This window comes from Tetrao urogallus (assembly GCF_951394365.1).
Source record: "Tetrao urogallus genome assembly, chromosome: 16".
Taxonomy (NCBI): Eukaryota; Metazoa; Chordata; class Aves; order Galliformes; family Phasianidae; genus Tetrao; species Tetrao urogallus.
Window position 1 is genome coordinate 10,149,474 of NC_136829.1, and position 265,128 is coordinate 10,414,601.

A 265,128-nucleotide genomic window follows, 5' to 3' on the forward strand; every position below is an offset into this window, starting at 1 on the left:
CCTTTCCCCCCCCCTTTTCCCTCACTCCCTCATCCGACTTCACCCCCCTCACCCCCCCTCCCCCTTCCCCTTCCCTCCCGCCGGGGGGAGGCTGAGGCGCGGAGTGACCGAGGGAGCGCGGCCGCTCCTTCCTCCTCCTCCTCCTCCTCCTCCTCCTCCTCTCCATGGGGCCCAGGTAAGCGCGCGCCCCGCCCTGAGGCGATGGGGGCCGTCATGGCCGCCCCCCCTCAGCGGGCGCCCCGCTTTCCCCAACCCCCTCCTTTCCTCCCTATTACCACCGTTATCCCCCTATCGCAGCGCTCCATCGCGATCGATCCCCGCGGGAGGGGGGGGGGGGGGGGGGGGGGTGGAGGCTCACCTCAGGGGGTGACTGCGGGATGGGGGGGTTCCACATACAGCGTGTGTATGGGGGGGGGGGGGGGGGGCAGGGTTTAACCCCCCGGCCCTCCCCCTCTCCCTCCTCCCTCCCTCCTCCTCCCGCCCCCCCCTTCCCACAACCCCCCCCCCCCCCCCCTTCCCCGTAACCTCCAAAAGGGGAATTTTCCAGCTGGTAATTTCTGCTGCGTCAACACCCGCCCGGCTCGAGGCAGCGCGGTGCGGGGGGGGGGGGGGGGAGGGGGGGCAACTCGGCACGGCCGCCCCGGAGCCCCGCGCGGGGCCCCGCCGCCCCCGGAGCCGCACAAGTTGGAGCGAGAGTTTGTCGGGAGCCCCGAACTGCCGCTCGGAGGGATGAGGTAACGGTGCTGCGGGGCTCCCCGCGTCCCTCCGCCTCTCTTTTTTCCCCCCTCTGTTTCCCCCTTTTTTTCCCCTCTTTTTTTTTTTTTTTTTCCCCTTCTCTTCCCCCCCCCCCCCCTTTTTTTTCCTCCTCTTCCCTCCCTTTTTTTTTCTTTCTTTTTCCCCCCTTTTTTCATCTCTCCTCCCCCATTCCCCCCTCCCTATTTTTATTTTATTTATTTATTATTGTTTTTCCTTCATCCAGCCCCGTTTTGGGTTATTGTCTCCCCCTAAAGCCCGGCTCGCAGCGCCTCCATTTTAATTGCGGGCTGACATGGGGGAAGTGACCCTCTTTTAGAGATAATGACAACACGCAATAATAACAACACCCTTAGGGGAAAAAGCAAACAAACCCCAAAGCCGATCCCCGCTCCCGTGAGGGCTGTGGGTGCCCCCGTGGGGCTGTAACAAGTGCGGTGCCCTCTGCTCTGCCCCCACCCCACACAAAGTGCCCCCCGGCCGCCGCGGCCCCTTTGTGTCAGTGCCCCCACTGACAGCTATAGGGCCGGGAGGAGCCTTCTGCCCCAACGCTGTATCTCTGGGTTCTCACCTGACCACGGGAGGACGAACAAAGGGGCACTTGAACAGTTCGGGATGGATTCCCGACGCTGTTTGGTTGTGCGGTGGCTGCGATGCACTTGGCACGCCGGGCGACGGGCGGCATTGTTTGCGGCGGTGCCGGCTGGGAGCTGCGTGCTTTGCGGGCAGCACCTGCACTCGAGTTGTGCGTCTGCATTTCGGTGGCAGTTCGATCCGGTCCGGGTCCCGGCTCTGAACTCCATAAAGTATTCATTATGAGTGCGGTGCTGCGCTCGGAGCTGCTCTGCTGTTCTTGCATGGCGTGCATCTCGCGAAAAGGTGAGGGAGGAAGAGGTGAGGGAGTGCTTTTCCTTTTATTTCCCCACGAAGAGCTGATGTTGCCCAGGAAGAGCGATGGATGAACTCACACAGCTCTCCCACTTGCACCCACACCTCTTGTCTCTTACAGCAGCTTTTAATGGCAAACAGATAGCGACTTTCCCGTGGCAATCCTGCCCGGGTTCCCTCGCTGTTTGTCAAGTTTTGTGTTGGGAAATCCTTCGTGCTGGGGTGGGGGAAAAAAAGCACAAACTGACCAAGGGTGGGGTGTATCGTTAGTCACAGTGCTTTCACTGTGGGATCGTGGCTTTCTGGTGCTGTTCTGGGGGCTGGCGGAGCTCACGCGATCGCTCTCATGGAATCGGTCGTAGCGCAGCACCAAAAAGAACCCAACGAGGATGTTCTGATCCTTCTGATGCTGAGCGGTTATTTGTATATTTTAAATGCTGCTGCCTTCGAAAGCACGCAGGATTCAGGCTTTGAAAACATGACCTGTACGTGGGGTTCTTGGAGGAGGAAAATGGGCCACTTTTTCCCCCTGGTCTTTGTTTTCTGGGACAGCCGTACGACAGAGGAGATGTTCTTTGAGGGAGGGTTTTTTCTTTTTTTAATGTTGGTTTTTATTTTTTCTAACTCGGAGCGCTCAGAGGAAACCCAGTTTAGCACCCCCAGCTCTGCACAGAAATGAAAGCTCTGTTACCTGCTGGCAGTCCGGCTGCTTTGCCTCCGATACTCCTCAACCAAATCTGGCTGCCTGCTCTCTCCTCTCGCACTGATCATTTCTTTGCAGATCTGTTTCTGCGGTTCCTGAGCGAAGTTTCCTGTCCTGCAGCACGGCTGCAGGCTGACACCCACCCAGCGGGACCGCAGCACATCAGCCCAGCTTTTCCCAGCACTTTTTCCCTTTTTGTGCTGCTCTTGGTGCCTGCCAGAGCACTCTGTCATGCTCTCTGGACTCCTCTTAAATTACTAAAAACCATTCATGGTTGTTTGGTTGTTTGTTAATTATTTTTTTGCTGCTGTTCACAGGGGGGTTTCTAACTTAATGCCAAACAAAGGGGTGAAAAGAGGGCTTGGTTTGTCACTGCAGAGCGACCTGCAGCTGTTGTGCTCATCCCATGCACACGTTGTGATTCCCAGCAGCCAGCAGGTTGTGTCCATTGCGCAGAGCATCGGACACTTTGCAGGAGGGGTTAATTCTGTGCTTGTTCTCTTTTTGCACTTGTTGTATTGTTACTCCTGCCTGAGTCAGCACACGGCTCACCTGTGCTGTGTGTGTGGGATATTTGGGGCTTACAGTGCCCAGAAGGTGAAGGGTGCTGGGGGATGGAGGTGGAGGGAGGTGAGGACAATGGCACAGTGAGAACCCTGGGGTTAGAGTTCCACTTTATTCCTTCAGAACATCTCTTTATTCCTCCCTCTTGTTTTCTCCAAGTGGCACCTTTGCATTTGCAGCCCCTTACCCTGAACTGCTGTTGGGTTTTCCTCTTTTTTGCCCCAAGAGCTGTCTTCCTCTTGGGACCCATCCCATCCCATAGCTGTTTGTGGAGTGCTGGGCTCCATCAGCTGCTTCTGTGGAGCAGGGATGCCTTCTTCACTCTCCTCTCCTAAAACACTGTGGAGTATGTTGATGAGAAATCACAGATATGCTAAAGATGCTCTTTGTTAATGCAGTGCAGCCTGAGGTCCTCACTGCACCTCCTCACAAACGAGCAGCCATTCCCTGAGCAGTTCCTTCAGCTTTCTTTTCTTCAAGTATGTTCAAGAAACATCAGGTTGTGTTTTGGCTGCTCGTGAAACGTTGGTGCTGAGTGCCTCCTGTGCGCTGCAGGCAGGTCACGGTCCTGGACAGCAATTCTAATGAGATGGAAAGGCCTTCCACTTGGAGGTGTTGGGTTGCATAGAGGTGAGGACACACGCAGGCATTGGAGCAGTGTAGCTTTGCAGGTAGCTGGCAGCTGAGAGCCAGTCCTGCTGCCGTGCTCTGCAGCCTGACTGCCTCCGTCACGTTGGTCATCCTGCACACATTGCATGTTGCCTGACTTTTGCTGTGTGGCAGAGCTGAGGTGGGGTCTTCTGTAAAGCAGGGAGGACACAGGACCTCAGAAATATTCCACAAACACAGCCACTGGCTTATGTGTGGATTAAATAAACTTAGTAACAAGAATGTTGGAGCTCATGCCAAGAACTTAGCTGCTTAAGAACCCTACTTAGAAAAGTGAGCGGGGTTTTACATATTAAGGAATATGTTTGTACCTGTGTTCACTGAAATCCATAGCTGCCTTCCATCATTTTTGTCGTCTTCTTGTATTCAGAGTCCCTGTTCCACCCGAGCTACTTCTTATATTTCTCAACTTGTGGTTAGTATTTCAGGATGAAGACACTGACAGAACTCACACCTTTTGTACTAATATACCTCTGGAGGAAATGCCTTTCTCACCAGTGCTCTGAAACAGAAGAATCAATGGTCTGTGTTGGTCATTAGCACTTAAAATACCCAAACCTGACACCAACTAATTAAATCCTGATAAAAGAGGTAATCGGGATGCAGTGCTCCTAAAGTGCTGCTCATAGTGCAGGAGGATGAGGTGCACAAGAGCAGCTCACTGCTGTTCCTTCCCACAGCCATGTGTCTGTCCTGCCTTCGTTCCTCTTCTGGGTTTGATCAACTGTTACGGGGTGGGGAGGAAAAAAGATCAGGTTGACACTGAAAATGTGGAAGGGACGCCTGCCCAAGGCACTGAGTGCTGTACCAGGAACCACAGGCACAAAAGCTGCAGAGCACCGCGTGTGTTATCTGCCGGTGTGGTCCCGAATCCTGTGTCTCTATTCTCTCTTTTAGGTGCCCTTTCCCCCAGCTCCCCCCCACACTTCCCTTTTAAAATCACCCCGCGATTCTTCCTCCTTTCCCTCCACCCTTTATACGTTCTGGGTTTGGGAGTTTTAGCAAAGATCCCCTCACGAAAAAGCCAGAAACCCAACAAGAGCATTTTGGGGGAAGCTCCCAGCAGGGTAATTCCCAACATGACGTGCCTTAACCCTCTTTTTCTCCGGTGCTTTTTATGTTGGGTTTTGGGTAACAGAGACACAAACGTGACGTCTTTTGCTTCGGTTATTTTCGTGACTGCACTGTGAGCAGGAGCTCAGCTCTTGCAGGAGTCAGTGGCACTGGGACAGGTAAGCTCTGCTGGTCCAGCCGTTGGGCTGTCGGAGGAGCAGACAGACAGACAGCTGAATTCTTACCTCTCTGGTGTCACCGGACCTCTTGAACCTCAGTGCTTGCTTTGCCATTGGCTGTTCTGTGCTGTGCCCCACACAGCCGGGGATGGAGGGGCAGAGCTGGAAGCTGAGGTGAGATGGATGAGGGAAGCACGTGGATATTTCCACGCCGTGTTTCCTCCGTGTGTGCAGAGAGGTGTGCGCACGGTGCCCTTTCAGAAAGCTGCATTAGCTAACAATTGGAATGTGTTCTTTCTGCCTGCATTGCTTTTCTGGTGGGCACTTGTGTCTTTTTCTACAGCTCTGTGGGTTTTCTTCAGAACGTTTGGCTGTATGTAAAGAGGAAGAGGCAGCTGTGTGCTCTGTGGCCGTGTGTGCTGCCCTGTGGCTCAGGCACGGCGCTGCCTTTCGGAGGCTGTGATTCAGCAGAGATGAGCAGGAATAGAATTCAGATGTCTCCGTTCTGTGCAGTGCAGGGTTTCTCTGTAACCTCAGGCAAATAGTTTGGTTTTGGGGTGGCGGTGGGAATGGCTGTAACAGTGAGGTCGGGTTAACATTAACCCCCTGCGAAGGGTGTGTGTCGCAGTTGTTGTATCAACGCTAATTAAATCTTTATGCTGCTAATTAGAACACACAACATCGATGGGACATCTTCAAGCAGCTTGAGGAAGTGGTGTTTTCTGCACAGTTCCTCAGAGCGCGTCGCTCTGGAAGCGTGGCCAGAAGTTGTCAGTTAAAATCTGATGTTGAACTCCAACTTAATGCAGGAGCTAACTCGCTTTCCGTGCTCGTAGTTGTGTAAATATTTCAGAATGTTTCACATTTGAGCTGGGAAAATGTCTTTTAAGCATTGCTTTACCTATTGCTTGTAATTAAGTGACAATTCTATTTTGCTTTACGTTAGTGTAGATTTTCACTTTTCCTTCCCGTTCTTTCCATTCCCAAACACAGGACATCTGAAGAACCTCGTGGAGCTCCTTACCATCTTCCTTCCCCCACCAAACCATGCACCATGCAGCTGTGAAACATCGCGGCGCTTTGCTTCACTAACAGAAAGGACCCAAATAGTGGTAAGTTCAGAGCATCCAAAGATATTGCTGTCATGTGGTAATGGGAAGAGAGTATCCAGAGGGTGCCTTGTTAGTAAGGCTTCCAGGTTGTAAATAAAATTTGGCTTGAAATTGATAACAAAAGCTGGTTTAGAAGTGGAGCCCAGTGTATAGGTTAGAGAAATACCTATGGCTGCTGTTCTGCTCCTACCTAATGGTGGGGCTGCCTCCATTAATCACCATCACTAGGTTTTGTCCCTTCCATGAGACGTGGAAAACAGGTGCAGAATGCGGGGCAAAGGGAAGGGAGGAGCAGTACAAAATAGGAGAGGTCTCAGCTTTGCTGTGTTTACCAGACTATTCTGGCTTACGTGGGACAGGCAGTAAATGGGGACTGTAGCGATCCCAAGTCTGAGTGAAAGTGCAGATTAATTTCATAATGCACTAACGGGGTCGTTTCCCACACGTCAGTGTTGGTTGTGCCCTCCTTGCTCTTCTTGCTTTTTTCCCCTCTGTAACTGCCTAAATAAAAGCACTGTCAAGAGCCAGCCAACACAACTGCAATGGAGAAGCAATCAGAATTAGGCAGAGGCAAGACTTGGCAGTCAGAAATAGAGATTGAGAACAAAGTCAGTGGTATTTGCTCGAATTGGGTTATATTTGTGTATTTGTCTCAAGATTTTCACAGTTCTGCTCGTTGCCATAAAAATGCTTGGCTCTTCCTTTTTGCTTCATTTGCTTATTAGATTCATTATTTGGCCATTCATAATGACATTAGCTCGTAGTGGAAAAGCTTTCTTCATTTCTATTTTCTGGTGTTTTCTTTGCGACAGATTTTCAAAATCTGGGGATTGTTTTGCCTCATAACCTGGAATGGCATCAGCCACAGGAGCTGTTCCTCCCGTGTTCCAAGAGGAACATCCTGAGCATTCCTTTGCAAACACGGGTTTTGTCAGGAGCTCCATTGGCAGCTTTCAGCCCCAGTATTTGACAGGTCACATAAGGTGAATCAGTGCCCCTTGGGCCACGGATGTCTCTTTGAAAAGTCATTAAAGTGAGAATGTTTTCAAAAGCTACCAAACAGGAAACACTGTTGTTTCGTAGATCTGTTTGAAGTCTTAGTATCCAAAATTAGATTATTTTTTCCCATACTTGTAAGAAGTAACTTGCTGACACTACTGCAAGAAGGTAACCTGGCTTTAATTACCTTTAATGTGTAGATATGATTTGAGTCATCATCTTTCTGTTCATTAAATCATACATAGACCTTTTACACATGAGTCTGGGGGGGAAGGACTTCAACCTGTACTGCTGCTGGTCAGTGATCTTGTTGTTCAGTGCTAATAATGTCTGGGTTTGTCTTTTATTATAGCTCTGTCATTCTACAAGAGTTCACCCCAGTGCTGTTGGAAGGCCAAGAGCAGGGCACTGCTGTGCTGCCCTCAGACTGTTGATGTCCTCAGCTGCTGCAGGAGAGGCACCAGAGCTGGAACCCAGTTTGTTACTGGTAAGCAGTAATTGTTTTTTTCTGTTTGGTTTTGCTTTTTTTTTTTTTTAATTTAAGTTTCTCTTAAAAGACCGCTAAAAATCTTTTCACTAATTGTTGATTTAAGAACACGACAGAGAAACCAACATCTCTGGTGGGTTTTCTTTTTTGAATTCTGCTTTCTAATTGCTCTCCTTCCACACTGAGGAGGCCAACACTTTTTCCCCAGCTTTCATTTTCTCGTGAAGTTCTTCATGCACTGTGGAGTTGATGAAGGTTAATAAATGAATTTCTCTAAGCTACCCTCAGCAGTCCTGTTGTCCTGCTATGTTTCTGTGCCTACAGGTTCTGCAGGCTGGAGCTGGCCCAGCAGATCAGTGGTCTGACAGGTCCGAAAGCTGTGGAGTGGGATGTGAGATATTTAATGATAGCTGTGTTGTTCTGGGTTCTGCTTACCAGGGTTAGGATTAGGTTTTGCTTCTGGTTCTTGTTCAGGTTGCAGAAGCCAAGCTGTAGCAGCAGAATGAAGAGCTGGGAGCTTTCTGAACGTCCTTATTCCTCTTGCTGAAACTGGCCTTCCTCTAGTTCCTAATTGCATTTAGATCTGTGTATTTTCACAGCAGAAGCAATTGCAGCCTGAAAGCGTGGTCTTAAACATATTGTATGTCCTAACAAACTCTATACCCACACAGATGGGGGTGAAATCCCTTTACCTGCACCAACACTTAACAGGGAGTGAGCTCTTGGCTGTGTGCTGCAGGTGCTGGAGTGCAGTGCTGCAGCTCGTGGGCTCTGGGGCATTACCTGCTGCACAGATGGCCAAGAGGAGCTGCTGCCATGGGTGGCATTGGCTTCAATCATAGAATCATAGAATGGTTTGGGTTGGAAGGGACCTTTAAGACAATCTGGTTCCAATGCCCTGCAGTGGTCAGGGACACCTCCCTCTAGGCCAGGTTGCTCAAAGTCCCATCCAGCTTAGCCTTGAATACAGATGTTTTCACGAATCCCCATCAGGCAGATGTTAACAGCAGTCACTGAGAATTGAAGGGGCTCAAATCTGATGGTAAAAATGCACCTAGGCAATGCAGCTGTGGGGTTGGTGGTGGCAGTGAGGTGTCCTGTGGTTTTTTTTTTGTTTGTTTAAGTTCACTGAAAAACATAGGACCAACTTAACATCGTGCTGATTTCTCGAATCAAAGTAGAAGAATTTCTCTTGTGGCAGCTGTTCATTTTCATAAGCTGCTACTTCTACCTACTTTGAATAAAACCGAAACAAATACAGTTTTGGAGGACGCAGTATAAGGAAATGAAAGCCATCCTAGTAGCTCTGTGCCCTTCTTCAAAGGCCCTTGTGAGGTAACCCTTCAGCTGGGAGCTGCACCTCTGAAGAACTCAGGTGCTGTCTTTGCGGGGAGTTACGACCCACTGATGTCCCAGTTCTTCCATTTTCTCTCTCATTTGGAAGGATATTCCAAGTACAGGGCACTGTCCTTTTCAGCCATTAAGGTTACATTGTGATTTTGTTCTCTTTTTTCCCTCCAGCGCAGGGTGCGTAGATGGGAGGAATCCTCTGTATTTCTGTTGTCTTTAATTGGGTAAAAGTGAAACTCGTGCACAGAACCTTGTGCGAGGGGGAGGTCAGTCCAATCTCACCTTGCAGAGCTCTTTTGGAGAGGAATTCAAAAAATGTTGGAATGTCTTGGGAGTGGAGATACGGAGGACGTGGGGAAGCAGCCGTGGGGTGTGTTTGTTTTTGGTTTTTGGCGGTGGGCTTTCCTTTGTATCGCAAACCTTCCCAGTGAATTTCAGTTCCTCCTTAATCTGTTTTTCTTTTTCTCTGGAGAGAAATGGGGGAGGAAACAGCGCATTTTTGGTGAGATTCCAGTTGGCCTGTTTTCCCCAGGGAGCACGGAGCCGCTGGAGGAGCGTGCTGCTTGGTGCTCCCCAACCAGAGCCCTCTGTGCTAAGGGTGGAAGCTTACATTAAGAAAATGGCACCAGGCTAAATGCCATGGGGTTCAAAATCTTGTTTTTGTGAGACAGCAAAAAATATTTTCCTCTCATACAGGGCTCTCAATTGCTGAGGAAGAACTGTAGTCCGTTTTTCCTGCTGCTTTCTGTCGGAGAGAAGGGAATGAAGCGCTTTGGAGTTTATTTTTGTCCCCGCTGTTTCCCAAGGGATGGGATGGCGAAGGCTTTCATCTGTGTGCTGCGTTTCTTCTCCGTGGCTCTTGGTCAAAATTGAAATAATTTGCTGAGTTTAAGGCACTACTCGTTTGAACCCCTTAATTGAGAGATTTTGGTCGGGGGACTTATTCCAGGTATGTATGCGGAGAGCTTGGCTGTGTAAGCGTCAGTGGCTCTTCTTTTTGCCAGAGGTGAAATTCACTTTAAGTGAATATTCTGTTTGCTCAGACTGTTATTATGCCATCAGGTGATATTTTCGTGTACAAACAACTGTACTGCTAATGCAAAATAAACACTTTCCATAAACGGTGCGTTTGTACAGCTAGGTTCGTTCCAGCTGGGGTTAAAAGGTGTATAAATTCTTAATGCTTGCTTTAAGACCAGAGCTTTGACAACATGAGAAACAAAAAGCTGCCCTGTATCTTGGCAGAAGTTGGCAGGAAAGGGATGATTAAATCTGCTCGCTGGTTCTTTTTGCTCTGACATGCAAGTGCTGTTTGTTTAGGGATGATTTTTCTAGTTATTTCTAGGAAAGCAATAGAATTATGGTACTCTCTGTAAATTGACTTATGGAGAAAGCCTGCTCTCCTACCATTTATTTAGTGGAAAACCTACAGATGAGCTCTTACGGTTCATTGGCTTCTTGGAAAGCTGTGTTGGGCCGTGTGCTGTCACCAGAGGCCCAAGCCAGAATAATTCCAGTAGGTGTTCAGCTTTGAGATCCTTCGCTGCCTTAAAGAGACCTGAGATGAAGCAAAAAATGTAGCGTTGAACGTTGGGGTCCATCTCCAGCAATCTGAGCAGTGTCTGTGCTACACTGCCAGCAGGACTTGGGGGGCACTGCCTTTCTGAAGAAACCCTTCCACTGCGTCTTGTAAGTGGAGATAAACATTTTTACCAAAAAAAGAAAAAGAGGAAAAAAAAGCCTGACACCAGCCAAGGGGCCACAAAACAGCGTGTGAAATTGGAACAGAAGAGCGTGGGGTTTTGAAGCTTCCTGAATTTTTAACTACTAGCAAATTGCCTTAAATTTAACTTGGATTAATTCCCTGGTGCTCCTTGACATTAAACGGGTGTTCTCGTTTGACATGGGTAGACAGAAAACTAATTAATTCCTCTGAATTTGAGGCGTATTTAATTTTCTCCCCCAAAGACCTCTCATTTAAAAGGTACAAGGCTGTGACAAATGTTGGGTGGGGGGCGACGTGTGCAGGGGGCAGACCTTTAGCCAGGGAGGACCAAGACATCCCCAGCAGCAATTGCTGCCACGGTGGATGTAGGCATTTGTGTCCACAGGTAATCAATAAAACTCCACGTCTTTCCTTGCACACTCAGAACTGCTGACACAGAACCTCCTCCCAGTGGAGGGCTGCTGCTCTTTGCAGTGGGTGTCTTCCCCATTCACCTCTCTTAATACCTAGGATTTAAGTACTTTGGAACAAAGATGAGTTGTCATCATCTGCACAGGGCATCTTCGCATTGTTTTAACATGCATTATTATCTTCTTTTTATTATTTTAGAACGTCAGATGGCTTTGCTTTCCTGTCCAGAAGGCACCTCCAGCTCTTGTCCCCAGCCCTTGGGGATGTGGGCATGCACAGGGCTGCGTGGCTGCAGGGTGTCTGCTGTCAGCAGGCGGGAGGGAAGCCAGGGAGGAATCTTTTATTATTTTTTGTTCTGTGGTTAGTAAAAAATCTCTTGATAGGAAATTAAGTCAGAGGGAAGCTATTTCATAAACAAGCTAGCAAGCGCTTCATCCATCAGAAGCGGTGGATTAGTCAGTCTGCTGCTCAAACTGCTCTGCTCTAAAGCGAAGGTAGAAGGAGACAAATGCCTAATCCAGGTTGCTGGCATAGGCAGCTTTAACAGGGAATGAGGTGTATCTGAAACAGGCTGCTGTCAACAGCAAGGGGAACCCAGCCATGCACTGAGCTAAGCTCCATGAACATCTAAAGTAGTAAAGAAAGAAAATCTCAAGCAATCAGGGTGATTTCTAGCTGCAGGACATTAAAGAAGAAATGCAGGAAAAGCTGTTGTTGCATTAAAGCACAATGAAGATATTGACAGATATTCCAGATGCTAATCTGTATTAAATTGAGGAAGAGAAAGTTACCTTGTAGGAGACAATTCTTTTTCCAAGCAGATCCAGGGAGATTCTATCTTGGAGCCTGGATTTTGTTACCTGTGAAAGAAGAGCAAAAGGAAGTGCCAGATACGGAGCCTTGGGATCATTGCATGGCTGTGTTATGAGATGTCTTGCATCTCCCTCAGCACCACGTGGCTGCGGCAGCTGGTGGAGGCAGGATTGATGATGGACAACTCACTTGATCCTGCGTGGCAATTCATATTTCCTGAGGGAGCAAAGCAGACTCTTCAGCTCCTAAAAGTAGATGCAGCAGTGGTTTCTGGAATAAAGACAAAACTGAACTGTCACTCTGCCTTCGTAGGTGGTTCTCCCAAAGCTGAAGGTGGCTGTGAAGCAGTGGCAGCCACCTTCAGTGCATGGGTTAGAGAGCATCTATGCTGCGTGGGTCTGACAGGGCCTTTCCAGGCCTTCAAAGGCCATTTTACAGATCAGTTCTTCATGTTCTTGCTCCTCAATTCTGACTCTTGGTTGTGTATCTAGATGGAGGTGGCCAGAGCTGACGTCCCCGGGTAGGTCTCTATGTTACATGTGTAGTAGCATTTGGATAGTGTAGAGCCACACTGTATTGACCACCTTCACGTGAAGATCAGCTTCTTCATGTCTTTTGTGCTTAATTCTACAGAAGAGCTGCACAGAGTTGAAGCACATAAATCCCAGTTCTGCCTGTTGGTGTTGCAGGAAGGAGCATGGGCCTTCCTTTTTGATGGAAGCCAATGGCTTTCAGTGATGAGAGACCAGCTGCTCTCACAAATTAGCACTCCTGACCCTGCTGAGGAGGCAGCCCCATTCCTACAGAACGGAGGAGGTCTGTGCAGGCAACAGCTGCATAACTCAACCTTGTGAATCGTCAGGTGGAGCTCTAGCAGGGAGATGCTGGATGTGTGTTCTGTGGGCTCGTTCCCCAGCCAACAGCGTTGGCTCAGCTGTTGGCTTCTGGAGGTTGTATTAATAGCACAGACAGGGGCACGGATCTTGGATATCTGTGTTCCCCAGTGCTGGAAACCCTCCTGCATGCATCAGTGAGCTTTCCCTATCGTGGCTGCCCTAGGCCTGCCCACTGCTGCTGTTTGGTTTGAACAGATGGGACTGAATGTGGATGTGAACTGTGTGTGTGTTGAAAAGTTGCTGCAAACTCGCTCAGCCTTGTTGGCAGCACTTATATTTGATCACATACCCTTTGGGACTGGGAGAGCTCAGGGTTGTGTTCTCACAGGGATTTTGTTTTATCAGCAGTCAGCAGTGTCCTAAATCCAGGATGTGCCTGCCCGTGGTGACACTCCAAGCACACACACGTTTTACAGTTGTGTGTTGAGATGTGGGCCTCAATATCAGCTTCATTGCTGGAGCTTCTTATGCTGGGACAAATTCAACTTTTTGGAGGAAAGGAATAGTTATCCCTCACCACTGTAGGGTTGGAGCTCCTCTCTTATGAAGAAAAGCTGTGATTTATTGCATTTTTTCACCCAGCATCTTAGGCTGGTGGGGAAAACTTGGGGATGCAAAGCCAGGGAAACAGGAGGTTTTACTGCGAAGTTGTAAAGGGTTGTGCTTGTAAGTAGTTGAGCTTCAAGTGAAATTAATATCATAGCTCTGATCCATTGCTGGTTTGGTTTGGGTGGGGACTTGAAATGTTGTGATCCGTGGTCTCAGATTTTGCCTATTGCTTTTCTGACTTGAGAGCAGTTCACAGCCCCTCAGCAAGGGCAGTAGCTGCTTTCAGTCAGCTTGTGCTCTTGGGGGATTTCAGCTATTCCTGCTCTCATAATGCTTTTTTCCATGAGGAAATACTGTTTCAGTGATTTCGGCATGGTTTCATGTGCCCAAACCCAATCTCACTGAACCCAAACAGTGACAATCAGCGGCTGTTCTACCCCAGTAACTCCAGACAGGTTTTCTTTCAGGTCTGTAACAACGTAAGGAAATGTTTCTCTGGGATATTTTGAGGTGGTGTAGGACTGAGCTTCACATTTAGTCCCTTTTAACAACAATTATTTGAAGTATGCTCCACATCATGAAGGTGGACCCTTTCTGGGCAACTCTTGTATTCTGCAGGGCATGTTCAAGGTGCACCTGCTATTGAATGTGGTGCAGTTTGGGATTGATCTGAACTTGTTTGGATGTTTCCTTCTCCTTGCAGGACTTGTGGAAGAGGAAACACAAAGACTTCCAAATGAATAACCGAAAGGAAGATATGGAGATTGCCTCCCACTACCGGCACCTGCTTCGGGAGCTCAACGAGCAGCGGCAGCACGGCATCCTTTGCGACGTCTGCATCATCGTGGAGGGGAAGATCTTCAAGGCTCACAAAAACGTTCTGCTCGGGAGCAGTCGCTACTTCAAAACGCTGTACTGCCAGGTACAGAAAACCTCCGACCAGGCCACGGTCACCCACTTAGACATTGTCACTGCACAAGGCTTTAAGGCAATCATTGACTTCATGTATTCTGCACACCTAGCGCTGACCAGCAGGAACGTCATCGAGGTGATGTCTGCTGCCAGCTACCTGCAGATGACGGATATCGTGCAGGCCTGCCACAACTTCATCAAGGCAGCTCTGGACATAAGCATCAAGTCAGATGCCTCGGATGACCTTGTGGACTACGAGCTGGGAGCCCCCTCCAGCAGCAGCACGGACGCTCTGATCTCAGCAGTGGTGGCTGGCAGGAGCATATCGCCGTGGCTGGCTCGGAGGACGAGTCCAGCAAACTCTTCGGGAGATTCTGCTATCGCCAGCTGCCACGAAGGAGGGAGCAGTTATGGGAAGGAGGATCCGGAACCAAAAACTGACAGCCACGAAGACGTTTCGTCCCAGTCGCTTTGGTCTAGTGACATGGGCTATGGGTCTTTACGTATCAAAGAGGAACAGGTTTCTCCCTCTCATTATGGAGGGAATGAACTGCATTCTGCCAAGGATAGTGCAATACAGAACGCTTTCTCAGAGCAAGGAGTGGGGGATGGCTGGCAGCCCACGGGGCGCAGGAAGAACAGGAAAAACAAAGAAACTGTGCGTCACATTACACAGCAAGTAGAGGATGACAGCAGAGCAAGTTCTCCAATGCCATCTTTTTTACCTGCCTCAGGATGGCCGTACAGCAGTCGAGATCCAAGTAAGTCATTCTGCTTGCGTGGCTGACATGAGAAAAGTTGAGTCAGTTGCATCTTTTCATGGTACAATCTTTTCTCTTTAGAGTTACGATGGCTGTTCTGCTTGCTTCGCTGACCACAGGCAATTAATAGATCCAGGGCTGCTGGTGGTGTTGGGTTTGGTGTTTTTTTCCATAAGGACTTTAGAGAGAGTGTGGCATTGAGCTCCCTTAGGTTGACTTGAGGAATTCAGGTTGTGATAGGGGTTAGCCTATGCTTCATTGCATACCAGAATCCAAGAGAGGTGGGTGAGATTATATATACGGCTCTGTTGTCAAATTCGGGTGAAAAAAGCAATATAAACATGGTGAAAGTCTGAATAGTCTTTATGGGCTGAAAAAGGATGTGTAAGTTGCTTGCATACCGAAGTTTGAATGTGGCTTTCATTGGCATTTAAATGAATGGGTAACTCTGCAAGTATCTTCAGAAGTATTACATTTTACAGTTATCTACTGCAGTAGGCTTGCATGTAATTATTCTAATTGGCTGATGATAAAATCTAAACAACTTCAGTTAGAAGAAAAATGTGAGATAACTTAAGATAACAGTGATTTATGATGAATCCTGGCTTTGCAGTACACGTGTTCTAGGGTTGTTTGGAGCAGAGACTCAGTGTGGAGTGCCTGGAATGCGATTGGCACTCAAATGTTTTTCGTTTTCACTGCATCCCTTAAAACCAACTCAAACACTTGTATTTCTGTGAGGTGCGGGGGCTTGGGACAGGTATTTGAGGCAAGCCATGCAGAAACAGAAGTGCAGCACTGATCTCAGCAAGCTGCTTATAAATGGAATGTTCTTCAAGTTGTGCTTTTGAAAAGAGTGCCAAGAGTAGGAGATTGTGTTACTGGAAGCTGAATGATGTCTGCATCATTAAAGTCCTAATTGTCAGGGAATTGAGCAGAAGTGCCCTTTTCTTTACAGCTGTTTGCAGATGAGAGGAACGCAGCTCCTGGTGTTGACTCAGAGCGGTGCTGAGCCAGCATGGTAACAGGCACAGCCCAAGAGGTTGTTGCAAATCTTGTCCTAAGCGCAGTTTCCAATGAGAGAGGTGTTTGTGAAGATGGAAAAGGGCAAGCTGAGTGCTGGTGGCTGGGGGGAATTGCTTCAATATTCCACTCGTCCTGATTGAGCAAAGGGAAAAAGTGAATGTGAGGTGAGTGGAGTGCCAGGACTGAGCGGCACGGGGCTGCGTGTGTTGGCAGCACCTGGGCACTGCTCTGGGAGCAGCGTGGGGCTCTGTGAAATGGCCCTGCCGAACCTCAGCTCCTGGTTTTCCCTGTATTCACCAGCCTGGGAAGTAAGCAGAGATGAAATTCTTCCTTGTGTGCTGCTGAAAAGTGAGAACAAGTGTGCAGATAACCAGAGAACATCCCTGCTGCCCCAAACACCGCTGTCCCACTGCCTCTCTCCGGGCAGGAGGGTCTCTAGGTCTGCTGAACACTGCACAAGTATTCCCCATCTCCAGCAGGTGGAAGCAGCCCTCCTGCAGTCTGCTCTCTGCTGTTGCAGAGCTGCTGGGTTCCACCCAGGTTGCTTGTTGTTCTTATCTCTCCAAAGCAGCCAAGGGGTGATCCACACTTAGCTCCGAGACGTGAAGAAAAATGGCACTTTTTTGGTGTAAAAACAGGTAATAACAATAGTCTGTGCTGTGTCACCAGTACTGGGATGTGTGCTTCACTCTTTAAATTTCATCTTAAGGCAGTGTTTGAATTTGGTAGTGTTGGGCTTTACTCTGTAAAGCAGCCTGCAGTTAGAAGCGTTCACAGCCATGCTGCAGAGAGCAGAAACAAAAGGGTGCCCTGTGCTGAGGAAGTGGGTGCAGAATGCTCTTTCGTGAGTATGCTCAGAGGAAGAGTTACCTCAAACTGTGTTCTTTGAAGCTCCTTTATCTTTCTGGATCTGTTTGGTTATTTTAAGATGCTGCTTGTGAGATCTGCTAGCTCTGCATACGGGATAGCCTGGGTACCCTTTGAAAATGCTGTTGTGCTAGAGGACTAGCACAGGCATTCCAGCAGCACAAAGCTAATTCAGGAGAGTTAATCTTAAAGCTACAGTGTTAGCATCTTCCTCCTGACATTGTGCCAGATAACCTCTTAGTCTTCCTTGCAATCAGCACCGCGTCTCAGCAGGACGCGAGCAGCGTTATGGAAGGTGGATCTTGCAGATGACAGTGGCATCACATGTTTAGTTCAGTGAGGGGCAGCAGCTGTAAGGGAGCACTTTGTGACACCGTAGAAGGAAACTCACTGCAGTCACTGAAAGTTTGCTTTGGAGACAGCTGCCAGCTCACTGCCGTTCAGTGCTGAGGCTTCTTGTGCTGGTGGCACATCTAGAGGGGCTGCCTGCGGTGCTGGTGGTGTTTTCAAAGCTCTCACTAGCAGAGCTGCTTTTGCCTTTCCATACGATGGAAAGCACTGCCACTTGGGGGGTGTCTCTGGAAGAGATGGTTTTATTAATGTGTTACTTCAAGCACAGTCACTGAATCAGGAATTTATTCCTAAGGAAATGCTCCCACGCGTCTTCTGAGTGTTTGCACCCTAAAGATGTAAGCGATCCTTTTTTTTTTTGTGCCAATTGACTGTGAAATGACACTAATTATTCTCTAAACAGAACAGTCATTTTTAAAGACACTTGCAGCTTGGGAACTTCTCCCTTTAGTTTGTTTAAATGCAGTGGAAATGCTCTGTTCTGTAAGAAGAGCTTTACGTTACCCAGAGTGGTGACCTTATGGGAGGGGTGCACAGGGCTTCACCTTCTGACCGTATGGGTCTGATGTTTCCCATCCAAGTCTTTGACTCTGCCCAGGTGCCCTCTGTCGTGGAGGAGAAGCATGGGCACGTTTTTGGGTGATGCACTGATCATCAGAGCAGGGATCTTCTGTTGCTGTGGGACACTGGGGATGCTCCAATGGGACAGCAGTCTGCTCACCTGCCCAGAATGTGATAATGTGTTCATCTGGAGTGATGGGAGGCTGCAGAATGGGAAAGCTTTTCTCCTCTGGCTGTATTCATTTTATACTTGGGGTCCTGGCTGTGTGCATGTGCGCTGTGAACATCTGTGCACTGAGCACCTTTGGGCAGTGCCAGTGGTGGTGCTTCTGCTGTGCTGCTTGGCAAGTGTTCTGGTCGTGTGAAGGAGTAAGGGCCTGAAATACTGTGAGCAGGGGAGGAACTCGACATGGTGTTGGTACCTGAGGTTCAGCAGTTGAAACTCACAAGATCTTTGGTTTTGCAAAAATGCAGAACTTGTGGCTTTACTTACTGCTTATGAACAGTTCACTGTCCTCAGGAGCTGGTCGTAGAAAGGAAAGCAGAGGTGCCCACAGGCTGCTGCTCTCATGCCCCAGGCTGCCTGGTGGTGCTGCCTGGCTCTCTGTGCGGCAGCTGTGCCAGCAGCTACAAAAACATTTTGCATAGAGGCTGTGGGGAGAGCCAGCCCCAAGCTAATGAGTTATTGGGGTGCAGCTTTCATGGGAATAACAGTCCTGAGCTCTGTTATTAAAGGGTTAGTTCAGGTTGTTTTCAAATCTGGAGACCAAAGTCAGTGCTTTGCAGCCCGGCCGCTTGCCCGTGGCTACACCCTGGCTGCAAAATGGTTCCACCCTGCACAGCTTTAGCTCTGAGCTGTGTCCATTTCCTCTCCCCACCCCACGCTCCACGTTCCCTGGGCTCCAGAGCTCTCCTCCTCCTCTTCCTCCTCCCCGAGTCTCAGCCCTGATTCCGTTAATCTGCTTTAACTCCTGAGATCAGAGGCTTCCCCTCCGCTGAGTGCCCTTCTCGCTGGGTTCTGTTCCCTGTGCCAGGATTGAACCCATTGCCTCCTCACAGCTGTTCTGCTTTACCCTTCTGTACTGCAATTCCCAGCAGTGAGAAATGAAGGCTTTAGATTTTGGATCCCACTTTGAGATCATCTGTCTGCGCAGGACTTTCACTTTCGCCTTCGCAGCGATGCCTTTGTGTTCACACGGAGGAGGAATTTGTTCTTTAGAGGCAGTGAACCAGAAATGAAAACTAATTGTGCCGTGTTGGTCTCAGATTTAATTCTGGTTCAGGGTGTTTTTTGGGAGAAGATTTCTTACAGGCACTTGTTTCATAAGATAAGTACTTGTTCTGAAGGATTTGGAAGGTACAGTTACTTGGCATGCTGTCACATGCAAGGACCACTTCAGTATTCCAATTGCAGTAGTTTCAGATAGAATTAACTCGCCCCTTTTAGCCATTTCCATCATTTCAGACGTGATATTTTTTAAGATCCTCAGAGGAATGAAGAGGGTTTCCCAGCTGGTTTTTGCCTGCAGCCCATTGCTTTGAAGGAAACAATGCTGCAGATACAGCGGTGCTTGTAGAACGTGTCAGTGCAAAGTTGGGTCGTGCTTGTGCAGAAGGGGAAAGCATTGCATGTTAGAACCTGTATCTCTGCAGCTCCTGAACTGTGAATTTGGGGCTTCTTTGGAACATGATGAGCATTATATCCGTGTGTGCATTACTGTGTTAGTGAAAGTGCTGCTGATCAGAACAGCTGTGGGTCGTGGCATCGTTTCTCTCTGTAAACACTGCCTGAGAACACTGGGCTTTGTCTGACAGGCAGTCCGTTGTGACAGCGTGGTGAAGGATGGGCGCGGGGCTGTCAGAAATAGAAACTGGAGGGATATTTCTAGCAGCTGTAAAAAGATTGTCATTTTTCTGATGGCCTGGCTGCTCCTGTTGTCTTTGCTCAGGAGGAAAAGGCCAGTATACAAAGGCTTGTGTCGCTTGCACGTGAGGAGATCAAGCTGCATCTTCCTTAATCTGGGCAAGAAATGTCATTCCTGAAGTTTGAGGTATCAGAGGCATGTCCAGATGCTCCGTACAGATCCATGGGGCAGCTCAGAACACCATCATTGATTTCACCCAGCTTTTCTCTCAGGTCAGCACTCGGCAGCAGGAGGAGTTAATGGCCAGTGCAGGAAAGCTGAGTTTCAGTGGCCCTGCTTTCCCCTCGAGCTCCATTTCCACCCCCACGCTCTCCTGCAGTTGTTCTGGTGGAAATGTCTGTGCAACCATGGAGTGAACCAGATTGTGGAACTGATCTGGGATTAAAAATAAACGTTTTGTAATAAACTAGACTATTTTTAACGTCCATCAGTTCCTGTCTCAATTTCACTTTGCAACTATGCAAATGGTTGAGTACAACTGAAGGAGCAGCAGGGGATGCAGGAATGAGCGTTTGGGGATAAGAAAGCTGGTGTTGGCATCTCTTCCCTCACATCCCTCTGCCCTTTCTGCTTGTCACATTGTGAAGGAAACGGTGACGTTTGCCACCCACCCCCCAGCTGCCATCCAGCTGTGTCAGAGCCACCAGGGACGGCACGGTGTGGCTCCAGGGCTGTGTCCTGTGGTCATCAAGGACTTGGTGGCACGGAGCAAACCCTCAGCACGCTGCAGGATGGCACCAGACGGCGAGGAATGATTTGCTGGAATGCAACGGTGCCAGAAACAGCACGGATTCAACAAGGACAAATGCAGAGTCCTGTGCATGGCACGGAATAACCCTGTGCATCAGCACGGCTTGGCAGACAACGAGCGAGAGAGCAGCTTTGCAGAAAATGTGTTCTGGTGGTGCAAGCTGAGCAGGAGACTCGGGCCTGGCAGCCTGGGAGTGCATGTGTCTGGGCTGTGCTGTGAGGAGCAGGGAAGGGAGAGCACACCTAAGGTGCAGGGCCCTGCCTGGCCGTCTCCAACTGCAGGACTGCGGACGCCGTGGAGATGGGCTGGAGGATGTTGTGTGTGAGGAGAGGCTGTGGAAAGGAGAGCACTGCTGGTTGTCTGTCTGCAGAAAGAGCCTTCATAGGAGACCTTAAACACTGAAAAAGCAGTAGCTGAATAGTAGCTGAAGCTCCATAAACCAACAGAGAGGTCATCTGTTCTACTTCATCAGGATCAACAGCACGCCAGGAATAACCTGTCTGTCAGTGTGTTGGTTAGTGCCGTCTGTGGGAGCAAAAGGAGGAAGGAATCGGTCTTTTTCCTCTTTCTCTTAAAATAGCAAGCTTAATTATCTTTGGAAGTTACTTGCAGCATTCATGCTTGAGCTGTATGAATAACTGGGTAACTTACATTGTTGTAACTGAAATACTCGGCATGAAATATTCTTGTATTTCATACACAAAGAGGGTGAAATCTTCTGTACCCTCACCAACCTCACCCTCACCAACCTTCATTTCACTTCAAAAGAAAATGGCCTGGGATGTTGAATCGTAGAATAGAATCATTGGGGTTGGAAAAGAGCTCCAAGATCCCCAAGTTCAACCCCAAACCATCCCACCATGCCCACCGAGTGCCACATCTCCACAGTGCCTGGATGCCTCCAGGGGTGGTGATGGGCTGATGGTTGGACTTGATCTGGAAGCTCTTCTCCACGATTCTATGGGATGGAAGTGTTTTTCTGTGCATGATTGTAAAATGGTGGAGTGGAATATGGCCTCTTGCCTTGTGAGGCTGGAGGGAAAGAAGGCCGTTCAGGACTTGCAGCCTGGCAGAGCATTCCCTAGCTTAAGTCCTGGGGATCAGCAGCCTTCAGCAGAACTGCTGTTGGTGCACTGCATCACCTTGGTTTCCACACAGCCCTTCCCCAGGAGCTGCATGCAGAGCTGCTTCGCTTGTGGGCACCACAGCTTTGTTTCAAAGCTGAAAACTACCCGAGGCTGAATTCCTTACAGTGACAACCTTGATGCTGATGCACTGTAGTTGGTAGGCTGCTGGCTTGCCTTTGCTTTTCTGATGCCTGGATTTGTGACAAGATCTGAGCTTATTTATCTTTCAAGTAACATCTCTTCTTTTTGAATGGCAGTAGTGGTGCCACGTGTGGGTTTCTGTACTCAGGCTTCCAATGATCCTTTTTATCTTGGGTTTTTGTGTGTAAATATGAACTTTCCAAGCTAATATCAAAGTTTCAGGGATGCCTCTTTGGCTTTTTTAAAATCAAAATCAGTGAATTATTAATCCAAGTCAACAGACTCATAAAGCTTTTCTAAAGCTTCAACGCTCCGGAAAGCAGGCTGGTGTAAGAGAATAACTACCAAATAATTAATTGCTAAGGAGACTAATAAGCTCAGCACTAATCCCAGGGCAGCTCTGGGGCTGGGAGTGGATCAGGGCATGGCCAAGGGCTGGGAGCTGCAGTGCTGCAGCACTTTGGGAACATGCTGCCCAGGTCTTGGTTTGTGTGCTTCTGCAGAGCTGCAGGACGTGGTTGGATTGCTGGGCAGGGACGGATGCTTTTGATTCGTGTAATTCTTTGGCTCAATCCCATTAAAAGGAGCTGCATCCCAGAGAAAAGTGGTTTTGGAATCTCGGGGAGAGGAACTCGATGACTTTTTGGGTTCAGGTGTACAGAGAGTGTTTTGATGCTTATGTCACTAGGTGGATAGTTGATTAGGTTACTGCAACTATAAATACTGGGAGCTGCAGAGCCTCTATTTCACCACCTGCCTCTAATCTTGGCTTTTGAGGAACATTTAATGCATTGTTGGGGTTGCAATTAATCTGTGTGTGTTTTAGCAATTAGTGTCTGTGTGCAGCCAGCGGCACGTCGTGAAATGTCCATGGGCAGCTCTGAGATGGCACAGGAGGAGGGGAGGGATCTGCTGCCCTGGGGTTGGCAAACACCTGGATGAGGCTCCTGCAGCTGTCCCTGCTTTGACTGGGATGTGTTCCTGTTTCAATGCACTTTGATTTGCTTTCTTCACCCTCTATTGGGGCAGCTGTTGTGCTTTAAAATGTTTGTAAAACGAACTTCATTATCTTGTAGGAGAAATGCATGTGCCTGTTAACGTCGCGCTCACTTGCAGAGGTAGCATGGAATATGTACCCAGCAATAAAAATCAAAGCAAGGATTCTTTGGTTTGCTGATAGCGTGCAATTGGAGAAATCAAAGGCAGATGGAGGAAGGTGCTCTGCTTCTGCAGGTGCCAGGCAGAGGAATTGCAGTGTTTGGAGCATTCCTGAGAGGCACGGCAACTTTTCTTTGTGGGTAGCTTTTTGATCCGTGAAGACTACAGATACGGCGGAGAGCTACTTCACATCAACAAGCACACTCAATCTGTTACAGGCTGTTTGCTCTTGGTGTTCAATACTTGCAGAGGGGGAAGCACTGGAAGGTCACCTTGTGCTCGGCGTCACAGATGGACATCAGGTGACATCAGGTGTACCCAGTGCGTCCTGCTGATGGCATTTCTCCCTGCACAGGTGCTGACGTGACGGCAGCAGAGCCCAGCAGCTCGGACAGCCGGGGGGAGCGGCCGGACCCGTTTGTGCACAGCGAGGAGCAGCTGCTGGGTGCTGGGGAGGGCAGCTACCTGCCGCAGCCCCCCCTGGACAGGGAGGATGCACTGCAAGCTGCCACCGTCGCCAACCTGCGAGCAGCACTCATGAGCAAGAACAGCTTGCTGTCGCTGAAGGCCGACGTGCTGGGCGACGACAGCTCCCTGCTCTTCGAGTACTTACCCAAAGGCACGCACTCTCTCTCTCGTAAGTTTGTGGGTTTGTGTTGTTTGTCTATTGGTGCTTGAAGTGGAAGCGTTGGCGAGAAGAAAAAACAACACGGGTCGCTGTCCTGTTTGTTACTGCTGTTGTGTTTGCATCCGGTACTGAGCTCTGCTTAATCGCACTTGCCGTGAGATTTGGAAGCCTGTGTCTGGTATTGATCCAACTCTAATGCTGACTGCTGACTCTGTGAGAGGAAGGAGTGTGGGGCGTGCGTGGAGCTCCTGTTGTCAAACGTCTGTTGTTCTTGTTTGCAAAACCCTGGCTACCAGCAAAGCACAAAGTGCTGGGGTCCTTCTGTAGCTGGAAATGGTTTGAATCCCAAACTGGCTCATGCTGAGAGCGGAATGTTGCTCCTGTTCTCATAAAAGCAGCTCTGGTTTTGTAGATCACTCAGTCCTTACTTTCTGCTGTTTATGGCCGGACCTGTAAGCGATTAGCAGCCACTAATTGTTCTGTGACACTTGTGCAATGAGTGGCTCTCTGTGGGTGACTTGTTGGGGACAGCCAACTTGTACCAGTCTGTGCTCAGCACTTCTCTTGGTCTACTTCTGTATTTTCTTCGTTGCTATTGTAAAGTAGGTGGATTCTCTACTGTGCAAAGAAAGAGAAGGTATCAATGCTCTGTTTTAATGCCTTCAGAAGATAGGATGTGACAAAACAGAGCGAGCTGTGAGTGCCTGAGTACTACTTGTTAGCTTCCAGCAGAAAGAGTGTTTTAATCTATACAGAGAAAATGGACCAATTAAATGGCGTGAAAATTCACTTCAGATATCTGTTGTATTTTGACTTTCCTCAATGACAAAGAAAAGGATAACTTCCGATGATTGCTTGGGTGTGTGATAAAGGGAAATAACTGGACTATCTGATGCCTTGGAACCTCTTTTCCTTTCCCACGTCTGAATTTAGAAAGAAAATAAAGGTTTTGTACCTTACTGTGCCGTTTAAATGTCTGGGGGAAATTGCTAATGCAATGTTGCTGTTACTCCTGCAGTAGTTCAGTGACTGTCTCCAATTAAGCCAGACGTAGAAGGTTGAAGGTGGGCTGCTGCTGGGCGTCCTATGGGCTGGTGGTGGGGTTGTGCAGAGTGTGGCTGCTGCAGGGCTGCCGTGATCGATGCACGGTGCTGGGGGCTGTGATTGATGGCAGCTGGAATCGGTGGCTTCGTCTTCTGTCATGATGAAGTGCAGTGATAATGGGACTGCTCTCCATCTGTCATCTCGCTTTTGGTTGGAGCGTTTTGGGTTTTCCTTAGAAGCTGAAGGACTGCTCTGCTGAAAGATAAATGAGTACCAACCAGTCATGCAAACCACTCATAACTTTGGATGAGAAGTTAAAGATTCCTCAGCAGCTGAGGAGTGGGGATCTGGTGCAGGCGTGGGGTTGGCAGGAAACCGGCTGGGTCTGCAACAAAGCTGGATGGATTTAGAAGTGGGAGGAATCCCAGTGGACTCAGGAGGGTCCCCTCCACTCTGGGGTTTCCGGTCCCTTTATTGGTACTTGGATTCCATTCACCTCAGCTTTAATTATCACATCTTTCTGTAAGTGAATTGCTTAAAACAAAGAGCTGAACTGCTGGCTGTGTCTGCAGCTCTGTGGCAGCAGTCGATGGCTGTGGATGCTCTGTGGCTGGTTAGGGGCTTTTTTTTTTTATTTCTTACATTCTTCAATCACAGGCATCTACTTCTTTCAGGCACTTGAAGTTGTTCTGATGCTACTTCTTGCTGTCTTGTTTTTTAAGTGGTCCTTCTCAAATACAATATGACAGCAAAGCAAATGATAAGAGTATAGGGATCCTAAAACCCAGTCTGGTTTGGTGCTTGCTTTGTGGGTGTTTCTGATGCTTTTTGTCAAACACAGTTTGAGGATATTGAGTCGTATGGGTTATACCCTCCCGAAAAAGGGAGGGGAGCACAACGAATGAGGTTCTTTTTCAAATACCCACACCAGCACTGTATGTGGCCATCTTCATTTGTCCGACTGGAAAAGCAAGCACACCCATCTCCAGAACTTTTAAGCCATTAATCTCTCCTGAGTTTAAAAAACCTATTTCTGATCTTAACTGCTCTCACTGCGTTGTCTTTGTGTTTTCCTACGCGCTGACGCAGCGAGGAGCTGACTCACACAGCAGCTTGAACACTGGCTTCTCATTTCTGGAGGAACAGCCCCAGTTGTGGTGCGGAGCAGAGGGGCACACGATGCTGATGGGCCGTTCCTAAGGGGACGTAAATCTCTAAAGTTACTCCGTACATTTCAAGTTTGAATTTACTTCCACGTAGTTCACACTGCTGTAAAAGTTAATAGAGGATATCCCAAGGTTTTCATTTTACTCGTGTTCTTTTTTTTCCTAATTCACTGTACATTGTTCCGATATATGAGGTGTGAAATTACTTAACGTTCAGTAAATGGAAAATGAGGCACAGGATGTGAGGAGCGATTCTGTCTGCATCAAAACGAGCGTCACTGTACTGCTGTGGTACGGGCAGGCCAAAGTGCAGCGTTTCTGAAATCAACCAACTCAAACTCACTTAAAAGCAGGAGGGAAAGTTCCTGTATCTTGTTGTCTGGGTGGCGTGAGTGGGTGGTTGGGTGGATGGATGGATGGGTAGATGGGTGGATGGATGGATGGGTAGATGGGTGGATGGATGGGTGGATGGATGGATGGGTAGATGGGTGGATGGATGGGTGGGTGGATGGATGGGTGGATGGATGGATGGGTAGATGGGTGGATGGATGGATGGGTGGATGGATGGATGGATGGGTAGATGGATGGATGGGTGGATGGATGGATGGGTGGATGGATGGGTGGATGGATGGATGGATGGGTAGATGGAGGGGTGGATGGATGGATGGATGGATGGATGGATGGATGGATGGGTGGATGGATGGATGGGTGGATGGATGGATGGGTAGATGGATGGATGGGTGGATGGATGGATGGGTGGATGGATGGGTGGATGGATGGATGGATGGGTAGATGGAGGGGTGGATGGATGGATGGATGGATGGATGGATGGATGGATGGATGGATGGATGGATGGGTGGGTGGATGGATGGATGGGTGGATGGATGGATGGATGGATGGGTAGATGGATGGATGGGTAGATGGATGGATGGGTGGATGGATGGATGGGTGGATGGATGGGTGGATGGATGGATGGATGGGTAGATGGAGGGGTGGATGGATGGATGGATGGGTAGATGGAGGGGTGGATGAGTGGATGGATGGATGGATGGATGGATGGATGGATGGATGGATGGATGGATGGATGGATGGATGGATGGATGGGTAGATGGATGGATGGCTGGATGGATGGATGGATGGATGGGTAGATGGAGGGGTGGATGGATGGGTGGACGGATGGATGGACGGATGGATGGGTAGATGGATGGGTAGATGGATGGGTGGATGGCTGGATGGATGGGTGAATGGCTGTGTGGTTGGGTGGCTGGATGAATAGCAGTGTTGTTGGTTGGTTGGGTGGGTGGATGGTTGGGTGGCTGATAGGATGACTGTCTGGATGGCTGTGTGAATGGCTGGGTGGTTGTTTGGCTGGATGGGTGGGTGGATGGATGGATGGTTGGGTGCATGGCTGGGTGGGTGGCTGAGTGGCTCTCAGGGTTTGTGATGTTCATGGCACGTGCTTGAAATTGACTGCTACTGTGCAGTCAGAAACCTGAATGTAGAGGTTTTGGAGAAAGAAAAATGTGACTTATTTATGGGCAGCTTGGATATTACTGGTTACTGAACCTGCGTGGCTTGGTTCGGGGCTGTTCTTCTGATAAGATGCTGTAAGAGTTTCAGCTTTCCCTTTCTTTCCATGGTTTTGGGGCTGCTCTTCGCCACTTTCCAGCTTCAGCAGCGCTGGAGCTCCTTGGTGGGACAGTGCTGAACTTTGGTAGCATTGCTACGTGTAGTTACACCACAGCTACAAAATCTCAAAGGCTTCGGTTGGATGCTTTTAGATGTTTTTGCCAAGTATTATCCAGAGAATGAGAATTTTAATACACTTTAGGGAATAAGTTGGTTAATTTACATCTTTGTTTTCTCCTTATTCTTAGTTTTGTTTTTTCTTCTGCAAGGAAGCGTTTCAGATTGGGGGTGGTTGGGTTGGGCTGCCCCGAGGAGCAGCTCTCCTCCTCCAGAGCACTCCATTGCACGCTGCTTTGTGGCTCTAAGTTTGGCTTTTCCTGTTTACCCTCTTGCAACTGAAACTGTTTATAGAAGCAATTCCTATGGAGCTTGTTGTCCGAAAGATTGCATGGCACACAGAGCTCTTTTCTTTTGGGCAAACCAGCTAATGCTTTATTTTTAGTTAGCAGTTCATTGGGACCAATAATTTATACTTGCACGACGTGTTAAAGAAATACATTTTGCACAGCAGTCGGTTTCCCAAATGGGAATTAAAGGTATTCAGTTTGGTGTGGAATTTTAAAACGGGGGGAAAACAAGATTCAGGGGAGAATGAGTGTAATTGTAGATGAGATGTGATAACCTTTCCTCTCTGTTTCCCACAGCAGCATGCTGTCCAGCTGCCAGGGAACGCTGTGCTCACATAGCACTGCTAACCCAGTGCATCCCTGTGCAGAGCTGGCAAAAGGGAAGCAATTCATTCCCCATTTAAAAGTGAAAATACTTTTCATTAAAATTCAACAGATGGAAATTTGTAAGGGAAAATGGTTTCTCACCATACTGGTCAGAATGGGACAAAACAAATTCATTTCTCACGTACGAAGGGTGAGTCATTCGTATGGGTTTCTCCTCCTGCCTTATTTACACTAGTTAAACCCAAATAAACATCAGTGATTGTTTAAAAAAATCACTCTGGTGCCGTTGTGTTGTGTTGTTTGGGAGCTGATTTATTTAATAATAATAAAAGTTTGGGATTGTTCGGATTTCAAAACCTTTGTGCAGTTTTACATGAATGCCACGTTGTGACCCAGATGAGGGCATTGTGCTCCAGCACAGCATCAGCTTTGCTGTTTGCTGCTGCATTAAGGAGGGCAGCTCTCGTGTGCACAAAAGTTCTGTGCGTACACTTCTGTATTAAAAATGAAAATCCTTTAGGGCATAATGCTTTAAATATGAATTTACTTCCGTGCAGTGTTTGCTTCTGACTTCACCTACTTGCTCATCCAAAAAAATAATAATAAAGAGAAGACCAGCCCAGTGCATCATTAGCATGGTGCAGTCAGGTGCTGGCTGCTGGTCAGCCAGTTGTCACGTGCTGGTCTTCGTCGTACAGATCTCTTTTCTGTAGGGTTTTTCTTCATTGGTGTAGCGTTGGGGATGTTGTGTACTGCTGGCTGCTGAGGGGCAGTGGGTGGCTGTGCTCTGCTTCCATCACACCAGCAATGGTTTCCTGCTCACCTACAGCAAGGTTTTGGAATGGAACAACTGTCAGGTGTGATTGAATCGCTTTGTACAACTGTTGGAACTTCCTGCTTGCTAGGAATAGCGTCAAAGCCAAATATATCTGTATTTTTCCATCTTTTATAAAGCACTTTGAGATCAAGGCTGCGTTAAATAACTCCAGTTTTGAGGTCCAAAGCTCCAGCGTCCATTTCCAAGGAACCTCAGTTACAGGCACACCTGTGTGCGTTCTGTGAAGCTCCCGGTGCTGCGTTGGCAGCGGTGCTCCCTGAGAGCTGCGCCCATCTGCCAGCAGAGCCCCCAGTGCCAGGAGGTCTCTGCCCGTCCCTGCTCTGAGCTGGTGCTGGTGCACGCGGGTGAGATTCGTTTCCTGTGTTCTCCAGGGCCTGGCACCAACTGGAGTCGTTCCAGGGGCGAAAGTGATGGCAAAGTGGAAGCTGCGTCCCCCCCGCTGCCTGCAGCACACCTTGCCACTCAGAGCCCCCCCGCCAGCTGCTCCTCTGGTGACATGTCACCAGAAGCCACCGCGAAAGGAGAGCTGCCCTCCTCCACCCAGGTAAGATCATGGGGAGAAAGGCAAAGGTGTCAATAGAATCCAGTTATCTCCAGTCAGGAGAGCTTTGAAAGACCATGGCGTAGAATCACGGAATCATAAAGGTTGGAAAAGAGCTCCAAGTTCCCCAAGTTCAACCCCAAACCATCCCACCATACCCACTGACCGTGTCCCTCAGTGCTACATCTCCATGTGCTTGAATGCCTGCAGGGACGGTGGTTCTGGCCCCTTAGATTATTGCAAGAAGCCAATATACCACCAATATCTTAGCTGTTCTAAATAAAAAGAGGTCATTTTAAAACTAGAGGTCTGTTAGGGTCAGAGCTGTTGCTGCCCTTATATCTTCTTCCTAACCTCAGTGTGCATTCTAAAAGCTATTCATACTTTTCCATTAATAATGGCGTAAAGGTAGCTGAGCTCCCAGCTCTCTGCTGCCCATTTCTGGTGGTTTGAACATGGGCTTCTTTCAGTGATCTAAGTAGAGTTAGAATTAAATTGCCATAGGATATAATAGTTGAGTTGGAATGATTCTTACAGATTGCAGAACCACATTATGGTTGGGTTGGAAGGGACCGTACAGCCCTCTCACCCCTACATGGGCTGGTCCTGCACCAGCTCAGCCTGCCCAGGGCCCTGTGCGACCCATCCTCGGGCACCTCCAGGGATGGGGCACCCTTCCCTTCTGAGGCATTTCTCAGTTTCTGTAGTTTGGCACTACCCATGTGGTGGCAGCCCAGCTTTCCCCATGCAGAGCGGAGCACAGGAGCTGGGGCTTCAGCCTGCAGCCCTGCCGCATGGCCCCGTGCTGGGCCACCATCTGCCACGCTGCACACAGGGAAAAAAATCAGCTTTTATTTATAAGGTGGATTAGCAATGCCAGGGAGCATTGCGTAAAGGGAAGCGAGTTTCGCATGGGCTTTGCTACGTGGAAAGAAAGGCAGCTGCGTGGGGCAAAGGGAAAATTTTCCACTTCTTTTGTATTCGGTGGCAATGTGCCCTGGGTCTGCTACTGGTCTGAGTGCGAGCTACAGGTGCTGAGGGACACCAAGAACTCGGTTACCGCTTGAAATAGGCGCATTGGTGGCTGCCCTAAGCAGCAGCCCCACAGAGCACTGCCTGGTGACCTCACTGTGACAAAGGGAGCTTTGTACGGGTGGTGATGTGGGCAGGACAAGTGGTGAGCTGTGAGCATGGGGCCCGATCACATCACGGAATGACAGAACAGCCTTACAGACCAACTGGTTCCACCCAGCTGGGGCTGAGCACTGAGGATGGGTGCTTTATGGGCATGCCGTAACCTGAGCGTGCTTTCCGTTCGCAGGCTGCTTACGATGGGTTTCTGGCACTTTGGCCATTTGATAACTCTGACTCAGGTAAGCAGAGAGTAAGAATGCTTTAGAAACAACCATTATTTTAACCCAGCAGCAGTGATTTGTACACACGTGTGTCTGTTTCCGTTTCAGATACGTGTTTGAGGTCAGAAGGCACGGACGTAACCCACGACAGCCCATTCCCAGACCCAGCCCTGCCCAAGGGACTGACCTGCGGCTTCTGCAGGAGGGTCTTTGAGCGTGCAGAGGAGCTGCAGGAGCACATCCGTGGGCACATCTACCAGCACGAGGCTGCCCTCTCCCTGCTGCTCCCTCTGGATGCCCGTACACGGCCCGGCCTGCTGGGCACCGTGCCTCCCGGCCGCTTCCAGTGCGCCCTGTGCCCCGCCAGTTTCACACTCAAGTCCAACATGGACCGCCACGAGAAGACCATCCACTTCAACTGTAAGAAGATGCAGTGTCCTGGCTGCACCGAGCCATTTCGTGACAAGACAGACTAAACCCAGCACCTTGTGTCTGTGCACTCGATCGAGCGCGCTTTTGTGTGTCTCCTCTGTGGCAAGGGCTTGGGCACACAGAAGAACCTCGCTCACCATGCCAAGGTGTGCTGCCCGGCCGCTGTGTGTGCTGGGCCTTGCTGCTGAGCTAGGAAAACAAACGGTCTCCTTACAAGAGGCGTAAGGTTGTAGAGCAACTCCTCAAAACTGACCAGGTTGGGTGCTGGTGCCAGACACCGTGTAGCTGCACCATGGTGTGATTCTGGTGTGGACATGTCCTTGGTCAGTCTGCATCATGGCACTTTGGATGCCTTAGTGGTATGATATCCTGCGCACTTATCTTTATGCATCAGTGGATCTCAAAGTGCTTTATAAAAGAAACGGTGATGTTTTCCTGAGAAAATAACATCCCTAAGCCTGTGAGCATGTTAGTGGAATTAATGGCAGAGTTCGGTATTCCGTGTTCTGGTCCCATGCTCTGTTCGTGGTACAATTTGAGCATTTCAGGGTTTTTCAGCTTGAAATGAGGAGCTGTGGGGGTGTGGGGCTGCTTTGCACTGTGAGGTGTTGTCAGGTCTGGGCTTCTGTGTCATCTGAAGAGGCAAAACACTGTTTGGGGTTTGACAGTTGCCACAGCGTTGGTGTATTTTAATACTTGATATCATTTTTGAGTTTTTAGAAGTTCTTAGAAAATATACCTGGGTATGGCTGGGGCTTTCTGCGGTTGGGCAAATTTCCCAGCTAATTTGTTTAATATAATTTATGTTAGCCAAGATGAATGTATGCTTTGGAACTTGAGAAGGACTTGTGAAGAAGGTCTCAGCAGTGGTGTGCATAGAAAACCAGGAGTGGTTCTTAGTGAAAGGTGGAAATCCTCCTGTAACTCATGTTTTGTGACATGAAATTATTTATTTTAAAAAAACACTGAATGTCTTTTGCAATACATTTACCTGTCAAACCAGGCTGTAGCAGCTGTTAAATGAAAGCAGCATAGTTAAGTGCAGTTGTTCTCATCAGCATCTCTGCTGTTGTGTCTAGTTCACAGTGCATTGGCTTTTCTAGTTCCTTGTCAGCTCGTTAGTTGCCTCATGGTTTACTTTACTCTTCAGTAAGCAGAAAGGTGAGGTAGTGGAAAGCTGAGCAAGAGGAGAAAGTTGTGGCCAAAATGGGTTTCACCTGGAAATGTGGGAGCAGCACAGCAGGACTGTGCACCTGCAGAGGATTGCAGTGAGTTCTGGTCAGTGGCATTTCCTGCTGGTTCTTTGCGTGTCCGTGTGCAAATGTTGTCCCACTGTAATATCAGTCACAAGTCTGGTGTGTCCAAAGGACAAAGGTGGTGTTGAAAACCCCGCCACCGTCCCCGTGGATGTGATGTGACACGTGTGTCACACAGACATGTTTGATCCTGATAGACAATGTCTGATCGTCCAATGGAGAGTTTCCTAATTAAAAATGTTGGCAGAGTCAATTACTTGTAGGTTGTAACTGCATATGAAAACGCTCACAGATTGTTTGAGAGCTTCATTCAGCACAGAGCTATTTCCTTGCAGTCCTCCAGCTCTTTGGCTCCAGCAGCAGTTTCACTGGTATTTCACTTTGCCTTCCTGCCTTCTGCCTGCAGGTCTTCCATAGGGTATCACCCATTGGGTTTGCATAGAAAACTCTTCTGATATGGTTATTTTTCCAACAGTGCTGTTATTTTTCAGGTGTGTAAAAAAGATCCAAAGCTAAATATGATGGCTCTCTGGTGACCATTAATTCAATAAAACCAAGGCTGCCAAAGAGCAGTGATGCAGTGACACAGCTGCCCAGGGGTGATGGGTCACTGCCTCTGGAGGTGTTCCAGAGCTGTGGAGATGTGGCACTGAGGAACGTGGTCAGTGGGCACGGTGAGGGGGGTTTGCTTGAACTTGGGCATCTCAGAGCTCTTCTCCAACTTCGATGATGCTGTGATTCCGTGGCACTGCTGTGGTTGCACAACCAAGCTGTGTGTGTCCAGGACTGCTGTGAGAGCAGCGTGCTGCCGATGCGGGGCTGGCACCTGAGCCTTGCAGCTGCCTCGTAAGCTTTTGTGGTAGCTCAGCCATAAAATGGATGATTGATATTCGTGGTAAACCCCCGAGAGCATCTGGTCATTGAGGTACAATCTGGTGGTGGAGGATGTGGAGGTTTTTTGCAGCATTTCCTTCTCCAAAGCGCTTGGCTGTGTAATCCTGGCCCTGGTTGCAGGTACCTCTGGGTTGGTTCTTTCTGAAGTGGGGTAAAGCAAGCTGCTCGGGTGTACCAGTGGGGTGTGCTGCAGAGTGGAGTGAGAATTGGGCATTGCATCCTCTGCTCTATCAGCTTACAGCCCACCTCCCCTGTCTGGACTGCCAGGCAGTGGGTTTATAGCAATCCTAGGGAGGACACTTGTTTTTGTGGCTGTTGTAATGCAAACGGTTACAAGATCAGACTGGAAACATAGCTGTCACAAATAGCCTTGTGCCATCGCTGTGAACCTTCTGCAAGACTTCTCCTGCAGGAGAAAGTGGGCTCCTTGCCTCTGGTAATTACACGGTGTGTCAGATCTGCTGTGGGACAGAGCACCTCAGCGGGCACCCAGAAACGCTGCTCCGTGTGTCACATGCCTACAGGCAGGTCTGCCGTGTGCCTTATTCCCTCTGCTTTCCTGTCATTGTCATTTATAAAAATCCATTAGCACACATGATACAGCGTACTTATGATGATTAACTACAATTTGCTTCCTTTTTTTCTTCCTTCCTTGTTATGTAAACGATAGATTGCTTTGAGAAGTGGTGATAATTAGGACAAAAATGGGTGAAAATTAACATATGAATAGGAAGCCGTAGCATTGTAAGAATTGTAGAGATTTAAAGGCATATCTGTGTGGATGGTCTATCCCAAATTTATAGTGGGTGGATGTCCTCGGGGAACAGCAAACACTCTGTTTCCACCTGCTGCATTTTGCATATTGCACTTCATTGTGTTTGGAGGAGGAAATACCAACACAGCTGCTGTGTGCATTCTGCTGGCAAATTGGACCCCTGGGCTGTCAGTGCTGGATGCGTCCCCCGAGCCTGCTGTCTGTGCAATCCTAAGGAGATGACAAGAAGAAAAGAATCAACAATGTCAGAACGACTTCAAATAAAATTTCATCATTTTCCAGTTCGGTATAATGTGATTTGGGGGGGGGAAGAACCATCAAAGCCTTAGACTTGTAGAGCTGGCTTGTAAGGAGGCTCACCAGGGCCATGCTGTAGTTTGGCACGATGCATTCCTCTGTATTTCTGTATCTGTGCTGCGGTAGCACTAGTTGGAAGCTGGATAATGGAGCATGGACAGTCCTGACCTCTTGTTTCTGCTGGATAAGCTGTAGTCATTGCACTTCCACTGAAGCAGCAGTGGAGCACACACAGGGGACTTGCTTGCAGCCCCAAATACCAGCACAGTGTGGTGCTGCTGCTGGGTTCTGCTGACTGGTGCTCTGCAAACAAGCGTTGGGGTTTTACATACTGGTATTGAGGGTGATTCCCTACAGTAAATCAGAATTGTCAACAGGTTGCCAGCCTGCTGTGTTTGCTCCTTAACCAGCATTAGGCAGTGTGTGTTGGGCTGCTCGTGTTTGCGTTCTGCCTCGTTCCAAAGCTGCTCTGACGAAGGCAAAGCTCTCAGCTACAGTGGATATTAAAGATATGGTATAAGGACATGGATTTAGAAAATTGCAGGTGGTGAAGGGGTGAGAGTGTGATTTCGCAGTGATCTGATCTAACAGGAAACGCTGAACCAGAGCATCGACCACGAGGGGACATTGTGAAAGTAATCTGCTCGTTTCGCTTGCTCTCTTACAGTCAACGAGTTCACAGTGATCAGGAAGAAATTCAAGTGCCCATACTGCAGCTTCTCTGCCATGCATCAGTGCATTCTGAAGAGACACATGCGGTCCCACACGGGAGAGCGGCCTTACCCCTGTGAGATCTGCGGGAAGAAGTTCACGCGCCGGGAGCACATGAAGAGGCACACGCTGGTAAGGGCTGGGGGCTGTGTTCAGTGTAGAGATGACATTCACAGAACTGGAGGGGTTGGAAGGGACCTCTGGGCATCGTGTCAAGCAGGCTCCCCGGAGCAGGTGGCACAGAACGCCCTGCTGGCCATGCTTTTTAACACGTGCCAGGGTGCCATTGGCCTTGCTGGCCACCAGGGCACACTGCTGACTCATGGTCAACCATTGGTCACCCATTGGCCACCAGGACACCTGGGTCCTTCTCTGCAGTGCTGCTTCCCAGCAACCCAGCCCACAGGCTGTACTGATAATATACTTCAGGAGTGGGATTGAGGGGATCTGCAAATTCAATTAGGTCTCCGTTTCTTCTGCTGGAATCATTCTAGGTCACTGACTTGGTGCTTGGAGCTTGCAGGTCAGGTTCACTTTATTATTATACATGTGGGGAGATGAAAACAGAATCAGAATGTGAATCCATACAGAAGAGGAGTTTCTATCCAGATCTCTCCCTCAGACCATCTTCATGTAGGGAATGAAGGTAGATAGAAAACACCAGCTGGGTACAAATTTTTAGTACCAGAAAAAGTTCCTGAACAACAACGAAAAAAGGTGCAGTGCTGACAGTAGCACTTTGGTTTCATTCCAGTCATCCATAAGTGACTCCAAGGTGTTCACTGGAGGGAAAAAAAAAAGACATTTGTTGGGTTTTTTCTGTTTGTTTCCTTGCTTGCTTGTTCTGGAGAGCACACAACAGAGTTTAGTTCTGCTCGAGTTTGGATGGGAAGCATCTCCCCAAGGGGTGTTGCAGTGAGACTCCAGGCAGCCCTGCTGTCCAAAGCACTCCTTCTGAAAGGGAGCTGTGAAAAGGGGCATTTTCTTATTCTGTGATTATGGTTATATCCAAATGGCACCAAGAGCTTCATCTACCAAAGGCGTAATGCTCGTGGCAAACTGAATGTCTGGGATCGTGTGCTTTGCTGGTCTGCTAATCTTATTTCCTTTTTGTACAGTGTTTTGGGCTTAATTGTCAGCTCTCTGGTAAATCTGCAGAGATGAGTGCTGATAGGCATCAAGGGAAAATACTGTATAAAAATAACATAGAAAAAGGAAACAGGTTCAGCACACACAAAAACTTTCTTTTCTTTCAGTTCCTCAGTTGAGAACTAAAGACAAAAGGGGCTATTTTAGTTTCGTGTTTAGCTCAGATCAAAAAGGATTTTTTTATAGCCTTCATATAAGATGTAAATTCAATAGAAATGTCTGTTTTCTTTGAGACAGACGGTCGAAATAAACACAGGGTTTTCTTCCTGAAGTCTTCGCATCTCGGATGGTGCCTCTGTGTGGTCACAGGGTGTAAGCGGTGCTTCCCGGCTGCAGGAGCAGGCAGGAAGTGCAGCCCGGGGCTTGTCCAGCTCTGTGTCCAGCTCTGGTTGGAGGCATGGCTCTGTGTGTGCAGAGCTTCCTTCCTGCTCTGCTTGCAGCATCCCGAGTGGCGGCAAGCTGGAAGTTCCTCTCAAATATTCCCAGCTTGATCATAGGCATTTTCAAGAGCATTTTGAGAACGAGGCGGCGTGACAGTGGTAGGACAAAGGAGAATGATTTTAGACTAAGAGAGGGGAGATTCAGCTCAGATGTTAGGTGGAAATTCTTCACTCCAAGGGCAGTGAGGCTCTGGCACAGAACGTTGGGTGCCCCATCCTTGCAGGGGCCCGTGGCCCTGTGCAGCCTGCTGTGTGGGAGCCATCTCTGTCCACGGTAGCAGTTGGAGCCTTAAGGTCCCTTCCAAGCCAACCATGCTGTGCTGACATGATTTCCCACTGTACTGCAGCGTTACAGAGCAGAATTACTGTGAGGGGCTGACGTTGCACAACGAAAGCCTTGGTTAACAGAAAGGCAGCTGAGCAGCCCTCACGCAGCCCTCAGTCCAGCTCCGTCACCGTTAACCCTTCTGCTCCTCCCCTTCCCCAGGTGCACAGCAAGGACAAGAAATACGTCTGCAAGGTGTGCAACCGGGTGTTCATGTCTGCAGCCAGCGTGGGCATCAAGCACGGCTCCCGGCGGCACGGCGTCTGCGCCGACTGCTCGGGGCGCAGCGTGGCCGGGCACCTGGAGCCCAGCGGGGCCGAGGGGTCCCCCGAGGAGCTGTACCCTGGGGAGGGGGCGTACATGGAAGACCCGGATGACATCAAGGTGGAGGGAGACGAGGAGACGGGAGACGACGACGACATCAAGTGGAAGGATGACGTGGGCATGGCGCACGACGACGTGATTTTGGATGACGACAAAGACGTCGACTCCTCGCAGGAGAACTCTGGGGAGAACGACAAGGATTTTACCTGGATTTCTTAGGGATCCTTTTGTCACGTTCTGTTGTTTGTAGGGGGAGGGAGGGCAGGGGAGGAAGGAGTATGTTGCGAAAACTACATAGCCTTGTTGTCGTCCACGTGTGCGAAACTATTTGTGTTTTCTAAACGAGTCCTGCTCTGTTCCACTTGGATGTGTGTTAGCAACACGGCCCCGCCGCCTGCTGTTCCTCCTCGATCCTGCATGGGGATCCTAGGGGCACGTGCCCCCGTCCCACCCTGCATTGAGCTCCAGGAGATGTTGTGTCCGACGTTGGTTTTGGGTGGTGCTTAACACCTCTTCTATGGATTAACATCCCAGCAGCAGTGGAATTGCAAACTAGAGGTGGTGGGAACGAATGGGCGCACGTTTCCGAGGGCTTCCCCTAACGATGCAGGCCTTTTGCAAGTTATTTAAAGAGGGTTTTTATTGTTTGTTTTTTTTTTTTTTACCGAGCCAAATAGATCAAAAGGCAAGTGGCATTGCAGCCTTACGATTCTTGTCATAAAAGTAGATTTTTAGCTTCCAGAAGGATCACCATCAAAAAAGATGATGGCATTTCTAGGACCCAGCGGCGTCGTACCCGTGTCCTGTCTTCCAGCCTTGCGTCTCCGTGCCCATCGATGGGCGCTGGCATTTTCATGGACTCTTTGCTATAAGGACACAGGGAATTGTCCACCTGTCGGCGTTTTCCACTGATATTTTCACTTTCCTCCCTTTGCTCAGCTGCCTTTCTCACAAATATATGCAAACGGTAGAAAAAGCGAGACCTTTAGGACGAACTGTGAAACACGGGACGCCGAGGTGAGGAGACCCAAAATCCTGCTGGGATCTCACCTGGGTGGGCTTCAGTCCATCGATGGTAGGTGTGAAAGCTATTAAGGAAACCCTTCGATCTCAGCTGCACTGGTTTCATGTAAATTTGCAAATAAAATGTTTTTATGAGAACCAGGTTTCTCTCCTGGCTTGTCTCGGAAAGGTTTGGGTGGCTCCGAGTGGTTGGATGCTCCGTGTCCAGATGGAGCGTGGCTGCCTGCTTCCAGCCCTGAGGAAATGACTCGCAGCGCGCTGCAGGGGTCCTGATGGGCGAGAAGAAATCCGTGTTACCTTTCACCTCTTTGCTTCTGGTGCTTTTTTATAAAAACAAGGCAAAAAAAAAACAACCTGAAAAAGCTGAAGACCTCGCTCCTTCCTCGCTACGGAGCAATTTTCTACGCTGCCTGCGCCGACGCTCCTTGAAAGCTGCCGCCAAGGACAACCTGGTGCCGCTAGCCAAATGACTCCAAGGTGCTATTCATTATCCTCCAGCAGTGGGAAAGGATCTCGGTGGGGAGGGAGCTCCTTACAGGTGTTGGTTTCGATGGAAGCGTGGTTCTGCTCGGCAAGAAAACAGGGTTTGTGGTGCCGTCACCCCCACCGCTCCCTCGGGGTCGGAGCTGCTGGCTGCCAGCCCTGCTCTGCAGTTCCATGCAGAGGTCTGTGCGCGTCTCTGTTGGCGTTGTTGCACGTTGGGGATGGGGTCCAACGTGTCCAACTGCTGCCAGCTGTGCTCGTCCCTGTGTGCTGCAGCGGGGGGTGGTGCAGAAACACTGAGCTGCGCAGACCTTCGTTTCGCATCACGTCGAGCCCCACGGCCGTGTTTGGGCAGACAAAAGCAATCCCCGTGTTCTACCATCAGCCTTCACTGCCGTCCTCGAGGCCCCAAAGCTGCCCCAGCCCCGTGCCAGGCAGCTCTCCACTCCCACAGATGTGTATTTATTGTCGGCCCTGTCAATAGGAGGGGCCCTCAGTGCCCCCACTTCTGTGTAGACAAATGCACACAGTGCTTACAGATGGCTGCAGCTTTGCTTTGATATGTAAATCTATTTAAAAACAGAACCTGTACACCCAGCCCCTGCCCCCTTATTTTCTGTGACATTCCATCCCACACCACGAGAGCTGGGAGCCCCCATCCCCCCTCAAAGCCCGGGGTGACCTCAGCTTTGCTTCGTATTTGGAAACGTTTCCCATTTTTCCTTTCCTTTTCGGACATGGAGCCCAGCAGCACCACTTGGGTGCACTCAGCACTGAGGATGCGAAAGAAAGAGGTTAAAAATGACTTTAAAAAGGAAGCTCCACAGAAAAGCTAACAGCGTGCCAGCATTATCATCCAGCACCACTCCTCTCTGGGGGCTGCACTCTGTGTACCAAACAGAGCCCTCTGACCCGTGCTAAGAGCCACAGCTTCGCTGCCCCCTTAGGAAAGGAACTCCATGCAAATGCAACAACTGGAATCCTTGCAGTCTTACCGAGGAGCTGAGCTTCTTTCAGCTCATTCTGCGACTCCTACGAAAGCCATACGGAATGGTTCTCTGTACGTTTCGGTTGCCCTGCGCTGTGTTTTGGGTTCCTGCCTTCGTTTTTAGTTCTGCGTAGTACGAGTGCTGTGTGTGTGCTCCCACCTCTATTTATTTTCTCAACGTGCTTTAAACCTGTCTGCAGAAATAAAGCTGAACAGAAAGAGGGCGGCGTTTCGAAGATGATGATGGTGAATTATTTCCTTTGGCCGGAAATATTCTATATTATAACTGACTTCGTAATGATTATTATAAAACCTGTGTTTGTATCGAAGATGTGTTTAATATTTCGGGGGAGGAGATTTGGGTCTCCGAGGTCAGCAGAGGACGTGGCGGTGTTGTACTGACTCCCTGTCGATGTAGTTCAGCTGACAGGGCCTTCCTTTGGTCTCTGTCTGCCTGGCACCCAGAGCTGTGCCCTTTGAGTGTGCATACATTGTGATGGGACTTAGCGTAGACATACGTGCAGAAATCAATCCCTTTCAATAAACTGGGGAAATTGCTGCTAACGTTGCCTCTGGTTTTTCTGTGCTCCCCTCCAGCTGTGCCCGCTCCCTGCCTGCAGCTCCCAGCCCTCCATCAGCCCTTCCCCTGCCTTTATCCCGCAGGGGATCCCTCTGTTGGGGTGATTCCATCCCAGGGGGCTGCAGCAGGACCGAAGGACCGACCCCCCCCCCCCCTCCATCCCCCACATCACGCAGCTCAGCGTCATCCTTTAAAAAACAAAAAGAATCCAAATCTTTTATTTTTTCTCATGGATCCGACCCATCCCAGCACCTCCCCCACCCCATTCCGGGGGCACCCAATGCAGGGACCCCCAAACCCCAGGCAGAGGGGAGAGGGACTGCACCTGGGGAGGGGACACAGGGACTGGGAGGGGACAGGAAAGGGGCAAAGGCCAAAAAGCCCCTGAAGTTCCCTGGGCTGGAGGCATTGCAGCCCGGAGAGGGTTTGGGTGAGGAGGGGGCGGGGGGGGGAAGGGAGGAAGTATTTAAAAAATAGGAATTTTCATATATTTCATTTAAAAAATAAAAACACACAAAAGAGAGGGGAAAAAAAAAAAAGGGGGGGGGGGGGGGAAACCAACACAAAAAAAAAAAAAAAAAAAAACAAAACAGAAAAGGTCTTTGTGCAGTTTGGCTTAGTGCAAATGGGCGCGTTCTGCAGGCACTTCCCGGAGCGCGGCCCCCGGCAGGAGCTGCTGCTCCCCAGGTACAAAACATAGAGAGAAAAACACGCTACAAAGAGTAAAAACCCCCGCGGGGTGCAGGGGGGGCACCCAGTTGTGCCCATCAGCCCCCGGTTAAGGCGAGGACAGGGAGCAGAACCCACCCTTCTCCCTCCCCTCCACCCCCCCAAGCCTCAAGGCACAGCTTATCCCAGCAGCACACGGCCCCCCCCCCCCCCCCAGCAGGGATATGGGCTGCAGGCAAGGGGTGGGGGGCACGGGGAGGGTTAGCTTATTTTCCGAGGATAAAGAAAGGGGGGGAAGCTCTGTGTTGGCGTGGGGGGGCTGTGTGCATAAAGCTCGGGGTGGGGGGGAAGGCAGGGCCAGGCCCAACTGTGCGTGGCCCCCCCAAGCCCTACAGTCCTCCCCCCAACAGAGTGGGGGCTGTTCCCTGAGTCCAGCCCCGGGGGGAGCGTGCGTGTGTGTGTGTGTGTGTGTGTGTGTGTGGGGAGGGCTGGGGGGCGCGAAGGCACCTCAAGTGCAAAATGTGCAAGAAGGAGAGCTGGGGGGGCACGGCGGCGGCGGCGGGGCTCAGTCGAGGAAGCGCTGACAGGCCTTCTTCCAGCGGCACGCCGTGCACCACAGCTCCCGGTTCTCCATGCCGTACACCTTGCGGCACTTCTTGGCCTCCCCCCGCGGCTTCCTGCGGGGCACCGCCATGTCACTGCGGCGTCGGGGATGGGAAGGGCAGAGGGGACGGCGACACAGTGACACCAACTCACCTGGGGACGGCGGGTGGCTTCGGCAGCGTCGGGGTGGGCAGCGCCGGCGTCCTCAACCCGGGTAAAGGTAGCCCTGGGGGCCGCCTCTCCCCAGCTGTGGGCCCTGAGGGGCAGCCCTGGGGACGCGGCAGCACGTCAGCACCCATGGGCGCACACAGCACCCTCGTGCACCGCGCTGCACCCCGGCCTCACCTGGTACGCGTGGTCAGTGTGGATGTGGCAGAGGCCCGGGGGCGGCGGGGGGCTGCGGGGGGAGCCCAGAGGAGGCTCAGGGCTGGGGAAGGGCGGCAGCTCGGGGCCAGGGAAGGCGGGCGGCACGGAGGAGGTGGGCGAGACGGGCGTCAGGCTGGAGAGTCCATCCGTCAGCGAGTCCACGTCCACGTCCAGCTCCGTGTAGTAGAAGTCCTCCTCGCCGTCGCTCTGCTCCAGGTCGGCTTGGCGGCTGTGGGGAAGCGGGGTTGGGCTGGGGGTGGACCCCACGGTGGGGGCTGTAGGGTTGGGGGCTCTGGGTGCTGCCCCAGCGCTTACCCCAGGTGCGCGGTTCGGATGTGCTTCTGCATCCCTGAGGAGCTGCTGAGGACCTTGCCGCAGCTCTTCCACAAGCACTTGAACATCACCTTGGTGGAGTTCTGTGGGCAAGTGGGGTCAGGACAACAACTCCAGCCCTGTCCTCATCCCCATCACCATTCCCATCCCCAGTGCTGTCATCCCCACCACCTTCTTCATCCTCAAACCCCGCCATCAGCCCCATCCCCAACTCTAACATCAAGCCCACCCCCAATCCCGCTCCCAACCTCATCCTCCCCCCCCCCCAAGCACTTCAGCTCCAAGTCATCAACCCTTACAATCATCTCCATTCCCAGCCTCACCACCTCCAGCCTCAACCCCATCATCAGACTCATCCCCAAATGCACCGTCGTTTCCAGCCCCAACTTCACTGTCAGCCCCATCATCACTGTCATCCCCAACCTCATCCCCGTCCCCATTCCTGTCCCCATCCCACCTTCCTCTTCCGCGGGATGGGCTCTCCAAACATGAAGTGGGTGCTGTCAGGTTCCTCGGGGCCATCGTCTGGTGGCAAGAAGGCACTGGGGTCATGGCTGGAGAGTGGGGGTGAGGGGGTGGAGGGGGTAGAGCGGTCGCTGGGGGGGTCCCAGCTCCATTCCCCGCTGGTGTTGCTGCTGCTGCTGCAGCTGAAGGACATGGCTGGTGTCTCCTTCCAGATCTCACTGCCAAGCTCTGCTGCAGAGAAGGAAGGTCAGCTCTGTAGCACACACGCAGGGACAGGGGCGCGGTGTCCCGCAGTGTGCTCTTACCTGGGCCAGGAGGTGCTGGGGGGTGGCCGAGCCCCAATGGGCTGCTGGAAAGGCTGGTGAGCACTGCGGCTGCCATCACCTCATCGATGCCTGCCTTGCCTGGGAGCTTCCTGCCAGCGTGAGCACAGGGGCTGTGATGATCACAGCCAGGATCCCCCACCGCTGCTCCTCTGTGCCCCCCCACCTCCCACCAGGGTTCCCACAAGCCTCGGAGGGGAGACGGACCGGCACCGGGAACCCCGTGGGCACTGACACCTGTGTTGTGCCACGTGCAGCTGAGAAACCAGGCTAAGCTCAGCTGGGGCCAAACAACTTCCTGAAGTGGAAAAAAAAATTAAGAAAAACTAAAAAAAAAAAATTAGACAGAAAGGGCAAAAAAAAAAAAAAAAAAAAAGTAGTGAGCAAGAGGTCAGGAGCAACAGAAGCCATTTTGCAAGTGCGTCCCCAAAGCTCCAGTGGGACAAAGCGGGGCAGCCCCGGGGAAGGGCTGTGGGGGGGCTCTGCCTTCGCTCTGCCGCCCCTGAGGTTGGGAAAAGCACTGAGAAATCCAAGTGGGGATTTTTTATTCCACCGCCCCAAGTTGCGGAGCCGTTTGAATTCGCGCCTCCACGCAGAGCCGGGCGGATCCGGTGCCGGTGCCAAGCAGCTGCCGCCCGCCCCGACGGCTCCGGTTACGGCACCGGGCGCTGTGCCACGGCCGCAGGCTCTGCTGGGAGCCCCCAGGGAGCAGCGATGGCCTCTGAGTCCACACAGAGGAAGGGGTGGGGAGACCCACACGCCTTTATCCATGCGGGTGAGAGGAGCGCACCGGCCCATCCGCACCCTGACCCACCTCCATCCTCGTCTTCGTCCTCATCCCCGTTCCCAACCTTATCGCTGTCCTCCCCAACCCACCTCCGTTCCCGTTCCTGTACCCATCCCCATTCCCGCCCCGTCCCGCCATACCTGTGCCCTGGCAGGGGGATGCAGGCTGCGTGCAGCGCCAGGCACCGCTCCAAGCCCGCGTCCAACACCCTCAGCACCGCCTCCTGCTCGGGGGGCTGCAGTCCCAGCGGTTCCCCCAGGCGTCGCAGCCAGCCCCGCGCCCCGGGCAATGCCTGCAGGGAGAGGGCGGCCGTCGGGGGGCTGATCCCACTGCTGGCGGATCCCAGCCCCATGAGATTGCCCAGTCTCTAAGGTAGGGAAGGAGTTGGCAGCGTTGAGACAGATTGCGGTGGGATCCTGCGTGTCCCAAGTGGATCCCGGGCAGATCTGCCAGCTGGGAAGCGATTGGGATCCAGCAGGATCTCCGCAGGCACTCGCTGTGGGATGTCAGCACCCAATGGATCCCTCTGTGGGCAGATCCCAAGGAGATCCAGGGGAGGCTGTGCTGGGCAGGGCTGGCATCCTCCAAAGCAAAGCAGCGGATCCCTTTGGAGCAGAGCACCGGGATCCTACAGGAATCCCCACAGTGCCGTGCAGTGGCTCCCTTGGGAGATGGCAAAAGGATTTAGCTGGGATCCGGTTGGGATCCCTCCCATCCTTCCCACCTGGGCCAGCCCTAAGGGCTGCGATCCAGTCGGGATCCATTTGGGCACGGGCTGGTATCTCCAGCTGAGCCAACTGGGCACACATCGGGCTGCAGCCGGGATCCACCTCAGATCCAGCCGGGCTGCGGTCGGACCCACAGGCCGGTTCGCGGGGTCACCGAACCCTCCCCAGCCGCTCCCGCCAGAGGCTCCGGGGGGGGGCGTGTCCGCCGGGCGGCCGCCAGCGGGCAGCAGCGGATCCCTGCCGGGGGCGGCACCGCAGAACGGGACAGCACCGGGGAAAGGGGGGGGGGGGGGGGGGGAAGAGCCGAGGGGAGCCGGGGGGTTCCCCTCCCCTTCCCCGCCGCGCCCCTAACCCCTATTTAACCGCTGGGGAAAGTTTTCTCGCTGTCATCCGCCGCCGCCCCCCGGTACCTGCGGGGCCCCGTCGTTCTCGGGCGGGAGGCGGCGGCGGGCGCGGCGACGGCGGGCGGCGGGCGGCGGCAGCAGCAGTGCGCAGGCGGCGGGCGGCGGCGCGGGCTCCATGCGGGGCGGCGGCGGCCGCGGGGCCGGGCCCGGCGCGGGGCGGGGGGGGAGCGCTCCGGCGCGCGGCCCGGTGTCGGCGGTGGCCACGCCCCCTCCCTGCCCCGCCGCTTTTTCCTATTGGTTCCGCCGTGGCGGGATGGAACGCGGCCGCCTCGAGGGCGGCTCCTGATTGGCTTAACGGCGCTGCCACTTGGCGCGCCGCGCCCCGCCCCGCCCCGCCGCGCACCGGCCCCGCCGCCGCCACCACCGCCCCCGCCGCGGCCATCTTCGAGCCGCCCCGCCCCGCCCCGCCGGCACCGGCACCGGGGGGAGGGGGCCGAAAAGCGCCGTGGTCCCTTCGCGGCCCTGCGGGTTGAGGGCGGCCCCGGGTGCCCCAAGTCAGGGGGGACCCCCAAAGCGGTGCCCCCGCCCCGCGATAACGCGCTGCGAAGTTGCAGCGACGCTTCAAAGCCGGAGGGCTGAGAGCTGCAGGGCCCGACCGAGAGCCGCACCTCCGAAACAGTCGCACGTACCTCGAAAAAAAGAGTTGCTGCCCTCAAAAAAGCTGTGCTCTCCAAAACTGCACCCCCAAAATCAGAGCGCTCCCCCTCGTCTATAACGATCCCCAATAAGTTTTGCTGCCCCCTCCCCCAGATTCTGCAAAAGTTGGGAGTCCCCTCCCAGAAAACCCCCAGGGAACCCTGGAAGTTGCAGAGCTCCTCCATCAGCCCTAGGGCTCCCTGGCAATTGTAGGGCTGCCCCCAAAGTCACGCCCCCTCCCCTATTAGAGGACTCCCCCTAAGCCACAGCACTGCTGCAAAAGTATGGGGCCACCCCAACCGTGTCACCCCACCCGTAATGACAGGGTGTCCCCTAAAAAAGCTTTGTTACCAGCCAGGATGAGTTTTGGGGTCTCCCAAAGGCTGCAGGTGTGCATAGGGCTCTGGGTGAAACCTGTGTTCATGGGATGCCCAGAGCTGCACAGGGTGCACAGGGGGGCCAGATTGCCTGGGGTGCATGTGGTTTGTAGGGTGGTTGCATTTCTGGGGGGACACGAGCGCTCAGGCTGGCACGACCCACATTCTACTTGTGGGGTTGCGAGTGCTGGGTGCCGCCCTGGCTCTGCGATGTTTGATTTGGGGTCTGAAGGTCAGGACAGAGTCCGTGCAGATGTCCCCCCTTATGCACCCCCCAGCAGCCCTACGTGTGGTGTCCCTGAGTGTCCCCTCGTCCCTCTGTGTGCAATGAAGAGGGCGGCCCTGGGGCAGTTAATTAGCAATGATGGGGTGCAGCCACCAGGGGTTGGGGCAGCAGGGCAGGGGCTCCCCCAGCCACCCCCCCCCCCCACCTTAGGTTAATGGTTAACAGCAGAGCGATCGAGCCCACATTGTGCAACTGAGCCAGCACCTTGGGTGCATTGCACAAGGTGGGGTGTGGGACTATAGGGGCTGTATAGTGACATACAGGCCCTATGAGCTGTGCTGGGGTACAGAGCCCCCGAGGTGGTGCTGGGGGCTGCGTGGGCAGGAGAAGGGTATGGGGTGCAGCACCGGATGGGGTGCAGTAGAGCATACAGCACCAGGTAGCATGCAGCACTGCATGGCATACAGCACTGCATGGAATACAGCACTGCACCCTACAACATGCAGCACGTGGTGGGATGGGGAGTGGGGTGGAGAAAACAGGGGTGGAGAAAGGAGGGGGGGATGGAGAAAAGGGGATGGGGAAGGATAGGGATGGGGAATATGGGGAAGGAGAAGGAGGGGGACGGAGAAAAGGAGACGCGGGGAAAATAGAGATGCGGAAAAAGGGATGGGGAAAAGAGGATGGAGAAGGTGGTGAAAATAGGGATGGGGAAAATGGGGATGGGGAAAATGGGGCAGGGACACGCAGCAGCTCAGCAGCGAGCCCACGTGCGCAGCATCCCCGCGCCCCGCCCCGTGCCCTTTCCTATCGGGCCCCCATCTCGCAGGGGGATGGGCCCGGCTGTGCTCGGTGCACGCTGCGGTTTGGCACCCGGTTCATCTCAGCGCCAGCACCCCGTTCCTCCCCGTGCACAGGGCGTAACGTCCCCGGCATTCTGCTGAGCGCCGTGTTTTCGGTTTTCAGCTCTTCGCCTGCTTCGATCGAGGGCAAAATCTGGAGGAGGCGGGCGCACGGTTTCTTTCCTTCTTTCCCTCCTGAGGCTGCAGCATCAGGGTGGGCAGAGCTCCGGCTTTGGCACCGCTGTGACACGACCCTGCCTGGTCCCACTGCGGCAGCGCCTGGTGGCTGCAGCCATGCAGGTGTTTTGGAGCATCGGTGCAGGTCCAGCACGTGACTGTGAGCCCGCCACGGTGCCACCACGGGTGAGGGTTTGGGATGGAGTTTAAAGGTGTTTTCTTACCAGCAGGACAAATGATAAAGCAATGGGTTTGTAGGACGCTGCTCATGGAGGTGTCACATATGCCCAAAAATGATGGAGGTGGAAAGTGCCAGGGGACAGTGGGGACGTGCAGCCATCCCACAGTAACCTCGGGGTCACTGGGAGATGGAGTGGAGCTGCTCACGGCTCCCACTGCTGGAAGGGCCCTATTCTGCTCCAGCATCTCTGCTGATGGGTGACCCCGTCCTACAGTCCATGCCTGGGGCTGCCTCATGGCAAAGGCCCCAACCCCCAACCGGAGTTCCCATGGAACACCAGAGGTAGCACCAGGCATCCCACCATGCCCACCCGGCTGGGGCACCTCGGTGCCAACCTGCTGGCACTAGGTGGGACAGGACAAGGATGCTTAAAGAAAAGGAACTCAAAATATATACAGAGCTCACATACGGCACAGCTGTGTGCCCGTCCCCACCTTGCGGGGCAGAGCCTCAGTGCCCAACCTCCATCCATCCGTCCATCTGTCCATCCATCCATCTGTCCGTCCACCTGCCCGCCTTAGGATCGCTATAGGTTGGTGATGTACACCTGCAGCCCATTGGCAGCGGTCCAGCCAGAAGCTCCCCGAGATTCCCCTCCCCACATATCACCAACGCTCTCATAGAGGTTGTCCTGCTGGGAAGGCTTCCCCGGCCGCTCCCGTTTTGCTGCCTTCTTCCAGCGAACGTCCACAGCCTCATAGTCCGGCTCAGGGCCACGTGCAGCCCAGGCTCTGTCATTGATGGCCTCATAGCAGGGCTCGGGGGGGGCCGTGGGCCAGCAGGCAGCTGGGGGAGGCTCCTCGTGGGGTGGGGGTGGCCGCCCGGATCCCCCGTCCCTGGGGGATGCTGCAGGGCCATGGTTCCTCTTCTTGGTGGCTTTGCACACCGTTGAGTACATATCTTCCAGCTGTGGAGGGAAGGGAATGGTCTGGAGATGGCTGGAATCCCCCCAGGTCATCCCTAAGCCCCTGGTAGGATGACGGCATTGCCATACCCGTGGGTACCACTCTTTGCATCACCCAGGATAGCGCTCGGTTCATCTCCTACCTGCACCCGGGCTCCATCCCAAACCCCCAAAACACAGTTGGAATAGTAGAATATCCCATTGCGTGCCTTTCTCTGCACACGTGCATTATTGGAGTAGTGTTATGGGCCCCCCCCAGTGCCATACCTTCAGACGGGGCGCATCGCTTGCACCTTCCCAGCACTGTGGGGCTGCAGAGGGCCCCGCCACAGCCCCCTCCTGCTCCTCTGGCACCGTCTTCTTCACCTTCCGGATGCAGGCATAGTCAGCAGCCCCTTGCCTGACCCGAGGGGGGGACGCTGGGGTCCCAGTGGCAGTAGGTGCATCATCCCCCCCCATTGCCAGGCACTCGTAGAGCGTGTCCGGGGGCGCACGATGCGCTGGGGCGAAGAGCAGGTTGGAGTAGGTCTGGTCGGGAGCTGCAGTCTCAGAGCTGGGGATCAGGGGCAGCTGGCGGTGCAGGAGGACGGAGCTGTGCGGGGAGTCAGGAGGCAGTGAGGAGAGGGGGAAATCCAGGCTGGCCGGGCGCTGGTCTGCAGGAAGGAGATGGGACATGGAGTCACTGCACTGCAGCACAAGGTGTGTGGGGTGGGATGCTCGGGGGTCGCACACACTCACTGTTGTCCTTGGCCTTCAGGTGGTACAGCTCATGGAGCCTCGTGTCCGACTTGCTGAGCGAGCGCAGCTGTGTCTGTCTGAGCAGGGACTGCAATGGGGAAATGCACGCTGTCAGGGCAGGGCACCCAGAGCTCCCCCCGGCCCTGCCCGTACCCTTACCTCATCCACCAGCTTCACGCCGTCTGGAGGGACCTTCTTTCTCCTGCCATGGCTGTGGGAGAAGTGGTGGTAAGCGAGCGGTTGCCTGGGAGCTCGACCCAGCTCCAATGGGAATCGCTGTGCAGCCCTCACCCCAAACCCACCCCCTGCCCCTCCACCAGACTGCAGTGGAGGCAGTGCTGCTGGGGGCTCGTGCACATCCTGCACCCAGCTGGGTACACAGCTCCAGTGCCCAGGAACCCTCAAAACCCCATCAGCGTCCTGTAAGCAACCCCCCAGCACTGGCCCCAACGTTCACCCACCCGATGTTCATCCACTCAACATCCACCTCCAGCTTCACCACCACAGCCTCACCCCCAGCTGGGACCAGCTTTTTTGGGTGCAGGCCTTCCCCCTCGGTGCACACCAAGGCTTCAGCAGGGATCTGGGTATGAGGAGCAGCCCTAAAGCACACAGCATCGCCAGGCACGTACCGTCGGCAGGCAGCACACAGGGTGCTCAGGTAAACCAGGCCTCCGAGCAGGGCCAGTACAGCGAGAGCCACCAGGGGTGGGGGTCCCAGCAGCCCCTCACTGTGGGTCACAGCCATGGGGCACCGCTTCTGTGAGTGCTGCAGGGCTGAGCTCTGGGGAGAGAAAACATAAGTGGGGCCGTGCATGGGGACAAGGCTCTCTGCATTTGATGCCCGGCGCCCTGTTCCCTGCCAGGACCCCACAGTGCGGCTGTTGGGCAGGGGGGCTGCCCAGATGCTGCAGGGACAGCCACCAAGGATTGTTTTCTGTCCTGCTGCTGCCTTGCTGGAGGCTCTGCTGCTCCGGATGTTGGTTCCTTTCAAAAAAGGAGCAGCGCAGAATTCATCTCCCACGTTGCTTTTGAGATCTTACAAAGGAGAAGCCCCAGAGGCACCCCAAATTGTCAGCACGCTTTGGGGATAGCAGGGCTGGGCAGTGAACATGGCATAGGGTCAGAAGAGCTGGAAACCATTTGGTGGGGTCACGTAGGATGCTGGCAACAGCCCTGCTGACAGCACCATCACCGCGCTGGGGGCCATGGTGTGACTCAGGGACGCACAGAGAGGATTCTGCTTCTCAGAATGGAGGAAAGCGGAGCAGTTCGTGGCAGTCACCATTCACCCAACACCAGTAAAATCCCAAGGCATCGTTCCTTTCCCTGCTCGGCCACTGCTGTGCTGCCAAACTGCCACCACATCCCCAGCATCGATGTCACAGCGGCCGCTCTTTGCTCTGCACACCCCAAAAAGGCCCTCGGGTGTCAACGTGAGAACTTCCCACACCTTCGGAAACGTCGCCGATTCAAAGCCTTCACCCCCGGAGAGCAATTATTTCCATGTGGAAATGGAGACGGGAGGTCGGAGGCACCAACCAGGCTGGGCAGACCGGCTCACATCAGAGCTGGGAAGGAGCTCCTCTGCCTCCATGGTGTTTTAATTAGGCAGCACCGCTCGCTGTCTGAGCACGCACGGTTCGTTACCTGCAGCGCTCCAGACAGTGCCGGCTGAACTCGTTTGGCTCATTACAGAGGATCAGAGGCTGCAGGGGTGGCTGCACCCGGGGCAGCAGCAAGGAGAGGCGCTGGCACTAAGCAGAGCGATACGCAGCAATGGTGGCTGGAGGTGAATGGGGCTTGAAGGGAAATCTTCTCTTGCTGTGACAAGCACATGTGGGGACGGCTCATCCCACGGCCATCCCTGAGCTGTTCGGGTTTGAGAATGAGGTTCTCCAGCTGAAGTTAACTCAGAGCTCTTCTCCTGACCTACTTTGGCCGCCCTCTCCACTGTGCAGGAGGTCTGTGGTTGCTCCTGTGTTTTTGACCTAAAAAATGGTCCACTTTTTACGCTCTTTGGCACGTTTGGGTTCTGCACTCATTGGGAACAGCCCCCTAGGGACAGGGCGCTGGTTCTACAATTACCAAGAGTGACCAGTTGGAGACCCAGCACTGCCCAATGCTCAGACCGAGCAGGCGTGCAAGACAGAGATTCCAACCGACTGCAACGTGCAGCTCAGCTTCCCGCTAATAAAGCCATGGATCTCCAGGTTCTGGGGCTGCTCTCAGGGCAGGAGCTGCAGCAGACAGCATTCCCACCAGCCCCACTGCTTTGCAGGTGGCCGCAGCTCCGTGGGCATGACATGCATTGGGGAATCGCCCCATGTCACGATGCCTCAGCACCAGCACTGAACCCGGTTTCTTACTCCAGGATATGAGGGTTTTTCAGCTCCAAAAGCCACGTTACAAAAAGCTCGAGTTCCTCAGCTGGGCCTCATGACAACGAAATTTGATTTCCTGTCAATTTAAGTTCTGCTGCTGACGATTTTGCCCAGCGTGATTCATTGGGGCAGATAACGCTGCACCAACATAACATAGGAACAAGAGGAGAGTCTGCAGAGCTGCCATGGAAAACACCATGGTGCTTCTCATCCATGATGGCCAACGGGGCCACAGCCAACGCAGCGCGGTGCCCTGGGGATTTGTACCAAAAAAAGCCCCACCAAGCAGAATTAGGGGGCTTTCAGTCCCAAGTTGTGAAAAGCGAAAGCCTCGTAACCGTTAATCAACAGCACTCAGCCTGCCCAAGACAACGAGATGCCATTAATAAAGCTGAAGAATATTTCCAAGGAGGAGCAGGCACGAGTGCTCAGCCCCTGCACTGCGCTCCTGCAGCTCTGAGAGGGGCTCTGAGCTCCCATTGAGACAACTTAGAAAAGGGCCAAAAATATCTCTAACGCCAGACCCGAGCCTTACAAAGCTTGGATGAGCACTAAGACCCAGGACTAGCAACGCAGACCAAAGCATGCTCCACGAGGGGATGCAGGAGGTGTGTTTGCCCAGATCTCCTGGCTGCCTCTGTGCCCCACGTTCAGCACGGTTCTACATCGTTTCGGATTGATGAGAGGCTGTTTCAGTGACACAAGTCTTCATAGCACCCTTCTCACAGGAGTCCAGCGTTTCCCCCCAGATGCAGTCAACAGTCCAAGCCCAAGCTGCTGCGTTTGAGACCTTTGCCTCCTTTCCCATCCCCAGCACCGCCAGCACCACGCAAACCCCGCACGGCTCCCCGCAGCTTCACCCAGCAATGCTTCAACTCCGCAGCACTGAAAATAGGAATCCTGCCTGTCCAGTCTGGCTGGCTGCAGCAGCATCTCTGACAGCACTGCAGTTCCCACATGGATTAAATATTTTCCAGCCCCGGTTTAGTCGCAGATACGTTTACCAGGCAAGAAAGGGACCATCACTTACTTTGCAGAACCTCAGAAACTGGTGAGCGTGAAGAACAGGAATCCAGCCATGCCTGCCTCCTTGCCAGTCAACTGAGAACTTTGTCTCCTTTAAACCACAAGCCTGCTCCTCATCAGGGGCTCCCAAACACTCCGAGCATCTCGATCCAAGTTCTCCCACTCTTCAGCTCATTCTCGGCAGGCAGCTCTGTGCAGATACCATGCAGACCACAGCTTCCTGACCTGCAGAGCTTGTTGTTTCACCCAGCAGCAGGCTGGGCTTCTCCCCGCCTTGTCTGCGAGCAGGCTCTGCAGGCACCCAGCTCACAAGAGCACCCTCTGCTGCTCTCTGCTCCTGTAGAGCTGGTTTTGGAGCCAGCTGTGTCTGCAGGTGAACATAAGGAAAGAAGGGGTTGCCACATCGAGTCATTACCTTGCAAACAAGCAGTGCCTTAAAAGGGCAGAGAAAAAAAACAAGTAAATATTCAGCAGGGATGTGCACTGGGTGGGAGGCAGCAGCCGCGTAAATGGAAGTCTGAAAAGTGGAGCTGTGGGAAACCACAAGGGGTAAAAAATACAGCTCAACAGAGACACGGGGCTAATACACCCAATTGTGAGATGGAAAACACCCAACAGCATCGGGGCACAAAACAAACCGAGGAGTTCCTCTGCCCAGCTCATCAGTCGTGGGCCACTCCAACAAGCAGCCATGCTAAGCCGGCGCACTGACTCTTGTCACCACTCAACACTCGTGTGTGGGAGTTGCAGACATCAGAGAGGGCACTGAGGAGCCATTGTTAAAAGCCTGAGTTCAACCCAGAGCGTGGAGGACACGAATTGAGAACAATGAAGAGACTGCAGCCAAACTGGTGACAAACAGACGGACGCGATGTGCTCCAGGCAGCCCACCACCTTTCACAGTGCCCATCACTGCTTTCCAGGAGGAAAGAGGCACGCTGAGAGGCTTCCTGAAGATACTCATCTTGTTTATTTTGGCTGTTGCTCTTTGTTTTCCGAGGTGTGCCTGCAGTAACGCTAAATCACATCTCCACTCTGATGGTATCTCCTTCAGCCTTAGGTTTTCTGGTTAGCTTGGCAGTGAATCAGACAGGCCTGGCCCCACGAGGTGATGCAGCTCTGCCCAAGCTGACAGCTTCATAATTTTCTCAGGAACAGATAAAAAGGTGGCATTAAGGAAGCAAAGCTTTCCATTAGACAAAAAAATAACTCGGAATAAAAGGAAATTGATTTTTTTTTTTTTTTAATTAAGAAAAAAATGTGTTCTTAAGATACTGGCATGAAATCACTATTTTTTTTTTTTTTTTAAAAACAACACAATTACAATGCACAAATCCCACCAGAAAGAGAGTCTGATGAAATCACCATCTCTCCTCTGGGGCAAGGGCCAGCTGCAGCCAACAGAGAATACAACCTTGGGGAGAGGACATCCCTCCTGGGAGAGGACTGACCACGCAGCAGGGAAGGGCACCTCACCTGGCTGCTCCCAGGCAGGGCTGTGTGCTCAGCACACACACACCTCCTGCTCCTTGTGCTCGTTCAGGGCACAGTCTGACCTGAGACTGGGTCCTGAGGTTTCTTAATAAAGGATCTGCATTCAGAGAGCCACCTAAGACTGAAAAACCTCAAGTAACAACAGAAGCTCAAGGTTCCCTGTAGCGTTGATCCTGGCTAGGAGGTTTGAGAATCTGTTACTCTGCTGTCATACTCCCCCAGCTCTGGCACTCATGGAACCACGCAGCTCCCCATGCCAAGTCAATCAGTTAGGTTACAGCATGCCTTAGGGATACTCTTACAGTCAAACTGAAGAAATACGACGCTTGAGGCCGCTAGTACCCACCCCTAAGCTGCCAGTTTTCTGTCTATGCATTACACTAGGTTGATGAGAAACTGCTCTTTATTTAAGAGTTCTCAGATAAACCCCATAGCAAAGAACAGAAGGTAGAGAGCAGCTGAAGCAATTTGCCTTTGTTGTTTTCAACTAGCATATGCCTTTTCTGCTCTGCCAGAATGTGCCTGGGACCCTGCCTCCACTTGTGTTCATCAGTTGGCTGCAAACACAAGCCACAACCGATGGCAGGATGTGGGGCTTTCAAAGGCCCTCCTCATCTGGTTCGTAGCCAGCAGTGTTATCATCTGAGCAGCTACACACTCCAGCTACTGCAGTGATGAGAGGAAAGAAGTGTGCAAGATAGCAGAGAATTGTGTTTCTTGTTGCTAGTCCTTATACAAACTTCAAGGCTGGATGGACGTGGGCTCATCCTCTTCCCGGCAGAGCTCAGCAGCATCCAGTTTCAGGAACTGGTGCTTTTCAGCCCAGTTTTTGGACTTGGAATGCAGCCCGAGACCCAGAGAAGCAGGATAGCTCACCGGGGCTTTGAGGCCATGAGCACAAGGGTCGGCTAGAAGGATAACCACTTCAGTCAAACACCTTCCTCAGAGACTAGAATTCAGTCATCTTCTTATGTGTATCTGCTTTCTTCTGCTCCCGCTGCAGACTGGCTTCCTGGGCCTGCAGCTGCCCCAGCTGCTTGTGTGCATTAGCCAGCTTCTCCTCCAACTGAGCAGTAGCAACGCTGTGCCTGAAAGCAAGAAGCATCATAGCAGTGTGTCATCCTGCACGGTAAGATCAGAGGTCTGTCACCATCCCAGGAGGGTCTTCCCTTTCTTATGGGATCAGCCCAAGGCACCTGCTGAAGGCAGGAAGTACCTGATGCTCAGCACAGTCTGGGCTAGAAAATGTCCTCCAGCGCTGCTCAGCAGCAGCACTTCAGAGATGGGCATGGGAAGGGAAGGACTCTGGGACTTCTCCTGAGAGAGCTCTTCTCTTTAACATACCCGAAGGACCCCAGACACACCTGCCAGTGTCCAAGCTGGGCTGAAGCACACGTTCAAGGCTCTCTCTCTCTCTACTTCCCCCCAGGTCTCGCACAGAAGTTTCCTTCCTTCCTCCCACACCTCATTCCAAGCCCACCCCTTCCCAAACTCACCAAGAATCCTCAGCTTATCCCATCGCCCAAAAGAGAAGTTTTTCGTACCGCCCAATATTGCGTGCCAGGGCCTGCTGGATTCCTTTGATATCCTTCTGTGTTTGTTCAATCTTCTCCATCGTCTGGAAGAGGCGGACGCTCAGGGCCTTCTTGGTGCTCTTGCTAGCATGGTAGATCTCTTTGCTTTTCCTCTCTGGCAGTGTCACATCTCCAGCCCTCTCCCCAGCGCTCTTCCCTCGCAGTTTCTCATTCAGAAAGTCAAACACGTTGTGGGGTGGCTTGCGGCTGCCTGCAGGGGATCTCCTGCTGTTATTTCCCTTTGCTCGGGATTTCTTCGAACTGCCAGGGTCCAGCCTCCCCTGTTTCTTCCTCTGAAGCACCTCAGCACACTGGTCAAGGGACTTCCCTCGAGGAAGTACCACCGCCTGCACCGGCTCCACTCGGCCCTCAGAATTCTTCCCCAGCCCTGAGAGGGAAAAGCCATGAGAGTCACCAAGCCATTACCACAGGGAAGGACATCCCCACTCCAAGTCAGCTCCCACCACAAACCCACACTCACACTGACAAGCTTAGAACAAGCATGCAGGCTTTGGAGGTGCAAAATGTCTTAAGTACCATCCAAGTTGAGGGAAACAGCCACAAGCCACAGCTCAGTTATGTAACTCAACAGCAGGAGCCTCCTACAGCAGAAGATATGCAGTAAGAAGCCCAAGGCCAACAGCCAGGTCACCTTCTGTGAGACAAGGTTCAGTCTCACATCCTTGGCTTCTCAAGGCAGGTTCTTAAAACTGGTTTGGTTCCTCTGGGAGAACCCGAGACAAATCGAGTAGCAGACTGGCCTCCTAAGGCCTCCAAGGCTCCATACAATTTGTGTAGTAAGAAGCTAGTTTAGCAGGCTTTGAAGTCCACGTCTAGAGCCAGGAGATGCTTTAACACAGACATCACAAGCTTCATAAATCAGCTCCCTTCTACCTTCCTAAAGCCTTTGAACAGCTCATTCAACAGTTCTCACGGCTTTAATCGTTACCTTGACCTTGGTTTTAAATGCCTCCAACTTTTGCTATTACCATACAGGGGCTGTATGTGCACACATGTGCCTCTACCTCGATTAAATAGTTTTCTTCTTGCCTACTAACACTTCCACCCAGGGGTGATTCATCACATACCTCAAGCCTTATCTAACAGGCCCTTCAGCAAAGTTTTTGCCTCATCCAAAATCTTCTCACTTAGCCTTAGGATCCATCACAGGACTGAGACTGTGACAAACAGGACAACCTTCTCTTCTTACCTTTCCCAAACTCGTATCCCATCTGAACAAGCAGTTTGGATCCAATGCCACGAGTGTGGGCTTCCCAGCCACCGAAAGAGGAACTGCATGCAGGAGCCCATTCTCCATTCTCTGGAACCCCAGAATCAATCACTGCAGCACAGAAAAGACAAACTAGTGACACACAGACACTAAACTGATTTGCAAAACCTTCAAGAGCACGACAACCCTTCTTGATGGAATACAATGTACCTCTCCCACCACAGAATCATTCAGCAGCTCCTCCAGCTTTACTTGGTCCTACTGTGCTGTCACCTTTTACAAACACCACTTAGAGGGTTACCTGAGAGCTCTCACTTGATTTAATGCACACACCATCTCACAGTTCCAGGCAGAATCACCTACAAGTCCCTACATTTCTTTTCTTTCTTCTGGGATGGTCAGATTGATATAAGCCATCCCAGCAAAGTTTGGCACTGTGGCACATAATATGCTTAATCAGTGCTTCCAGAGCATGTCATAAGCACGAGGACTCTCTAGGCTAGTATGCTAAGACATGTTATTAGTATTCAGTAATCTCTATTAGGCTAAATTTACAGGGCTCTAGGACACAGCTTTGTCCCTGTGACATAACAGGGGCACCAGCACAGAGAGAGTGCTACTTGTATATGCTCAAAGAGGTTACCTGGGCTCTGTGTCAGCTTGCTGTAGTAAAAACCAGGCACAGCTGTTACTCATTAAGGCACTGGGAGATCCAAATACTTGTGCCTGGGATCTCACTCATGTGCCATACAGCTCCATATTGGTTCCAAGGAGATTAGAAGTCTCCTGTTTCACGTGCTTGCTCAGCTCACATGCCCACCTGAGAACTGGAGCTCCGCTGTAAAACACGGCGCCCTCTACCTGCTCCCACAGAAACATCCCAGCTTCATCACTGGTGCTCTGCACTAAAGTCACATTTCATTCTGCAATTGTAACATAACAGATTCTTCCCCTTCTCAAACCTTCAGCAACGCAAAAAGAGATTACCCACCCTCTCATGAGAGGTGAGACACTTGCAATGAAAGCTCCAGGTCCCAGACAGAAGGCAGGCACAGATCACAAGGCACTTTTCTCACACCCTCACCACCCTCTCACCTTTAGCATAACCAGAATCATCAACACTGTCTTCATCAGATTCAGCAGATGAGGCAGCATCTTCACTTCGTAGTGGGGGAATTACACTGTCTCCTTCCACAACAGCTTCCTTTAGCAGCAGGGAATCAAACTTCACAGTGTAGTAGCCACTGTCAATATCTACAGAAGAAAAAGCAAGAAACAAGTAAACGCTCAATACAAACATTGCAGAGGGCTTTCTCAAAGTCAGCTTCGGGGAACGATGTGTGGGAGAGGAGAAAGGCCCAAGGAACACCTGTTAAAACAGTTAAATGCTTAAAAGATTTACTTCTAAAAATGGAGAAAGATGGGCTATCAACAAGTGGAACTACAAAGAAGTGACTTACTCCCTCTGACCCAGCAATTGCCAAAGAATAAACCCTCACCCTTCCCTTCTCAGAACAGAGGCAAGCCTCTATCAACAGCTCCCAGATTACTGCAGTTCTACTCAAATATGCCAGCAAGAGCCTGCCTCACCAGCCTCTTCCCTTTCGGTGCTTTTCATGACTATGCCATCATTTCCCTTCTACATTACTGCTCTAATGTCACCTTTTTGTTTCCTAACCTCAGAACAACTCAGACCACGTTCTCAACCACCTCCAGATTTTCAGTTCAAGGCCACAACTACATCTTCAAGTTTTTGCTATCGTTAACCAAAACAGCCATGCTTTGTAATTCCCTGAGCATGGGTGCTCAATCCCTACACAGCTCTGGCAGAACCCCCACAAACACCACTCACCAGTTATTTTTGCAGTGTACCATATCCCATCGCTGTGTTTCGCCAGGCAGGCAGAGCCCACCTCCAGGGTGCTCAGATTGGGCTCCTGAAATGGCTGAAGCTCCTCCACAGAGACCACCTGGCCATGTGAAAACCTGCCAGGGAAGGCAGAAAAGGAGTTAGATCTACCTCACTGGAAAAGGCTTTAAATATAAACCCCTTCCTTCCTGACAGGAAACGCAAACAAGTTGTCAGCAGAGATGAATCTGCACCAGTAGCTGCACAGCAGATTTATCTTGCATTGGTTCAATTACAGAAGTCATTTATTTTTCATTGTATTCGTATCATTTCTGTTGTGTAACAAAAGAATGCATCCCACCCCCAAGAACGAGGCTTTCTTTGCAAGGCAGATCTGAGAAATCACAGATCTTTTGAGATACTGAGGACTGCACACAGACACACAGGTCTCCAGCTCAGCCTCCTGCTCAAAGCACAGCCAACCTCAAAGCCTGATCGAGTTGCTCAAGGCCTTATCCAGGTTAGTTCTGAAGCTCTCCAAAGATGGAGACCCTGTAACTTCTGCATGCAGCTGGAACAAAGGCACAATCAACAGACCGCCTTCGGTATTTTTGTTCTGAGTCATTAATCTGTGATTAATGCAGCTATTTGAAGCATAAGGGAAAATTTCTGCTACTTGACCACAGGGATTTCTGCTTCATCTCCGCATTACCTGAAGAAAACTGCCCAACTCTTTGATGCCACCAGTTACCATACACAACAGGTTTTAAAAACACAGCAAAATCCCATTGGTTACAAAAGCCATCATGGAACACTCAGATGTTCCTGCTTGTGAGTAACACGGCCCTTAGCAACAGCAAGGATACGAGCCCCCTCCCCCTCCATATTCTTCTTTACCGACAGTTCTCTTTAAATCTGCATTTGTCATCCAAGAAGAACGGGCACGGCTTCAGGGACTTGTGAGTTGGATAGAGATACAGCACTCTGACACCCGCACTGCCATCTTCCAAGTATTCTGTCCCCACAATCATGGCATTATGGTACTCCAGCGTCCCCCAAGAACTGTAGTACGGGGCTTTAACCTTCATCCCACTCAATTCCTCCTCCTCCTCCCTGTCAGACTCTTCCTCCTCTTCACTGCACTTCAATCCACTTTTCTCCTTGCTTTCTTCATTTCCCTTTGAAGATCTCTCGCTGTTATCAGCTGAAAGCTCATCATCAGTTCCAAGCTCAGCAATGGCTTCCTTGAAGGCAGCATACTCCTCGTCCTGGGCAGAACTGTCGGGGTTCACACGCTGCTCCAGGGCACTTACTTGGGGGGATGAGGAGGAGGCATTTGTATCTAAGGCAGCCAGCAGCTTGCTCTTTTTGACAGCCACCAGGCTGGACTCGGTCAGTTCTATCAGCTGCTTTAAGTCTTCTTGCAACTGAATCAGGTCCGACTGCTGCGAGGGGTCCTGGCCCGCCCCCAGCGCCAGTTCTACCTGCTGCAGCTGGGCGTTGTAGGCCTGGATCGCTGCTTCCAGGCTCTCTTCATCCATTCCGACTAAAAGAAAGGAGTGTTTAACCGTGTCCTTTCCGGGAACTCAGAACATGCCCCAGAATCATACGTAAAACAGCCCGGCGAAATTCCCGCAGTGCACAAACGGCCGGCGGTGCGTCAGGGCCCCCGAGCAGCTCGGGACTGCTCTGCCCTATCCCGTCCCCGTGCAGCCGGAGGCCACTGGAGCCGCCGGGCTCTCTCACGGCCGCAGCCCAGACCTCCCCGCTCAGCTCCCGCACCACCGCGGTACCGCCGCCATGACACTCCCCTCACTTCCGCCCCTCCGGACAGCCACTTCCGGCTCCTCCAGCTGACGCGCAACGCCACTTCAGCGACGGAGCTCTCCGTCCTGCACTTGCGCATCCGGGTCCTCCCACGCTTCCGGTGTCGCTGAGCATTCTGGGAGTTGTAGTTCAAAATCTCCCTCCTCTCCATCCTGGAGGCGGCGCGAGAACTACACTTCCCAGAGCGCCACGCGAGGGGAGCGCGGCGGCGGCGCTGGTTGACGGGAGGCGCTCCCGGTACCGGGTGAGGGGCTGCTGGTGTGCGGATCTACGCTCCGCGGCCGGGCCCGCAGGGTACGGCGGGGTTTGGGGCGGCTCTGTGAGCGCGGTTGGGCTCTGAAAGGTGGGGACGGTGGTGAGGGCCGCGGCCTGTGAGGCAGCGGCAGGGCTCGGGGGGCTCCGCGGGGCCGGGCCGGGCCGGGGCTGCTGGTGGGCCTGGAGGGGGGCTCCAGGGCTGTGCTGTGTGCCCGGTGCCGGGCTGTTCGGGGACAGAGCCCTACAGCCTGCCGCGCCCCCGCCCCTCCCTCCGCTCTGTGCACTGCCCAACCCTCCCTTCACCTCTGGAACGCTTTTTTGTTGTCTTTTCTGTATTACTTTTTTTCCCTGGCCTTTAGGCAGCGTTGTTTGACTTCAAAGCGGTTGTTCACCCGCACAAAGGTTGTCGCTTCTAAAACTCTTTGCCCTGAGGTTCCTTTTTGAGTCTATGCTGAACAAAAGAGCAGTTCCGATGCTGCGGGCTCTCGGTACCGCCGTGCCTCGTGTTTGAGCAGCTCCTCTCTGCCCTGTGCAAAGCCAACGAGCAGCAGTGTGTGCTGCTGGCAGCTGCTGTGCTGCTCTGTGTGCTTCTCAGCACTGTGCTGCTGGCCGTTTAACTGCACGGCGTTATATTGTGACCAGCTGCTTGTATGGTGGGTGCTGTAGCAGCACTGCTGCTGGAGGGAGGAGAGTTTGGGGTAGGTGAGCGTTCCTACACACCTGCAGGGTACATTTGGCTGTGAGCTTGGTTTGGCTGTTGAGCATCCCATAATACTGTACATGGGTCATAAACAAAGTGAGGGGACACCAACCTGCACACTCCTGTATATCTGAATGCCACTGGCTTCTTTTCTGTGAGTCTTATCTGCAAGTTACTTTCAAGCTTTCTGTTAAGTCCCAAAGAAAACAAGTTTTGAAAGGAGAAGTGAGTTTCCAGTGGATGCTGTGCTTTGTGTGGTGAAAAAGAGGTGAGGCTACTTGGAAGATCACCCCTCACTTAAATGTGTTTGAACATTGGATCTTGAGGTGTTTGCATGCTTGCTTTTGTATCTGTGATTTGTCCTGTGGCTGGCTTAAGAGTTACTGATCAATTAGAAATGTAACTTATTAATCTGATGTTGGGAAACGTTTAGATTGTGGGATGAAAGAACTTTGGAAATGATCTGCTTGTTAATGATTCCTTGCATCTGCTGCAGGAGCAGGATGTATACTCTGCTGTCCGGACTCTATAAATACATGTTCCAGAGGGATGAGTACTGCATCCTGATCCTCGGTTTGGACAATGCTGGTAAAACAGTAAGTGCTGTGTGTTACCTATTGCATAGAGCTTGCATGCAGTTCTAAACAGCCCCATCTCTAGAGAGAAAACTTCTATCAGATAGATTCGTCTTTCTTTGTCTGTAGCATGAGTTATTTCAGCAATGTTACCCCCAAAGAATCAACTTTTATCTCGTATTTAAATTTAGCATAAGCTTGGATAATCCTGTAATCACTTGTGAGCCCTTCTTTCTGTACTGAAATAGGGAGCAAGAAAAATGCTTTGTTTCAAGGTTAGGGAGGGCATTGTCTGTTGGAACAGGACTCTGCAGTCATGAAAAAGCAGGTCTGGGACAGGGTTACCCAAGGCAGTAGAATATTTGAGAGTAAATACTTTTTCACATTCCTTTTCAGACCTTCCTTGAGCAGACTAAAACTCGATTTAACAAGAACTACAAGGGGATGAGTCTGTCGAAAATCACAACCACTGTGGGCTTAAACAGTAAGTAAATATGGGTTGTTGTTATTGTTGTTATTATGGTCTGCTTGCAAAGTTAGGCACTCATTCTTGAGTGTTTGAATTATTGGAGAGTAGACAAGACCAAAATAGTTCCTGCAAATGAAGGTCTTCTCTCCCAATCCTCCCCCTGTGTGTTTTTGTGAGAGAATAAAATCCACTGGCTTAGCTTATAAGAAAAGATAACCTTGAAGTCATGAAAACCTAAAGAAGCAGATGTTCCATTTCAGGGCTACACTCAGCAGTTAAGTAACATTTTGCTGGAATTCTTTGGCCTGATTCTGATATTATTTGTACAGATGTGGTTCTGTCTGTGGTTCTATCTGATATAATGGTGACTTTTTCCTCATGTATTGCTCTGTTGCTGGAAGTAGCTCTGTATGTGATTTGCTCCACCCCAGCACTCTCAGTGTCTGTGCTTTGGAGACCCTTTTAGTTTTCATTGGATTGTTTTTTCTTCTTTCCTTCCAGTTGGTACCATTGATGTTGGCAAAACTCGGCTGATGTTTTGGGATCTGGGGGGCCAGGAGGAGCTGCAGTCTCTCTGGGACAAGGTTGGAGATGCAGTTTTCTCTTTTGGTCTCTTTCACAATGACAGAACTGTGATCCTGTAATAGTCATGCAGGTTTTGTGGTAACCTTAGTCTTCAGCATCAACCCTTTTCCAAAGGCTTCAATGTATCTTTGTGAAATTAGCAAAGATTGTGCTTCATATTTGCCGTAGTGGTAATGGACAGTAATTACCATTAGATACGAAGGTTGTGATGGCAGAGAGAAGCTCTTCAGGGCTTGTGGAGCCAATGTGCTTCTTCACCTGCTTCATTCAGCAGCCAGCAAGCAGGCAGTGCATTTCAATGCATTTTATGTGATGCCATTCTTCCCTCCAGACATCCGATGCAAACAGCTGGCTTTACGTGGTCGATCTCTTTCACGTGTATCAAAATCTTACCAAACAAAACAAAAATCTACAGGAGTAACAGTTGGCCCTGGCTGCTACAACACCAATGTATGTGTTGTCCTTTCAGTACTATGCTGAATCTCACGGTGTGATCTACGTTATTGACTCCACTGATGAGGAGAGGCTCTCAGAATCTAAAAGAGCTTTTGGTAAGTGTGCTGTGTTTGACCAGTCCTGTGATTTCATCGTGTTTCTTGGCACTGTTTTGTCATTGCCACTCTGTCTGATCCTGCAGCCTGTTGCTGACACAGCCGTAGGACGTTTGCATCTTTGCATAATAAATAACTGTTTATGAGGTGAAAGTCTGAAAGGTTGGAACAAATGAAAATACGGCACAAGGAGGATCTTCTTGCTTCATTGGGCAAGAAGGGTCTTGTATTTGCACAACTTTGCCTTCCAGAACTGGTTAAACCTCTGTTCTGTTTTCTGTTCTTTACAGAGAAGATGATTACTAGCGAAGCTCTGGAAGGGGTTCCCATTCTGGTGTTAGCTAACAAGCAGGATGTAGAGGTAAGATTATTTGCAGATGTGCTTCTTAAATGAGCAAACAGACCTTGGGAAGCTGGGCTCTGCGTTTGTGTTAAATGTATTTGATATTCCTGGGCTGATCCAGCAGTGGGCTTTCTCACTGCTGGAAACAATTCCTTTGAATTTAGTTTTTCCTTTTTCTCCCAGCCCTTTCCCAGTGATGCAGGTGAGATTACTTACAGAGGCACTTTTCCCACCTGATTAGAAGCTTTTTTTGTAAACAGAACAGATTATAGCTATGGGATGGCTTTCCTGTGCTGAGGCTCGGTATCTCAATTTGTTTTTCTTCTTATTTATTCAGCAAAACATTGGTTAGTGAACTTTATGCTCTTCTGTGTTGTTTGTGGAATTCCAGTATGCAGTTGGAGAGATCAGTCTCTAGATGGAGCTAGAGACCGTTGGGAAAATCTGGAATGGGGACCTTTGCAGCTGTGATCAGTATCTGTTCCAAAGGGTGGCAGTGCTTCCAGCTCCCTTCCCCGGCCCGTACACCTGTCTCCGTGAGTGTACTTGTGGCAGATCCTTGACACTTCCATAGAAATCACTGTGGATATAAAGGTGGATTTTGTTGTTATTCGTTCATACAGCACAGGAGGCATTTGGGTGATCCTTAGGTTATCTAGGCACAGAAGGAAGTGTAATTCCACTTTAGGGGCAGCATAAGCTTCATATCCACAATTCCTGATTTCAGGTCCTGACTTTGCTGTGAACTCTGGTGTATGGGAAAGATGAGTGTCTTTTCTGTGTGGAAACTAGAATGTTGCCTCTCGTCTTCCATGCAGCAGCACAGTAACAGTGAGCAATCTGCTCTCTTATCTTTAGCCATTGAGATTTAACTACATGCAGTGACTTAAAAGCTGTTTGAAATTTCCTTATGGCCATACATGCGTTTTTTGTTGTGGTCATACTGCAGAGCTCAGTTCTTCTGGCACCCAAGCTGGGCCAAGGCAAACAAGTGGCTACAAAGAGGTATTTGAAACAGGCTTTCAAGGTAAAAGCTATGAAGGTCTAGAGGCTCTGGGTGCAGCCCACAGCTTCACTGCCTTCATGCAATCAAGAACTGTGATGAGATTAGCAAAGCTACACTGGCTGGAAGTATATCTGTTTTCAAGTAATGTCTAATCATAGATGATCTTGGATGTGAACACAGAGTGAAGGGCCATCAGTGCTGTTAACAAAACGCTGGAGGGTCTACAGCATATTTCTGAGTAATTATTTAGGCTCTCTTAAGCAAGGGTTAGAAAATGGGAGGTCTTTTTTTCTCTTCCACTGATCTACCAGGAGGGAAGAACTTGGAAAGAAAATCGAACATTACAGAGTAATCAGTGGCACAGATTGTTCTGCTGTGGATCTCCAGACACGTAATTGAAGCGAAGAATTCTCCCCAGCATTCCTCTGCTGTTAACCCAGATCATCACGAGGGAAGATAAATGGTGTCTTCATCACTCTGGTATTTCTGGGTGAACAATAATGTAGGTTGGTTACACCTGTAAAGGTCAGAAGAATACTTGTGTTGTAACGTCTCTGAACTCTGACATGGATTGATGTTCTGAAGAGCAAGTGAGGGAAGTTTTTGACTCAATGCTTGAAATGCATGCAGTCTCATAAAGTGTGAGCTTCTTTTTGGCTCTGGTGCTAAACAGCCTGTAGAAAGAAATTCCTTTCTCAGCAGCCACCGCTACCCTGGGGTGAACTGCATCCACAGGGCGCTGCCAAGCATGAGTGATGTTTGGCAGTATCAGGAGGTGGAATACCACCACGGGCCATGAAGTAGCAGCTTTTCTATCCTGGAAACAATTTCTGTGACTCTTCTTTTGCCAGGAATACGCTCTGTGTTTAGCAGAGCTTCAATATTAGGCCGTTCTGAAATGCTGATTAAATGCTGAGTCAAATGTGTGCTGTGGGAGGGCTGGTTTTGGTCCTGTTTGTTTTAAAGGAGCTGTGGCTTTGCTGGGGGCATTGATATCTGATAGGTAGTATTGGGTGCTGACTCTCAAGTCACAGTCCCACTTTTGGCCCATTTTGCTTTATTTGTTTACTGCTGAGTAAACAGCAAAGTCAGAACTTTCTGTCTGCAGTTTTGATGTGAACGCAGCATTTAAAAACCTGCCAACTCTCTGTGTTTCTGAGCTGTAAAATGGGGAACAGAATGCCTCACTTAGGGAAGCTGTTAGAAATACTGGCACAAGCAAGCTAAAAAACGAGTCTGTGGAACTGGAGTGTTGTGTGATGTCTTTGGGAGGAGGCCTTGCAGTCCTGGTGATGGGATAAATGTTGGGAATTTAGTTTGAAGTTAGTGGAATATTGGAAAGCTTCTGTGTGTCTTTGGGAAATGAGAAGAGTGGTGGTGACTGCTGCAGTGTGCTTGTGAAGACTCCTGCTGTTCTCTTTTTTGCCATACAGATGTTGGAAAACAAACCTTCCACACGATGACCATTCTGAATTCCAACTGAAAAAGTACTGCAGCTTCTCTGTTAAGTTAGTTTTAATTTAAAATAAGCTTCCATGAAAATAATGTAGCACAGAACATAGGCCAGGTTGGTTAGAATCGTTATTTTTTGGGGGGGAGGGGGCTTATTATTATTAGCTGCCTTATTATCATTAGCTCCTTCCCTGTTTCCATTCTGCCAGTTACCCTGGAGGTGGCTGGGAAGCCCATACTTGAAGCTTTGTCCTGGCATGACTGTGCCTCAGAGAGCCTGCATGCAATGATGATTGTCTTTAGGGGAAGTGGAGGTGGATATCTGACTCCTCAACTTGTGATTTTCCTCTGGTGTGGTAGATAGCATCACCCCAGAAAGGTCAGCTGTGGATTTTATTATTGTAATGTTGCTCTGTTGATGTGATCACGAATCCAGTTTCCCTAGTTTGCTCTCTGGTTTCAGCTGGGAGACAAAACACATCTATAAACAATAGTTTTGTAATGGAGATAGGAGGAAAAGAGAGGAACTTGGAAGCCACAGCTGACATTTTCTCCTAAGCACGAGAAGCTCAGATGCTCCTGGTTGGCAGTGAATGTCATACAGAAAGTAAGCTGCATGTTTCAGAAACCTGAACAAACTGATCATTTGGAAATAATCTCTCACCCATCTTCCGTGCCTACTGGTGTGAATTCCAGCTCCCAAGTCCGGGTTGACTCTTGTGAAGTTAGTATGTGAGATATATATTTTTATTGTATTTTATTTCATCTTTTTACTATTTATCCAACTGGTGACAGGTCTTCTTCAGGAGTTTTGTAGTTTCTCATTTGGCAAAAATCTTGAGTTGCAGTGGCTTTGGTGCACGAAGTAACCAAAAGAAAGTGCAAAGCCTTTGACATGGTCCCTCACAGTGTCCTTCTGCGGAAACTGGCTGCCCGTGGCTTGGACAGTTTTACCCTCCATTGGATAAAGAACTGGCTGGAGGGCCGTGCTCAACGGGTGGTGGTCAGTGGAGTGAAGTCCAGCTGGAGAGCTGTTACAAGTGGTGTCCCCCAGGGGTCGGTGCTGGGGCCCATCCTGTTTAATGTCTTCATTGACGACTTAGATGAAGGGATTGAGTGTACCCTGAGTAAGTTTGCAGATGACACCAAGTTGGGAGGTGGTGTCGATCTGCCTGAGGGCAGGGAGGCCCTGCAGAGGGATCTGGATCAGCTGGATCGCTGGGCTGAGATGAATGGGATGAGGTTTAACAAGGCCAAGTGTCGGGTTCTGCACTTTGGCCACAACAACCCCATGCAGCGTTACAGGCTTGGGGATGAGTGGTTGGATGATTGTGAAGAGGAAAGGGACCTGGGGGTGTTGGTTGGTGCTCGGCTGAACATGAGCCCACAGTGTGCCCAGGTGGCCAAGAGGGCCAGCGGCATCCTGGCCTGCATTAGAAATGGTGTGGCCAGCAGGAGCAGGGAGGTGAGCATCCCCTGTACTCAGCACTGGTGAGGCCGCACCTCGAGTGCTGTGTTCAGTTTTGGGCCCCTCACTACAAGAAAGACATGGAGGCCCTGGAGCGTGTCCAGAGAAGGGCAACGAAACTGGTGAGGGGTCTGGAGCACAAGTCTTATGAGGAGCGGCTGAGGGAGCTGGGATTGTTCAGTCTGGAGAAGAGGAGCTCAGGGGAGACCTCATTGCACTGTACAACTTCCTGAAGGGAGGTTGTGGTGCAAAAGGGTCTGGCCTCTTCTCCCAGGCAAATAGTAGGACCCGAGGAAATGGCCAGAAGTTGTACCAGAGGAGGTTTAGGTTGGATATTAGGAGAAACTTTTTCTCTCAAAGGGTGCTCAGGCACTGGAATGGCTGCCCAGGGAGGTGGTGGAGTCGCCGTCCCTGGTAGTGTTCAAGAGGCGCCTGGATGAGGAGCTACAAGAGATGGTTTAGTGCTTGCGGCACTGATAGGAATGGGAGGGGGGTTGGACTGGATGATCTTGCAGGTCGTTTCCAACCTTGTGATTCTGTGATTCTGTAACGTTTCTGGATCTCGCTGGTTGCAGCTGAAGGTTTGAACTGAGGTCATAAGAAAATACAGTCATCAAAAGTTGCACAACAAATGGATTCGAGGAATTCACAGTGGAAAATCACAGTTCTGAATTCCGGGGCACTGTGTGAATTGGGTGTCATTAAACTCTCAGGTCATTTCTTAAGAATGCTTCTCAGTTACAAGCACTGAGGGTTGCTTATTTCTCACACTACCATCCCCATGTTGGTTTGCCCTGTCAAGTTTCTCCAGAAGCAGCGTTCTGCAAAATGGGGTTGCTGGTATCATTCCTTTCTATCTTTCTGCTGAGTTAAGACCCAGGCTTACAGAAGGCTGAATTCCTGACTGCGTGTCGTCTCTACAATCAAAACATACTTACATGTGGCTTAATCCTCCGGCCTCACAAGGATCTGATGTGGCATTTGAGTAAACACGTGCCTAAAACATGTGTTTGAGCCTTGCTGAGGGCCTTAATCTCTTAACAGAAAGAGGAAGAGAGCTGGGCTCGTGGCCAGCAGAAGTGCTTAAATGGATTGTCCAAGGCTTCTGAGCACTGGGATCAGAATAGGATTTAAAAGCTGGTGCCTAATTCCAGTCTTCAGTGAGCAGACCTCAGCGTCAGTAGGGCAATTTGCTTGTCTTGTAACCCTAAGAATAAAGGATTTCTGATGTCAGTCTGTTTTGTCAGGAACATAACGTGCTGATTTCTTGGTTTTTGTTACGTCTGTGCGTCTTTTAAACTTGCTTCCCAGTAATCTCTTAGCAAATGTACAGAATTGCAAGAGCTGATGGTGAAGTGACACCAGGATCCTGGAAATGCTTTCTGTGCTATCAGCATTTTCTTCCATGTGTGGAATGCCAACAAACAGGGAAGGCTGTGCCTTTAATGTCAAAGAATGCCCTGGGAACCTAAGAAAGGTGGCACTCAGCATGTTCTGAAAGCACACATCAGGCAGGGCACTGGCATTGGGTGGGCTGCAGAAGCTGGCGTGGCTGGGATCCTGCTAAGTGCCATTTCCAAAGGGTTGGTGAATAGCTGTGCTCCCACAGGACTTGTGTGTGATGGTTGGGGCAGGGTTATCTGCAGGGTGCAAGGCTGTGCTTCCTTCACGGCTACTGAAAAGAGGTTGGAAAAGCTTTTTTTTTTTAATGAAAGGAAAGTGAATGTGCTGTGTTCGTGTGTGAGGGGAATGGGGGTGTTAACTGACATCACTGTGCCATCTTGGCTGGAGCAGAACTGGGGATGTGGTAGGATTTGTGTTGGTAGCCCGCTGTCTGCAGCAGCATAGAAAGAAAGCTCTCGTTTGATTTTCTTTGCAGACTTGTCTGTCAATACCTGACATCAAAACAGCATTTAGTGACTGCATTAACAAAATTGGGAAGAGGGACTGCCTAACACAAGCCTGCTCTGCTCTGACTGGGTGAGTAGGGAACTGCTGATGTTCTGGTTAACAGAACAGCCGTGTAGTGCCATGCGAGATCAGCGTGACGGAGTGCAGAACCATGGTGAGGGAGCTGCTTTTCCTTCCCAGCAGCAACAGACACGGTTGTGAACCTTGAACTTTCACCAGGTCAGCAACTCCATTTGCAAATCCCTTCTATAAAGCATTATGAAAATATTCCAGCCCTGTCTGCTCACAGGCACAAAGTGATGGGACCTGGGGGCTTATGGAGCTGGTGATGCTTCTGCTTTGTTTTTCCTTCCCCATGCACGTTAATCCTTGCAGTGGTTCATTTGTTGCAGCTCCTGGCTTTTATGCAGTAAGTCAATTGAAAATGCAGCTGTTTATGACACTGCTGGGGCAGTGAGTGGTGTTCCATTGCTGGTGGAGTAATTAGGATTTTGCTTTCATGTTTTTGGGCGTGCAGATGAGCTTTGTTATATAGATAATATATAGGGCGGTCTGATAGAGCTTGTGTGCCTGGGAACCATGTGGTTTAAGGCACAGTGACTAGAACAGACCAAAATTTGGGAGGCTGGGATATTTCTTCATGCCTGTGCAGCTGCGTGCCATGGCCTTGACCAGGCCACCCAGTTCTCAACATCTTGGCATCATTATGGTGCATTGTGTTTTGTAATACTTGGGCAACACTTTCATTTCTTGAGTGAAAAGTGTTATTTGGCATGAAGACAAAAGTGCTGCAAGAAATGGCTGGAGAAACTCCTGGCTGGATTACCACCTGAAGGACTGAACCCAGAGCTCTGAGATTCCTTCTCTTTTTTTAATGTAACCACAAAGCTGTAACATAATACAAGCTACTGGGAAACACAAGTAAAGCTTCTAAAACCATGGGGGAAAAAATCTCAGCTGCCTACATTACTAAGAACCAAGTGCTGTTAAGCAGATGAATGACCACCACAACAAAAACAGTGGGTAAGCACTGACTGGAAGAGGAGCATTAGATAATAACCTTATGAAACACAACCTTTACCAGTGTGGTTTTCATACAAACACTTCTATTTTTGACCTCTGTGGAAATTCCTTGCAAAATTTCATTTGGAGTTTGCACTAATAAAAATACTGGTAGAAGTCCAGTCTGGGAAGCTGTGCAGAGCAGTTTATTGCTTGGCAACCTCAGCACAGATGATTACAGAAAGTTGGAGTCAGATTGGAATATGTGATACAGCCAGCCTGGGACTTGCAGCAAATAACCTCAAACCAGCTGACTGTCCAGTGCTCTAACATTCAAGGTTTCTCCAGAGTTGATGTCTCATCAAGTTGGACGCAGGCTTGTGGAAACAACCGAGAAACAAAATGTGGACTTTAAATGCCAAATTGAAAAACATCCGATTGCCGCTGTTTGGGGGTTTGAGAAGCTTCGATAGTAATGCCAGCAGTGAAGTGCAGGGCAGGACCCTTTGCTTTCAGTAAGTTGTCAGCTAGGACCTACATCCACCACGTTTTCGTGTTTTAATCTCGCCTACCTGTCTTATTTCCTCAGCAAAGGTGTGAACGAGGGAATTGAATGGATGGTGAAGTGCGTGGTGAGGAACATTCATCGGCCGCCGAGAAAGAAGGACATCACGTAAGGAATCCAAGGCAGCCAAGGAATGGACATTCTCTTCCCACACAGCTTAGTGTTCTCTTTAAAGAAGGTGGTCCACCAGATTCCTATTACACCTGATTCTTTCCGAAGTTTGGAGACAGACATTCTCTTTCTTTGTCTAAAAAACCTGAGCAAAGGATTCCAGCTGGGGTTGGGGGGAATCTCTTACATCAAGTATTAAGCCATTGATCTGAGAGCATAGACTGAGCGGCAATCTGTGCTTTGCTGCAGATGCAAAGAACTTCATTTTCTACTTTGTATTACTTTGTGATTCTTGATTTATTAGTCTGATGGGCTAGAGGCCAGTAATGTGGAACTCTCCTCCCTTGAAGGAACTGAATAAGTGAATATGAAAGGGGAGGGAGCATGGGGAATGGCTCTCCCTTCTCTCTGAGAAGATGCCTTGCTGCTCCCGCCCCGTGGCTACTAAAGGTGGTGTTACTGGCCCTGTTATGCTTTTGTTTGTATGATGGGGAGAGACAGTGTTGATTATAACTCAGTTTTCAGTTGGCACGTTGGTCCATGACTTTTACCTGTGGTAAATGCAATATGGAAGCCAACCTGTAGCACAGTGATACACTGTTTGAAAAGGGTATTCTTAACAGGACGTGAGGCACTGCCTTGCTTTGACTGCCAGTCTCTGCTGTGCACTCTTTATTGTAAGAACAATTGATTGCCTTGTTTAACTGGAATGAATTGGGGCACTCTGTGTTTAATGTCTAGGCCAAAATCTGAACCTCTGGGCAGGGAGAAAATCAGTCTGCAATAAAGCTTCCTGTTCCTTTGAATTCTCTTGTGGAAACAACTTCTCTTGTAGCGTACCCAGGTCGTAGTTCTGTGGGCATGTCTCTAACATTTCTCCCAATACCTCTTTGAAAACATCTGGGTGCATTTTGGGGTGGTTTGGCTTTATTCTTTGTGTGGCTGAGTTACTCTTGGCACTGGTGGGCATTCGGTGCTGTTTGCACCTGATGAAGGGAACATTGTTCTGGGTCTGTTTGAGTGAGATGGATGGTGATATTTGTTTAAAGATATGTTATCTGGGGTCTGCTAAAGACCTTTGTGTTCAATGTTCTGTGTACAGCTTACTGCCCTTTTTTTTTTCCACAAAAGCATTCAGTTCCTTGCTTTGAGTCAAGGTCTGAAGGAACCTGAGGTATGTCATGAAGTACATGCAGCCTGAACAGCATCTTTCTTCTACATAGCACTGGGACAGGAGAAGGCCAGGCAGTTGTCATGGAAGAAAAACAGTGATTGGTACAGAATGGAAGTGATTCCAGAATCTGGTTCAAATCCCTTAGAGTTTCCTGCTGTTAGAACAGATGGTATTACACACTGCCTGAGTTGGAGTGGTGTAAATGTCAGTGCTGTATCCCAGGAGAACTAAACAGCTAAAACAAGAGATGGCAGTAGGTTTCTTTAGACCCAATAACCCATCTCAGGTTTCCTGTGCACTCTGTTGATGTCAAAAGAGAAGATTACTTGGAAGATCATTCACCTGCTGTAAGTAGTGGCTCTTTTTGTAGGTGCTGCATGTTTTATAAGGCTGAAAGCTTCAGGTGGACGAGAGAATTGGATGAGGGACATCTCCCCCAGCTGACCATCTCTGAAAGCACAGGGGTTTTCCAAGTAACTGTGGTCCTGGCTGTTGCTGCACTTGGCAGGGCTGATGCCAACAATTAGGCTGATGGTGTAAAACAGTGACAGGAGAAGAAAAGCTCCTTGCTGGGAGATAAAATTCTTCAGTCAACTAAAGTGAAATACCAGTTTAATTGGATACCAGGGGTTTTCCAAGCTTTCCCCATACCTTTCTCAGATCTCTTTCTCACAGTAGGAGATCAGAGAGGAGAAACAGTTTTGAGCTTGAGGAAGTAGCTGTTCTCATAAGTGTCTAGACACCAAGAATGTTTTGTGGCACATACCAAAGCAAACATTTTGACTTCAAAATACAAGTTCTCATGCTTGGGAATGGTTTTGTTGGTTTTTTTTCTTTTTTTGCCTGGAAAAATGCATCAGCTTTGGTGCAAAAGTAGGAGCATGCTCTGATGCCCACAGAAGTCAGAGAGGATTTCTCTGAAACTGACATTGGAGGTTTGTATACAATCCCGAGTTGACTTCTAGCACAGTCACAGCAGGTTCTGGATGGGGCAGGTGGAGCTGCTTGGCACTTTAGGTGTGTTTCAGAACAAGCTTAGCAGTCAGATTTTTCCAGCATGACAAAGTGCACCTACCTGGTACTGTCACAAGATTTCTGAGTGCAGCCCAGTAAGCAAACACGGTCAGAGCAATTCTGGTATTGCTTTGTGTGTCCGCCGTGCTGCAGCGTGACTGCAATGAGGGAATTCAGCTGATAGGTGCAAGATAAAAGTCTTGCTGTGCAAGCATGACCTGCACTTGTGCCTCACCGATGGTGTACAGCGTGCAGCTGCTCTGTGTCAAGCAAAGGGAGCAGAGTGCTGCTCAGTCAGCTGGGGTTTTTGGTTGCATTTGCTCTGCATGACCGTAAGCAGGTACACAAGGACAACTCACTGCTTCAGTTGATTTCTAGTTCAGCCTCAGTCTGTGTAAACAGGTTTATAGTGCTAACGATGCTTTGGGACAGTCCTGTGGAGCAGGATGGAGTGGGTATGGAAGAAGCATTCTCAGAAGGGATGATACATAGTGCATAAGCACCACTAAAACAATCCACTTGGCACAGTTGGAGGTGCCATGCTGGTAGCAGTTTTGTGTCCTGACCAGTGATCTCATCAGCTGTTCATCACAATTCAGACTCCTGCTTTTATGTAAGCCCTTACAGGAAGCACAAACTAATGTTTAAAATGCTTCTGCAATGCAAGCGGGTCCCCAGAAAACCTTCAAGGAAAGGAAGGACATTTCTAAGCTGATAATTGTGAGCAGTTCTTCAGATTTTGGATACCTTCAAGAAGGGCCTGCTTTGCCTCTGCCCATTCACAGCAGTTCATTTATCTGAACAGTTGCTTTCTATTCCAAAACAAATTCATCTGAGTAATCACTTTGTCCTTTGATTGCTTTACACTGAGATGAAACCAAATGGCCCAGGACAGCGGTAGGTGTTGCACTTGCCTCAGTTTGAACATTAACAGAAGATTAATTTTCTCTCACCCCTTTGGAATTTCCCTACTGGGCAAACATTTATTAGCTGTTAGCAACAGGAGACAACACTGCTTAAGAACAATAACCATAAAAGCACTTTCAGTGCTTTTGAACTCTCTGCTCATTGTAGTGCCGCCTGCATGGTGGCAATTGGATCAGCTGGAAGGTGTGGAACAGCTCTTCTGGCTGCCCTTAGTCTTTTCTGCCCTACCATCTCCTCCTGCACTGCTACCACATCCATCTGTTCAGCTGAGGTGAGGATCTGCCATTCCACACACAGGAATCTCAAACCAAAGGCCATTGTTCTGTGAGTCTGGAAGTTTGCTTCTCTCCAGCAGCGATGTTTCCACTGAACACGAGGCGGTCTGCTTAGTCATGATTTCCAGAAGAGCTCATGAATAACTGTGAGGTACCACTGTGGCTTTGGAAAAGAAACATTTACAGCAGTCCTCTGCTGAGAAGCTGGATCAGAGTACTCACAAGGCTTGGGATGGATTTAGGTAATGTCATGTGCTGAAACAGTATCGTGGAACTTGTCTGCGAGCAAGAAAGCCAGTTTGAAGAGGGAACTTCCAAAGAGAACTGCTAAGAAAGGCAAAGAGGGGTGCTGGCACTCGTCTTCCCCATCATGCCTTCAAATCACAGGTTTCAGAAACCATCTGATCGATGTGCATGCTGGCTGATGGGCAGCCACGCAGCGTATCCACACAGCAGGTTCAGCTCTGCCTGCAGCACTGCTCCTCTTTCCCCAAAAGCAGCACAACGGTCTGCCTTCAGCCTTGGGCCCGTTTTTAGAGGCTGAAAGAAGTGACTCCAAGTGTTTGTCTGCAGGTTTCCTGAAAGCAAGCTGGGCAAGCAATAAGCAAGAGAGCAGGCTGAACTGACTGTGCCAGGCAGAACGTGGGCTGGGTACCCTCTCAGAATCCCTTTTGGCACAGCTTTCCATTAACATTTGACTCAAATCTGCCTGTGGGGAGATAAGAGGCACGGGAGAGCACTTGTCAGGACAAAGAGTCCACAGAAACCAGGGCAGGTGCTTTTTCACAACGGCATTTTGTTATTATCTTTCTTGAAGTTGGAAATCCCACACGAAAGCTCTCCCCTGTGTAATGTAGCCATTATTTGGTGTGCTGGATGTCAGACTTTTCAGGCAGTTTTGTTTCTGACACACTTTTGAAATCCCTCAACTGTTGTACCGTTCTTCTGGTAAGCCCAGCTTCTGTGATAACCACTGGGGGCTTTCCATTTGTTTTTTCTAGGCAGGTTCTGGCTCTTTTATATCCAAAACCAGTTCCCAAGAATACAGCCCCAGCCAGTTGCTTTCAAACATCTTTATCTGCACAGCTTACATCTGATCACAGGAATCTTCAGCTACAGTACCCATTACCTCATAAGGGAGTGCTGATTGTGCTTAATGATGAGATCAGCACGATGCTGACAGCAGCCAGGGCCTGATGTAGGGAATGGCTGAGGGCTGGGGCACAGCTTGTGCAGCACAGCGTGCAGTGTCACTGGGGGAAAACATGACCCCATTTCTGACATCAGGTTCTAATCAAGAGGAACAAGGAGCACAGAGCCCTGCAGTGACCAACAGCTCAGCTGAGGAATCGTGCCTGACATTTATATTTAAACACAGCATCACTTGTTGTAGCTGGGGGGGGGAACCTCCTCATTCCCACTCAGAGGCACCGTCTTTCCTTAAAGCTGAAGGCTTCTGGTTCTAGGCTAAGACCACATTGTCCACATCCTTTTTCCAAGGACATCAGGAGGGCAGAGCAAACTGCTGCCTTTGCAGCCTTGTCTCCCACTCACTGCCATAGGGGACGAAGCAGCAGTCATCACCATGAGGCAGCAGATAAATTTGGTTAAGAACTCATGGGGTGAAAGATCCCTTCCATGAAACAAAGCCAGGGCCAGCAGAATACAGGGGAAGTGCACTCACACCCTGCTCATGAGCAATGCCTCCTTTCTGTGCACAGCTATAGGTGGCAGTGTCTCTGCGAAGCCACCCACAAACGCTGCTGCACTTCTTCCATCCAGTCCTCTGCTACTGGTGCAGCTGCGATGAGAGTGAGCGTTGCACCATGGAGGATTCCAATGCTTAAGCCCTCGTTCCTCACAGTAAGAATTGCTTTCTATCTGATCTTCTTCAGGCACAAGCAGGCAGGAAGGTGGGTTCTGCAAAGCTCTGCCAGGGCACGGAGGTGGCTGCCAGCTCCAACAAGCACAAAAGCACGTGGTAAAAGCTTCATCCTTTGGACTAGGCGTCCTTCAGCCAGGTGGATGCCAGGCTCAGTGTTTTGTAGCATCACAGAGTGGTTTGGGTTGGAGGGGACCTTAAGGACCATCTTCTTCCAAACCTCAGACCAGATTCCCAAAGCTCCATCCAACCCAACCTTAAGCACCCACTGCTTCTTAGGGAAGCCTTGGAGTAAAAGAATTTCCCTGACACCTAACCCTGCATCTCCCCACTTTTAGCTTAAAGCTCTCCTCTCTGATCCTATTCCCACACTCACTGGTAGCATCACCCCACAGCTTCCCTATAGCCCCCTTTATGCACTGGAAGGCCACGGTGAGGTCTCCCCAGACCCTTCTCCATGCAGTGCAGCCCCAGCTCTCAGCCTGCCCCCATAGGAGAGGTGCTCTCCTGCTTATCCTCACAGCCCTCCTTTTGTTTACAGGCACAAATTAAAGTCAGTTCCACTGCAGCTTCTAGAAATCTTTGTTTCCTATATCCCATAAGTGCTGCTTTAAGGACAAACTGTAAAATTATTTGGATCTTGTTTTCCTGAAACAGAAACCTGCAGAGTTTGTGTTCCAGTTCAGCTCCCAGCCAAGAGCTGCTGCACAGTCTCAGAAACCAAACACCCTGGCTCCAGCTTTTCTGCAGATGCCCTTAAGCAGCATATTTTTGAGTCACTCTCTACAGAGGAGCGAGTCCCATAGAGGCGTGAGGAACTCTTTGTTCTCAGCAGTAAGTGTTACAAAGAGCACTTCCTCACTGCACATCTGAGCAATAACATCCGAATGAGTGCCTTTCACTCGGTGTTCAGGGTGTGTAGATCTAGTGACCAAATCCCACCACCTACCCAGGCGTGCTTTGGTAGCAGGGGAACAGACACCAAACAAGGCTCATCTTCAGATCTTCTGCCTGAGGCTGTGTTTAATCCCCACCTGCATTGAAGAGCACAGTTCAGCAGCAAAGCCTTGGCACTGCAGGTGGAAGCACAGGGAGAGATCACCCATGAAGGGGGAAAAGAAGAGAAAGCAGCTGCCCCCACGCAGCCTCATCCTCTGCAAGGCTGTACCCACACTGTCAGCAAGCAGGAGTTCTGACAGCTCCTCTTTGCGCCGTGAGAAGAGACAGAATCACAAGGCACTGTGTGCCACACTGTGCAAGACCTAATAAGTGCCTCGTGAGTACAACTGCTGTACCAGAAGGCATGGAATGGCTGTAAATCAGAGGTGCTGAATCACTGGCCTGGTTGTTTCTGCATGATGTCATTATCAGCACCCAACAGGCAAAACTGGGGGGAAAGAATTTGCTTTTTATCTTGCCAGATCTGATTTTTCCTTTGAGGCTCAGCCGTAGAGTGAGGAATGCACACTCCTTATCTTTGCGTTTCCCAGCTAAATATTCCTTGTGCTGCTTCTGGGAAGGCTGAGCAAAGTCTGATAACTCACCTACCAAGTTCCAGCGACGAGGAAGGAAGTGCAGAGACACAAATAGAAACCAGCATTGGAAAATCTGCCCGTGAGACTGACGCGATCTCTCCAAGCCTTCATCTGACCCCTTGCACACAGAGCTGAGGATGTCCTTCAACCCCACACAGCTGAGAGCAGCAGTCCCCCAGCGCACATCCCTGCTGACCTCATGTGTTTGGGAAGTCATCCTTCCCTCCTAATTCCATAGAAAAATGACCAGACCTCCCCACTCCACGTTCTCTGTGTTGAAGCTAAGTCGTGGCACAGCTGTGCTATGTCCAGCACTGCTGGGAAAGCATCAGCTGAGGATCAGGGCTGGCACAGAGTGCCATTGGGAACCTGCCCAGCAATGGCACTCCGTGAGGCCAGGGCTCTGACTTCTAACATTGCTCAGCCACTTTGGGGGCAGCAGGCTGTGCGAGCCTCCATTGTGTAAGATGGAAAATAAAAGTGTTTTCCAAGGCTAATTGCTTTGAGAAGACCCTGTTTTGGGATGGTGGTGTATGAAGTGCTTGTTGTTCTCAGCAGAGAGTGCTGTGCGAGGAAATTGTAGCTGCAGCCTTTCCGAGCTTCTTGACCTTGTTTCCCAGAAAACTGTTGTAAGCTGAAAGGCATCAAAGCTTACCAAGATATTCAGTATTTTCTCAAGCTAAGAGGAGGCAGTGCTCAGAATGAGACCTGGGTGTTACGACAGGCTGGAAACTCAGGAGAACCAAACGATGGCTGAACACGTGAAGAAATCTGCTTCAGATGTGACCCAGTTTGCTGCACAAATTCCTCTAAGTGACCTCTTAGGCTTCTCAGAGCAAAAGCAAGCTCAGCTATGAAGGACAACGGTCCTGCCTACACCCACTTCAATTCTTGCAAACAAGTCAATGCATCTACGTGGAGAGATGCGTGTGGTTGGAGGATAATCACCTGTTCTTACCATACACAGCAGCTGGCAACAATAATTTCCTTTTTTGGGGATCCTGCAGAGATCCCCTTCAAAACGTGGAACCTGGAAAGCTCATCACATTTTCCAGTGGGGAGAGATGGGACCTTTGGCACCCAGGTGGACGGAGAGGTGAAGCAACTCCCACCTGCCCTGTGCCCCAAGGGGCCCTTCAGCAACGTTGGGAACACATGGGGTTGCTGAAGGACTGACAGCGACAGACCCAACTGTTTTATTCTTGTGGGGTCACTGGAGGTGTTTCAGAGCCATGGAGATGTGGCAATGAGGAACATGGGCATGGTGGGGTGGGATAGACTGCGGGATCTCAGAGCTCTTTTTCAACCTTCACAGTTTTCTATGATTCTTACCTGGTGTGCAGGGCCTCTCAGTTCCCGTTTGTCCGAGCAGCCCAGGCTAGGAACAGATCACAGCTGCTGCATCACCTCTCATTTACTCTTTGAGCCTTTGTGCTCTCAGGAAGCTCCTCAAACCCTGAAGGGAACAGAAATCATAAGCTGAGAAGGGAAAGAAATCAGGAAGGGAGGGATAAAATCCTGGGGGAGAACAGCAGCTCCCCGAGCTCACATGTGTTCGTGAGCACCAGCAGCACGGGCCGCGTCAGTGCACCTCTATTAACAGGAGAGCAGTGGCTTCTGTTTGTCCTGCATGTCACCTGCAAGCTATGGGAGGTTCAAGTCCCATTCTTGCTCACCCCGGTGCCAGGCACCCCTGAGTTGAGCACAGGCTGCTCTGCACAGCACCCCGAAGCCGCTCCTGCTCTTGCACGTGGGCAACTTCCTCCACCTCCCTTCTTCCCTGGCCCTGCAGCACCTGCACAGCTCCAACCATCTCTGCAGAGATAACACGTGCAGCAGCGAGGGACGAGTCTCAGCAGGGAGAGCGTGGGCACGCAGCGGGAGATTGCAATCAGAAGAAAAACCCTACGAATCAAATAAAGCCCATGCTATAAAGGAGATAAGATCAGTGCCTCTCTGGAATGGTGATGGGCGGATTTGAACAAGCTTGGTGTCCGTTCACCTTATCTTGCATTCTCTCCCTGGGGCTCAGTGTTGCTCCCAGGGCTGAGCGCAGGAGGACGCAGCATGCCCCCTCCATCAGAGCGCTGCTGGTGCTGTGGGGATGTTTGCAGGCCAAGGGGTGACTTTGTCTGACCTCTGATCTGCTCGTGACCCCACAGCTGGGGCCGGTTGCGTTACAAACCCACACCAACCACGTCCCTACAGCACACCTCCAAAAACCCCCCTGGGTGCCTTCCAGCACCTCCTGCCCTCACTGCTGACACCAAGATGTGAACCAGCAACGTGTGACCTCACCATGCAAACTCGCACAGACCGCTTCAACCTCCATTCGTCATTCACCCATCCCCATTCCAACCCCTCCAGGGCGCCGCTCTGCTCTGGGTGCATCACAGCCAGACGTGTCCCAACCCCTCCTGCTGCTGGAGCTGGGATCTGGGAGCTCCAGCAGTGAGTCAGCGCCGCACCTGAGAGCCCAATTCATCCCATGCAGAACACACGGCTGTGCATCAGCTGCTTAAATAAACTCCAGGGTATTTCTTTATTCTTTTTTTTTTTTTTTTTTCCTTTTTTAAGTACTTACCCACATTGGGTGATAGGGAAGGCCGGTGTGAGGTTGGAGTTTCTATGGGGCACTCGTGAGGGAAACTGGCTTCTGTGTACAAAACATCTGAGTCATCCCTGGGGGAGAACTGCATCCACATTTAACGGCGCTGCGTTCTGCTCTCTGGTGCAGCTTATAAGGAAAAGTGTCATTTAGATTACCAGGAAGAAGCCTGTGCTGCCAGCTGGTGTAAACTTCAGTGAAACCCAATGGGGGAGGGGGTTTGTTTGTCCTTTGAGTTGCTTCACCCTCACAATTAGTGATATTGCAGCAAGGAAGGCAGTGTTACTTCGGCATCGTGGGACTGCTGTGGGATCTCACAGCAAAGCCCCATTTCCCAGAACCCAAGCAGCATCCACCTGCTGGCACATTTGCATGCTGATCTAAAGGTCAGAAAGATCCCCTGCCTCGGTATCTGAGAGCCTGCATGAAGGAGGAGCTTCACCATGCAGAAATCCCCACCGGAGCAGCACAAACTCTGCAGGCAGGGCTGGCACTTCCCATCACAACCACAAAACGGCCCTGGTGCACAGAATGTCACCTGTCTGGAAACCACACAAAAGGACACAGCTGCTTTGCATGGTTGGCACTGACAGCTGGTCCTTACCAGGCCTGCATCACAGCAGCAGGGCAACATTTGCTCCAAGTCGCATCTGACACAGGCTGAGTTATCCCCTGCAGTCTCAGCACCCTCACCCAGGCCAGCTGGCTGAGATCTACAGCTCTGGTGCAGCAGGGAAGGATCTGACCCAGCATTGGGCACCCCAGCAGCAGAACACCATGCCATGGGGCAGGGCGTCTGTTCTGCACCACACACAGCACCTGCAAAGCTCCTCAGCTCTTGCAGACCTCAGGGGTGGGAGCAAAGTTCTGCTCTATTAGATGGGGCAAAGAACTGCATGGATTAAGAGCAGTCTTAAAAAAAAAAATAATAAAGAAAATAAAGAAAGACAACAGTACAACCTGGAAAAACCCAAACAGCCCTACAGCACCAACATCCAGCTGCAGGAAGTGTTCCTGGGCTGTGCTCCAGCTCAGTTGTTCTGTACCACACAGCCCAGGTGCATTACTGACCCTGCTCCTGCACGGCTCTCCGCGTGCCCACGTGGAGCTGAGAGCAGCAGGGCTGAGCGTGGACACATCTGGCTGAGCACCAGCACATCTGGCTTTGTGACCAGCCTTAACCACTGCCTGCTCAGACCTGGGCTCACTTGGAACCCCACATTTTGTCTCATGGGCAGAAAAACAACACAGGGCATCCCAATACCCTGAGGGGAGGGGGAGGCAGCCGTTCAGCAGGGCTCACTCTCCAGAAAGGTAAAGGTCTCTGCTCATGGGGAAAAAAAACCCTCTCTGTATGGAGGAACCACCAGCCAGACCAGCATCGCAAAGCGTGGCTACCAGCTCTCTAATCGTAGCATCATTTAGGCTGGAAGAGACCCTATGAGGCCATCAAACCCAATTGATCCACACTGCTGCATGTGGGCAGAGCAGGAGCTGCTCATCAGCGTGTGTTTCAGCGTGCTCTGTACAACTTGCTGGGGGAAAAACATCCTATTTCAAAGCCCAGGAAACGACTCAGCAAAAAGAGCCCTAAAAAAGCCAAACTCATCCAAGGCAGAAGAAACAAGCTTTGTATCATTCCTGCCACAGGCTGCACAGTGCTCAGCTGGGGCACCCTGGTGATTTCCACAAGTGACTGAAAAAAAGCTCTGTGGGAAGTGAGGCGTGGATGGGCAGCAGTGGCTGCTGGCAGCGCGCATGGGGACAGAGCCAGCAGTGACACAGCTGAGCTAAGGGACGTGCTGGGATGGTCACCTTGTGTGCAGTGCTGCTTTGCATGCGGTGCCTTCTGGCGTGCAGAGCTGTTCTGTGTGCACAGTTCCCCTTTGTCAGTGGCTGATGTCACGTTCCCTTCTGGGACATGCAAAGCAGGCGTCAGGATGAGCAGTGCCTGCAGAAGGCAGGGGGACCCCCAGCTCCACCTCTCCCCAGTGAGATCAGGAAAGGACAGCGGGAACAGGATCGTGTAGTAAAATAACCTCTTGGGTTTCTTTCTTTAGAAAACATATCTCACACGGTATAAAATCAGGTAGCTCAAAAATAAATTGAAAGCCAACAGGACCTCAGACTTTAGGGACATCTTCCCCACAGCCTGTCTCAGGCAATCCACTCCTTTCTTAGCGTGCCAAGAGCAAATGAATCCCAGAATCACATCATCTCTAAGGTTAGAAGAGACCTCCAAGCCCATCCAGTCCAACTGTTGACCCATCACCACCCACACCCACGTCTCCAAAGGCCTCATCAACCCAGCTACACCCCAAACCCAAACTCACAGAGCTCAGAACCAAGCCAGGCTCAAGCCTGCAGTGAGCTGCTGGAGGTGACGGATTGCAGATGCTCCTGGCACACTGGAGGAGCACCCAACACACGGCACAACGCAGCACTCATCCACACTGCCTTTCCAGTTCATTTTTGAAACATTAATAAATTAATGGAACCATGGTATAAAAAAAAAAAAAAAAAAAAAAGAAAGAAAGAAAAGAAAAAAAAGCAACCCTAAGAGTCCATTCTGTGTTCCCACTACGAGAGAAAGCGCTCCCGCACCTTCTTCTCTATGGAGGTCAGCTTGGTGGCCCGGAGCGCAGCCAGCAGCTCCGTGATGACGGCTGAGTTCTCCTGCTTGCGGTGTGTGAGCACAGCCCGCAGCTTCTCCTGAGCCACTGCCTTGGTCTCCTGGGCCTGCTTCCTGGGCGTGCGCTCCAGGATCTGCTGCAAGCGCTTCAGCTTCCGCAGGGGGATGTTTTGGTACGCCACAAAGTCGATCAAAGCTTGCTCGCAGTCCTCGTCCTCTGGAGCTGGGGGAGAAAAGCACCCGGAGGTCAGAGCTGAGAGCAGCGCTCTGAACATCAGAACCCTGGAATCCCCACATCTCAGGATGGTTGGGGTTGGAGATACCTCTGGGTCTTTCTGGTCCCCCCCTGAGCCCAGAAAGGCCACCCGAGCTGGAGCCCAGCCCCATGTCCAGGTGGGTTTGGAGATCTCCAAGGAGAAGACCCCACAAACACCACGTGTGGAGGTAACTCTGAACAGTTCCCTTCACCTCAAAAATAGCAAATCTACCTTCCCCATGCCCCTCCATGCCATGAAGCTGGGAGGAGAACTCGGATGGAACTGCATGCAGTATGCACACACTCTGCTTTTCCTAAAGGTTCCTATTTCCCCCATGCAGAATTTTACATCTGGGGACAGGACCAGCCACAGACACACCCTAGATCATAGTTTTAGGGTAGACCCCAAGATGCCTCATTAAAGAGCTCCCAAAATTTAGTGCTGGGGAGGAAATACATCACTGTGCATCAGATGTGCAAGAGTTGGAGGCCAGAGCTGTGCTTTGTGTCACCACATTGACACGTGGCACTCTGTGCTCAGACCTTTCCATGCCCCCATGTTTTCCAGGCCAAAATCCACATCACACTGAGGCTGTGCTGACCTTTACATTCTTACTCCACTCCACACGCACAAAATAAGGTCTGGATTACAATAAAAGCTTTCTGGGAAACACAGCAGCTCCTGTGCCACATGGCCAGCATCTGGTTTTGGGCAAAGGCTGCAGCAGCCACCTCACGTGCTGGCATCTCTCTCAGCAAAAGCCCCACTGCGAGCACATCTGCCCCACACCTGGTTGCTGTGCTTGCTTAAAATCTGACCCCAGGCAGGGGGGGAGGGAGAGGAAGCACTTCTTGTGCCCTGCAGCCCCAGCACGGATCGCTCTGTGCTGTTACCGCCTGCCTGACCTGGTTTCACGCTTACACCACGACGGCTCTCACCCTGTGTTTCGGCTCTCACCTGGTCCCCGCGTGCTGTTGCTGCCCCCCATCCTGCAGGAGGTGCACAGGGTGTCATGGTATTGGTTTCCTGGCACGTTGGTCTCCTTTCCCAGCTGTGTGCAGTTCTGGTGCGCCCGGCACGGCTCGGTGCTGGAGCTGGAAGAGGAGAAGGAGCCCCGCGGGCAGGTGTGGCACTGCGTGTTCTCAAAGGGGGAACCTGGGGGGAGATGTGGGACATTAGACATCGACCCCAACCTGTGTGCTGGGGGAGGAGCTGCTGGGAGAACCTGGAAGCGAGCATCCAGCAGCAGCGCACAGCCGTGCCACCACCAAGCCCTTCCCCAACAGCCATGGGGCTCCAGACATAAGGAGGGGATGCTGTTCACTAAAGGGGCACCTTGTAGGGCAGCAGAATCGGCTGTGAGCACCAAGGAGCAGCTGCCAAGAAACCCTTGGATCCCAGCACGAGCGGAGGCCCTCAGCCAAGCGAAAGTAAAAGTGGCTGAGAATGCAAAGCTCAGCTCAGCTCTGCCCTTCCTGCAGAGCCCAGAGCTCTCCCAGCTCCACGCAGAGGACGCTGCTGGTAAGCAGCTGAGTGGAAATCACAGCAGTATCACTTCCCCAATGCCCCACGTGGCTCCTCAGACCGACAGCTCACTCTCCAGATAAATCAGTGTGTAAGTCCATGGAGTTCCCCACGTTTTTTGGAGACTCAGCTCACCTTATGCTGAATCGCCGCATTTTGGAACACTCCCACAGAAAAGCTGAGCCACTGAACTCAACCTTAAGCATCACCTGAGGGAAACAAACATTCCCCATCTCGCCCTGAGCCTGCAGCCCTCCCATGACACACGCTGAAGGATTCCCAAAGCGCCTTCTGAGCACAAAGCAGGGGGTGTGGATGCTGCCCTGCTGCTGTGTTGTATCACCTGTGCTTTCCTAACAGAGAGCTCAGTGACTCAGCAGAGAACGAGAGGGAAGCACACACCTGTTGTATGCTAATAGCATTTTTAGAAAGTACAGAGCCAAGCAAACAGGGCAATGAAAGGACCAGGAGTGATTCAGGAAAAGATGGAAAAAAATAACTCCCTAAAGCCCATCGTGACTCAAAGGAGACTCAGACTCACAAATCTCCCCTAGAAGGAACCACAACGAGTCTGACGTTACCGTTTTGGAACCTCTCCCATTGATCTATTTCACGTTTCAGGTGGAGCCCATCCAAATTACTCAACAAATCCCACAAAACCGAGCCCCAGAGCTACCCACGCTCCCCAGCCCTGCCCTCACACCAGCAGCATTCACACCTCCATCCCCTTGGCCACTCGCCTGCGAGGACAGCGAGCCAACAGCACAAAGCTCGTCAAAACCCTGCGACCTTCAAGGTCCCTTCCAACCAAAGCCATTCTGCAGATGGCCACCCCCCATTGGGGTGAGCAGCTTTGGGCAATAGCAGAACTACGCACCCAACTTCACGACTCCGGAACCCGGCGGGCACACGGAGTGCTGCACACAGAACTCCAGCTCGGCATAGAAGCCCTCCTGGCACTGACACGCTCTGTTGTGGGTGGCGTTGCACTGCTGCACCTCCACCTGCCGCTCCCCGCAGATGACGTTGCAGTAGAGGCATTTCTCCAGGTAGTTCCAGTAGTGCGTGTAGTGCAGGTCGGGGCAGGGCGAGCACACCGTCGGGCTGTCCCTGGTGCAGTGCTGTGCCACGAATGTCCCCGGCGGGCACTGCTGGCAGGTGACTTTCTCCTTGGTCCCAGCATCTCTCCACTGGTACGTGGGTGGGGAGCTGCAGCCCAGCTCTGCCAGCAGCAAGAGGAGAGGAGCAAACGCCCGCTGTAGGGAAGCAAACAGCTCTTACAAGGGGAAGAGCAACCAGCTCGGCTGCTGCGCTGCCTTGCTGCTCCCGTTCGACACCGCTGATGCGAGGAGCTTTCCTGCATGCAGCTCCCTCGATTGCTCTCCCACCTGATGCTCTCAACCCCAGCTGTGCGATGAGGTCCCGCTGCAGCCCCCTCTGCCCGCACTCACCATACGGGGGGTGGCACAGCGTCCATCCCAACAACCCCACAGCCCCTACAGTCGTACTGCCGGCAGCCCAGCACGTTCTCCTCCGCTTCGGAGGTTCCCCATCGTCGGGGTGATGCAGCGGCAGAGCAGCGGGAGAGAACTTCTCCAAACGAGCAAAGCGCACTCCGTTGGAACCCGACATTCCTCCTCTCCGGGGCTGAGAACCCCGGAACTTTCTTTCTCCTCCCACCCCCTCCTCAAACAGCCACCGACCCCCGGACGGTAGGAACCCACCTTGGGCGGCCGCCGGACGGTCGGATCGGGGCAGAGCAGCATCGCCGCGGGGCTACGAGGCGCGGTGGCGTCGTCGGCGGGGGTTTCGGGGGGCGGCGGATCCTCGCAGCGGCTCCGCGGTGCGGCGGCAGCTCCCGCTCAGCTTTAAAGAGATGCAGAGAGGGGTGAGGCTGCTGCCGTGAGCTCTGCTCCCCCGCACACAGCCGGGGGCGGCAGGGCAGGGTCTCCCGGCTGTCCTCTGTTGGCCCCGTCCCGGTCTGAGCGCCACGCACAGCCCCTTTATAGCCCTAAGATGGAAAGACCCCTCTTACGCAACGGTCCCCCCCGCCCCGCCGCAGCCCCGCACCCCTCCGGCCCCGCTCCGCTGCGGCACAGTGCGGTTACCTGTCCTCAGTACAGCGGCAGGTAGAGACTGCGCGTTATATAGGGATATGTGGGCGCTGAGCCGGGGCTCGCGGGGGAATAGCAGGGAATTCCCCGGGGGATGGCCTCGCTTTAAGTGCTCACAGCTTCCCGAGAACAGCCCCCAAACGCTCCTCGTCCCGCAGCCCCCTAGGGGCATTCGGTGCCGCCACTCACAGTCCCGATGTGACGACGGCTGCACCAACACAGACACAGCTGGACAGTCAGGCTCACAACCAGACTCATAGCGGGACAAACAGCGGGACACACGGCTGCACTCACCGTGTTCGAGTATGGCATCCCCATAGCGGGCTCGTAGCTTCACCCTCCTCCTTTCCGAGCACCGCAGCTCCTGCCCCGCTCCAGCCGTGACGCCGAACCCCGCTGCTCAGTAGATGCAGCGCTCAGCAGCACAGCAGCATCAGACAGCAGATGCTCTGCTGGCAGTCCCAGAACCGAGGATGAGCAGCGGCAGTGCTGCTCAACAGAGCCACCCAGGAGCGAATTCAGCAGCACTGCCGTTGTTGCTTAAAAGCATCAGAACGGGTGTACTTTGTCCTGCCCTACTCGGGCTCCCTCTGAAGCCGAGTCCAAGGACACCTCCACGCTGTGCCTGAAGTGCTAACAACGAAGGTGAGCCCTAGACAGCCCGTGGACTTCCTTAAAGGCAGGGACAGAGTGGAGGAGAAGGAGAGAGGCATCCCCTTCCCTCGGGGCGCATGCAGGAGCCCCATCCTGAGCTCAGCCCTACTTTACAGACATCCCCATGGGCTCAGCGCTGGAGGGCAGGGAGGAACTGCACAGCCACAAGGGACTGAGAGCAACAGGGAGGCAGAAGATGAGCAAACTATCGGGGCATTCAGCTCTCCAACCGATGGAGATGAATACGTCACCATACGATCCCATCCCAGCACAGAGAGCACCCACCTGGGAAAGCACTGCACCCACCTCTCCCTGGGCTTTCTGCAGGGCTAACACCCTTCGGTGGCTTTGTGCACGGGAGGCAGCACCTCTCAGTGCTCAGTTTGCAAATACATTTGTACACAGACACCGTGCACGGTGACGTGTGCTGCATCCAGATCAGGTGCATGCATGGGGAGAGGGGGGCACAGACTCGTGCCCCATAGCAGCCCCACGGGAGGAAGCAGCACTGGATACCCACTGGCTCTCCAAAGAGACACTCAGCAGCGGCCAAACCAGTATCATAAACACCGTGCTCCAAAAAAAACAAATGTGAAGTTGCTGTTAACATAAAGGTGAGTCACAGTGCAGGGGGTCAGAGGATGCGGAGGTTTTGCTCAGCCAAATGAGTTTGCAAATCATTACAGAGAATTCCCCACACAGAGCACTCACCTTCTGCAACACCGGAATTCACGCTCGACAGAGGGACACCAAACTGCCCCAACTCACCTCCTGGTCACTGCATCTGAGCTCCTTTCTGGGTGGTGAACCTCACTGGATCCATTCCTAATAATCTGAAGGATCCTACAAGGGCTGAACGTTTCCCAAGTTCTCAAACCAAACCGCTACTTCACCACCCAGGAAAAGCAGCAAATCCTGATGGCCTGTAGGATCCTCAGGCTCCTTCCAGCAGCACCAGTCCCAGCCAAGAGCCACATCCTTGTAGGTGGGACGCAGAGCAGTGCATGCTGAGTGCCAGGGCTGGGACACGCAGCGCCTCCGTGCTGACACATCTCGACTTGTCCAAGAACATGCAACAGAAATCAGATCACAACTTTTGCAAACCCGTGAGGTGTTGATGCCATGAAGGGTCAACACTACAGCATCTGCCAATGGCTACTCAAAGCAGTCTGAAAGGCTGTTTTGTTCTGCTCCGGACCTCAGGGTTCTGTAATTGAGGAAAAACCCACCTGAGTGCCCTCTGTTAATGCCTTTGCTGTGCTACCAGCAGCTGCACGCACCTCTCTGGATGGAGGAGCCCGCATGACACTGAACCACGTGGTGATGGAACACCAGGAGCCCCTGTGCCCTGCTGGGGATGAGCGGTGCCATGGATGCAGGAAGCGCCAGTTCACATCACACCACTCTGCAGCACTACCAGGGCTCTCTGCTCTGACTTTAGAACAAAACCAGCTCAGATTAATGCTCGTAAAGAGGGAAATACCTTGTCAGGAGGACTGAAATGGCTCCTCTGGGCAATGTCTTTCTGCAGCGGGGACAAAAGCCAGTAAATCAAGCACCTCTATTTACCCTTCTTCCACCTGTTCCTTTACTTGACCAGTGAACCTCCAAGGACGGGCTCAGTGCTGCTGAAGGCAGCAGCTCCACTCACTCCTGACCTGAGCAGATGCTTCAGGGAACGAAGCACCACAGCCCCAGGGGGTCGGTTCCACTTTCCCATCATCTCAAAAGAGCTTCAGGGTGCCCAGAAGCATTGCTTCTCATAACCGCTGCAAAATGAGGTGTCTCATTGCTATTCAGAGAGAAATCTCTAAAGCAGAGAAACCCCTTGCTATCAGTCGTCACTTATCAACACCAAAAGTAGTCACTTCACCTCTTTCCTGATAGGGTTGCATTGTTTGGTCTCTTCTGAGTTGTTTTATTTATGATGAAGAGTGTACGTGGGTAGAAATATTCCAGTGACACACAGCAGAACTGAAGGCAGCTCTACAGTCACAGCACCACAAGGCACAGGCAATGAGTTGCACACTGAACTGCCCCCTTCGTGATGTTTTAACTCCCATGTCACTTTGCTTCCCAAAACCCAACAGGAGTGCCTATTATAGGTTTTCCTTTCCAGGAACAGCCAGTTCCTCTCACCAGATGTATCAACGTGAGTATTTCAGAAAACAGTCTTGTTTTCACTTTCTGCACTTCCTAAGCTGTGTTTTCTCTGCCTCTTCTTGTAAACCCAGCTCATTCCAAGATGACTGAAGGTTGCTCTCATTTCTTTGGGGCACATCCTGAAGCAGTTCCTGGTGCTGCTGCCCTGCAGTGCTGGAGGCAGCCCCGTCCTGGGGAGCCATGGGCAGGGACCACAAGAAAGCAACAACAAACCCAGGCTGACTTCAACCCAGTTCCACCTACAAACAGCAGATCCATCGCTGGGAGCGCAGGTGCAGCTCAGAGTGTGTCAATGTGGTCCTGTAAGTCCAGGCACAGACAGCAACCCTTCACCAAGATGATCCTGCTGATCAAATGCAAGAGAAGGAACACAGGTCTCTGTTTGGAGGCACTGAAGTTTTAACACAGCCCCATCTCAGTAACACCGCAGCATTTCTGGATAGAAGCGGTCTTCAAAACGAAACCAACCCCCCGGTGGTGGGGAAAAGAAACAGCTGGAAATCTGTTCTGACTGTGGGAAGAAAGGTAACGACTGCACCACGTTCTGATCAAGCACTTCGGTGACCACCGCTCCCTTTCCCGTGCTGTGGTTTCCCCCCAGTGGCACCAGCAGCAAGCTGCAGCTCTCCACAAGGACTGAACCATCACCAAATCGCTTCTCGCTGCTGCCAGCTTCACTCAGCTCCAGGGCTTCCTGCCTCCTTAAGTTGTGAATCCAGAACGGGGATGATCCAGCTGTGCAGGTTGGGTTGTCCCTTAAGGAGAAACCAGATGGTCCCAAAGCTGCAGAGCAACACAGCAGTGCTGGGTGCTTTGCTTTGCCAGAGAGCATTTGGGGTTTTTACTCCCATAATACAACAGCTTTTGTTACACCAGTTAAGAACAAAATCCTTTTACAGGACAAGAGTTTAACATCAGTGCCTTCTTGACACCATCCCTCCAAATCTTTTCATTTTCACCATACTTACAGAAATGGAATATAGAAATCCTGTGGGTTACCAAAGGATCAAACAACAAAATTATTAAATATATTCTCCTAGAAAATTCTGAACACAAATAGAAGTGTCAATGTCACCACAGGAACCTCAGAACCAATCAGCAAATGGTAAGAATTTGCCATTAATTTACCATTAAGAATAAAGGACAGAAACGAGCAAAGGATCATAAACATTCCAGTGCCAAAAATCCCACAGCACAGAACTCTCCATATACTCCTACCAGGCCCACTGCCACTCCAGCTCTTGTTTCTATATCTGGCAAAAGAAAATACAGCCCAACCAATACATAAAAATGTTTTTATTTATGGTTAAGAGACACGACTGATGACTTAGAACTGATTTAAGTTACCCCCTTATTCCCACTACTTACAGAGAGTGGAAGTATTGAGGAGCTTTTTTTTTTTTATTAATCCATTCCACTTCATTTATTTTAAAGATTGGAATCAATTAGATCCTTCTTCTTGGAAGACAACCATCAAATAACACTGACAATAGGAATGCCAGTGCTGGGCAAAATACAAAGCCTCCTGAGAAGCACATTTCCAAAAATCCCTGCTCTGTGGATGACACTGGGGTGCACAGCAGGCACTGGGCAGCATCTCTGCTCACTGTCCAACCACTTGATTTTGTTTGAAGGAAAGCCCTCCTTTTGGTATCTTCTGCTGTTGGAGACAACAGCTACCAAACACCACAAGAACATGAACTGCTCCTCCAAGAACACTGACGGGGCCTGCAGGGCTGTGTCTGGCCTGGTAACACAGCCAGCTCCACTCCAACATGTAACTGTTGTAGGGTTTTTCCAGGAATGGATGTTACCTGAAGGGCCAGGTGATGACAGCCTCTTCCAGGATATGCAATTAGCCCTAAGTCAATATAAAATTCACAGGACACAGTAAATAAATTCACCATCTTCATCCCAACAGAGGACAATGCTGCTTTGTCTTCCGCCAGCAGTGCACACCTGACCTTTCACACTCAATTGATTCGCACAACAAAATGACACCTTTTGGTGCACAGCCATGTTTTCACCAGCATCAAGGACCAGAGATCTTTAGAAGAACCTTCCTCCTGCTTCCTGTCAGCTCAGGTCAGAGCACAGGAGCCTAATTTCTGCTGACACGAAGCACTTGCCTTTCTGGCAGTGAGACCATTACCAGAAATAAGCTCGAACCAAGCGCTTCTTCTTCACGTCACAGCAGCATTCTGGGCACTTCTTCATCTATAAAAACAGATGAAGAAAACATATTGATTACATATAAACTATATATAAACTTTCTCTTCCAAGTTTGCAATGGAGTGATATGAAATATAACCAACGCTTTCATTTCATTGCTCTTAAGATACCTTGCCTACTGTTTTTAGATGTGGAGTTAGCGTGTGGAGTTAAAGAGTTTAGATGTGGAGTTAAAGCAACCACTGCTTTAACTGCTAGCAATGCATAGAGGAAAACAAAAAGGCTGCTTGGTGAAGTAGCAACAAGTTTCAGAGCAACTGTCTCACACTTACAGCTATGGCACACCTAGAAGAGGAAGGAACGAGGAAACAGAACACAATTGAAGAACTTGCAAGAGCTGCTGTGAAGTACAGAAGTGCTGGTTGGCAAAGTGCTGTAAGGTCACCAAGGAGTTCCATGAACTTCCTCAGGCACAGACAAGAAGGAAGTGGGCACAGCAGGAAATCAGTGGCACATGTGGCCAGGACCAGGATTCCTCCAGAGGTACAGAGCACATTCATTTCTTCATCCCACCACACACCTTCCCAGGTATCCAGCAGAAGGTGGCACGTGATGCACTTGTTTCTCAACCCAGGTTTCAGGATGCTTCTCGACTTACGTTTAGGAAACCCTGCCTATGACCTTCCCTTGTATGTTACTGTTGTAACACAAAGTATGGACTGTAAAGTAGGTTAGGGCAGTGTATTTCAATGCTAGAAAACAAAATACTCTAAATGGAGGGAGAGAAGAAACTCATTTTACCTCCCTGTACACACTGCTTTGTCAAATAACTCCCCAAATTTTAAGTGTAACATATAATTGTGAAACTTTAATTCCCCCACAGTACATCTAAATAGCACAGAGAACAACTTCTAGTTTCTCTGGAATGCCTACAAGAAGAGCACGAAGGAACAAGGTATTCAAATACTGAAAAAAGCAATGGACCTCTGCACAGAAAACTACAACCAAAGGCAGCATTCATAAGTGTGCTCCATGCAACGCCTTCCCACACGTGGGCAGCCCTCACCTCACCCAGCACTGATCTCTCTAATATCACACAGCTGCAGGGAATTCTGACTGCTCTTCCAAAACTTTCAGAAACATTCCAGCATTATTCAGACTCTCTGCAGAACGAAGCTGTTTCAGCGACACAAGAAATTGGAAGGGACACAATTTGCAAACCTGAAGTCACTGAGTCTTTAACAAGGCTGTTAGTCACTTCCTCAAGTAGGACAGCATACACCGAGCTGAATTTGAACTGAAGAAATACGGTGTGAGTAACTTGGCCTAGATAAGTCTTCAAAGCCAACCTCATCAGTAGCAACAACCCCCTGACGCCATCTGATGAGAGCTCAGACAACAGCTACTGCCATCAGCAGGGGGAACTGCCCACAGCATGAACCAGAGCAGGGACTGCAATGGGGTGGAAGCATCAGCTGGTGGTTCCTCTGAGTTGGTTATAGAGGAACGTGGGATATTTGCAGACAGCTTGTTTGCAAACCTGTGCTCTCCAGCAAGACATCTTTCCCTTGCTTCTGTACAAAGAGCAGGAAACACGCTTCTGTCCCATCACCTGGAGAAGTCTTCCTGCAGTCCTAAAGCAATACCCCAGACAGCTGAATATCTGCCTTGTCAATAGCATTGCTGTACTCTGAGAGCCATGCATCACTAGAAGGATGTGTCACAAGTGAGAAAGTGACAAGAGCTTCATGCATGTCAGTGACAAGGAAGTGACAAGAACTTCATGCTCTATACAAAGGGCAAAGAACAACGCTCACATTGAACTTTGAGGGGTGCTTGACTACAGAACAAACATGCAGCTAATGAGAAGATGCTTCTTACATCCCCTACATAACAGCTTGTTGTTGAGAGCAAAAAAGAGATCCTTAGAAATACAGGTTTTGATTTAAGTTGTCTACAGAGGAGACAGATGGATCCAACTATTGATGCATGCAGAAAGACCAAAGCTCCAAAGGTGCACTTCTGAAGGACAGGATGTCCACGGTGAGTTTTGAGGACTTTGTGTTTGTCCCTTTTAAACAAGCAGGACATTGAAATGAACTACCAAGAAACAGGTCAAAATGACAGCAAAGAAAGGAGACAGTTCTTCACGTAACATGTGACCAAGTTGTGGAAGTGCCTGCTGTAGGACACGAATGACAAAAGGTCACAGGAATTCCTGTCCTGCAAATGGTTTCAGGTTTGTGAGAATATTCACAGGAATGTGCCACATTCACATATTCTCCTCCAGCCATAATTTTTTGGCTGTTGTCAGAGACAGGATGCTGGATTGGATGCACCTTTACTCTGACTCACTATGTCTGCTATCGTACTCCTATGGTTTACTCACATTAATTTCCAGCCTCAAAGGTGTGCAATCACTAAAGGGTGATTAAAGAAAGCTGAAGCTGAGCAAGTTCTGGGATTTACCTATGAGCTATCAAAATGCACGTCAATGTGAGGACTGACAAGAAAACCAGACCTCAGAATCACCAAATTCCCCAAGATGAATACCACAGCACAATGGTACTAATTGCTTAATATACCACAGCTCTTCACAGTTGGGCCAACTCCTAAGCTGACATAACCATAATTGCAAGCTATGTCTTACTGGCAAAAGGAACGAGTTCTTCCCCAGGCGTGTACAAGATTTTTATGAGGCAATGCAACAATCTCCCTTATTTCTAAGAATGGGGTCATAAAATGCCTGCCTAACCAACAAGCTCCCCAGGGGTCTCATTCTATTCAACAGACAGCTTATAAATTACAGTACAGATTATAAATGCATGCTAGTAATTCTTGGATTCACTCTTTATTACCATAGAATGACTTGGGTTGGAGGGGACCCTTAAAGGCCATCTGATCCAACCCTCTGCAGTGAGCAGGGGCACCCACAGCTCCATCAGTGCCCACAGCCCCCCAGCCTGACCTGAGTGCCTGCAGGGATGGGGCACCCACCTCACCTCTGGGCAGCCTGTGCTACTGCTTCCCTGCTCTTACCATAAAGAACTTTTTCCTTTTATGCAATCTAAACCTCCCCTCTTTTGGTTTGAAATAATTCCCTCTTGTTAGAGAGGAAAGCATTTGAAGGAAGCTGAGAAAAGTTCTGCCTTCAGTCACACTCCAGAACATGGAAAATGAAGATAACAGAGGAAACGTTCAAGTGATAAACTTAAAATGAGTGTTGGATTTTCTCTCTGCCAACAGAAGAATTTGATTTCCAGGGCCGTTCACATGGTTCTCCTGAAAAGCACAGCAATCCCTATCAGTTTCAGGAAATAGTGAAACTAATAAACAAGGTAACCTTTAAGAACTGTTCCCAACATGTTTTGCAGCAAGTGAAGATGCACAGTGGGCATTTTAAGGGTACATCATCCTCAGATTTGCAGTTAGGACATTGGTATCTTCCTACAGTGCAGAGGGGGAGAGAGGAAGAGAGAGAAAGGAAATTACTAAGTTCCATTGACCACCTGTGAAGTTCTCATGCATACACACTTCCACCACTGCAATCTAGAAACCAGTGACCATGAGTTCTATGAAATTCTTTTATCTTAATGCAACACAGGGCCCTGTTGTATTACTTTTCATATGACCTCAACTAGATTTCTTGGTGCTTCAAATTCCCGTTTAGAATGAGAATTTACATCCTTGCTTTACAAGGAAGTTGTTGAGAAAAATCTGTTCCCAGGAAACTATTACATCACTGTGATAAAGATAATGAAGTACTTGGATGGAACAGATGCAGGTAGCAGTATAAATTCTACTCTGCAATCCATACTACACATTATTGCACCCGTGCAAATACAGGCAGGAAACAACCACAATTTAACAGAGCACCAGCATAATCCTCAGTTCTACATTTGTTTATTCCTGCAAATAACAGAACCACATCTACAAAGCTCACCTATACCTACCAAACTCTGGATCCAGCTCCAGTGGTAAGCTGGGCACAACTCCAGGAGCTGTGGGTGCTCTCACGTGACTCATTTCTTTAGATACTTCAGCCTTTGGTAATTCAAGTTTGCATTTCTGGCTGAGGCACGAGGAAGAAGTCTCTCCCCCATTTCTTTCTGGAACCTCGCTCTTAGGAACATCTCCATCTGACCATGAAAACAATAGCACACGACACAGTAAAATGCAAAAACACAATTCACAGCAAGTTCAGTAAGTTCTCATTATACAAGAACAAAAGAATTTGAATAACTTCTTTTGACCCCTGAAGTTTCTGGTACTTCACACACAACATCATTACTGAAAGAGTCTCTTTGTGGTGAAATAGTTCCATGGTGAACTATTCTTAGACAGAGGATCCTGATTCGCTCTTGCCCCTCCTAGGTGCAAAAAATTCCACCTTCAGTCATAACACATTTCACAGTTGGCCCTATAACGGATTTTCTCCTTGTTTCCTCATGCTTCCCATCTCCCACTGCCTTCCAGCCTATGCTTGTTTTGTTGGTTTTTTTTTTTTTAACATGACTTGGAGGTGGCCAATTGCTTTGACCTTCCTTTACATATCATTACATACCACAGCCAAAGCTGTCAGACCCTGCTTATCTTGACACTCAACAGGAGCCTAAGCTTCAGAGAAACATTCCTCCTCACCTTGGTTAGGGCAGGTTGCTCTTTTAGTCAACCATCTCTCCAGAGTTGCAGCACCTTTTTCATTCTGCATCTGCTGTTTCTGTTCATCACCACCAACTGCTCCAGTCAGATCTTTACACACCTGCCTGAACTGCTCCTTGTGATGCGGCCGCACAAACATGGTAAACCCTGCCAAAGGAAAGGCAGTGAATGCATAGGGCAGTAAATGGCTGACTGTGAAAGAGTGGTTATTTTGGAGGAAAGTAATTCTCTGGAAGATGAGCAAAATCATCCATAGTCCTCAGAGCATCTTCAGGCTTTTTGCTGTGCTTAATAATCACCAAGTTTTCCTTGCTAGAAGACAGATGAGTATTTAACACCAAAAACAATCTCAGCTTACTGGGAACAAAGAACTTAGCACTGCTATAGCTAGCCATGAGACCTGCAACAGTCAGGAGAGCAACATTCAGCAAGTGCAACAGTCAGCACTGCCTTGTCTAAGAACAACTACTTGTAACATAATTGAGGAAGGAAAAAAAAGTAATGAACTCAGCTGACTGAAATCAGTTTGACTGAAGGTTTAGACTGGAATTACTGAATTTTACTCAATTTTTTTTTTTCTTGAAGAGTTCCCAACTGAACAGAGGTAACCTTTCAACCTCAGACTTTTTTTGCTCTCTGCATAGTGTTCACTTACTACAGCATTCCTGCTACTCCACTTATCTGGTTTGCCAGAGTAAAAGATGGAAGAGGGGATGTTTAGCAATGCTCCCAGCAGTGGGGAATTTGTAAGCTAACTACTGAGCAGGGAAAGGTTATTCTTCACACGGGATCACAGCACCGACATATTTTTCTCAACCGATTAAAAAAGGCTTTAAAACAACCCTTACTTTGCAGGAGATGAAAGTCTTCTGGCCTCTCCGTGGTGAGGGCTGCCACCACTGGTATCATAGCATCGTAGTCATCCGTTCTCTTGTAAGCCAGCAGCGCCTCGTGGAAGCGGCTGTAGGCGCTTTCCTTCAAAGCCTTTTTCACATCATTGAGGTAGGTCACCCTGAGGACCTGGTGCTGATCTCTCCTTGAGCCTGAGGCATTTTTCCTGTCTTTACTCACAGCTTGACTGGTGTTATCCCCTGAGAGGCAAAGAACACAGATGAGCAGTCCTCTGTGCTCATTTCTCCTCCTTCAGAGAGGGGTTCCTAAACCACTTCAAACCACTGCAGCTTGCAGGCACACGCCCTGCTCAGACATGACTTTGGTGCTCCTGGCAATGCCAACTGAGCAAATCAATTTCTGGGAACCTCGTTAGCACCTCTGGGAGTTTAAAACCTCTCAAATGGAGCAATGTGTGAGATGGTCACTGAGGAATGAGAAATAGGTAACACAGAAGTGACTGTGCACAGAGGTCAGCAGCAAATCAGGTTTCATGCTATCCTTTAAAAGAGCACAAGCATTATAAATAGATGGCTTACCCAACTACACGGCCTGATACACAAGCAAGTAAACCTGAGTGCAATTTTTAAAGATATTTCTTTTTCTAATACCAGAAGGAGGTGTCCTTTTTCACCCCCAATGGGAAAGCAAAAAGCCAAAAGAGATTAACCCACCCCAAATAAACAACTAGATAGATGGTGCAGCGAGACAGCACCAGAGAAGACAGGTATAGCTAAGAACATCTTGCTAAACTCCAAATGGGCTTCTTTTCAAAATGTCAGTGTCTTGTTGCTGGCAGGTTTTAGCATATTAGAAGCATGTTTTGCATATCAGAGGTATGTAAACGCAGGTAAAACAAGTAATAAGCTGATTTAAATTAACCAACCACATGTTTTGGTATTTAAATCTTTATCCTTCACAGAGATAATGAGCTTCTAAAAGATGGAATTACTTCAACTTTGGGAAAGGGGAGAAAGATGGGTGTGAGTTTTCTCTTTGGCAGCTTCTCACAGGAGCAGACCCTACCCAGGGAGTGAGTCACAGGAATGCTACATACATTTATTCCTGTTATTTTCTTAATTGCTTTGAACAGAAACAAACTGCTGTGTAGATCAATCTCACAGATCTCGGGGAATAAAATTACCAAAGATTATTTCATGCCAGGGTTCTTAAAATCCAAAATAAAACCAGGAAATTCAACAAAAGAAATAACGTGGCCTCACAGATGAAAAGCTTTCAAAGCCTTCCAGGAATCGTTGGCTTTCTATTTTATTATTTGTATTTAAGAAGAAAGGATTAGCCTGACTATTCTTTACCCTCTTAAGACAGACATCTAAGCTGCCCAACTAATTTCCTTGTAAGAAACACAGAAAATTCCCAGCTGTTCTCAGGAAGATCAGTAATCACAACAGAACTGAGCCTTTGACTGCAAGGGTAAATACTGGACAGTAGGAGATTGGAAGGACACAGGTAGAGATTATGTGTAATTGTGAGAATATGTTTACTGGTCCCTGTTTCTGCAGAAAACACACTGCCCACACTAGGATTGTATGCAATCCTCATAACAAAACAGGAACTGCATTTTGCTTTATACCTAAATTCAATCTGACCTCATCTAAAATTACATTCTCCAAACATCTCCTGTTCACAAACCCTGGGCAAACAGGACACGCAGCAGTCTTGTCAACTCACCCTCTCCCTCACTGAGACACATAGGTCAACATCCAGTGCAAACTTCTGTCTTTAGTTGGTTCCTTTCATATCCACCTTGATATGTGACTAACTGGTGTTTGTGCTGTACAATCCTTGCTGACAATTCTCAGCTACCCTCACTCCTACCTACAGTGAGCTGCTGCTGGTCCACTGTGCCAGGTGAACACAGGAGACACTGGTTCCCCTTGGGAGAATTTACAAAGATTTACAAACAAAACATAACATGCAATACCTTAGGACTGTGATTTTACTTAACACAAAGCATACCTGCACTGGTCTGTCCTGTTGTCAAGTGAAATCCTCCTTGGTTCAAGTGGAGCCCAGCATTCAGCTGAGCACATGAGTTCTCTGAGAAGGTTGTTTTCCGCCGACTCTCTTTTTCTTCTGTTCAAGCAAACCAGTTTGTTAGCAGTGAAGGAAGAATGAAAACAGAATGATGTATTGCAAACCTTGTCACCCCATGATGAAAACACTTCAAGTAGAGTTATTTCTTTGTTTTGAGGGGATGAACCAACACCCTGCTCCTTTAGCATCTTACTGCTCCAGGATTTCAAAGACTGCACCAGCTGTTCACAGTTCTTGTGGCACTTTGGGGGTAGCAAAGCAGCCAGAGGAATGCACACAGTTTTGAAATCCACTGATTGGGTTTGAGGTACAAACATCAGTAAAGCATCCTTTTGAAAAAAGGATGGCACCATTACTACCAATGCAGCAGCCAAAGTGCAGGCATCTGTGCATGCTTGTGGCATGGCAGGCAGGAGGGCCATGCAATGCAGAGATGGAGCTTCATTTTGAGTCATCAAATTTGCTTTTCACCCTTGCATTTTTACACACTTCATCTCGCTCTATGATTAGACAAACTCTAAAGTTCCTCACCTATTTTCTTTGCCAGTCCTTCTCTCTCTTCCAGCAGGAGGCTGTGCTCAGGTTTGTACCCACAGCCCACCCCAGTCAGATTGCAACATGCTTCATCAAACTGTTTCTTATGGTGAGGTCGAACAAACTGGTAAAATTCTTTCATTAGAGATAGGGAAGAAGAATAAATCAATCAAACAAGAAAAACAAAAATCAGTCCACAACACGTAAAAAATGCTACAGAAATTTATGATGGTAGGACTTCTGGGTTAGTGCAGTTAAATAGCTTAAAGCCTAAATGTTGTTCTTTAGAATTTACGTAAGTACACTTCAGAACAACACTGAGTGAAGTTACAGAGCAATCTGCCAGCAAAGCTGGAGCTAACAACTGTAATTTTTCCACTGTAAACAGGAAGCAATTTACACATCATCTCACTTCACTGTAAAATGCCTACGGACCAAAACCTAAACCTCACTGCAAGTCAAATGAACTTCTAAAGCTGCAGGCACACAAAGCCTGAAAACTACAAGTTGCCTATTAGCTGAATGTGGCAATCTAGTGTTCTCTTATTTGTAGAGCAAGCAAGGCAAACTGGGAAAGAGATTGTGGCTATTATTCCCAAGTGCTCGTATTTCCACTCCTTAGCCTTGCATATAGCCTTACTCAAGTTGTAAATTGCATAACTATGCTTTTTTTTTTTAATTTTTGGCAGATGAAAGAAGTGACAGAAAAATCTGCCCCTCTGCTCATATGCACAATAAACAATCAGTGACATCTTCAGATTCTCCTGCCCTCGTGAAACAGAGCCTATCTAAAGCACAAAGTCATGCCGTATAAACACAGCAGGGAACTCATCGTACCTCGCAACAAGACATGCTTTGCTTCATCCTCTGTAAAAAGGGAACTCATTTGAGACAACATAGTGTTGAAGTCAGCTGTGCTCCTGTAGCGCTGAAGAGCCTCAGAGAAGAGATTGTAGTTTTGCTGGCTTAGGGTCTTCTTCACTGTTGCAATGTATAAGGTTGCTCGGGCCTTCTTTGGCTCCGTTGGGTCTGCTGCCTTGTTGGCCAGCTGAGGAGACAGGAAGGTTTTTCAGTAGACAGGATGAGGAGAGGAGCTATCCTCATGGGTATTGAGATGAAGTTCACGTTTACAGTCCTGCAGCATTCCTCAAACATTTGAGACTTTCAGGAGGCAGAAGGTATCTTTAAACACAGAGTAGTGACTTGGACTGCACACAGAACAGTGCAATGCTCTCACGTAATGTGTGACTCTTGTAATAAAGGTAGCAACACAAGAAAAGCAAATATCCACATTCAAAGGATGGAAGGTGGTCATGTATTTCAGTTCCTCTAATACAGAAAATCTATACTACTCTCTAGTTTTGGGAAACATTTATGCTCCATAATCACAAGCAGCAGGAACTGGAAAAAGATTCAGAATGAACCCTCCTTTATGAAAGTGCAGATCACAATGTTCTTACTCAGTTTCAACATGTGTAACTATGACCCTTGTCACACATTTTCAAGCCATAGGGCAATCTTCTGAGGCATAAGTATACTATTAATTTCCCCAGATGATTATCTTATCTATTCCTAAAACATTGTTCCTAACATCTGTATCTGCTCTCCTGTGAAAGAAAAGCAATGATATTCATCTTCTCTACTGACAAAACTGACTGCTCCAGAGGAGCACCTCCTGGAGAAGGTAGCCAAGTTTCATTTCACAATTCTATCCTTAGAATAAGGCTTATTAAGAGAAATGAGACCAGCTGCAACTTTCAGGGCCAGGCTGATTCATCATAACAACAAACTGTAAATACAACCTTCTGCAATGAACCTGTTCCCTTCCTCACACCTTGGATACCAGCACATAAGGATCTGTGACTACTCTATTAGTTCTGGATGCCAAGTGACTGGCAGACTCTGGCAGAGACAGAACCCAGCTGGACAGCATCTTCAATGACTACTGTCATCCACAATCACTTGGGATCCCCATGAATTCATCACAGCTCTCAGGCAATAAGCTGCATTAGGATTTTTACCATGTTTTCCTTCATCCTCTTAGGAAACAACACAAAAAAAATGCACAACTGCTAACAGGATGCACATCAATGCACAACAGGAGGGGAGGGGGTCACAATGTCATCACTGACCCAAACCAAGCTGGTCAGTTACATTATTTGAGGCTCTACTACCAATAGAAAAAGAACAAATCCACTCACCACACAGGGTGAATAATGAGGTGATGTTAGCAATGTAGTTACCATCAAAGAACAATGCTTTGCACCTAATTCCACCTGAACCTTTGTGCTTGACTGGACTTGCGATGCCTAAATCTGAGAAAGAGCATGTCAGAAACAGATTTCAGATGGGCACTCATGAATATTTATAATTTAGAAAAAAAACTAAATTTGTTTTGGCATCAGCATCAGTCCATGTCAGTCATCTGCCTGCCTGGAAGTTTTCAATTCAAATTACAGCATTCTACATATCAAAAGGGTGACAGAGACACAAGAAAACACGTACTGGATTGCTGACCAGCTTTATTTTCTTCCTTCCTCCTTTCTGCTCATCTGTTAACCTCTTCTCATACTGAAGGGAAAGCGTTGACAGACGTTGTGCCTACAAAGATTAATTAAAAATAAACAAAAAGCTCTCCAAAATGCTTTTCAAAGTTGTAATCTACTTAATTTAGCCATTTTTCCACTAGTAAAGCTTGTTAATCCAGCTTGTGACACCACTCAAAGTGAAGCAAAGCAACCTAAATTATTGCAAAGGGAACTATGGCACTTACCTCCTTCTGGAAAGTAATGATCTACTGCACGTTTCAGAAAGACAGAACCAAGCAGAGGAAATCAGAGTAGATTCCTGATGAAGCAAAGCTAGGCTTACAGCTAACTGTTTCAGAGTAGGCCTGGGGGGTACACAGGTGTGGAACTGATGTCTCACACAGCCCTCGCTTTCATGCCTGAAGTACTTCTCACTGAAGAAACTGTCACAACTTCTCCTGGGATATTGAGAAGCCCAAGCAGCCTCACAGGGAATAGCAGGTCAGATGGGAGGAGACAGTATTAGAAACTCCTGTGGTTCAACAGGTTCTCTTGTGTTCCCCATTTCCAATAACAAACAGTTGCACTTGTACAACTGCGAGTGGGAACACTGGCAGGCACACAGCTCCAAAAGCTAAGTGCATGGCCATAAGCAACAGGTTGCTTAACAGCAGCCTCCAACACTAGCATAAGTCAGTATCAACCACATTGCAAGCATTCGTCTGAGTAACAGATGAAGCAGTGGGATAGGCCCATATTGCCCACTGATTTCTACACACCTGTTGAGAAAGCAGGTACTTCAAGTGATTTATTTCTTTGCTCTTGCCCAATAAAGAATTTCTTAATGAGTATGTGACTATCAGTCCATTTTCAGAATAGCATGGTTTAATTTCTGAGAAGAACCTGTGAACAACTGTACTCCACTGTGGGTTCTAAATGTTTGTTCAGATCATAAAGCTTCAGAGACAAACTAAATTAATCACACATTAAGCAATAAAAAAACAAACTAAGCACCAGGCCAGTGGATTTGCCAGCTGCTGATAGTCAGAAATAGAACCTTCAGTGCACTCATAACACTGCAAGGAGAGTGAATTCCAGACATATCTGACCAACAGAAGTGTCCATTTAAATATATTCTACTTAAGCGTCATGTAACAGAATGAACAACTGGAATACAAGCTGCAAGTCAAACATGCATGATACATTGCAGTAAGTCAGAAGAAGGTCCAGAGATATCTGTGTATTCTAATCCCAGACTGCCTATGAGCAAAATGTTTAATAGCATGATGGAGAAGACGTAAGGCCTTCACAAAGTATTTCTCACAAGGAAAAAACAAACTCAAGCCATTCTTTCAGTGGACTGAGATACTACTTGTATTTTGATTTTTTATTTGAGATGACAAAGATTTGTTTCCTTAGAGAGAAATTTTCAGCCTAATAAAATCAATTCAGAATGACAGCAGCTGAATTTCAACATGCAGGGTTGCAGGGGTACTGTGTAACTTTGACAGAAGATAAGAAGAATAAAGCTCCCATGATGGATGGTGAGTAAAGCTCTGAAAGCACACAAATTGTACAAGCAGTCCAAATGCAGTGGTCAGTAAAGAGCGCAACGCTCAACTTGTGCAGTGCTTCTGAAGGAGCCAGAGTTCAGCTACATCTCACTGCCACTTTTGGTGCAGCACAGGATGACCACAGCCTTCTGCAAGCCACAAGCAAATAGTAACGCTGTACAGGAAGATGGACACAAGCTGACTCACTGTCAAGTCATCAAGACCGCCAGCTTACTTGACTTGAGGAAATCCCAAGCTAGACCAAAAGCAGTGCAGCTGTGTAACAGGACACCCTTCCCAGGGTGACAAAGCCCCAGGAGATGTGCTGGGCTTTCCAAAGAATGAGCTCAGACGTCCTTACCATGCCATGACTAAAGTGCCCGTGGATGATGGAGCTCATTTCTCATCAGCTACACACAAGCAAAACATTCTCTGTTTCTTCAAGCTCATACATTCCATCTGTCACAAATCTATTCCCATTGATATCCCTTACAGCTTTTTAAACACTCCTTGGATATTCCTTACACACTCACACGTTCCCTTAAGCACATTCCCCTAACAAACTGCTTAGCTAAGTTGTTCTAGATGTTTCCTGGAGTCTAGTCATCAGTCAAGCCTCACTTTTTTCTTTTTTTAAAGAGCTCTCCAGCCTGCAGTTAGCTTCCAGAACCTACATGGTCAGCAGTTATGAGGAACAGTCCAAGTATGTACACACTGCTTATCTAATTGAATGTGGCAAGGAATCTCTTTGTTAAACTTAACTGTGAGCATCTGCAGATTCTAGTGCAATTAGTTTTTCCTCAAGAGGGCTGAACTGGTGCTACAAAATCAGTGCCAAACTCATTTTGCTTCAGAGCCAACAATTTTTACTTATTACTTTGCTGCAGCATCGTCATTACCTTTTCCTCCCCTGGCAAACCATCATCTTCCTCCACCTCTTTGCTGTTCTTCTCATTGCGCTCCAACGCATCCAGAAGCCCAACACATTGTCTTCTAGGTGAGATCATGTCTTGCTCATATTCTGTGCAGAGGCTGGATGCTCCACCTCCATTTACTGGCATTGCTGCACAAGGCAGATAATAAATTAACATTTTTGTGCTTTCTCTTGCATTTTCTTTGACTTAGCAATACCTCAAAATCTGACTTAGCAATCCACAAAGATGGACAACGAAGACCTGTTGTTTTATCTCCTCTTCCATCTCTTGCAGAGCTGCTTTCTATGACTTAGGAAGAAGACTGCCTTGCTCAAACATTCCCAAAAACATCTCTCAAACATCTGTTATCACAATTTGACGCACAAATTTAAGTCAGGACTTCTCTCAAACTTCTCCTAAAGGAATATCATATTTAACGTCACAATGGCTTAGGATCAACGGAAAACAAAACCTCTACTGCCACAGTTGTCTGTGTTTGAATGCTACAATTTATGGATTTCCCTACAAACAACCAAACAAACATGAGCTCCTGCTCTTAAATGACTCACTCATTAAAAACAACAATGAAAACTTCTTAAAGAGAACGTAAGAGATGCTAGGATCTCACAGTATTAGCAGCTATAAGACACAGCCACCACAATGTACCAAGAATACATATTCTCACTCTTCAAAATCCACGTGCAATTGTTTTTAAATATAAGAATATGGATCCATCAGTGGTGTTTGCTACTTCAAAAAGGCTCTCTCTTCGAAATACATTTCCTCTACCTTGTAAAATGAGTTACATAGAGCTGTTTACTAAGAAAAGTAATTGTTTTGAGAATCCAGGCATCTTTAGCTACAAATCAAAAATGCACAAGTAGTAAGAAGCTGGTAGTCAAAGTTAGGATTACAAGTGTAGCTTGCTGTTACAGCTAAGAAGTGCCATCAAAAGCTTACACTGAAAGAGTTACATAATTTAGCTTTTCCCCTCTACCTTCACTTCAGCCATGTATTCCAACCCATCCTTCAGGATGGATCCATCACTCATGTGGATGAAAAGTAAACAGCTGAGCAAGCTCATCTGAATAGCTCTGCAGCAGCACAATAGATGGATTCAATGTGAATGCACAGCTGGAAATTGAGGGAGAAAAAGGAGGTGGCCAAGAAAACCTCTTTATAAAAAACAACCTGCAGTCAGACTGGCTTAGACTTAAAGTGAAGTCTCATCCTCAGACTCAGTCTCACACTTAGTCATAGCTTCTTTGGAATCAGTTTATAAACACACTTCATTGTGCAGCTCAGAAACGAAGCAAAACAGGCTGGAATGTTCTGAAAGAATCTCTGATGTGAGAAACATTTTATTATTTTGCATTAGCTAACCACAGACTTTAAAATACTGTTTTCTTTGAAGGCCAACACCCTCTTTCTGTTTTCTTACCCAGATCACCACGTAGGACTAACTAACTTCATCCAACTGAAGGATGGAAGAAGGGCATACGAAAGCCAGTGCTAGTCAGAACAGAGTTTTTATTCAGAGCTTTTAATTTTTGAAGAATGATATTCCACTAACTTCCCTGCAGGAGACATTCTCATGCCACACCTTTGTTCTGTAGTTGCAATTGGTACTCTAATTTCCTAGCACCAAGCTATGTCCTTTCTGATCAAACTTCAACATTGTTCTTTGAGCCCTTTGCATTTTTCCCCTCCTATCCCAGTATCCAATCCCTTACTCTGTCTTTCCTGCTTTATCTTAAAACAACAGAGAGTGTATCTGTGAGGACATCAACCTACCTATCCTTTTCCTCTTCAAACTGGGAACATGGTCATCCAAAATTTTGGCTTTCTGCAAGGAGAGGATCTGCTCAGATGAAGTAGAAGATTCCACATCATTTTCACTCAGGGTAACAGCAGAGCCAGAAGGGCATTGTGCAGCAGGCAGGGGCATCTGCAAGCAGGTTACAAAAAGTTACAGTTGGCAAAAGCTACTCTTCCACTCCACTTCCTCTGCAACCAGAAATCCTGCCAATGGCCTGAAGACATCACATTTGTCCCAAAGACTCCTAACAGCAAGATTGTTTTAAGTGTTCTGGATTTTTGTGCTTTTGGTGACAGGATCAAATAACTAGAAGTTGACACATACAGATGAAGTGCAGCAAGCAGGCTTAGCACTAAATGACTCTTAGAACAGAAAAGGCACACACCACTGTTTAAGAACAATTGCTTCCTAACAGCACTCCTGCACATCAACTCCTTCTGGCAAAGCACACAGGGTTGAGGTTCTTATTTACGATAAAACTCCTATTTATCATCAGAAAGGATCATCGTGTCATCCGAAAGTCTGAAACTTATGATTTTGAACAACTCATATTTGGCCAAAGTATCTTCCAGGAAATTATTCAAGTCTGCTATGTTTATTTTAGTCCTAGTCTCCATTTGGAAGCCAAGGAATTTCCCATTCTGGCTCTCAGCCCATTTCTTGCTACGCCTTTCTCCAGCACATTACGAAGCCAAGGATTAATTTTTATATCAAGCAACTGCTACTGAGAAAAAGAGCTTCTTAATGCAAAGAGAAACATCATATTATTAAAGATGACCCAGTGATGAAGCATAATAACTTCTGGGTCTGTCTCACTCTTTACATCAGTCAGCTTAGATCTACATTTAAGGGTTTGACTGATTTTTTTGTTGTTGTGCATAACCTCTCCCAGAGGGCCAGGAAGTTTTTTGATACTAACATCAGTTTCTGTATTTGTGTGCCATCCAGTGGAGACACTGTTTGTTTAGGAGTGACTGGAAAAGGAAGTTTTTTTTGTGATCTAACCTAATGAGTTGTGCAGAGACAACACATCCTGTCACAGCTCACTCACATACACTTCCTTTTCCACAAAGCTTCCAACGATGCCCCAAAAGAAAAGTTATTTAGAAGTTATTTAGTTATTTAGACTCCTTCACATCTCTTGCATCTTAGCATTTCTATTACTATTAAAAAAGTTTTTAGTCTGTTTGCTTCTAAAAGATACTTGCAATTTCTTGAGCAACACGGAAGAAGACTGAGACACTTCTGACTGCATGCCCAAAGTTGTCATAAACGTTCACGTAAGGGCGGACCCACGAAGGCAGCTTGCCTCTGACATTATCAGTTGTGAATCTATGTAGGAATAGGAAAGGAAATAATTATTTGCCAGATGGCCTAAATGAACTAAAGAAATGCTAGGACAAGGGAGGAACAGAAAGACAACGAAAGAGTGAAATAGTGCAGCAAATATAATAGACTGCACACAGGAGAAAAGGGCTCTGTTGTTATCATGTGTTATGCCATCACCCAATTAATCTCATTCAACCATGAAGTCTTTAACTATGTAGTAGTACTGTTGGCCAACATCCCCTGCCAGGCCTCAGCATCGAAGGCTATCAGCTAAATTCCTGTTGCTTCAGCATTACAGTCTTTTCTCAGTTTCATCTTCTCCAGAGCTGCAGTTCTGGTGGCCACTTTCTCAAATGAGAGATGAACAAGATATAAAACAAAGCTGGTAACAAATTACTGTTGCAAAGCAGTGCAATTATCTTACACATTCAATTACTTATTAACTGCAGCCTTCTCCAAACAGCAACACAAGCACACTTACAAAATACGAATAAATGTGTTGGGATACAAAGATGTTGATATAGGTTTATGCTCTAGAGCCAAGGTTTCACCTGTCATCACATAGGAAGATAGCACCATAGTCCTGGCGATGCCTGATGACCCTGCCAATAGCCTGGTTAACAGCTCGGGAAGCTTGCTGATTGTACCACTGATGCCCAGATAAATACTGCAATACGTGGGAGAAAGAATTAATATCAGTCACCAGGTAAAAGATACTTTGTGACATGCAGCCACTACTTATTTCTAAATCACTTAAAAATGTAGCAACATCTTCTGAAAAAAAATCCCTAAAAGCCTAAGAAAGCTAAATTCAGGTTGAATCAAGTATCACAGCTGGGACACAGAAAACTCAAGTGGTAATACACAACTTGAGGAGCTACTTAATAGATGATGCGCTGGCTTCCTTGCTATTCAAACAGGTATTAAATAATACAGTGACCCTAAGAGCTAACCTGCAGGATAATAAGCTAAATTTATAATGCCATTCGTTATACCAAAAAGAAAATACCCAAATCCACCACACACAAACCAACCAGCACGTGCAGTTCTTCTCCTCACTCTCTTTCTGCAAGAAGAAATGCATGCAGAGACCTTGATCCAAATTTTAATGACACTGTTTTTTTTTTGAGCTGTATTTGATTGCAACCATGTCAATGTGGAGAAAGAATTTGGAACCCTTGACATTATCAGAAATATGTGAATATACCTGTGACAAACTCCTAAGGCTGTCTGACATTCACGAGGCTAGGAAGAAAAGCCAAAACCCAGAGACAAGAAGGGAAAAAGGCACAACAAACCTGCAGGCAGCCAAAAAGTTGTAGCTGCCCAACATTACCTGAGCACCCATACTACTTTTCTTCATCTCATTCAGGAACTGCATCTTCAAAACAACTCTGGGCTCCCAACGAGGAGGAAATGGAAGGCCAGTAATGATGACTCCTCGTCCATTCATGTCTGCAAAGTCCAAGCCTTCGCTGGCCTGAAGAGAGAGAAGGATTTTCATCATCAACAGGATGTGAAGTGATATTTCAGAGAACTTAAGCAGTTGTTGGAATTTTTTCCTCCACTAAATTAAGTCCCTAGCCAAGTGGAGAGAGTGAATATATTGCAAACAGCTTCAGCAAGATTTTTTGCTATTATTACTGTGACTTTAAATCTGGTATTTTCCTCTAGGAGACCCTGACAAATCATACCTCTGCCAGAACTATTGATTAATGTGTGCCTTATTCCTGGATAAGCAGAACAGCTGCATTCAGATGTCTCAAATGTCAGAACATCTCATTCAACATTCCATGCCTTTGTTAACAAGATGAAATAAGAACATGGCAAACTTTTGATATTAAAGACAAACAACAACAAAATCAAAGCAGTAATTAAAAGCTACCAAGAACCTGCTCAGAAAGCACAGACATTACCAGCTGTGAAGCTTATATCTTTACATCTGTCCAAGCAGCTGTCACTGACAGCCCTGTATCCACTTGTGTCCCATGCTGTGCTGGCAAACTAGTTTGTGAGATGAACAAAAACCATCGAAAACATGGAAAAAAAAAGTTGATTTGTCTTGTAGTTTTCCCATTTCATTTACCATACTGCACAAACAGCTGCAATAGAATATATGGCAGGGATGAGTGGTAAAATGACCAAGGGTACTCTGCTTAAAGCAGCACAGGAGGAGCAGCCACAGCGTGTCTTTGGCAACACAACTCTTGGTTTATTTTCTCAGATGTTTGCAATTTTGCATTCATACTATTAATCCTTCAAGTACAATAACCTAAATTGTCTGCTCTTCAATTATGTGCTACTGCAAAGCACTGTCTCTCCACAGATGCTACTCCTCTCAGAGTCATACACTGATGTTGGAAGGACAGGCACATTCACTAGAATCCTGCCCAGAAAGGGTTACATTTTTTCTTAATTGATCCAACAACGATTCTCAATGCACTGAAGGCTCAGAAGATGAGTTTCCCTTGGTAGACAGTAGCAAAAAGTCTGAGTAATTTGCAACACTGCAAATATTTCCACTGGTATCATAAGTCAACTTATCAACACTTCAATGAAAGGCCACCACATGCATCCAGAGGACTTGAAATTAATCTTCATCTTAAAAGTTGAGCAATGTTTCTGGTTCTAATCAGCGCCGTTCCAACATGCACAATTACAATTGTTTCTTTTAGTTCTCCTCCAAAATTGTTCTCATCTAATGAGTCAAGCTTTCTGTTTGTAGCCAACAGGAAATGTACGTATCATGATGCTCATCCCCTTTAGAGAACTCTGAGATATCTCTCTTTAATAAAAACAGGAATTAAACCTACATGTACTTGACATAAATTTTAAAAGGCTTCAGGGCATCCAACTCTCTCCGCCTTGACTATGGTTACACAACACAAACATCCTTGTTAAATTCAAAATGGTAAGTAATCTGATCACAGATAAAATAAATTCTCAGTTACATTACCTTCCCTCGACACACTGCCAAAAAAGCAGCACCGTTGGACTTAGGACAGGCAATTTTACCATAGTATGCATCTATTACCTAAAAGTTAAAACATGATTAATACAAATTTTGCTTAAACTATCTCCATAAATCTGGGCAAGTATACAAGATTGATATCAGATGCTTCTGAAAAGAAAGCAGACTCATGGACTGTCAAATCCTTGAACAAAATACGCAAACCAGGAAAGCAATTCAAGGATATTACCAACTCTTAGAAGCATGCAGAATGGCCATAGAAAAGCAAAAAGGAAAGAAAGAAACTGAAAATTTAAATAATTTAATAGGCTATGATGGGACTTTGTATAATAACCAACAGCACATGATTCAGTGGCAAGCAGACAGCACTGTAACAGTCACTGGATTTCCTATGATGACTGAACCATGCACAGTTAGATGGAAGAGTAAAAGAAAGCTGAATAGAAAACACAGTTCAAAGCAGCTCTGCAAACATTTTCATTTTATCCTAGGAACAGGAAATTAACACAAGTTAATTAACACAAGTAATTAAGCACAACTTAGAGAGGTACTAAAACATCACAATAGCTTGCAGGTGTGCTGCAGGTATGTAGCACAGATTCCCTACCTCAGCAAAGCTTCCTTTATTCCTGGGTTCCACAAACATTGGCTTCACTTCTTCTATCCTTTTAGCAAAATCATGCTCCTGTTGAACAGATAACAAACATATCAAATGCTCACATGAAAGCAAGCATCTACCAGAAATTCTCATGAGAAAGGATATGCTCAGACTTCCCCCACCATCTGCTCCTCTCCACGCAAAACACACAAAGACAGGGGCAGAAACATTTTTAATAAGCATGGTTAAATAGCATAACTGCAAACTGTCTGAAGTGTGCAACCAAACCACCTGTAAAGGGAAAACAATGAACTTACTCTCCAGTATTCCAGGCTTTTATCCATGACAGGATACGATGGGAAAAATACCAGCAGTCCGTGAGGTACAACTCGCACAAGATTGCCTGCAACAAGATGGGCAAATGAATAGTTCAGGGCATTTTCCTCCTGGTGTGGATTGTAGAGACTGTGCAGGAAAAAATAAGCTAACAGCTTTAAGTCTAGACTTTGGTGTTGCTAATAGCACGTTTTATCCCATAAATGCTACACTTCTGAAAAGCACTCATAGCATTACAGGTTTTCTAAAGTGTCACATTAACTGACTAAAACTTATCATGAGTATGCCAAGGAGTAGGAAAGGAAGAGACAACACCACCTGCTGCATTTTCCCATGTGACAGTAGGATCTATTTTCAGACCTGCTTTTCTTTTCCCTTGTTGTTTTCGCCATTTTCTATCCTTTGCAATTTAAACATTCAGAACAACAGATGAAGTACCTCAAGCCTGACTTTGAACCTTTACCTGCTGTAGAATATACTTCACTGAGAAGTCATCCAGCTGTTATTTGGTGAAAGCATTTTTCTAAGTTCACCATGGAGGCCACATGGAACAACTCAGAACTCTCTCCCTCTTTTTGTTCTCTTCCTTCGAACCTCCATAGATTTAAGACTCCTTTCATACCACAGTCAGTCTGCACAGAGACTTTGTCTTATTCTGTTCTCACACATTAAATTTCATAGTTCTATTATGTTTGTAAACCATGAAAAAATAAAAGCTGAATTAAGATCAGCTTGACAAACTGCATTCACCTACAGCACACGAAACTCTATCAGCTTCCTGTGATCCTTAATTGCTCTGCAAAGTGATGCTGGCAGAATAATCTCTGTGCATCTATTTTCTAGTCTGCACTGCTTTCTCACCACATGGAAGGATATTTGTGAACCAGAGATAAAGAGCTGACAATAAAACTGAACTCCTAGCGTGGAAATATTAGATTAATCAAACTGATTTTCCTACATTACTACAGTAGCCAGCTGCTTGAGCTAACAGGAACACGTGAAAAAAACAGTACTTAGTTACACAATGCAATCTTATGCCTTTCTGTCTTATCATGTGTTTCCTTTTAACATTTCAGAAGCCTTCCAAGTGATTTCTAAAAATGCTGTGCAGCAACCTGCTTTTGAAATCCATACCCTTCACTTACCAATGGTTTTCCCCAGAGAAGATAAATAGTCCTCTGAAAACCTACAAAGAAGAAAAAAAACCAAAACAGGTAGCATTCACTCTACTTTCTTCTGTACATTTTTCATGCATATTGACTTCCCCTGATATTGATCTGAAATAGCACATTAGTATGCTCCCAAACACCCACACCAGGCAATACTGTGACAAAGTGATACTATTACTACCACATCTGATCACTGGCAGTCAGATGAGTTTATGATTAATACTAACATATCAGAAACACAAGTTCTGCAAGAAAAGTCCATAGATTAACCTGTGAAGCCTGACTAACGTTACAACAATTTAAAATACAGCTAAACTAGGTGTGGTGAGGCTGCAGGGGCAAAAGGGGTGAACGTGGTTGCTATGGTTATTGTTTACTGCAGGTATAAGCACAGTGAATCACTTAATTTGATTGAAGAAGTACTGCTCCACAATGAGCAGCTTTATCTGTTTCTTCCAGCCCTGACTGACATATCACCTGTGCTCTCACGCCCTTATGATTCTTTCGTTTCAGTTCCATGCAGTTTTTCCTCATAGTTTTCCCAGGAAGCTCAAATACATGAAGAAAAAAAAAAAAAATCCACATTTATGAGAGCTATGAATATCAGTATCACCAAACAGCCGCTGTCAAAACATAACACTGTGCATTCCCTTTCTTCAAAATGGTGTTTTAAGCCAGAGGCAGGGAAATCCCCAGCCTTTCCGCCTTGAAAGACGTTACTTTCAACAAAATACACTGAAACCAAGCTTCCAAAAACAAGGAACATCATCTGAGGGCTTTCCAGGCTTCTTCATCTTCTCTGTCAAAATCATTTAGAATCGTTGAGCCCCTTTCCATTCCATGGAACACCTGGCACGTAGCTCATTCGTGAAGTAAAAACTGAGATCTGTTCTTGGATCATTCTGTATTGCTGAACAAGGGTGGGCCAGCAAGCAGGCAACATTCTGTGATTCTCAGCTAGAGGTACAGATATAATGCTGAAACTGGAAGAGCCAACATAAATGAGGAAGAACACGTACATATACACAAGGATATCCTCATTTCAAAGTACCACAGAAGGACTGGGATCTAAAACAACAGTGGCACAAAGGCACTGGCACTCTTCAGTACCTTCAGAGAATTGGTAAGCACAGAAACATTTGTGAGGTGCAACATAGCATGAAAATGCCTCTTAGAATAACATGCTGAGATCTCATTGAGAACAACCTATAGGGAACAAAAGTCTATATATAATGAACTTATGTGTTTTAGCAATCCTTGCTGGCACTACTTTTATCTCTTCTACAGAAAAAGCAGAAAGAACAAAAAGAGAAAAAAATATGAAAGACCAAAGAAAAGAAAGACAACTAAAGATTTGGATATGTTTTCCTTAAGAAGGCAATGCAGAGGTGAAAGGCAGGCCAACTGTGATGACAATCTTGAAGCATAAAGGTATTTGTTACAAAGGCCAGGCATGTTTTGAGTCAATTGAGCTTCCAGCAAGCTGAGGATGAGGGTCTATGGCAGCACAGGCAGACTGCTCTGCAATGTGAAGGGAGGTGGGACCTGAGGATGATCTGAAGGAGGGGACCTGCCACATCAACAGAGTAAGCAAGTAGGAAAGATTCAGAGACAGCAGGCAGGTTCAACCATGAGTCCCAGACTGTCAGATAAAGTCATGGACAGGGATCAGTCAGCAAGTCAGGGTCAGATCAGTAGGGCTGATGGCCAGGTATGGTTACAGCAGAGCTGGAGACACTTCTACAGCAAGTGCAACTCTTGAGCTCACTTCCCAGATGAAAAGGCTTCACCTCTGGTCCGCGGGGGATTTCCCACGTGAGGCCAGTCAGGGGGCACTAAGGGCTGTTACTGCACTCAGTGCCCTGATACTCACTTCCTTCCAGCCCTCTACTTCTAAACTTCCTACAGTAGTGGTTAAGGGTATTGTTATCCGTTTTTATCCATCCAGTGTTCACCCATGAAAAGAACTGCAGAGAGCACTGATTTCTTCAGAACTCAAGATGTGAGAACTGAAGGCTTCAAAGCAGAATTCCATACAGAAGTTCATTACCTTCTCTCATAAGTAGAATTGAGCACAGCTCCATCAGGTCCTTTGGGAATGATTCCAACCCAGAGCTGGCGTTTATCAATAACGTGAGGATTCTCCAAGAGAACAGGAAAAGGGCTGAAGAAACACAAAAGTGAGACTGAAGTCATAAGCCCTCTATGATTCTCTACTAGCTACCAGTCCAGAACACTCAATTAGATCTGAGATAAAATAAAAAACACACTGAATTTTCAATAATGCCACTGTTCACATACCCAGACACTTACATCTGCATTTCCATTGTAAATGATGAGAGAGGAGAGAGAGTCCCACTAGTAAGGATAATTGTCCTGACTCCCTGTCGAACAAGCTCGTGCATGCTATATCCAGGGCTGAAACACCAATAGCTTAAGGTCTTTCCTGCACCAAATAAAGAGAAAACAATAAGAAGGCACACTGTATAGGGGAAAAATAGGATATGACTACCATGTAGCAGCATCTGAACTTCTAAAACTAAAACATCTTGGCATATGAAGCTAAAATCCCAGGTGTACGTGTGTTGTGCTTCCATCCTTCCAATTTACTATGACTACTCAAAGCAATTTAAGATGTCATTGCTCAGTCATACCTTTAAGTAGATTCTATTACCATGGAATGGATTATGTTGGAAGTAATCTCATCAGCTATCTCAGGCTACGTCACTTATCCTCACTAATCACAGTTTGCAGATAATTACGCTCAACTAAATTATTTCTGCAAAACCCCTTGAAAGCAGCTTTTCTTAAGAGCTCTGCAGCATTTCCATAAAACATGCCACACAACTACAGAGAAACTGGAGATCTGATCAGTCACCTCTGGCCTCTGCCAGGTTTACATATGGTGCAAGTCTCAAGATGTTGCTAGACTGCTGCACAGGTACTTGCAAACAGTTTTTATTTTAGAAGCAGATACATCCACATGTTTGCTACATCACAGAAGAATGCTGTGACTGCTTTGTATTATTTTTACTTACAAATCCTCCAATTATGCAATAAATCTGGTGCTTCTGCTAGCCTTTCCCTGCACACTTAACAAAATCCACTTACAATTATTCCTGTAACTTGATATTCTGATTGAGCAATATCCCAGGAAGACAATGGATGCAGAGTAACAAACAGCATGTCCTGCTGCTCAGAACAGCAAAGGGAATACGTATTTTGTGGAAACATTCATGGGGACATTATGTGAAACAAACACTAAAATTGAGGGAAAGCATTCTTTGAAAAACATTGCTTTAGTCCTTCACAAAATGACTTCTGTGAAACAAATACTGATATTCCTAACAGCATTTAGATGAATAATTAAGTAGACATTTATCAGGCAAGGTATTTACAGAGATCCTTGGAAAGCATTCTACTAAGAAGGCTTCGATAGAGGACATCCAGCTCTCTTTAATAAGACAGGAGCTGAGTTGGGTTCAGCCCAGCTTTTGCATGAACCCAAGTGTGAGCTCTGTACCTTGCTTTTTCGCAGCTGATGAATCCCAGAGATCTGTCCTTTCCTTCTTCTTCTTCTGATTACCGTTATCCAGATGAATGTGTACCTGAAGGAAAACAAGAGCAATGCTCCTAGAGACTGCTGCAGAAGTGAATGTGCACTGCACCCCAACCCCCAAAAGCTAGCTCATGATAAGGAGCACAATTAACGTCATTTTATAGTGATGCTAAGGTTGTATAACTTCCTATCTGCCTTTCATGTTTTGTGTCCAGTGTATTTAACAAGGAGCAAAGCAGCATGTAATAATTCAACCATCCATTTTCAATCAGTTTATGGAAGCAGCATTTCATTGGTGGCCATGAAATGTCACTTAAGCCTCGTGAAGAACTGCTTCACAAACGGAACTACAAAATCTGAGCAATACAAAAGATGAGTTTGCCAGGAGAACACAACACTTCTTGTAGAATTGCAACATTTGCAATAATTCACATTTTCTGCACTTCCCTTCTCACGTTTTAGAATTAAAAAAAGAAGTTCCTCAATAAATTACTGCACAAGTCCCCTTCTTTCCGGGCAATCTAATTTAATTACTCCTCTTCTTTTCCTGGAGGAAGTTACATAACCCTGTAGTAATCAACACCACAATTTGCTATACTATCCACATCCCTCTCAGTCTAGAATACATAAGCACAGACATTAAATGCTATCTAGGAAATAAGCAGAACAGAAAGCATTTCATACCTTATAATACCTGGATATCGACTGAGGCGGCACAAAACCTGTTGTGTCTTCTGGAGGATCAATGTTGAATACAGTCTAGAAGAAACAACATAATGACATGCAAAGATTAAACAGCTATCAACAAAGTTAACATACCTTGGCACTGAGAAGTGTTTCCAGAAAATTCACCGTGGAGACACCCTTAAATATATCTCCTTGCTCCTTTCATTCAATAAGATAGCTTTGAACAAACACATTTTTACAGGCAGTTCTTGCTAACCACTGGTCCTCCTCATCGCTCCAAACAATACAAGCCAGAATCTAAATATATTCAAATTATATCAGTGGTAGCATCACTATTCACACCATACCTGACTCCTGGTTGCTCAAGAGCACAAGCACACGGTGTGGTTATGAGACCACAGAGAGCCACAACTGTGTGTGCAAGAACTTTTGGAATTCCCTTAGCTGAAAATCCCAGCTGTGGTATCCTACCCTAATAACACACTGCCTGGAGAAAAAAAATCAAGTTGTAATTGCATTTGTTTGTCCACACCTCACATGAAAAGCTTCTAGAAACCCCACACGAACGTAGAACAGAACTGTGCTTCCTTCCCTTTCCTGTACTTGATGCCTCGTGGCTAAAAGGGATGCAGTTTCAAACATACAGCTTTCCATGAAACCAGCTGTGGTTCTCAAATATTTATAAACCCTGCTAATTTTTCTAAACAAAATTTCTTCAGACATTTAAAATGAATTCTCGAGCTCACAGGAATATCAGCTAGCTAACAAGAAAGATGTTCTCCAGTAGTGAGAAGAAAACAGAAGCACAATTCCTGGAAAAACACATTTCTGAAAAGGACTCAGGGACAGGGTGTGCAAACAGGATTTGGGTAAGCATTCTTCTAAAAAGAGAACAAAAATAATCAAAAAAGTGATGAGTAATTAAAGGGAAAAAAAAAAAAGCTGTCAAATTGACTGTTGAAGGAACTGTAAGAAGGAATTGCTGTATTTTACCACGGAAGACATTGACTGTGAGCTAGAGAATGAACACTGCCACCCATTGCCAGTCTCCATACTTATGGGTTTTCCTATCGTTCAGCCACTGATGCAATTTTTCATAAAGAAGAACCAACCCATAGCAACAACAACCAGAACAGAACACCACCAACCCATGACACGTAAAACCAAGAAAAGCAACCAGCCACAAACATTAAAACTGATCTACCTATTAAAGACTGACAAAGAATGACCCTGATGATCCAGAACAGACACAAATAATTGTCTCAGTTCACTGTTGGGAAAAGATCCAATTCAACCCAGTCATCCCTGGTGACTCAGACAGATACAGGTTTCAAAAATCACCAAGTTCTGAGAATACAGCTGTGCTCCACATGGGTGTATACATCCCAAATGGCAGCAGATTTCCAGATGTGTAATGATGCAGCTAAGATGCTATCTGTTCGAACATTAAGCTCTCCAAATGTTGCTACTCCATATTTGAGTACCATCCAAGTCCACCAGAACTCGGGTCAGCTTCAGAGGGAAGCCAGAAATTGAACTTCAGGCCCTCTGTGCCCTCTTTCTCCATGGGGCCCAGGTTCTCATAACGTTTTGTAAATGCACAGCAGTGAGAATACTGTCAGCACCACATGGATGCCCACACACTTCCAGTATTAAGTTCAGTTTCCTGTGGCACAAAAATTATTTTTATTTTACAAGATCTCCTGACTTAAAATGACATTAAATGAAAAAAGTAATCTGTTGCTTTTTTTTTTTTTTTCCTTTAAACTTAACCTGTCTCTTTTTTTTGAGGCCTCACATTCCCACACACTGATCTCAAATGTGCACAGCCCAATGACCCAGCTCCACCTGGTGGAGGCTAAACCCAGACCAAATTCAATCTAGCTCACCAAACAGGACATCAAACCTACGAAATAACAACCAGGGTCAAAAATCAAAGTAGGCTGCCTCATTAGGCAGCAGCTTTCTCCTCTAAACCTGTATATTTCCATCAATGCACAAGTATATATGCAATTAAAAGAGAAAAAAAAATGGTTCCCTCCAGTGACACTGAATGCTTTTTAAGCCAACTCTTCTATATTTCAGGCACCTGCAGCAGCTGCACTAATTATTTACCTGGATAATATCTGAGAGTTTATGCAATCCTGAGGTATTGATGAATATCCCAGTGCCTACAAAGAAGAACAAAACAATTACTTTTACAATACAAACATGTGTATTGCTGTGTATGCACACCTGAACAGCACAACACCCTGCAAGCATCATTTGGAAACGTTATCCGAAACAGAAATGAGTTATTTCAAGTTCTCATCATTATTCAAGATGGAAGGAGAAATATAAAACTGGCATTCCAAGATAAGTTTCACGTTTCTGATGCATCAAGAAGCTGTAGCATCAACTTCTTCAGGCTCTTCTACATTAAAAACTGGGAAGGAGGTAATTAAGGCAGAAGATAAGCATGCTTAAGCTTAAGTTATATTTTCAAGAGCTCAGACAACTAACATCAGGCTTATGAGAGCAGGAAATTGTTTGTGTAACCCATTACTCAGAGACAAAAGCAACCTTTGCTACAGCTCTAAGAGCCCCTTGCAATCATCCCACGCTTAAAGCAGGAGCAAATAAAACAGCACATGAAATACACTGACAATGAGAATTTGACCATGGAAATGGCATTTATTAAGCCAGAGAAGGATGCCGGGGGGAAAAAAGGAAGGGCAGATTTGCCCACAAAGAATGCATTTGCAGAAATTATATGTTCCATGTCTATGTTCCGTGCTCTTTTCATTGCTTTCACTGAAGAGCAAGCTAATGAGAACGAGCTGTTAAGCAGACGTGACAAATTATTTTCTTAGTACATGTCAAAGTTGCACCTGCTTCCTTGCAGAAGAGCCAATTAAGAACAAGATGCTGATGGACACAAGAACAGAACCTCGTTAAACCTAGAAAAGATCATCAAGCAACTCCCAACATTGCTATCTCAGAAATCCACGAGCCAGGAATAGCTCAACACGCAAAAAGCACCATCAGTAAAAGTGCCAGCAAGCTCTCCTCACACATTCCTCCTTGTTTTGTAGAATAGCGCGATGTGCAAAAACCCTCGAGGTGTGCACATGTGCACACACAGCAGTAAATGCTCAGGTTTTGACACAACATTGGTTCTTACAATAAATTCTGGTTCATGGATGGACAGTGTTTCCCAACAGAGGGCCTAGCAACAAAATTACACAGTTTCTCAGGGTCAGACCTTTTTATTTTAAGTGTTAAATTCAAAGATGCCTTTCTCCACTTCCCCCAGAACACTGCAAGCTTCCAATTACTCACGTTAGAGAAAAAGTCCAAGTGAAAGAACTGATAAATTTACAGACTTACGGCCTGAAAGAAACTGTAAAATCTGCTCTAGTGACTCCAGGAGTGAGGCTTTGCTTTGAAACGTTATTTGGGCCTTTGCAAACAGTTCAAAGATGTAGCTGCATTTCAGAAGAAAAAGAAGCACACGTGGGTGAACACTGTAAACCATCACAGAGACACAACAACAACTGCTACTACTCTTTCACAGCAACAATTTCACCATTCAGTTGCAAAACATTCTCAACTCAGTAAGAAAGGAAAAATGATGGGAATGTAAATATTTCCCATCAAAAATAATGATTGCTACATAACGTGATTGAAGAAGAGCTGCAACATTGAATGAGCACTATTCCCAGGAACCAGAATATTACTACTAACCCTGAGAGCCACTGAGAAATCCTTCACACAGTGACATATTTGTTGTCCCGCTGCAGGTTTGTTATGTGAGCACACAGAAGTACATTCATAAGCAAAAAGCTCACATCAGACTCAATTTAACCTGGGTTTAGAACTTCTTCTAACATGCAAATGCGTTCATGAGAAGAAATTTACCTTCCATCTTTGGTGACTCCACTGTCATTTGGTGGCAGCTCCACTGCATCAATTGCACTTTCTAACTGAAGAAGAATTTCTTCATGGGAACCAAAAAGAAAAATAGTTATAGTTCATAGAAACTCACTCCAGGAACTCATCTGAATCCCTTTTTCAAATGCAATCTATTGCAAAAGCTGCCATCAAGGACAGCAATTTAGCTGCTTTCTTGATCCTGTAAACAAGCTAAAAGGATTAAAGCCAATTTCTTCAGCATCACCTCTAAATATTTGTATTAAACTTTAACAAACCCTATGACCTCAACCCATGACCTCTTAGATTAAATCTGTGGTACTCACAAAATACAGTTGCTAACTAAATACTAAACTCTTCTCTATAGATGGAGAAAGTTCTTGGAAACGCTTTGCAAACAGACATCTCAAGCCCTTGAGACAATCACTACACAGCATCACCTTCTCACAGCAGAATGATGCAACCAATACATTGGCAGCACATTGACAACACTGCAAAGTGAAGGAACTTTTGGCAAAGAGACAAGGGATGCATTTATCTGCCAAATCTCACCTTCCAGGGAAGTAACTGCAACTAAACATTCCACAAGACTCCATGAAAACCAGAGATTTCTATGAATGACTCAGTTGTTAACAACAACATCAGATGAATCTGATTACCTAGATGCTGACCAGGTAGCTTTTTGAAATAGTTACAATAACAACTTTTAACAACAAAACAAACAAAAAATAAATAAAAAGAACCTTACTCTTTATCTTCGCTATATCTTCAAGTTCCATGTTCAGCCCTATTGAAGCAAAGAAAGATTTTAAGGAGGGTGTTTCACATCTGTTTCATTTCATATCCAGTTTCTTCAAGCCTTCTCAGAAACTATTAGTGTGAAAGTTAGCCCTATGTACATAAGAAAAACATTTTCTGTATTCCATTTGCTGCTCCCTTTCATGACTGTAACAATCAGAAAGATCAGTGCAATGGAACAGTGATACAGGAAGTGTAATGACAAAGGGCCTAGTGCAAAGAAAAGGTGCTACTAAGAAAAAGTGCTCAGCTGTCTCCGACAACCAGCCTCAAAGGGAAAATCCCACAAAAGGAGGGATCTCCAACCACAGATCCTTCCCCAGGGGCAGTCAGCCCTTAAATGAGGCCTAAGATGCAGCCAGGCTCGACCCCTGCCTGTCTCACAGCTGAATTGCCTTCACCTGTGCTCTCAGGACTGACCAGGCCCTTTCCCAGGTGCTCCATCAGTGGTTCAGGCCGTGACTCAACAGTTACCATACACATGGCATTTTACATCACATTGGTTTGGCCAAAGACCCTGTGTTTGTCTGACATTATTAATTACCAGTCACTTACCTAGAGATTTAGTTTCTAGTCATATTTCCCAGTAAAACAGCAGTTTGTGGTTGCCAACACACCTGAACTGATGCTCTCCATATTGAATTCAGCATTTACTTCATTCTGTTGAACTACTTTGGCTTGTTCTTCCAGTACTACATTTATAACATCAATTGCTGAAGCCAAATCGTAGGCTGTCAGGTCAAAAGAAGACGACTCTTCACACAGTCTTTCCTAAAACATCAAGGGATGGAAGCATTATTTAGACTGTACAAGGTGTTATTTGGTCAGGTGGTTTCACAGATGTTAACGTGTAGATGAGCAGACTTGACTTCCTTTCTGTTCTCCAAGCTCAGGCTGGAGAACATTTTCAAATACCTTAAGACTTTGACTTACACTGGGCATCTTTTTTTCTGGAACACAGAAGATGTTTGCTAAACACCACCTCCTTTTTTTTTTTGCATTACCAAAAATGGTATCATATCCATCAGGCAGCAAATCAGAGTCATCAAAATCTCTTTAGGTTTTAACAGACATTCCATCAGTGATCATACGACCACGATAAACAACACTGACAAAGGACACAGTTGGGTGCAGACTTTACAGATCACTTCTTATACAATACTGGTCTGTATTTCGTTTTGGGTGACGTTTGAGAAATGGCAACAGAACAGAAACAACCTACCACATTGTGAGCTTCATCAAGTATTATCACAGTCCCCTTCAGCTCTATGTTGTGAGCTCGTCGGCTCTAGAGATGAGAAAGAATGAGGGAACACTTATGGAGATTACAACTGATACTGTATTAAAGAAAACATTTCTACCATACTAGGATTTACAGGTTTATCAGAATTAGTCTCACTCATCATTTTTGCCAACAGGGACTTGGGAGGAGTGAGGTGTAAACCAGGGAGATTTAGCTTGTGGATTACTTTTGTGTTGTTTGCTTTTTGGTTTTATCTTAGCAAGTTTCTTCTTGTGACATCTGTGCTGTGAGCTGATGCTCTGAGGACATCCTCAGCAACAAAATATCTCCTAACTTCACAATGCTTCCCTGCTTAAGGTGGTCAGAGGTTTTGGTTAGATTTATTAAGCATTTGGTCTTTTTGCCTCGTGCAGTAATGGAACTTAATCCAGCTTCTACTACAATTCATGAATAACAACAGGTTGCAAGAAGATGTTAGCAGATCTGTTTCCTCAGCAAAGTTTTTATCTGTGAAACACTGACAATTTATTGCAGCAGCTTTTTACAAAGCCAGCAGCTATGTACAAGAGCTGTCCAATCTCTATGGAAAGGCTCACGTTCATCCTACAAGCCATGCTGGTCACTGCAGAAACAAAAGATTCACAAAACACGTGCAAAGCCCCTGCAAAGTATGCTACTGATGGTTTCATTTCAGGAGGTAAATATAACCAGACAACAAAGACATCATATTCTGCAAAGCTGATTTGAGCAAGACCTCAAAGAAAACAACACAGAAAATATTTGTTAACTGTGGGAAAGTAAAACTAAACAGAGAAAACCACAAAAGGGCATCCCCTGACTCTGAACTTGAAACGAGCTTTGATTGTTTTTGAAGCACAGCACACACCACACTTCCTTGCTGTGCATCTGCTCTCAACAGCTCACCCACTAAAAGTCAACCTGACATAAAAATAAGAAGATTGTATTTAAAAACAAAGATCTGCTACCTTTGCATCCAATAAATAGTTGTAAGGCATAAAAATAATATCTGCCTGCTGCTTCAGGCTTCGAGACAGATAATAAGGACAAGCTCTGTTTAAAAAAAAAAAAGTAGCACAGGTTATAAAGTCATAGTTGCAGAAATATTAAGAGTGCATTCATCATTCATGTACTGTGTTTCATGCTCTCAGTGGTTTCTAGTCAATTTCCTAATGAATTGGAACTGACGTGTTTGATTTTCAGGCAAATAGCTCTATCCATGCAACACATGTAATAAAGTGTAGAAAATATCCCCATTGATGCATGTAGCTCAGCTGAACAAAGAAAAAAAGAATTCAAATGAGAAAGAATGTTACTCTTTGCTGCATTACACTTTTAAACCCGTAGGCAAGAAGTAAATGCTGGGCTAGGCTACTTTATCTCAATAAATCAGTCATATAATTCTCTTAAATCTGAAACTAAGCTGCAATGTTTGTCCCATCATATGACATTGGAAGCCTCTACTCAAGCAAGAATTAAAATTCTGGTAAGGAGGAGTAAGATCAGAGAACATCTACCTGTGCTTGCTTCCATTTTTAACCAAATCTTCAATATCCATGATTGAATCCATCAGTCCTTTCTCTGTAGACTTCTCTGTGAACAGTTATAACATTACAACTAGAGGCTTAAGTGAAGGTGCCCCACCTGCTATCCTGGTCATCACACTCATCCACTTCTTAACATTTTGGTCTCAAAAAACATGAATGCAGAGCACAGCACACACACACATATATATGCACACCACATACAAATGCACACAGAGACTCTGCCTGCTCTTTCAGACTTCTCCACCTGCCTAGCAGACAACTCCAACAAATGGGGCTTTATTTCCACGGCCAAGCTTACCTTCCACATTGTTGTAGAAATGACAAGCACGAGCCATCACTTTCTTTCGGCACATATAGATCTGCAAAATAAAGCCCTTTTTAGCACAGCTTGTCAAGCACTGTGAAGTGAGCTAAGAGATCAAGAGTTATCCACTATCCATAATGCCACCTAATGAATAAACACAGGCCAGGGTTCTCCAGTTTCAAAATCAGGCATCCTTCTGTTCCCCAGAGGTTACACTGTGTGTGTGAGTGGCACAGAACTCACATGTTTGGAGGAAATTTGCTTATATTTTACTACTACAGTCTTTGACATCACTCATAAACATCACAGGTAAAGCAATCACGTGAAGCCTTATTTTTAAATGGTTGTTGCCATTGAAAAACACTGAAGTGCAGACCCGAATAAACTGCAAACTATTAATCGCCCCTCATGTTCTGTGCAATCACAACCTCCTTCAATGGAAAATGCTACCAAAAATGCCAAATTAAATTTTGCACTAAAATAGATATGGCAAGTTCCACAAAACTCATGAAAAAAAATGAGTATCAGCCTCCAGTGATAAAGCACTGATAAACGTCAAGCTTAAGAACTACATATTTTATGTCAAAATAAAGAACAGCCTGGCATGTTCTTGTTACACATTTTCAAGGCTCTGTTCTCACCTGCATGTGGTTACTCTCCTGTCGTTTCACTTCAGGATTGATGCAAAGCTGCTCTCTGGAACCCAAAACACATATCTTTGGCCTGGTCAAACAGAATATACAAACCTGGTGTTAAAAATACAGCAAGAAAGAACACAGTTGAACAAACCTATGTGGGGCTTAATATCTCAAATAATGAGAAGTTCATGAGAAATGGATGAGCATAAAAAGGTCAGAATCATAACCAAGGAGTTAGTCTGTTTACAGCAGCCACAGATACACTTCTTAGTACTACACTTCTCCCAAGAACAGTGGGAGGTAATGAGTAGCAGCTTACATCATGCTGTAGAAAATCTGGGTTTTGTTATGACAGATCAGCCAGATAAGCTGGGGCTGCCACCTACTGCAAGCTTCTCGAGAGGCAGCTGCCATTCTTACATGAATAAGATTATGACAAGAAGTAAAGCAAGGAATTTGTGTGAAATAAATGTGTGAAATAAAGAACCTAAACCAGACTGAATTCAGGAAATTCTACAAGTGAAGGAAAAAAAAAACAACAATGAAGAACTCCAGGTTGTGCACATGCACATTAACAGAACTAGATTTCAGTGAGTATCAGTTTTCTATACCTTCATACATTTATACAGACATAAATTCAGACAGCAACTAGAACAGTATTTTCCTCCACCTTTTCTTTAAATAGGAGCACCATCCTAAATCATATTTACCTGTAGACTGTGTTCTTTAATTCGTTAATGACCTGCGTAAGCTGAGAGTGAGTTCTGGATGCATAAATTATTTTAGGAATGTCTGTGTAATACGCTGTCAAACAGGGGGAAAAAAGAGCAGAAAACCACTATTAGCACAACAAGAAGAACATGGGATGTTATTAGTTTCCTTTCCCAGCTGGTGCTATGGCAATGATTTGCCTTGTAGAGACAGCAAGATTTTGTCACACAAGTACTCACACACATAAAAACAAGCTAAGTGCACTTTTAATACTCTAAAAAAAAAAAATTAAAAATACATAAATAAAAGCAAGTGTTCATTAACATTCCTGCATCACTCCCACTGAGTATAAAAATCAAAGAACTCACTTGGGATGTCACCATCTGTGGCAGCATTGCCCCAGGAAGACATGGGTCTGTCAGGGAAGAGTTCGACTCCATTCATACGCTGTGCAATTTTGCGGGCTGAGATGGTATCTTTAAAATGTTCCCTCCAGGCCAGAGTGGAACAGAGCAGGCATAGGGTCTTTCCTGTTCCTGTAGGGCTCTCTAGAATGCCGTTTACTTTCTTTATTGAAGAGAAATAAAAGGAATAAGGGAAAAATGGGTAATTTAGAGGTTCAGCTAGAACAACTGCATAGTTGTGCTTTCTCATACAACAGAAAAATATGTATCAATATAAAAGTTTATAAACTGGGATTGTTTAGTCTGGAGAAGAGGAAGTTCAGAGGAGACCTCATTGCTCTCCACAACTTCCTGATGGGAGGTTGTGATGAGGAGGGGGTCAGCCTCTTCTCCCAGGCAACAAACAGGACCTGAGGAAATGACCACAAGTTGTACCAGAGGTTTAGGTTAGACATAAGGAAGAACTTCTTCTCTCAGAGAGTGGTCAGGCACTGGAATGGCTGCACAGGGAGGTGGTGGAGTCGCCATCCCTGGCAGTGTTCAAGAGGCATCTGGATGAGGAGCTATGAGATTTGGTTTAGTGCTTGTGGTAGCAGTGCTAATGGGAGGGTGGTTGGACCAGATGGTCTTGCAGGTCGTTTCCAACCTTGTGATTCTATGATTCTGAAAGCATGACCTGGAGGACCCTCTAACCAACTTAGCGTGCTCAGTCTAAAGCCCAGAGTAAGAGGAACCACAACGCACAACATCTCATCTAAAAAGCCTCTGCTCCCAGATAACACAACAGGATGAGAGGCGATGGCCTCACGGCGCACCAGGGGAGGGTGAGGTTGGGCATTTGGAGACATTTCCTCTCGCAAAGGGGGGGCGGGGGTTCACCATCCCTGGAGCCGTGGGGATGCGGCACCGAGGGACGCGGGCGGCGGGCACGGCGGGGCTGCGCTCGGCGGTCTCACCGTCTGCAGACACTCGAGCACTTTGGCCATGTACGTCTCCTGGCACTCGTAGGGCTGGAAAGGGAAATCCACCGTCACACCCCTCAGCGTGATCCTGGGCATCGCTGCCGACCGATCCCTGCAACGGAGCGCGCCGTTAGCAGTCGGTAAGAACCCAGAGACCGACGTGGAATGGCGGTTCAAGGCCGGTTCAAGGCCGGTTCAAGGCCGGTTCAAGGCCGTCCCAACCCGCCTCCCCTCCCGTCCGGACCCCTCTCGCAGTATCGCTGCTCCCCCCACCTCCCGCTCCGCCGTTCGGAATCCCCGCTCCGTGTCACGCGCCCACCCCGCCCCACTCGCGTGGCGTAACTTCCGGCGCACGCTCTCGCGAGACTTCCGGCGTTGCCCAGGAAACGAGGCCTGTGCAGGCCGCGGCAGGGCTTTAAGCAGGCCGCGTTGAGTCCCGGCTGGACCAGGGGCGAGCGAGTGGGGTTGGAGGTTCTGTGCGTCTCCTGTGATCTGTTGTGGAGGCCCTGGGAGCCGCGGGCTGGGAGGAGCCGAGCCCTAATGGTGGTTTGGTCCTCGAGGGCAGCAGGGCCTGAACCTGAGAGGGGCTTCTCCTCCCTGCTCAGCCACCGTGCGGTTCAGGCCCTGGGAGACAGCAGGTCGGTCGCTAAAAGGGGCCTAGAAGCCGCTTTTCTCAGCCTGTGCCCCCTGGGCTGTGCCCCTCCAGTGTGTCGGTAGTGGCTGGAGCAGCTCCTCGCCTTGTTATGGGCTCAGCGTGATGGGGATGGCTGAGGTTTCTCTCTGGGGCTGCTTTTTGCCCTGCACATCTGGACCTTGCACAGACCAGCCACGTAGCATGGGGTTTGCTGTGGAGTCAGCCTGCCCCATAGATAAAGGAATTGTCTCTTTCATTTTGTTGGGCCTCATGGCTTCTGCAGTAAGAACAGTAGTGAATTTTGGCAGGTGTCTTGCTAAGGGTGAATGTGCTGCTCCTTTGTTCTTTTGCTTCCCTTCTGCCTGCCTTCAGCCTCCTGTCACTGATGCACATGGCCAGGAGCTGCCTGGAGGCTGCAGCCCCTCAAACCTTATGTGCCACAACCAGCCCTGAGCTGGGATCTCTGTGTGTAAGATTCCAGCAAACTGTGCAGCTCTTGTAATAAATGGGCAGGTGTGGTTTACCTGGATCCCCAAATTTCACTGAGCTGTATTTTAAGTGCTTACATGAGGAGGAAAAAAATGTTTCAGATGCATCTCCCTGCGTTGTTGCAGCATCCCACGCTGTTAGACAGTTGCTGTGAAGATGCAGAACAGGATGTGGTTTAATTTACTGTATCTTTTCAAATATCTCCTAGCAGACTGCAAGGGGTAACGTTTGTATGTAGAGGTGTTCAAATACTTAACAGACGTTAAATGTGAGTCTGTTGTATAACCTGATCTCAAACTTCTGGTATATTCTGTGTTCAGCTAGGGGAGTTTACTTCTGTGGCTATTTTGCTTGCCAGTCTTCAAACTCCTTGAGCTGAACTTGCCTGGCTTGTAAACTGTCTTTAACTGCAGCTAATGGGTTGGAGAGATCTGAGTTATTCCTTCTGTGCTTTGTGGTGCTCCACACAAAATGTAACAATTTATTTTGCACCTGTTTCTGAGTGTGCCAGAGAGCTCTAACTCGATATTCATCGTGCAAGAGTATGCTGCAAAAGAAATGACTTATCAAAACTGAAACACCGTGAGAGCGAGCAGTAAGTTTATAATGGAGAATAAAGGTTTAAAAATGATCACAAATACGTGGAATTTTCTGTGATTATAACTTTCCTACACCGAAGAAGAATAACAGCAGCACTATATCAAATCAGATTATTTTTAGGGTTATTTAGGTAGTGTTGATTGAAGCAATGTTACTTTTAGAGAAGAGCTGGAAGGCTACCAAACCCAAAAAAGGAGTGTGAGTCAGCAGCGCTGTTGTCCGGGCCGTGTGAGTCAGCACTGGCTGAGGGCTCCTTATCCTTCTGGAGGATTGGGTCTCTGCACCATTTACCTTACTTGACCAACTCTGCAGTGCCAGCATTGGCGAGCCTCTCATTGCTGCACCTGAGTATTCTAAAATCAGAGAGCAAAATCTCTCAAGGGGGGGATTTGTTTCTCAGGAAAGTTGCTGAAGAACTGTGGGGGTTCACTGAAGCTGGGACATCTGTTTTATGTTGTGACACAAACACAGTAAGCACAAGAATTTGTCTTATGCCTGGACTTCCGTTCTGGTTCCCGGCTCCCTTTGTTCTTTCAAGGCAAAACTTTGAAGAGGAAGAAAGAGAGAGGATAGGAAGGTTTTGAAGAACAAAACAGATCAGCACGGTTACTTGGCGGCCCAGTCCCTATCTAACACTTGTTAGATGATAAACCAAGACAGGAAGACGTGCAGCCAGCTGAGTTTTCCTCACTGCGCGCTCGGGTCGGTGGGTGTTGATTTTTGGATGAACCATTTTTCGTTTGAAGCGGTGCCTTCGAGGGGAGAAACACACAAAGGAGAAACCTTAAAAAAGACGATTCTCAAACTTCACAGGGAAGGGGGTGTGAGGGCGACTGAAGGGAACTGCAGGGCCTCGTGCCAGCAGAAGGCTTGTGCAGAGCAGAAGTACGAGATGCACCACCTGTAGTTTTGCTCACAGGCCACCTATGCGGGATTTCTCTTCCCAGTCAAGTGAGAATCTTGAAGAATGGGAGGAGACTTCAAAGAGCAGCATCAACTGCCTGTGAAATTGCTGCTGTTTGTAGGAAGGATATTTTTCTCCTTTCATACAGGAGATGATTAGGTTGCCATTCATTGTCTTTCTGAGCATGTGTGATGGCTCCCATAGCAACCATCTAAAACTTTTCTTTGGCCACATAATTGTTCGGTTCTTTTGAATCCAGGTAACCCAGAGCCTTGATGTCTTTTCCCTGTTGGGTAACAGAAGAACAACAGCTTTCCTCTTTGACACACTCAGACTTTTCACACAGTCATTCTGTCATTAGAAAAATAAGTAAACACCCATTTTACAGATGAAGAAGCTGAAGCAGGTGGGATTAATGCTTTGTACAGCATTAATACACAGATGGGATTAAAGCTGTACAGCAATCACCGGACCAGAGCTTGCATCTTCACATGCTCCGAATTTGCCCTTTCTCATCTGTGGGTGCTCAGCCCTCCAGCTTTGTGCTGCTAACTTCTGTATGTGTGCTGCAGTTGCAGCTGAGCACCCAGAGGTGACCTGAATCCGCAGCTTGCTTTGCACCTTTACGTGACTGAAGTAGCACAACCCTTCTCCCCGACCCCGTCCCTCTGTACAACGTGGCCTCATTTCTCAAGTGCACAATGGTTATGAAGAGGAAACATCAGAATAACCCCGTTGTTTCCTTGCCTTCAAGGAAATATCTTCTTGATTTAGAGCTGATGTTGTCGTGGATTTCTTGTATTAGTTAACAATTGCAAGGGGCTGATGGCTGCCCAGTGTGGAACATTTATTATTTCATGCCAACTGAGGCAGCTTCTCCCAGCTTGAGACTGCAAACAGGGCAGGTAGGTCTCATGCTATTGCCAGGCAATGTGTTATTGCCCTGTATTGCAGCACCATGGAAAAATAGAACTTGTAAAGACATTTAAAATAAGGAAGAACGATCACCCAGTGTAAGAGATGGATCCAGCATTAATTATATTGAATGGATGTGTCAGGTCATCTGGGAAGTGCCATCAGTACTGGAGCTGAAGTGTATGCTGTGTGGCATAACCACTTGCTCCAATGGGACATGTGCCTTGGAAGTGTTCTGTGCCTTTTTCTAAATAAAAGGAAGAAAACTCATGCGATTGATGTCTGGAAGCTTCAGAACATTGCAAGGGGTAGGCAGACCCTGTTTGACCTCCTGGGTGAATCAAAGCCAGAGCTGACGCTGAATGGAGTGGGAGAATTCCAGTCTTGGTGAGCTTGGGATAGCTGTCTTTACCTGCTAATGGGGAAATGGACTCATGAACCATAGGAGACTTCAGCCTGCAGCCCTCAGGATGACCTATAAAGTCATAGAAATTCAGCCGAAGGAAAAAGCAGGGGGTTTACAGCTGGGAAATAAGCCTCGAATAGATGCAGGTAGCAGTTAATTGTCCACTTGGGATTAAAAAAAAAAAAAAAATCCTGCTCCAAACAGAGTGGAAAATTGTGGATAATGCCAATATTATCCTGAATTAGACTTAAGGTTTTTGTTTCTGTGATAAATCTTTGCATTTGATGTGCAGTGTTGAGGGGATGGGGCGCTCGGAGGCTGGGGGAAAGGATAGGAAGAAAGGGCTTTGAGTCTTTCAGTGCGTTCAGCAGGCATTGCATGTAGCTCCCATCTCTGTTGCAGCAACGTGAGCAGCCCATGGATCCCTGCAGCTGCTGGGGGGGGCTTGGGAGTGCCTGCATTGCAGTGCACTGGGGGGGCTGCGGCCGGGGGCTGTGCAGGGGGCTGCAGGGCTCTGTGCAAAGCCCAGCTGAGGGAAAATGTGGTGCTTCTGTGGTCCTGAGCGTGGCTGGGGGACGTGCTGCAAAAGCACAGGTGTGCTGGCCTCTAGGAGAAGAAACAAAGGGGGAAATGGTGGAAAATGGAAAAGGAAGAAGAAGAAAAGATGTCCCGATGCCTGAGAAATAATAATAATGAATGCAAGCGTATATAGAGACAGCAGAGTTCCGCTGGATTCGGAAGGCTCTGTTCTGCTCTTCTGCATCTACTTTTACAACACTTTCACCCCTAACTGCAGCCCCTTTGGTGCCCTGGTGCACAAACTGTGCCTAAAAGCACTGAGCCCATCAGGAACCCCCACCTCCCTGCCTGTTTGGCTGAGAATGCGGCAGGGTTTGGGCTCCGGCTGGGAGCTCCATCCTCTTCATGAGCAGAGCTCAGAGCCGCTCCATCCATTTCATTAAAATACATACATAAGTATGAAACGAATGGAATGAGATGAAACGAAAGGAAATGAGAAAAGATGCAAATAATAAAGATAACAAAGAGAATTAAAAAAACAAAAAACTGCTCGGTTTTGCTTTCAACGGATAAAAGGGAAGCAGAGCAGCAGACGAGAAAGGCAGGCAGGGGAGAAGCCCATCTTTTGCCGGAGCTGGGTGTGTCTGCCCCCCAACCACCCACACCGCCCCCCCCCCTCCCCATCACCCCCCTCCTCCCGGCTCCGCAGTTCTGGCAGCGGGCGGACGGGGAGGGACCGCCGTCAAAGCCGCCCGGAGGAGCCGGAGCCGCTCATTGCCGCCGCCGCGGACCCGCCCGTCCCTCCGCTCCATCCCCGCTCTGCGGGCGCTCCGCTCCGACCTCGCCTCCCCGTACCCGGCAGCATGGCCAGCACCGTCTCAGGTAGGGCTGCTCGTTACCCTTCTCTTTATAAACATATATATAGATATATATGGAGGTTTTTGGATTATTGGTTGTTTTTTTTTTTCCCTTCGCCTGTGCTGCTTAGGATGCATTGTTCCCCACCGCCCAGCACACACCCCCTGGTGCGAGGCAGTGGGTGCTCCTTGGATTTTAATAGCGATCCACCCGTGATGAATGTGCCTATTTATGCTATGGCTGCTGCTATGTTGCACCATCCGACGGCGCTGCTTGCCAATTCATGGCTATTTCTGCAGTGTGATGCAGCTTTCTTTTTATTCCCTTTAATAAACGTGCATGGGGTGTAGCTGGATGCAGAGAAATGCCAAATGGCGCTTCCCTACAATTGGGTTGTGTGCAGATTGCTTAAATGGATATTGGTTAAATGGATATTGGAAAGAAAGACGTGGAGAATTAAAAATGCCTTAAAAAAAAAAGCCTAAACCCAACCTGGGTGCGCTGCTGTGCGATCTCCCAGCTCCCCACCCTGTGTTTCTTTCATCAGGAGATGCTCCAGGGGAGCGGTCCTCTGATGGCGCTGGTGAAGCAGTGCTGCAGGGCAGCCCCCCTCCTTCCCTCCCTCCCTCCTCCTGCAGCAGCACTGGGGCTCTGGGTGGGCTCTGCTCCCCCTAAAAATGATCCTCGTCCCTTTGAGCCGGAGAGCAGGAATTGAAATGGCTGGAGGTTGGGCAGAGAAGAAAATCCTGCATTGATACAGCGGACAGTGGGTGTGTTCAGAGGGTCTTTCTCTTTTCCCTTAAAAAAAAAAATACATAGAAGTTTCTGGAGAAAACACAGTGCATAAAGAGGGGCTTGGATGGGTGAAGCTGAAACATGCAGGGCTGGGGTGTGGGACTGAATAGGAAGGGAAGACAAAAAGGAAATGTGGGGAGTGCTTTGTGCCCCCTCTGTGGCAGAGAAGCAGGCAGAAGGCAGCAGGCAGCACCCCTGCCTCTTCCCCTGCCCTTTGCTGGGTCCTTCTAAGCGTTCTCTGTTCTTTTCTCCTTTTGAAAGGGATGGAAAGATGGGAGGTTTTGTGGGGTGGGTGAGGTGCGGTGAGCTTTGCATGCAGCTGTAGGTGGGGAAGCAGCACATCAAAAGGTGTCCGAGTGGTCGGAAATCTTCAGCCATTCCATGCATTCGTGCAAGTGCTCCTGTGTCAGGGCGTGCTGGGAGGTGCCCCCCAGCTGTTCCCACCCTATGATGGGGCTGGGGATGTTTGCAGCTGGGAAGAGGACATGGAGCCACTGAGGGGGACACAGCAGACCGCTCGGCCATGACACCAAGGGCGCAGCAAACTCAGCACAGGCAAGGTGCTGGATGCATCCCCCATTTGGTGCATTCTTGCTTTCCCAGCCCCATGCCCGTGGCACATTTCACCTGCTGGAAGATGCAGTTTTACCGTCAGGGCAGACTTTGGATCGTGCAGAAGTGTGTGCTTCACAAAACCGTGGTTTTGTAGCTCTCTGCAAGCACAGAAGTGATGTCAGGGGGTTGAAAGGCAGGGCTGTGGCAGGAGGAGAGCAAGGCTGAGCCTCGCCCAGCATTGCAGTGAGCAGCTTCCCACCAGCTGCTGTCTCCATAGCAGGAACAGCCTGGAAAAGTGGAGAAAAAAAGGCAAGCTGTTCCTTAAAATAAGGGGGAAAAAAATCTTGTTTTCTCTCTTCATTATCCCCAGCCAAAGCTAATCCACGCTGCAGGGAGAGCAGCTGCAATTGTCTGCAGCTGGTGCCCAGGGGCTGATTCCCCCTTGGGAAGATTTTCTTGGGTTTGTTCAAACAAATTGCTGGAATGATAAGAAACAGGGCTCGCTTTCCCCTGGCCCAGCACTCAGCACTGCCTCCCACCTTCTTTTTTTGCTGGCCAGGATTGTGCCTGCTAGTGCAGAAGCTGAGGGAGCAGCAGCACATGCTCAGTGCAGGTTCAGCTGCAGTGCTGCAGGGCTGGAGCCCCACACACCCTCCTGCAGCAGCTGGACAAAGCTTCGTGCTTCCTGCAGCTCCTCATGGGATCCTGTGGGGCTCTACAAGGCTGGGGTGGTTCCCATCGTGTGTAGGTGTCTGGGCTGAGCAGAAGCTGGGAGCACCAGCTCCCTACGTAGAGATTATGAAATGATGCAGTAAGGTGGGAGCCCCATGGGCTTTTCTTGGATGCTGGTGTCTGAGAAGGAGGAGCCGAGAGGAGCTGCTGCTTGGCGTTCATGGATCCTGGAGTTTTCCCATCTCCACTGAAACGTCAGAGTTCTATGGCCTGACATGGGCACGGGTTGCCCTCTTACTCCCTGTTCTGAATGGTGTTGATGGACACCAATCAGCATTGCTCCATACCTTCATTTCTACTACTGGTGACATTCAGGGCTCTTTCTGCCACGCCTCTCCATCACAGCGCTCTCAACAAATCACTATCTATTTTCTCTCTCTATTGTTGATAGAGTGCATATGGCCTGTAAAATTAGATATTTATGGTACTTTTATTGGGACTTCAGTTTTGCAAGCCAAGAGAACCTCTTGCAGGCATTTCTTTTTGATTTAATTTTTTTAATCATTGTCTCCAAGCAGAGGATCTGAATCTTTAGGTAATATATTTTCTTTCTAAAATATCTTCACTGGTGGCACCATGTTGGTACTGTGTTGATCCCTCAGATATCTCAAAATTCTCCTATGCAGAAGGGACCTGAACTGCTGCTCATATCATCAGCTTTGATTTAGAAATACAAAAGAGTTAGAGAGCAACCAAGGTCCATGTGAATGCACTGTAGCACTTTGCACATCCCAGCTGGTGAAGAGCGGCTCAGGATATTTTCTAACAGCCCTTTTATTCTTTTGAAGTACCTCGACAAGTTTAGTGCCATACTGCAGAATCTTGTGTTCTCTGAAGTGTTTATACAAATATCTCTGTACAAGGTGCCAGTACAATAATCCCCAGTTAAGGTAAAGGAAACCCAAATCCAAAGGGACCAAACAGCTGCCTGTGGCTCAGCATGACATGGAGCTCCTCACTTTGTCCCATGAACAGCTCATCCTATTCCAAGCTATTTGAAAGCAGCTTTTCATTGTTTTATCCAACCATGGCTACATTTGTCCCAAACCTGCACTCTGGGACAGCTGCCTCCATTTTGGCTCCTTCAACTGCTTTAGCAGTCAACCCAGTCCATGCTTTTCTACTTCCTGGTGACCATTCACTAACACACTCAGGCTCCTGGCTCTCTGCTGCCCTACTCAGACCCTTTTCCCTTGCTCAGCCAGGAGAAGGGGAAATCTCCCTGATTATCTTCCTGCAAAACACTCCACGTGTTCAGCATTGGAGAGTGAGTGATTTGCTCATCTATTGGCTGTGCGTAGTGCGGGTTGATGTTGCGTACACGAGTTGCAAATGAAACCTGGGAGGGAATGAGGCAGGTAATAGGAAACCACTTCTGGGGATGGCTCAGCAGATGTCCGACAGCAGGCAGATGATCTTCATGTCTGTCCTCACGAGCGATTCCACCTGCACCCACTGCACCTTTTGGGTCTCTATAGAAATGGAGATGCATCAGTCTTGTTCCTTAAGATCCCACTGCTTTCACTGGTTGCCCTTCCTCTTTTGGCTGTGTGAGCTCTCGTGCTGCTCTGGTTTGGGATATGGTGGAACAAGAAGAAGGAAGTGAGTTGGACTGAGGCAAAGGCCTTGCCATCAGCTTGATGGCAGTGAGAGTATCTCCATCCTGTTGTATTCTCAAAGCTTATCAAAGGTTGTGGTTGCTTTTGTTGTGCATGTGGCATAGCATTCTTTGTTCTGAAAGACCTGGATCACTGATCTTCTTTGCCTTCTGTTTGTATTTTAGCTACTTTTACAATTGGACCATTCTCTTCTTATTGCAGTACAATATTCTTCACAGACACAATTTTTTACTTTTCCAAAGTTTTATTTGCAAAACAAGTAATTTTCTTCTAATAACCTTCTTTTGACCTTGCTACCAAATACGGCACATTCAGTCTCATCCATTTTAATTCTCTGAATTCACACAAACATTCTTAATGTGCCTCTGGTTCATTATGACTTACACTGTACTGATGTTGTGCCTTACCAGACCTGTTCTATTTTGCTGGACATCATTAAACATCTAACAAAAGGTGGGCTAATCAGACAGCCTTCAGCTTCTTTTCATCTGGTCAAGAAGCGAAGAACCAGAATTGTTGACCAATATTGTGTTGGAAATGGGAAACCCCATGGTCCGAGCACATCACCAGTGGGAGACGGTTCATGTTGCTCATGCCCTGTGCCCATCCCCAGCCACTTCTCTGTTTCCTGCTCCACAGCCACTCGGGGAGTAACTGGATGGTGTCCCTGGGGCTTAACTTGAAAATAACCACTTCACATGGACAAATGCTGTGTGTAGCGCTCGCGGGAAGCAGCTGGAATATGAGGATGCATTATGTACTGCACAGCACTAGAGGGAGCACAGGAAATGGGTCACTGGAGAAGAAGGAAGCTGAGAGCATGTTCATTTCTTGACAGGTTGGTAGAGGCTTTGGAATCTGCCTTCTTCTCCTTGCAACAGAGAGGAAGTAGTCTGACTCGTGCAATATAGACAGTGCAGGGAAAAGTTGGATGAAACGTTTTAATTAAGATTAATTCTTGAATGTTGTGTGCAGTGGCATTGAAATAGAGCAGAATCAGATGGTGCTTGTTACTGGGCATAAATATTCAGAAGTATTGCTCCTTTTTAGATAGTATTGTCATTTAATGGCTACCTGGGGTCCCATGAAACAAAAAATAAAGTTTACTCCACCTTCCAGGATGCTTAAATAACAAGTCCAGCTTTTCCAGTCTAAATGTTATTGAAATATGTAAATTTGTGCACTGGAAGGCACATGATCTTTCCTGGCAGCAGCTCATTGCATGTAATTCTCTGGCCAACCAGCTGTCTTGTCTTGCTTCAGGAATGATTCCCCCTGACACAAGTATGTCCTCAGAACTTTACATCTATTGGTAAATATGAGTGCAGGCACTCCTGAGGTAAGTTGATGCGTGCAAGGTTTCCAGTAGTGGTCTTTTGCCCTGGGAGCTTTAAGCATTCTCTTTTTTGATGCAACTGAAATTGAAAGTCTTGCTTCAGGAGACCTTGGATTTAATCTCCTTTGACACAGTTTCTTAAACAGTGACTCAGTGGTTATGTTCCCTACTTTTATTTGCAGTGTTATAAATCTTCCCCAGCTGAGCAAAATGGAGCACTCTCAAGGGATCATTCAAAAATATATTGGAAAAAAAAACCTGACACTGAGTTTGAGACCATTTCCAGAGGAATGATTGCCTTGGTGGCCTGACATTGTGAGCCTGTACAAATGCCCTGAGTGACAGCTGTGACTGCTCCCCTGGCTGCAGTATCTGTTTGTAAATGTTCGGTTTGGTTTTGATTAATTGCAGTCACGTTTATGTGTGAGCAATTGTGAAAGAAATTTAATGGTCCAGCGCTGGAAGTTTCAGTCTGCACCAATAAATAATTAAATGCCAAGATAGAAAAATAACTTGCCCTCGGAGACCTTAGACTAACTTCTGTTCTGAGAGGGTTGGACAACCCTCAAGATGAAGAGATGAGTAGCAGTGAACAGATTGATGTTCAAACCCTACGTCAGCAAAATCCCCACCTGAATTCAGCTTCCCATCTCATTTACAATGCCAAATCAAGCCGAACTGCATAGAACCAGGATCTCCCTCTGCTCACTGAATTTATTTTCTTATCTTAGCCTACTGACAGCGTGTTGGGCACATGTAACACCTATTTTCTATAAACGACCTGGGGATGAGGTCATTGCGATGGTTCTCCCATGGGTCTGTATTTCCCCTTTTTCACGTAGAACCCCCCGGCCTTGGCGCTGCCCGGTGTGGTGCTGAAGGGACAGCTCCGCGCGGTGGACCGCGGGGACGGGGGCGGTGGTGCTGAAGGGACAGCTCCGCGCGGGCCGTGTTCTGTCCGGGGCTGGGCCGGGGGGATTCCGCCCCACTGCCGCCTTTCCCGTTGTTTTTCCCCGGACCAAACTGTGCGGTTGCCATGGATTTGCCTGGTAGCGAGGGCTGCCCTAATGGTGGGGCTCTTTGGCTCTTCGCCCTGCAGCACGCCGGTCTCTGGGGCTGGCAGCTCTCAGCCTTTCTCCTTTGGCCCGTGTGCTCGCACGCTGCTAATTGCATCTGACGGCTGGCGCCGGGGTGCAGCTGCTGGCTCCAGCTCCGGGAGAAGGACGCAGACCACTTCCAGGGCTCATTAAAGCGCTGCCACAGCTCAGTGGAGCGATGTCCTTTTGTCCTCTTCTCTCCTCTTCATTTTAATTGACAGAGAGGGACGGTCAGTTTGTGCTACAGAAGGGAAGCAGGACAGGGAAGATCCCAGTGGAATGAAGGCAGCTGCTAAGAAGTGAAATCACTACAATAGGTCTCCTGAAATGCTGGGCTGCAGCAGACGCTCATCTACACAGAGAACCACAAAATCAGAACTGGGGAGCTACTGAAGTTCAAGTAATGACATATAAAGCATTGTGGTTTACAATAAGTGCTAGGAGTTAAACTGGTGGGTCAGCAATGTGGCATATCTGCTTAATGTCTTGGTTTCACACAGGATGAGGCATAATGGTAAAGTAAGGACCTTAGTGCCCTCTGTTAAGTGATAATGTCTCTCATTGGGTCCAGAGAGCCTCCTCTGGGCTCTTGGCAGCACATTATGAGACATAGTAGCTTAACTGATGTGTGCCACCCTTCTAGTACAATGCTGCTTTCCAAAGTCTTTTTCATTAAGAACAAAATCAAAGATGTCTTGCTTGGATTGCTGATGTAAACTATTCATATCCGGCATGCATTTAATAGAAGAACCAAACAGGGCATTAAAATCGGCATGTGGCATGAACTGGGAAAAGTTCAATGCAGATCCCTGCTACAGAGCTGCAGGGACTGTTGGTTAGCCAAAGGATCGTGTTAAATAGGATGATGTTTTGTAGTTGGGAGGACAAATAAGTGCTGATGTGAAGTATGCTAATAGACCCACTTTTTTCCCCACCTGAATAGCTAAGGGAAAGCAGAGGAGAAGCTGTGTGCACTGCTGTTGTTAGGGCAGCAGCACCTGCACTTGTGATCTCTGAGCGTGCAATGGTGCATCCTCCAGCTGAGCAAACATGAGGGGTCACAGTGACAGAACTTGAAGGGATCGTGCGTTTCCCTATCCTTTGAAGAATGCCATGGGGACAGCATTTGCTGTGATTGTATTCCATTATCAACCTCTATCTACATGAACCCATCTGTGCCATCCCTTGCCTGCTCCTGCGGTGAAGGAGGTACACTGGAAAGTTGGAAGTTCTCCACACAACTGATTGCAGCTTTCCTCTTGACCCTGATGTCAGTAAGTTGCTGAGGGTTGGGAAATTTTGCAAGCTGTCAGTTGGCTTCTGAGTCTGGAACTGTGACGGAGAAAGTGTTTGGGCAGCCATCACTTTGTAGTTCACTACAAGGGCAGAAGCGTGTCTACTTCTAAAGGGAAAATTTTCTTACACCTCTGCAGATGGTAAAATCCTAATGTGTATCTTCCTATGACATTCGCTACACTGGCTGATAATTTAGTTTTCTCTGGTACTCCTTGGGGACACTTGGAAAACCCATAACCGCCTGGAAATCTTCCACAGAAGCTGGCAGCTGTGAATGTTTTTCCCTGGGCCTACTTGCTTCATTTCTCCATGAAAAGGAGCTGCTATTGCCATCAGACTCGTCATTGCTATTTTCTCTTTTTCAGCCTACAAGGAGAAAATGAAGGAGCTATCTCTGCTCTCCCTCATCTGCTCCTGTTTCCACACCCAGCCACATCCCAACACCATCTACCAGTATGGAGGTACGTAACTTGCTCCCACAGAAGCTGCAGAGCCGTTGACAAATGCTGTGGCTGACACTTTGCTCCCAATGTGGGCACTCTCATCCTGGGGCAGAAATCCCCATCTCAGCCCACGGTCCTTCTGCTAAGCCTCCTTCTCCAGTTTATTCTGCATAGACGTGACTCACATTTTCCCTGAAGGATCTGATCCCAGAGGCTGTCTAGTTCCTACTGGAGTGACATGCACTTTGTTAACAGCAGTATAGACTTTCTGTAATTGTGCTGTAACTTAAATGAATTAAGTTGACTTAGAGGGGATGAAGCTGATGACTAATCAAGAAATTCTGGAAGTAGAACAAAATTATCCAGGTCAAGACATGGAACTAACACGATTGTTCCTGTCTGGAGAGCTCAGTGGTGTCCTCAGGTGAAGGCTCTCCTGAGTGTCACAGGTACACAGAGCTCGTTTGTTTTTTTCCCCCCTAGATATGGAGGTGAAGCAGCTGGATAAGAGGGCGTCGGGCCAGAGCTTCGAGGTGATCCTGAAGTCTCCTTCAGATTTGTCTCCTGAGAGCCCCATCCTTTCCTCTCCCCCCAAGAAGAAGGACCTGTCCCTGGAGGAGCTGCAGAGGAGGCTGGAGGCTGCAGAGGAGAGGAGGAAGGTAACGCGATGTCCTGAAGCAGCAGTGGTAGTGGTACATTGCCCCAAACCCTAAAAAAATGGCTGATCAGGAGCAATCTAAAATCAAAAGTGACTGCTGATGGTGTTCTTAGGTATTATTGAGCTATAGTCAGGTGAGACATGGAGAGGATGCAGTTCTGCAACCTGGTTTAGGCAGGAAATTGGATGTGGTGGCCATAATTGTCCTCTGTTCCTAGAACTGCACAACTGTATGGAGCCCTGTCTGATCCCACGTGCATGGCCATGCCATGGGGAGTTCTTAGCAGCTGATGCGGATGTGACAGCTGGTCACATAGCCAGATCAGCCTCAAGCCTTGCTGTTATAACAGCTGCCTGTGCTATTTCCTACATCACTGTGAATGCCTTCTGGAGGGAGGAGGTCAGCAAAGCTCTGTGGGGTCCGGAGCAAGGCTGAGGGATGCTGTCCCATTGCCTCACCAGACCCAGGAGGCACAAGTGCTGAAGCAGCTGGCGGAGAAACGGGAGCACGAGCGGGAGGTGCTGCACAAGGCACTGGAGGAGAACAACAATTTCAGCCGCCTGGCTGAGGAGAAGCTCAACTACAAGATGGAGCTGAGCCGGGAGATCCGCGAGGCGCACCTGGCTGCCCTGAGGGAGCGGCTGCGTGAGAAGGTGAGTGTGTGGGGTGCTGGGGGGTCTGAGGAGGCCATGGGATTGTAGGGTCATAGAATATCGTGAGTTGGAGGGAACCCAAAGGGATCGTGGAGTCCTGCTTATGGTTTCACTCAGGACCTCCCAACATTGCAACCGTGTTTCTGAGACATTCTGATGGCCGTGTTGTCCAAGCGCTTCTTGAACTTGTGTCATGTGCAAAGTGGTGGATGCCCCATCCCTGGAAATGTTCATGAAGTTCAGGCTGGCTGGGGCTCCGAGCATCTGACTGAGCTGTGGGCATCCCTGTCCATTGCAGGGGAGCTGGGCTAGGTGGCCATTAAGTGTCCCCTCCAACTCAAATGATTCTATGACCACTGCCCTGGGAAACCTGTTCTGTGCCCCGCTACCCTCTGCTGAAGAACCCTTTCCTAACACCCAGCCTGACCTTCCCCTGGCACAGCTCCATGCCATTCCCTCATCTGCAGGGCTGCAGCAGGTTGGTGTTGCTCCACTTCTGCCCTGCAATGCTTTGCTTCTTGCAGGCGAATCCCCCTGTCCTCGGGGTACAAATCATTTATGCGGGACAGGAGGAAAATAGAACAGGCAGGAGCAGACACTGTTAGCCTGTAGCTCTCATTGCTCACCCACAGCCCTCGGCTTGCCTTTAGGACTGACCACCTCGTGTCTTCTCTCCTGTTTTTGCAGGAGCTGCACGCAGCTGAAGTCCGCAGGAACAAGGAACAGCGGGAGGAGATCTCTGGATAAAGGGCTTTTCTACACATCTAGCACCTGATTCCTGTCAACAATCCGACCGACCGACACGTTTTATTTTGTTTGTCTAGATGCAGCGTTTGGTTCTCCATCCCTCCCCCCCCATCCCCTGGTGTTTGTCCCCCAGCAACACGCTTCTCTGTCTGCATCCTTAATTGTTCGGTGCTTGTGGGGAGTCACAGGTCGTAGAGACCTCTCAGCAAAATAGCAGCTAGTTCACCTGAAATAGAGATCAGTCAATCAAACAGCTTCTTTGGAGGGTTTGTCCTTTTTTCTTTAAAAAAAAAAAAAAATTTCTTAAATTCATGTAAAAATTGAGATATTAATAAATTCAACCAGCAGTGTCACAGAGATACAGAACTCTTATCCGGGGGCTTTTACCACTCTTGGTGTTTGCTCTGAGCTAAGTATCAGGATAACAAGGAGTGATCACTTCTGTATGTAAGCAGAGCAATGAGCAGAATGTTAGTGAGTGCCAGGCTGGCTGCACGGCGCTGCCACGTGGCTCCCAGCCATTCCTGCAGCCAGGGTAGGCAGCAACCCAACGTCCTTATCTTGAGTGGATCTTTGGCAGCCGCTGTGAAAATAGGGGAGGGTCTCAGCACAGAGCTTGGTGCCATGTCATATAACGTCCCCAATCCCATCCTTGTCCCCAGCCCCCTCCCTGTCTTCATCCATGTCTCCTTCCTCATCTCCATCCCCATCCCCATCTCTGGTGGCTGCAGGCTGAGCCTCCTGCCCCCCTGGGCTCTGTCAACTCAGCTCTGCAGAACCACAGGAGGGCCCTCAGTCTGCAGGCTGCCAGCCCTCCATGGTCACCTCGGAAAGCAGGGCCAGGACATGGTGGTGAGGCTGCCTGCTGGCAGGGAGGACGTCGCTCTTCCCAAGGATGGATGTGGCTCAGTGGATGCTGAGGACAGGGAGATCCTGAGCAGCACTTTGGGATAAGGACTTACCAGCAGCACTGGATGAGGTGGAGCTGAGCAGGAGCAGTTCTGCAGGAAGGGTGAGGAGGTGTTCCCATGCTCGTTTCTTGGCTATCTTTAGCTTTTCAAAGCCTATTTTTAAGCGAATGTTGTCTCTTGGTAGAGGTAGGGATGAGTGAAGGATATGCAAGTGTGACAGTGGTAGGTGACAGCAGTGTAATGCAGACAGGTGGCTGCCAGCCTGGGGCTTCCTCTGCTGCTACTGCCATGGTCTGGGAGGCAGCTGAAGTCCCAGCACTGCAGGGCTGTGCCCTGGGGACCTTGCACCCGCTCTGCCACTGCCTTGTAAAGCTGAGAGGAAACATTGCATCCAAAACATTGCATGGAATTGGGTCCAACTGTGCATGGGATGCAGTGCTGAGCAGCCAGCCCAGTCTGTGGTGGGATTTGGGGCAGGAGGTGATGAGGGTTACCCTGCGCAGTGCTTTGGTGCTGTGCTTTGGGGAGGGCAGCATGCAGGGGGGGGCTGCTGGGGTCCCTTGTGCTGTGTGTGGAGCAGAGGGGGTTACCCCATTCCTGGAGGTGGGATGGGGCCCTGAGCAGCTTGATCTGGTGGAGGTAACCAGCTCACGGCAGGGGGGTGATCTTTAAGGTCCCCTCCAACCCAAGCCATTCTATGATTCCACGATTTGCACCACAGGCTGCGTGCTTCCCTTTCCATCCCTCCCAAAAAGCATTGCTGGCTCAGTTAGGACCTGACGTTTTCTGTCTCAGGTATGCTTTAATTACACACACCAAACAAATGGTTATGACCAAAAAAAAAAAAAGAAAAGAAAAGAAAACCCACCCAAAAAGCCAAAGGGCAGCACTGCTGGAGGTCTGACCCTGAGCTCTTTGCTGATCTCCCCACAAGTCCCCGAAGATCCAGGAGCAACCCCTCCACGGCCATAGAGCATTTCTGGGGCAACTCTGCTCCTGCAGGAAGGGCCAACCCTGGTGCTGGGGTACTGCAGAGCACTGGGGGCAGAGAGGGAACTGGAGAGGAACCGAGGGTTGACTTTCTTAGCAGTAGCCAATGATCCGTTTATAGTAGCAGCTGTCTTAGATACGCATCGTTGTAGAGCCAGCATCACTTCATCCATATAGTGACAAGAAATTAAAAAGAGGAGAAAAAAAATGTTTAAAAAAAAAAAAAAAGAAAACAAACCTAATTTTAAAAGTAATTTAAGCAAAATGTTTGTGTGTAAGAAAGGGTTGAAACTGTCACATGTCTGTGTCCCACGCTGGTGGGATCTGAGAAGGTATCCGCGAGATGTTGACCCCGTCCTGCTCTCTGTGGTGCTGAGTGTTTGCTTGGTGTGTACTTCTGACCTGGAGCTTGTTGTAAATACTGTTTTTAGTACTATGATTATTACTATGATGATGATTATTCTCTGAAATGTTGTACTGATGAGCAGGAGTCCTAAAGGAGAGAGATGAGCACCTTCCCTCCGGAGCGAGGCTGTGGCGCTCACCCAGGGACGGCACACAGATGTTCGTGCTCCTGTCTGTGATGGTGTGAGGGCTGTGCCCTGAGCCGGGGGGTGAGACTGAGGTGCTGTGGGCTCAGCGGGCTGAAGCTGTGCAAGGAAAGGGCTCAGACAGGGGTGAGCCTGGGGAGCATGCTGGTCCCACCCTGTTGGTGCCACGAGGGTGGGGGGATGTGGCTGCAGGGTGCGCTGCTGCAGGCTGAGTCGTGCGTTGGTGACTGGCACACACGTGTGGCCAGGTGCTGCCCTGCCACGGGTGGGTGCTCCCAAGTTGGATGCCCCTCACGCCACTGCTACACTGAGCCTTTCTTTGTCTCATCAGCCCTGAGCTGTACAACTGCCGTGCTGTAACCCAGATGTGGGGTTACCTTTGAGTCAGCCTTCTGTGGACGATTCATGACCATGTGAACCCTACACCGGGGCCAGCTGCTATTGCTGCCCTGTTCCGTGGGGGTGAGCATCCCTGGCGTGGGTTCTGCCCTGCTGCAGCACTCTGTATGCAAAATTGCACCCATGGGAACAGGGTTTGCATTCACACTGTTGTGCCACTGGGAATGAGGCAGGAAATGGCTGCTCGTGGTGCTGGAGGTTTCTCATAGCCCAAAGTGGGGCCTGGGGGTCCCACGTTCCACTCTCAGCTGGAGGTGGTTGTTGTGCAAGAGAAGTGATGACGAAAAGAAAGGAAAAAGAAAGGAAAAGGGTCTGATCCCCTGTGTGCCCATCTCTCTCCGTGAGTTGGTTGTTTGAGTTCTAAGGCTCCTGTGTGTATTGTGGGAATACCAATAAAAGGCGTTAAACAGAAAATGAACCTAAAGATTTTACAAAACAGAATCCAAGCCTCTGTATGTTAAATGAGTACTTTGCACCCATACAAAAGATGCAGAAATCGAGCCCATCCTTTATCACCGTTCTCAGAGGAAAAGAAAGTAATACAATGCTCAAATGCAGGTACCACCCCGAGCCCTTCGCTTAGAGGTGAGGGCGTGCAGCGGCGTAACAGAGGACGAGCAAAACGTTATGAGATGATTGCAAATACAATAAATCCAGTTCTGGAAAATGTCTGAGTTTCTTTTCTTTTTAACATTCCCTCCCTCCCCACCCCTCACCTCATGTGTAATGTTTCCTAAAGGCAGCACAGCCCCCACCTCCACCCTGGAGCAGCATCCTGACAGAGCCCTGGAGTGAGATGCTCCCAAAACATCCCCAGTGCTGCAGCATTCAGATCAGTGCCCTTTGTGATTGCCTCAGGTGCTGTCCTGAGGAATCTGCACTGCTGCCTTAGTGGTCCTTCACCAGAATGGGCAGTGCCCACCACCTCCAGCCCCTCTGGCCCCGTAGGAACATTCCCACATTCCCAGCATATTTAGGGACTGCCCCATGTTTTGGGCCCTGTCCATATCCCTGCAGGAGCAGTGTTGGGGCTGCCACACCGCAGCTCTTCCCACGTGCACAGGATGCCACCATCCTCACATACAGCATTCTATATTTGCAATGTGACCTTGGCAGTTTGGAAGATAAGAGCCCAACTGGGAACGCAGTGCAGCTCAGTGCTCAGAGGTTTTCTAGCTGCAGCTCTGGGCATGGGGCTCTGTAACAACATGGTGATCTGTCCTGTGTAAAACAGAGACCAAGTGCTTGCAAGGCAGAGCCCTCGGCCCCAGCTGAGCTTGCAGCAAAAGGGAGATTTTGCTTCCCAGGAGATCACAGACTACAGACCCACTCTCTTTATTGCATTTCTGCCATTGGCCAGCATAGGAGATGATGGCAGAGGGAGGCTTCCATGGAAAGGGGTTTTGTGATGTCTGGTGGGTGAGTTGCCACTACTGGTGATCCGTTGGTCTTTGAGCAAAATAAATCATATGGGTGGCAGCCCTGCTCACAGCATCAGAATGGGATGGTGCCAAGCCAAGCTATGAGTCTGTGAGACTCTGACACCCACTGGGGAGATGACACCCATAGGAGAGGCATCCTGAGCTGCACAAAGCGCTCCCACAGACCGCTGTCTCCTCCAGGTGCATTTCTATCTCCAGTTTGACAATGCATTGCTGACAAAAGCAGTGGAACAGTCCTCAGAGAACATATCTCTTCAGACCTCAGGATCATTGGTGGAGCAGCGCAGCACAGCTCTTGCAGGACTGTGAGCATCAGGGGAATGAGGACTGGAAAGCAGCTGCCTGCAGCTGGGCACAGCCTTGGCACCAGGAGCTCACACGTGGCTCCTGAAGCACTGCACGCCCTGCATGGAGTACTTTCTTCCTGTATCCAGTATAAGTTTCCCCTTTTTCAGTTTGAAGCCATTTCCCCTTGTCCTATCACACAGAATCTGCCAAAGAGTCTGTCCCCAGCTCCTTTGGATCTGGAAAGGCCGCTCTGAGGTCTCCCTGCAGCCCTCTGCCCTCCACACTGCACAGCCTCAGCTCTCTCAACCTGCCCTCATATGGAGGTGTTCCATCCCTTGGAGCATTTCTGTGGCCCTCCTTTAGATATGTTCCAACAGATCCACATCTCTCCTATGTCGAAGACTCCCCTCACGGATGCAGTGCTCCAGGTGAGGTCTCACAGCACAGAGCAGAGGGGCAGGACCACCTCTTTGCACTGCTGGCCACACTGTTTTGGGTGGAAAATCCATGCATAAGCATTGCTCTGCATTCCTAAATGGAACGAATGCATGGAAGTGCATGCACATGCACCAACGGGGAGGGAGGAAGGTCGATATGCCCAGCACCCCGCTGCACTTGGCTCAGATGCATACGCTCCCCGTGCACACTGTGCCCTGTGCTGGGGGGTATGCACGAGGCTGGGTGCATTTGGGAGCAATGGCCGCACGCTCAGTGTGTGCATGCAGGAGTCTGGGTAGACGCACGGCTCCCCGGGGTCATGCAGGGCCCGGGGGCAAGCACGGGGCCGAGAAACACACGGCAATGCACGCAGGGGGGAACACACGAGGGGCGAGGAAATACACGGAGAGGGAAGAAACACACAGCAGGCCGGAAGGGACACGCAAAGCCTGGAAAGAAGCAGGGAGAAACTGGCAAAGCTGCAAAACTACAAAGCAGCAAAGGCGATGCACTCCGCGGCGCGCTCCCGATGCGCGACGCACCCTGCAGGCGGCGGCGGCGGCGCGCGCCGTGCCCTCGGCTGCCCCCAGCCGCGCACGCGCACTGCGCCTCTCCGCCACTTATTTCGCAGGCAGGTCGAGCCGCGGCGCCGCGCCAAATAAGTCCCAAGAGCCGAGCTGAGGCCGTGCGCCTGCGCGCCGCGAGCCGGGGCGGCGGGGGGGGGGGGGGGGGCCGAGAGCCGCGCGCGGCGGAGCCCCGCAGCCCCCAGCCCAGCGCCCGGCCCCGCACCCGGCCGTCCCGCACCCGGTCCGGCTCGGCCCCCGCCGCAGCCCCCGGAGCCGCAGCGAGCGGGGCCGCGGGGCTTCGGCCCGAGGTAAGCGCCGGGCTCGGGCCTACCGCGGGGCCTCGCGCCGCACGCCGCGTCCGGCCGGGTCCCTGCGGAGCGTCAGGACGTTACGGCGGCGGCGGGAGACGCGGCGGCAGCGCCCGGCCGGCCCCCCCTCACCCCCATCCCTCCTCCTCCTCTTCCCCCTCCCTCCGACGGGAGCGCGCCCACGCGCCCCCCCTCCCTTCCTAGAGCCGCCTCCGCGCCCCCCAGCCCCTCGTGCTGTCGCCTTTGCGCAGCCCTGTGCCCCCATCGCCTTCACCCCCTTTAGGCGCAGCCCCCCCATAACTCCCCTACACCCTTCTACGTGCAATGCCCCCCTTGCTGCCCCCCCCCCCTCCACACAGCGACTCTCTGCCAAACCTCCCCAACCTCCCCCCCCCCAAAAAAAAAAAACTAGGCGGTGCAGTGCTATTCTTTTCTCACCCCATTTTTCCCCTTCTTTGCCAACGCTGCGTTGGGACGCTGAAGTTGGTGGTGTGGGTGGTGCTTTGCTTGGTGGGAGCTCTGTGCCCGTGGTGATGTGGGGGTTCATCTCAAAAAGCAACGTTGGGGGGGGGCAAGGAGAGGTCAGCCAAAATCCTACAGCAGTCAGCAGTTGCAGAGCTGTGCCGCGTCCTTGCAAGGAGGGGATGGAGCAAAGCCTCGGCTTCTTGTGCTGCCTGCTGCCGGCTCAGCCTCATGCATTATTGCTGCAACAATTAACTTTGTTTCTTTCTCATGCAATGAAAACACTGTAAGAGCAAGCTGTTAATGGGAAGTGGCTTAACGAGGGGGGGGGAGCAGCTGTGCTTTCGTTTCTGGAGTTGCAGCTCCTATCCCTGGGAGCACAGCGGTGCCTTTGGAAGGGGGCTGAAGCTCTCCTATTGCATTGAGTGGCTCAGAGCTGGGTGCCAGGAGTGCTGTGCCATGGCAGCGTGCAAGGACATGGCTTCCCCTGCCTGCACTTGGCTGGGGTTGCTCACCATGAGGTCTCTGCCCATGGGGCACAATGAGGGTGACAGCATCTGGAGAGGTGGGTGGTTCTGTGGAGATGTGTCCTCACCAGGGCCTGTTGGAAACATCACAGAATCATAGAATGGCCAGGGTTGGAAGGGACCTCAAGGATCATCAATCTCCAACCCCCTGCCACATGCAGAGCCACCAACCTCCCCATTTAATGCCAGACCAGGCTGCCCAGGGCCCCATCCAACCTGGCCTTGAACACTTCCAGGGACGGGGCATCCACAGCCTCTCTGGGCAGCTGTGCCAGCGCCTCACCACTCTGTAAAGAACTTCCCCCTGACGACATCCCCCTAAACCTGTCTCACCCCTGTCCTGCTGTGTCCCCTGCGTGGCACTGCTGGTAGCAGAGCAGTCACTCTCTGTGCTGTGTCCCTGCAGAGCACTGCTCCCATGGCCACGCCGGATGTCAGTGTGCACATGGAGGAGGTGGTGGTGGTGACGACACCGGACACGGCAGTGGATGGCAGTGGGGTGGAGGAGGTGAAGACAGTGCTGGTCACCACCAATCTGTCCCAGCATGGGTAAGAGCAGAGATGACCTGGTGGGATGGATGTGGACACATGGGTGGATAAATCAGTTTTTTCACTGTTTCTTTCCCAGCGATCCACTAAGCTCCAGGCAGTGGATATTCTTGCACAGCTGCTGGGCACGGTGCAGCAGAGCTTTGGGGTTGGGCTTAGCAATGAAGTGCTGGATGGGGCAGCACTGATCCAAAAGCAGAGCGAACCTGGGTGACATCTGCAGCACTCTGCACCCCATTCCTGTCCCACCTGTTGAAGTGAACTCTGTTTGGGTACAGCTCAGGGACACATGGGCTGCTGGCTTCTCTTCTCCTCCATCTTGTCTGTGTCTTGCTCCAAGTCCATCTTGGCAGGCAGAAGCCCCCAACTCACATCTGGTGCTGGCTTTGGGTAGCTTTACCCACTTCAGGCGTTCTCATGCTCCCACAAAGCAGGCAGCAAGCAGCTACTTGTTGCTCTCCAAAACATTTCTGTCCTGCTATTTCTGTGCTCTGGGGAGGGGCATCGTGTTTCATCTTTTAGAGCACAAAACAGCGGCTGTGCTGCAACTAGAGTCAAATCTGAGCAGGCTCAGCTCCATCTGTGGTGCTGGTTCTGGTCAGCATGATTCCCCGAGCCACAGCTGACGTGGAATGGGAGCTGTGGCTGTTTGGATACTGAGCAGGGGCTGCTTTTCATGTGGCTGTGAGGTCTGGAACATGAGCCACGGCAGGGACTGCCTTGACTGGTTTGGTTCCCTTTCATTCTTTTCTTCCCCTCCTATTTTTCTTTGGAAACCTCTCCTTGCCCCTCCATCAGAGCAGACAGACCCTTGCAGGGCTTTTTGAAGCATCTCAGAGCACTGCTCCTGGGCTCCCATACTGGAGCATTGCTGTGGGAAGGGCATGGACTGGGGGCTTGTGCCTCTGCTGGGCTCCTCTCCCTCCCTGGCATGGTGGAGGCTCCTCAGTTGTAGCTGGGCTGTGGAGGAGGCTCTGAGCTCTTTGTTTTACACTGCTACAAAGCCCCAGGGCAGCAGGAGAGGCTCTTTGGGCTCAATGCATCTTTCTGCTGCTCTTTTGGCTGTGGTTTTGCTGTTTAAAAAAAATATATATATAAGCAGAGGCTTAAGAGCTTAATTAGCTCCTGCATTTTAATATTGTCTGAAAAAAAGCAGAGGAGAGCAGAAATGGTAACAATCAGCAGGAGGCTTTTCTTTCGTCTGTGCTTGGGAGAGGTCTGTGTTCCCCTGCTCTGATGCGCTGCCTATATTTCTGCTGCAGTCTTTTGGTGGAGGCTTTTCTTTCCCGAGCCCCCAGAGGAGGCAGAGGCAGGCACAGCTTTGCCAGCACTCATCCTCCCTTCTCCCACTTGCTCTGTGTGTCCTCCCAGGGACATGACAGCTGCATCCCAGCATTGTCATGGCAACCGATGGGGACGCTTCAGCTCCTCCTGCTGCAGTCCCTCCAGAATGGGATGGGAGGAAGCAGAGCCAAAACCACCCCAATATGCATCCTAAAGCCTTTGGGCAATGAGGAGCAAATCTTGGGCTGAGCCTGATCCCCAGCAGAGCTGAGTGCACAGGAGAGATGCAGATGTGTGGCCCCATCAGCAAAGCTCCTGGAGAGGTCTGAGGGTTCTGGTGTAGGCAAGATGAAAGTGGTCGTCTTTGCCTTTGTCAGTTAATTAGTGTTACATTAATGTTGTATGTATGCGGGGCTGTAAGAGGGGGAAACAGAGGGGTCTAGCTTGTGTGTTCTCTGTTCCCATATCTGTTGAGCTTGTGCTGCTCTGAGGTCCCCTGTGCAGAAAGCAGCATGTGTGTAGCTGGTGCACTGTGTGTGTGTTATTTCCAGGGAATTCCTTAGGGAAATTTGACAGAGGCTCCTAACGGAGAGTCTGACCCAGAGCCCAGCTGTGTCAGCAGCATCTCTGCCTCCCCTTCCTCTCTACCCACCTGGCTGCAGGGAGAAGAGTCAGATTTTGTGGAAAAAATAGAGTAGGAATGACTTCTGAAGCCTTCTCCAAACATTGCGCCAGAGACAGCAATTCCACACAGCTTCATTTTGCATTTCTCTCTCTTGCCAGCAGTGACATAAATGAGGACACCCTGGAGACTGAAAACGCAGCCGCTGCGGCCGCTGCCGCCTTCACAGCATCCACACACCTGAAGGAAGCAGTGCTAGGTAGGTCTGAGCTGCAGCTGATGGGGCTCGGCTCCTCGGGGGCTGCTGAGAGCTGGAGAGGCACCTACTGCTGCGTGGCAGGGCTGGGGGTGCTCCTGCATCCCTGTCTGCCATCAGAAGTGCTGTTTGGGGTGCCCGGCATGGGGGATGCTGCTCTGCATCGGGGTGCGCTCCAGCGTTTGGGGAGGGCCGGGTGCTGCTGCTGCTCGCTGGAGCGCTGCTGCCCTCTCCTGGTGCGGGTTGTGTCCCTGTGATGTTGCCAGCTCTTGGCTTTTTGCCGCGGAAGGATGTGATGTTGGCTTTCCAGCAGCTTTGGTTTCAAGGGAAAGTGAATTTGGAGAGCAAAGGAACTGGGGCTGGGAGAGCCTTAAGTTGCTTTCACCCACAGTTTGAGAATGTTTAGGCATCGTAACACCACCAGTCCTTACATGGTTATCAAGATGCTGCTGATTTCTCAGATCTCACACGTTCAGCTGTGGGAGGATTCATGTGGATGTTTGTGTGCTATTTCACCTCAGCGATTTGGGTGCGACATGCGAGTGAATTGTGACCACAGCACCCCGTTGCCACCCGTGTCCCTTGTGTGTTACCTACTTGTGCTGATCCTGACCTTCAGCACTGCGCTGGGAACTGCAGCTCATGTTTCTCTCTGCTCCATCCCTTGCTCTGTTCCCTGTGAGAAGTGAAGATGGCTGAAGACGAGGACAGCTTGGAGGCAGAGATCGTGTACCCCATCACCTGTGGGGACAGCAAAGCCAACCTCATCTGGAGGAAGTTTGTGTGCCCCGGGATCAATGTGAAGTGTGTGCAGGTGGGTGTGGGGCCGTGGTGCTGTTCCTGCTTCTGCTTCTGGCTGGGAAGAACCAGAGTTCCCTGTGTTCACATCATCCTGCGTGCCATGCGTGGGGTTTGGTGACTCAGTGAGCCTTTTTTGAGTCAGAACCACACCATGGTGGGAAAGGGAAAAAATTTTGGGTGTGGTGCTTGCTACTTGTCTTGCTCCGTCTGAGCAGACCTGGCTGGAAAGATGCTTTCCACATTTCACTGCTTCACTGCAGAGTTTGAGGAGTTTGGTATCTTCTGCTGTTTGAGTTTGAGGATTTGTTGAGACGTTTAGGTAGGGAACGTGCTGAGCAGTGTCTACTGTGTCCTGGAGGGCTTCTGGTTAAAACCTGCATGGATGTGGGAGGAGAGCCTGGCTTCATCTTCATGTGGACATGTTGCCACATGAGGGCTTTGCAAAGGATGTTCCTTTTCCTGCAGAGGAAACATGGCCTTTTACAAAGAGAACAGCCCCCAGTGCAGATAATAGCTTTTGCTGCTGCCTAAAATCAGCATTCTCTTTGCACTGAAACCCATGCAGCAGCTCTTTATGCACTGTGAGTAAACCAGCTCACCTTAACATAAGTTCACATGTGCATGGAGAGGAGACCAGGAGGTGGGGAATCTTTCCTAAGACTGCCCATAAAGCACTGCTTTGAGGTCTGCCTGGCTCTGGAGGTTGCTTTTAGCTCATGGGGTCAGATTCAGCTGGGTGTGTAGGGCAATAAACAAAGGGGCAGAACAGGCTCCTGGTACAGCAAGGCCAGCTCCCTGCAACTGGTTTTCTGTGCAAGCAGGTGTGCTCCAAGAGGGGTCAGAGGTTTCACTGATAGCAGTGTCTGTGCTCGGTAGCAGGAGGTCAGAGGCCAGGCAGGCTTTTCTCCTTCCTTGCTTACGCAGGGCTGTGTGCACAGGGCTGTGCTGGGGAGCCTGTGGAGGCCACGCAGCCCCACGCAGCACTGCAGAAGCTGGGGCAGTGAGCTGTGCACTGCTGCTCAGGATCGCCTGCATCAACCCTGGGTGCTTTGTTGTGCAGGGCAAGCAAGCAAGTTGGGCATTCAGCAAACTGCTCCGTGCTGCTTGTACCCCAGGTTTGCCAAGCAGCTGCCAGCTGCATGTCTTCAGCTCTGAGCTAGAGGTGCTCCAAACAGTTTTCTCAAAGCTGAGGGGTGCTTGCCAGCCATCTCCAATGCTGATATTTCAGTTAAACGTGTTGAGCCCTGGCCCGAGCTGCCCAGGCTTGCCTGGTGTCATCATCTCCAGGGGTGCAGTGTTCCTCATTGCTCACCACACTGACGCTGCGTTTCTCCTGCAGTTCGACGGACACCTCATCAGCCCCAAGGAGTTTGTGCACCTGGCAGGAAAGTCCACTCTGAAGGACTGGAAGCGGGCGATCCGGATGAACGGGATCATGCTCCGGTCAGTCTGCATGGCAGCAGATGGGATTTCTTCATGCTGGGGTGGGACAGAACCTTCTACACGGTTGTAGTGTCGCAGGGGGCGCTGATGTGCTGCTGAATGCTGGCCCCAAATGCTGTCCACCTGAAGGTTTTGCATATCCTTGTGGACAGGGAATAACTTGGGGCAGCAAAACCCCTTAAGTTTTAGCACTTGAACCCTTCTGCTTTCCCACGAGGTCCTAAGTGAGCACTTTAGTGCCCAGAGGTTGGGCTGTGTTGTGTGCAGCTCTGTTTGAGCCACAAAGCGTGGTCTGCTCATGAGCTAACACTCCCATTGCATTTCGGCTGCTTTAGATCCATTTGTTGGTTTTCTTATTTTCCCAAGGGCTTATTCAAAGCTTATTTATGGAAACGGGCAACTTGTCTGGCCTCAACTATAGCAATTAAATTCTTCTGTGTTCTTGAACACCAGCATGAGACAGGTTCAGTAACACCCACAACCCTGCCAGTAGGCAGCACCTCGCTCCCTGGGGATGGCCATGCTTTCCTCATCCTTTCACAGGGTGACGTTGCATCTGCCAGGATCCTTCTGCTTTCATGCATGAGTCTCATACTCCTAAGCAGCTTTTGCTCTGCGTAGGTTCTGCATAACAGGCTTGTGCTGGGCAGGGTGGGTCCTTGGGGAAATCACGTGTGTGAGGGCTGTGTGATGGGGAGCTTGCAGGCTGCGGGAGGATGCCAGAAGTTCACTTGGCTTTGGGCTTCCCAACTTCTTCTTTCGTACCTGAGTCTGTATGTGCAGCTGTGGGGAAAAAAAAGAGGAAGGCAGGGTGAGATTCTTCCGTGAGAACTGGTTATTTTTTTCTTTTTCAGTCCTTCCTCCTCATTTTAGCTCTTGAGGAAAATTTCCCTTGAAAGCCGTCAGCCTGCTGTAGGCCCGTGCTCTCCCTTCTTCTTTCTGTTCCTACACGGCTGTGTTTTGCTGAACCTATTCAGAGCATCCTTGGGCATCCCTCATCTCACTCCTGGCACAGCGTGGCAGGGCCGTGGGCTCTGGGATGTGCAGAGCAGTGGTCAGAAGCACAGTGTGTGAATCTCACCCTGTTTGCTCCCTCTTGGGGGGGAGAGAGGCTCAGCCCACTGGCTGATCCCAGGAGCCGGCGGTGTCCTCCCAGCTTGTCTATGATGGCATCTTTCCCAAAATTCCTTCTCTTTTAAGTCATTTTACACTGTTTTCTTTCTTTCAAGTGGAGCTTGAGTAGCTTTAGTCAAACATACCTTTGTTTTGTAAAGTTTACTCTAAAACTTCTGCTGGCTTAGAAAAACAAGGTGGCTTATCAGTTTCAGTGGTACCATAAATCCCCATCACTGCATGAAATTTGGCCACAGGACCTCAGCTCCACTCCACGCTGTTGTTTTTTGGGGTTAGCATACCAGCCTCTCCCCCAGCGTTTGCTGACAGCGAAGGCTGCAGGTCACATTGCTTAGGGAATGAATGAATTGTCCACCATGTTCTGCCCTGAAGGTTTCCCTGCTGTCAAGAGGTGGACATTTCAATAAGTCTTTTGAATAAGTGACCAGCATCAAGCAGGCTGTGGCTGCTGCTTTAAGTGACTCTTAGTGAACGCTGCTTGTAAGGAGGGGAGAACTTGGCAAGGGATGCTCAGACCTTTGTCTCTGTCTCTCCAGCTGATGGTGGTGCGCCCAGCAAACCCCGCAGGCATTCATCATGCCTCCTCGTCCTGCTAGCAGGCACTGTGCTGGGGCAAGGCAGAAGCAGAGCACGGCTTCTGCTCTCTGCAGGGTGCTGGGAGGTGAGGAGGACGCTCCCTGGGATGCTGAGGTGTTTGGGGGATGCTCTGCAGGCTGCTCCATGTGCTGCCTGGGCAAGAGCTGCTCCTCTGACTGAGCTTGTGAGCATGTCCCTGTGTTTGCTCCCTCTCTTGCAGGAAGATCATGGACTCGGGGGAGCTGGATTTTTACCAGCACACCAAGGTCTGCTCCAACACGTGCCGGAGCACCAAGATTGATCTGACGGGTGCCAGGGTGTCCCTGAGCAGCCAGACCTCCACGGAGTACATCCCTCTCACTCCTGCTTCCACAGATGGTACGTGCAGCAATTCCTGGCACCTTTTAGCAGGAGCTTTGCAGGATTAAAGCAGAACTGGTGCTGCATACCCGATGGCCCTTACGATTGCCTCTCTACTGTACTTTGCTTTGCAGTTTGCTTTTATTCTGCTTTTTTCCCCTTGCATTGTTGCAGGATTTCTCATAGCAGCACTAGGCAATGTTCTCAGTGCAGAGAGGCAGTCCCTCCCCCCCGTTGCTCTGTAATACTGCGTGACCAATGCCCTTCTTGGCACCCTGTCCTGTGTAGCTGAAGCAATTGATCAGTGAGCAAACAGCAGTGGGTGTGTGATGGGGACTCTGTTTCAGCTGTTGTGTCCCACGCTGGTCACAGCCCCCAGGGCTGATGTGGTCCTCAGCAGTGCAGGCTCAGAGCCCTCCTGTGCTCTCCCCGTGGGGAGCTGACTTCAGCTTGAATAATGAATGGGCTCTCGCTAAAGGCTCCCTGCCTGAATTATTTATTGGTTTTGTCTGATGGCAGATTAAAGAGAACTGGAGAATACAGTGGGTTCTGTATCTGCCCTCGTGCGTGTAGTTTGTAAAACTGGATTTAAATGACGTTGTATCTCTGTGGCTTTAGCCCTGACTTTAATTTGTCCTATCATTACAATCAGCTGTTCTATTGAAAGCTATTTCTGAGTACTTTTTCTTCAACTCCTTTTGCTATTGAGAGTTAAGAAACGCCCCTGAGGACTCCAGAACACATCTGTGGGGCAGAGAGCTGCCAGCATGAGTTAATTATGGCCCTGGTTATTAGCTCACTACTGAGGGAAGCTGCATTAAGCATAAAACCCACAAATGTTTTTGTGGGGAAGGAGCCATCCCCTGCAAAGCTTTGGGACCCCCGTGGTGTGCGGGTCTGGCAGATGGCGAGCTGGCCAGAAGGGAGGGCAGGAAATCAAGCTTAGAGCACTGCCTTGAGCAAGAAGGATGTATGCAGAGGGGGATGGGAGGAGAGTGCTCTTGGTCTTGTGCAAGGGTTGCAGGAGTAATCCCTTTGGTATTGCACTCCAGAGTGGAAAAATCAGCTGTGGCCGCACGGCGCAGCCGCGTGGCTCCTGTGAAAGTGGCTCCACCCAACCAAAAGGGGCAGTTCCAGCAGTGAAGCAAGCAGAGCATCCCTTGGAAACAGCCTGTGAGAAATACAGAAAAAAATCAGGGCTTGGTTTTGTTTTTTTTTTTTTCTTTTTCTTTTCTGCTATTGGTTGCAGTGAACGGATCCCCAGCTACAATTACCATAGAAACATGTGAGGATGCCAGCGATTGGACCACCAGCATTGGAGGTAGGGCTGCGTCTGGGCAGAGGCTGAGGGTGATGTGGGAGAGGTGGGGGTGGTGGGGACAGGGGTCAGGGATGAGGAGCAGGGCCTATTGCTGCAGCTGCCCTGCTCAGACCTCCTGCTGCCAGCCCGTCTAACTCTGCTACATGGGCTTGGGGTGGAATTGTTTCTAAGCACTGGAATGTCTAAGAGTGGTGTGGCTCTGGGTGGGGGAATTAATTGGAGAGTCATGAATTCTGTGGTCCCCCGGTGTAATTGGAGCTGAGGAAAGAGATGTGAGGCTCAAGGCATTGGGTTCTTGGAAGAGCTGTGCTGTGGTCACAGCTTTGCACCTGTGTGCTGAGTCCTGAGCTGGAGGAGTGGGCTCTTCTGGCACCGTGTCCTGGCTGCTCTGTGTGCTGAAGCAGGATAGGATTTGTCCTTCTGTCTGCCCTTTGGGTACTGTGCACCCACAGACCTGGGGGACCTCACCCTTATATGGGACAGAAGGCAGAGAGCACATCACGGTCACTTGGAAGCTGGTTAATGTGCAGCCCCTTTTTTCCTAAGAGCCACGAAAACCCCACTTCCACCTCGGAAGGATCTGAAGACCTCCCTTACCTCCCTTTCTCTCCCTCCAGATGACACCTTTGCGTTCTGGCGAGGCCTGAGGGACGCCGGTCTGCTGGATGATGTCATCCAGGAGTTCCACCAGGAGCTGCTGGACACCATGAGGGGTTTGCAGCAGCGGGCGCAGGACCCCCCCTTGCAGCTGGGAGGTGAGCAGCTGACAGCAGGCACTGGGCTGAGGGTGTTTCCTGGGAGCCGTTGTGACTCAGACTTGTTACAGTCAGAAACGAAATAGAGAGGAAACTTGTTTCTGCACTTCCAGCTTATCAGTGTGTGCAGACAGCCCTGTTATCATTGGTGCTGGTGCAGGAGGGCAGCTCTGAGCAGGGGCTGCAAGTGGCCACAATTCCTTCAGGTTCTCTGGGCCCCGGGTTTCCCGTGCTGCCTTCAGGATGCTGGGCAAGCATTTGGCTCTGGAGCTGGAAGGAACTTTGGCCATTGGAGTAATGGTGCAGCAAGCAGCTGCTGTGCCAGGAGGCTTATTGATCCTTTCTAAGTACGAGAGTGCTGCTTATCCAGGAATAACCTCCTACACTTTCTCACAACTTCTCCTGCCCAGCTCCTTGTGTTACCCTCACACAGGCTTTGGCTGTCTCAGCTGAACACCTTTGCTTTCAGATAGCTTTTTACCAAACCATTTGGAATGTTTTGTTCCTCAAAGACCCGTCTCTTCTCTTCCTTTTAAGATGCTGTCCTACTCAACAACGTGGTGCAGAACTTCAGGATGCTGGACCTGGTCAAGAAAGTCCTGGCCAGCCACAAGTGCCAGATGGATCGCTCCAGGGAGCAGTACACACGGGATCTGGCAGGTATGCTCCTGCAGTTACCCAGCAGCGTTGGGTTGTTACTGTGTAAAGCAGCAGGTTTGGTGTCACACTGGTACTTGTGAGGCCCATGCTGGAGCCGTGGGGATGCTCGATGCACGCTGACCTCGCTCTTCTTGCAGCTCTGGAGCAGCAGTGTGATGAGCACCGCAAGCGTGCCAAGGAGCTGAAGCACAAATCGCAGCACCTCAACAACGTGCTGATGACTCTGACTCCCGTCTCTGTCCCCACACCTTTAAAACGCCCTCGGCTCACCCGGGCCACCTCCGGACCGGCTGCCATCACCTCCCAGGTGCTGTCCCAGCCGGCGCAGATCGCCGTCACCCCGGCCGTGCCGATGTCCCAACTCGCCAGCCTGCCTCTGGGCAAAGTGGTCTCGACTCTCCCATCCTCGGTGTTGGGTAAAACCCCATCCCAACCGCCTGCCGCCAGCTCTCCAGCCTCCCCGCTGCTGGGTGGCTACACTGTACTGGCCTCTGCCGGCAACGCCTTCCCCGGCGCGGTGGAAATCCACCCGGACGCTCCCAACGTGACGGTGCTGAGCACGGCGGCAGCGACCGCTCAGGACAGCAGCACGGTTGTGAAGGTGCTCAGCCCTTTCCAGCTGCTGGCGCTGCCGGGGCTCGGTGCCGCCATCCAGAACGTGACGCACGTGAGTGGCGGCGGTGCGGTGCTCAGTGTGCCCTCCGAGGGTCCCACGGCCGAGCACAACGCTGCCATCGAGGTGACGGCGGTGGCCGATGAAGCAGAGCAGAAGTGAAGGAGGGGGGCCCTGCCTGGAGGGGACATTCGTCACGGCGCTCGGGGGAACGGCCTTGGGTCTGCGTGGTGCAATGAGGGGCGTGGGTTGAGGAGGCTCAGGGCGGCTGGAGCTGGGAGCGAGGAGGGGCAGGCAGCGAGGGAAGGGTGGACGCCTGGAGGAGATGAGGGCAGCAGCGTGCTCTGCCCTGCTGGGAGGAGGTCTGGAAAAAAAGAAAAAACCAAAAAGAAACAAACAAAAAAAAAATTCAGGCTAAGTTTTTATAAAGCTTTCCTCCCTGCTCTCTTGGGACAGTTACTCCACGCTGCATCTGAGGAGCAGGGTAGGGTGTAGTGTGAGCTGCGGGAGCACGGAGCGCTGCGCCGGCACCGAGCCGGCTGCTGGGAGCCCACAGGCAGCAGTGGGATGAGTGTGGGGCCACTCGGTGTCCCTGTCCTGCAGCACAGAGGGGCACGGAGCCCTGGGGCTGACCCTTGGGTGCAGGCACTGTGAGCGGGTGGCCCAGGTCAGAGCGAGGAGGATCCCAGGTTGTGATTCCCCAGAGAACAGAGGAACCCAGAGGGCCGGGAAGAGCTGCGACTTCTGGGGTTTTAGGGTCTCTTTTCTATTTTTCTCAAAAAAAAAGAAAAAAATAATAAAAAAAAAATCCATTTTTAGGATTTTTTTTTTTTTTTTTAAATTAAAGGTTGGGAGCACATTACTGGATTACTAAGGCAGAATGGGGTGCGGGGTGCAGAGTGAAGGGCTGAGCGGCAGCAACCCCATGCCCAGCATCAGCCCACTGGGTGCTGGCATCCATCACCCGCTGCAGGAGGATGCTCTGAAGGAATGGGGCGCTGGCCTCAAGCATGCCCCAGTGTTTGGGTGCTGGGAGGAGCTGGTTGCCTCAGGTGTGGGTTTTCTATGAGCTCAGTCTGGCAGCAGCAATGGCAGGTTGCTTCTATCTGCTAATAAACATGGTGTTGTTTTTTTTTTTGACAGAATTTTGCTGGCGTGTTGCCTTTCTGTGTCTGGTGCTGACAGCTTGGGGCAGGAACATGTTGTTTAAACTGAAAACACAAGTACTCATATTTATAAATACCCACGTGCGTATATATGCTGTGCTTGCTGCCATCCACCCGGCAGAGCTGTGAGGAGGAGCGATTCTTCCCTCCAGGCATGAGCTGTGTTTGCTTTCATGTGCCCTGACCCAGGGCCACAGCCCTACATGGAGGCTGAGGCTCTCCCTTCTCAGGGCTGCCAGCCATTAAGAGCACTGTGATTTCTTCCTTGCTATTTCTGTGCTTGGGACACCATCGATAGATCAGACCGAGGGAATGCAAAGAGGTATAACAGACCCTGGCCTCTGTTTGCCCTGCAGTGTGAGCAGCAGCGCTGAGCTGGGATGCAGCAGGACAGGCTGTGCAGCATCCCTTCCTTACTCCAAGCCTGGTGACCCTGAGGATAAAGCAATAAAATCCCTGCAGGAGGACTTGGGCTGGGAAAATTCTCCATCCCTTTGCAGCAGCGTTTGCACAGTGGGCACAGGGTGCAGCTGCAGTGCCCCAGCCCTGTAGTGTGCTCTGCTCCAGGGTATGAGGGCTGTGCTGCCACATGTCACCGTGCTGTCCCCACTGAAGGTGTCTGTGCATTCTGCAGAAGCAACCCGTGCAGCAGAGCCTCTTCCATGGGATCCCGGTCTCTCAGCAGCCCCACGGTGTTCCCCCACTGCTGCTCTGTGCAGGTAACGCTTGGGATGTAGAGTGGTGCCCAGGACAAGGATGGGTTTGGAACTCCAAGAGTGGAAAAATGGCTGAGTTGTGTATATATACAGAAATCTAAAGAGAAGTAACAACACACGGCTTGCTGGCCTCGGGCTGAAGGCAGCCAGGCTGCGCCCATTAGGATGCCAGTGATGCACCCAAAGTAAAGATCCCGTGGCTCTGCACTTTGTTTCTCTTCTGCTTCCACAGCCCCGTGCGCAGCAGTGGTAAACCACCATTCGTGGGTGTGTGCCTTGGGGAAAGGCTTTTGCCTTTTGCTCACTGGCTCCAGGCTGAGAGCTGTGCTGCAGCCCTCCCTGCCCTCACCTTCTGCAGCCCCGTGGTTCTGTATGGGTGGGGGGCACCTGGACACAGCTGCTTTCTATTTTCCCCTCCCAGCTCTCGCAGCGCAGCGCACGGAGCTCAGCTTTGCACCCGCCCCGCTGCTGCCGTGGTTTGCGGGTGCAGAGGTGCTCCAGCCCCATAGGGACCCCGATGGGCAATGAGTGCCGAGCGGTGAGCACGGAATGAGCGCAGGGCTCCAGGCTGCCGCGGACTGCTGGTGAATTCCCCTCCACCCCCCCCCCCCCCCCCCCCCTGCTTCCTCCGACAGAAGGAATGGAAACCGAAACTGGGCACTTACGGCTGGGTTTGTCTGCCTGAAATGAGCGAACGCCGGGTTTCGGCGCACCCCCACTGCTGGTGCCGTGACGGCGATGCAGCTTTACCTCCTCGCGCGGCTCTTCCTGCACGTTGGGTAACAGCCGTGCCGCTTTTCGGCCAGGCTCCTTCTGCTTCCTCACCTCCCCGTGCTGTGAGGACGTCCTGCAGTTTGCTTTGTGGAAAGCCGATGTCTTCCCCTGCTCCCACACCCAGAGCTGCAGTGTTATGGGAAATAACCCACCCGTAAAATAAGAGCGAGCCCTCGGTGCTCTGTGTGAGCCCATCGCTGCCTGCGTCGTGCAGGGAGGATGTGTTTGGGTTTTGTGGTTGTGGTGCTTGACTGCTGAGTGATAACGCCCGGCTCAGCACTGACTGGGGGGGGATTTGTGCCCACAGCAACACTGCTGCTCAGCATCACGGTGTCCGTGCCTGCTCTGTGCTCAGATGGTGCCTTCCTCAGCCTTACAGTCGCATTTTCATGGGGGAAAAGGATTGGTTCCCACCCCAGGGTGACCCCGCACTGCCCTGAACCAACAGTGCTCCCAATGAGGAAGAAACCACCAGGCTCTCTCAGCCCCGGGGTGACAGCAGGGTCACATCCTGGGCCGCCCGTCCTTTGCTGACAAATCACAGCACAGATCGTGGCCCCACGGCTGCGGCCCCACTGCCATCACGCCATGGGGCTGGCAGGGAGTGGGATTTCAGTGCACAGACCAGAGCTGCCCGCATGGCCGATGGGCCGTGACCCACTGCTTGGGTTGGGTGAGGTCCAGCTCTGCGCTGCGAGGATGGGAGGCAGCGAGCATCATAGCCTGTCTGCCCACCCTTGTTGACAAACACCAGGAACTGCTGCCCCTCCTTCCCCATCTGCACACACTGCTGCTCGCTTCTGCGCTTCCTGTTGCTGCTTGACCCGCAGATGAGCTTTCCTTCAGCTCACCCACGACGGTTTGCATCTTTGCAACAGGACTCGTAACCCTGCTGCCAGCTCTCTGCTGTCCCTGGGCCCTGTTCCCAGCTGCTCACATCTGGAGGAGCCCTAGTGCTGCCCGATCACTTTCCAGAACGTGCTGGATGTTGGCATGGAGATAACTTTACGAGATGGGAAAGCTGAGCTCTGAGAGCATTGCCCATCCCCGTGCTGTCCCTTTGGGTGGTGACACAATGCACAGCTGCAGCCCTGCAGCTTGCTGGGGTCTGCCACGCTGTGGGGAACCCTCCTGGTTCCACTGACCTTCCCATGGGTTTGTGCATTTTTGGGGGCAGTGCCAGCAGGGCAAACTAGCTGTGCATCCTACTCTAACGGGGTGGGGTCTGCAAGTGAATTGAGAAGGGGCAAAGCAGACAAGGGAGGGATAAAACTGGGATAGATGGGGGAGGGGCACGGCTGGAGGACGAGGAGCCCCCAAACTGCTGCTGAGTCCTGGAGGTGACGCTTGCATGCCTGCTCCTGACTCCTTGTGTGCTCACTGCTGGGGGTAGACTGATACATACATATATATATATGTATTTATATTTATATATACATTCTTTTCCGGTTCGAACTTTGCATAGCTGGCTGCACCTCTTCAGTCAGGGAAAGGAATGGAAAACGAAACTGATGATAAACAGAAAGGAAACGGAGTAAACCCTGCCCCTCCCGGAAGCCCTTTTAAAGCCCAGTCCGCCGGGTCCGCTCGTGCCCCGTGCCGAGCTACAGCGCTGGGCTCCCCGCGGCACTTCGCCCTTCGTTTCGGTCTCCGCCGGAGTCGACGGGCAGCGGAGCGGTGAGCAGCGGGGAGCGGCTCCGACGGTGCGGGGACGGGGAGAGGGGCAGTGAGGGGGGACCGAGTACCCCGACCCTCGGGAGCGAGAACGGGACGGGGAACTCCAACCGGGAATGGGAGAAAAGCCGCCGTCCTGTTCGGAGTCCGGGCCGGGCAGCGCCTGTCGGGCCCGCCGCTCCCGGGCATCACCCCCAGGTGCGTCCCCTCCCGGTGTCGGTGTGCCCCTCCTCGGTGCCGCTCCAGCCCGGTACCGCGCACTGAACCCCCCCCCCCCCCGGTGCGTCGCTCCCCGGTGCCGCCCGGTCCCCGCGCATCCCTTCCCTCCCCTCCCCCCGCTTCCCCGCTCTCCGGTGCCGCTGCCGGTGTCGGCTCCCCCCGGTGCCGGCGGGAGGAGCGGGGCGGGGCGGGGCCGCCGTGATGCAATTTCCGCGAAATCTGGCCCCGGTTTGAATGCGGGGAGGCCCCAGAAGAGAAACCATCGGCGGTGGCAAAGGACCATTCCCGGCGGTAACTGTGTTGAGAGCGGAGCGGGTCCGGGAACGCCGGGTGTGATGCGGGGTGAGGTGAGGTGCGCGGGGTGCCGCGGCGCGTCGGGACCCGGAGGGAACTGGGTTCACTGGGTGCTGCAGGGCACGGGGCTCCCTGGAATGCAGCACGGCCCAGGGCGCAGTGTGGGTGCTGCCCGACCCGGGGTGGCCGTGGGGTGCTGTGAGGTCCTGAATGGCACCGGGAGCTCTGGGGTAACGCACGGCGCACAGCTCACCCAGAGCTTTTGGCTCGCAGCATCGATCGCTGGGATCGGAAGGGGGGGTGGAGGGATGAGGGTGAAGGGGACCGCAATCGGGGTGCAAAGTCCTGGGCTACGCAGTGTGGAGCTGCCGGCCGGCGGGGCGCTGGGTGCCACTTCAGACGAGCAGCCCCCGGCCCCAATCCCCTCCCCGCTGCTCTTCGGAGCTTTGGGGGCACGGTCTGAACTTTTCCAACTCGGAGAAGTCAAAAGCGAAGAGCTGCGGCTGCCGCCGTGCACCGGGGCCGTGCGCGACGCGGGGTTTGCTCTCCCCATCGGCACTTTGAAGCACCGGGGTTGGAGAGCCGTGTTGGCACCCCGAGTCCTACGCCGTCACACGGCAGGGACGGAAATCGGGTTTGGGGAGCGGATCCCCGGGGTGCCTTCATTGCTGCGGGGAGGCGCAGCCCCGGCACTCTGCCTCACGCCGCTTGGCTCCCGGCGGCGAGGCGCGTTGCCTAATCTCCCGTCAATAATTAACGAAGGCAAGGTCTGACAAAAAGCCGCCCTCCTCCCCCGGCTGCTCTCCAGCGTGGCAGGGCGGGGAGGGCAGAGGGGTGCGCGGCCACGTCGGTGCGTTCCTCTGCTCACCGTTGCTGGGGAAATGCGGTTGTCCCACTGGGAACGGCCCCCACGGAGGACGATGGTGTGGCAGCGAAACGCAGCCCTGCCCGACGGCGTGTGTCCTCCTGAGATGGGGAAACGCCGTCAGTGAGGTGCTGGCTTGGCTCGGTCTGTTTTCAGACCGGATGCACATATCTGTGTTGGTGAGGGCATGGCCGGCTGGGGCTGAGGAGGATGCTCGTGCTGGTGGTGCTGGGTGTGCAGCAGGGACACAATACATCTTCAAGTGATGGGAGCAGCTCGTTGATCCCATCAGTGGGATGAGTGGCTTTAACACCAGACCATGCTTTTGGAGGCTTGTATGAGGAGAGGCTGTTTGGAAAACACGCCGAATCCAACCTGCGGGTTGCAGGGATACGTATGTGCCTCTCGACCAGCTGCCACTGTCCCTGTGCCACATGGATTTTGCCCTGTTGACATCAAAGCCTTATCACTGTGAGGAGGGCTGCCTTATGGGAGAGCTTCCCTCAGCTCCCTCATGATCTGCATCTCTCTGTGACTCTGTTTGGATTTCAAAAGCTCCCCTCACCCCCCTCCTTTTTTTTCCTCTGTGTTCTGTAAGAGGAAAAAAACTGGAGTTTGGCTTTAATGCTGGTGGCACACAGAAACCTTAATAGGGGCATGCACTTCCCTTTCCTCTTCCCTCCTACTCGCAGACCCAACAGTCAGCGTGCTGAAAACCAAATGCTTTCTTAAGCCAAGAAACAATGGCAAAATTGACCCTTTAAAGCCAGAATATTTCCCCATGGCTTTTTCATGCTAAGACATCCCACCCTTGGCCTGGATTCCAGTGCTGCCTCTGACCCCAAAGGTTCTCACCTGCAGGAGCTGAAGCTCTCTGACTTTGCCTGGGAGTTTGGCACTGCTGCGGGGCCGTGCAGAGCCCTGGGGATGGGAATGGGGCAACCCTGGCTTCATGTTCCCCTCAGGGATGCTCCTAATACTTGAGCTAGAGGCACATCCAGTAGGGTGTGCCCCATCTCGGTGGGGTTTTGGGACTGGGTACATGCAGGACACGGCATGAGGGTGATGCTCTATGAACAAGTCCAGTATGGTCCCTGCAGACCGTGTAGGTTTGGACCATTTGTGCAGCCCTGCATCCTGCTGCCGTTGCTGCCCACTGCCTCAACACCCCAGAGGCGGGCAAAGGATTCTCAGTGAACCCCTCAGTGAAAAGTACTCGTGTTGAAGCAGCACAGAGTTGAGCTTCCTGCTTTGCTGTTCGTAGGACCACGGCCGTTCATTGCCGTTCTTCCCTTCTGGTTGAGAGCTTTGCCTTCGGGGCTGCGGCTTGGGAGCCCAAGGCGGATGCTGAGCACGGGACAGGTGGCTGTTTGGTGGCACATCCTGCCCCACTCTGCCTGAGCACCGCGTCCCGGCCAGCTGCCGCACCTCAAAAACCCCGCGGCATCCTTTCTGGGGATGCTCCCTGCCCCTGGTTGCCCAGGAAACGGCTCGCGGATGCTCCCGCCTGTGGCACGGAGCACTGAGTCACCGAAGCCACAATGTCTGCAGCCGGATGTTTACTGGCCGAGCGCGCCCGGCTCCTGCCCTCGGCTGTTGCGGCCGGGGAGGAAGGAGGGCGGTTGCCGTGTGGATTAATCCTAATTAATCTCGCAAACCACGGGGAGGAGGGCTGGGGGCTCGGGCTGGGGTTGCTCCAGCATGGTGGTGGAGCACGACCCGGGGAGGGGAACAGCGGGAAAAAGAAAGGGAAAACTGTTGGGAGTGTGCAGAGCCGGGGGAGGCGCTGGGAGCGGGAAGAGGAAGTGGGATTGTCGGGCTCTGCTTCGGGTGGAGGTCGGTGCCTACCGCGGTCCCTACTCACGCCGCGCAGTGCTGCCGGCAGTTCCTCGGTGTGTGCAGAAGATCCGAGGGCTGCGCTCAGCCTCCCCAGCACCCAGAGGGTTGGCAGCTCGCTCCTCGCATCGCGTGGTTCTCAGAGATCCATGGCCACTCGGTGCTTTGGGAGCAGGCTCCAAGTGCTCAGGCGCTGTGGGTGAGCGTGGCTCTGGCCGAGTTTTACTGCTCAGCCAGGAAGCGTGACTGCAGTGTCCCAGCACAGCAAAGTGCCCAACTTAGCTTCCTGCTAAGTCACTTGTTGCTTGTTTCTTTGTCAGGCTTTGTGGGCTCGCACCAATGGCCGGTGGGTACGTAGCCAGCTAGCACCACCTCGCAGAAACTTCCCCGCACCGCCACCATGCCGAATGCCAAAGGCCCCGCGGTGCCGCTGGGCAGCCTGCAGCGCCAGCTGGAGCTGCTGCTGGTCTGCTCCAAGTGCAGCGTGAGGGAGGATGAGATCACCTACCACCTGCGCCCAGTGGAGCACAAGTGCATGTATGAGATCCTGCTGGCCCGTTGCCGCAGCCGGCATAGTGTTGCTTGGAGGAAGGTGTTCCGGCGGCCGGGCTTCCCGAACCCGGCGCGTTACGCCGTCTGCAGGTATTACAGGCTGGGCTTGGGCTGCAGCAAGCATGGCAACCAGTGCACCTTTGCCTGGAGCCCAGAGGAGGCCCTTGTGTGGAACTTCGAGCGGGAGCACAACCTGGAGCGGCGTCGGCTGAAGGCAGCGGTGCTGCTGGCACAGCAGGGGGACAACTCCAATGCGCAGTCTGGGGACAGCTCCAGCACCGAGCTCCTGAGCGCCTGCAGTGAGATCCTGAGTGAGTTCGGGGGCCAGTTCCAGGAGATCTGCAGGCTTTGCTTCTTTGGCTGCCCTCAGCGCATCTCGGCGGGCGGCCACGGGCAGCTGTGTGAATTGCACCGCGTCTGGGACCCGCTGCTGGTGCACGTGGTGACCGACAGCCGCCGCAAGAAGCAGTACACCGCCATCCGGCCCTGCCCCGAGTTCATGGTCTCCTTCAGCTACTGCCACTTCGTCTCCAAGGGACAGCTGTGCCGGCACGGTGACAAGCGCTGCCAGTACGCTCACAGCGACGTGGAGATGGCCATCTGGGAGGCTGAGAAGGAGCACGGCCTGGTGCGTTCCGACCTGCTGCCGGCACCAGAGCCGTGCGTGGAGAATGGCAAACCCTCAGCACCCGCCCCGATGCACTTCTACTGCCGCCTGTGCCTGGTGACCTTCAGTTCGCAGGACAGCTTTGAGAACCACTGCTCCTCCGTGGAGCATGCGCAGATGCTGTTGGCTGACACCTCCGTGCAGTGGGTGCACCGTGCTCCACCACCTGGGCTCAGCACCTTCAAGCTGTGCAGCAGGTAAGGGGCCGGGCAGCAGCACGGGTTCCAGGTGCGGGTTCCAGGTGAGGGTGGCAGCTGGGATGGCTCTCTCCCAACAGAGCGGAGGTGTGCGAGATGGGGGACAGCTGTACCAAGGCTCACTCCAACGAGGAGCTGCAGGAGTGGATCCAGAGGATGAAGGTTGTTGCCAAGAAGAAGAAGCAAGCCATAAAGGAAGGCCTGGTGTCCTACCAGGACCGGCTCATTGCTGAATACCAGACGTGCTCCAACGAGGTGCTGATTGTAAGTCGTGGGCGACAGGGTGGGAGCAGTAGCCCCTTACATCTCGTGTGGTGTGAGAAGAATCTGGCGTGGGAAGGGAGCCTGTGGTCTGCAAAGGCCTTGTTGCCAGAGTTGGGCTTGGGAAGGGAGTTCATGCAACTATGGCAGTGACCATAGTTGAGTGAGATGCAGAAAGAGAGGCATCATCCCTACATCTTCACCCCATCCAAACAGCAGCCAAGCACCAACAGCCTACCCTGAGGCCTTTCATTTCCCAAGGCTGGGAATGATGAGCAGGACCACTTATGGATGGTCCTGCGTGGGGGACGGGTAGAAAAGAGGTGAAAATGTTGCCATGGTGTGATCCATGGGTTTTTTTTTTTTTCCCCTCATCCTTCTCTTCTCGTGCTTCTCCCACAGATATCTGAGGATGTTGAGGGCATTAAGGTGGTGTGCCAGGAGCCCCTGGATGTGCACTCAGAGGACAGGCAGCTGAAGTACCAGTGGAAGTTCAAGGTTCACTCCCAGGTAAGCTCAGCTCTGTGCAACGGGTTTTTAGAAGAATGAGAACATGTTGGTAGTGCTCTCAGCATCTCTGTGTAATGTCAAAATTAAGAAGATCCAGCCATGCTCCTGCTCGGGGTCTTGTAGGTGTCAGGAGCAAGAGGGTGGGTCTAATTTTCCTCTTCCAGCTGAAGAGATCTCCAGTTTATGGCGGAGTATTTTAAGTGCCATAAAACTGAAAACCTAAAAGCTGAAAGAAATTTTCAGTGGGGTTGCGTGAGGTGAATATCATGAACGCTAGGCGTTGGTTCCTGCAGCAGCTTTCGGGGGGAATGGCTGCTGGAGGACCTCACGGTCCTCTGTCTCCCCCCGACAGAACCCCCTGCAACACGTGGCGCTGCTGAAGCGAGAACCCGGAGCCAACTTCTACCTGTCAGGAAATGGGCTGGCGAGGGGCCTGCAATACCTCCGGGGCGAGCATGTGGCCGTGCTGCCATCCAACCCACCCGTGGCACAGGTGGAAGTCTCCTTGGAGTGCTGCACGCTGGGCGTCTTCGAGCAGTGGGTGGTGTTCGATTTCGGCAGCCGCCCCGTCCTCATGAAGAAGCTGAAAGTGAGGGTGGGCCGGCGGGAGGCTGCCCAGCACGTCCCCACTGGCAGGAGGAACGGCCACACCGTCAACTTTGTGCGGTGGAATCGAGGCAATCGCATCATCGTTCCCAGCGTGGTGAGGACCAGCGAAGACGTGGATCTGTTGGCCAAGTACAAGCCTGCTGCTCTTTCCTTGGACACCCAGCGGGAGGGCGGTGCGAGCGCCGTCATCACCCGCATCAACTACCGCGAGAGGATGCACAGCTTCCTCTTCCGCGAGGAAGAAGCCGAGCAGGCTCTGATTGCCAAGTAAGTGCCAGGTGTGGATCCAAAGGGGTTCCTCCCGTTGAACCCATTGCTATCCCTGCCCTTGGAGCCGTGCTGGTTGTGAAGTTGCCGTCTCTTCTGGGATGGGTCTGTAAGACCTTTCCCAGACAGGTGGAAAGCTGCCAAGGTAGCTTGCTGGGGAGCGATAGGAAGGGAAAGGCTGTCTCATCCCATGGCTGTGGATTAGCTAGAGGCGGGTGGCAATCTCCCCTCTGCAGTGGGGATGTGCTGATTGGCCAGTTCTCTGCTGTTCATTTGGTTCTTTCTTTCTTCCAGACTCAACCTGCGGGTCCTCATCTCGCTGACCTCCACCATGCAAAACCTCTCCATGGGGATGAAGATCGCCCAGGCTGGCGAGCTGTTTGCTGAAGTGCCTACCCCTTATAACCTCTCACCAGACACAGATGAGGGATATCTGCTGAACAGGTCCGTGCCCACAGCTTTCCTGGCACTTGACCCACCTGTAGACAATCGAGTTTATGAGGTTAGCGTGGAGAATAAAGCCACCACTGAGAAGACAATCTGGCTACAGATACCAAAGAGATGTTGCTCAGAGCTGAACTTAAAGCCAGAAACTTCCCACAATGTGGAGATCCAGTTCCAAATTGACCAGCTGCTGTTCCGGCAGTGGCACCAGGCTGTTGATCGCCTGTTGGATGAGAAACTGGTCCTACCTGATGTTGCCAGCTGCTCTATCCCCTGCTGCCTCCAACAGCCACAGACAGGGAACAGCAAACAGAAGTTGGCCATCTCCTTCATCACTGGCCAGGCAACCAGCAGGCGGCAGGTCCCACCTCTTCTCATCTACGGGCCGTTCGGCACAGGCAAGACGTTCACGTTGGCCATGGCCACCCTGGAGGTCATCAGGCAGCCCAACACGCGGGTGCTGATCTGCACTCACACCAACAGGTTAGCAGGGGGTGAGGGAACAGGCAGTCGGAGTTGTGGCCGGGTTCCTGCTCTGGGTGTTGATCGTCCAGTGTGATGAGAGGGAGCCAGAGTCTGTGAGGGGGAGCTGAGCTGGCCTTTTTCCAGTTTGCTTTTCAATTACTTGTTTAAATAAATAATTCATTTTTATTTAATATGTGTTAAACTGCTTTGCCCTCCTGCTAGGAGGAAGCCTGGCATGGGTGGAAGTGTTTGCAAAAGAGGCAGCTTTGTTGTACAGTGGGGATGGTGAGACCATATTTCTTTCTAGCCTTTAGTGTGTACAGGAAGAAATGGAAAAGAGCCTGCAAGTGCTCTGTGCACATGTCAATGTTTTGACTTTTCGAGGAAGATTATAGGGAAAGGGAAATGCAGATCTGATTGCTGTTGAGTCTGCCTTGAAAGAATCCAAGGTTGTTAAAATTAGAGCAGTTGTGCTGAGATGAGTGTCTACGACCCATCGTGCAGGAGGTTACTGCCTCGGTTTTTATTGTATAATGAACAGGTGACTCCTAATCTTAGCCTGTTTCAGTCTGGTTGCACTGAAGCTTCTGTTGTCATCATCTGCCTGGGCTGGGGTGCCGGGAGGTCAGCAGAGGGGAGGTGTTGGGCCACGTATGTAGGATTTGGACCTAGAGAAGCAGGGTCACAGATCTTACTGGACATGTTGCTTTTCAAATGATTTCTCCATGTGAGCACTGAGTGATGCCCAAGTCTCAAGTACCAACTCACATTTTAAACCATGCTCTCACAATATGGTTGGACTTAGAGGCTTCTTTGCACATCTTTGCATATCTCTTGAGCAGAGTGTGTTGTTAGCCAAAGCTAGGGGAGATTTTGGCTGCTTGGTGGTGAGCGATCAAAGAAGACAATGGTCTTCATGGTCAGAACATCGAGAACGCTGTCCCTTGATAGTTTCCCCTTTTGTTCCTTCTCAGTGCTGCTGATATCTACATCCGGGAGTACTTCCACAAGTACGTGATCAGTGGGCATCCCTGGGCTGTTCCCTTGAGGATTATAGCCACTGACCGCCCCATCAACCTGACTGACCCCACCACCCAGATGTACTGCTGCCTCACTAAAGACCAGCGCTTCTTCCGCTACCCCACACAGGAGGAGATCGGCCGACATCAAATCATTATTACTACCTCCATGCTATCCAAGAACCTGAAGGTTGCCCCGGGGTACTTCACCCACATCATGATCGATGAGGCTGCTCAGATGCTGGAATGCGAAGCTTTGATTCCACTCTCCTATGCCACTTTCGAGACGCGCATCGTCCTCGCTGGGGACCACATGCAGATAACCCCAAAGCTGTTCTGTGTTGGGGATGGGCAGTCTGCGGATCACACCCTGTTAAACAGACTCTTTCAGTTTTACCAGAAAGAGAAGCATGAAGTGGCCGTGAAGAGCAGGATCATCTTCAACGAGAATTACCGTTCCACTGCAGGCATCATTGAGTTTGTCTCCAAGCACTTCTACGTTGGCAAAGGCAATGCTATCCATGCCAGTGGGAACATTCCACCCCACCCTGAAATCTACCCGCTCGTGTTCTGCCATGTTCCTGGTGTGGCTGAAAGGGATATGGCCATGATTTCTTGGCACAATGCTTCTGAGATAATACAAGTGATTGAGAAAGTGGAGGAGATATATCAGAGGTGGCCACATGAGTGGGGTGTTCAAGATCTGAAGAGGATTTGTGTGGTCTCCCATGGGATTCAGGTACGTACAAGAATGTTTTCCCTTGCTGGAGGGGAATGTGTGCACCACTGACTGACTGCTGTCCTGTAACCTTACTGACAGATGAGAGACCTTGTACCTTAGGTGATGGCATTCCTGTGCTGAAAGTGTGTTCAGCTGTGCCTTTCTTTTTTGCCAGGTTTCTGCAATAAGACAGGAGCTGAGAAAGAAGCAGCTACCAGATGTGGTGGTAGAAAACTATGAAAACTTGCCAGGTTTGTGTCCTGTGCAATAGCTAGTAAACTCTGATTGCATTTTGAGGTCTCTTGCTTTCTAGGGACTTTCCCAGTCAAGTTTGTGGACAGGAGAGTCTATTGCAGCTGCAGTCACTGTGTAATGGGCAGGGAGAAAGTACACTGGGTGGTTAGCAGAACATCTTAATCTTGTCCTTGCTGAAATGCTTGAGGGATAGTGATGAAACAAAGGGTTCATTATGGGCACTCACCCATGGCTGGATGGCAGGATGCTCTGCCTTTCCTGGCAGCACTCATGGCAAAATGCCTCTTGGGCTGAGTGATGTGGGGCTGCCAGCAGAGCCCCGCTGTCCTTCCCCACAGCTCCCTGCTGCTGAAACCCACATAGTGCTGATGAGGAGGGAGAACCTAGAAATCCTTTGGCTGATTTCCATCCCCGTCTGCTTGGCAATTCCTTGATTTCATTCTTGCCTTAGTGAATAAGATTTCACACTGAATTAAATCTGCACCCAACCATCAACTCCTTTCAAACTTATGGATGTTGCTGGGAAGGAGGGTGGGAACCCTGTAAGTGCGATCCCAGAGCCGTCAGCATGCGTGAATCATGTGAAGCCCCAAGTACCCCCAGGGACACCAATGGAAGGGAACTGAAACCAGCATGCCCTGTGGGTGCCAATCACAGCATAACTGCAGAGCAGTTTCTGAAGGAGTCGTCTGTTGTTCTTGATGATGAGAGAGGGATAGGGCTGGTTTTGTCCTCTGTGTGACTCTTTGCGTCTCAGTCATGTTTTTATTATTACTGTTTTTTATTGTACAGCCACGACTCCTCATGGTGAGAATAACTGACCCCTGGGGTGTGTTCCTGATCTCCACACCCTTTCTTTACCATCTCTTAGCTCAGAAATCACGGGGTGCCTCCTGGTGTCTGCTATTTGCTGTGCTGGCAGCAATGTCCTTGCGGATAGAGGGACACTTGTGAAAGGGGCACTGCCCTGTCCTTGCCACTGCCACTGCTTCAGTGCCCGGCCTTTCCCCTGCCTTCACAGTGCATGGGTGGTGGTGACTTAGCAACATAGAATGGCTTGAGCTGGAAGGGACCTCAAAGATCATCTCGTTCCAACCCCTCACTTGGTGGCATCCATCCCACTTTGTGGATGTTGCAATCCCAGAGAGCTTTCCTATGCTGAGTGATTTCTCCCTTGTCTCCTTCGGTGCAGGCCGTGAGTTCCGGGTCATCATCATCAGCACAGTCCACACCAGCGAGAGCCTGCGTGTCTCAGCCTCCCACAACCTTGAGTTCTTCAACGACGCCAGAGTGCTCAACACCATCATGACGAGGGCTCAGTCACAGGTCATTGTGGTGGGAGATGCAGTGGCCTTGTGCTCCTACGGTCAGTGCTGCAGGGTGTGGAAGCGCTTCATCCAGGAGTGCATTGAGAAGGGGAGCATCTCCCCAGCAAACCTGACCATGGCCCAGATCAAACAGGCGGCATGCGACAAGGAGAGCTGGTGCAGGAGGAGCCCAGAGGACAATGATGAGGACAGCGACACGGATTCCTGGAGCTCTGAGATGGACAGCATGAATCCCGACGATCCCATCCTCCAGGAGCTCTTAGATGAGAGTAAGAACGTGCTGGTAACAGTGTCCGAAGAAGGGCTGCTCAATGTGAAGTCTGACGCTTCAAATCAGTGGGAAGACAGGCAGGAATACGTCAGCTTCTCTTCTCAGGTGATGCAGAAATATCTGCACATGCACCCCCAAATGTACAAGAGGTGTGAGCTGGTCAAAGAGAGGTTTGACAAGGCTTCAGCCTTCCCCCTTGATGACTCTCCTGCCGTTACCATTCAGATCAAAGGCAGAGTGCACTGCGGGACAGCCTTCACTGGCGACGAAGTGCTTGTGGAAATCCTGGAGAACAGCACAGCTGACAGCAGCGGCCTGCGGCCCCAGGGGAAGGTAGTGGGCATCCTGAAGCGCGCCGAGAGAGAGCGCAATTTCATCTGCACAGTGGACGAGTTCGATCCCCGGGTGATGGTACCCATCGATCCCACTGTCACCAAAATATTTGTCCCGGGGCTGAAAGAGAAACCTAATGTCATTCCTGTCCGCAAGCTTGTCAATGGGAAGTACAAAGTGGTCAGCTGGAAGAAGATCAACCAGGACACAAGGAGATGCCAGATCTTCTCTGTCCAGATCATCGCCTGGCGGGAAGGTTTCTACTACCCTTTGGGGATAGTAACTGAGATTTTGCACGTGGCTTTGACTTCAGAAGAAGGCTTAAGGATTCTCAACTCAGAGTATGGCTTGGAGAGGAAATACCCACCTGTTGTTACCAAGGAATTAGCCAAATACAACACCTCCAGCAAACCAAACCCCAGCAAGGAAAACCTGAGGGACTGTCGGAGTTACCTGACCTTCACTGTTGATCCTGAAGGTGCGAGGGATCTGGATGATGCTATCAGCGTCAGGAGCCTTGAACATCACTATGAGATTGGGATCCACATTGCAGATGTGGCTAGCATCATCCCCAAGGGCAGTGCTGTGGACCTGGAAGCAAAGAGGCGAGGTGTGAGCTACTACGCTCCTGAGCAGGATCCGGTGCACATGCTCCCACCCTCCTTTAGCAACAACATCTGCAGCCTCCTGCCACAGAAGGACCGTCGTGTGATCTCCCTTTTTGTCACCGTAGAAAAAAAGACTGACAAGGTGACTAATGGAATCTTCACCCTCTCTGTGATCCGCTCGGACTGGCAGCTATCCTATGAAGAGGCAGAGCTCTGCATTCAGGACCACTACCAGGGAGGTGCAGATGCGCTTCGTTTTGATACCCTGGAGGACTGCCTCACTGTGGCTTATCACTTCTCCAGGATCCACAGGAAGTCTCGGTTGCAGGAGGACTGCTTCTATGACCAGCTGGATGAGGGAAGCTCCCCGGGCAACAGGCGGTCCCACCAGATGATAGAGGAGCTCATGATCATGTTCAACAGCTTTGTGGCTGAGTTCCTCACTAACAAGGAGGTCACAAAAAATGTCACTCCTGTCCGGTGTCAGGGTGAGCCAAACCCTCAACAGATTTTACTCATGAAAAACAAGTACAGCCATATCATTCCTCTGTCCCTCCACCTCTCACACCGCCTGAAAGATGAGCCTTCTAGCCAACCCCCCTCCAAAGAAGTAGAGTTCTGTCTCCTGGGCCCCATCTGGGAGCACCTGCAGTCCGCCGCACATCAATCTGACCTCCAGAAGATGCTAGACCTTGTTGTTACTGATGACATCCACCCAAAACTAGCTCCTGTTGCCCTGGAGTTCAGGAGGCTGCTTGGCCGCTCCTATTTCTGTCGCTCCAACTCCACTGCCCAGTCCAAAGTGGGCCATTACTCCCTGAAGGTTGACTCGTACACCTGGGCTTCCTCTCCCATCCGCCGATACATGGACATCGTAGTGCAGCGGCACCTCCATGCTGTGCTCCGCAAGAAGCCCATTGCCTGTTCTTCAGATGACATTGACTTCCTCTGTCATGACTTCAACAGGAAGAACTCCAAGGCAACAATGTACGAGAAGAGAGCCCGCTGCATGCAGATGGCCACCCAGCTGAAGGGCCAGGTCATGCAGAAGATGGCCTTTGTAGTAGATATCGAAGGAACGGACAGGTACTTTAAAGCTCTGTTCCCACTGAATAGAGAGAGCCTTCCTGATCCCCATGTAATCAACTACAGGGCTCTTCAGCTGATAGAGCAGCCCATGTTCCTGCAGGACAAGAGCAGTGTTAGGCTGACGTGGAAGAGGAGGATGTATTCGGTGGAAACGATGAAGAAGCACAGCCTGCAGCCCTGCCATCTCTACGACCACAGCGTCACCCTCTTCCAAGCCAAGATGTGGCAGGATATACTCATGGCCATCAGACAGGAGAAATTTGATGCCCTGTCCTCCCTCCTTCAGAACAGCAAGCAGCTCTACAGGCGGCGTGTGGGCTGGGTGAGGAAGAGCGATTGCTCGCACTACGTGGAAGTCATGGTGGAGCTGAGCGCTGGTGACACGCTGCAGTTCCAGCTCACCACTGATGTCTTCCGGGGCTTTCTGGTGCCCTTTGTGCAGCTGTGGTGTGTCACGCCAGGTTTTGACGTCTGCCTGCAGCACACGGAAAAGGCGATTGACTGCTTCTCTGCATACGCCACGCTGCCATCCAAGGACAAGTACAAGGATGCTGTGGAGTACAGAAAGGTGTGGATGCCAATGAGCGCCATGGAGTCTGCGTCGTGTGCGGTGGCTGAAAATGACTCTATTGTCCTCCATGACGTCAAAATATCCTGGGCAAAGCAAAGGACAAGCAAAGGGCAGCTGCAAGGGACTTTCTGCCTTAAAAAAAGCTTTCTGGAGGAGTGCTCCATTGAGGTGGACTTCAACCACTGCTATTTGTGCATTCGCCTGGGTGGGCTGAAGCTCAGGAGCCTTCAGAGCGACGAGGAGTGCCTTAGCCGCAGCCTCCAGGAGCTGACCTTGGGTCACAAGGAGAAATCCAAAAACAAACTTGTGGTGGATCCGGATACGTATACGTGGGTGGCTCACGGGCTCACTGAGGAGTTTGGTGATGATCAGGAGTCAGACAGGAGTAGTAAGCAGACACTGAATTTTTACATCAACTACATGTCTATGGAAAATGTCCCTGCGGAAATCTCGCAGGACTCTGCCAGGTTCACCGTGGAGCTCATCCCAAAGATGCTGCCAGACGTGTAAGTGTGCTTATGCTCCAGTTAGAGCAGTAGGACAGAGTAGCTGTTCCCATGGGTCTCCTCTGCCCAGCCCAAACAGTCTTTGCTTTGCCTGAAAATGTCACTGCCCAGCTCCAACTGAGCTCTTGGGTCATTGATGTTTGGATGAGTCGGCTTTTCTCAGATCTGTTCTCCGGATGCCTTATGTTCTCCCATTTGGCAGTGAGGATGAGGCTGGGGATACAAAGGAAGGTGCCATGCTGAGGTTTCACTGCACATCTGTTCCTTCTGTTCCTAAATTGCTGCAGTGTGTGTAGTAAAAGGCAGTGTGAAGCACTGGGGCAGGATTTGCTCCCTGATGTTCCAGTTGTTCTCCTTTGTTGCTGTGAAGTGTTGTCTGCTCATACTGAAGCAGAGCTAGTGTCTCATTTGCCTTCCTTTGCCTGTTAATTGCATCAGTGCCTGCTGTAGCTTTTTGGGAGCAGAATTTACTTTCCTTCATGTCTGAAATTTTAGGACAAATTGGAAGCTAGGCCAAGAAAATAGAGTTGGACCGTAATAGAATGGAGTTGGGACAGAAGCTGTGCTCCTTCCTCTCCACGTATTTGCAGACTCAGCTGTTCAGACAAGCACAAATTGCCCAATAGGACGCGTATGCAAATCATTTCAAGTTCTTTCTGGAAGGATTTGATACAACACCAAAGCAAAAAGGGAGCAAACAAGACAGTTGTACAAAGCTGAATTGTTGTTTTCACTATTTTATGTTACACTTCAATAATTCTTATTTTTCCCTCACAGACGGAAAGAAAATGCAATTTGGAGGCTCCAGCATGCCTCCAAGCTTGCTAAAAGCATTGCCCTTGGCTGTGAACCTCCATCAAAAGGTAGAGAAGGCATTCTCCATTCTCATACTATGGTCTTTGCTGGCCAGGCAGGTGCCCTGGAGCTTCACCGAGCTTTTGCCATGGGGGTTCTGCTTTCAGGCCAGAAGGTTTCCCTGTAAAGGGTTGGGGTGGCTGCTGGCCCAACAGAGTGCAGGCTCCTTCTGGAGCAGGTGCAGGTCGGGTTTCATCTGTAGGACACACAGAGAAGTCTCCTTGGTAGACCCTCTTGGCATGGGATGGGAATTACATATGGACGGTCTTGTAATTGTGTACAATTGTTTGGAACCTGGCACGTCCTCCTGTTGGATTGCATGTGTGCTGTCTTCAGTAGCCTTCTTTAAACTGGTTTTCATGTCTCTTTGCTCTAACAGTCACCAAGTCCAAAATCCTGAAGCAAAAATCCTTTGATCTCCCTGGCAGCCAAAGGAAGCTCAACCAGAGTCAGAACGAGGCTGTGCTAAATGCTTTAAGAAAACCTTTCACGCTCATCCAAGGCCCACCAGGTAAGGCAGGGGACAGCTCTTGAGTTCTTGGTCCTTAAAGGCAGCTGAGAGCTTGTCTGTTGCTTTCCCTGGGACAGGCAGAGGCAATGCAGGTTGGCATCATCTCAGGCTGTTCAGGACAGTCCCCTTGGTTCTGGGATTTTATTTGTGGCTGATCATTTGGACAGTGATCTAGAGCAAGAGTATTGTGGTTAAAGCATTCTTAGCAGCGTTCTTGCTTTTCTAGGTACAGGGAAAACCGTTGTTGGAACTCACATTGTCTACTGGTTCCATAAGCTGAATGAGGAGGCCACCGTGGAGGAGCCACTGCCATGCCCTGCTGAGGATGAGCCCCAAGGGAAAAGGTGCATCTTGTATTGTGGCCCATCCAACAAGTCTGTGGATGTTGTTGCTGGTAAGTACACGTTCTCTGCCCCTGCAGTAGTGGTGGGAGGGAGATGAACAGGAGTCTGGGAGACAGGAGAGGCTGGCCCAGTGCCGTCTGAGCAGCCTTTTTCTCTCCCTCCAGAGATACTGATGAAGATGAAGGGCCTGAAACCACTGAGAGTTTATGGAGAGGCCATAGAGATGCTGGAGTACCCATACCCAGGGAGCAGCCGGCACCTCTCCCGCAAAGCCTTGCGGGATGCAAAGCCAAATCGTGAGCTCAGGTAGGATCTGCAGCTGAACAACCCAGAGCAGCCTTGGTTTCCAGTGCAGAACAGCACTGTTAACAGCACCCACTTTGTCTTTTCTTTCTTTCTTTTCAATTGAAGCTTTATATCTATCCATTATCTAGTCAGGAAACTCAGGCGGTTGAACATATCCTAGATTTTCTCACTTCTTTTTTGAACAGCTCTGAAAGTCTCTGACTTCATTCCTGCTTGCAACTGTCAAAGGGTGGCTGCTGTATTTTGTGTTCCCGAGGGCTAAGTGTGAGATAGGCCTATAAACGTGTACAAATCTGGTTGTGACTTCTTCAGCCAACATGATTTCTCCACATAGGCAGGTGTGGCGTGCTTCACTGTAGAATCTTGGGTCTCCATGAGGAAAATATTTACATATTGTCTTTTTATTTAGCAAGATAATTTTGCACCATCGGATCCGACAGCCGGAAAACCCTAAACATGTCCAGATCTGTGAATTTGACCGTCGAGTGAGGGCAGGAGAGGAGATAACAGAAGAAGAAATAAAGAAGTGAGTAGATGGAGACCTTGGTGAGAGATATCTGAAAGTCAGCAGGTTTGTCCTGGTTCATGCAAACCAAGGGACCAGGCGAAAACATTAAAAAAGACTAATAAGCTCTGCATCATTTAGAATGATGGTAAGCAATTAGCTGAGGGTTAGTGCTACAGTTAGTACCTCAGCATCTCATCTGCTCAATGCTATTGTTCTTCTGGTCCCAGAGTCTCAAGTGTGTGTGTGTGCATCTCCCATCTCCCATCATGACTCTGTGCCCTGTCGAGTTCAGAACAAAATGCATTTCCTGCTGTGTGTGCCTCAAGCCCTTTTCTGGGAACACCAGCTTGTCCTGGGGTGGTTAACAGAGCCATAATCATTTAGGGAAGTACAGCCTCTGCCTGGTTCCTGCATAAGGAACCTGGGAATGTTTCCACTGTGTGTAACCTGGTGTCTTCTGCATCAATCACCAGGCACAAACGTATCCTGAAGGAAGCTCGTGCTTATGAACTGGCATGCCACGATGTCATCTTGTGCACATGCTCCTCTGCATCTGCCAACTCCCTGGAGAAGCTCAATGTCAAGCAGATACTCATCGATGAGTGCGCCATGTCCACCGAACCCGAGACCCTCATCCCTTTGGTCAGCCATTCACGTGCTGAGAAGGTCAGTCCTTTCCAGAGCATTGTCTTTAGGATGGCTGCTCAGAGCTCTTGAGTCTCCACACACCTCCCACTTCTTACCACGCTCTTCCAAGCCTGTCCAGGTTTTAAGGCTGTTTTTGTTAGTACCCGTGATGTTGTATCAGGCAGTCATTTCTTGACTGGTGCGTAACTCTAATTCAGGTCTTTTGGCACGGAGAGGTACATAAGGTATGTGAGTATTCTCAGCAGACATATGAGCTGTGTTACCTGTTCATGTCACATAAAGGGGACTCGTTGAGACCTCCTGTAGGGCTGAAATTTACGGTGGAGAATTGTAACATCTGCTTGCCTCTCTGCTTGGTCAGATCCCTTTCTTCAGTGAATCACTTCAGGGATCACCTCAACCATTACGGGGTCAAACCAACCACAATGGAATAATTCCATAATGGGGTTCGTGGACTTTTAGAGCATCAACCCAATCATGATGGGTCAAACCAGTCAGGATGGAGTCCGTGATGATGTTGAGTCCATGACGGGGTTCATCAGTCTTTTATGGGGTCAACCCAACCATGATGGATCAACCCAGCAGTAATGGGGGTCCATGACAGGGTAAAAGTCAATGGTGGGGTTTGTTGATCTTTGATGGGATCAACCCAGCCACAATGGTGTCCATGATTGTGTTCATTGGTCTTTTATGGAGTTGACCCAGCAAAGATGACGTCCACGATAGAGGGATTTGATCTTGCATTTGGCTTTCTGTAGGGAAACCAAGTTGTGTGGATGTGGTTTTGGTGCTTTGTTGTAAGGGGAGCATCACTGCCATCAAAATATGTCCTGAACCAGGTACAAATTGTCAACATAGCAGGAAGAGAGGGCAGATCTCCACAGACTTTCTGTGTGATGTCTTTCTCCTGTCAGATGGGAATAAGGCTCTGCATTATCTGGGTCAGGGTTTTTATATAATATACAGCACGGTCCTTGTTTGAGGTTGCTGTAACTGTAACATAAATAAATAGCAACAAATATCAGAATATAATTAGTCTTTCAAAGAGCTGATGACCTTCACCATTGCCACTGCCCTCATAGCTGAAGCATCCACCATTTGTTCCAGGTCGTTTTGCTTGGGGATCACAAACAGCTGAAGCCTGTGGTCAACAGTGACTTCTGCAAGAGCCTTGGCATGGAAACATCTCTTTTTGAGCGCTACCAGAAGCAGGCGTGGATGCTGGACACGCAGTACCGCATGGTGAGGCTTTCCTCAAGCAGCAGCAGAAAATATCAGCAGGGTTTGGCTGAAGCCATTGGAAAACAGATATTCTCCATTTCCCTTGCCAGAGCAATGGATAATACACTTGCCCAGTAAAGCACAGTGGAATTGCAGGTGAAACCTGCTCCAAAAATGCTGCCAGTTAGGAACGTTTTTTTTCCTAATGTCATTGTATAATTTTATTGATTTTTTTTTTTTCTGCCAGCACAAAAACATCTGTGAGTTCCCATCGCAGGAGTTCTATGACCATCGCCTGAAGACGTGTCCCCAGCTTCTTCGCAAACTCAGCGTCCTATACCACAAGAATAACCGCTGCTGCCCCATCATCTTTGGGCACGTGGAGGGGAAGGAGCAGAGCCTCGTGATTTCCACTGAGGAAGGAAATGAGAACTCCAAAGCTAACCCAGAGGAAGTGGAGCAGGCGGTGAGCAGGGCCCTAGGGTTATGAATGGGAGGATGCCGTGCTGGGAGGGATTGTGAATGGTGAATTTTGAGATCGGGTGGCCATCGGTGGGGTGGGTGCAGGTCCTGCTCGTGTCTGCAGCGTGCCATGCTGCTCCTGGCCAGAGTCAGAGGTAGGGAAATGAGACCCAGAGGTGAGCAGCACAGCTGGGCGCCGTCGCTGCCTTGGGGACGTGCTGGAGGTCTGCTGGAGGTTCCCAGGTGAGCAGAATCATGGTGTCTCCAGGTGAAGATTGCGAAGCAGCTGACACTAGATGGCACCATCCGGCCGGAGAGCATCGCCATCCTCAGCCCTTACAACGCCCAGGTGTCCGAGATCAACAAGCGCCTGCTGAAAGAAGGCATCTGCGGCGTCACTGTCTGCACCATCATGAAGAGCCAAGGTGGGGCCGGAGGGAAGGCACTGCTCCCCTCTCCTGAGGGCTGGAGCAACTTCTCACCGAGACAAATCCTACAGCAGAGTAATTGCAGCCGTGCATGGACCCAGTTTCTGGGTGTTTTGTGATGGTGATAAATCACAGCGCCCAAAGTGGGATGAGACTGATGGGAGGGGGAGGCTCAACGGAGAGGACATCTTGAAAGGGTTATTAAGATCAATGAGCAGGAGTTGGGGGGCCTCCAGAGCTGGAGAAAACCACTTGGCGCTTGCAGGTTGTGGATCTTGTGTAGTGTGGAGTGGCCGGATGCTTCCACCTAAAATACGTGGTTCATTTGTGCTTTCTAGGAAGTGAATGGAGATACGTGATCCTGTCAACCGTACGCTCCTGCCCTCGACACGAGATCGACAGGAAGCCCACCAAGAGCTGGCAGAAGAAGTACCTGGGTTTTGTCACTGACCCAAACCAGGTCAACGTCGGCATCACCCGCGCTCAGGAAGGACTCTGCATTCTAGGTGGGTGAGCTGGGAGTGTGCACAGCCTGCAGGGGAGCAGCACAATTTGCAGGAAGGGGTGAAGGTCCACATTAGTAGAAAGTGGCTGTCTTGCTTCACTCTTCTGCCCTTTGGGCTCTCTGTGATTTTGAAACTGGGCTATATGGGCCGCTTGAGCAAAGCAGAGATTGTGTGCAGCTCATGTGCAGCATCTATAATTCGTTTCTGTTTTGGACCATACTGTTTCCATCACTTTGCATCCTAGTCCTCTCTTCTAACAGAATTTACTTCGTAGTTTCCCAGTAATTGTGCAGACGTAGGCTGTGATGCATAAGGAAACTGCTTGCAAATGTGGCAAAACTATAAAGGGAGCTGTGGTTTCACAGAGCTCTGGCAGACAGGAACATCCCCAGAGTTACCCAGCACTGCTAGCAATGTTAAGCAGAGGTGATGATTCTCTGTGAGCCTCTTTTGACCACTGCCTCCCTTCCTGTGCCAACAGGGAACCGGTACCTCCTGGAGTGCAACCCATTGTGGAGGAGACTGCTCCAGCACTACGTAAGTCATAACTGCTATACAACAGGCCAAGGGATTTGTGTCAGGAAGAGTTCACCCTTCCACCGGTGAAGAGGAGAGATGCCTGGCTGAGCTCGTCCCTCTTCACCTGAACTGTGCTACGTGTGCCTTCAGAAGGACGCAATCTTTCCATTATTTGTACGTGAACCACGGGTCAAATGCACTTGGAAAAGTTGGGATCTCTCCCTGCATGTTGACAGCTCAGTCTCCATATGTGCACTGGTGACTTGTTTTTTATATCACTGCAACCTTGTATAGGAACTTTCACCTCTAGCAAACCAAAAAGCATTGGAAGTGGGTGGATGGGCGTATGTGACTTTATTGATGATTATTTTCAACTAGAAGATGCTCAGTGCAGCCACCATCCTATCTGTTAGTGCAGCTTTGGGGACCAAATATATGTTCTATTTGTCGGAGGTGGAATGACTGCATGTGGCAGATCCACACGGCAAGCTGTGATTTGCCCTATGGGTCCAAATCTTCTGAGTAGCACCACTCATCTTAAAATCAAGGCCAGGGAATTTTTTAGGCTTTTTATTTCTCAAAGCAGGAAAATAATCTTTTGTTGGCTTGTTTTTGTTCTCAAGAGAAGGAAGCAAAAAGGGAACCGCGTTCCATGCTGTCTAGCCAAAGTGCTGTTCTCCAAGCTTGTAAATATCACTGACCCAAGGCTAAGCTGGTTTTGTAAATAGATTTTACTCTTTGTACAAAGGAGGCTGTCCTCACCAATACACAGTCAGTGGAAACTGAGGACTGCTCCTACGAGGAAATGTTGGAGTTTGTAAAGATATTTTAAATGTTCTGAGTTTTATTTGAAATCTCCTCCTGTGCGATTCCCTTCTCTCTCCTCCCTTCCCTCCCCCCCGTATTTTTTTAAAGCTGCTTCTAATTTATTAATGCTTAAATCTGTGAATTTGTTTCACAGTCCGTGGCCTGAGGTTTTTTTAAGAGCGGTGATAACTTGGTGAGCTCATCACACAACATGTATGTCTATAGTGTATGTTTTTATTTAAAGCAGCCAAACTGCTGTGGACTGGAAGCTGTGATTTGCTCAGGAAGGTTGCTTTGCACAGGAACCCATGGCTGAGAGGGATGCACTGTGGGGAATTGATGCTCTCTACTGGATTGTGGAGCTGCTTTTAGAAGCACGAGGGTTTTGAAGGAGAATTCCTTCATTTCATTGCAGTTCTGAATGTATGAAGTGCCTGCTTCAGCTGTCCCTGAAACCACGTGGCTGACTCTGGCTGTTCACATAGGATGGGGCCAAGATGCAGTCACAGCACTTCTGCACTGCATGCACAGATATGTATTGCGCTGGGACATCCCTGGCATAAAAGAACTTCACAGCACTGTGGCAGAGATGAGTTTTGCCCTGTGATTGCAGCAGAAAGTGTAGTGTGGCTCTTCCCAGTGTGAAGGAATGTGCAATAAGAAAGCACTGTGTCTGACAAAGCCCTTAATGCTGTGTTACTGCGTTCTGACTCCGTTAGGCTTGAGAACCTACGGAGCAGTTCTGTTCCTCCCTTGTTTTAAGCTGCCTTCCTGCACTTCTGGGTTCGATTTGTACATCCATATTCTTGTGAAAACTGACAGATGGTTGCAGTTCTCCATGGTCCAACAGCCTTTGGGAAGTATTCCTGCTGGTTCTAAAGGTGGTAAAACCTGATGTCCTTTGTTCCTCCTCGAAGCCATTCCACCCTGGATCTTAACAGTTCCACGCCAGCCTGCTTTTGCAAATATTATTGCAATCCCAAAACGAGCTTGTATAGGAATAATTTTGTATAGAAACAATCTTGTGGGTGACTGAAATGCAGTCATCTGTCTCAGCGATGACTGCAGGATGGAGAACTGCAGAAGGTGCAGCACTAAGAGCCAACCCAGGCTGCTGGGTGCTTGTGCTGTGATCAGGTACCTCTGGAGTGGGTTGAGTAGCTGCAATAGTCAGGGCTAGCAGGAAGTGCAATTAACCAAACTTTTATTAGACTGTTAGTGCCAGCTGAATGTCACGTTCTCGTCCTTGTGTTCATGAACAGAGAGAATCATAGGAATTAATACAGAAAACAAGCTCAAAATGGTCCGATTTCATTCAAGAGTTTTTAATTTACTTTTGAAAGCCTGCTGGGGTGGCTGTGTCAGCCCAGGGGCTCGGGCTGACCTATGTCAGACAGTTAATTTACTGCAATAAATTGTTGTTTTTAATAGAGATGAAATGTTAAGTGGCATAAAGCATTAAGGAACTTTAAATATGGCAGGTTTTTATTTTTTTGTATGTCTGTGACTTGCAACAGACCTCAAATGACTCTTTGGATACAAATATTTTTACCTGCTTCTAACGTTTGTAGAAATGAACCTCGACATTCCCTTTTTTTCTTTTTAATATTTAAGCCATAATTGTTAAAGTGATTCGAATTTATTTAAGTAATAAACTTTATTACTAAAAGTCCTGTTTACGTGGCAGTTCAATTAGAAGCTGTGTGGTGAGGGCTGTGTTTTCAATTAACCAAATGGTGCAAAAGAAAAGTAGCACTGAGGGTGAGACGTGGCGGAAAAACTGCCTTCTAAATGTTGGCCTTCTGGGTATGTTACCCTTTCCTGTTCTGATTAATTTCCTTGCACTGTAAGGGGTGAGCATGAAATCATGATCTCTGGGCAGCCCATACCTTCTAAGCACCAAGTCATGACTTCAACACGTGCATGAAGTAAGCAGTGGGCATCTTTTGGTGAACGGAAAGCACTGGGAGGCAGAGATGTTTCTCTTCCTGCACTTTGCTTCCCTGGTGCCCTGCAGGACTGTGGGAGGCTCTGAGTCCTGCATGCTGTATAAGGATGTTATTTGTTCAGAGAAATCTGGGGTTGGTTGCTGTTAACATGGATGAACTCGTGGGAGGCTCTTGCTGTCGAAAACAGAACAAATTTGAGGGGGGAGGGGAGGGAAACATAGCTTAACAAAATGCTCAAATGCTACGATTTTTTCTTTATTCTTGTCCACTTTTTTTCAAATGGAAAATATGAGAAAACATTCTTGTCAGTCACCTCACCCTTTGGTTCTCAGGTGCTTTTGTCTTCAGCTGTGTTAGCTTTTGTCGTCAGTGTGATGGTGTCATGCCACAGTTCATAGACAAGCGTGTACACTTCTGCTCTTCTGATCATGAATTGGTATGACCGGTCAGGCAGCAGGCCCTGCACTACACAGGTGTTGGTGGTGCGTGTCACAAGCCCACAGTGTCCAAATTCTGGCCGAGTTCCACGCTTCACCAACTTATAATGCAGTTCATATTGTTCATGGGATGACTCTTGATTTTCAATAGACCATTTGAGGTGGGCCCAGTTCTTGTGTGCATATGATTCGTTTCGATCGAACAGAACTGGCATCTTTGCACAGAGAAAAAGCCTAATGTCTGGTATTTTGTTCCCCCTAATCTCTGCACATGACACCAAACGGTGCTTGGTGTAGAGTCTTCTTGATACTTGCACAGAATTGAAATTGTTCATTGCTTCGGAGAGCTCTGACATTCTCTGCTTAATTGAGTCCCACTTGGAGAGGAAAGTTACCATGTCACAGGTCTCCACGTAGCAGACCAGCTCCTCCCGACCTTGTTGCAGCTCTTCTAACAGGTGGGTTAAAAGCTGCAGGTGGATTTCAGTCTGGGATCTTCCCATTTTCTTCACTCTCTGGAATTTCCAGGGGTCAATGACTTGGAAGATGCTGGTAGGAAGCGCCAAGAGATTCTGATCTCTCAGGATCAAAAACGTGGGCAGAACCTCAAGGTAATAGCAACACTTCTTCAGAAGCTCCACTTTCTTCTGCTGTGCCTCAAGGAGGTGGAGGCTCAGATCAGCCTGCAGGTACTGCCGCACAAGGCTGCTTCTCTCGGCGTACCTCCTGCAGATGGCATTGCCTCGTTCCTCTGTGCTGTCTACAGCATTCTCTGAATTGCTTTCAAACTCATTCAGATTCACACTCATGATTCCAAAACTTGCTGTTTAAAAAAAAAAAAAAAAAAAAAAAAAAAAAAAAAAAAGCTTAATGAAATTAAGAACCAAAGAAAAAGCAGCTGCGAAGGAAATCATGGCTGTGACTTTTCTCTCTCAATTTAAGCCTATCTCACAAATTCGTAGATGAGAAAGAACTGTTAAACCAGATGCATTTTAAGAGGAATTCTCCTTTCTAGCTGTATGATTGCTAATGTTTTGTACAGTCTACTTGCATGCATTTCGATCAGCTGCTCTCCTGTTAGCCCCCTGGACTGGTCACGCTCTGTTTAACAGATTCACTGCCAGAATAATTCTCTGATACACTCTGCCAAAATTTCTCCCCTATTTGCTCTTTCATTCTAATTAAACACCTTTGTGCTCCCGTACACAATTTCTCTCCAGTCTTTAACTCTCTGTAGACGTCTGTTTCTCTCCCTTTTGCAATCAGACCGGCCTCTTTACCCATGCAGTGCAACTTTCTGGTCATAGTACCCAACTGTGACGTTCTAATGCCTTGAAGCTAGGTGGTGGTATCCAGTTGACAAAGAAGTTTCTCTTGGCCTGGCTTTCCCTAAATAGATAATGGAAGTGATAGCACTTCCTTCTTGGAGTTTCGGGAGCTGCTAAACCTGCCAGAAGTCTGGCCTCCCTGCAATTTACACTGTTTCACTCATTCACACGAAATCTTTTTTCCAAGAAAGCTGTCAACTTAAAAAAAAAAAAAACAAACCGTATTTCCTTTTTACTTTTTCTCTCCAGAAAAATACCCTAAAACCAAAACAGTGACGGTTCTTGGCAGCCCAGTACGAAGCGGAACAGGGACAGCAAGCACAACAGGTTACACCAGCGCTTCCAGAGCAATTTGGCTGTCTGGAGTGGTTTGTTTGCCCACAGACAGAGATGTGATTGTGGTTGTTTTCCTTTCTGTTTTTACATCCCTTTTTTCTTGCCAGAAACGGCTGCTTTTCAGCAGCACTGCTGGGTTTGGAATAGCAGCACTGCTAGGTTAGGAACAGCAGAGCCCGGTGCTGCATGGCTCTGGAGAGGGGCTGGCTGTAGGAAATGGGAACCAGAGGAAGCTGGACCGCCCTGACCCACCTTACCCAACCTTGGGAAGCCCTCCTTCCCCCTGGCCAGCCAGGGAGCCCCGTCCCACTTCTGCAGCCGCCTTGTGGCCCGGCTGGCTGCAAGCTGCAAGCCTCAGCCGTTGCCATGGCAGCGCATTGTGCTGTATGAGGGCTGAGGCCCGCGGCTGGGGCTGGGTGCCTGTCCCTGGTCAACCAGCGAGGTGTGCGTGCATGCTATATGCTCAGACTGCCTTTCTGAGCTGGGTGCTGGCCGTCCTGGGGTTTGAGGGACTGGCTTTTGCCTGCTTCACAGGCAGCCACTGTCCTCAACGCGGCCAAGAGCTGCGCCACGGAGCGCTGGGCTGCCAGTGTGGATTCCTGGAGAGTGCCGGAGGGATGAGCGGCAGCGCGAGGAGCTCCCTCCTCCTCCACAACAAGCCTATTTTGTTCTACCTCCCATTTTGTGCCCTTGCTGTGGGCTATGGGAGCACTCAGCTGATGTTCCCCCGGAGTCCGGGGTTTGTGCTTATTGCAGTGTCCAAAAGACAATTTCCAAAGCTTTGATTCCCCGTGTAAGCCATTCTCACTGCTCCTCCAGCGTGCCTCCCCTCTGCTGGATGGAGCTGGCAGCGGCTTTAGTGCTTTGCCATCCCTACCTCCAAGTCCAAAGAGCATGACTGAGCCGCCTCGCTGTGGGCCAGTTTAAAGCTTTGTTCGCTGCACAGAGCCCGGATCTCAGCAGCAAAGCACGGTGACACAGCTGTAAGCCAAGGATCCCTGCAGACAGAGATGAAACAGCTACTGCAGGGCAGCCTTGTCTGCACAGCACCCTCAGCTCTGAGCAGAAAAGCTGGTTCCATCTTGGGCAGCCCTGAGCTGTCTCTCTGCACCCTGGGAAGTGACTGCTCCATTAAGTGAAGCGAGCTTCCATTTGGGTAGGAAGGGATTTTCCTGTTCTGCTGTGCTGAGGGACTGTTCTGTTTTATTGCAGAGGAGAGGCAGGCTCGTCTGGTTCACAGCAATAAGCTCTGCACCACAACTGGTGCTGCCATCAGCAAGCTGGACAGACCTTCTGGGTCTGAAGTTGCTTTCATACTCCCTGCGATTAAGACTTTGGGTTGGGGCTTAGCCTTAATGCTGTCTTGGACGTTTAGCTGGTGCATCTTTGCTAAGCTTTTTTAACTGAATGATAGCCAAGATCCATAACACTGTCCCTGAGCTTCTGCTTGAGCATCAAGCAAGGAGGTGATCTGTCATTTTAAGAAATCAATGCATCTTCTCCTGGCAGCCTGAGCTCACTGTTTCATTTCACAGCTGCCAAGAGATTAACTATACAATTGTCAGGTGTGATTCTGTAACAGATGAGGAAGATAACAAATACAAGTGAAAGAAGACTGATATCCTTGCTTGAAGGAGGTTAACAGAGATCACTATTTGGTAATAAGCATGCCAAGTTCCTGCAAGACATAAATGTGCTGAGATGTTCGTGTCATAGATCCCAAACCCATCACTTAGGGAAAGCATGTTGGGAATTGGAGCCGTCCTCGTGTTCTGGGCTTTTAAAACAGCAGAGGTGGAGTCCTTGGCTCAGCCAGCGTGGCTCTTCATTTTGGTAAGGGTAGGATGCCATCTGAACACTTTCCATGAGCGTGGTACGATGTGAGATTGAAAGCGGATTTGTTGCTGAGACTTCTGCACTGAGCTTGCTTGTGATTCTCACCATCATAAGTGAGAATCTTCATCCCAAATTAGAATGGAGAAATGAAATTCCTTTGGTGACCCCTATCCTAAACAGCTGGCCAAGTTTCTGTCTCGATTTTAGGAACACGAGCGTAAACCTGCTTGCAGTCTCCAATATTTTCAGCATTTTTACATCAGAGATCAATTCAACTATAGGATTTTGTACAGCTCCCCGAGGTTTCTCTGAATTAATACAAAACGTGTTTGAAGCCATCAAACTTCATATACTCCTCTCCCTCCCCTCTCATCAGCTGAGCTACCGCTGCTGAGAAGCTGACAGCTGCTGTTTACCATTTGTCATTCTGCCCTGTCCTCCTGACCACAGCATCGAAATAGAGAACTTGTTAGTCTTTAAGATCAAGATATAAGCAGACAATTGATTTTCCTCCCTCTTCTCATTAGTGAGTTCTGACACTTAATAAAACATGTATTTCCACTCTCGGAGCAAACAAAACACCCAGATAGTGCTTGTCAGAGGGACCTGGAAGCTGGAATTCATCTTTATGGAAAATCAATAGCTGGAACAGAGAAATTGGCAGAATCCAAATTAAAAGTCGCTGGCAATTTCTGTCTTCATATTTCACATCTATTGCATTATGAAATAGCAATCTGCTGCAAAGAGGAGCAGGGAAGGGGATGGACTTTGTCACTGGCAAGTGCGTGGTTCTTCCTCTTTGCGCAGGGGTGGTCAGATCTCCTGGGTGAAGGTGGGGCCCAGGGGCTGCTGGCAGCAGACACAGCTTTGGAGCAGCTCTTGGGGCAGCACCAGCTGCAGCGTGGCCCTGGGGACAGAGCTCTGCTCCTGCTCTGCCACTTTCCTGCATCCATTGCTGGCAGCACTGTTGGAAGGATTCCCAGTGTCACCACCAGGGCTCCTGGCTGTGTCCCTGTATCAATTGACCATACCTATAGCTCATATCTGGCTGATGCCACGGGAGCTGCCTGTCTGCACTGGGCTTCTTCAGCTCCCCGGATCTCAGGGTGTGATTGATTTACTCACTGCTTGCTCCCAGTTTCACTAGTGCCTCATACACCTGAAATAAATTACATGTTCCAGATAGATTATATCCCCAAATCTAAACCACACGCCAGTGAACTCAATTTGCTCATCAGGATGTGATTCAGAGGGCTCACTTGGAAAAGGAAGAGGGAGGTAAATTTTCTAAGGGACCCAGTGGGAGAATGGCTTTTCTGAGATGAAGAACTCCAGCTGGATCAGGCCAGGGAGGAGTTAATTGCAATTAAGCAGCAATTATCTCTAACTCATTGCACCTACTAATAATGCTCTGGGAGGAGGCTATGGGGTATGAGCTCAACCAGGAGATCTGCAACGGGCAGGGCTGAGTGCCTGGGACTGCATCAGGTAGGAAGCCTTTGTCTGTCACCTCTGGTTTCCTCACCAATTGGTGGCTGGGCAGCTCTTGGCACTAAGAGGAGTCCCAGGGCCACAGACCCTCCTCTCCCCAGTGGTGATATTGATGTAAGACCTCAGGTGCTTTGGTGGGTGTGAGAGATCCTCTGAGCTGCAGGCTGCAGTGGAGGTGGGTTTGCAGCTGATGCATCTCAGGAAGATGGAGTGGGGTTGTAGGAGCTCCAGTTATCTGACTGGAAGCTCATCAAAAGCCCATTCAGGTATCCTTGTACCGTGCTGCGCCTTGTGAAACAGATGTCCTTGAGCACAAGCTGAAGGCAGGCTGTCGTGTCCCAGATCCCACAAGCTGGCTGTTAGTTGCAGGCTTATGCAAGCAGAGAAGCATGCGTGCCCCCATTTTCCATGAAAACCTCCTAAAGAGGTCACGCATGCTCGGATGCAGAACAGGGAGCAAGGACTGGCACAGAGCACAGCACCTTCTGCACCAGCAGACAGAACTGCAGCCTGTGCTCTGCTCATTATCACCTGCCCGAGGCTGGCACGTCAACATGCACTGGGCACAGGGATGCAGAAGCATGTAGAGGTGCTCAGAGCACAGCTGTGTACCCGAGGCTCATCCACAGGGCTGGGGAAGACTGCAAAGCCCTGGCTTTGGCGGCAGGAGGGCGGAGGTGAAGTCAACTCATCCATCTCTGCTGCTCGCAGGCTGGTCCCCAGGGAAGCGCAGGCTTTGGCAGCTCTAAGTGGGGCTGGAGGCGGATGCAATTCTGGAGAACAAGATTCCCATGCAAAACCTTAAGGAAAAAAAAAATATATACTAAAGTTCTTGGCTGAAAGGCTTGTTTAAAGATTTCATCTCTGGCAGAGGAAATAACGTCTTAATTCGTTCCCTTGCTGCTGCCTCCCAACGCATCTCTTTGCAAGTGCTCGGTTCCCAGAGGAGCACAGGCCATTAGTTCTGCCAGGAAACAAGCTGGGGATGAGGGTCTTTTGGTAGAGGAGCTGATACCCACCTGCACTGTGTGCAAAGCAGCAGGCACCCTGTGCAGCCCCACCAGTGTGTGTGCTTGGGTGGATGCCAGGCAAAAATACATCTGTTTTTCTGCCTTGGTTATCTTTGTTTTCTGAAGCAGTGGTTTTATTTTGGGGGGGGGGGGGGGGGGGTTTGGGTGATGCTTCTTGCCTGCCTCACTGCCCTGGGTATCACAGCATCCCTAGGGCTGTTGAGAGGGATTTCTGCAGGAGAAAGGATGGAGTGGCTGTGCTGTAGAATGTTACAATGCTGTGGGCAATGGGGCAGGGGCTATTTAATGAGTGACACCCCACAGCCATCCACAGTGGGGAGGCAGTGGCAGAGCACCAGAGCCGCCCCATCCCTGTGCCCGTGACCCACTGTTGTCCTCCTGCAGCAATATGGCATGGGCAGCAGAGCCCGCGCTCTCCAGCGTGCCCTCGTGTCATTGTCACCTCTTCCAGCATGAAGAGCCCTGTCTGAGTCATCCCCCAGCTAAACGCAGTGTGTGGGCTTGTGCAGCGTTAGGCTGTTCATCCTCTACTTGCTGCAGCCTGACGCTGGGTAGAACAGCTATTCATCAGCTCAGGGATGAGGCGAGATGGATGTCCTGTGCTGCAGCGTGAGCTTCGTTCTCCTCCCACCCACGGGACCGGAGTGGTCCAGCATGGACGACTGGAAAGCTCGAGAGATCTTGAGAGAAATATGGACTTGTGCTTTGCACCGACTGACTTCATGCTCCTGCTCTACAAGTGCTGGAGCCTCTGTGGAGTGCAGGCTCTTGAAAATGTTTCCACCACGTGTGTCACAGCAGCTCTAGGAGAGGGAGGACGCAGCGGTGATGGCAGCATCTCACGGCTGCTGATGTTCAGTCTTTCTGGTGGCCTTGGGGCTGTGGTGGCCATGGTGGCTGTTGATTGTCTCTTTGGTGCCTATCCTGCCCTGGCCCTGCTGCCTTTCTCCTGCTTACGGCTCTGCCATGTGCAGCTCTTGCAGGTGCACGTGCCTGGCTGATGAAGGGCCAGGAATTGTTGGGGTGTATTTTTTTCAGCTCTCAAGTAACTGAAGTGTCTTTGTGGAGTTTAGCAGCCCTCTTTGCATGTGAAATAGGTCTCCAGAGAGCAAATCCAGAGTGAAATGTTTCTCCTTGTGACTGACACCAAGCTCTTTCTGCTAATGATGTTTAAAAGCTTTTTGCCTGTCGGCTGCATGGTCACCTGTTCCTGCACCTTCACTGTGCAGTGTGGTGGCACACGTGCCAGCTGACCTGGCTTCCCCGAGCTCCATCACGACATCTGCAGGAACCAAGCTAACAACACTGTGTTGTTGAGGGCATTGGAGCACAGCTTGTCATGGGGGCAGCTACCTCTCCAGAAGCAAAGCATGTTTTGCCATCCCCCCCCTAACCAGTGTAGCTTAAAACAGGGAAATTCCAGCAGCATTTTCTGCTGCAAACCCTTATGCTGCTCCAAGGAGGCTGGGGAGCACCAAGGGACCAATGGTCCATCCATGCATGTGCTCTGCTGGTGGGAAATGGGCTGACACCTCCCTGTGCGAGGGGACAGCTGCACTGGCGATTGTCTTGTTACACAGACAGGGGTCTGGTTTTGACAAACTGTTCTAGGAAATATAAGAAAGCAGGACTTCTTGAGGGCTGCACTCTGGAAAGCAACTGCTACAGCTGTGCCCTGGAAGGACTTGTGTTCCTGGTACAGAAGAGCTGGGCTTTGCTGGGTGTGTGCTTTCACATAAGCTGATGATCCACTTGTGCTGTAGGTGTTACCACTGCTTGCAGCCAGCCCAGAGCTCCTGCAGCTCCTCCAGCCTCTTCCCCCCCAAAGGAAGGTTGCTCCAAGGTGGGACTTGGGGCTCCGAACACCAGGGCTGCCCTCACTGTGTGTCACCCACAGATTATGCCCTTCAGCCCCAAGGTTCCCCACCTGGTGCCTGGAGCTCCTGGAAGGCATGCAGCTTGCTCCCAGCACTTGCCTGTTAACACTGTGGCAGCTGGGGCCAGCCAGCCCCATGGGGCTGGAAGCATCTGCTTTGGGTGTTTGTTGGCAGCAATTATGCAGCACAGCAGTGATGGCTGGGCAAAGGGAGCTGTCACACAAGGGCACAGCTTGGCCTCGTGTCCCTTTGCCTGCTCAGGGGTGGCCTCATGTCCTTGCCACTCAGGACATCACTGGCTGCCTTTCCCTGCACGAAGGAGGGTTTCTTGTTATCACAGCTCATCTTCTCTGAGCTCTTCCTATTGTGGATGCCAATGGTGGCACGGGGGCTCCAGATGCTGTGAAGGGTGAGTTTTGGCTTGTGGATCTAGAGCATCTGTGCAAGGACAGGCAGTGTTTGGTAGCTACTGAAGTATCAGCTCTGTGGGGTATTTTCCTTGGTGGTGGCAGGCGGGGCTGCTCATTCTTTTTGGCTCTCCAAGTCCAACCGTGGTGGATGTAACCCCCTCTAATTGCCAACAGCACAGCTGGGAACAAATGCACGGAACTCCGTTTCAAATGGTGTGGCTTTTCAACCCCATCAAACAACTTTATTCACACAAACGTCTCTTAATTTACAAAGCCTCTGCCACTCATACACATCAGGGTATCCACAGTGTTCAAAACTTAAATAGAACGTCTCATACCAACCCGAGTAAACCAAGTACAAAAAAAAACATTTATATAAAGTTGTTCACACATAGGTCCTAGATCACCAGCTTCTGTGCAAGGAAAAAAAAAAAGGGAAGTAATACAGATTCATTTGCTAATATTATTAACTTTACTGTGGAGTCTGGGTTTAAGCCTTCTGTCCTCAGGGGGGAGGGGTGTCCCCATGCCCCACAGGTGGGACGTGGCATTGTCACACTGCAGCATGGAGCAAGCAGCTCGTGTTCCTCCCATGGCAATCAGCAGGCTTAAACCCAGCCTCGGTACTGCATACAGAGGAGACATACGACGCACACAACGGAGGATTTCCACAACGATGGTAAATGCTTGTTTAAAATCTTATTGCTCCAGAAAGGCTCTGGGAGCCTCTGATATGTGAAGGAGCTGGGTCCTGAGGAGTAAAGGAAGACCACAAGGGTAACTCTTATCTGTCACTAGCACCGTTAAGCCTCAAACACAGCAGCACAGGGGAGCTCGCCTAACCCCTCTGCTCTCCTCTCCACAGACCGACGCTGCCTGCAGAGCTGCCTGCACACCCACATGGTGCTGACAGCCAGCCCTGCTGCAGGCTGGTGCAGATAACGTGTTCCCCAATCCTCCTGAGGCTTGGCTTGTTCCCCACCCCACCCCCCAACCCACCTCCCTCTTGTAAACAGCAGTCAGAAGTAAACAGTTTCATACAATCACCCCCAGCGCTGGGCTCAGCTTGGACCCCGCAAAGCCCAAAGGGCGGCGGGAGGGCACTGGATCCCCCCGTGACAGCAACACCCTCCATACCTGGATGCTTTGCTCCAGCCAGGAGATGGAGTTGCCCTGGGCCCAGCCTTGGAGTTGCTATCTTAAGCTTGAACATTCCCAGCGATGCAGCTCAATGCCAAAAACTCCCTCCGCAGGGTTCAGCCCGCAGAAGATGCTCGACAGTTCCAGGTGGGCACAGACACCCGATGCTGCCACCTCACTCCACAGAACAAGTTTGGTCTGGGCTAAAGCAATTGGAGGAGAGGTGCTAGGAGCTGTAAACACAAGGCAGCTTCATCCAGGAATCGAGCGCAAACAGCAGCAAAATCATCAGGGAGAAATGCTTTGAAAAGGGCAAATTAACAGGGAAACATCCATGTTGGCCAAAGGCTAGCAGCCTAGGGCTTGTCCTCGGAAGTGTTTGCTAACTCCTAAGTAAGGCACTACGGTCTAGCTCACTAACATCAAGCTGCTTTACAAACACATCTGAAATGCAAAAGCTGAGGTGAAAATGTGTGGTTTGAAGATGGCCTGAACCTGCAATGGGCCAGGAGGGGGTACTTTCCCCCGTGCTCACCTCCCACCTCCATGTCCTGCGTGCAGACCTCCTGCTGGAAAGCTGGCTTCTCCCAGCAAGGGACCCTTCCAGAAGAGTGAACCATGAGCAGGATGGGGGGGTATAGCCTTCTGCATGCACCAGTTCATGCCAGGGACAGTCAATAAGCAACAAAGGCTCTATCGGGTGGAGGAATGAAGGTTTGGAGTAGGGCACTAACACTGTACTGTGAACAAGAGAGATCAGTTCTCAGCTCACCATGGCCCTTGGGGCAATGCTAGGCATGAGTGGGGCCATCCAACTCTGCCCAGGGGAAGGGCAATGCCAACAGTTGGGGGGTAGGGCAGTGGGATCCAAGGGATCCCCTTCTGCCTGAGCCCTGGCGCTGTGGAGGCTGAACAGTGGCAGTGATGCTGCCCCCCAGACTGATGCTGACAGTGTCAGCTCAGCAGGGAGCATTTTAGCTTGTCCAGGCCCCAGAGGTTGGAAAAGAGGTGGTGCTGTACACTGCATTTACAGTGAGCAATGTCTAAAGACAAGCAACATAGCCCCAGAGTGTTAGTGTTGCTACAATATAGGCAAAGAGACTGAGTGTTAACTGATCGGCCTGAGGTTCCAGTCTCCTTACCTGAGCTGTATTGACTGCAACCAAGCAACTACAACCAGCCTTTTACTTTATTGAGACAGTTACCTAGAAGGAAAAAGTGTTTTACAGCAGGCCAGAATCCAGCCCATGAGCCACTGAGGCCAAACCTCCTCTCCCAAGCACCGCTCCTCACAACTGAAGTTTGGCACCAAGTGGCTCAGAGTAGTGGGTTGTTTTCAGTTTCTCGTGTACGCAGCCGAAATGTTCCTACACACTCCCCATTAGCTGTGTGCCCCTAACAAACATCTCTATGACATCCAGATTAGGGAGACAAGGCTCTGCCCCTTGCAGGGCAGTGCTGACTCCCCACTGCCTTTCCAGCTTATGCTACTCTACCTAACAACAGCTGTTTCTAGTGCAGGCAGCATGCACCTACCCAGAAGCTGCCTGGCTGTGAAGACATTCTACTGCTTGCAATGCACTCTCTGTAAGACTCACCTCTAAAGCAATGCACTCCAGATGCAAACCCATTTCCTAGGTGGAAACAATAGCTTTAAACCCCAACCTGTGCCTGGCTGGGCTCAGCAATCCTGTCTGGCAGCAGACCACAGCTGCCTATTAACTCTTGTAAAGTCCAACTGCAGAGCAGGGGGACATGGGGAGAGCTGGGCAGGGCAGCTCTGTGTTCTGGATCTCATTCAATAGTCTAGGTGAGCACGACAAGTGCCCAGCCTGTGACCCTGCAGCTCCTCTGTGCCCCCCAAACACTGCTCACCAACAAAACAAACACCCAAACATTTCACATTGCCAGAGATCCTGAAGACCGAGGATCTTTTGTATTGTCACCTTCCCTTATCTTGTTGCACGTAATGGAGATGATGGGTCCCTGGTTAATAAACCTGCAGGAAAAACAAGAAAGGAGAAACAGAGATCAGATATGTGCATGGCTTTGTCCCAGTTACTGCAGTGAGACTTTCCTCCCCTTAGCCTCCTTTAATTAATTAATTTCATTATACTGCCTGTAGGACGTTACTTCTTCAGTTAGGAGATGCTGTGCACTGGAGGAAGATACAATCAATCACTGAATTGGGAATTGGGGAACTCTGCACATGCAGCAGGGATATTTAGGTTCACTATTAGGAAGTTGTTCTTTACAATAAGGGCAGTGAAGCAGTAGCACAGGCTGCCCAGAGGTGAGGTGGGTGCCCCATCCCTGCAGGCACTCAGGTCAGGCTGGGGGCTGTGAGCACTGATGGAGCCATGTGGGTGCCCCTGTGCACTGCTTGGGGTTGGGGCAGATGGCCTTTAAGGGTCAATTCCAACTCAAACCATTCTACAACCCTTGTGGCTCCCTTCCAACTCAGGGTATTGTATGATTTTTTTAAGCAAATTTTAACTGAAGGAATGGGCTGCAAGGTAAAGCCTCAGCACTGCCCGTGATGGCAGTGTCCTTGAGGACCTGTATGTGACTGAGCACAGAACACACCAGGACTTTGGGGTCACAATGAACCTCTCGTACTGTGCGTCAGCAGCAGCTCAGGCTCTTGAGTGCTCTGCAAGAGGCTGCTAAAATCCACTTGGATGCAACCAAGAGCAGTGCCACACTCTGTGCAGCCCCTGAGGATGCTCAGAGCCTGGATTTTGGGGCAGGAGGGAAGGCAGAGCTCAGCTTTGCACAGAAGCTTTTTTCTCCTGGTTAAACAATGCACAAACCTTCAAACCTAGGGCAGCATGCTGCTTCATGACATAGTTTTCCCCACAACTAACAGCAGTTGAATCTTCCCCCAAACTTCAGCTCTGAGAAACATAACATGGAGAAAATGGGGAATTTGGTTTTCCCTTCACGGTGCTGGGAGCACAGCCATGTCCCCCCAGCTCCACAGACAAACTGTGCCATAACCACTACCCAGCAAATGATTCAAATCCCTTAGTCCCAGGAAATCTCATTAAAGAAATCCACGCCTGCAGAATCTACTTTTAAAGGAAGAGGCCAGGGCTGCCTGCACTCAGCTGGGATCAGAGAGAAGCTGTTCTGTATCTTGTGGGAGGCACTGGGACACCAGGGCAGGAGCAACAGAGTGAAGAATTGTCCGTAAGATTCCTCCTGTGGTGCAGCTCCATCAGCAAGTAGGGCTGTGCTGCTGCTATTCATGCCTCCCTGGAGCAGGAGCAGTTCAAGGAAGATCCTGGTCTGACTGCTTCCAAGCTCGCTGCATTGACGCACGCTGTTTCTGGGCTTGTTCAAGAGCTTTTAATACCCCTGCTGACGCCACTTCCAGTTTTAATCAGCTCGAATGTTCGCTCAGCATCAGCAGAACATGAACCAGCAGCCCACAGCCCTCACGCAGCACTGATGAGGATGACACTAACGTGCAGCTTACAGCAGATGGAGATGAGAACGTGGTCCTCAGGGTAGCAGAGGGTCTCACCAAGGCATGAAGACATAAGCTGGCAGCTCCTTGTGCTCACATCATCCAGCCCTGCGTGGGGATGCAGGGTGCGAGGGAGGGGGCTGAGAGCCCACTGTACCCCCACGTCCTTCCACAAACACGCGTGCAGGGCTCCTTGGCAGCTCCCTTCAATCCAACCCCAGAGCCTTCCCTGAAGGGATGTGGGACTCACAGCAGCAAAGCCACGCGTTGCCAGAGGTGCAGCCACCCAGCCCTGCCCAGGGCTCTGCTCCTCTCCAGATGGATGTGACACTGCCTCAAGGGTGCCCTGCAGGGTGGCCTAGAGATGCTGCAGCTGCTGCCACGGCCAAGAGGAACTAATCATGCTGCTGTCACCCCACGGCTTGCTCTGTCCATGCTAGGACTGACAAACCATGCCCAACATTTCCCTGACACGCTGATGAGGTCCCTTCCTGCAGCATCAGGGCACTTTTACTGATGCCCTAACAGACACAACGTACCCAAACACAGCAGCCTTCTCGCTGGCAGCTCACAGCCAGAGCTGCTTCTGATGAGCACCGATCCCTGCCCTTCAGAGGTGGATTCCTACAGGTCAGCTGCTTACTGACAGCACTCAGGTGTCTGTGCAGACGTGCTCATCAGAGAGAGGTGCCACTGCACAGCTAAGCTTGCTCAGTATCAGCCCCGCTGCACTGATTCTATGATTTCGCAGATGCAAACAGAACAAGGCAAATGCCAGCAGTTACTTTCAGCTGCCACCAGAAAGTGTCAGAACATGGGGCAAAGCTGAGGGCAGCACCTCTGCTCAGCCCGAATCACTCTGCATTCACATTCCCGCCTGCTATCCCAAAAATCCTGTTTCACTACAGAGTATGACTTACAGAACAAGCTGCCTTCCACACTGAACAAAACCCCTGCAGTTTGGCACCTTACAGAAATTAAAAGTACACATTTTCTTACGTGTTAAATTGTGGTGGTGGGCGATGCTGCCCTTTGTGATCCCTTTCTTTCTGTGACAAGATTAGTGAGCAGCACACAGACTCCCATTGCACCACACACCTCAACGACTTCCCGGGTGTGCTGTGTGGAGCCAGGTGCTGCATGATCTTCACAAGTCTTTTCCAATTCAGGACATTCTATGCATCTAAGGATCTATGAGCTTGGCTAATGAGTGCCCAGTGCATCCTGCACAAACACTGCCTGGGAAGGCAGCTATGAGAATGATGGGCATAGACAGTGACACCCACAAGGGGACCCAGGGGAAGAGGAGATGAGGGCAGAGCTGCAAGAAACCAACCCAGCAAGGAGGGGACTTGCACCTGTGCGTGAGCTCCAACTGCTGATGGGTGAATGGAGGTCCCTGGGGAGCAAGGGCAGCAAGGCACAGCAAAACAACTCCAGATCCAGCTGCTTTTCAGTTTACAGAGCCTTGCTGTATCAGTAAGGAAGGGTGAAATACTGCTTTTGCCGCAGTCGGGGCTGGGCTGTCACATGGCAATCAGGAGACTATCAGCAGGTACTCAGCACAACCCAACCACTGATGTATAAGAAAGGCTTTCGACCCTTTGCCCAAAAAGGCACATCTGTGGGAACAGCAAACTCAGGTTTGGATAAACCCGTACTTCAGGAGATGAGGAAGCAATGCTCAGAAAAGATGATGTTATCCCCAGGGAATGCCACCCACCTCTGCAGGACACGCTGCTGCCTTGGGGGGCAGGCAGTGATAAGCTCATCTAACCCAGGCTCAGCTGAAAGCAAGGCCAGAAGCACTGTGCTGGCTGGGAGCTGACACCAAATCCTTCTGTTTCGCAAGATAACAGAATAAGAGGCACAGCGAGCAGCAGGTCTGCGCAGCATCCACAGCCGGACTGAAGGCAGAGCTGCTGGGATGCAAAGCACGATCAGAAGAGATGAAGGATGGGGGAAAATCTGATTTCCGGGATCAGGGTTACAGTTTTCCAGGTCACAATGTGGGCCAGGTCTGCACAGGGGCTGGGGCTGTTGGAAAGGGGACCTCGCCGCCCAGCCCTGCACTGCACGCAATGCCCAAAGCAAGCAGGGAGAGGTTACTTCAGTTTCCCGGTCAACTTAAATTACCTGAGAGCAGAATTCAGGCCCTGCCCTAAATCCCATTTTAAGCTTCTCAAGCTTCCGATTTAAGCTTTGCATTAAATGAAAGCCCCACAGAGGTAGGCTGGTTTGAACATACGCATACAAGATGCATTCAGAAGCCCTATAGGAAAAGCACCCAGACAATTCCACTGCCCTACAAAAGCACACAGGAGGAATGCTCCTGCTGCACAGTGCACTGCTGTGGGTTTGCAGGGAGCATACGGCCAGTGCCAGGCTCCTATCTGGGCCACGCTGCCTTATGTAAGCACAGCATCTCCACTGCAGCTGCGTCACCCCCAGACAATCAGTGGCAGCTCATGGCGGACGGATGGAGGGGGGGGCTGAGAAGGCAGCTGGGTTTTATGCAAACAGCCCCAGGGTAGGACTGTCCCCTCCATGTTTGTTATCCCTGCGTGTACTATTCTGCAGATATGCGCAGGATGAGTTTTCCCCAGAGGGCACAGGCTGGTTGCATAACCCAGCAGCATCGTGTCAGCAGGCGAGTGATCGCAGATGGCAGCAGCAAAGCCTGACCCTCCCTGCACAGCCCCAGCTCTGAGCAGGCACATCCCTGCCCTGCTAAAAGCCTCATCCCTTGCCCCAGGGTGCAAGGTGGGGTGCCCTGCTCTGCACCCAGGACTTCTTCACGCCTGAAGCACTCGCATTGCTACAGGTCATGGCCCTGCTCTAATCCCCACCCCACGTTCACACCAGGACCAGCACCAAACCCCAGCCCCTGGCAGACTCTGTCACATCACATCAATTAGTTGTGGTGGAAATTTCAAGGGATTTAGTGCATTTTGTGCCAGGAGAGGAAAGGAGGTGGTTCACGGACCAATTTGGACAAACCAGGAGGGATGACACCACACCTACCAAAGGGGATCCCCATTTCTGTACTCCTGTTTCTCTGGGGTTCACATCAAGCACTTCCTACAGAAGGTAAGGGTGCCAGGAGTTGGATAGGCCCCAGCAGCCCATCCCCTAAAAGCACATTCCATACTGGCTGCTGGAGCGCAGCAGTCCCAGGCAGAGGACCACCAAGAGATGCTGGAGGCAGCACCACAAAGCTGTGTGTGCAGACTCTGCACGGATGGCACATCATTCCTCATGAGCTTGGGAACACTCAGATGAGCAGCAAGGAGAATTTGGAGCACCTCCTGCCAAAGTGGCCTTGCCTTCCCCATTGCACCCTGCAATGGCAGTGGATGGCACACAGCCATTGACCACAAAGCTGACAGCTGGGTGTTTGCCAGAGACAGCAGCAGTTCTGGCTCTCTTTGTCCTCTTGTATCTGTGCTTCACTTTGATCCAGAAGGATCTGTTTGGTTTCTGGTAGTAAGAATCAGGGAGCAGCACCGTCCAGCTCTGAAGCAGCCTGTGAAAGACCAAGGCTGGAAAGATATCTGCCTCACCCTGTAATCTGTCATTTTCCAGTTTCATTGAAGTGTTTGGCCAGGAGAATCCCATAGTAACAGCTCTTGTTGACAGACAGCTTCACCATAAAGGCAGAACTGCTCATTCCTTTGGTGTCACTGCTGAGTGACACAACCAGCTATCCCACATCCATGGGTGTCCTTCCAGACCTCCACTAAGGACCAGGATGCAGCAGAAGCCAAGTTCAGGACTATTTAGAACCTGGGGGAAATTTAGCCTGGGGGAAAAGGGAGGGACTCTGCATGAACTAAGCTCCATCTGAGCACAGATGTTCTGTAAGCTTCCTTCCTGAGCAGACTCAGGTCTCAGCTCGGATGTTAAACACCAAAGCATCCCACTGGGTTTATGCAACTGTGCTTGGCACTGAAGTCCTGCCTTTAGCAAGGAAATGAAATGAGATGGATGCACATGCTTTGCAAGTGAAAGCAAGGAAAACAGTCATGTCTGTGCCAGAACCCACCTGCCACTCAGCTCAGTGCCTCCCCTGCAGGCCAGCCAAGACCTGAGCTGCCCTGCCCTAATATCAGTGGGGAAGGAGCACCGTATTTGAGAGATAAGAGCTCTCATAGCTTTGCTGAAATCACAGCACATGGGAGGAGACAGAAGGGGCAGCTCCTTCCCTGTCTCTGGAAGGGACCAACACACCCAAAGCTGATGCCAGGTGTTCAAAATGCTTCCCCAGCCCAGGCCCAAGGAGCGGAGCTGTGCCTGGGCTTTGGGCAGCACCAGGACACGCAGCTGCTCATTGCTTCTCACCTCTACTGTACTGCTGCAACAGAATAGGTGGGAAAAAAAACACCACTCAGAAACAGAGCTCTGATGAGTCACTATAGAAATAGCTCTGGGAACATAAAGGACTCCATTGTGTCACTACAAAGTGCGTTAACAGGCCGGACAGCAGACAGCATAATATAAAAACTACCCATCACTTACCCAGCTGCAAAGCACAGCAGTGCCCTGCCCTGAATTTAAGCAGCACATGTAACCTGGTCCATTCTGGTTTCAAGCTCAAAGGCATCAGGTCGATCCTGCGGGTTAGCAGCCAACATGTCTTTCAGAAGCTGCTTGATGCCCTCAGACATGGAAGTCCTGCGTTTCTGAGGGATGTGCAGCTCCATCTTTGGGTTTTCTAGCAGCGCTTCCCCGACGGGCACGATCTCAGTCCCCTGCTTGATGTAAGTCCCCAGCAGCTCCCTCTTGGTCTCAGCATCAATGAAGGTGAGCCTCTCAATCATGGCCCAGATGATGATACCGAGGGCGAAGATGTCAGCCTTGGCAGTGTAGTGCCCCTCCCAGACCTCGGGGGCCATATAGAAATCAGAGCCACAAGCCGAAGACAGCCAGTACTTGTTCACATTCACGTTTCTGTTCTCGTGGCCACCCTTCTTGCCTCGAGCTGTCAGACCAGCACAGACCTTGCTGAGCCCAAAGTCAGCCACCTTGAGAACAGGGGTGCCGGACTTCTCTGTGATCAGGATGTTGTCTGGCTTCAGGTCCCGATGGACAATGTGGTTCTTGTGCAGGAAGGCGATGGCACTGGTGAGCTGCAGCATGAAGCTCCTGTTGGTCGCAGGGTCAGGTCGTCGTGAGAGCACGTACTGGTTGAGGTCCCCCCCCTCACAGAACTCCATGACGAACCAGAGGTAGCAAGGCTCCTCCGCGTAGCCCAGGATCCTCTCACCTTACCAAAATGGAGTAAAAAGAAACAAAGAGTGAGTTCTGACAGGCACATTGGAAGGTGTCCACACTAACTCGGAACAAGGGCAAGACACGAGGCTGGTTTATGAAGATAGTAAAGGTTTTAGGAACGAGATGCGCTGGGGCAGGCTGCCCAGGGAAGCAGTGGAGTCACCCACACACCCAACACTGCCAGGGCCAGAGTCCTGCAGCACACCAGCTGCTCTCAGGCCAGATGCATGCTGCTTAGGCACCGTGTTTGTGCTGAGAAAGCTCTGCCACTTTTCTACAGCTCTAGTGAAACACCAACAGGTCTTCAAAGAGAACAAACTGGAAGCTCAAGTAGCCAACTATGTTTAAGTGCAATCTCAGCCATGCTGATGGATCCAACTGCCTCTACCACAGTCAGCAAAGCACAGGCAAGTCTGAGTGTTTGGAAACCACTTCAAGAACTCCACCTACTTTACCAAGTTATTTTTTTCTCTCTTAGCAAAGGCCTGCAGACCATCTGGGAAAGCAAACTCCCAGCAGCAGGTAGAGCCAAGCACTACCAGCACCATCGAGCCCCAGGCTCTCTGGCATCCACAATGGTCAGCGATTGGTGTGGGTGGGAATACTGGTTATTTGCACAAACAGTCTGTATCCATGGCTACTGCTATGGAAATCAAATCCTGCACAACACAAAGATTTGGCTGCACCTCCCTGCCCTCAGCAGAGCATGAGGAGTAGAGCTGGGATGGGACGTGGAGGGGGGGCAACAGCTCCCTCCTGGGGTCTGCAAAATGCTGAGCACAGTGCCCAGCACGAGGGATCAGGGAGCTCCTGTCAGCCTGCAGCACGAGGAACCACAGCAGTGCCATGTGCACAGAGCTGGGAGCATCACAGCACAGAACACAGGTGGGAGGAGACAGCATTTCCCAGCAGCCCCACCCCAAGGGGAAAGCAGCAAAGACCCGCTGGCTTTGACATGCTGAGGTTTGGGCTCAGCATAACAAAGGCTCAGATTCAAGATGTGGCCCCACACCTCCGCAGGCACAGGGAGGACGCCGCTGACCCAGCAGTAGCTGGGAGCACGGTGCACTTCACTTTGGGTGGAGCGCTGCTGGGAGAGGTTGAAGCCAAGAGTAATATTTCCTCATTTTCTTTCTATAATGTGAAAGTGTTTGAGTTGTTAAATCATCTTCCTGCCTTCAAAACAAACAGCTTTAAACATAAAGAGCTGGCAAGCCACTTCTTAAAGATTAGAGTTTAGCAAGAGAAGCTGCCAAGAGCTGAAGGGATACAGACAAGAGCCCAGAGCTCCGGCACCAAGCGTGCATCCCTCCATCCCCACAGCCACTACCCTGCAGCCTGTCCTGGGAGCTCATTAGCAGCTTGCTAATTTGCTTAGCATCACTGGGAACAATCTAATGCCAGCAGAACCAGCCTCCCACTCCCCAGTGCTGCATGGAACCTCTAACTCCCACTGTGCAAAGACGTTGTACTGGAGAGAAGGGAGCCAGCAGCATGAAGCCAGGCACCTGGACCCGCAGGCGACGTGCCATGGAGCACAGCCCCAGCTCTGCTCACTGAACAAAGCAGCTCTGCCCATCGCTGCTGTGTGTCAGGAGCAGCTAACAGTGCACACAGCCATGCACAAGAACCTGGAGGTGTGCACACACTGGGGCACTGAGCACATTGCTCAAGTCCACACCTCTCCTCGAGGCTCAGCACTGCGCACTGCACTGCCTTTTTGCATTCTGCCTCAAATGAGACATGGCATAATCAATTTAACACGATGGAGATGATGGCTGAACGCTGTAGCTGCGACCTGGCATAGCCTGGTATCCCGACAGTTACGCTCCTGATGTAGAAAGAGCCTCAGATTAATCCCCCCCCCACACCCTGAGCCGGGCGCCTTGGCACAGCATCTGCGCAGCCTGTAAATAGCCACGCTGCGGTCGTGCAGAATGGCACGGCTGCACGGCCACGTGCCCACTGCTGCCTCAGCCAGCAGTGCTGTGGGCAAGAAGGGAACACGGGCAGCTCAGGGGCTCTCCTGGCTCTGCTGTAGCAATATTTATCAGTACGGTATCAAAGCCAAAGGTGGGGAAGGTGATGAGCACAGTCTCTGCCTGGGACCGGCAGATAACACAACTTGGAATGCAGGCACAGAGAGGGAGAAGCTGAAGTGGGACTAAGGCAAGCAAAGCTCTCCGAGCAGGGAGGTAATTCTGCAAGGAATAGAGGGCTCTCCACCTGCCTGCAGATGGGTGGGGAGCACTGACAGCTCCTCAAAAGCCTTCCCTGAGACATGCTGCCTAAGTGGGGCAAGAGACCCCACCACCAGGAGCTCTCTGTGTGGTAGGCAGGCACCCTCACAGGGGTGCACAAAGAATAGGGTAGTGCCCTTCTTGGGGACACTGCCTTGGATGTGCATGTGAGGAGTGAAAAGAAGCCAGGCTCAGGGCCATGTGGGTCACACACAGGTCCAGAGATGTTCTCAAGGGTTTGGGAGCTGTGGATCTGCTCAGAGGTCAGCTCTGCAACCTTCCACAAGGGGACACCAAACCCCCAAGGGGCACAGGCATCGGGAGAGGCACTGGGGGCACACAGGAGATGGGGCTCCAGTATTTTTTCACCTCTTCACTACATATTGGCAGAGCTGGGCCTGACAGCAGCCAAAGGAGCAGAGGCAGAGAGCGCTTTGGAGATGTCACCATCACAGTCATCCGTGGTGGCAGGAGGTGACCCCAGCAGCTGCGTGATGCTGCCAAGGGGACCCAGGGGAAGTGGCAGCCGTCCCTCTACAGCAGAGTGGTGGAGAAACAGGGATGGTAGAGCACAGAGAACGGTCCCAAAGTTGCCAGAGCCCATGTGAACACAGAGGGCACCACAGAAGTGGGGTCACAGCCTCAGGGCGCTTGGAGGAGATGGGGCTGCGCAGGAGAAGGACCGAAGGCAAGCATAGGGCTGTGGCAGTGGGCAGAGAAGCAGAAATGGGGGTGTGATGGAGGGATGGGGAAGGCATGGAGGGATGTGCCTGAGCCTGGAGGTGACAATGGGAACACAAAGTAGGAGGGCTGCAGAGGGGGAAAGCAGGAGGAGAGGGGTCCCTGTGAGCAGCAGAGGGAGGGAGAGAATGGGGTCAGGGGACACAGCACAGTGCGGGCAATGCAGGGCTGAGTGGGGGAAAAAGTTGTAAAGTAAAAGAGATGGAGAAGAGCTGAACAAGTTGGGGCCAACTTGGGGAAAGCAGGGAGGGCTGCCTGAGCGCAGGAGGGATTTAAGCAATGGGGTGACAAAGAGGAAGAGAGAAAGAAAAAGGGTACAATGGGAACATCCATGGGGGGGCTCCAGAGCTGGAAGGCTGGGGGAGGACATCGGGGGAGCCCAGCAGCCTATAGGAACCGAGATAGAAGGGAATCCCTAAGAGAGGGGGACACAGGGACGGACCGAGGGATGGGAAACCCGGGCAGGAAGGAGCCGGGGGTCGGGGCAGGTGCGGGGCGGTACCTTTCAGGGAGGTCTCCACCAGCCGCAGGTAGAGCTGGCTGCGCTTGTTGCCGTGGCTCATGCGCTGCCCCAGGCCGTGCCGCTGCAGCACGCACTCCTCGAAGCGCACCACGTTGGGGTGCTGCCGCCTCAGGCTGGTCAGCGCCCAGAACTCGGCCAGCGCCAGCTCCACGTTCTCGGGGGCGTCGCAACGGATCCTCTTCACCGCCAACCGAGCTCCGCTGCGGCTCGACACCGCCTCGTACACCACGCCGTACGCCCCGCGGCCGATCTCGGCCAGCAGGCGGTACCGAGGGGCCCCCGCGCCGCTACCGCCCGGCCCCGGGCCCACCGCCGCAGCCTCCTCCTCCTCCTCCGCTACCGCCGCCGCCATGGGGCCGCGCCGCGCAGCCCGCCGCCGCCGCGCCGCCCTTTGTGTCCCTCGGCGGCCGCCGTCCGCCGTTTCCATGGCAGCGCCGCGGGGGGAGCCCCGCTCGCGCCCCCCCCCCCCTCGCCCGCCTGGCCCCGCGGAGCGCCGCGCCGGGGAGCGCCGAGCGGGCGAGGGGGCACGCGCCGCCGCATCGGAGGGCGGAAAAGCGCGCCCTGCCGGCCCCTTTAAGCGCTCGGCCAATCGCGGCGGGCCGGGCCGTACCACTGCGCTGCCGGGGGGGGAGCGCGGCGCGGGGCGGGGTGGGGCGCATCCCGCGGGGGGGGAACCGCGGCGAAGACGCGGGGCTGACGGGGCCGTAGGGGTGGGAGCGGCTGCCTGTGCCGCCTGCGGGGCTCCTCGGCGCGGAAGGCGACGAGAGCGGCGCGGGTCCGGCCGGGTGCTCCCCCGCGGGTTGGTGCGCGCCGCGCGGCTGTAAACACCGCGGCCGTGGGGAGCGCTCCGCCCCGGTGGGGTTTGTGGCCTTATGTAACGGTGGGGGCGGAACGGCTGTGCGCGGTCGGCCTGCCCCGCTCTATCCGCCGCATCTCCACGTTCTGGAACGCCTGCAGGGATGGTGACATCCCCCACACACACCCACACCCACCCTGGGCAATCTGTGCCAGAGCAGCACCGGTCTTCCCGAGGCGAAATTTCTCCTGATACCCGACCCGCCCCTCCCCTGCCCCAACGTGAGGCCATTGTGAGCAGAAGCCGCTCCCACCTCCTTTCAGGGAGCGGTGAAGTTCCCCCTGAGCCCGCTCTGCTCCGCACCGCATCCCCCGCCCCGTCATCCCCCCGAAATACGCGGATGAAGACCCTGCGGTGGCTCTGCGGGCTGCACGCACCCAGCGTGGGCATCTCCTGCGTGTGCTTCGAGCTCCGTTCACTTTGGAAGCCCTTCACCTCCCTGCCCGGCAGGCGATGCGGGGCTGCCCCTTTTGCTCCAGCCTACTGCCTGGGGCACAGCGTGCGGCCGACGGCAGCTCAGCACGAGGCAGCCCCGAACACCGCTCACTGCCGCCCTCAGTCCGCAGCCGCTGTCCCTGCGGCTGTCGTCGCCCCTTTCTCTGCTCCGTATCCCCGTGTCCCTCCTTGCACCGCTGCGGGGCCGGGCCGGGAGCAGCCCCCGGGCACAGCCCGGTGCCGCTGACGCTGCGTGCCGCTGCCTCCCACCCGCTGTGCCTCGCACTTTCGTCCCCCTCCTCTCCGAACCCTCTTAGAACTGATGCAGTTAAAGCAAACTTAACTTTTCTATTACCGCTCATTTCTCTTACCCAGGTGCTTAATTACCATTGTCCCAGGGAAATGTCAGCATGACTCACAGGCAGTTTCCCATTTGGAAGAGACGGATGAATATTAATTACGCTCGCAGGTGGGTGGCTTTGGTGGCAGTGCCTTTCCCAAAAGGGCCATGCCACCCCCACACCCACCCGGACCGCAGGGACCAGAATGCATCCAGATCTGCACACACAGGAAGTAATGGGGGCTGCGGTGCTTTGGGGATGGGAGAACCCCGATCTCTTCCTGCAGCAAGCGAGGTGGAGGCACCTCCTCCATCCCATGCCCATGGGGTTAGCTCAGTCTCCAGAAGCCCCAGTCCCTATGGGGCATTACCTGGGGATGGGGATGCTCCAGGTGTGTGCTAGGATCTGATCCTGCTGCCTGCTTTCATGTGCTAGGATCTGATCCTGCTTTTGGGATGCTCCACACTGCAATCCCTGAGACCACACCTGGAGGTGGGGCTCTTGGAGCTGCTAAGGCAGGATGGGAACTAAGTGCACCAGCAGGAGTTTGGGTTTTGGGGACGTGCAGGATGAGATAAGGGACTGCTGCTGGCTACATGTAATGGTTTCAGTGTGAGAACCCTCTGTGGAACCCTGTGGTGCTCAGTAGTGAGGGTGAAACCTCCCAGGGCTGCCCACACAGCACAGAGGATGCCACTGTGGTTTGCGGCTGCCTTTTGTTCTCGGCTTTGTTCTGCGCCTGCAAACCTTCAGCTGGGGTTGAAAACACACCAGAACACCACACACCTCCTGCCTGTGCCCTCATGGGGACTGAGCCTCCCCATCCCTGCAGCACTGCCACCTCCCAGCACAGCTTCCACAGATCACATCCCCTCCACCAGCCCTGGGAGATGAGAGATGCTCGGCCTTTGCTTCACCCTTCCATACCCTGCTCCCTGGGCGCCTGGGTGAGCCAAAACCCACATCCAGCAAAACCCATGAAATGCCACGTGCCGTCCACATGCGGCACCCCAAACGTGGTGGTGGCAGTGCAGGCAGCCAGCTCCCAGCCATGTCCATTCCCCTGTGCACGGGGAAGGCTGAGCACGGGCACTGCGTCCGGCAGCTGGTGCTCGAGCCGGGGAGAGAGGCAGGTTGCTGGGAAACATCCCTCTTGAGCACCGATAAAAATAGCTCCATCTTCAAGGCGAGAGGGCAGGCTGCGCTGCAGCCAGTGGGGCAGTGGGGATGGGATGGGATGGGGATGGCATGGGGACGGGGTGCCTTGGTCTAATGTGTGGGCACTGGGCTGTCAGGATGCAGTGCTGATGGGGCACAGTGGTGGATGGGTTGGGTGTTCCCCAGTACTGCCCATCCCCAAAATGGGCTTAGAGGTAATGTGTCCAGGGTACGGGGCTAAGCAGAGGGTGCAGGGGCTCCCTGCCTCCCACCACCACTCTCCCCCAGCCCTTTTGGGTTCAGCTCTTTGGGTTTGTCCCCAGGAGGAGTTTGGGTTTGCCCCTTGCCCTTTGGGTGGCCTCCGTCCTCTCCCAAGCTTTCCAGGAGGCTGGGGCTTTTCCCAAGCCAGGAACATGAGGCTGGGGGCTCCCCATCTCCCACACCTCGGGCAGGTCTTGCATTCAGCACCCAGCAGCCAAGAGAGACCCCTGCCTACTGCCCATGCCGAGGACCCCAATGGGGTAGCAGTGACCAAGGAGCAACCTGGAGTGCTCACACCCAATCCCTGGGGCTGCAGCGACAGAGCCCACCAGGGCTGGGGCTGGGATGCTGCGGGGCTGATTATTCACGGCTTTCCTCGCCCCGATTGGCTCCGCAGCGCTGAGCGGAGTGGGGCCCCGCCGCAGGAGGAGACTCGGTGGCCATAAAAGCTGGCGGGCAGGCGCCGGGCGGTGAGTACGGTGTGCACCCAGCGTGGCCCATGCCCAGCTCAGCCTGACCTGAGAGCGCAGCGGGACGGGGCGAGCAACAGGTAGGGACGGGGTGCATGGATTTGGGGTTCCCTTCCCTTTACCCGCACGCACCTTGATGCTGGGCATCACAGCTGCTCGAGGGAGTGTGACTCAGTTTGTTTCAAAACATCCCTGAGCAGTCGTGCTGGGAGCATCTCGCACTTTACTCGTTGCTTTATTGCTTTATTTCAGGACTCGCACGGTCGCTGCAGGTGCCCCACTCACCCCCCGGTGGTTTCACAGCATCGCTTTGCTGGGGCTCGGGGTGATGCTGATGCCATGGCTGTTTGCTCATATGGAGATAGCACAGCCCCAGAGCAAAGCTGAGCTCGGGGAGAGGGCAGAGGGAACGGGATGGGTGACGGCATAACGCCGGGTGTGTTGTGATTCGAAAGGTCAATGTAAGGAGAGGAGAGAGCTGCTGGGAGCAGGCTCTGCTCCTCCACAAGTGTCTGTAGGATCCCAAGCTGTCTGGGAGAAACACCCGCAGCTCGGGTGTCTGCACTGCGTGGTGACATCTCCGTATAGAAATGCTCAGAGCTACAGGGGGTGATGGCTGGGAGCAAAGCCCTCCGTGGCCGTGCTGTGCTCTGCCACCTGCTGCGCACCCAGGGTTGCTCCCCATCCCTCTGTGCTGGTGCAGCCGGGGCTGTAACCCAGAGCTGTGGTGCACAGACACACCTGGGGCTGTCTTACATCTTGGCACCAAAAACCTGAACAGAAAAGGGGCAGAGAAGGAGCAGCCGTGCAGCACACACAGGACACGGGTAGGAACCAAGGGCAACCCCAGTCTCTTACAGCGCTGCTGTGATCGTGCAGACGCATTCCTCAGGATGGATGTTCCGGGCAGAGCTCACCTCAGGGTACTCCAGGTCCCATTCCAACCCCATTTTTCTTCCTCTTCCTTTTGTCTCTCCCCTTTTTGAGCATCTCTTCTCACTTTCACCTAAAGCCCTGCCTTGCCTCCCCTTTCCCTGCCCCGTTCTCTCCTCCTCCTGCAGCAGCAGGACGGCAGAGCACCTTGGGAGCACCTGTGCTGAGGTACGTTCACATCGGGTGCACGGGGCACTGCGGGGCTGCAGCTTCCAGGCACGATAGCACAGCAGCATTTACCTTAGCAGCAGGTGAGTCCTCTCTCCTCGCTCCGTGCCATTGAGATGAGCAGGGGCTGTCAGTGCTGCTGTGCCCGTGTCTGTGCCCATCGCTGCACTCGGGCTGTGCAGCGCAGCTGAAGAATTCAGATTTCTCGACACACGATGGTGAAGATAATTCAAATTCAAATTTAATTTAGCATGAATTAATACCGTGGCATTAACATGTCTTCATCAGCACCAATTAGAGTACATTAGCAGACAGTGCCAAAGAATACAATAGTCTCTAATATGCGTCATTAATGTGTAACTGATCCCTCTGGGTCATGCCTTCCCACCTTGGATCGAAGCAGGCGCGGAGGCAGTGGGATGCTGTTGGGTTGGCTCTTGCTCCTGGGGCTGGTGGCACTGCGGCCCCTGGGTTCTGCAGGAGCTGCTGGGGGTTCTGGTGTCCCACTCCAACCACAGTGGAGGGCATGCAGCCCTCCTGGCCTCGTGCAGGGCTCTTGGAGCCTGGAGGGTGGTGGTCGCAGCCGGCAGGTAGGATTAAACCTGGGATTGGCGTTCTCCCCCTCCCCATGCAGAAGCAGCAGGTGGGATGAGGGATGCAGGGGATGGAGCACGGGGTGAGGCTGTGCTGGAGTTGGGTCACCCGGTGCCTCTGCATCCCCTGCATTCCCTTCTGCCAGCAGCTCTGTCTCGGTACTGTTCTTCCCCAAGGCCAAAGGGAGGGCTGATTCATCCCCTCTGTGCCACACAAACATACGATCGCAATATTGCAGAGAGCTGTGATGCTGGAAGGAATGAGAGACTCTGCCTGCAAATGATACGTGCCGGGCAGTGCAAAGGCTGGGGTGGGGCTTTGGTCCTTGTGTGTGAACCCACACGGGGTCAGTGTCCTGCAGCATCCCTTGGGTCGCTCCCCTGGGAGCAGATCCTGGAGGTGAGTCATGTGGATGCAGGCACAGCTCTCCAGGAGCAGGCAGAAGAGGTAGGTGCCTGCTGCACACAGACAGGCTCTGGCACGGACAGGTGATGACTCCCAGCTCTGGGTTCAGATAGGTGATGCTCTCTGTACTCTCACCCTCCCCAGGCAGCGAGGCACGATGGCACAGCAGGTGCTGGCACTGGTGCTCTACCTCTCCCTGGCTGCAACAGCCTCTGCTGACTGTGCAACCCAGTGCTCCCTCTGTGCCAACCAGGCACGTGGCACCGTGAGCAGCATCCAGCCCCTGGTGAGTGTTGGCCCCGAGCAGCCCCCAGCATTCAGCATTGGGGTGCAACAGCAGGGACAACTCAGGGTTGTCACGGGGTGGTGGTGCATGGTCTGCGGGTTGTGGTCACTGGCACCTAGCGGTTCTGGGAAGGCACAAAGTTTGGCTCCTTGTGAGCTTGGTGGCATGGATCCAGAGGATGGGATGGCGATGGATGGGGTGGTGGTACCCGAGTGCTGGGTGATGCTGGTGCTGTCACAGCCACTGTCTTGCAGATGTGCCTGTGGCAGTGCCAGGGCTCCTCTCCGCCTGGCGCCGAGTGGGAGAGCTGCAGGAAGGCGCTGGCACTCCTGGCCCCATTGGTGGCCCTGGCCGAGGGGACAGAAGGGACAGAAGCATCCCCAGCAGAGCCGGATGATGAAGCAGAGCCAGAGCAGGATCCCAGCCCTGAAGAGCTGCCGCTGGCACCAGCCAAACGCTACGGAGGCTTCATGAAGACGCTGGCCAAGGGGAGGCTGCTGTCCCTGCTGCGCGACAACGCCCACAGCAAGGGCAGCCTCAGCAAGAAGTCGGGGGGCTTCAGCCACAATCCAGGGGAGCAGGTGGCCCCTGAGAACTACCCGGGGCTGGGGGGGGGGGAGTGAGGAGCCCGAGGGTGCGGGGGCTGAGGGGCAGGAGCTGGCAGAGCTGCACAAGCGCTACGGGGGCTTCATGCGCCGCATCCGGCCCAAGCTCAAGTGGGACAATCAGAAGCGCTACGGGGGCTTCCTGCGGCGGCAGTTCAAGGTGACCACGCGCTCGGATGAGGACCCCAATGCCTACTCAGGGGAGGTCTTAGACCTATAGAGCCTGGCATGGGACAGGACCCTGTGCCGCCATCACCCCATCCCCATCCCTTTGTCTCCTGCTCCAAGCTGCTGCCACCATCCTCGCCTCATCCTCCTCAAAGGGCCGTGGGCTCTGCCACCTCCACCCCAGCCCTGTAAACGCTCCAGTTCTGCCCCCTGTTGTCTCTCTCTGGTTCACTTGCACAGCCTTTAGGGACCCTGTGTACCCAGGGGATGGTATCACACCCCAGCTGCTGGCAGCACATCCAGTGGGGGTGCATCCCCAGCCCTGCCACAGCTGCAGATGCACAGCAGGGGCTGGAAAACATCACAGCTGGTGGATGAGGTAACAGCTTCCAAGCCCCAGGAAGGATGAGACTGAGCAGGGCTGAGATGCAGCCAGCAGGCCAGGGACTGTACAGTGGCCATAGGGAGGGGTGGCAAGGCAGCAGGGGGCTGAGCATCCCCATCCTTTCCCCAGTCCACCCACTGCATTCTGCTCATCCTAGTTCCACCTGGTCCCGCTGCCCTCCCTGATACAAGAACGCTCTCTGGTTCACCTCACCTGAGCCCCCTGCTCCCTCTACAGCCAATAAAAGGCAGATGCCAACAAAGCCATGGTGGGTGCTGAGCATCATCTTCCTCTGGGGGGATCCAGCCTCAGCATGAGGGGATCACATCCCAAACCAGGGCCTTGGGGGTGCCCACAAATCCCATTACTGCTTCCCTAAGGCCATGTGTGGTTGTGAACCCAGGCACAGCGACCAAACCATCCCACTCCCACACATTCCTCTTGAGCACAGTATGACCAACAGCGGCAGCTCTGTGCCAGCAAAGCAAAACCAGGGCAGAACTCCATAGCCTCACTGCCCCAGGCTGCAGGCACACTAAGCTGTTGGGGGATGCATACTTAGGGATCCAGCACTGACCACCCAACCTCAGCATCACCTCCAGGCTGCTCTCTTCCTCCTTTTCCCTTTGCTGCAGCACTGGGGCTGCGCTGGATGACCCCCCTTCAAGAACACAACACAAGCTGCCGGCCCCCCACCACACAGGCAGGTGACACAGTGACAGCCCCAAAAGCCACCAACACACAGGACTTTCCACTTTTATTATAAAAATATCTTGCAAGCAACAAGAAAAAAAAAAAAAAGAAGAAAAAATCACGGTCAGTACAGGCAGTCTCGCAGATCCCAAAGCAATGCCAGGGCTTCCCCACCCCACACTGGTCCCATGCATGATGGGGGAGTGGGGGGCCTGGGGCAGGGGACACATAGAAGATATGTATGTCCCCCTCCAGTCATTGCTGCAGGGAGCTGCTGGTGCCCCCAGCCAACATTCAAGCAGGGGGTGCGTGTCAGACAGAAGCTCTATGGGGTTTCCAGGGTTTTTACGGAGGCCTTGTTCTTCATTTTGCACATCTTACCCTATAGTGCAACGTACACAGCAGTACACCCACGTACAACACGTGAAACATTGGGGTTGAGCTCTAGAAATTAGGACTTACATGGCAAACATTTAGAACATGTTAAACATTACTGAGGGGTAGGGGGCTGTGCCTGGCGGGGGGGGGCTCATTGTGGCCCCAAACACACAGGGTTGCCTGGCTGGAGGGGGCTGCGTGCTTTGTGCAAGCCCAGGGCACAGATCTCTGGGCTGTGTGGAGGAGGAGGATGCTTGGTGATGGGGCAAAGCCAATATGGCTGCAGCTCGCCTCCTGCAGCCCCCCAGTCCTATTGGCATCAGTGCAGGAGCCTGTGGAAGAGACACTTGGAAAGAGAGGTGGACACTGACATCGTTCCTTTAAAGCCAGAGTTCGTTTTCCACACAGCAGAGCCCCCAAAGGCAGGTGGGAGCCCCTGGTCTGGAGGCACCATCCCGGACCCCGATGCACTGCAGTGCTCTCCAGCGACGCATCCTCAGGTTCTGTGAGCAAACCCAGTGCACAACTCAGGGGTCCCCACAGCCAAGGGTTTTGGGAGTCCCAAAGGTAAGGAGCCCTCAAGCCATCCCACAAGTCTGCGAACCCAAGTCAACCCCCAGGAGCAGGCACAGTGCTGAAGGCCACACTCCCAGCCCAGAACACGGGTACCGTGGCCATCGGCGATGCTGAGAAAGCTCCTCTGTGAGCTGAGGGGGAGGACCAGGACCCCCGTGAGCCCCAGCCCCGCTCACTGCCTCTGGATCTGGACGCTGGCATACTCAGAGCTGCTCTCCTCGGGGCGTGGGGCGGGCCGCCGGGGTGCCTTGCTGAGGTGCACCATGTCCAGGTCGGCGTAGGTCAGGTTGTCGCTGCTGGCGGCCGGCTGGCTGCTGCTGCTATTGCTGCCCTGGATGCAGGCGTACTCCGACTGCTGGCTCAGCTCGACGATGCGGCGGATGCTCTTCTTCTCTTTGGCAAAATTCAGGTCGGCGTAGGTCAGGTTGTTGGGATCAGACTCCTGGGTGAGACACCAAAGGGTTTTGTTTTGCAAAGTGCACGGTGAGTTCCCTTCCCACCCGTGCCAAAATGCTCTCCGAAGCGCCGACACCGCCTGCGCATTGCGCTGCCCATGCAGCAGCGCTGGGTCCATCCCACAGCACGCAGCCACGTCACCAAATGCAAAACCACCCCACAAACTGCCTCGTGCCTATGGTGCAGCTGCTTCAGTCCTAAAGCCAGGCCTTCCCGGGAGGAGGAGGAGAGAAGGCAAAGGCAGAAATGATGCTGGGAAGTACTGCAGCTCCTCCTCCCTTCGGCCACAGTGTGGAGACACTGAGACACTTCGTGCACAGCCTTTCCACACTCCTGTCTCATAGTTGGGGGCTGCTCCCCACCCCGGTCCCCGAGGTTGGTGACACACCTGGGTGGTGGTGGCTCCACTGCTCTTCTCTGGTTCGTGTAACCTGCAAGGGGAAACGAGGGGTCAGGTGCACCACGTATCTCTTCTCATGTGATGGAGTAGATTGGGGGGGGGGGGGAGAGCCAGATGCAAAGCACAGAGATGTACACTCACCTGGCAGACGGAGAGCTCTTACCTGACAGGGGAGAAATAGTTTAGAAACAGCTCAGAGAACCCCCACCTCCCCAGGCATGCCAGCCTACACGCTGCATTTCTCAGAACTTTGACTTCATTGCAGCAGCTCCCCCCCATGCCACGCACACAGTTTCTTTATCCTTACCCTTGCTCTGCTTTGTCCGAATGAGGTAGAGAACTGCAATCACCAGCAGCGCCAGCACAGTGCACACCACTCCCACGACCACATAGATGAGACTTTCTACAATGGGAACTGCATGTGAGAAATGTCACTGTGGACCTGAAAGCCCCAGGGGCAGCGTGGTGACACTGCACGCACTTAGGGGCACATCCAGCAGCACCCCCAGTACAAAGACCTTAACCCACATTCTGGTGGGACTCTGAGCTTGTCCCGGGGGTGACCTCCCATCCACCCCTCCCCACATGCACCCTGCAGCTCTCACGCACTGCTGTCTCCGATGGAACTGCTGTCGATTTTCTCTGGGGTTGGGACAGCCACCAGCATGGTGCCCGTGCTGGAGATGGGCTCCTGGTCCTCGTGCACCACCCGGCAGGTGAAGCTGGAGCCGCGCTTCTCCTCCACCGCCTGCACCGTCACCGTGCTGTTCAGCTCAAACAAGCCCTGGGGGGTCTCTGCTGGCTGCGTGGTGCTCCCCGCGTTCATCCCCATCCCGTTCTCCAGCCAGGTGACGTTCACAGCTCCCGGGTAGAAGCCCTGCACGCGGCAGCTGAAGGTCACCGTCTTGTTCACCTCCACGGCGCCCGGCGGTGCAGCGACCACAGACACGCTGGGGGGAACTGGGAAGAGAAGCAGCGCCTGGAGCCGGCGTCCCTGAGCCCACGGCTCAGCCCTGCCCCAGCCCCGGGGCTGTGAGCCTCACCTCGCAGGGCCTGGCCCAGCGCGTATGTCCTCCTCAGTGGGGCTGCCAACGTGCTGTGCTGCACCTGGCAGGTGAGCTGTGAGCGGACGTCGTCCTTGGTCAACGTCACCTGTACGGTGCTGGACATGTTGTAGGAGGAATTTGACTGCTCTGAGGTGATGTGGGACAGCACAGCCTGAACTGGAACGTTGTTCTTGAGCCATTGCACCTGGATGTCACGGGGAAAGAACCCTCCGGCACTGCAGGTGAAGGACACCGACTGCCCTGGTGCCGCTCGGTGACTCGGCCCTGACACGGCCAGCTTGGAGGGTCTGGCTGTGGGAGAAGCATTGGCCCATCAGGGAGCGTCCTGCCCATCCCAGCCCCAGAGGAGAGCCCACCAGGACAGGCTGGGAATCCACTCACCGTGCACCAACACCTCCGTGCCCCCACCACTCTTAAACAGCTCGTCTCCAAAGATGCCTTTTCTAAACTTCACACAGTAATAGGTGCCGGCGTCCTCAAGACGAACATCCCTGATGTGGATGGTGAAGTCTATGCCGGATCCATTGATTGCTCTCATCACACGTGGGAAGAGCCTTTCTGATCATAAATGGTCTGATTGCTGCTGCCCCAGCCCTTCAGCCACTTCACAGTGCCAACGGGACCCAATGCAGACACTGTGCAGTTCAGGGTCAGTATCTCCCCTTTGATCACCACCACTGGGCCCTGGGGCTGCTGCAGCTTGAAGTCCGGATACTTCTGGGCACCCACACCTGGGGACAAAGCAGGACCCCCTTCAGTCCCTCCCAGCTGCAGGAGGGCCCTGAGCCCAGCACCAGGATGGAGCTGTGAGCCCAGTGCCCTCAGTACAGATGACCCCCGTGTGCCATGCTCTGCACCCAAAACACAGATATCCAAACCCACCGCCTCCAACACATCCCACTGTGGGGAGGAAAACAAGGAATGTCACGAGGAAACAAGGGCACACGCTGCACCACACTGAAAACCAAGCTCTCCTCTCAGACACAGATGCAACACCGCTTTTTGTGCACTGAATCTCCCCGGTTCCAGCCCCGACCCGTGCCAGCACGGCTCCCAGCTGCAGCCGATGCCGTTCCCTTGGCCGCCGGCAGAGGAAAGCCGTGCCCTGGATGCACGGTGGCTGCAGCTGCAGCGCTGTGCCTCCGCCTCGTGCCCCGATGGGAGCATTGCACCTTTCCTGAGCCTCCCGGAGCCTAGGAGAAATCCCCTGCTGAGAGCTGACATGACCACGCTACCACTCTGGAGATGGCAAGCAGTGCGTGGGAGCGGTGCCACGGCTGTGCAGAGACCATTGCGTTTGAGCAGGGAGCTCCTGCTGCAGCTGCCAGCGCTGAGAGCGTGCACACACCGAGACAGGGCCATGCATGCATTGTGGTGCAGCTGCAGCCCCACAGCTTGCTCACTGGCCCTTTGCATAGAGGGCCACAGCTGCACCCGGCTCTCCTGCACCAGGAGGTCCCCAATTCAGATTGGTGCAGCTGTACCCCAGCACAGCCACGAGCTTTGGGCCTTGGTGCTTCCCTTTGGAAGCCACTAAGCCAACACGTGGCATTGAACCAAACCTGTGCCACAAGATAAAGGTGGAAACACCAACTGTCCCACCTGAGCAACAGGCTGAGCTGTTGCCTTCCATCACAGCAGTGACCGTGTGGGCTTCTGCAACTGGAGCTGACTTTTGGGGTGACACCCACGTTTGGGGAGCAGCCCCAAAGCAGAGCCCAGGCCACAAGCAGCACATGGCACAGCCAGCTCAGCTGGTGAGCCCCTCCCGAGCTCCTCCACTGCCCACAGGCTTTTTGCAAGAGCAGTTGAGCAACGCAGAGAGGAAGTCATAAAGCATCACTTGCCCCACACGGGGACAGGGCTGCTCTGGGCACGGGGACCCACTGCCTCCAGGGCAGACCCCCAGCCCCTTTATGCACCCAGAGCAGCTGCTTTGCTGACCTCTCACCGCACCCGGTCCAGCAAACAAAGCCCACAAACTAGCATGAGGTGTTGCAACACAGGAAAGGTCGCGCTGCAGGAAGAGCTGGGCCCCCTCGGCACGGCGTGATGAGCGCTTCTCTCCCTGCTCCCAACTACAACCCTGCAGAAAATTGGCTTTGCAGCAGAGCAGTGTGCACCTGCACCCCATTCCCTTGGGCACCCACAGCACCCATCACGCCGCAGGAGCCCAGTGCAGCCCCACTGAGCACAGCTCGCTCCAATCCACACGTTCCCTCTGCATCCTCCCTCTCTCCATCTGTTGCGCTCCCGGCGAGGCACGCGCCGTGCCTGGAGGGGAGGAAGAACTCCAGCTTTGGGGTCTGGGGGCTTCGGAGTGGGGCTGGGGTGTGGGCACTCCTCATTCAGAAAGCACATCCCTGGTTGGGGCCGCCAGGGCTCCTGCTGGCCCCCAGCACCGGCATCTCCATGCTGGCAGCTCTGGGGCTCCGTCATCACACGGCTCCAAACAGTCTCGCAGCTTTTGGCTATTTTTTTCTTCTTTCATGTGCTAATTTAGAGATTTTTTCCCACAGATCTGCTTGCCCAGCGCTTTTTTCAGATTGCTACATTCAGGATTTGCAGGAAATCTGTTATACACGAGCTTCAGCCACAGAACACAGCATTGGCACCACGCTGGCTTAACCGGCCCCACTGCACCTCCTGGATAACAACCACACAGCCATCCCTGCACAGCCCGGCAATCCCAAACCAGGAACACCCCGACACCCCTCTCAGAACATCTCCCAGGGCACAACCTGCTCCCAATCCCAGCACTGCCAAGCCCCCACCCCCTACAATGGGAAAGCACAAAGGGGAAGTTGCATGAAAACCCCCTGCAAGCCGAGAAATGCAAAGCTGCAACCCAATTTCCTCCCTTCTGCCCTTGCCCCGCAGCCAGCTTCCCCTTGCACCATGCAGACCTCTCTCCTTCCTCGTTCTCACTCAGCTCATAGCATGCACCATCCCCACGAGTTTTCCATCTCGGTGACACATTTTTTTTTGCTCTATTTCCACCTTTTGAAGTATCTGATACCGAACAGATTGCAAGAGGCCGGGGTTTAATTCAGGAGAAGGTGCCTGCATGCTTAGGGCCGGTAAAAATAGCTTTCCTTCTGAAAGCACCAAGGAAGGAGTTCTGGGATGGAGCGGGGCGTGCAGCTGGCCGTCGGCATGCAGGCACTGTGCAGCACCCCAAAATAATCCCAATGGAATTTCACCTGCACAGGGAGGCTGTGGGGAAACTAACAGGTGCTGGCTATAAAAAGAGCCTGGAAGCAGCATTTTGGAGGATAAGAGACCCCGGGATGATTACCCAGGCAGAGCGATAGTAGGGGCTATATTTGACACCGGTGACATCAGATCACGCACAGCCATCATTTGCAGGCTGCACTCTTACAGCAGTAGCAGAAATTCAGCTGTGTGGCCGAAGCCCCACAGCCAAGTGAGGGAGGCTGCAGGAAGCTGAAGCCCTTCAGTGAGCAAAGCTCACGCAGAAAGCGAGCGGCCGAGATTTCGCAGAGGGCTCTTTGCCCTACAGGGAGATATCCTGCAGGATCTCCCCTTTCCCCCTTTGCTTCCTGCAGCAGCACTGCCCCTGCCAGCTCCTCTGCAGCACAGCTGGATTGCGGGGCAGGACGGTCCCTGCTAAAAACCCACATGGGAAACAAGGTTTGCATGCCTGCACCATCAGCCAGACAAAGCAGCTCTCCAACCAACTGGAGATCCAACACTCTGTGCCCCTTTGGGGGCCAGGATGGAACTTTTTGTCCCAATGGAAAAAAAAGAAAAAAAAAGGTGTTGTCCCTTTGGGGTCACACTTGGTGAAGCTCAACAGCTCTGCTTCAGCCATTATCATGGCAGGAAATCACAGCGGCTTCACTGGGGCAGTACTTGCAGCCAAAACCTCCTTTGGCTTTGAGCAGCTCGGAGCGCAAAGCTCGGGGCCAACGCTCCCCAGCTGCGGGCAGGCAATTAGGAAAGCAAGCAGTGCCGTGTCAAAAGCATTTGCTTTCTGTTGGAGTTCACACTCAGCTCTGCACCGACAGAGAGCTGCAAGGGAAGAGGTCTCCAGTGGGCCTGGAGAGGCACAGTTCTGCTCAGGGTGTGCAGCTCACTGCAGGGGGAGATGTGGGGTCCGGACAGAGCTACACAGGCACAGTGCCCACTGGGGAGGTGCATCACTTTTGCCCTATAAAGTTTGCTCCGTCCCCTAAAAAGCCACAGACAACAGCAGGCCAGAAGGAGCCCAGCTCCTCTGCGCTATCCCTCAAAATTAATGACACTGAAACACTCTAGAAATGAAACATCCTTGAAAGCAGCACCCAACGCAGGGCTTTGTTCCTGGTGGGCCAAGAAACTTCCTGCTCCCATAAGGGGAAGGGAAACAACGGGGTAAGCACCGACCCTGCCTTCTCACAGCACTTTCCCCTAGGATCGATGGGGCCACCAGCCACGGGAGGGCAGGAGGAGCCACAGGGAACCCGAGGGGACCCGGAGCTGCCCTAAGTGAGCAGCACGGGGTGCAGCCCCACTTTGCTGGAGCTCAACAGTTGAGCAGCGAGGAGCAAGGACAAGATGGAGGGGGGGGGGGGGGGGGTGAGGGTGAGGGGGGGCAGCCATAAAAACAAGGTTTGAGTTTTAAAGAGAGCTCCCCACCGAGCTGCCCTCCTCCCACTCGCAGCAACGCCGGCGGCGATGCGCCTCTCCCGGGATGCTGGCAAAGGGTCGGAAGCAACGTGCCTCTTCACGTCCCTAATTCCCGCATGTGGCTGCGGAGGGGGATGGATGAACGGCCGGGAGCAATGGAGCCGGGCCCCGCGCTGGAGGTCATCGCCTGGAAAGGTCACAGCAAAGCGCGGCGGCACCGCATCGCGGCCGGTGCGGGGTTGGGAGCGGGGAGAGGAGCGGTAGAAAGGACGGGAGAAGAAGGAATAGGGAAAAAAACACAGCAAAAAGAGAGAGCTCCGGGCTCACCTGGGCAGGAGGGCGGGCAGAGCAGCAGCAGGCAGAGCAGCGGCCAGGCGGGGGGACGGGGCTCCATCTCCGGCTCCTCCTGGAGAACAGAGAGCAGAACGGCTTCAGAGAGGAAAAAGAACAACAAAACCCAACCAACCAGCCGGGCAGAATTGCAGATGGAGAAGGAAACGGCACTTCTCAGCCCCCAAATGAGGAAGGACGGCCGTGCCCCCCCCCCCCCCCCCCCGTTTCTCCCCCCCCTTTTTTCACCCCCCGTTTCGCCGCAGCGCGGTGCGGATCGCACGGACCTGGCCGGGCCCCGAGCGGCCCCGGGGCCGTTCCGCTCCGCACCGCTCCGCACCGCCCCTCCGCGGCGCCGCCTCCGTTGCCCTGACACCACGAGCGGCCCCGGTAGCGGCGGGGCTCCCCGCAGCCCGGCACCGCCTGGCTCTTGGCACAGTCGTGGGTGGGAGCCCCCCCCCGGGACACCGGCTGCTGCCTTCTTAAGGTGGGCCGGGGGGGAAGCTTCCCCACCCTCCGCAGGAGGGATGCGGGTAAGGATGGGGCAGCTGCTGCTGCCCGTGAAGGGTTGGAAGCGGTGGCTGGAGCTGCTCTGATGGCTTGGGGCATCTCACAGCATGGCACGCAGCCCGGTGCTGTTACCGGGAAAGCACAGAGGTGGTGGGGACGTGCAGTGCTCCCAGATGGGCTGGGCATTTTGTGCCATCCGAGAGAGCACACAGTGCCAGCACCAAACCAGGAGGGCCCGTGGCAGAAGCATGAGTGGCTGATTTGGAGACTCCACATGGAGTGGGCAGCTTGGCCCATCAGGGTCAGACCGAGCAAAGAGAGGACCCTGGAGCAGGGCAGGTTGGAGAAGTCCTTATATTCCATCTCTGCACCAGTTCCTGGGCACACACAGACATCCCTGGTGTGTCCCCTCAGCTGGCAGGCTCAGCAGGAGCACATCCAGCATGCAGGATGGGAGCCCACAGCCCAGAGGACAAGGTGACTGCCATGAGAAATGGAGCTGAGGGAGAGAGCATCCACGGGCCGTACATCCCTGCTACTCCAACACAGTCTCTCCCACGGGAGACACGTCCTCTGCTATCTGCTCCTACCACGGTTCCTCCCACCACCCTGTAGCACTTCAAGGCCAGGGACCAGCCTGGTGCCCAGCACCCTGCACAGCCACACTCCCAACATCCAGGCAGCTCCCAGTTTCTCTGCTCACCCAGGGACGGCGTACTGCTCTGCTCACAGCACCCAGCACAGGTCTCAACCCGAGGGCAGCAGCTGTAGCCATGCTGGGACCACCACAGGCATCAGCTCCGACTCGCTCTCCAGCAGCCGCTGGGGCTGTCGGCTTTATTTAGAGCTTCACATAAACAAACAGCAAAGATAGCTGAAGTGTCTTGGCACCATCAGTCTGCACACTGCTCAGCCTGGGTGCGTTCTCTGCATTCTCATTCCTGGTGCCACGAGCCTCCCCCTCAGCCCTGCTAGTACAGCTACACCCTTGCATTACATCCAGCTTTACTTGACCTCACTTGCTCTGGAGGTGGGACAGCACCTGCGATGGCTGTGCTGCACCCCAGGATCCTCAGAGCAGCTCCAACCACTGCTGTTCCCAGGGAGCTCCCAAGAGCCCAACACAGCCGTTGCCTCATTTCCCCTTCCCACATCTGGCGAGCACGAGGCAGCAGCTGGGTTTGGCTTTTAGCCTCTTGCACAGGCAGCGTGGTGATAAATCAGCTCTTTGCATGGGGAAAAGGACACGGGATCAGCTACAGCTTGGTCTGCAGCACCTCGGATCCCATGCTTGGAGCAGCACCAGCAGAGCAAGGCAAGGTGCTGGTGGTGCCTCCAATCCCAGTTCTTTTGCAGCAGCAGCACAGCTCCTGTGGGCCTGGCTGCCTGCAGCCTGTCTGGGCTGTTCTCCTACTCAGCACTGAAGGTTCAGACAAACTCATGAGCACGGAGCACAAACAGCCCCATGCGCAATCAGAGCGCTCGGGAAGGAAAGTTGGAGCTTAAAAAAGCTCTGCTTTTTAAGAGAGGAGGAACTGCAGCACAGCAGATGGTGCTTCCCGGGAAGAGCTCCTCCTGCTCTATGTTAGGGAGCATATGGGCAGTATGAGCTGCCTCCCTGCTGCCTGCAGCCTTGTGCTGGAATGTGGGCTTTGGAGAAGCCGGCCTAGGGAGCAGCCCTTGTGCTGGAGGCAGAGAAATGGGAGCACGGTGCTTCAGAGGCGTGACACCATCACAAGTGGTTCCCTATGCACGTGAGCAGGAAGCTCTGAAGCACTGGTGCTGCACCCGTGGCACCTCCATGCTCCAGAGCACCCCTGCAGGTTCACACTGCCAGATCCCAGCTCTTGGGAGCTGCTGCTGGGGCTAAAGAAGGGTTTAGGACCATTTTCAGCCCTTTTCATAGCTTTGAAGCAACGGCATCCTCGAGGTAGGTCGGGATGAGCCACAGCTGGAGCAGCAGCATCAACTTGCAGGGATGATCTCAAGCAAATCTCCATCTCCAAGCCCAACAGCAGCCTCACAGCTGTCCCCATGCAGCCAACAACCACCAACAGCACACACATAACACTCGGGTTTGTGGGGATCCATAGAAGCTCAGAGCCACCTGGTTGTATCCTGACCCACAGCCCCAAACTGGGGGGACGCATCCTGCAGAACCCCCCAGCTCTCCCCACCACCCCTGAGCTGTGGGTTCAGCCCTCACAGAGTCCTCAGCTGAGAGAAAAACACACAAATATCTCCTTAAGGAGGGATTTCCAATTACGCCACTGATATTTAGGGCTTCCAGCACAACAAATGGAGCTTCAGCTTCATTAGGTACCATGCCAACTTAGCCCAAGACATCCAGTACAGAAGGAGCTTAAATTAGTTTATCTGATGTTAACTTCTAACAAGCAATATGCAAGCGTGGAAATGGGAAGCAGTGACCTTCAGCCCGTGTGCACAAAGCAGCAAGCAGATCCACCCAAGTCAGACCCCAAAGGGAGCAGATACCAATGGAAGAGCAATGCAGCCCAACAAATCCCCACTGATGAAACCAGAATGCATTGTACCCACTCACTGCTTACCCTCCCTGCAGCACCTAGCTGGGAAAAAGAAATAGTGTGGTACCTGGGAACCCCTTTATGCCATGTTAATGAGCTGCAGGTGCTTTGTTATGACCCCAGTGCAGCTGTGATGGCCATAGGAAAGTAGGATGGGGGCTGCTGGTTTGCTCCTGTAGAGCCAAGTGTGGCTTTGCCTAAAGCAGAACTTGGAGGGAGGGGGCTGCTCATAGAAACTGCTTTGCTTTGTTTATGCTTTTATAGCATGATCTAGGGTTCTGCTGGGACGTTGCAGGTCCTTCCCTGAGGCTTCACAGTGATGAGTGTGCTCACTGCTCCCTATCACAGCAGGACAGGGCAGGAGGCAAATTCATAATCACAGCCTGCTCCATTCCGGCACTACTGGAGTGCTCTGCTAGGGCCAGGTGGTGCTCTTGAAGTCCATAAAGAGGTATTTATGGAGCAGTTTAGCTCTGATTGCTTCGTGTGTGGAGGGAGAGGGAGGGATGTTGCTGCTGGAAGTGATGCATTGGGTACGGTTATGGGGTTTATTTGTCCATGTCCCATGCAGAGCAGCATTGCACCACATCGATGGCTGCAGTATGTGTGGGATGCTCCAACCCTGCAGCAGCACCCTGTGAGATGCTGGCACTGGGGTAAATCCACTGGGCTTCCTTAACACAGCCCTACGCATTTCCAAGGGGGAATTCCTACCGGGCTGTGTCACAGCAGGAAAGGTGTTCTACTTCCTGCCCTGGCCTGGCAGCCTGCCCTGGGAGCTGAGGGATGCAGGGTTTGGGCTGAACTGCTGACACAGTGAGAAAAGCCAACTGCAGGGACAGGAGCTGGTGGGGACACACTGCTGTAAGCACTCGGTCAGTGTAAGATGGTGAGCAGGATCCTGCATCTGGCCCTGGAGGAGGCTTTGCTCTCCCATTCTGTGGTCCCACGATGCCTGGGGACATTTGAGATCCTGTGGTACCAGGGGACACATGGGGACTGGGTCACAAAGCAGCAGAGAGGCCAATCCTGCACCCCTGGGCTGCAAAGCTCAGGGATATTGTGGGTGGTGAGGCTGCCTACAGCTCTGCATGCTCAGCTCCATTCTCCAACAGCAGTGCAGGGTCAATGGGAGCAAACCAGGCAGCCTGTGAGTAGGCAGCCCCATGGAACAGTGCTGGAGAAACCCCGGGCTCCCTCTTAGGCAGTGCCACAGCAGACAGGGTGAGGATCTGGCCAAGGGAGGAGTGATAGCACCTTGATTTTCTTCTGCTTTTCTCTTTTTGTTTCCATATTCTCTCAGAGTTCTTTGTTGACGGCAAGCTGTTATCACAGAAGTGCATCCATGGCTGCAGCAGCAGATAATGCTCAGTGTGCTCCCCAGGCTGTGGTGGCTGTACCTCACTGCTGCCCGATAAAGTGGATGGAAACAAAAATGCAGATGCAGGAGGATTGATCACAGTGTGCTATCTCAGCCCATCGCTTCCTGCTCGTCAGAGCTCATGCTGGACGTGCTGCAGGACACGAAGCCTGGAGGTGGCAGGGATGTGTCCTGGGGGCTAGGGGAGCCACAGAAAGAACGAGGCTCTGCAAAACATGCACTGTGCTCCTGGTGGCTGCGTTGCTCCCTGGGTCTGGCCCGGCCCTGGAGTAGTGTGGTCAGCACAGAACAGGGCAGCAGAGTTATGGAGAGGGATTGGAGATTTTCAAGGCCAGGCTGGATGTGGCTCTGGGCAGCCTGGTTTAGTGGCTGGCAAACCTGCCCACAGCAGTGGGGTTGAAGCTAGATGATCTTTGAGGTCCTTTTCAACCCTGGCCATTCCATGATTCTATGATTTAGGGGCTCTGTGTGGTGTCCTGAGACCTGTGAGCTGAGAATGAGCACCAGCAGATGTCTGCAGACAGGATGCACGTCCGTGGGGAGCCCGTTCTGTGTGTGCACTGCGTGTGTGTTGCATCTGCATTGCACGTGTTTGCACATGCGTGCGTGCGTGTGCATGGCACAGGGCTGTGGATGCAGGGTCCCAGCTGTGGCCAGTGCCACCAATCCCACCCCTCTAGGGGAGCAGTGCAGTGCCATGGGACACCGAGGGCATCGCCAGAGCCTGGGGCAGAGCTCTTGCCCTGCGATGTGCAGGGCATGAAGTTCAATCACATGGAGCGAAGCTCGGTGTTATGGCACAGCTGAAACGCTCCAGCAATCATTGCACTGCAGCCCTTTAGCAGCAGCTCTGGCCGCCAGCATTAATGATATCCACCCAATTAGCTGCTGTGCGTTCCGCATCGCCCGAAGGATTAACGAATAAAATCATCGTCGCGGGGCGTAAGCGCTTAACGCCGTTAATTAAACCCCGAGCTGATCCCAACCCAAACACCCGGCCTGTCCCAGCAGCGGGGTGCTGGCAGCCAACGGGGCGTGGGGTTTGGGGTGCTGCCGTGCCCAAAGCAGTGGCTCTGCTGCACGAATCCCCACGGCTGGGGCTCCCCTCGCTCCTGGAAGCAGGAGATGTTTATGGGGAATTTGCCTCGCTCGGGGATACGTTATTTTTACACGTTGCCATAGTGACCGCTACCATTATAAAATTAAGGCTGAACCTTGTGGAAGAAATGGATCTGTCAGATGCAATTATTTACAGACCACGCTGTTTCCCCGCTGTGCCCCCCATCCCGCAGTCTGAGCCCCCTGTGGGGCCCCATCCTGCTCTATGGGCTGCACCGCAGGGCACCCCGCTGCACTCACCGCTGGCACCGCACGGCCCCTCCGCGCTGGCAGCACCGCAGGCGCATCCACCACGGCCACGCTGCTCCTGCTTGCTGCGCTCTGCTGCCTCTCTAAATATTTTTTCCTTTCCTTTACACTTCTCCTAAGAGGGGCACTTGTGCTGGGCTCGGGGCGCTGCCAGCACTGGGGTTGCAGCCAAGTGCAGCTGAGCTTTAAGGTCGCTCCGTGCTGTTGGAGATGGGGTTCCTGTAGCATCCTGTCCAACCCCACAGCACCCCCCCCCTCTGCCTCCAGCAGCTCATTTCCTACGTAAAACCCCTTTGCAGCAGTTTGTCCTCTGGAGCTGAACCCTTTTGCACACAGCTCTTTGGGGCAGGATGCACGCAGGAAGCTGTGCCACCTGCAGCTGACCCCACAGGAGGAGCACGGGGTGCCCCTGGTGTCACCAGGACCCCCCCCTGCCTGCCCCATTGTCCCCATGGGTGCTGATCCCAGGCAGGGCAGCAGTGCTGGCTCTGATGGCCGCCGTCCCCAGGCAATGTCCCATCAAACACCAAGAGCACAAAGTGAGTCTTTCTTCAGCACTGAATGTTCCTGTTCGTCCCACAGCCCTGGAAATCCTTCTGTAATCCTTGCCAGCACCGTGGCCTCAATGACATCCCCCCAGCGGAGCACCGCCGAGGCTAAATGAGCACTGGGTGTAAAGGATTTCCTTCTAAATGTGTTTGACAGCTTTCGTTTTCACTCTCTGTCCCCTAAGGCCTGTGGCAGGGAGGATGGGGAATGGTCAGAAGAGCAGATCTCCAATCTGCCCCACAACTCCAGCGATGTCACAGAAATGGCACCAGGCAGGGCAGGGTGGTTCCCAGCACAGCTCCTCTCAGGCACCAGCAGCATCCTCCAGAGAGCTGCCTTGCTCCTCAGCTCAGAGCTCAGCTTGGGGCTCCCATGGATGTCCCCAGGCATGGCACAGACCTGAGGACCCCAAGCACCCAGCAGGGCCCCCTGCCCTCATAGTCAGGGATACAGAAGGTCCCACCGTGCCGCAGTACAGCCCCATTCCTGTGGAATGACGGTGCTTCACAATGCACTGCGTCCATGCTGAGCCTACAGGGCTGGAAGAAAACCTGGAGAGAGCCGAGGCCTCTCCACATCAAGAAATTGGGGGGAAGGACAAAGCTGGCAATGAGGCTGTAGCACTGAAGCAGTTCCTATGACAACCCCAAATCCCAGCCCTGTTTATCCCCTTTAATAAAAATCCACAATAAGCACGAAACATAGGAATAAGGTTCAGTAAGGAAGACACAAAATAAATCAAGAACGGCACAAAACGTGTCACTGCCTTCCTTCTGCTTCATTCCTTGCTTTCCGACTAAAATGCTGCCTTGATAAATTGAGGGCTGTTGGGTTTTGAGTTTCTCTGTCCCCTGAGATGGGAGCACAGAGCCTGGCACAGCACGGAGCCTGGGGACAGACACTGGCATCACATGAGCTCCCAGGGCTGCTCCCCATTGGTGTCCTGGGCAAGGCATCCCCATGGCATCACCTGGTCCCCAAGGCATCGGGGACCCAAATGGCATTGCAGGATCCCCACAACATTACTGCATCCCCATGGCATCACCTGGTTCCCACAGCATAGTGGGGCACCATCAGCACCCAATGGCATCGTGGGGTCCCTGTGGCTTTGGATGTTCTTTGTCCCATGGCCATTTTCCTGTGGGTTTTGTGGCCACTGCAGCCTCTTGGCAGCAAGGACAGGGATGGGGTCAGAGCAGGAGCATCTCGGACAGAGGCAGCCCCAAGGCACAGCCCGTCCCTGCAGGAGGCACAGCCAGCGCTGGACTCTGCTTTTCACACATTTATCCCTGTCCTCTTCCCTTCCCCCCTGCTCAGCCCTGGCTCCAGCACAGGCTCAGCTTTGTCCTGCTTCCTTGCAAGCACTGCCAGCCCCCTGCCCCCCAGGGATGAGCAGAGCCTCTCCTTGCCCTGGCACCCGGTGTGGACATCATGGAGCCAAAGCGGGAGTGACTCAGCCATGCTCCTGTCCAGCCATCCTCGTTTGCTAGCCGAGACCACACTCTTCCTCACTGCTTTTCAACCATTCCTCCCCCTCCCCACACTGCTGGACCGGCCTCGTCCATCACTCTCTCCCCCTGGACTAATCTCTCACTGTCACCATGCGCGTTCTGCCTCGTGCTCCCCGCTGCTTTCCCCACAGCCACTCCTCCCACGCCAGCTCCTGGCACAGCCCCTGCAGCCTCAGAACCGTTTCCCAGCTCTCGGGGCCAGCGGTGCAACGCTCATCCTTGAGGGCACAGCTTGGATCCCACCACCACCCCTGTTCTCAGTGCATGGACCCCCATTGCACCCCGTGGCGCTGCCCGGTGCGCTCCTACCTTGTGTCCACGCTCGGACGCTTGTTTGTGCTTTCACTGCCGGCACACCCCGGGCTGATGGCTTAAAGGATTTTCCTTTAATAACCACCAAATCCCTCTCCTGGGCCGTAAGCTGCAGACCTGGGCCTTTCCTAGGTGCACAGCGCTCCACCGTGCACTTGCCCCTTGCTGCTTTGCATATGCTTGCATCAAACTGGATTTCCCCCCTCCTGGCCCAGCCCAGAGCTTCAAAAGCGCTGAATGCCCTCGAATCTCGTTTCCCCTTGTCTGCGAGGACTCTCCCTGGTTTCAATCCCCCCAGGCATGGGGCTGGGCACCCTTTGCCCCGGTTGCAGCAGCCCCTGCTTCGCCATCAGCTCTGCTCAGCTGCATTGCTCCCAGCTCCAGAGCTCCATCCCAGCTCCCGGTGCCACAGCCCCTGTGTGCCCTCCGGCATTGTGTAGAGGAGGTCAGGCACTGGGCTCCTTACAAACACCCAGCACCGTGCACAGGACGCTGGCTGCTGCATGCCTCTGAGCTGCTCCCCAGGGAGAATAACCCTGAAACCATCCCCACGACCTGTCCCCTGATGCAGGGGATGCTGCTTCAGCATGCAAATGAATTTCACAAGTGCCTTCCCTCCCCTTGCGACAATTTGCCCCTCGATACAATCTCTGTGTCCCCACACAGTTCCCCTGCGTGCACACATGCAGATATCTTACGCTGTCCTCTTTCACTTCTCTTTTTTTATTTCACAGAAAAGCAGATAAAATAGTTGAAAGCTGATAAGTGCATACAGCTTTCAAGGTCAGAGGCAGCTGCAATGATTTCTCTGCAGGAAAAGAGCCTATGACACAGCTCCCTGCCTCCACCTCGCTCCGTCCTCCTCCCGGCGTGTGGCCACAGGATGTGGGTTACAGAGGACTGAGGGAAGGAAGGAGTGGGCTGGAGATGAACGTGGCAGGCACCAGGGCTGCAGGACCAGGGAGCCCAGCCTGCCTCTCACCAACCATCCAGGCGGGTCAGAGCAGAGCTGGGGTTCTGCTTTATTTAATCCCAGCCCTGCTTGGTGGGAGCTGCTGGGGGGCTCAGCACGGAGTTGGCAGCAGCACACTGGGCATGAAGTTGTGGTGGCCACACATCTCCAGGCCCCTGCTGCCACTGCAGCATCATTCTGGCTCTGAACACAGCAGGACCAGGTGGCATGGCTGTTTGCTGGCTTTAATGGGGATGAGCTTGGTGTGGTGATGGGATGATACGAATCGCGGATCTGTTGAGCTCTGGTGGCCTGTGCTGGTGGAGACATTCATGAGGTCCTCCTGGAGCCAACAGCACTGCACAGCTTGCACAAGGCAAAGGTGCTCAGCTCACTGCCCTGATCCTGCACTCCGTGGGGCTGCTGATTCCTGGAGAGGCTCTGCTGAGCCTGAGCTGAGCCTGCCCCTGCCTGGCGTGGCCACCAAGACAGGAAGGAGAGATTTGAGATCCTCGTGCCAAACTTGGCCGGCTCCAAGCAGCTCCACTTCTTCTTTCTGGTGCCCGCAGAAAGTCTCTGCTTCCTGCCTCAGCGCTGTGGCAGGGCCAGCTCACTTAGCAGCTCCCCTGATGCTGGCATACTCAGAGCGTTCAGCACCAGGGCTCCTGCTGGGCCACCGTGCTGCAGGCAGCGGCTGCAGGTCAGCATAATGGATGTCCTTGTCCACCTCACTGCTTTGCTGTAAGAATGTAGAAAACCTTGCTATAATCACCCCTGCATGGCAGCTTCCACACGGAGTGCATGGACAGCTGGATGCTCACCCACCACCCACCACCAGCTGCATTACTGGAGCTTTTGGGCAAAGGTCCTGCATCAGGGCATCACTCTGCCCCATATCCACCCCCTGCTCGTACCTGGTGGGGCAGCTTTGGGTTTTCTGCATCCTCAACTTCACTGCTGGAGGAAAGAACAGTTGTTAGAGCAAGGACAAGGCAGCTGAGCTCCTCACCACACCCACAGCAAACACCACCCAGGCCCAGCAAAACAATGTGGTGTTTTCCCTAAATTGCAGCTAAGTGAGGCAGCCTGCTCACCTCACGGTGCAGAGGGAAAAGGCAGCAATACCAACCTGGGGGTGCCAGGGTTCCCTGCACAGCATGGGAGAGGGAAGGGCAAGCAGCTTCCTGTGGCCACCTCAGCCACGTGCTGGCTCTGCTCCCCTTCCCTCTGCTTCCTGCGGTACAAGCAGAAGGCGAGGACGAAGATGAGGAGGATGAAGCAGAGCACAGCAGCTGCAACCGCCATGCTGGGGAACGGAGAGGTCTCTGTGGGGACACAAAGTAAAGCAGGGAGAAGGTGGTGGGCACAGTGCAGCGTGGGCCTGGCTGTGGGCAGGGCTGGGGCTGAGCCAGGACAGCCACGATGGATGGGGTCACGCCGGGATGGAAGCCCACTCACCATACACTGACACCTTCGTGCCCCGACCGTGATCAAACAACTCGTCACCCAAGATCTGTTTGTGAAACTTCACACAGTAATAAGTGCCGGCGTCCTCGGGGTGGATGTTCTCAATGTGGATGGTGAAATCTGTGTTGGACTCATTCACTGCCCTCGTGACGCGGTGTGAGGAGCCTTTCTGATCATACACTGTCTGATTGCTGCTGCCCCAGCCCTTCAGCCACTTCACGGGGCCAGGGGGACCCAATCCAGTCACTGTGCAGGTCAGGGTCAGCGACTGCCCCACGGCCACCCACAGCTTGTTCTCGGGCTGGTGCAGCTTGAAGCCCCATCCTGCCTGGGCACCTGCATGTGGGTACAGCAACAGCGCAGCAGGGTCAGAGCTCAGCAAGGAGAGGACGGCTTGCTTTGTTCCTCCTGCCCAGCACAGGCAGAGCACCCACTGCTTGTTCAGCGCCTCAGTTGAGAAATAGAGCTGGGTGAGAAAATGGCACTCAATAGGAGTGGTGGAAGCCAGCTTCAAAATGGGCATAGGGAGAGATTTTGACTCCTGTTGTGTTCCTTATACCTGGCACTAGAGCTGCTGGGTGGGGGGGGGAAGCCAGGCAGGAAAAAGCCCTCCTCTCCCTCCAGCATGGCTGCTAAATGTCTTCAACAGGATCCCAACTCCTGCCCTCAGCCCCTCCTGCCCAAAGCCTTTGGATGTGGCTTCCTCAGGGCAACGAAGCGCAGCGCACCAGACCCTGCACATCCCTCACCCTGGGCACACAGCTGAGGCCAAGTGCCACGTCCCAATGCTGGGGGAAATGGCCAAGGAGCTCTGGGGAGGGAGGTGGGTTGTCCGCACACCCTGCAGTCCCTCACCCCAAACAATCCCACACAAGCCCAGAACGTCAGAAGAAAAAAGCCCCCATCCAAGGTTTGTTTTTGCAGGCATGCAGACAGCAGACTCCCAGTTGCGGCCGTGTCAACCCCTCCCAGCCAGCAGCACTCAGTGGCTGTGCCAGCCAGCAGGAACAGGTACAGAGAGAGCTGACCACAGCTTCTGCTGCTGCACTGCCCCGTACTCACCCCACAGCCACGCCAGGAAGAGGCTGAGCTGCCCGACCGAGAGCTGAAGCAGCAGCACAGCATGGAGCTCAGCCATCGGCGCTGCCAAAAGTTTGGGCTCTGACTCCAGAAGGAAAATGAGAAGCTGCACAGGAAATGGAGGCGAGCGGGCGCATGCTGTTAACACTTTTGGTGCCTGCACGGGGCAGCCGGTAGGACACTGAGCCAGCAGGGAGCTCAGCGGGGCTTAAACCTCAAAGTGCATCCTGGACTGGTGCACCCTGAGTTTGCCCCAACCCCTGCACAGAGCTTAGGGCTGGAGGGGCTGTGATGGGCGCAGGGCAGGAGAGCAGCTCTGACCTTGGTCTCAGCAAGACAGCCTCAGCAGTAGGGGGGCTATGCAGAAGCCCTGCACAAGTGGCACAGCAGCCTCCCGTGCTTGAGGTGCACATCGGTTTGGAGCCAGTCTCTCTGGCTGCCCCATGTTGGTGGCTGTGGCAGTGTCACTCATTCAAGGGTGGAGTGGGACCAGCATTGATGACAAGGAACATTCATCAAAACAAGGCGCCACAAACACCATCGGCACCCTCTGGGATTGCACAGGGCTGCAGAGAGGAGCTTGGTCAGTGGAAAAACCCAAACCCCTTCCTTCCTATTTCAGCAGGAAGAGAGCCTGGGGCCCCACCACTCTGAGCCACACTGAGCCACAGCAGCAGGTAGTAGAACATGGCAATCAGCATGACTCGGGCACTGCAGGCGATGCCTCTAACCTCCCTGGTGCTGCTCCTGCTCCAGAATGCCCCAGGTGAGTGTGTGATCCTGCACAGCCACAGCCTTTCCCAGAACGCACTCCCCATTGCTGCTGGCAGGGCAACCCTTCTTCGAGCCCAAAGATATTTGGGGTTATTCTCTCCCATTCCAGCTTGCTTTTATCCCCAGCCAAGCACTTTTCTTTACGTGACCACATCCAACTACCTGTAGTCTTTGCCCCACAGTGTCACAGTGCCAGCTGCCATGGGTGGTAAGGGATGGGGACATCTCTCTGCCTTCTGCTCTGGGGTATAGCAAGGCCCTGTGCTGCACCCTGGCTCCAGAGCCTCTTGCCAGCCCCAGACTCTCATGTCATTGTCCCCAGGTGTGGGTGCCCAGAAGTATCTGGACTTCAAGCTGCAGCAGCCCCAGGGCCCAGTGGTGGTGATCAAAGGGGAGATACTGACCCTGAACTGCACAGTGTCTGCATTGGGTCCCCCTGGCCCTGTGAAGTGGCTGAAGGGCTGGGGCAGCAGCAATCAGACCATTTATGATCTGAAAGGCTCCTCCCCACGTGTGATGAGAGCAATCAATGGATCCGGCATAGACTTCACCATCCACATCAGGGATGTTCGTCTTGAGGACGCCGGCACCTATTACTGTGTGAAGTTTAGAAAAGGCATCTTTGGAGACGAGCTGTTTAAGAGTGGTGGGGGCACGGAGGTGTTGGTGCACGGTGAGTGGATTCCCAGCCTGTCCTGGTGGGCTCTCCTCTGGGGCTGGGATGGGCAGGACGCTCCCTGATGGGCCAATGCTTCTCCCACAGCCAGACCCTCCAAGCTGGCCGTGTCAGGGCCGAGTCACCGAGCGGCACCAGGGCAGTCGGTGTCCTTCACCTGCAGTGCCGGAGGGTTCTTTCCCCGTGACATCCAGGTGCAATGGCTCAAGAACAACGTTCCAGTTCAGGCTGTGCTGTCCCACATCACCTCAGAGCAGTCACATTCCTCCTACAACATGTCCAGCACCGTACAGGTGACGTTGACCAAGGACGACGTCCGCTCACAGCTCACCTGCCAGGTGCAGCACAGCACGTTGGCAGCCCCACTGAGGAGGACGTACGCGCTGGGCCAGGCCCTGCGAGGTGAGGCTCACAGCCCCGGGGCTGGGGCAGGGCTGAGCCGTGGGCTCAGGGACGCCGGCTCCAGGCGCTGCTTCTCTTCCCAGTTCCCCCCAGCGTGTCTGTGGTCGCTGCACCGCCGGGCGCCGTGGAGGTGAACAAGACGGTGACCTTCAGCTGCCGCGTGCAGGGCTTCTACCCGGGAGCTGTGAACGTCACCTGGCTGGAGAACGGGATGGGGATGAACGCGGGGAGCACCACGCAGCCAGCAGAGACCCCCCAGGGCTTGTTTGAGCTGAACAGCACGGTGACGGTGCAGGCGGTGGAGGAGAAGCGCGGCTCCAGCTTCACCTGCCGGGTGGTGCACGAGGACCAGGAGCCCATCTCCAGCACGGGCATCCTGCGGGTCGCTGTCGCAGCCCAGTGGGGACCCGGAGGTAGCTCCACTGAAGACAGCGGTGCACGAGAGCTGCAGCGCGAGCTGGGCGGAGCTCGTTGTTCCGCGGGCTGCGTGCCCCAAGCCACACACTCGTGTCTGTACCCACACAGGTGCCATTCTCCTGTCCAGCCCCGGTTTATGGCTCGGCCTGCTGCTGGACAAGGCGCTCCTCGCCCTCGTCCTCTTCTTCCTCTTCAAGCGCTTCCTGCCCTGATGCTGCCCTGGACAGCAGCGTCTCCGCGATCGCCTCCGAGCCCCGCAGCTCCGCCCGCAGCTCTCGGGATGGGCCCGGCCTGCGCCCTCGTGCTTCCCGCTGCTTCGCTGCACGAATTTTAAAGATAAAGTCATCGACTCCACACAAACTCGTGCCAAAATCAATACAACTTTTTGCCGAGCTCATCCTCGCGCTGCTTTCCTACGTCGGGGCAGGGTTGGCCCTCCGGGAGGCACGGCGCAACGCATGGCCGCTCGCCGGGCCGCAGGGGGGCGCCGTTGGGCGGAGCGGAGCGGGCGGGGCCGCGTTTCCCACCCGGAGCGATTTCCGGTGCGCACCGCGGCGGGGCGGGGCTGTGGGAGCCGGAGCGATTTGCGCGCTGCACCGCGGCAAGATGGCGGACCGGGAGGAGGCGTTGAGGGAATTCGTTGCCGTGACGGGAGCTGAGGAGGAGCGAGCGCGGTTCTTCCTCGAGTCCGCCGGTTGGGATCTCCAGGTAGCGCCGTTCCGAGCCGGCTGTGGGCGGGGCCGCGGTGGGGCCGGGCGGTGCGGGGCGGTGCAGGGCTCGGCTCGGCTCGGCCCGGCCCGGCCCGGCCCGGCCCGGCCTCCTGCGGTCTCGGCCCTCGGCCCGCCGCCCCCTCGGCCCTCAGCGTCTCGTCAGGGCCGGGTCTGCCGTTTTCGCGGGTCCGGAGCTCGATTTGGATCCGCTTATCTCGTTAAGTCAACTTCATTAATAGAGGGCGAGGGTTTTGTTGAGCCCCGGTGCTTTGGGGGCTGTTCCTGCAGCGTAACCCCTCAGAAATGGGAGCCTCGGGTCGGGGAGGAACGCGTGCAGTCGTGATGACCTCACATAGCAAACCCGGGCAGCACGGCTGGCAGCGTCCTGTCTTTGCTAGGACATCCAAAGGGGAAAAGCCCGTAAAACGGCTGCAGTCGGTGTGTCAGAATTCCAGCGTGACAGAACGTTCAGTTATGTTATTAGTGTGTGTGTGTGTGTGTGTGTGTGTGTGTGTGTGTTTGATCTGCTGCTGTGGAATCTTTGATCTCATCTTGACACACTCCTGGGTTTTCCATTTCAGATCGCCCTTGCCAGTTTCTATGAGGATGGGGGTGATGAGGACATCCTGACCCTCCCCCAGCCGACACCCAGCTCTGTATCCAGAGGCACTGCAGCCAGGTGAGGAGAGAGCTTCAGTTTGGCCTGGTTTGTTTAGCAAGGGCTTTAAGGCTCACTGTGAAAACAAATTACATTAAAAAAACCAACCCTGTGCTGTATTTGAAGCGTCAGCATTTGCTTGTATTCAGAATAATAGTCATGATTTTAGAACTGCTTCACCTCATAAGGCTCTCTAGAAGCTGTGAAATCAACAACAACACTTCCATATCACAAGCATGGCCTTATTACACAACTGATCCAAAGATCAGTTGAATGACTTGCTTCATTGCTCATGAAAAACTGGATTTGTGTTCTGAGGTTAGAGGCAATCACACGGTCAGTGACGCTTTTGTTCAAGCAGGCTGTACCTATATAGGATAAGCATTTTCTGATTTTCTGTTGTACCTTGTCTGTTAAGCATTTTACAAGGGAAGTTAATTGGGCCATACCAAGTCCCTGTGCAGTAAATGTTATCCAGTTTTAAAGAGGAGTTACTGACTGTACTGCGAAGGCAGAGTGCTCTCATTTCAGGCTCTGAAATAAACTTCATATTGCAGAAGGATTGGATTTCAGTTTGAATCACAGGTAAACAAGAGTGGTCTTGGAGGCTTGACTTTACTGGGGTCTGGAAGAGAAATTGTATTTGGGAATGGCAATGAAATTCAGTATGTGAGCAGGAAGATGGCTGAAGAGTTAATTCTGCTGCTGGGCCTGCAGTCGGTTGTTTTGTGTTGATGCGATCAGCACAGAGGTTCAAGAACATTATTCACTGCTCAGTTACACCACTGCTGACCTGTGATTTTGTAGAGCAATGAGTCAGAGCCTAAAAGTAGAACAGAGTCAACCTAACATGCTGTGCTTAGGAACTTCTGCTCATGTGGTTGAAGTGTATCATGAGGCTGATGTACTGTGATCAACTTTTGCAGTGACCACCGAGTAACGTCGTTTAGAGACCTTGTTCATGCACAGGAGGATGATGATGAGGAAGAAGAGGGACAGCGGTGAGTTTTCAGTTAGCCTTGAAACCTGTGTGTTTATCCCTGCTGTTCTGTGGCAGCTTGCTGCCCATGTACAGGAATACATAGGTTTGTAAAGCAGATTTAAGTAGACGTGCAGTTCCTGTACTGAAGGATCTTGGGTCGACTGTAAGCAGTTAAATACTCTTTAGGTTCACAAGCAAGGTAAATTGAGTGGAACTGATGCGACTTAAGGGTGCTCAGTGCAGGTAGGCCACCTGGTCCTCTGCAGTCAGCTGTGAGCTTGCTCTGGATGTGTTACAAACCAGCTGGAAGCTAATAACCCCAGTCTTCCACAAGTGCTTATTTGCACTTCACTGACAGTGCATTCATTGCTTTCCACTTAGTCCTGTTGCGAGTGGTGATCTTTCAGTGCAGAATTAATGTTTGCCTTCCCTCCAAGTGCCAGTTATTTCCTTAGTAAGCAGCAGCTTGTTGCTGAATCCTGGTGTAAATAAATGTGCTGGATCCTGTCACACGTGTCCTGTGGGAACTGTGCTCTGCTCTGCACAGACGGGCTGTGTTTTCTTTCTAGGTTTTATGCCGGTGGCTCAGAGAGAAGTGGACAACAGATTGTTGGTCCTCCAAGGAAGAAGAGTCCCAATGAGCTGGTGGAGGATCTGTTCAAGGGAGCGAAGGAGCACGGTGCAGTGGCAGTTGATCGGACAGCCAAAAGCAGCGGCGAGAGTAGCAAGCCTAAAGTGAGGAGTGATGAGTTCTCCCTTCTTTTCTCTCTTTCTCTGTTGGAGCTGTCTGTATGTGGCTCCCGCTGTGACAGCTGGTTGGTCCTGTGGAGTACTAAAACTAACTTAAAGGAACATCTGAGTCTGGACTCCTGTGTTATTGCAGCTCTTATTTCCATGTCGTGGTGGTAAGAAAAGCTGCTTCGTGCCGTATTTATTAACTAGTCCAAGCTGGTCGCTGAGCCTGAGGGCCAGCAAATGTTGCTGATACTTTGAAGTCCTCTGCTTTCCCTCAGGAAGATGTTGGGGAAAGGGAATCATGGTGTCCTGGCTACGTGTCATCCTGTAACCTCTTTGCCTGCCTCTTCTGCAGCCTTTTGCAGGGGGAGGATATCGCCTTGGAGCTACTCCAGAGGAAGAGTCTGCCTACGTGGCAGGAGAGAGGAGACAGAACTCTGTTCAGGATGTGAGTGTCTTTCTGTTGTTTTGCAGTGGTCACCTGGGGGATTGCTCTGCTACAAGTGAAAGCTTGTGAGTCAGAGAATTGCAAAGCTTGATATAAATTCAGGAGGATGGAAATATGATAAATTCTGCTTCCTGTGGGATTTCTGGTAGGAGGAAAAAAGAAATGCACGTGCTTGGGTCTTATGCAGTACTTTTTCCAATGTTTGTTAATTACCTGAGTGTTCTTTAGAAGCACGGGGATCTTTTCTCAGCCTCTGTAGTATGAATATACTGATGGTAAAAAATAGAGTGCAAAGAGCACCGGGTGATAAGGCTTTAACTGTTGAAGAGATGCAGAACCAACAGCATCAGTGCAAGGACCCCTTCTGCTTTGTGAGCAAATATCTGTTGAGGCCTTGATGGGAGCTTAGTTTAGGCCCCTGTCAAACACTTGGCTTTTCAACAGCTTTTATCAGAAAAGGGTCTGTGTTGTCATCTAGGAGCTGATGAATGATCATTACATAGCCAGTGCTTTTTTTTTTCCTCACCACTGACTGTATCAACCTGGTGGCACATAGCTGGGATGTTTTCTGCTACTTGAAACTCCTCTGCCAGTCAGCAGCTTTTCATTTTGCTTCTGGTTGCCCTTACTGAGGTGTTCCAGTGAGACTGGTTGTCTGGGCTCTGCTGCAGGTGCACGTTGTACTGAAGCTCTGGAAGAGTGGATTCAGTCTGGACAGTGGAGAACTGAGAAGCTACCAGGATCCATCCAATGCCCAGTTCCTTGATGATATCCGCCGAGGGTACGTAGCAACAGAACTTGTTGTGGTGTGTTGTTATGTAGCAAGAAGGGAGTGAAAGAAAAGCTATTTTCTGAAACACGGGTTTTTGTGGTATCCAGGATCATGAATCTATGACACGTTTTACCTGAGGGCTAAATTCTCCATACGAAAAGTTTGGGAAGGCACACTTGAAGATTTACTTTAGGCTCATGGGCAGTTGCCTTGGTTTTTATAGGATCTTGATGTTTCAAAGTGAACAGACAGACTTTTGTATTTGGGCTGAGGATTTCCAGTGCATCGTTTCGTTCCGGGCGAAGGGCAGGGAAAAGTAACCTTGAGCTTGTGCCTGTTAGTGGGGAGCTGCACACCTGCCTTGTTAGTTAAACAGCAGTGCATGAAATTCCAAAGGTTTTTTTGGCTGCCCCAGATCCTGTTTTCAGTGTTTTCCTGATCTGCTTCTTCAGGCAGATTCCTTCAGACCCTCTCTTTGCAGGGAAGTCCCCGCAGAGCTGCGCAGGTTGGCGCGAGGCGGGCAGGTGAACCTGGATATGGAGGATCACCGTGATGAGGAGTATGTGAAACCTAAAAGTGTCTTCAGAGCTTTTACTGGAGAAGGACAGAAACTGGGCAGGTGAGGAAGCAGAAGCTTAATTGACTAAGAGTCAATTAAGAGGTTTTGTGGGACGAGCTTATTGATTCATCTTCCTGAAGAGAAGGTACTCGGTGCCTGTGATGTGTGAGGTGTTGCTGTGGGAGAGGAAATGAGGCTCAGTGATGTGTACTGTGGGCTCATTCTCTTACTGGCAAGAGGCAAATCTCCACTTTGGACCCACTGTGATGTGTCACACAGAAGCAGCGTCTCCTGATTGTATCACTGCTGTTCCTGTGGGGATGTGAAGAACGGAGGAGGGGTGCTCTGTGAGGTGATGGTGTGGGTGAAGCTACAGATGAGTGCCCACTGCCTTGCCACCTTGCTAGCTAATTCCCAAATTCCCATTTCCAACTTGCATTGGCATCTCTTGATTGGAAACCTTGTTAGCAGGGCCCAGCAGGTGAAAGCTCGCAGTCTGGCTCCTGGCACGCTGCTGTCAGGGGGGTCGTTTGGTTTTTAACAGCTTTTTGTGTCTTCTGTTCTCAGCACCGCCCCTCAGGTGTTGAGCACCAGCTCCCCAGCCCAGCAGGCAGAGAATGAAGCCAAAGCCAGTTCTGCCATTGCTATTGATGAGTCGCAGCCTGTCACCAACATCCAGATCCGGCTCGCTGATGGTGGGCGACTGGTCCAGAAATTTAATCACAATCACAGGTACCAGGGCAGCAGGAAATATGGGTTACTAAGGCCTGAATGACACTGCAAATTGTGCTCAGATGGAGCAGGTGAAATCCTGGCTAGCCTACTAAAGGGGGAGCCTTGAGGATCCTTCTGTACAGATGAATGGGATTAAAACTGTGGAGTTTTAAGGCAGATGTTTCCTGTTGGGAGGATGGGGTTTCTTTCCAAATAGTGGTGGGCAGTAGCTGGTGATACTGCACCTCGGTTCTTCAACATCTATTAAAAAGCCCTTTGAAACTATCAAGTATTTAGGAATTGGTGCAGTTATTCTCTCAATTCAGACTTTTCAGCTGAGCTATTCCCTGTCTACTGAATGCAGCACTGAGGGGTGCTGTTAAACAGTTTGGTTCCCTCAGACGAACAAAGCTGGCCTGCATACCCTGCTGCTTCATTAGAGTTCTGTTTTTCTCACTTCTCTGATCTTGAAGAGAGTGCCTGTTTGTCCATCCTGGTTCCTCTGGTTTCTGTAAGAGATCCAGCATGTTCCAGAAGGTCACAAAGACAATCCTTTGGGATTAGGTGCAGGAGATAGATCTGCTGTCACTGCTGTGACTGCCCTTGGGAGCTGAGATCATCTGGGTTACGCTGTGTGAGGAGCAATTTATTAATCTGTTCATCTTGAAGGGCTCAGAACCCTTCCGGTTCAAATAGTTGCTTACACCACAGAAGTTGAGCAATGTAAAAAAAGCATTGAGGTGAAATTTCTAACCTAGAAAGTAGCTTATTTTGCTATTATTTTGCCTATGGAAAAGCATCTCAAGTCATAGGATTGTCTGGCTGCAGCTGACATTGTTACCTGGAAAACAAGTGCAGTGAGTGCAGGGTTGCACACTCTGGAAGGGGTGAATGTAAGCTTTTGTTGTTCACTTGTACAGGCTGTTCAATAACAGAATAACCCCTGTGTGTTTGATCCCTTCGCACAGGATCCGTGACATCCGGCTCTTCATAGTAGATGCCCGGCCAGCAATGGCAGCAACCAGCTTCGTCCTCATGACCACCTTCCCAAATAAAGAGCTGACTGATGAGAACCAGACCCTGAAGGAAGCCAACCTGCTCAATGCTGTCATTGTTCAGAGGTTGACATAAAGGAACCCGTGTCGCCGCACTCCTGCTCGCAGCGCGCGTGCGTCATCTCAGCCATGCGTGCACCTGCACTGTGCAAACAGGCTCACATCTACTTGTAGCTCTGGGTTCTTAGGTCTTGGTTGGACTCTTTTCTCTTTAGTTGCATTTCCTATGGTTTTTTGTTTTTTTTTTTTTGTGATGATCAGTGGACTTTAAAATAAATAAAGGAAACGAACCTGTTTTCAAAGGAGATGCAGCCTATTGAGCCACAGATTCTCCCAGGAGAGTTCAGTTACCTTTGTGGAATGTTTCTGTGCTCTTTAGAGGGGAAGAAGGTAAGGGGGAAGGGAGTTCCCAGGGAGCAGTTTCCCTCTGTGCCGATCAGATGCTGTTTGCAGTCTGTTATTTTTTCTTCTCTGGGGACTGCTGCAACTGTTATTATTTTTTTTGCACGTTGAATATAAAGATACAAGGATGGGTGATGTTGCTGTCAGGATAATGGTTAACGTTACTGTGAAAGCACTGTGAGGGGAATCTTTGTGAAACAGTTGTTGCTCAGCTTGGGGAAAACTGATTTGTGTGTGTGCAGGTGCAAAGGTTGGCACTACTGGGCTGTTCTGGAGGGAAAGTCCTGATGTTCCTTCCTTCAGCAGAACACTGGAGGTGTTTGTTACAGTTCCCACCTGCTCTACCAGCACTTTCTCCTGCAGTCCAGACTGACTGACTGCAGTTCTAATTTGCTGTATTGCATTTCTTTGAGAAACCCAACTTCCTGCTGATTTTTTTTGTTCTAAGGAAGGCACGAAGCTGAATCAGCTTGAAAGGACTGAAACTACAAGGCAAACAGTATCTTACTGGAAAGCAGATTTTATTTTAAGATGAGTGATTGTTTGAATCAGTTCAGGTGAAAAACTTGAGGCTTTAAGACCCTTTGATTTATTTCCTTTGCTGAGGACCACAGAGCTGAACACCTGGGATGCTCCAGCTTTGGTCTGTCCACTGTTTTGGACTCAGGTCTCCATTTCTTTCCTTTGGACAGAATGCTGTGGGTGAATTCACTGCTGGTGAGCAAGGCTCTGGTAGTGCTGGTACAGCATTGTGTGCAAGTTGCCATCTAGTGTTGTGCCACGGCACTTCTCACTGATCTGCAACATGCTTTCTATCCCAGCCCTGTGCTTTGGAGCAGAACTTTAGCAGACAGTAGGCGTTCAGATATCAGCTAGCTGGGAGCTGCAGTGACATCTGCATTGTCCTTTGGAAAAGGTTGGGTTGCAGCTGTGGTGCAGTCCTGTCCGTCCCCTGCCTCTCAGCTGGGAGCTGTGTGGGTGCTGTGCTGGGAGCACATCTCTGCTCTGCAGCTCCAGGTCCTCTCCTTGCTGTGAGCAGGGCGAGCTCTGGGTGCGTGCAGCTGGGAGGGCTGGCAGGTCGGGCAGGTTCAGCACGAGGAACTCGCTTGGCTGGGTGCAGAACTGCAGGCAGCAGAGCTCAGCAAGGGCTTTTCTACAGCAAGTTGAATTAACAGGTTCTTCATTATTAAGTGGACATATAATGTGCGTAACAGCATATTTGTAAATTATTGTGAAAACAACCATTAAAGGCCCGGAAAACAGGAAAACAGCATCTGACCCTTTCTCACGATGGCTACCATCTGTTCTTGTTTTGGATGATGTGTGCTGCCAGCTACTCTTACAGCTTTGGGTTCCCCAGCTAGCAGTCTTCCCAACGTGGAGATGCCTTCAGCTAAATGAGTTTAAAAGCCTTGGGGTTGTTCTGTAAGTTTTCTGCCAGGTGAACGCGGGTTTTCCCAACCTGCAGCGCTGGATGCGCTCCATCGTGATCACTGCGGGACCCAGCGCGAGGGAATTCAAGGCGTTTCCACCGCCTCCCCGAGCAGCGCGTCGCGATACCTGACCGCTTTTTGGAGAAGAAACTGTTCCGAATATCCAACGTGAGGCTCCCCAGGGGGCTCCCGGCCCAGTGCAGCCTTCTCCCCCGGGGCCGGATGGTGGCAGTGCTGCCGAGGCCGGAGCAGGAGCTGCGTTCCGCTCCCTTCCGGCGCGGCGCTGCCCCGGGGCTCCGCGCTGCTCCAAGGGCTGTTTTGCTTCGGGATCTTTTTTCTCATTCCTCCCCCCCACGAAGGACTTCTTCCTGCGTCTTTGCAGGCTTCCACACCCCCGTGTTGAGGCAGAACTCTGTATTGCACGTGAAAAATTGCTGCTTTTTCATTCCCGTGTAAGATGCAGCTCAGCTTTATAACTGTGCTCTGATGTCTTTCTCTGTAACTGAGTTTTCCACAGAATGCTGCGTTTCAGCAACTTTCCATTCCTCCGACTTCTGTTTTATTCTTCCCCATCCTATGTAGTTTGTTGCTTCCTCCTCTTCCTTTTCACGTGTCTGTGTTGCCAAGTCCCACAGCAGTGCCTTCCGATTGTGTTTCCTCTCCAAAGCTGCTTTGCACAGCTTCCTGGGAACGGAGCCTGCTCTCCGTGACGCTGTGTTTGCTGTGAGGTGCTTCCTGCTCCACGTTTCCTGCCAGACCTGGAGGTTCTGCTCTTCCAGAGCTCAGGAAGCGCTTCAGTGCCCTGCTGTGGGCATACCCACATCTAGGTGTAGGCACAGCCATTTCCATTGCAGCTACTGTGATTTCTAGGTATTGCTGTGCTTCTTGCTGCTGGTCTGGGTGGAACATTCACAGCCCAGATCCCTGCTTGGCTGCCTTGTGTCAGCACAGAGCTCGGGCAGCTTAGCTGCTATGGGAAATGGATGCAGTGACAGGAGATAGGGAGCAAGAAGGCCCAGTGGGCCCACCCATGGCTAGAAAAGGGTGTCTGTATGTGTATATACACATATCTATATTCTTGTCATTGTTTCTAATCAATTATTTAATTTAATCTTGGCTCCCCAATGCTGGGTGCCACCAAACCTTTCCAGGAGGAGGAGGACACAACCTTCATGCAATGACACATCGTGGGGTGGGTCTGCAGATCCCCCTGTGTTTCTTTGGAGCTGTGATTAAAGGGTGCTCCTGGGGTGATTTCGGGTGTTCTGTTGGGAATGCTTTCCTTTGAAAGCAGCACTGCTTTCCATCCTTTGTTATCAAGAGCAAGGACCTTGAGCTGAGGTTTCTTGAATGTAGTTACCGTGGAGAACTGGCCTGGGGGATTGGTGCTGCAGTCACATAAAGGATGATGTACAGGGCTTTCTTCAAAGCCTGCCACCACAGGGGAGGCTGTGGTACCTGTGTTGGAGCCTGGGGCAGCAGCAGGCTGTGTCTCATTGCTGAGTTTAGAAAGAGTGATGATGCTATCCCATACAGCTTGCAAACTGTCTCCCTTCTGTTGGTGAGCCAGAATGCTTACAGCTGGAGATTGGCAATTTCAAAGGGCAGAGTTCATGGCACAGTGAGGTTACTTCTCCTACCAGCCTGGCTGTTCACACTGGTGCTCGTACCTCAAACGCATGGCACCGTCTGGGTGAGCTCCAGAACCATGGAGATGCGGCAGTGAGGAACGGTAGGCATGGAAGGGTTGGGCTGGGGTTGGACCTGGAGCTCTGAGAGGCCTTTTCCAACCTCAGTGGATTCCATAGGTTCTTATTTATTCAGGTACATTTCATTATTCTTCATGACATTAACTTCTGGCTGGCTTACAGAGGCAACAGCCCTTGTCCTGCCCCATGTTGCCGCAGCAGCTCTGCAGCCCCCAGAGGAGCAGCTGTGCTGGGGGCTGAGAGCTGCCGAGGTGTGGGGAGGGGCGCAGAGCACTTGTCAGTGCAACACATCCAACTGCTGCCATCCGCTTCTCTGCCAAAGAATTCCCATCTGCAGGCTTTGGATTTTATTTCAGTGGGGCAGCCTTCCTGTGTCGGCCACGGTGCCTGGCAGGAAGCTGACGGCTTGCACTGGAGCTGCTTGAAGCGTGCATTCCTGGGCCTTGGGCTGCTTTCGGAGATAAAGCCTCGTGTTTCTGCAGCGGGGAACGGGGTTCTCAGGACAGGAACTTTCCTTTGTGGTGATTTCCAACATGCTGGTGTTTCTTAGGCTGCAGAGCTTTTTGCTAAGAGCAGAATAAAGGGGGTAAACAGAGCACTGCTGCGTTCTCTTCCTACCTATTTCTAAGCAACTGTTAGCAAAAGATCAGCGTAGAGACAGAAAAGACATCTTCCATTGCTCCTCAGCGTGCTGCTTTGGTTAGATTTTGTGCAGAGTTCTTAGAAAGCTCGTTGCCAGCCTGCTTAGCAGCCGGGGAGATTGGTGCCATTGGCTGAAAGCCGTCCCCTTGGCACCAGGCTGAGCTCACACAGGGCAGGATGCGCGCTCCCCTGCTGCAGCAGCCGTCGGGACATCCTGTCTAGACCTCATGGGGCATGCTGCCTTGTACAAGGCACTGAGCAATGCAAAAAGGAGGAGGTGAGCAGAGCACAAATAACAAATTCCTACACTGGAGAGAATCATGCTCTGAAACGGCTATGGAGCAATAGGCACAGATGCTTTGGGAAGTGGCTGTTGGTCATCTGCTGGCTTTCGAGTTCATACGCAGAAAATGCAGCTATTTGCACCCGGAGAGTAAATGAGTGCCAAAGAGCCAGAGAGCTGAGTGCAGTTTCCAAAGGTGTCTGGTCTCTGCCCGAATGCAGCACGGCATGCTGAGTGGGTACAAAATGACCCAGAAAAAAATTGAAACCTAAGGTTTTATGTTTCCTTCTGAACTTCCCCTTTCCTCTTGGGTGCAGAGGGATGTATTTTGCTTTTTTACAGAGATGCGTGCTTAGATACGCCAGTAGGAGACAGGGATTTGGCTTCCACTGCGCTGGCTGTGGTCCAGCATGAGCAATATTTGTGATCAGAGATGTCAGTAAAATCACAGTGAAAAGAGATGCTGCTGACTCAGTTGTGCTGCGGCTCATGAACCGCGCTCTGACTCAGCCTGTGAAATTCAGGATTTTTTCATTAACCCCCAGTGGCCGAGGGGAGGCTGAGCAGGAGATGACGCACTTTGAACAGCGCTGGGATGCAGCTTACAGGTGTGGGTGTGGGGCAGCAGAGGTCGAATGCTCCCCGGTACCCTGGGAGGGTGCACTGCTCTGACGTGCAGTGATGGAACCAACCTTAGGGCCCTTAATTGTGGAGAGATCGATGAGGCCACGTGTGCCCCCTCAGCGCCAGCCCATCGCCGTGTGTTTCCTCCAGCTGCTTTCTGCTTTTGCTTGCTGGGAGCTGCGTGGTGGGAGCATTGCTGCCTTGGGAACTGCTCCCACGCAGCGGCTGGGCTCCCGCTGCTCCTAATGGAGGAGCAATTTGTGGCTGTGCTGTGGAGACTGCTGGGCTCCGCGGGCTGGGAAAGGGCTGTGGAAGGGGGCTCAGAATGGCAAATTCCTTGTGACTGGGCTAAAGCACACTGCGTGGGGGCTGCACTGCCATGGGAGATCTCACAAACTGAAAGAGGTTTGTAATTACAGATCTTACTTAATAGAGAAAGGAAAATGCATCCCACACCTCCTGCTCTGTGACAGTGTCCTGGGCGAGGGCAGCACCATGCCTTGCACTCATTAAGGAGAGGGCAAAGCTGGGAACCGGGGTTCCACAGTCCAGGTAAGAAGCCAGAGAGGAGCTCCTGTTCTTCCTGCAACCCTTGGGGATGAGTGGCAGCTACACACAGCAGAACCCCCACCTCATCCTGCTCCCTGGTGGCTCCAGCTGCCCTCCATGCCCACATTTGGCTCTGCATGCTAGTGGCTGTTGAAGTGGTTTGGAGCCTGGGCAAACAATTCCTCCTCCATACCCTGAAGACCTCAATGCGACAGCAGCCCGGAGACAGGGATGAAGCACTGGACGTTGTCCTGATGTTTGCAGAGCACTGCATTTCTCCATGCAGCTGCAGAAAGCCCACAAGCTGTCGTCCTGCACCACTGCATGCACCCTGGCTTCCAACCTCGTTGCACCTTCCCTTGTCAAACCTCACCCTGATCAGTGTTTGGGGTAAGGAACACCCCATGTGCCATCAGGCACAGCCGTGCTTCCAGGTGGACGCACAGGCGCAGTGCTGCAGAGGACAGCTGTCTGCAGCAGGGCAGAATCAACATCCCAGGGTGCTGCATCCTCACGGGAACGCGTTCTCCACGTGCACGCTCAGCCCAGCACCCACACAGCACTCAGCAGGACTGTGGGGGTGTGCAGTGTGTGACTCAGGCTCAGAACGCTCTGTCACAGCGCGGCTCTGCCTTGGGCTGCTGTTGCCGACTTTCCAGCAGAGTGCTGCTCTACCTGCTGCGAGCATCGAGGGAACAAAAGCTGCCACCAAACCGAGAGAAATGCTTTTGTAATTTTAGAAATGGAACTGCTGTGCAAACAATACTCCAAAGTGCTCCACAGCAGTGGTGCGAGGTTAATGCTGCAGGACGGGGACGGCGCGCTGCGGTGCAGGGATCTGGCTCTGGCCGTGGGCAGGGCAGGAAGAAGCAGGGCACATCAGCACTGCTCCCTGTGTGTGCAGGAAGGATCTGGGCCCCTGCCTGGAGGTCGCTGGGTGCTTGCCAGACGCTTGAGGCTTGGTACAGTGTTTGCTAAAGCCAACCAAGGCCAAGTAAAATAGAGGTTTTGCCATCGGTCCTTTTGCCGTGCGCTGAAATGTTCCTTGTGCTTTCCCTGCTGATCCATAGAGATGCCTTGGATGCTGGTATTGCAGTTTCTGCTTGGGCTGCCGCCGTCACAGCTACATGAAGCCTGGTGCAGCTTGTAGATTTTAAGACTGAAGAATGTGAAGCACGAGAGTGGGGCTTTACAGAAGATGGAAGGATGATGCAAAGTTGGGAAAAGTATTTGACCCAGCAGAAGGCTGTGCTGCCATTCAGCGAGAGCTGGGTAGGCTGAGAGCTGGGCAGAGAGGAACCTGATGAGGTTCAACAAGAGCAAGTACAGGGTCTTGCAGCTGGGGAGGAACAACCACATACATCAGAACAGGTTGAGGGCTGAGCTGCTGGAAAGGAGCTCTGTGGAGAGGGAGCCAGGTGTCCCAGTGGCCAACAGGCGGCTGTGTGCCAGCAGTGTGCTCAGAACAGGTCAGGGGGTGAAGCAGGTGAGTTCTCCAGGACGGACATGGATTTGCTGTGTGCTGTCAGGATGTGCTGGTGTCAGGGAAAGCTGTTGTTTCCTGTTGTTTCCTGTTTCCACGTCCTACACTGGGAGCTGTGTGCTGCACTGCTGCCTTCCTGCAGGTCCCGGCAGCTCTGGGCAAAGGAGCCATGCTTCCTTCTGCAGTGCAGCAGAGCAGTGCCCCTTTGGATTCACAGCAATGCTCTAACATGTGGGCAAGTGTGCACAAAGAACACAAGGGTTACTTTTCAGAGAAACCCACATTTTTAGGGAAAATGCTACCTGGATAGCAGGTCTCTCTGCGCTTAGAGTGCCTTTTCCTGGGGAAAGGGTTAGAATTTCTTGGAACATGAGCGATGTTCAAGCCTGGGGTGTAAAGCTCTTGCAGCACAGTGTGGGAGGCAGCTGTGGGCTCTCATTTATCCCTGCTTGTGCCGGGATGGAAGATTTGGGCAAAATATTGAGAATAGCTCACCTGCTCCCTAACCCCATCCCACAACTCCATCTCTCCCAGCAGGATCTCAGCACCCCCACGTCTCTCCTGGCAACAGCAAGGAGGGGAGAGGAGGGACTGACCATTGCTGCCGGCAGCACCGCTGTGCTCAGCCTTGCTGGAGCTGGTTATTTTTAGGGCCGGAGCTGTGCATGACCGTTGGTTGACCTTGCAGCTCTCCAGCCTGGTGCACACTGGCAGGATCTGAGCAAATCACTCCCCAGCTGCGCGCTGAATTAATGCAAACTTTGCGCCTTGCACTGCAACACCACAATGGATGGGAGAGGAGGCTCAGGGGTGGTTTGCTCTTTATAACTACTTATTGCTCTTTTTAACTACTAAAGGGAGGTTGTAGTGAGCTGGAGGTTGGCCTCTTGCGTAACTAGTGATAGAACTAGAGGGAACTGCTTCAAGCTGCACCAGGGGAGATTTAGGCTGGATGTTAGGAAGTACTATTTTTCTGTAAGAGTGGTCAGGCACTGGAATGGGCTGCCCAGGGAGGTGGTGGAGTCACCGACCCTGGAGGTGTTCAAGGAACGGTTGGATTTCGTGTTGAGGGACGTGGTTTAATGAGTACCATTGGTGACAGATGCATGGTTGAACTGGATGATCTCGAAGGGCTTTTCAAACTTTGGTGATTCTGTGATTCTGTGAGAGATCACGTTGGAGATGCACTGGAGCACCTGCAGGATGGCTGCAGATCCTGAAGGAAACAATCTGCAGATTGTTTTCTGAAGGAGAAGCTCCCCATGCAGCCCATGGCTGGGTCTGATGGGCGGCTGGAACCCAGCGATGCTGGGAGTTGGACACAACGATCCCTACAGGCCCCTTCTGCCTCGGGCTGCCCTATGATTCCATGCTGCCTTTAAGCCCCGTGTCCTCACCCTTCATTTCCTCCCACCTCAATCTCAGGCCTCGTGCACTTCCCCTACTGGTGGGGCGCCTGAGGAACCTCACAGACCACACAGAGCACTGCAGATTAATGCAAGAAATAACGATACGGCTTAAAGCAGGAAAATAAAACCCCACAGCTTGGTGCTCCAGCATAAAGGATACAGGCAAGGAGCAGAAACAATTCAGATTTGCTCTTCAGTGTCTCCTCGTGTCCCATTTTAATGCTGAAAACCCGAGGGTTTATTTGCCTTGGGGTTCCTCCGCTCCCTCGTGGGTGCTCACGAGGTACCAACCGCGGGCCCACAGCGCGACGGAGCTCGGAAAGGGGCGCCGAGATGCCGCACGGCTGCCTTCAGCCGCTGAGGGAGGGCGGGCGGGCGGGCACCGCGCGTGGCGCCTCACGGCCCTGCGGTTTCCACGGCAACAGCGCGGTGCCAAGATGGCGGCGGGGCGGGAAGTGTGCGTGAGGGGGGGGGGGGGGGGAGCGGGCAAGATGGCGGCGGTGGGCGGGGCGGGGCGGAGCGCGGCGGGCGGGCTCGATGGCGGCGGAGGCTGCGCACACGTGGCCCCTCCTCCCTCCCTCCCTCGGGCTGCGGGCGCTGCGGGCGCGCACGGACCGGCACCGGCGGCGGCACCGGCGACATGGGCGTGCACGTGGAGACCATCGCCCCTGGGGATGGTGAGCCGCGCCCCGCGCTCCTTCTGTCTTTATTCCCCCCCTTCCTTTTCTTTCTCTCTCTCTCTCTCCGGTGCCGCTCCGCTGACGGTGCGAGTCTCCTTCCCGCAGGGCGGACGTTCCCCAAGCGCGGCCAGACGTGCGTGGTGCATTACACGGGTGAGTGCGGGGCTGTGCGGGCGGGGCCGGGCCGGGCCGGTACCGGGAGGCGGGGCGGGATCTGCCCCGACGCCGCCGTGCGGCCTGCGGGAGCGCGGGCGGGGGATGGAGGGCCGGGCCTCGGCTGCCCCCGAGGCGCGAGCGGGGGTCGGCGCGGGGCCGGGGGTCGGGGTGGGGTCGGTGCCTCCCCGGGTTGGGGTGGGGGTCCCCGAGGTCGGCCCGGGGTGGTGGGCCGAGCTCTCCCCGCGTCCGACCCTCGTTGCGCGGCGGCGGGCTGAGATTAGCCCCGCTGGGACCTTCCTACGGCCCCACCGGGGAGGGGGCGGCAGGGAAGCGGCCCGTCCCCGTGCCCCCGTTCGGTGGCTGCCGCTGTGGCTGACGGTGCGGTGCCGCGGGGTTCTCCACCCAGCAGCCCTCCTCCGACGTGCTCCGAGCCGCCCGGGTTCGCACGCAGCCAGGTGGGTGACGTTCCGCACGTTGTGTGCTCGGAGCTCCGCGATGTGAGCTGACACGGCCGCACACACGCACACCCGTCAGCCGCCCCTCCTGCTCGCTGCAGCCCTCCAGGATGCAGCGGCTGACCCGCCTGTCCCCGCCACCGGCCGGCTCCTGCTCTCCCAGCAGCACAGGGTGAAGTGCCGGTCTGCTCAGGAGCCCCCGAAGCCCCGCTCCCGCAGCGCTGTCTGAGCTCTCCCTCCAGCCCATCTGCTTCTCCTCCCCCCCCCGCCCCCTCTTCCCTTCCCCATCCCTTTTAATTCCCTGCTCCGGAGGAGAGGAAGCGGCTCGCTCTCTCCTGGCCACCTCCTCTGCCGGCAACCCCGTTTCCTCTGCCGGGGGAAGAACAAAGGGACGCTGGCAGGCAGTCAAGTGGCCCTTGGTGGGCCAGCCCTGCTGCTGCCAGCCCTGCTCCCACCCCAGCAAAAGGGCACGGCTGCTCATTGCAGCTGCTGAGGGGGGGGGGGGGGGGGGCGCTGGGGCTGATTTCCTGCCCCCCGCTTTGCTTTTGGGGTGGGAGGGTGAAGGGCAGTGCAGGGACCTGCCTCTTGCTGGACCCTTTCTGGCAGCAGTGAGCGACAAGCTGGCCTTGGGAGTGGTTCTCTGATTTAATTTGGTATTGTTTGTTGTTGTTATTGTCTCCTTTTGGCCTTTAGCCCCCTCTCCCCCTGCCTCCCATCAGACAGCTCCCTGATCTGTTGGCAAGCAGCTGAAGTCAAAGCCCCCGGTTTACACCTAATGCCCATAGGCCCTGATCCCCTGCTTTTAGCTGTGAGCAGAGAGGGGAATTTTGCTTCCTCAAAAAAAAAAATACAAGAAACCATTAATTTCCCCCGGCCCTGAGGCTTGTTCATTGAATGCAGTGCAGTGACAGCTGTAACAGCGCGGTGCATTCAGTGCTGGGCTCAGGGGCTCCATCATGAGCCCCGTGTGCCATCCAGCCCCGTGGCTGCAGTTTGCTCTGTGCAAAAACCCAGCCCCAGTTTGGGAGCACTGAGCACAGTGAGCTCTAATGGGTGAGCTATAGATTTGCAGTCACTTGATCAAAATCCATTTTGCACCTCTTGCCCAAAGAATCCTTTCCTCCCTACGTGCTCCGTGTCTGCTTGTTTAGTTAGAACAGGCATAGAGCAGGTGCTGGATGCGCGTCCCCTTGCCCCACAGCCCACATGTCCTACCCATATGCAGCTCTTCTGCCCCACTGCAGCGCTGCCCAGCACCAGCTAGAGCAGCCATGTCACCCCAGCACTGTAAGGGATGGACAGATGGATGCATGGGCAGGCAGCCCTGGTGTGGGAGCACAAGAGGGCAGTGCTTAGAGAAGAAGGTGGAGAGCATAGCATCCTCCAGGCTGCTGCTTGGGAGACATCAGTCACTCATGCTGGGATTTTCCCAGTGGCAGCAGAGACACGCAGGGGGGATTTGGGTCCATCCTTTCATTTTCCTTTGCTCCCAGGTCAGACAGGGAAAAAAATCCTCAGCAGTGCTTTGGGTGTGTCGGTGCTCCCAGTGGGAGCTGAGCCCCCGGGGGAATGGAAGAGCACTGCTGGAGAGCTGGCGCAGCGGGGCGTTGGGAAAAGGCTTTGATGTGAGGTCTGATGGAAAAGGTTCTTAAGGAAACTAAATCAAGGGTAAATTCCTCTTAACGTATTCAGGACTGCTCAGAGCAATGGGAGGATGGCTTCGAAGTGCAGAAGTGCATTGATTGTGGGTAGCAGCCCCGATGCTTCATGCGTCAGGCTCCTTGGGGCCATGTAGCCAGTTTGGAGCAGGGGTTTGTTCTTGTTCACCCTGCAGCACAGCTGGAACTGAGACCGCATCCTTCGCAGTGGTGAGAGCAGTGGGTGCGTGGGCTGTGGAGAACCACCTGGCCATGCAGCATTGCTCCTTGGATGACCAGTGGCCATGCTGGGGGGCACCAGGACTGGAGCAGGTCTGATGTGACAAAGTGCAAGGAGAGATGCTGGAGAACTCTGACTTCCTTTGGCAGGAGAAGTGCAGTGACAGGCAGGACTCTTCCCCCAGCGCCTGCACATCGCTGTGCAGCTGAGCGCAGCCTCAGCCATGGCTCAGCGCAGCACGGGCTCTTCCTGCTGCCTGTGCAGCACCTAGCATTGCTCTCTAAGATGCTGCCACACTCGTATGACAGCAGCCTGCGGTTGCAAGATATTTCCTCTCCTACCGGCTGTGCAACTGCTGAGCAGTTGGGTGAGAGCTCGGTGCCAGCTCCCCTAGCACCCAACGCTGTGCTGTGCATGCAGCTGTGTCCTGTGGGACACTTGGCTCAGCAGAACCCTCAGTGGGAAGGGTTTCCAATGCCATCCCTTCCTCCAGCTGCAGCAGAGGGGTCTGCCTGCTCTGTCCCTGCATCTCAAGGGCTTGCATCTGAGGATGGATGGAGGGAGATTGGCTGCAGGGCTGCCTCTGTGTGTCTGCTTTCCGCTGTCTCTGCCCAGCAAGGGATCGCAGCCAAGTCATGCATTGCAGCCGGCGTCTCCCAGCCACTGCCTGCCAAGTGTGGCAGAGACCTGGCATAGCCCTGCTGCCAGCCCCAAATGGAGCTGGGGATGCTCTCTGGAGCCCCTCATCTCCTGTATCGTGTTGTGGTGGAATGGCAGCGTCCTGTCCTGGCAAGGCCCTGCATTCCCCTCACTTTGGTTATTCCAAGCCACCCTGGTGTCTGTATTTGTGAGTGCCAGGAGCTGCTGCGGTGGGGTGGCTGTGCTGCAGGGTCTCCCAGCTCCACGATGCCCTGCACGGAGCTCAGACAAGCTGGGATGTGCCCTGGGCTGGCAGCTGCTCCTCGCCTTCGGCTGTTTGCAGCATCTGGGGCTCTGCCTCTAGCCAGAGGATGCTTTGCCTTACTAATAGATTTAAGATCTTGTTATCTCCTCGCTTGGGGATGATAGGAGGAGGAAATGGTTGCTCTTCCTTGTCCAAGGCTGGAGAAGTCTCCTGGGAGCCTTTCTGGCAGAGGAAGTTGCAGAGATGAAGATGCCATCTCAAAAGCCTCGGAGCTCTTTGTTTCACTGTTGGCATGGCTGAGCGGCACAGCATCCCGTGGCTGTGTGCTGTGCGTGGGGCAAGCTCTGTGTGCCAGAGTGCAGAAGGGATTTGGGGAGGGGGTGGCCTCTGGTTTCCTCATGCTGTGTGGTAGCAGCAGCACGCCACAGTTTGTTTTCATTAAAGTGAAATCGCAGAAACTGTGGCCACAGCCTCTGCCCTTGGTGAGGCAGATCTCTGCTGCGCTGTCCCGGCTTGTTGTAGCCCAGCTTGGGAGCAGCTTGTGGTGCTGCCTGCACCCACTGTCCTTCCCTTGCCCACATCCTTGCTGCTGCTGTCCCAGTGCCAGGCAGGGCTGGGAGCAGGCTCAGCATCAAGAGGTTTACCCTGGAAGGAGGGAACAAGAAAACCCCAGATTTGCTGTTCCAAAGTCCAGGGCTGCAGGGTGAGTGGCTGAGCTGGTGCTGATGCTTGGTGTTGGGGGCCCTGCACGGGAGATTTTTGCTTTCTGTGAGATTAAATGCTTCATTCTGCTCCCCAGAAGAAATGGGACAGTGGCCCCATTCTGTGAGCAAGCGAGCCTGGGTGCCCTGTGTTACTGCTGGCAGCACTGCTGTGCTTTGTGGTGTGATTTGAGTGTTCCATGGTGTGATGCTGAGCATGGGGTGATGGCGACTGCATGGGCACTGCTCAGTGCCCTCGGTACTTGTTGCTCTTGTGGAGATTTGTGTGTTTCCCACACCCTCCATTCATCATCTCACCACGCCTGCTGCTGTCCATGCACCTTGCTCACCGCAGCACGAGCCTGGGCAGCATGTCCCATGCTCTGTGTATTCCATCGCCCCTGGGCATTGACACTGCACCCTGCTTAGGGAAACCACTGCTGCCCGTGCACTGCTGGACAGGGCAGCGAGTTTGTTTTTCACAAAGAGAATTTTCCAACCAGAAAAACAAGTTCTTGGGCTTTTGGGGGAAGTGGAGAAGAGAGAACCGTTGGCAGCAGTTGCTCTGAAATTATAAACCCTCCGGTGCTGTTCATTAACCGTGGCCAGTCTGCTGCCTGTGCCCGTCGTCAGGCTCTGTGCATCGGGTGGGCAAATCCCCAGGTACGGCACGGCTCCCAGCGGGGCTGTGCTCCCAGCGACGTCGCTGCTCCTATAAGGCAGCTCCAGCAGTGAGATTCCCCAAGAAGGTCACGCAGGGAGCAAGGGAGGGACCACGGAGAAGGGAGGAAATTCCTCCTCGCTCGTGCTGGAGGGTTATATTTAGCCTTGTGGTTATTGGTGCTGCTGAGCCTGCGCTACGTGCTGTGGGGCTGCCCTGGGCAGGTGTGATCCCTACTTGGCACTGTTGCTTTTGGGCACTGGCTCATGGCTGGGCATGGGCAGGCTGGAGGCCGGCAGCCCAGGCTGCGTTCTGTGTGCTCGAGGACAGAAACCAGCCCTGGCTCACATGCTGCTGTGCAGAACGCCGGTGCTCTGGGACAGGCGAGGTGTCCCCTGGCTGCCCTCTGTCCTCGCCCGCAGGAGGGCTTCTCTCTGCATGAAGACAGCACAGAGTAGAGACGTGGTGATTCCTGCAGCTGGGAGGAGCAATGCTGCCCACTCGAGGGCTGCTCCTGCCCTGCTCTTTGCAGCAGGAGGTGCTGGTGGGGAAGCCCCCCGCTGTACAGGTGTTCTGCCAGGGCAGCTGGGAAATCCCACTGACTCAGGGCCATGTGAGCTTCTCACGGTGACCGTCACACCTGCTGGGTAACAACCCGTTCCCGTGACACGAGCCTCACTCCTCCCTCCCCTTTCTGTCCCCAGGTATGCTGGAGGATGGGAAGAAGTTTGATTCCTCCCGCGACAGGAACAAACCCTTCAAGTTCGTGATGGGCAAGCAGGAGGTGATCCGCGGCTGGGAGGAAGGAGTTGCTCAGGTGCCCGGCATCCCCCTCGTTCGTGGGGATCTGCGGTGTGGGCAGAAATCGCTGCGTGCAGCCCTTCAGTTTTCCACCCCCTCCATCATGGGAGGCGTGGGTGTGAATATCACCTTCTGCATTGCCACCTGCCAGATGGCAGGAACGGAGCAGGGCCGGGCCGAGGAACACCTACGGCACGCCGGTGACTCAGCACTGACATTTCTCTACTGAGTCACCTCTGAGCGAGCGCCGTGGGGGGCTCGGGCCCCCTGCTCCTGCTGGGGATGGCTGTGGGCACGAGGGGAGGGGGCTGGGGAGGGTGCGTGACTGCAGAGGGCTCTGTGCTGCTGGGAGCTGGCGCCCACGCTGCAGCACGGGGATGCTGCTGTCTGCAGGGGGCAGCCTGGCAGACCTCGGAATTGGTTGTGAAGGTGAAGGATATCGCCAGCTCTGCTCCCTCTGCTGCATCCCTGCTCCTTTTCCAGCCTCTGCTGCCTGCCTTTCCCTGCTGATGTCCTTCCTATCTCTCGTCGGTCCCCTCTGCTTGTGCCCAGCATTGGGGAAACAGCTCCGTGTTTCTCCCGCTGTCACTCACCCGCTGTTTGTGTGCATCTGACATCCTCATCTTCGTTCCTCCTCCCAGATGAGCGTTGGTCAGAGGGCGAAGATGACCATCTCCCCAGATTACGCCTATGGCTCCACTGGCCACCCAGGGATCATCCCACCAAATGCCACTCTAATCTTCGACGTGGAGCTCATGAAATTGGAATGACCCACCCCAACACCCTGTCCTTGGGTAAGGAGGGCGAGCTGCAGGGCGACTGCCGTTGGAGCGTGGGGGAGGCTCAAGTTCCCATAGTCTGCCTCAGGGAGATGGGATGGAGGTGTTAGTGGTGTGGAGAACGGGTTTCTGGCTGTGGGCTGGTTTTGGAGGCTCGCGGATTTGGGAATCGCTGTGGGATAGAAGCAGAGCTTGCAGCATGCTCGTGCCACAGAGACAGCTCGATGCTGGCTGGATGTGCTTCAGTCCTCCCCACTGCTCGTACTGTATGGGTTCTGCAGTGGGCAGGATGGTGTCCCGCTCCCCACATCAGCACAATTTGACTTCTGCTTTGAGCAGACCGTGCAGTTGGCAATGGGGCCGTCCCTTTGTGACCACATTCCTTCCTGCACCGGTCCCTGTGGGCTGCAGTGGGTGGCTGTGTCACAGTGCCTCTCCTCTCCCCAAACAGGTTTGGCACATGGAGGAATCCAGAATCTCAGCTTCAAGACGAGTGCACATGACTTTGTACGGAGCTTTTCCTGATAGTCCACTACACTCATTGTATAACCTTACACCTTGATTGAATGCCTTTGGTCACTAAGCTTTGCGTCTGACTCTTCCTCCTTGTATCGTGTTTTTATGTCTTTTTAAACTATACGCCGTAAACCTCAACTCTTTTTGGGTCAAGTTCTTAATCTTATTTTTGTTCCAGGTGTAGACTGCATTCTGTCAGTAGCACGCAGACGGGCTGACCTTAGATAGGAATCGTTTGAACAAAAGGAAACCTGCTAGTTAGTTACTTGTTTCGGATCTCTATGATGTTTTAAAACCAGAAATTGCTGCTGCTGCAAAAGCCATAGCAGAGTGAGGCTGTTGAGGCTGAATGGATGTGGAGAACAAAGTAGTGTTAGGATGTGTGTAGTTACCTGGAATTGGGGTGCTGGGGAAGCAGCATTCCTCTCCCTGCGCTCTGGGGGAAGCGCAGCATCACAGGGCCGCGCTGGGATGGGGGATGCTCAGCCCCTGTCCTCCCCCACCTCCTCCCTTTGTTGTCTCACTTTTGGTTTTGTGGCGGTGGTTGGGCCGTCAGAGCCTCACCCACCCCCTGGAAATTCTGTCTCTTACATTGAGCTTTCTTTGCTTTAAAACAAGAAAACAGCAGCAGACAAATTGGGAGGTGCTACAAGGGAGGTGGTGGAGCTGGGGGGGGGGTGAGCTTGCAAGAAAACACCCCCATCCCTTCTGCCCACCCTGGGAAGGAAGCTTCAGACCCTGGCTGCCCTCGGGCTGAGCACAGCTGCCCGTTCTCCTGCCCCTGATGCTGGTCATCGCCGCTTGGCTGCTCTCACGCCATGCATCGCTTCCCCCGCCACTGCCCCCAGCCCTGCCCAGTGACGTGGTAAGAGAAATCGCCGCCGTTCACTTCCTTCTCCACTGCATAAAGGTATCAAGTTTTATGATTGCAATAAAGACGCTTTTTGCTGGCTTTTCTCAGCTCTGTGTGTTGGAGGTTCTTCCCTGGGTGGGGAGGGCTGGCAGCACCGTTGGGCACGTAGGGATGTGGGGCAGCGACCTGCCCGACCTGCTCTAATTGCTTTACCACAAACCCATTAAGCGCTGCCCTCGGCCTCCCCGTGGCTCAGCCTGCTGGGTCTCTCCTGCTCCATGGGGGCTGTATCTCAATTTGTTTTATCCCCTTTTGGAGGTTGGAAAGTGCACGTCCAGCAGGCTGTATGCACTGATTGGGTCTCATGGGACCCTAAAACTGTCCTACATCCATTTATTTTTGGTGCCTTCGTGATCTGCTGCTGATGCCTCTGTTCAGCAGTGCCTTTGCTCCTTTGCAGCCTTTCCTCCCCAGGGCTGGCCGTGGCTGCGCTGTGGTTTCTCACCTGGATGTCAGAGCTCACAGCTGTGACTTCTGGTCTTTCCTGCTGACGTTTGCAGGCCGGGTGCTGAGGGGATGTGTGTGGCTGGCAGTGTGGGTGCTGCTCTTGCTGGCTGTGTTGGGGAGCCCGGTTTAGCACCCAGCTGTAGGGTGTGGGTTGAACAGTAGCATTAAAGGCTCAAGGTCCCCAGCCGTGCTGCTCAGATCCCCGTGCCAACACCTGGCTTCTTTGCAAACAGCCTTTGCGTCGTTGGCTGCAATCAATAATGTGTCTGCAGCAAATCCCCCCGCAGCGGGTTCAAAGTTTGTGTTTAGAGAGAAGTGTTATGAGGCCTTTGAGAGTGAGCAGTGCAGTGGGCTGAGCTCCTTACACTGTGCTCCTGAGGCTGGGACCAGCAGCACCTGGTTTAGGAACGTTGTATGTGTGCTGCTCTGGTGCTTCGGGCTGGAAGGAGCTGCAGTGAGGTGATCCCTGGGCTGGGGGTAGTGCTGCAGGCCTCCAGGCTCAGGTCAATGCTCCAGGACCCTCAGCTTGGCAACATGAGGAGGAAGGCAGGGAGCTGCCCTGCCCTTTGCAGCAACTGCTCCTAGGCAGAATTTCCCCTTGAGCTTGGGTTTCTCTTCCTGCAATGCCTTCTGCTTTAATTATTAACCAGTGTCAGGCTGTGCCATGGCTTTGTGGCCAGAGATAAAGACTGGAGAGCAAAAAGACCGGGGGGACCTGGGGCTGCCACCTCCTGCCCTGGGGGGCAGACGACCCAGTGTCCCTTTCCTGTCTGTCTGTCTGCAGGGCTCTGCAGCAGCTTCTTTGAATGGTGGCATTGTGCTGCAAGTCATCACTGAGTGTTGGTGTATTTGTGTGCACACCCGTGTGCCTGAGCAGGGTCTGCAAGTGTGCTCATGGCTGCATTGTGTGTGCAGTGTGTGTGTGTGCACGGCTGTAGGCCCTGTGTTTGCAGTGGGCAGCAAAGTCCCAGCGCTCTCTGT

At 51.4% G+C, this 265,128-nt stretch overlaps 17 protein-coding genes across 17 annotated transcripts; 9 read left to right on the plus strand and 8 right to left on the minus strand.

Moving 5' to 3' along the window:
* Window positions 1-7,353: 7,353 nt before the first annotated feature.
* ZBTB46 (zinc finger and BTB domain containing 46) lies at window positions 7,354-37,489 on the plus strand (the record flags this gene model as incomplete). Its single annotated transcript, XM_079543311.1, has 5 exons — window positions 7,354-7,407; window positions 13,856-14,825; window positions 23,088-23,369; window positions 34,989-35,164; window positions 37,109-37,489. The coding sequence occupies 5 exons, from the start codon at window positions 7,354-7,356 to the stop codon at window positions 37,487-37,489; spliced, it is 1,863 nt and encodes a 620-aa protein (XP_079399437.1).
* Window positions 37,490-41,578: 4,089 nt separating this feature from the next.
* SLC2A4RG (SLC2A4 regulator) lies at window positions 41,579-45,404 on the minus strand (the record flags this gene model as incomplete). Its single annotated transcript, XM_079543250.1, is given in 9 exon segments — window positions 41,579-41,690; window positions 41,770-41,885; window positions 41,962-42,211; window positions 42,298-42,398; window positions 42,773-43,011; window positions 43,086-43,195; window positions 44,031-44,182; window positions 45,029-45,187; window positions 45,189-45,404. Coding segments are annotated over 9 exon segments (1,455 nt in total).
* Window positions 45,405-48,047: 2,643 nt separating this feature from the next.
* On the minus strand, window positions 48,048-49,911 carry LIME1 (Lck interacting transmembrane adaptor 1; the record flags this gene model as incomplete). The annotated part of the gene is made up of 5 exons (XM_079543468.1): window positions 48,048-48,428; window positions 48,693-49,078; window positions 49,164-49,251; window positions 49,323-49,374; window positions 49,796-49,911. The coding sequence occupies 5 exons, from the start codon at window positions 49,909-49,911 to the stop codon at window positions 48,048-48,050; spliced, it is 1,023 nt and encodes a 340-aa protein (XP_079399594.1).
* Window positions 49,912-55,016: 5,105 nt separating this feature from the next.
* Window positions 55,017-60,262, minus strand: ZGPAT (zinc finger CCCH-type and G-patch domain containing; the record flags this gene model as incomplete). Its single annotated transcript, XM_079543518.1, has 6 exons — window positions 55,017-55,155; window positions 55,612-56,029; window positions 56,852-56,983; window positions 57,968-58,126; window positions 58,725-58,858; window positions 59,619-60,262. The coding sequence occupies 6 exons, from the start codon at window positions 60,260-60,262 to the stop codon at window positions 55,017-55,019; spliced, it is 1,626 nt and encodes a 541-aa protein (XP_079399644.1).
* A 1,744-nt stretch (window positions 60,263-62,006) lies between these two features.
* ARFRP1 (ARF related protein 1) lies at window positions 62,007-71,542 on the plus strand (the record flags this gene model as incomplete). Its single annotated transcript, XM_079543525.1, has 7 exons — window positions 62,007-62,099; window positions 62,475-62,562; window positions 63,049-63,131; window positions 63,602-63,683; window positions 63,974-64,044; window positions 69,832-69,932; window positions 71,455-71,542. The coding sequence occupies 7 exons, from the start codon at window positions 62,007-62,009 to the stop codon at window positions 71,540-71,542; spliced, it is 606 nt and encodes a 201-aa protein (XP_079399651.1).
* Window positions 71,543-83,536: 11,994 nt separating this feature from the next.
* On the minus strand, window positions 83,537-87,801 carry TNFRSF6B (TNF receptor superfamily member 6b; the record flags this gene model as incomplete). Its single annotated transcript, XM_079543225.1, has 6 exons — window positions 83,537-83,811; window positions 84,803-85,000; window positions 86,247-86,625; window positions 87,094-87,230; window positions 87,601-87,691; window positions 87,778-87,801. The coding sequence occupies 6 exons, from the start codon at window positions 87,799-87,801 to the stop codon at window positions 83,537-83,539; spliced, it is 1,104 nt and encodes a 367-aa protein (XP_079399351.1).
* Window positions 87,802-92,448: 4,647 nt separating this feature from the next.
* On the minus strand, window positions 92,449-128,713 carry RTEL1 (regulator of telomere elongation helicase 1; the record flags this gene model as incomplete). Its single annotated transcript, XM_079543335.1, is given in 37 exon segments — window positions 92,449-92,517; window positions 95,816-95,919; window positions 96,426-96,611; window positions 97,114-97,281; window positions 97,983-98,225; window positions 100,006-100,122; window positions 100,615-100,752; window positions 101,455-101,665; window positions 103,123-103,218; window positions 105,598-105,761; window positions 105,843-105,861; window positions 105,863-105,921; window positions 107,407-107,560; window positions 108,640-108,763; window positions 109,312-109,427; window positions 110,097-110,240; window positions 111,717-111,794; window positions 112,339-112,416; window positions 112,647-112,732; window positions 113,811-113,851; window positions 115,885-115,998; window positions 116,148-116,280; window positions 117,358-117,442; window positions 118,078-118,152; window positions 120,196-120,251; window positions 121,450-121,547; window positions 121,981-122,059; window positions 122,741-122,779; window positions 123,408-123,561; window positions 124,013-124,078; window positions 125,020-125,104; window positions 125,569-125,644; window positions 125,897-125,957; window positions 126,544-126,625; window positions 127,251-127,344; window positions 127,620-127,818; window positions 128,612-128,713. Coding segments are annotated over 37 exon segments (3,993 nt in total).
* A 13,023-nt stretch (window positions 128,714-141,736) lies between these two features.
* Window positions 141,737-143,874, plus strand: STMN3 (stathmin 3; the record flags this gene model as incomplete). Its single annotated transcript, XM_079543594.1, has 4 exons — window positions 141,737-141,833; window positions 142,299-142,474; window positions 142,936-143,127; window positions 143,815-143,874. The coding sequence occupies exons 1-4, from the start codon at window positions 141,752-141,754 to the stop codon at window positions 143,872-143,874; spliced, it is 510 nt and encodes a 169-aa protein (XP_079399720.1). The 5' UTR covers window positions 141,737-141,751.
* A 7,300-nt stretch (window positions 143,875-151,174) lies between these two features.
* On the plus strand, window positions 151,175-161,292 carry GMEB2 (glucocorticoid modulatory element binding protein 2; the record flags this gene model as incomplete). The annotated part of the gene is made up of 9 exons (XM_079543316.1): window positions 151,175-151,305; window positions 153,373-153,470; window positions 154,151-154,281; window positions 155,608-155,711; window positions 157,642-157,799; window positions 159,031-159,102; window positions 159,720-159,857; window positions 160,395-160,517; window positions 160,655-161,292. 9 exons carry the CDS (start codon window positions 151,175-151,177, stop codon window positions 161,290-161,292), a joined length of 1,593 nt encoding a protein of 530 aa, XP_079399442.1.
* Window positions 161,293-169,074: 7,782 nt separating this feature from the next.
* On the plus strand, window positions 169,075-185,742 carry HELZ2 (helicase with zinc finger 2; the record flags this gene model as incomplete). The annotated part of the gene is made up of 19 exons (XM_079543382.1): window positions 169,075-170,090; window positions 170,171-170,354; window positions 170,754-170,861; window positions 171,214-171,737; window positions 172,032-172,664; window positions 173,621-174,404; window positions 174,562-174,637; window positions 175,834-179,347; window positions 180,125-180,210; window positions 180,582-180,713; window positions 180,940-181,107; window positions 181,222-181,363; window positions 181,773-181,889; window positions 182,345-182,537; window positions 183,627-183,761; window positions 183,988-184,206; window positions 184,471-184,627; window positions 184,969-185,136; window positions 185,618-185,742. The coding sequence occupies 19 exons, from the start codon at window positions 169,075-169,077 to the stop codon at window positions 185,740-185,742; spliced, it is 8,481 nt and encodes a 2,826-aa protein (XP_079399508.1).
* A 2,997-nt stretch (window positions 185,743-188,739) lies between these two features.
* Window positions 188,740-190,880, minus strand: FNDC11 (fibronectin type III domain containing 11; the record flags this gene model as incomplete). Its single annotated transcript, XM_079543357.1, is given in 4 exon segments — window positions 188,740-189,671; window position 190,765; window positions 190,769-190,828; window positions 190,830-190,880. Coding segments are annotated over 4 exon segments (1,044 nt in total).
* A 15,442-nt stretch (window positions 190,881-206,322) lies between these two features.
* On the minus strand, window positions 206,323-210,987 carry STK35 (serine/threonine kinase 35; the record flags this gene model as incomplete). Its single annotated transcript, XM_079543580.1, has 2 exons — window positions 210,527-210,987; window positions 206,323-207,035 (listed from the first exon to the last, which is right to left on the minus strand). The coding sequence occupies exons 1-2, from the start codon at window positions 210,972-210,974 to the stop codon at window positions 206,323-206,325; spliced, it is 1,161 nt and encodes a 386-aa protein (XP_079399706.1). The 5' UTR covers window positions 210,975-210,987.
* Window positions 210,988-216,325: 5,338 nt separating this feature from the next.
* PDYN (prodynorphin) lies at window positions 216,326-217,279 on the plus strand (the record flags this gene model as incomplete). Its single annotated transcript, XM_079543227.1, is given in 3 exon segments — window positions 216,326-216,454; window positions 216,709-217,056; window positions 217,058-217,279. Coding segments are annotated over 3 exon segments (699 nt in total).
* Window positions 217,280-219,431: 2,152 nt separating this feature from the next.
* Window positions 219,432-226,208, minus strand: LOC306952589 (tyrosine-protein phosphatase non-receptor type substrate 1-like; the record flags this gene model as incomplete). The annotated part of the gene is given in 8 exon segments (XM_079543310.1): window positions 219,432-219,701; window positions 220,104-220,146; window positions 220,404-220,518; window positions 220,725-221,075; window positions 221,159-221,473; window positions 221,564-221,734; window positions 221,737-221,913; window positions 226,142-226,208. Coding segments are annotated over 8 exon segments (1,509 nt in total).
* Window positions 226,209-238,519: 12,311 nt separating this feature from the next.
* On the plus strand, window positions 238,520-240,301 carry LOC306952635 (signal-regulatory protein beta-1-like; the record flags this gene model as incomplete). The annotated part of the gene is made up of 5 exons (XM_079543361.1): window positions 238,520-238,586; window positions 238,917-239,267; window positions 239,358-239,672; window positions 239,756-240,106; window positions 240,198-240,301. 5 exons carry the CDS (start codon window positions 238,520-238,522, stop codon window positions 240,299-240,301), a joined length of 1,188 nt encoding a protein of 395 aa, XP_079399487.1.
* Window positions 240,302-240,695: 394 nt separating this feature from the next.
* On the plus strand, window positions 240,696-246,798 carry NSFL1C (NSFL1 cofactor; the record flags this gene model as incomplete). The annotated part of the gene is made up of 9 exons (XM_079543403.1): window positions 240,696-240,797; window positions 241,381-241,478; window positions 242,384-242,458; window positions 243,009-243,174; window positions 243,530-243,622; window positions 244,294-244,403; window positions 244,876-245,013; window positions 245,521-245,685; window positions 246,636-246,798. 9 exons carry the CDS (start codon window positions 240,696-240,698, stop codon window positions 246,796-246,798), a joined length of 1,110 nt encoding a protein of 369 aa, XP_079399529.1.
* Window positions 246,799-255,896: 9,098 nt separating this feature from the next.
* FKBP1A (FKBP prolyl isomerase 1A) lies at window positions 255,897-262,910 on the plus strand (the record flags this gene model as incomplete). The annotated part of the gene is made up of 5 exons (XM_079543514.1): window positions 255,897-255,933; window positions 256,042-256,089; window positions 261,396-261,508; window positions 262,134-262,286; window positions 262,723-262,910. The coding sequence occupies 4 exons, from the start codon at window positions 255,897-255,899 to the stop codon at window positions 262,260-262,262; spliced, it is 327 nt and encodes a 108-aa protein (XP_079399640.1). The 3' UTR covers window positions 262,263-262,286; window positions 262,723-262,910.
* Between the last annotated feature and the right edge of the window lie 2,218 nt (window positions 262,911-265,128).